Below are 288,358 nucleotides of genomic sequence, written 5' to 3' on the forward strand. Positions count from 1 at the left end.
TATGTTGGTAGATTAACCTGACCTGCCAATGAGTCAGCAGGTATCAAGCAGCACTGGGCACATAGGAAATAGTTTTCCCCAGTATGTGCACCTTGGCTCATGTGCAGACTGCATTTATTGATTGTACTCATACATACTCATGTTTTCCCCTGGAATTTCATGCATATGCTAAATATTATCTTTGAAGTCATTATTATTTTCTTAGAAATGATTAACATAAGGCCCTTCTCCTTAGAGCATGCACACTCACCCTTGGGGGTCATTTTGGTGGTCATCTGAGGCTCGAGGGAGGAAGGATGATAGTCTTTGTCACTCCTCAACTTTTGACCCCTGCTGTCAGAAGTATGCTCAGTTAGGTGTGTTTGCCTCCTCTGTAAATGTGTTTCCTCTGGTATGTTCTATAGGGCCACCTATCTTCCCTTTGACTTTGTTTTGTTTCCCTATCTTTAAGGTAGTACACATGGTTCCTCCAGATACCGATTCTTGCAGTATTAGAGGTCCTCTCTCCATAAGTATCCATCAATAAAAGTGTGGCCAGAAGGTCAAGGGATGTGATCCTACCCCTTTACTTTGTGCAGATGAAGCTTCACCTGAAGTACTGCATCCAGATGTGGAGTCCTCAGTACAAGAGTCATGGACTTGTTAGAGTGTGCCCAGAGGAGGGCCAGAGAAACAATCCAAGGGCAGAACACCTCTCCTGTGAGAACAGGCTGAGAGAGCTGGGGCTGCTCAGCCTCGAGAAGAGAACACTGGAGAGACCTGAGAGAAGCCTGTCAGTATCTAAAGGGAGCCGTAAGAAAGAACAGACAGACAGACAGACTCTTTAGCACGATCTGTTGTGATGGGACAAGAGGAAATGGCTTCAAATAGAGGGTAGATTTAGGTTAGATATAAGGAGGATGTTAGATACAGTGAGGATGGTGAGGCACTGGAACTGGTGCCCAGTCCCTGGAGACTTTCAAGATGTGGCTGGACCAGGCCCTGCACAACCTGATTTAGCTGTGCACATCTCTGTTCATTGCAGGGGAGTTGGGCTGTGTGACATTTAAAGGTCCCTTCTAACTCTAAGGATTCTACAGTTCCATGAAGTGTTTGTACAAATGGAGAGTGAGCAGGAGAGATCCAGAATGCCCCTACTTTTCCCCAAAAGCAGGGTATCCCCGTGCTACCTCAAAATACTGTGGAAGTCTAGATTTTCTTCAAGAATTCCCTGTGTTCTGCCAATGAAGAAGTACTAAAGCATCGTGGCAGTCCCTGGGAAACGGGGTAGGCCTTCATTTGTGAGCATGTCTTCCCTTTTTCTGTAGTGTTTTTTGATTTGTTTGGTTTTCCAGGTGTCTTAACCCACGTGGTAACACACAGGTGAAAATGGCAAATGTGAATGAGGTCTTCAAAGACAAGAGTGGTGGCTGCATGTGTCCACACGTGTGGCCCGCTTTGTTTCTCCCTGCAGTTTTGGGCAGATTAAACACCTTAGTTGTTTGTAATAGTATGCACTTAAAAAACAAAAAACTATTGATTGTAAAGACAGCCTTTCTGCTTGAAGAGCTAGAATTGACTTCACGTCTTTTGGACAGCCATGTGGAAACTCCCAGTTAGGAGCCCGCAGGCCCACAGAGCTTTGTATGGATACAGGGAATCTCCTCAGCTCCTCTTCCATGCACTGCCCCTGTGATACATACATTCTTTATGAAGTATTTCCTTTTCTGCATTTGCTGACCCCTTTCAGGCCTTGTGCATTGGTGTCTCCTCAGCAATGGCAGCTGCCTGGGGGTGGCTTTGTGACGAGCCCCTGAAGAGCATGGATCTGCTGTTTGCTCTGCACGGCAAGGGGAAACTGAGCTCAAGAGGCAAATGCATGAAGTCACAGCTTTATTTTTAGGTTGAGAGTAAGAGTGTATTTCTGAGAGGGATACTGACCATAGGGTAAGCTGGAATTAACATTTACTTTAGATAAGCTTTGCTATTGACTAAAAATAGAAGTTGGTTTATGCATTGCTACAGACATCCTCCAGCAGGATCTGGATGGTTTTCAGAAAGACCCTTGTGGTTGCAGTAATGGTTAGAGGAGCCAATAAATGCAGTGGGCAGAAGATAAAAATAACTTCATATCCTTTTGACAAGGTGACAAGTCCTCCTTACATCTCATGTCACTGCTGCTGTCAATGAATTGTGAGCATATTTTGGCTAATGTATTACACTGGGATGTCTGGACTGATTTACCACGTGCCAGAGAGGGTAATTGTAATTAAAAATCTCACCTGATGGGGACCAACACAGGCTGGTCCCAGTTTAGTGAGGTTATTTCTGCAGGTCTGTATGCATGCACAAGGAGGGTAAAGAGGCATCACATACTCTCGATTTTTCTAAAGGATCTGCATTTCTCTCAAATCTGAGGTTAGCTGGACCTTGAAGTATCTCTTTCCTATGGAGGAGCCTATCACAATACCCTAAAATTGATCACTGTAGCTGTTCAGTCCTTCTTACCCCAGCAAAGAGGCTAGGAGCATGGGGCTTTGCTTAAATAGTGATGCTACAAGAACTCAACAGAAATCATAGAATCACAGAATGGCCTGGGTTGAAAAGGAGCACACTGCTCATCCTGTTCCAACCCCCTGCTATGTGCAGGTCACCAACCAGCAGACCAGGCTGCCCAGAGCCACATCCAGCCTGGCCTTGAATGCCTGCAGGGATGGGGCATCCACAGCCTCCTTGGGCAACCTGTTCCAGTGCCTCATCACCCTCTGGGTGAAAAACTTCCTCCTAATATCCAACCTAAACCTCCCTTGTGTCAATTTAAAACCATTCCCCCTTGTCCTATCGCTATCCACCCTCCTAAACAGCCGCTCCCCCTCCTGTTTATAAGCTCCCTTCAAGTACTGGAAGGCCACAATGAGGTCTCCCTGGAGCCTTCTCTTCTCCAAGCTAAACAAGCCCAGTTCCCTCAACCTTTCTTCATAGAAGAGGTGCTCCAGCCTGCAAACAAATCAGCAGGCAAACCACAAAACTCTGACACTGACCTCCAAATTTGTCTTATTATCTTACGCTGTTTGTCTATGGGTGGCAAGGTTGTTACCACCAAATTGCTCTCAGAATGTCTCTTACAGCAGGACTGCTCACTGAGATGTGAGAATAACGTAAACTGGAGAGTTTGCTGTGTGATCACAACTGCTGTGCCCCTCTCTTTTTGTTATTTGTAGTGAATACCACTGGAGGATTGCAAAGTTCTTGCCTCAATGCCAGTGTTTTAAAATTGAATTATATCCATAAAAGCCTCTTTTGGGATGGGGGTTTGGCAAAGTATGTTTTATATGTATATATTTAAAAAAAAAAAAAAAATTGTTGGCATCAACACAGTACTCTTCTTGTTATCCAGATGCTTCAATTGATGTTTTTCACATTACTAAGCTAGATAAGTAGGCTTCTTCTGGCACATCTCATGCTGATAACAAATCCTATGTAGTCCCACAGTTTACTTTTCTGAACTACTGTGTACGTACAGCACACACCAAATTAAGCCATAGCATAGCAGGCCATTTAGGAATAACTGGGTCACAGAAGGGTCCTGCATGTCAGAAATTATTTAGTTAAGGGCTGAAACTTCAACTGCCCACGCACAAAACTGCAGAAAGTGTCATTTCTGGAGGGGCAGAATATATTTGGTTCTCTCAGAGATGATAAATAGGTTATTGTTCATCTGAACTTTTCACACAAGTATTGTATGATAGTTAACATGTGTAATAATAAACATGGAGTGGCCAGCTAATGAGAAGCAGATGTGACAGGAATTCCAAGCAAAACGTTTGAAAGCTGTGATGTAAATTGGGCTTTTTGACAAGTGGTCCAAGCTCAAGTGACCACCAGAGTTTCAGAGGAGTATATTTACAAGGAGAGGCTAAATAGGAAAAGCAGCCCTTTGCTGTATGAATCTGTGAGGTTTAAAATAGCACAGAAAAATGGTGGGCCATAGGACCCGCTACATAGCCAATATGTCATGACTTTGTAATAGCTAGATCACTTTTCCTCTTTTTTTGTTGTGATGTAGTAAAATGCTTGTAGATTTGCCCTGGGGATCATTCTGGAGATGGATATACTGTCACTTGGCTTGCAAAACAGATACCAGCTGGGGATACAGTTAAGGCATTAAAGAAAACTGTGATAAGAATCAGTTGTGGCTCTGCCTCCAACTCCCTGTTTCTTGGATATTGATGGAAAAACTGTCTTTTGTAGCAAGTCTAATCTCCGTGTGATGCTGGGAAAAGAAGGGTAATGAGGAGGGAGATTTGATTTATTGTTTCTCTTGGATGTACTTCTCCAGGTAGCCTAGCACTTCTCCCAGGAGCCCCAGAGCTAGCAGTAAAGAGTGAGACTTCCAGGGGTAGGAAAGAAATTCAGTGAAAAGTCACAACTTCACCATTCACCTCCTTTATTTATAATACCCGTGAGGTTATTAAGAAGATTATGAGGAAAGAATAAAGGCTGGGGCAATGCCTTTTGAAAACTATTGGTTTGATACATCCAACATACTAAGTCTGTGTTGTAAATTCCGGCATGGGAGAGAGCTGGCTGATTGGCCAACCACCATCACATCAGATAAGACTGGGATAATGCTGGCAAGCAAGTTCAGTTAAAAGCGTATGCACAAAGGTATGTATATCTATTGCATTTTGGCATCCAACATCAAATATATTGAGGCAATGGAATGCATGATGTTATATGGCTGTTGTGTTGAAATAAGTATTCAACTTAATGGTGTTTTAAAGTACCAGACGTTCATATGCTTAGAAAGTGCTTTAGCGTGAGTTGCAGGATCAGCTAGTTTTTGTTTTTGTCCTCACAGCTCTTCCACAGAAGATTTTTTGTAGAGTAGGACTTAAATAGCATTCAAACTTGTGCTAGGCCTTTACAAAGGTCGCTCTGTTCCTCTAGTAAGGAGAAAGCAAGTGAAAATAAATGATAAAGTTGATCAAAGAGACAAGTTGTATGCAAAGGTTAAATAGCAGAACAAGTATTCCATAAGCAGGTTTTATGAGGTGAGCAGAAATACTTCTTAAATTTGAAGACGTAGATAAGATGCATTATTGGTGTTTAGAATAGTGAGAACACTAAACAGAAAATGTTCACTGGGTGAAAAAATGAGGTAAGAAAAAAGAAAACTACAAGAAGATGCTCATGAAATCTAATACTTGAACTATGGTGTCCTTCCTCACACCAAGTAACAGCTCTGCATGTCAGTTGTTCTGCTGTGTTTTTAAAGCTTTCACTCTATAGTGAGGTGCTCAGGTTGACCTAGAAACGGCAGTTCAGTACCTTTAGGAATTTGTGTTGTGTCTTGTTCTCCTTTTGTTCTAGTTTTGGGCACATCTGTAATGTACACTCAGGGTAGCTTCTGTGAATCACTTTTCTCTCGGGTGAAATTCAGTAGAACAGAAAATTTTGAAAAAAGGATCTGAATCCAGCTGCACACAACCCGAAGAAGACAACTGAGAAATAGATCGGTTGATTACTCTTCAGCTCCATGGATGCTCCTCAGGTGATAATGACAAATAAAATAATGATGAGGATAAACTCTGGAAAAATCTACTCTAGATGTCAAGTTAATACATCATAATAATTCATTATTGAGGTAGAATGAGGTGTTGGCCCTACGTTTAAGCACTTTCAGGTAAAATTGGTAGAGCAAATACACCACTGTTCCTTCTGTTTTTTGCATAAAGTGTTTCTTCTGAAAAAAAACTTGCCACGAAGAAGAGCTCATTGCTTTCTCCATATTTGGTGGATCATTCCTGATCCTGGTAGTACATCAGAACCTAATCAAACCTGTCTGCTGGCTGCTGATGTGTTTTGGAGCCAGATGAAAGCAGTTCTACTGAGGTACGATGCTCTGATCCCAAGGTGCTGTCACTGCCCTTCCTGCTTGACAGTGGCTCTTAAGGAGGTGGATAATTTCCACTTTATTTTAGCTCAGAGGTTTCAGAAAGCAACCTGAGTTCAAATGGCTTGATTACTTTTGTTGATTTTGTTTTGTGTTTTTGTTGCTGTTGCTGTTGTTTTCTCAGAAATACTGGCTCCTCCTCTAGTTTTCTTAAATACGTGGACCAAATTCAGGTTGGTTTCAGGTTGGAAAATTTCTTTTCAGAAAGAGTGGGGAGGCATTGGAGCAGCTGCCTAGGGAGCCCAGTTGAGAGATCCAGTGTCAAAGTTTTTTGAAATCATGAGATGGGTGGAAGTGTTGGTCATCAGATGCTGGAAGCAAATGGGCTTGTGATGAGGGAGGCAAGTGAAAATTACAGCTTCCATTATGCAATTGCCAAATGCTCAGTCAGAAAGCAGCTGCTACTATTTCTACAAGTACTTAAAACCAAAACAAGCTGTATTTGGGGAATACCTAATGGATATTCTAAGGGTGCTCCTCAGGTGGATGGAATTGTCCCATTTGTTGATGGTAGGCTTTTATGAATTCCATTTTAGAAAACTGGAAGATTAAATACTGTTTTTGTTTAGGCTCTCTTTCCTCTGTGTTGATCCTTGTGATCCTCTGTATTGATCCTTGTATCCTTGTGGATAAGGGATGTTAAACCAAAGAACTCTTGATTGAATTTCCTCAATACAAAACGGTGTGAATTCATGCTGTAGTTGTCTTTAAAGTTTTGCCTGTGAGAGATACGTTTCACACAGGCTTGTTAAATGTGTTTTCTTGTGCAAGAACAGATTTGAGTAAGAGTCAGCCATGTCTTCTAGACATGCTAGAGCTCTGCAATGAAAAGATGTGAGGAACAGGGAAAAGAGGAGGGAATTTGTGGAAGGACATGCACGAGTCCTAAAATGGTTCCATAGAAACTCTGCTATTGAGTTTAGCTGGCTAAAAACACTGTGTGCAGACAACAATTTGGTATTACTTGGCTTTGGAGCTGTGATAGTTTTGTGATAGTTCCCCTGCTTAACACAGAGAAATTGTGAGGGAAAGAGTGCAAGTCAGTCTTTTTCTTCTGATCACTGAATCATAGAATCATTTGAGTTGGAAGGGACCTTTAAAGCTCGTCTAGTCCAACTCCCCTGCAATGAACATGGACACCTACAGCTAGATCAGGTTGCACAGAGCCCTGCCATACCTGACCTTCAATGTCCCCACAGATGAGGTATCTACCACCTCCCTGGGCAACCTGTTACAGTGCATCACTATCATACTTCTCCTTGTATCGAGACTAAATCTCCCCACTTTTAATTTGAAATATTTCCCTTTTTCCTATCACAACAGACCCCACTGAAGAGTCCATCCCCTTATTTCCTATAGCTCCCCTTTTGGTACTAAATGATCCCATGGCACGTGATCATCTTCGACAGTACAGACAGGAAAAGGTTCAGAGAAAGCCAATAGAAATCTTATGGTTGGACTTGATATCTCCAAGATCTTTCCAAGCCTACATGATTCTGTGATATTTGTTAATTATGTTTCAGGGCTGTCATTACATTTTTGCTTGCAATACAGTGATTTAGGAGGTACTGACAAAGGCTAGCTTTGGAGCAGTTAGTGCTTTTGGAGGTTAGTGTTTTTGGAATTTCTCTGTAGTCATATGAGAGAGAAGTTTTCTCTTTTAACCATTTTTTTTTTTTTTTTTTAACTCAGCTGCAGGTACTCCAAACTGCCTTTTTGTGGAGCTTCACTTCTCCTTAAGCACAGCTCTCCTACTGTGGTGGTCTGTCTCCTTCCTCACAGTGGTCCTGATGGGCACCTGTCAGTGGATCTTAAGGACAAAGGGTTTCTCCATTGTACCCCTTACAGGTGAGGTCCTGAGTCATGTTGTATTTACTTTTGGAATGGCTTATTTCTGAATTTATGACTTATATACGTGGGTCTTCCTGTAGACACTCTAAAATATTTATCAGAAAAAAAAAGTAAACAAAATTTCGTTAGAGTGTATTAAATAATAAAAGTGTGTCTCCTCTTGTTATGGTGATAAAAGCTTTTGGTTCTGCTGATCCCTGGGTTGTGGTAATGAGGTTCAATCATCTGAGTGGCCAAGGACATGGTATCACTGTGTCAGCATGAAATAAAAACATGCAGTGACAAATCTACCAGTGAGGCCGATGCTGGTGAACAAAAAGCAATTCAAAATAAGCCTGTGTGTGGTTCTACAGTGTGTGTGTGTGTGTGTACATAGCATATGAATGAGTACAATGCTGCTGTAATTCTAACTATATGCAAACAAATACGTGACGGCTGTTGGAAAATGTGAGAGCTGCAAAACTTGACCACTACTTGTTGTTAGCAGTGCATCCCTAAGTTAGCCTGAGTCAACCCAAACACATGCTTAGTTTCAGCCATCCAGTTCCCCTTAAGTCAATAAAGCATAAGCATGCACTCATGGTTAAGCAGAACCTTAATGAAGCATGCAACATTGCTAAATAGAGGCAACTGAGTGGAGGTCTACTGTGTGAGAAAGAGAATGGAGAGATCCAGATGTACGGAAGAAAGGATTGTAACCCTATGAAAGGTGAAAAATGTAACTGATGTAATTCTTTTCTTGTGCTTGGCTCTGATAAATGTATTCAGTTTCTGGTATAGGGAATATGATAACTGTTTTAGAAATGTGTTTTATATTACATGATGCGTTTTCATTTGCTCAAAAAATTGACCATAAATCAGGTTGAAACATATCCCCAATACTGAAAGCCTGGGCAAGGGTTTGCAACTAACCTTAATGCAAAGTCTTCAAGGGGATAGAAGAATGGTGAATCTGTATTACTACATTAATGGGATTGCTGCTGAAATGGTACAGTTTAAGAACAGAAAACCCTTAAATATTTGAAAGCAGAACATTTATATGTATATATATATATATATATATATATATACATATATATATATATATATATATATATATATATATTATATATATATATAAATATATATATATATATATATATATATATATATATATATATATATATATTTTTTTTTTTTGCATGTGAGGCTCTGAAAATTATGGCTTTCCAATCTATTCTTTTAGCTATCATTATGTGATGAGAATTTTGATTAAATTCCAAGCTTCTGTATCACCTAAGATTTGTACTAACACTATCTTCGATCCAGATAAAGCTTTCTGGGTTCTAAATCTACTTGGAAAACTCTGATAGAGCTCAACAAAAAAGGTAAGATAGAGTGGCTTGAGAGCTAACAGCAGCAAACAGCAGCACGTGTAAGAGAATCATTTTCTTTCTTTCCTGTTTACTCCAGCTGAAGAACTGGCTACAGCCAAGCAGAAGAATGAAGCATTAGGATTTAAGCAAGCATATAATCTGAAGTGATCACTGTAACCACCTCAGTCAAATTTACAGTGGAAACTGAACCTGATACATGCTACCTACCATAAGAAATTCCTCTTGCACTCTGGTGTAAAAATTGAGGAAGACATCTCCTCCACTTAATGGAAGTAATGATTGAATATATGGTTTGAATCACGATAATCACAATCTAGACTTGCTGGTAAATCTGGATGCAGAAAATGATTTAATACCCGGCACTCATCAACACTCGTTGTAGATTCCATGAAACAAATAGGAGGCATTACTTTCAGAGCAACCTATGTATTGAAGTTTCAACGCCACGCTCTTCTCCGTGACAGCTTCAGCAGCAATGAGGGCCTGGAAAGAGGAGACAGAAGTCTTTTTGCTTCTCTTTACAGCGTGATAAAGGTGACTGTGTCCTTCGCTCCAGTTCAACGGAGACGCAAGCAGGATCAATCTTTTTAATGAAGCCACAATGAAGGAGGAATCGAAAAGGATGCTCTCAACATGATTTGTGAGAAGAGCTACAAAGCTGTCTGGAAAATTTCTCCTCCACAGGAAGACGGAAGAAGCTCGGTCTCCTTAGCTTATTTCAGTGGAGTCAGAGCATGGATTAGATCATAGAGCTCTGTGGGAACAAGCTAAAAATAAACGACAGTATTACCACGAAAACTGATTTACAAACATTTACTGACCTCGTTGTACCGAGCACTGGCCAGTGAAATATGGAAAATCCCTGTGAAGAATCAGCAAGCTTCATTGCTGTGATGGGAAAGCTTTAGCACAAGTTTGCTTAAAGCCACCTCACTAAGCACAGAGTGATGCACATGTGTGGGTCGTGGCAAGGAGACACAGCAGCTGTTCTGTCAGTGAGCTCATGGAGTGGCTTCCCATGGCTGGTGCACCATGAATGATGGTGCTGGGATGGGAGAAATGGATGTAGCACAGGCAGACATCGTCCCCTTTTCTTTCTCCCCATGTGGGAGCACATCTGAGTTCACTATGGACGTGGAGCAGCCTAAAATTGAGTGTAAAACCTGAACACAATAATACCACTGGGACACCGCAGCACTAAATGCAAGGAGAAGCAAACGATTAGCATAGCAAAAACAGGTGCCCTAAAGCTAAGCAAGGTATTTGTCAAAATAATGAAAATCATATTGAGTTGGATTTGTGCAGCACAGGAGCAAAGCCGCATACATTGAAAATAAGAAATTATTTTATATGAGAAGTTGCATTTTGGGAAGAGACCCCCAGGAGGGGAACTACCTGTTAATAGTGAGTCTCGATGAACCACGTCTACGTGCAACTGGTGCTGCAAGAAATTCAGACACCAGGCATTTGTTTTCTCTCTTTCCTCAGCCAGAACATCATTGTGCTTTTTTTTCCTTAGCATTGCAATTCAAGTTATTAATTAACGAGTATTGTCAAGGGAGTTTTTGCTGTAGGTCATCATTTTACAAATAACTTTTCTAATTTAAAACCTGATCTTGAGACCAATTGCTGCCAAAATACAGCACGTTAAATTCCAGTTAAGTACTTAATTAATATAGATAAGTGTAAACTACAAATTGCCCTTATGATGCAGGTATGGAACCTCCCTAGACAATGCAAACATCAAGGTTCAAGCAGACAGAACAGGGATATAGGATTAGCTACATCTGCATTTCTAGTTTGAATAGTTCATTAACAAAGGTTTGGCATAATATTTACTGCTCCTTGTTCTCATTGCTTACTGCTAGCATCATATTCATTTAACAGTACACCATTATTACGCTTGCAGTTGCAGTTGGATGCTTCCCATTGCTTCCATTTCTTCCACAGCACGCCAAGATTTTAACAGCTTCAAGGTCTAACCTTGCAGTTTCTGCTCTGCCTGACAAAATTCCCATTGGATTAAATGTTGTGAGATTATTTCAATATTTGGATGCACAGTAAAAAAAAAAAAAAAGGTGGGGAAGAGATGGGAGTATTCTTTCCCTTTCTCTGTATAATCTTCCTTGCCAGGAATGGAGAGCAAAATGACCTAACACACTTCCATACTGTATCAATTCCAGGTGAAACAAGCCCCCTTGAGAGCTCTGCAAGGTGAGAGACAAGCTGTGCTCATCTCATGCAGTCACGTTGCTTCCCTTGTCTCTCTGGAGATGAATGAGCCCTTCCTTCTCCCCAGCCAGTGCCAGCTCACATTTCCTTTAACTCCACTGGAGAGCTGTCTAGCATCGTTCAGTGCCTGGATAATTAACTGAAAAGCCCCATTGTTTTCTTGCTTCAAAGTGCAGAGGATTTGGCTTGGTAGTGCTAATGGGATTGCATGTCATTTGTGGAATTTGCTTAATCACTGCATATTGACTTTCTGGCTAAATCAGGTTATTTTAGCCATATTGATTGCACGGTAATAAAACTGCTGTGAAAATCTTTTCATTAAATGTTATAAATATCCCTGCTAATTCAATGTAAATGCCCCATTGTTTTCATTTGGTTCCCTAATGATTAAAGCAATTCTTTCAACTTGCTTGTACAATAATGTCTGAAAGTATTGATAAGTGACCTCTCCATTTCATTTGATGTTAAGCACTTTGCCACTTGATTTTAAAAGCGGAGAACATTCACTGTTCATTTCTACATAACCCTAGTCACATTTGTGTTGCATGCCTACAGGCAGCACTGTGTGGTTTGTGGCAGGAGCACGTCCCATTCATTTGTTCAGCTCTAAAGGCGATGTGTTGCTACCTCGCCCTCATTTGCAGTTGTATCCCCCCAAAATTAGAAAATTGGAGAGTCAAAATGACCCAGTGTTTTCATAAACCACTGTGAGGAAGAGCTTTAAAGAAATATTCTACTAAGCTTTTTGTAGCACGTGTAAACTGCACTGATGGCTAGAAAACCTCCCTTCCTCTGCTGACTTTTTCAGTGCCCAGTTCTGTAATTATTCCTATTCTATTAAACTTGTCCCTGGTATATTACCCTGCTCACCTCTACATTCTAGCATCACAGTCAACATGAAGAATGTCAGCTTCCAGGCAGTAACATCTGCATATACCATCAGCACCAGCATACCTGCTCTGTGCATGAGGACACCCAAGGTCAGTGCTCACAAACAATCCGGAGATGGCTTTTATCTGATGAGGATGCTTACCTGCAGGAACAAGCTACACTTTTGAAAGAGCTACATCAATAGCGTGAAACAGCTTACCACAAAATTACCTCCTTGCTGAACACGCATTCTCAGCAGGAACGCACAGTCAGCTCCATCCCACCTCAGGAAATACTGAGAGCTTCCTGAGAACTTCCTGTGCTGAAAGACCCTTCTACCTTCAATAAAGTTTTCCCACAGCAGCTCTCAGCCAGCTCCAGCATCCAGCACCCGCCTCTGCACATCGCTGTTGCTACGTGAAGGACATTCCCTGTGGACCACCAGGTGTCAAACACACTCAAGTTGTGCCTACCCCAGAAACTTTGCTCTGTACCTCCAGCTGCTTGCCAGATGAAGCGGTCCCCACCACATCAGAGCTCCTGGCCCCTCTCCTGCGTTCCCTGCGACCTGCTGTGCTTCTCCCAGTGCAGCTGCTCACAGATGAGAAGAGTACATGGACTTACATAGCTACAAGAAGGGCTAACAGCAACAAGTAGAAGTGCTGGTTATCTCTGAGGGAGCACTTTTCTCAGCTCCTGGGGCTGATCCTCATGAGCATGCTTCTATGCTCACTTCCACTGGAATCCCGAGGGGAACCTGCAGCTTTTTTGTTGAATAACAGAAGCATGGGCTCTGCAGGGCCAGGAGCTGTAGAACACCCTGCTTCTTCCTGCTGCAGAAGCACAAGGCTGCTGTTGTACCCACTGGAGGTGGTCACCTTGCCTTGGCTCTGCCAATTCACTGGGTGTTAGTCATTTTTAGTTGCAGATAGGCTATTAAAATATTAGCATAATTACTTTCAGCTTAGCCGTGAATGCTGCCACTTCACTTACAGCTCTGGAAGATGTTTGCTGGAAAACAAAGGTCTGGTCTTCCTTCTAGGTGTATGCTTGTTGGTTGCTCCAGTAAAAGACCCCATCTCTTCCCTTGATTTTTCTCCCAATCCCTTTGGTGTGACATGAACCAAGCCCTCATTCACTGCACCACCACCCAACTCGTGGTGCCTCGGTGGTAAGCAGCCCCGGTCCCCTATCACCTCTCTGGTGACTTGGGGAAGGAAGAGGGCTCAGTGTCAGATCGAACATCAGGAACAACTTCTCCTCGGGAGGAGCGGAGATAAATGGGAGCCTCAGGAGGTGGGGGAGGCACCGAATTCAAGAAACGCGGAGATATGATGCGTCACTGAGGGACATGGTTCGTGGTAATACTGGCGGCAGGTGGACGGTTGGATTAGATGATCTCAGAGATCTTTTCCAACCTCCGTGATTCTATGAACCCGCGACAGACAGCGCCGGACAGACGCAGCCCGAGGGGATGCGGCTCGCGGCCACCAGGGGGCGCGCTGCGGCGGCGCGTTGCGGCGGGGCGGAGCGGGGCGCGCAGTCCCCGCGGGTCGCGGCGCGGGGCGCAGCCGGGCCGGGCGGGCAGCGCGGAGACGCGGGGCGGGCACAAAAGCGCGGCGCTGAGCGGTGCCGTCGAGGAGTCGGCGCTGGAGCGGCTGCGCGGGGACTCGCAGGGATGCCGGCGGGGCGGCGGAGTTGGACGCGGGTGCTGAGCGCGCTGCTGTGGGTGGCTTTAGCGCGTTGCTACAACGTGGACGTGGGACGTCCCGTGATCTTCCGGGGTCCCAACGGGTCTTTCTTCGGGTACTCGGTGCTGCAGCACTACCACGACAGCACGCGGTGGTGAGTAGCGGGGCGCTGGCGCTGGGGGAAACGGGACCGACTCGAGGAGCGGGAGCCGCGTGCCCCGAGGGCGGTGCCGGCCCGGCTGCGAGCACGGGGTGCCTCCGGACCGGGGGTACCGCGGGCGTTCGCCCGTGCCCCGGTCCGCCGCGAGAGGCTTGTCGTGCTCGTGGGACTTTTAATAGCGATCGGGGACGGAAAGTTTGCCCGCATCTGAAAGAATCGTGCCGCTGGCGTGCATCCCGCTTGTCCCGGTGGCTGGAAGGAAGCCTCGGAGCGGGGTCTGCCTCTCCCTGTCTGGTGAGAGGCTCTTTGTTAGAATTTAAACTGCTTTCTCTTAATGGGACCTGTCTTTCTAATGTGCCGCTGCCAGCGAACGTCCACAGAGCTTCTCTTTATCTCCTGCGCTGACGGCTCAGCTGCGGTGGGGGAACTGAGGGGCACTGTGATAGACATAAGCGTATTCATGCCGCGTCCGGTTCTTTAAAATGGGCTTCTTTCAGCCCCCCTCCTCCCCACCCCTCCCACCCCCGGTTAAGACGAGTTGTGCGCTCTGCCTTTTGCATAGCGGCTTTCACGGGGCGGTCGCGGCCGGGGGCTTCTCGGGCCGCTTCACAAAGAGAGAAGAAGCTCTCGGAGGAAAGAGGAGCGCTCGGCTGGCAGCGCTGCTCGGCTGGGGCAGGAGCGCCGGGCTGGGGATGCGGAAAGCGGCCTCTCACGGAGGATGGGCGAAGGCTGGGGAGGTGGAAGGGGTGCAGTGCGTAACGGGTTACGGGCGCTATCCTCGGGTGGCACCTGCTGGTGCGACCCTTTGGGGAGGGTGGAGCGGTGCGGGAACCTGCGACGTGCCGTCTGTGTGGGAATTTAGGGGGTTCTCTGAGGGCACGCATCTGCGATGCTCGCGTTTTGCTCCCGGTTTCTGCAGTAGAGTTTGTTTACGGAGGAGCACCCAGAAACAAAAGACGTCTGAGATGGCCGAGTGGTGTGAAACGGATAAATCGGGGGTTAGTTCTGACAGCTAGGAGCTCGGTGTGCTCAGAGTCGGCACCGGGCTGCCGGTGATGATGGGGAAAGCCCTTCTGTCACTGCGGAACCGGGGAGCTTGTTTTCATGGCTGCTTCAGGCTCCTGTGCCCAGTGGAGGTGATAACGGGGGAGATACAGCCAAAAATATTCTTATTTTTCACAAGCAAACACTGGTGACAGAATCATAGAATCACTCAAGTTGGAAAAGACCTTCAAGATCATCGAGTCCAACCACAACCAAAATATACTACCCTAACTCCCCACCACTAAATCACATCCCTGAGCACCACATCCAAACGGATTTTAAACACATCCAGGGATGGTGACTCAACCACCTCCCTGCAGAGCCTATTCCAGTGCTTATACATACAGAGTCATCCAGTGCTCATAATACATAGATGGAGTCTGAAGATGAAGGCCCAGCACTGCGTTGTTCTGCTCTTTAAGGTATATGCAGCTGCCTTCCAGTTTTCTGAAGCTGTCACTCTGTGCTGGAGGGGCAGTGTCAGTTTTAAGTGCTTAATGTGTTTCTTCTGGAGAGCTTAAAAGATGTGGGCATTTTTTCTGGACATTCAGACCACTGAATTGATTGAACCCTGGTCAGTACCGTTAGCTTTGTCTTCTTAAGGAGAGGGGCATGAAGGCTTGCAGTGTTGTAAAGCACTATTACAAAGCCACATTCATACTGGACAAAGCCTTACTAGGGATACCACTTCAGAGCATAAAAGCCTCTGATTTCCATTGTGAAGTGATCGCAAGTTGCATGCAATTCAAGTACAAGGTACAATCTTAGTTTTATTGTATGAGTGCAGAGGGAAATGGTTAGCAGGATGGGTGGCAATCTGTCAGGTTTTTGTGTGTGTAGCTTTTGTGTGTAAAGCTGTAGAGCTATTTTCTTAGTTGGCTTGTAGGGTTAATGGGTGGTGGTTTTTCTTTCAAAATGTGATATGCTGGAGGCAGGATGGGGGCTGGTGTACCAAATAGGTATGTTGCTCCTAAAGTGATGTCTTACAATAGCACTATTTGATCAAGCAAATTCTCAGCTACAGGAGGCTATTTTTGAACACAGCCTCCACCATGAGCAATGCAGTTTTGCCAGTGGTGAACAAGAGCCATCGTGCTGCATTCATAGAAATCTGCACCAATGGATGTGACCTGCTGTCACTGATGGCACTGCTGAAACGCACCACCCACCACCTCACTGTGCTCATATCCACGGTTTGGGCTTCATAAATGTTCAGCAACTGTTGATGAGTGCCATTTTTTCTGCATGGAGAAATTCAATGATCCACCTGTGCTTCAGATGCACTCCCATGTCAGATACTGTTTGGTCAGACTGCTCCTCTGCTGCTATCTGTCACAGGGCAACAACATCTACTGGAATACCGGTGGGAAGGTTCAGCCCTTACTGCCATACCACCACCATATACCTCTGGTGTTGTGGGCCAACACAATAAAATAGGAGCCATTACTTTTGGAGCAGCCTTTGCATGCAGTATAAAGGTTTGCTGTTCATCCCACCGTAATGTGCAGCTGCTATTAATAGCCATAGTGTTATTTGTGTGTGTGTGTGTCAGTTTTGTTCTTAGTTTTATAGCTTTTCTGTCCGTGCAGAAGCATTACGGTTTGAGTTTCTCACCTTTCCTCAGCCTAAAAACTGCTGTGGGAGGTTAACCTAGGTTAACTTTGAGCTGTGATACTTCAGTCATATGTGGCTTGCAGGGTCAGCTATGCATTGTGTAAGCCTGTAAAAAATGTGATCAATGCTATCCAAAGCTATCTCTTGCCTATATAAATTTATTTAATGTGTTAACGTGCTCCAAAGCATTGGAGTGTTATCGTGATAGCTCAGGATTTCTTAATCTTCATTGCCCCAGGGCCCAATATTCCCCTAATGATCATCAGAACATCTTAGTGGAAACGTGTTCCTCTCAGCAGCCTGTCTGCTTTTTAATATACATAGAAAATCACTGTCTCGTAATAAAAAGGCATCAGTAATTGCCAGCTTTTCAACTTCAGTGTTTCAGCCACTCATTTTTCCACACCAGAAAAGCACTTACCTGCATTGTTTGCTACGAGCCTGTAGATTTTAAGCAAATGAGCTCAGGGTTGGGTTATTTCTGAAGATTTTTATGAACCAAATATTCCTGCATGAGGAATGTTTCATTTGAGATGTTGTGTCAGACGCAGACCCAGAAGTTAGGATGGAATATGAGCATTCATCCTCCTCTACAGTTGGTGATGCAGGTCTGTGCCTCTGACCTGTCTGAAATAGTTAATTCCAGCAATCCTTCCTTCTGTGAGTTATTTTTGCACAGTTTCTTTCTCAGGAGTAGCTTGTCATCACGGATGTGCTGAGGTTATTGTTTTTCTGACAATGCCCCATTTTCCTTCCTTACCCGGGTTTTGTGACTGTAAATCTAGAGAGATTTACCCAGCTCCCTATCGTTCCCATTTCCAGCAAAGCAAGGATCCAGGTGGTTGCTTGCATTTGGAGCACGGACAAGCTGAAGTGCTTCTGTTCTCTGGAAATAATTCTCAGGTTTGGACTAAAGACCCAGCAGAGTGACCAAGAATGTGACTTTCTCTGCTTTTGTGAGGAGACGATTCAAGAACAAACAGCATCAATTTTGCACCAGTAAAAGATGTCAGTGATATGACATCTCTCATCATTCTTTTATTAATACGGTGTTACTTTATCTCTCTCCTTTCCCCATCTTACTGGCACTCCCCCAAATCCCTCAGCAAGTCCAGGTTAACAGCTTCATCTTTTCTGGCAGCACGATCTGGCACTAAAAAGTAATGGAGTGGGTTTAGCTGCATGGTTTATCCTGCTGTGAGAATTACAGCAAGGAATGAGCCTAGCTGTTGTGCTGGTGCTGCACCCCTTCAGCCCCACGCTTCACTGGATTCTGCTGCTGCTGCTGGAACATAGGGCTGGTTTTGCATTTCTGGCTGGTGGGTGAGTGTTGTTGGGGTCTGGTGAGCGTGTGGACAACCCACATAAGACGTGGGAACAGATCAACCTGGTGAACGACAGATGCTGTGTTAATGATGCTGTGTTGCGTTGGTGATGCTGTAGATAGAATTGGAGTGTTTGGAGATGGTGGAGAGTCTGGGCTTGCTGATGTTGCTTACAATCTGCCACCCAAATAACATTCCTCCCACTTCTGGTTCTGCACGTGTTAGATGAACCACTGGGATTTTTGTTTTGAGGGCTTGACGTGTGGCAGAGACTCTCCTGATAAGGAAAAACTCAAACGGGATGTGCTGGTGGTGCACTCTCTCTTGGTTCTGCCTTTGAAATCTGCTGTGGTATGTGGGGATATTTAAAGACTTTTTTCCCCTGCCACTTAACATTGCAGTGAAGTGAGGTGCCCACACTCCACAGTCCTTGAGCTGTGATTGCCTAATTGCTGCTGGCGTGCTGCGGGCTGATGTTTGGTGTGTTTGGCATCCCTCCACGTCATTGGGCAGCTCGACACTTCCCTTCACTGCTCTTTCCACTAAATGTGGCACTTAGCTTTCAAATCTTTATGTCCTGAGGGTCAATCACCAGCAAAGTAACAGTTACTGTTCTGCAGGAAGTAATTTTAAGGATGCATGGGTTGCCCTGTGGCCAAAAATCTCCTTGTCATCCATTAGTACTGGCTGATGCAGCACCTGCGCTGTGATGATTTTTGGCTGCACAGCTGCAGAGCCATCTCCGTACAGATGAGGGTGTTTGTCCTTCACCACGTGGGTGTAGATTCAAGAAGAGAAAGTTAAATGGCCTCTCTGCTTACTGCTTCTCACATTGGTTTACATGCCAGTACTTAGTTCACAGGGCCTCTGAGATGTGGCCAACTCTTAGAGATCCTTGTACATCAAATCAAAGAGACCTTAAAATGGCCCCAAACCCCACTTCTTCTGCCTTTGGTTGTCTTCAGGGGAAGGCGATTCCTTTCCCCTGATTGGGTTTCATGTTTAAGGTGTCTCCCTGCAGCTGCTCACAGATATCCGGGGGGCTTCCTGCAGTCTTATGGCTGTGGATAACCTCTGCAAAGAGCACCAGCCTCATCATCAGCCTTTGCAAAGGGCTGTAAGGCTGCTCGTGCTTGCTTTCTGACAGGACTCCTAGAGAAGTCCCGATGAGCTTTACCACAGCATTAGGCTATTTTAACCTAGGGCTGTGTTGGATGATTGCCTGATAATAGCAAAAAACCTCAGAGTAGTACTTCTGTGGGCTTTTTACATATCCTTGTGTTTAGGCTGGGCAAGAATGCACAGTGCTGAATCACAAGAGTATATGAGGCTCTAAGGCTTTATTTTAAAATGCGTTTCTGTTTGTAGATGGTACCAAAGAAAAACACCTTTTCTACAGTGTTGTTTCATAGAAATCACAGAAGATTTCCAAGGTGCTTTAACATGTAGGGAAGACACAGAATGGGTGTTTGTTTTGCTCAGTGAGCTTCAGAACATCAGGATGCAAAAGAATCGTCTTCCCAGGCCGGCTGTGGAATCTTGTGCCAGTTAAACAGGTGACCTTCTTCCAACAGGTTAAACGCTTGTGTACAGAAACTAACTACAGATTTAAGGGAATCTTTCATTGACAAGAGTAATGCGCTAATACTCCAGCCTCAGTTCTGCAAATAGAACTGGACTGAGTGGTACATGGTGAATGGCAACCTGAGCAGCCCAATAGCTTTTGGCCCAGCAGATGGTGACCTCTGTGCCATCTCCCAAAGGTGACTTCCCAGGGTCTGGGCAAGCATGGATCACATCAGCCAGAGAGGGAAATCCACCGAGGCTTCAACCTCTGGAGGAAGTGGGAGAGTGAATGAATGAAACAAGATCCTGAGATAATGTAGAGTGAACTACCAATTTTGGGTGTCTGGTATTCAGGACAATCCAGAATAGATTTGCTTCTGGCACACATTAGCGGCTGCTTCCCTGTGCTCAGTCTGTATGAAGAGATGGCAACAAACTGTTCTGTGAAAGGTGTGTTCACTCAAGACAATTTGAGTAATGTAATCCGTGGCAGTAGCCTGCTCAAATCTGTAATTACCATTTTTTTAGCTTTTTTTTTTTTTAACAGAACCAATGAGCCTTTGTGATCTGTGCTCCTTAAGCTCCGTCTGGGGTTCTCCACCCCAAGGTATCTTTTGCATTAATTGCCAATTCAGATTTACTTTTTTTGGGTTAGAAGAAAGCTTTGTTTAAACTGGAGGTCAGCACGGCTTACCTTATCTTATTTTTCTAACAGTTCATAGAAACAGTTTCTTGCCATTTGCAATTTGAACCTGTAACTCTTTAAGCTAGTAATATCCCCCCTTATTTGCTTTTGTTAGCCCTCACGAATGTCAGTGAGTGAATGACACGCATTCATTGCCTGTGTAAACGAAATGACTGGCATTTGATTTTCTGCCTGCTGTCTGCATGGTGGCATTTCCACGTCAGGCTGTTATTTCAGGATCCTTTGCTGTAACTCCACAACGTGCTCAGGCCTTGTAGGCTTCAGCAACTTGAGCATTTCAGCCATTAATTCTTCTCACTTGTGAAAATAGGACCTGTGGTATTTAGGACAGCCCCACTGAACTTTTCTAAGCAATACCACTTAGCTTGTGAGACCTGGGAGGAAACAGTCACTCAGTGTCGGGGTTGCTTTTCATTTTTTATGTCCATCTGCCATGGGATGGTTTTGTCGTATCTGGAGAAGCGTGTTAGAGAGGAATCACCTGGGAGCAGCTATTTCGGGTGGCCCATGTTGACTGGGATCCATGCATGCCCCAGGTCTCCCTGAGAAGGTGATGTTGGGTGATGGTTGGCTTTGGAACTTCAAATTGGAGGCTTCTGAGGAGGATGTCAGAGAAGTCATTTAAAAGAAGGAAAGCTGCTTTTTTGGGACTGATGCTGGGCTGTGTGTGTGTGGGCTGTGTACGGAGATTGACTTTGCAGCAGTAGTTCCCTTGGCTAAAGAAGAAAGGTGCCTCCATGGCCTGCTGCTGCCTCTCAGGTGACAGGCTGGGCCTACACACACGAGCACTGATGTCTGACTTAACTGTAAGTAATGGCCGACAGCAAGGCAAGGCACTGTGGAAGAAATTTGCTCCTGTGTTTTGTGTTTGCTTTAAAGCTGTAATTACATAAAATCTTCTGCTAATAGAGTGCCTCAGCTTTCTAAGCAATCATTAATCTTTAGCTGGCTGGAAACATTCAGGTTTTTTCCTCTCAGGGCTGTGTATTTTCAGTCTTTTTTTTTTTTTTTTAATGCCAATAGAGATGTAGTTAAAACTGAGGAAAAATAGATGAGGCTGCTGTTATCTGTCTTAATACTTTCCTAAATGCTATCTGGGGTGAGAAAAGGAATTGCTTTACAAGTGTTACACTCCTAATGGAAATTTAATTTATTAAAGTATTCATGGCTTCACTAGCAAAAAGGTGTTTTTACTGTTGGTGCTGTTTTCAGTTTGTGAATCAATGTTATCATTTTACAAAGCTTCTGGAAAAGCCGTTTCAGCTGAGGAATCCCTGGCAATGTGAACCTTGATGTTGTTTGTAATTTTTAAATTTTCTCATGCAATTAGTAACTTGTTACTTTGTCTTTGGTTTCCAGGGTCTTGGTTGGAGCTCCCAAGGCAGACTCTAGATACAGCACCTCTATTCAGTCCCCAGGAGCAGTATTTAAATGTCGAGTCCACACCAATCCTGACAGAAGATGCACAGAGCTGGATATGGGTCGAGGTGGGTAGTAGTGATACTTTGATGGGAGGGATCACAAAGCATCCTATGTGGCTAACAGTCCTGTCAGCCTTAAAGAGGTCCCAGCTTTCTCTAAGTGAGTCCTACTTGTACACTATTGTATGTAGTCAGGATTGACTCTTTTCTCAGACGTACTGTCAGAATCAGCCTATTCCCAAAACTCTCATCTAAAAACTTCTGCTGGATTCTGCTGGAGAAATTGAAGTCATTAAACATTTCAATTTTCTTGGTCATGTGATTAACATTATTTAATTCTCCACCTATAATTAAAACTGTGTTAGTATCAGTTTGTAAATCTTTTCATGTTCGAGTTAGATAGGATTTGTTTTTTATGAAGCTTGTGTAGATTACAATAGTACTTTGGCTATGTTTGACTTGTCCATCTACAACAGTATAAAGCATCTTTAGTGGATTCACATATACTGCCAGTTGGGACTAAAAGTGTAGACCTCATTTAAAAAAATAAAAAATAAAAAAAATACCCCAAATCTCAATTTCCAGGATATTTTTGCTTTGACTGCTTTCTGGAAGCAATTGCACGTTTATTCCACTAGCTTCACTTGGATGGCTTATTCAAGTAAAGCTGTGGGCATGCTGCAATAGCTGCTGGCTGTTTGGAATAGAGTTGGTCCTCTGCTATGGGTGGTGTCTGGTAACATTGGGAGCACCACCCTGAGTAGTGCTTACAAGAAATAGTAATTGGGATGAAAGGGAAAGGAAAAGTACTGACAGGCAGATGTTTGATGGCAGTCATTTTTCCGAGAGATTTCTTTCTAGATACTGATGTCTCCCTGCCTTGCTGCCGTTCTTTTCCTCCTGTAGGCAATTCTCGGGGCATGCTCTGTGGAAAGACTTGTAAAGAAGACAGAGACGATGAATGGATGGGAGTGAGCCTGGCTAGACAGCCTAAGGCTGGTGGAAGTGTGCTGGTAGGTCCGTTCTTCTCTTTGATCTCATTAAAATCATCGCTGCTGTCTGACTTTAATGCTAAACACATCAGAATTAATGTGTTTGGTAGTGACTGATGGAGTCCAGCTTTATGGGCAGCAAATTCTGTAGTCCCTTCCTTCAAACAGAAGGAAAATGAGCTCCAGCCAAAAAGTTTTATTTGTAGATGAATGACTTCAAAGCGATCACACCTGACTTGTGTCACCTAAGGGCTTCCTCCTAAATCTGGGGGATTAAATCTTCAAACAGAATAAATGGAACTTTGTCTGTGAGGTATCTGCTGTTTTGCTCTTTTTGTAGGTTGTCTGTGTTTATGTATGCATTCATTTTCCACAAGCGTATGCATTACATATCAGAACTCACCATGAAAAATGTAAGATGAGACTTCAGGGAAATATTTTGTCTTTATGTATATGTATTTTCCATTAATGAGGCGGAAGCATTGAAAGTGAAGATGAATTAGTTGTGTGTGGGTGGCCTTGTTGTCTTTGATATGGTTACCCATGCAAAGGGTCAAGGAGAGCAGATGTGGTCCTTAGGATGTGGAACTTATTTCTGCAAAGCATTTCCTGTACTGGAAAAAAAATCTTAACTAGAACTGGACAAATATCTTTTTAAAATTTATGGGTATATTATGGTCAACATTTGCCTGTGTTTGCATCTGCTGTTGAGCTCCATCTACCCTGGGAGCTTGTGGAGGAATATTAAATGAATACGCACAACATTTCATAAAAATTTTTCTTAATGTGTGGCTGGCAAATTTCAAGCTCATGTCACAGTACCCCTAGTAACAATCTAATGCTAAACAGTTTTTTTTTTGAGTTGGAAATTTGCAGCATGACCCCATCTTTCCAGTGAGGCAGGGCATCACAATGGTGTGTGGGCACCCATGAGTCTCAAACCTGCTAGCAACAGGAGCTCCTGTACAGCACCTTCTCCACTGACCACCTACTCAGTCAAGTGGAGAAAGCTGCTTAATGTGAAGGCATTTTATTTCATATGTGATGAGACACTGTAGCACCACAAGTCCTTGAACGGTGACCTCCTATAGGGGAGCAGGTGGGTTTTCTACCTTTCTGTGATAGTGCAGTGGTATTTTATCATAGAATCATAGAATTACTCAGGTTGGAAGGGACCTCAAGGATCATCAAGTCCAACTGCAGCCTAACCATAGTACTCTAAATCTAACAACCCTCTGCTAAATCATATCTCCGAGCACCACATCCAAACAGCTCTTAAACACATTCAGGCACAGTGACTCAACTACCTCCCTGGGGAGCCTATTCCAATGTCTAACCACCATTTTTGTAAAGAAGTATTTCCTAATGTCCAACCTAAACTTACCTTGGTGCAACTTGAGGCCATATGTGATTGTCTGTGTTGGTGCACAGCGTGCTAGTGTTTTAGAAGATAGCTGGTTCATTACCTTAGTTAAATGTTATAACTATGTTCAACTGTAGTAGAAAAGGGGAAAAGCAGAATGGGATAAATAAAATACATAATACAGCAGAGCACAAAATGAAGGCATTCCAACTAGAAGAGTGCGTAAGCAATGTGTGTTTTCAAGGGATAACTCAATATGTGTGCTTAGAAGTCTGTTTGACTGAGGAGTAATGAGTTCTGATCCAGGCAAACCAGCCTCATGCTATGATTCTGTGTTGGAAGTGTTCAGGGTTAGGTTGGATGTGGCTCTGAGCAACCTGATGAAAGGTGTCTCTACCCACAGCAGCGGGGTGTGGAGCTGGATGATCTTTAAAGCACCTTTCCAACACAAATCATTGTGTGGTTCCAAGACACATAATTCTTGCCATCTTCTAGTCATTGGCCAGAGCTAGACAAATTCTTCTGTCATTTTCAGAAGCTAAGCAAAAGCAGCAGAGAGGGAAGTATGTGAAAAAGCCAGGCAACTGCCAGAGCTAAGGCTGGCTGCTCACTCAAAACAGAACTTTTTGAAGTGGAAAGTTGAGAAACTATCAGGCTACTTAGCCCCAGTGTCTTCCCAGCAATAGGAAGACTGTGTGTTGAAAGCTTCTTACAGCTCTCTACAACTACCTGACAGGAGGTTGTGGTGATCTGGGGGTCAACATGTTCTTCCACATAACTAGCAATAGGGCTAGAGGGAATGGCTTCAAGTTGTGCCAGGGGAGATTCAAGTTGGGTATTAGGAAAAGTTTCTCCAAAAGAGAGGTCAGGTGCTGGAATGGGCTGCCCAGGGAGGTGGTTGAGAAAGTACTTTCCCAAAAGATCTTGCAAGTGCAATATTTTTGTGTTCAGTAGCCCTGGATTCTTTTATTAGTTTCATAAATATGAGCACCACTTTTTAAACCCATGTGAACTCTTTACGGTCTTGATGTCCTATGTTAGAGCATTTAGTTCCACAATATAATGTGGATTGTAGTTGCTCCTTTTGTTTTTAGATTGCCGAGTGGCTTAGGTTTGTCTTACCAGTTTTCCCCAAATCAGATTCCCCTTCTTCAGATGGAAAAAGCAACTTCAGTGGAAAGAGGAAGGTTAGGAGTGTGCAAGAGGCTTGGCTAGTGTTAGGTAATGTGGATTGTGTCTGAGCCTATCATGTGCCAGGATATTACTGAAACAGGGTTTCAAACTGATAATGAAGACTTAAAAAAACAAATGACTAAGATTATCTAAAAAAATAAAGTTTGCAGTTTAGTGGCTTCCTGTCCTGAGTTATACTCAGTCAATATTTGCATTAATCGAAGTGCTGCAATAATACAGCTGAGATTGCTGCCTCTTCCCCAACTGAAACGGCAAAATTCCTTCTTTTGCTTTTGTTGGGAGAGGAGCTGAGGACAGTGCATTATGATTTGGAGATAAGCCAACATGCTTTAATCTTGCTCTTTGGAAATACCTGCCACATCTGTTGTTACTCTGCTTTTTATCACGTGTTGCCATTTTTCACTTTAAGCAGCTGACTTACTGGCACATTTAGTGATAAGCTTGCAAAGGAAGGGGTGAGGGAGGGGAACCCATCTCTGTGCCAAAGCCTTCGTAGTGAAGAGCAAACCAGAAGTAGTCTGACAATGCTGCATTTAAAAAGTCCCTTGTCTGGACTCTAACTTTAGGATTCAGCCCCTGAAGAGAAGTCTTGGTCTCACATTTCTTTTTCTTTGATGCAAAGCCTATGACTGGCATTCAGTCATCAAGAAAGCAGAAAACATTTGCTGTTCAGAAGTGTTCTATCTGTTCTATCTGTTATATCACAGATTTCACAGTCTGCTGACATTAGAGATCTCTGCATGCTTGGTCCAGGAAGATTTTATTTTGCCTCAGGAGTTTGCATCATTTCTACTGTGTTCCACATCAAAATTTGAGTGACTCATCTCTGTTCCCAAAGCCTTTTCAGACATTACCACCAAAGGAGGAAGGTTTTAGCTGCCTTTCATAGTGCATCACCTTAACTCAGCAATGCTGAGACGTGCAAGGATCATGCATTGTAGTCCAAATAATTCTGTATAGGCAAGAGAAACAGAAGCAAATGCATACAAGTTTTGCCATGGCAGGGGGACAAATGTGCTGGTTGACTGTGCAGAGAAGTGAATTTTGGGGGGGGGGGGAGGAGATACTGAACTCCACTCCATTGGGAAAATATCAAATTCTACAACTGTGGTCTGGGGGAGAATGGGGAGAGCCGTCAACAGACTCAGGCTTATTGGTAGTTAATTGCATTATGCTTGAGTATGTGCAGGACTGAGGCTATGGAGAAGTTTTCATTATTGAAAACAAAAACACAGAAAATATCACAATAGATAAATAAAGCCCACGTACAAAAATCAGGCAACTCCCCCCTTCAAAAACAAACAAAAAACCCATACAGATTAGGGAATAGCACTCAATTACTAAGACACATCCACAGTCTCACCTTGATTTTTGAGTGTACTTTTGATGTAGAGGCTGCTTTCCTTTTTTTTTTTTGAAACCATTTTCCCCTGGTCCTATCACAACAGACCCTGATAAAGAGGCTGTCCCCTTATTTCCTGTAGCTCTGCTTTAGATATTGAAAGGCTGCTATCATATCTCCCCGGAGACTTTTCTTCTTCAAGATAAACAGTTCCAGCTCTCAGCCTGTCCTCGTAGGGGAGATGTTCCCCTTAAATAGTTTTTGTGGCCCTAATTTTTGCAAATATTGAGGTGTTTCTATGGGCAACATGAACAGCTCTGAGGTGTTGAGGCAGGAAGGTGGTGTAGAATGAGGAGAAGGAAAGAAGGTGTCCCATCTGGGGATGACAGGGTAAAATGTGGGGCTTGTGAAGGTGGCTGTTGCAGGCCTCTCTGAGATATAGCAAGACTGGTGCAAAGTTTCCAGGAAAAGTTGAAAGTGTGTTAAGGAGGTGATTTGTAGCAGAGAGCTTGTTTCTGTGCTCATGAGACCAAGCCTTAAGTGATACAAATTGATGCATCTACACTAATGTTCCCAGCTTAAACCAGCTGGGGATATGGCTCACCACGTGCATAAGTTCAAAACCCTCGCTGTTTCACATCTCATTTCTTTGGATTCTCTTAATCCTCGTGCATAAGGCAACTTGTGGCTTGTCTGGCAGCAATGCTGTGTTATTTTTTTTTGGAGCAAGCTAGCTTCTGGGAAGGTGTGAAGCAGTGTGTCTCTGTGTGGCATTTATCCTGAGCCTTGGTCGGAGGGCTCTCCTGCAGATCTCGGTCAGTAACAACGTGGTATGATCTGTTTAGGCCTGTGCACACCGCTGGAAAAACATCTACTACGAGACAGAATACATTCTGCCCCATGGCTTCTGCAACATCATTCCCCCCAACCTGCAGCCCAGTGGGAAGAAGCTCCTGCCCTGCTACGAAGGTAAGGGTGGAGGGGTGGGAGTGGGGCTTGCCTCCATCTCTGGTCTCTCGTTTTGTAGCTTCTGCATTTTCCCTTTGTTTCCAAGACCATCCACGTTAGCCCTCACTGCTGAGATTGTTTGTATTTTATTTTACTTTTCTCCCTGTAACATACAGTCTTGAGGCTTAGCTGGGGTTTTGCATGGAGGTGGGAGAACAGCACAGCAACTGAACAAATCCTGAGGCTTTCTGTGCATGATCGCAGTTTACTAGAAGAGCAGAACTGTGTTTGGAGGCTATGGTTCTCTTTCCTGTGTGTGAATTGTCAGTAGATACAGGTCACTCATGCTTAGCTGTAGCACAGATTAAATTATGAATGCTAATTGGGAATCAGTTTGCTTATGGAGATATTTTCAGTTTTGTATTTTGATTTATCAGAGGACTGGAGGGGGAGGAAAACTTGCTTAATACTTGATTCATCCACTTCTGTGGCAGCTCAATATAACTGCTGCTGCACTTTGGGTTCTGTAAAGCATTTGGATGTTCCAAAGGTCTGGATTTAGGCAAAAAAAAAAAAAAAGGTCCAGCACCCTGAACAATGGGCCTGTGTCCCTGTTGTTTTCACTGTAAATCCCAAGTGTCAACATCATAATTTTCCAGTTTTCTGATACATTTGAAATTTTGGTATCATGTTTCCTTTCCTTAAGACTTCAGAAGACAGCATCACCTCAGCCAATAGCAATTAACTGAACCAGAGGTGTAGGAATGCTGTTAGAAAGAAGATAAGAGATCTCCTAAGGTTTCTCAGCTCCCAAAGCGACAGTGGGGAAAAGTCTAGCTTGGGTTTTTCCTTCCTGTCCTGAGCATCATTCTTTAGGCTGCCTTTAGGAGCCTGTGGAAGCATAGGATCTGGAAGCTAAGGTACAGCATGGTTTGTTGTGGGTGAAACCTCTGATTTTATTTATTTGTTTTCACTGCAACCCAATGAGATTTTTGTCTTGAATGCATACGTCTGCTTGCAAGCAGCACACAGTTATAGATAACAATTTTACCAGCCCTGAAATTATTCATTGTTTGAAATGTGAGAGGTTTTGAGTCTCTTGAACCAGCCACTCCAGCTGGTCTGTGACAGAGTACAAGTGAACTGTGTAAGCCTTCCTGTTGTGAGTGCTGTCCCATTGTATTCGTTCGTTCTTCTTCGTTCCTATCAGCAAAACTGAACTTGTGCTTCACAGTGAGGTAATGTGGTTCAGATAGTCCAATGCGAGCTGTGGTGATCAACACGCATGCATGGAGACACTGCCAGGGTTTCCTCCGAGCCTTTGTCATCACTCTGATGTTTGCTTTAAAAATTGCTTGTCTGAAGCCGTTGCAGGGAGGTGGTTTCTGGAGGAGACAAACTGCTTGTGTTTTTCTGTGCGTCATGTCTTGAGAGTAAAGCGGCTGCTAATCTGACAGGATATTTGCCAGGAATTGCTAGAAAATAGAAGTGTGTGGGCCTAGCGTATGCAAAGCAGCCAGTGGAAAATTGGCAGGGCTGGTGCAGTACAATGTTGGCTTAGCTTCAGTTCATGCTAGAATGAAAATCGGAGTTTTGGGACTGATTTATCCCTCTTCCCCCCCATCTGCCATTGTCAGACGTGAAATTGCGAAGTGTTACAAGGGATGGCTGTGCTTGTTTGCTCCTGGAACTTTTAGGTTTCAAGAAAACAAGCCTGATCCCCAGTGTGGGTGATAGCCATGTTACAGCACACAGATGGGTTCGTTGTTTGAGATCAGCCACGATCCACTCATCTTACGGCAATCCTTCGCTTTCTGGAAGGAGAAAAAACTCACCTCCTTTGACGCTATGGATTGAGAGAAACAGTCTGAGGGGGAGAAGCTGGGGGTTTCATAGGAACAATAAATGCAGTGCATAATGCTTCCAGCGGGCCCCTAAAGCTGAAGGCTGTAATTGGTGCATGTAGGGTGATAAACCTGGTGAGAGGATAACGTGGCTGTCTGATCCACAACTGGAGCTGGCTCTTGCCAACTGGCAAAGCGTGCAGGCCGGCTGAGTGCACATCAGTTGCCATACATTTGTGCTTGCACACCTCAAGAAGGATTATTAGGTTGTGTAACAGAAGTCTTGTGCCAGAAGGGGAGAGGAATCTGACCGCTGGACAGGCATCCTTAATGCATGCAGTATGTTTTCCTTCCATGTAAAACAGGCTGTATAACTAAAGACGAAGAGGAAATGGAAGTTTCCTGACTGGTTGGTAATGGCGTAACAATGCGATGGTCTCAATCCATCTTATTCTTGTCCAGTTTCCCTGAAATGGCTGACAGAAGTCTGGAAGCTATTGATTGCTAATGAGAACAGCAGCAAACCTAATAGTTAAATGGAATCTTTCTGAGTAGGAGCTAATCTGGTTTATATGAGCTGGATGTCCTTTGAGGTATAGCTGGTGTATGGAGCCATGGTCTCCCAAGCAGAGCTTTCACTTGTTTACTTTTTTCTGTAGCTGTGTCTTTCATTGTCCTGATGCATTCAGTTTACAGTGAAGAAGTGTGGCTGCTTACAGTGTGGCTGCATACAGCCCAGCTGTATGGAGAGAGCTGGGGTGGTTTCCTAGTCCTGTGGTAGGAGCTGGTGATGGATGCAGGGAAAGGTGGTGGACATGTGGTTAGTAAATAAGGGGAACAGCACATCCTTACGTGCCTGCCCTCCAAAGGGATGAGCAAGTTTGCCAGACCACGCTTGGTTTTCTGGGAGGCATCAAAATATCCCTGTGGTGTGGTGCAAACCCAATACCACAATGCTAGGTCAAAAAAAATTACTACTTTTTCTTCCCAGTGTAGTGAAACACAGAAAGATGGGGAAAAAGAGGCTCTCAGTGCAAATGACAGTGTATTTCAATTGCCCATTTTAATTCTATCTGTGAAGATGGTAGATGAAAGATTTTATTGCACAGTGAAGCTCGTGCTGTGTTAAGATACTGAAGTTTGCTTATAGGCTCGGATTTGCTCAGAGAAGAGGCATTTGTCTTCGTAGTCATCACACATCACAGCTCATCCTTCTTGTGGATTATTTTGTCCAAATACTTAGTCAGCCTTACTGCTTTCATAAACTAAAATTATTCTGGCTCTAAAACACTACCCTCCCCCCCCCCCCTTTTTTTTTTTTTCTTCTTCCCTTTTTTAAGCAGTTATTCAAAATCACAGAGGCGACCACATCTTTCAGGCTCAGCCTCATCTTACTGTTTTGCTATCAACCATTGCCACAGCAGTTAGTGTAGTGGCTTGTGGTCTGCAGAGTCAGGGCTGTACAATGGTCTGAGGGCAGATGTGAGAACAATAAAGTAGCATAAAAACAAAGGATTTGCTCATGGCAGCAGTTATTGCTTGCAGCTATGTGGAAACTACCGAGTTCCCTGCATGCAATATTTAAACCTCATGCAAATGTTGCTATTCAGGTGTGCAAAAGCTGTGTGCTGATGTGTATTTGCACAGTTTCCTGCTGGCTGGTGGCTTTAATGAATAAATGATGATGTGAGTGACAAGCGTCACAGCTGTGACACCACTGGGGTGAAAGGGAGGTAGAAGCAGTCTTTTTTTTTTTATGGTCTTTGGGCTCATCTGTTGATTGGGAGAGGCAGGCTGGCTCTGTAAGTGCACTGAAGTCTGAGGGGTTGGGGTATGACCAGCCAGGACATGGGGAGCTGCTCTGGACTGTGGCCCTGACTGTGTGAGTGAGAAGGAGACCTGCTTGTGGGGATATCCATGTACAGCTGACAGTGAGGTAGGATGAAGGGAGGAGTGGGTTTCCTGCTGGAAGGATTTTGCTAGAGTCCAAGAGCATGGTGTCTAACCAGACTGGGCTACTGTCTCCCTGGGAAGGACTGCCTTTGTTGGCATCGTCTTGAAACGTGATTTTGGTCTCTACTCTACTTCAGTGGAGTTTCAAATGCTCAGATAGCTTTAATATCCGATGTATTTGGGGCCCTGTGCTTCAGATATCCCTTGCAAAGTGTCATTAAGACCAAGTGCTGGGTCCTGCTCTTTGGCCATGGTTATATCCAGATTCAGCATTTACTTGAAAAGCTGCAGTCCCTGTCTGCTATCTGCTATTACAACCACAGTATAACTAGTTATTTAAGTGAAATCTATGCCCATTAGTTTGAGCAGCTAGTACTGGCACCATAAATGACTTAAAAACAGAACACCACAGATAACCATGAGAACCATGGAGAAAGCCAGGCTGTCTGTTCAGTATGAGCTTCTGTGGACAACCATTTAAACCTTCGAATGCTTTATTTGTAAAGCATTATTGCAGCCAGTCACCATTCAGTTCATTTGAAAGTGAACTGTTTTTTCATTGCCTGACAATGAAAACAACAATGTATGTTTCATTTTTTTCTAATATGTATGTTTTTGATGAAAATCAGCTGTGTTGTGTTCTGTGTGTGTAGGGGTGTTGGTTTTCAAGTTACTCCTAGATCTGAATTTGGTTTCTTTTGTAAAGTAGGAAAAATTATGCTATTATAAAACAATGCTAATACGTTCAATAAACTTTTTGACATGATAGGAGTAGTAGTTTAATTTTTGTGCACATGTTATTTTATGAGAAGGAAAACTTTGTCTCCAGAAATGAAGTGATCTCACATCATATCAGTTACACACAACTGGATAAAACTCTGGGCTCATCAGCCAACCTTGAATAGCTGTGTTGTATGGCTGAAGCTGTTACCGTTTCTTCTGTTGTCTCCTGTAGTTTTACATCCCCTCGGTTTGTATTTGCAGCTAAATTCAAGGGACACCTTGTGTGAGCTGGGCCACTTACCACAAGTGTTTGCAGAGAAGGCCTTCTGTTGGCTTGAGTTACATGGAGTTATGGTTTGGAGGATGTTCAGGGCTTGCATATGGCCAACTTCCAGTCTCTGAGGGAGTTGTAGTTGTGTTTGAGGCTTTTGTTTGTGCTGTGGAGGCTGTGATGTAAGGCACAACCTGGGCACTGTGTAATCAAAGCTTGGTCAAATAGCTGAGGAAGGATGGATTGGGAAAAAGTGTTGCAAAGCCTGTTTGTGAAAGAAGGAGAAATATGAAAAAAATTGAAAAAATCCCAACAAAGAAGTTTCGTTTCTTTCATCCTGTGTTGAGCCATTCCGTGCAATTATTATTTGCTTGAAATACACTCTAGCAATTTCCCCCTTTTGTTTTAAAGCAAATTAGGTTGATTAACTGGTTAAAGAAGATGCATAAAGAAGCTGTGAGCCAAGCCTGATATTGTTTTTGTAGAGAAATACACCATTTTCAGCCCATCAGGCAGTCAGTGGGGCTGAGCTGCAGCGGCTGGTTGAGGCCTAGAGCTCTGGGTGTACCTCTTGCCAAGGTTCACAGTCAGGGGGATGCCTTCTGACTGCCAGGACTAGAGGTGAGCTTGGGTTACCAAAGGCTGGAACATACCACAGCTTCAGTGTGAATTCAGGAAGAGGCAGGATCTGTTTTATACCTCAGCATGTCAGGTAGAAGAAAAATATCATGGTTGGAAGTGAAAGTGCTTGATTTGGGCAAATACAGAGCTTGCTTGCTGCAGTGCATCCCATGTGAGGCTGGAAACTCAGCCATAGGGAAAGCATGACCTTCAGGATACTCAGGGAGTATTTCTCAGCAAATGCAAAAGGGAAAAACCTGATACCCTCATCAGTCTTAATTATAAGCATTCATGTCTGCAAACAAGTATTTTTTCCAGTTGGAGTGTGCCTGACTTAGTAAGAAACTATACATGAGCAGCCAGCGGTCCTGAGCCTTGGTGCTGTCTGAGCAGCCAAGAGAAAGCAGGGTGAACACATTTTTTGGTGCTCTGTGGGCATGCTGCTGCACATTCCTGCTGTGAAAGGTGTGTGTTTGGGGACACAGCTGCTCTGGCAGTCCCTGTATCCTGGTGGGCATTAGGGTATTCTCCATGCACTGTCCTGCTGTGCTTCCCCAAGTGCCTGTGCAACTTCTGCAGATCCCTGAGTATCTGAGCTTCCTCAGGACTGCTTCCTCAGGAAGAGAATTTTGTTAATTTTTCTTTGTTTGTTTTTATAAAAATTAAATACAGGTATTGATTAAATACGGTAAGTAGCAACTTTCTTTCTCTCTCTTTTTCATACAATGTATAGTTGTGTATCTAGTAATGTATTCATATATTACAAAACATATAATATAGTATAATGTATACTTTTTACTTTTATCAGTATACATATCTTCCTAAGATCTTAAGGATATGTTTATATATATCTATATATAAGAAGATATAATTACCTATTACAGGTTATGTATATTGTTATGTAGAATAAAGAAGGGGTGAGAAGGCAGCAGTTTATGATTAATTCATTTTGAACTTCAATATGATAAAATGCAGTTTGTGAGGAATTTGCTCTGTCCCAAAGAGACCATTTGCTCATTGATTCCATGCATTTATTTTTTATGATTTAGGAATGAGTTAATAATGCTTAACAACATTGTAAAGAGGAAAAAAAAAATTCCAGGCTAGAGAGGGACTGCTTGGAGCCTGAATTACTCTTTCTCCTGGAGTTTTTTTTATCCTTTGGGACATACTGTACCATGCAGGAGGTGGCAATACACTGAAGCTGTGCAGTCATTATGGTAAATATCTGAATGCAGTGTTCAGAAAAAAAAAACCTGCCAGGTGAAACATGATTTCTCCCCTCCAAGCCCGGAGCTTAGTGTATTTTTTTTAGAGAAGTGTGCGTTTTTTGAGATGTTTTTTGTTGTTGTCTCCCTCACTCCAGTGTCCCAGAGCATCTCTCCACCAGTGGTACTTGTGGGGTACCCCATCCCACCCTTACCAGCCTCTGGGCTGCGTGTAGGGTGGTGCAGAAACTCAGGTGGGATGTGCCCGCTGTGTACAGGTGGGGCAGCATCCTTGTTGCCTGCATGACCACAGACTGACAACAGTTGTTCTTTCCTTCTTTTGCCCAGAGTATAAGAAGAAGTACGGGGAGGAACATGGCTCGTGCCAGGCAGGGATTGCAGGCTTCTTCACCGAGGTGAGCAGAAGTACTGAGAGGTGGGAATTAGGTTTGTGAGTTGGGCTCTTCTGACATGTGTGCCCAGGGAAGGGAGCCTTCAAATGCAGCCATCATACAAGCCTAATTGCAGTAACGCAGCAAACACTCTCCTGCCTCCGTGCTGTCTGTCTGTCTGCCTGTCCATCCAGTGCTTCGTAACGTAAGTGAATTCATCTTAGCAGATCTGGGAACAAGCATGTATGATAAACTCTGAAAGTAAACCTCAGGGAATATTTTTGCTATGTCCATTTCAAAACCTACAGCAAAATATTTCTGTGTCTAATGCTAACTGTTTTCTTTCATTGGTGACCTAAAACAGTTTTCCCTGAAAGGGTTTGTTTGAACATGCGTACATGTGGCTGTGTGTGCATCTGTGGGTAACAGAGCACTGGAGCAACCTGCCCAGAGAGGCTGTGGGGTCTCCTTCTCTGGAGATGTTCAAAAGCTGCCTGGATGCATTCCTGTGTGACTAATCTTGATGCTCCTGCTCTGGCAGGGGGATTGGACAAGGTGATCTTTCAAGGTCCCTTCCAAACCCTGACATTCTGTGATTCTGTGATCTGTATGAATACATAAACGTGCACACACACACATATACATGGAAGGTAGGAAACACATCTTTTTCCAGTTCTTCATTTCAAAAGGTGATTTAAAAAAAAAAAATAGCATCCAGAGCTGTTATAAATACTGGGTTATATTCTTTGCCAGACAGCAGTCTTATCAACCATATTTTAGTTAAGGCAAAGATGAATTGATTCCCTTATGTGTGTGTTGAAGTTTTTTGAAATGTTTTTGGTTTTTAAACCTTGAAAAACAACAAACACACAACTATTCTAGTGCACTTCAGGGTCCTTGTTGCTGTCACGTCCAGTATACACTCACTCCTAACTATACATGTGCTGGGCTACAGAGCTTGTTGTCCAAGCTGATACAGTCAGACTAACAATGTCCTCATTGCTCTGGCAGGAGTTGATGTCCAAGTAAACCGGAACGGCAGGTGCTGGTGCTGCAGTGGCACTGCCTGATAACTTGATGCTCAATAGCAGCAGCTGTTTCCTGGCTTCTCTGTTCTCTTTAGCTTGCTGCTGTTCCCAAGCTTTAAACCCTTCTTTACTCCCCTAGTTCAAAAGATAGTTTTGAACTTTCATTGCCTGGGGCCTTGTGGAGGCTCCAGTGCTTCCAGACTGAGCAGGAAATGCAGATAAATCGCTTTTTGGGTCAAAGAAGCAAGCTGCTGCTGTATTTTCAGTGCTGCTGATGCGTGTTGTTCCTGATGGTCAGTGATCCCTTGACCTCAAGGACACGGCTGCTCCCAAGGAAAAAAGCTGTGGCTGAGCACATCTCACACTTTGGCTGAGTATGTGGTCCTGTCCCTTAGGTTTATTAGGAAATTCTCTTGTTTAACATCCCTGAAAGAGCAGCCACTTGGTTCAGAATCTGGGGCATGGAATTGATTTGCCACAAGTCCACCCGTGGTTTGTGTTTGAAGGGAACAGTCAAGCACAGCAGCTGTCTTCAGTCTTCTCTGAGGCTGGAGAACTCAAGCTTAGTGCTCTTCAGGCTTCACTAAATCCTTTGTTGTGGGTATTTAAAGCCACATCTGCTGCTCTCCAGGAGTGGAGATTTGCTGTGAAGTTGCTGGATGCTTTGGTACATAAACACACCCTGCATCTTCATCTCTTCCCTTCATTTGTTTTCTAAATAAAATTATTTGGTAGTCAGTAATGTCTGTTTTTTAGACTGAAGATGGAATTCACAAAACAAAAAATAGTGCCCCTATAAGCAAAAGGATCCTCCTTTGACTATAGCATGGTAGATAAATAAGTAAACAAATCTCATGTCTTAATTTTGTCATACGCTGATGTTTCATGCTACTGCTTTGTCCTAGAAAAGGGGAGAAAAAGAAGTCTACCCTTTTGCCAGCAGAAAGTGAGATGGTGATCTTCTGTAACTAAAAGCCAGTTTTAAAAAATATCCATTTAATTTTTGCTTTCAAATTGTTGTGACAAAAATAGCAAAGAAATTCCTGGAACTGAGTTCACATGCCTATCTGGGTTTCCAAGTGTGAAAAACAGAACAAGAAGATTTTCTCACCCATTTGTAACTGGGAAAAGAAAAAGAAAGACTTTTCCTTCTCTTTACTGACCTCTTCTAAAGAACCAGAAAAACGTTTTTACTCATTATAATCTGTGTCTTGGCAAGGTGAATCTATGTTGTTTTCCAAGTGTTTGGGGAAAACCTTTTTTTTTTTTTTTTAAAACTAATATTATTGTTATATATACTCTTCCAGTGGGAAAGAGCTCTGAGGGTTGAATGCTCAGGAGCTAGAAAAGTTCAGTTTGGATTAACTTGAACGGGAAGGCATTGAACTGGAAGCACTGTTTTCAACCAGTTAATTTCCTTTAGAGATGTCTGCTTCTTACAGTGGGCTGGTTAAAAAACTCTGCTCCTTCTCTTCCTGGACCAATGCAGCCAAAACATCAAGTGTTGCTCTGTGTTTTTTCATCATTCTTTGCTACTCAGCCAGGAATTTCATGGTGTAGGATTGTAGGATTCATCTTCAAGCTCGCCTTATTTTGCTTTCTTCACCTTCTCTGTCAATGCTAATGTTTAAATATCTGCAGTGTCATCATTGCACCTTCTCTAGCCTTGCTTATGACTTTGGATCTTTGTGATTTTGTGTTAAGAGGGGCAAGTTTGATGGTTTGTAAATTGCCTTTTAATGAAGTTGCAATGCAACTGAGCAAAAGTAAGCCGAAGAAAAGGAGTCTCAATGTTTTCAGAACATGTGCAGTGGCCTCCATGTTTGAAAAGAAAGATATATATGCTTGCAGAATGCAGGTTCTTATAGATAGGCTTATAATTGGTGTTTTATGTGAATAACTTGTACCCTTCCCCATTACTGCATAAAGCAGAAATTCTTGTCCAGTTCTGATTATTGCTTATTTTTTCCCTCATTCTCTTCTCATCCTTCTGTTTTTCCTGCTGCAGGAGCTGGTCATCATGGGGGCACCAGGATCTTACTACTGGACAGGAACAGTCAAAGTACTGAATCTCACTGACAACACGTATTACAAGCTGAACGATGATGCTGTGATAGCCAGGCGTTACACATACCTTGGTAAGCAGCTGTCTGTGCTTGCTGTGAGAGTGGATTAGCTGAGCAACACAGTTCAGACCCCTTAAAAAAAAGTACCACTTGGAAGATGCTGCTTGGAGATAATTAAATGAGGAGTGTATGTACACTCTTAAGGACATACATAGGTTTTGTTGCTGATAGACATGAATTATAATGTTTACAATGCAGGCAAGAGCCTCATAATTTACAGAAGATCAAGTCAAATGCAAGACAACCTTAGAAGGAAAGTACTTCACTCTTCTTTGGCTATTATATATCATTTTAATGTAACAGATTAGATAAAATCTTTGTTCTCCTGTCAAATATGCTCTTTGATCTATCCTCCCTTTTTTACTCTTATGTAAACAGAAGTCTTTTTAAGCCATTAACTTTTCTGACCTTTTTGTCTACTGTCCTCTGCTCTCCTTTCCCCCAAAAACCATGTATGTAATTTTCCTGACTTTTTCTGGGCAGTCATTTTAACTAAAGGAGGAGACTTCTGTATGGCTGATGAGGGACTGTGATGCTTCCCTGCAGTGATGTGCTCCCCTTGTTCTGTTTCCTCTGTCTACATGCTTCTGTTTTTTTCCTTTTGAGACTCTCAGTTTTCAAACTGTTCTCTGTAACTGCTTCGCATGCAATTCTGCAGGTTTTTTGCTGACTGTACCTACATCTTTTTTTCTGTTCTGTCAGAGTACCAGAGGCTGTAATGCCATTTCCCATTGCCTTGTGCTCTGGAACTGAATATTGGTGTATTCTGCACAGAATGTTTTTGTAATGCTGTGAGGTACAGTTCAAGTGTAGCAATGAAACCTGATGAGGACACCCTAGATTGCTCAGCTGTTTCTAAGTCTTTTTCCTTTTGCTCTTTTTTTTTTTTTCTTTTTTTTTTTTTCTTTTTTTGTTATTTATCTTCATCCTCTCCTCTCCCACTCAGGATATGCGGTGACAGCAGGCCATTTCTCTCAGCCAACTACCACGGATGTTGTGGGAGGAGCTCCCCAGGATGGAGGCATCGGAAAGGTGTGGCTTTTTGTCCCAATAATCATGTGGTTGGATTTAACTGGGCAAACAGAGTGGTACTGGCACTGTTCCCACATGTCAGAGAAGCCAGGAGATTTTTGTCTACAGAGTAGTTTTGAAATATTGTTCAAGGAAGAGGTGAGGTAGTTTGATGAAGTCAGCAGATTTTCTCCACCTGTGCCCTCTGATACTTAACATCCCTCCTCCCTCCCTTTCTTTCCCACTCAAGCCTTTAAACAGTTATGTTAATGAGATGCTGGCAGCATTTCTTTCACACCACTTGTGTTTAGGATTTCTAATGCATAGACATCACTTAAACCTTGCTCAGAAATGAGAAAACTTGCAAGAGTCTTTGTCCTCTTCTTGCTTTCTTCATACATTTGATAGTGCTCTGCATGCAGATTGGTTCCATATTTTCTCCAGGATAGCACCTATAATAGCATGAAATGCCATTTACTAGCCTTTTTGGTGTCTCTTTAGTAGGTTAGTGTATTGGTTTGTACCAGCTGAATTCAGAAGTCTTGGTGACAGGCTCTTGCAAAACAAAAAATAAAAAAGTTTTCCTGTAGGTATACATGTGTACAATCTCAAAGATGTGAGCATGTGAGTGGTCAGGTGGTGTTGTGGCTGCAATTCCTGTGCAGGGCACCTGGCTGCTGTAGGGAGCAGGGTGAGGCTGTGCTGGGACCCCGCTGACACTTCTGAACCAAAGGTGGAATAGAAAGAGTAGGGGAAGGGAGGGAGGGATACAAAGGATCAGCTTTCCCCACTCCTTCTTTGAAGTCCTTTGGGGGCTTACTGCCACCATGTGTTTCAGCAGAGATGTCCTGTCTTTCCATCTTCTTCCCTTTTCTGTTCCATAGGAGCATCAGCAGTAGCTGAGTTGTAACAGTAAGGAGTGGGAGGTGTCCATTAGCAGGAGCACTATCCCTTGGCTTAGACAGATTGTTTTTGGCAGTGATAGTGTCCTGAGAGTAGCAGAAAAAGCAGGGAAAACAGAGTAAAAGTAGATGATGAACTTGGTACATACATCTTATCTGGTATGCCTAGGACATAGGGGATGTAGTAGCAGTTAGGTTACTATTGAGGAGACATTCACAGGAAAGCCACAGTTTCCTTATCCTGGGTGTTCTATTGCAGTGGCTCCAGTGCATTTTCCTTCCAGTCTCAGAGGAGAAACAGATTTAAATTCTGTACAAGAAAGAGGCTAAAAACCTAGCTGCTAACATGAGATCCATGAGGAAGCAGCTGGCTCTGTAGGCTAATGACTGTTGCTCTGGTTGCAGGGGCTTCTGTTACTCTCCTTTGCATGGGATATGGGTAGCAGGAAGAAATGATGAGGGTGGCAGTAAAAGGTGTTGAATACAGAACATTATGCTGAGCAGTCCTGTTGTGTTTTCCACATTCTTTAATGAGCTAATCCTTGCCACTTTCCTGAGACAAAGTGATTACCATTGTCACACCCTTTCCACTGAGGAGGAAGCCAAGACACTTAGTGGGATGGAGTCATTTCCCAAATGGTACTGGGAGTGTCGTTAGTAAAACTGGGTTTGGAGATGTGACACCTGGCACCATGTACTTGCTGCTAAACTTGCTGCTGCAAAAACTAGGAGTCCTTAATATCTAGAGCAACTATCTGCAGTAAATGCATGCTGTGTTCTCAGTCGAGAATGGCTTTGAACTCTCTTGTCTCACCGCCTACTAATAACTCACCACATATTCAAATATGTCAAGTGCTTGGCTCTGCTGCATGGCCTTGGAAATAAGAAATCCTCTGTCCCAAAGACATCCTAAGGACCTGTTGGGAAAGAGCCTGTCCACTGCTGGAGGAGTCTCAAATGCTGACTAAGCCAGCCTTTCTGCTAAAGGGAATCCTTTCCTACAAGCCATGTGCTCTAGGTCTTAACTTTTTTTGGTAGAAGATTTAAGATTGGACTTGTATTAATACTTTTATCCCTAAGAGTTCCTGGTTAAGCAGTTTCTTCTACGGAAATGAGCAACAAGAGGAATGTGTTTGAGAAGCTGTGTGATTTACAGATCCTTTCAGGCAAAGCAGTGCAAGTGCACCGAGTGGTCCTGGGATTTCTACTCTTACATTGTGAAGTTTGCAATGATGTACACGCAGGCACTTGTGCCAGGGAAGGGAAGGCTGGGCAGGAGAAGGGGAACAGCCTGATGTCTTATCAGCACTTTGCCCTGCTCGTTCCTCTCATGAAAGGAGGCCTGTGATTCCTCAGGAAAGTGGAGAAGTCAATACTTTGCCTTTTAAAAGAAGAATGAGTAATAAATAGTCTTGAAATTGGATCTTGATGGTAGCCATGGTTATGATCATGATGCATGTGCACTGAGAAAGCATCAGTGGTGTACTGTTACGTGCTTGTATTTTAGTATTGGTTAACCTTTTTCTTCTTTCACTTTCCAGGTTTATATTTTCAGAACAGACAGACGATCGGGCTCTTTAGTAAAAATCTTTCAGGCTTCAGGAAAAAAGGTGAGCTTTTGTATTTGTATGCTATCATTTGAGGGTGGAGGAAGGGGAAATAATAGCAGGATCATCTCAGAGCATCACTTTCTATTCACCGCTTCGTGAGTTTTCAAGCAAATGCTGTTTCTCCTCATCCTTCCCTAACACGTAAGTCTGTACAGACCAAGTGTATTCCCTTTTTTGTGTAATGGTGGTGACTACAATGTCTGTTCAATGACCATGGGACTGAAATTGAGCATCTTGCTGAAAATTTTACTTCTGGTTTTCTTTAGCCTCACATAAAAGTAGCGGCAGCTTCTGCTTTTGCTTTCTCAGACATGGCACAGCCCAGAGGGAGAGATTTCCTCTGACTGGATGTTACCAGTGGCTCTGGGTAGCCTGGAGCTTGGTTTATTGCACAAAGCCACACACTGTTTTTCTCTGCCCAGTGAGAATTCTGCTGTTGTGTGGAGGAGCTGTTTCATTACTTCACAGAGCCATTGATTTTTCCTGTATCTGCCATTAATCAGTCTTGAGTATTACTATTAGTATTAGTGCTCTCTGCTCTTCCTTAGAAATGTAGTGAATGTTAGTGAGATCCAGCTGCCCTGTGCAGTGTTGTGTTTGAATAGGAAGCAGCCTGCACTCTTCCCTGGGGGTTTGCTGGAGATGTGTCACATGGAGAATGAAGCAGATAGTATGTCTAGCTGTAGGTAAAAACAGAGAGGTTGGTTTATTTGGGAATAATATATTGAGGACAAGATACCTTTTACCTGGAGTTGTCTGTATTCTCCTGGGATGAGAGGAAATACAGAAGAAAAAGGTTGCTGGTAGTGTCTTGCTCTGGAAAGACCTTCCAGAAAGACCTCAAGCATTTCACTATATCAAGTTAGAAGTATTGGCATGTTTCATTTTATTTTTTTTCCCCACTGAAACACTTTTGCAGTCTTCAAAGGCATGCCTGGAATAGGTAAAAACTGCAATGATATGTGGGTGGATGCTGAAACTTGTGTTTAAGAGTCTCCAAAGTTTGTCTTTCTCTACACTGTAGCAGAATTATCGGCATCTTGAAAGGAAAAGCTCTCCCAGTTCATTGAGGGCATCTCCTGTGCTTGATTGCTTCCTGTTCATTTTTATCCCTTTTAACTTTTAAATGTCCCTAAGGATCTGCTCCTGGAGAACTATTCCTCAGCCAAATAAATAGAGCTATCAGGAAGTTTCTAGATCTCAGCCAAAACTTTTTTTTGAGTTTAATGGTATTATTCTTAACTTATCAAGTATTTACATCCCTCAAGTACTTCTAGGCTGTCATCGCTTTATTTCCCAGTAGTATATTTTCTACAAAGCCCATAAAATCAAAATGAAGATTGTATTTTGAGAGCAGCCCATCTCAAATCACCTTTTCTCTGTTGTGTGACTGAGATATAACCAGCCGTGCTTAGCACTGAGCACTGAACAACGGTTGGAAAAAAAACTCTCACCAAATGCTGCATCCTTCCCAGTGCTGTGAAAGTTCATTGTTCTGGCATTCCTGTTGGACAGACCTTTAACAGCGGGCAGTTTCTTCTTTCCCTTTTTTTTTTTTTTCCTTCCTGTGGGAGGCTGAACAGGGAAATCAGATGCAGAGAGGAAGAAAAAAAAAGGCAGGGTCTTGTTACAGATGTTAAGCGTACAAACGTCAGGTTCTCACAGCACTGTGAACTCACCCACATTGCAGACGTACCACATTGCAGTTAAGTAAGTAATAGCCTGCTCCTGAAAACTGTCTAAATACATAGTGAAATGCTTTGCGTAAGTTTCACTCCTTACCCATGAGAAATTTGTTTAAAAACCTTACTGGATTAAAAAAAAAATAAACAAATAAAAAATCCACAAGGGAACTTAAACTAGAAAATAGCTGGAATCAAATTAGGTTTGAGGTCTGACCTTAAACCCACTCAGACACAGAAATCTGACTTACAAACTGAAACTCTATCCTTAACTCACCCCGTTATATACATGTAGCAGCTTTTAAATCTCACAGACTGTAAGGAGTAGAGTTGCTGCTGCCCATCTCCTGTTGAGCCCGGTAGCTGTGGCTTATGCATCAGAAACTATCAGATGTGAAGGCTGTGGGATCACAATGATGAACGTGAGAATAGAGAAGAACTGCATTCTTTTTAATCCAAGTAATTATTTTTGTAACCTCAGTTTTCCCTGGTATGTTAACAGCTCTCAAGTTCAAATACAAAGTGATGTCTTTTTAGTTTTCCTTCAGAAGTTGCTTTTCGTTTAGTGAGTGTTACTTAGCTGATCTCAAAGAGTATGCCTTGTGGTGCCTTTGCAGAAGTGGGTGAAATAAGAGCAGAATATCATTCTTGCTTTTGGTTTCCATTTTGTGTGCTTTTAAATTCACAGTGTTGGTTATGGTTGGAAGGTTGTTAGCATTTCATATTCCCCTGTATCGAAAATGATGTAATGAAGTAATGAATTTCTTAAATGTAAGCAAATTAGTTTTATCAAGCAAGAATAATCAGAGATAGAAAGTGACTTGCTTTCTCTGTATCAACTGAAAACTTTCTAATGACAATTTATTGACCGTGTCAACTCACCTGTCCGTATGCGAGAGAAAAGGCTATAAGCAAAACCCACAGCCAGTGCTGCTAATTGAAGGTGACTGATTTAAGCAGAGCAGGGGGAAGTATTCCAGAAATGAGTGGTAATTTCAGATGCCTCTTTTCATTGGCTTTCCCCCCCTTTTTTTTTTTCCTTTTTTTTATTTTTTTTATTTTTTTTCAGAAGGTTTGTTGTGTGGAAAGTTCAGCTCTTTAGGAAGTGTAGTACTAGGTGTGAGTGATCACTAGTGAGGCGTTTGTTTAGGTAACTTATTTCATCCTATTGCTGGTTTTAAGAATTTGACTAGTGAAACCTAGGCTAGGAAGGCCTGGCTGTCTCATTTAAACACATGCCAAAGTAAAAAAAAAAAAAAAAAGAAAAAAGTGTATTTTTCTGATAGAGCATGCAAGATGATGCACTGTTACAGTAAAGTGTTAAATTCTTGCCAGTTATTCCCTAAGCATCCCCTAGGCTTTCTCTGTAGGAGTATTTGTGAGTGATAAAGCAGCAGGTCATCGTTTGAAATTAAAATAAAAAATAATAAAAAAAAAAAGCAAACAAAAAACACGCCTAAATGATTTCCTCCTGTGTGTGGGCAGATACTGAATGCTTTGTTGTGACTCGGCTTGGTTACAGATGGGCTCTTACTTTGGCTCCTCCTTATGTGCAGTTGATCTGAATTCCGACGGGTTGTCAGACCTGCTGGTCGGAGCACCTATGTTTTCTGAGATCAGAGATGAGGGTCAAGTCACAGTCTATATCAACAGAGGAAACGTGAGTATGTCCAGGAATTACTTGGTAAGGGATTTTATGGGTGTGAGTCTGGGCAGGGTAAAGCTGATGTCCCCTCCAGCTCCGCGTGCTGAAACTCTGTAACATGCAGTCATGGAAAACTCATCTGGTATCACGGTTTCCCAGAGACCAGCCCACATTCATCACAGAGTTGTGAATCTTTCAAGGAGGTCTGGGAAAGTTTCTGGTTTTATGTTGAAACTTTGCGGCGCTTGTGGCTGTACATGATTTCAGTGCCAGAACCAAGTGAAGTCAGCTGCTTTGACTGAGTTTTACTTTGTGTTTTGGGTGGTCACTGGGACCTACAAACGGGAACAAAAACGGCTGGGGATTTAGGATTCCTTATGTGGAGGAGAGCAGAGACTGAATTCATGTTATCTTCACGCTGTGGCCTGCTGTGGGAAGGTCTTATCAGCTGATACTGTTGGATTTCTCGTGTGCCAACAGCAGTTTTGGAAATGTCTGAACTTTCTTCTGTCACTAAAACAACATCATTATTATGTTCTATTTATAGGAAAACAATGAATGCTTACTTATTGCACAAGTAACATTCGGGTCCAAAACCTGCTGTCTCAGAGGGGATGTTGTTACATACTAAAACTAAATTGATTTGCTTCATCAGAATTTTAACAACTCTAAAGTTCATGCGAGACACAGCAGTCACTGCGAGTCTTATAGGAAACATTTGAGAGACTTGAGAGTTGTCTTTGATGTAGTTTTATTTTGTCTTAGTGCTTCTCCTTTAAATGAGCTTTACTTTTTCAGTCTGGTCCCCAGGTTGTCCAGCCTGTATATTGCAGTATGGCTGCAAAATAAGTCCCTAATGGTGAGCCAATTTATACCTAATATTTCTTGCTAACAGTGAGAGCGTACATGGATTCAGTTTATAAATAAAAGTTAAATAATAAAACTCCTTCAGCAAGAACTGCTTGAAGGAGCAGTGGCTTTCAGGACTGTGGACTTTCTTTTGGGATGTGGTCATTAAAGCTTGCAGTTTCATTCTGCAGGCACCAGTGCTTAAGAGTTCGTTGCAGTGAATCAGAGAAAACTGGGTTGTACTACAAGCATGCATAGTGATGCTGAGTATAGCATACTTACATTTTTCCCTTTCTTATGAGGACTGCAGAAAAATGAATTGCACATATGGGCCCGAATGTCTCTTCTCTTGTGTTTCAATTTCATTATGTGGGATTTTCTTAAAGTCAGCAACTCCCTGCAGCCAAGAAAAAGATTTTATTACATGTTCCAGAGGGCAGTTTACCCTCATTCACGAAGGAAGCAAAAACAAAACAAAACAAAAGCTAACAACCCTTGAGGTGGATACAGAGTTGGATCGTGTAACTAAATCTTTTTTTCTTGTGGAAATGTTCCTTTCCCCTTGAGGGAGGACTGCAAAAATCTGAGGCTTATGTATGTGACCAGAAAGTGGGTGGCAAGAAATACCAGATCCATATAAGGCTTCTCGTGGCATATGAGTACAAAGCTGATTTCTGATGTTTTCTCTGTCTCTTTATTTCATTAAAGCTTTTTCCTTGTTCTTCAATTCAGAAAGCTTTTTGGGGAGTTTGCTTTAATCCTTCCATCCAATACTTGAAAAATTTTCAAATCCAGTTGCCCAAATGTTCTCTGCCTAAGGAAGAATTCTCTTTAATTCACTGAGGTTTAGCTGAGTAAGCTTGGATGGAGGTTTTTACTCCTCAGATGTAGTCTGCCAGTCGAGCAAAATCTGAGCTGTTACATTTTAGGTGTCTGAAATCTTCATGAGCTCAGTCTGTGTGTGACTGCATTATAGTCATATCGTTTAGATTTATCATTTAGTTAACTTAGCGTTTTGTTTTTATCTTATCATTTGCCCGCTCTCTGTTTTTTGGTTTTATTATTAACCCTTTCCATTTTTAGCACCCAGGTCTGACCTACACTGAAAGGGGACCCTTTGGCAGTGAGGGCGATAGTCATCCCACAGCTCTGCCCTGTTGCTTCCTGCGGCAGGGTTCCCCTGAGCCTGCTTTATTTCCTGTTTGCTAGGGTGTGCTGGATGAGCAGCTTGTCCTGGCTGGTGATGGAGCCTACAATGCACACTTCGGGGAGAGCATTGCTGCCCTTGGTGATATCGATGATGATGGGTTCCCAGGTTGGTGCCTTTTCCCAAGAGATGTCATTGGGGCTGGTTGTGCTGCTGAACTCCTACCTGGGCTCATGCTGAGGACAGGATGCTTGCTTAGGATTTGCCTGCTGAAATCCTTGGCATCTGGTTGTATTTGATAACAATAGATGAGAGCGAAGCGTTGGTGCTGGTGCCTTACTTTTGGCAGCACATATTAAGGGCTGACCTGAAGACCGACCTGCTCTCTGTACGCCTGAATTTATTTCTTCCAGGCCACTCAGGGCATGTTGTTCCATTAAGGCTAACCTGGTGTTGCTGCAGGTTGTCATCACAAGAGATGGGGGTGTTATCCCTCTGCACGGAGATGGAATGTTTGTCGTATGAACTGTTTTACAGATGTTGCCATCGGGGCACCTAAGGAGGATAACTACATAGGAGCAGTATATATTTATCATGGAGATGCCAACGGGATTGTACCTCAGTACTCAATGGTACGTGACACCTGCTGTCTTTTACAGTATCTGCCTGAAGTCTTTTTCCTGGGACCTGCAGAAATTAGCTATACTTAGGGGTCACCTTATAGGTAGCCTCACGCAATTCAAGCTCTGCATTGTTTTCTCAGTCCCAGTTTGATGCTAGCTTCTCCCAAGGTTTGTCTGTATCTATGCTGTAAGGTAAAATGATGTTAGTCAGGAGATACTTTTCACTGTCTTTTGTTACAGTCTTCCTTTTTGTAGCTTTCTGCTTGAAACAGATGAAATCTTGGGATTTCAGTGTCAGTTTTTAGAAGTAATAGTTCTACTTGAAGTGAAAATTTTGCAGAGATTGAGCATATATAAATGATGGAATGGCCAGTGAGAGTCAGTATGCTGTGCTTTCCTCCCACAAAGACAGGAAGAGGACCTAAGTTTTCTTTCATTCTCCCCACAATTGCCTTTACAGAGCTTGCTGACTTTCTGCTTTGGATATGAGAATACATGACAATGGTGGATTAAGGGTACCACCTTTCTGGCCACTATTAAGAAGTTAAAACTAGGCTGGGATATGCTCACACCACCCAATGTGTCCCCTTGTCTCTGTCCAGCATGTTTCTATTTTCCCAGAGCCTAATTCTTCCCTCCCTTTGTCCATGTGTTTGAAGTTCTGGCTGTTTTGTATTGTTGCTGGGTGGGATCCTCCACAGTAAATCAGTTTAAGCAGAATTAAAAGAATTTAGTGGTTATAGCGGAGGCTTTTCTAACAGACCATCGAAGTGCAGTCCTTCCTTTTAGCATGTGTATGTCATGCACTGCTTTTTCAAAAAGGAAGTTGAATGCTTCTTTATGGATACTTATAAAATGCACTGATTTGTGACATTTGGACATCTCTGCCCATTTTTTGCTGAGAGCTGCTGGTTGTGGGGTTCTTAGGCTATTCAAAAGCTGGAGCATTTCAGCTCTTGCTGAAGAGGATCAGGGATTCGATATGGGTTTGGATTTTTTGGGGGGGCCATTCATAGGGAAATGCAACATTTTTGGAAGAGGCCAGATTAGCAGGGTGATAAGGAAAACATCCTTCTTGCTATCTCGCCCTCCTCATTGGAGCAGCAAAGGCAGCAGACACAGTGCATGCCTCTCTACTTGCCCTGGAGGGACAGAGCCCAGCTCCAGAAGGTGGCAGGGTGCCTTGACATGTTTCCCTGAGAGGGCATTATTTTCACACCATTTCCCAGGACCAACACACCACCAATTCATTTCCTGTGTGCAACACCAAAAACTTCGTAACAGCTTCAGTTTTTTACCCTCCTGCCCTGGATTTGAACCTAAAGGTGAAAGGATTTGTATCTTATTACTGTACCCCTGAGCCATCTTAGTGTGCTGGATTTCCTTTATTAAATCAGCCAAGAGAGGTTTGTGATGGTGGCTGCAGCGTATGCATTTTCACTCATTTATTTTTGTTAGCTTTTCCCCCACCTTTCTTCGTTCACATTGCTATGATTGATGCTGCCTTAGGTTGCTGTAGTACTTCTGCCTTCTGTACCGTAGCATCCTGCAGATGGCTGTTGGGGTGTGATAGGCAGGATTTGCCACGCTAACTAGGAACTCCTGCCCCAGAATGTGATGTAATGTGGGGAGGATGTGCCCTCCCTCCAGTTGCCTTATCTACCCGTGGGTGGGAGACCAGGGGGATCTGAACGTGACAGAGCACTGGGATCCTTTAAGCTGGCTGTCAGGATGAGGATGGCAGAATGTCTTTCTTCCCCTCACCTTGAGTTCCTTTTTTCCACAAAGTTCCTGTCTGACGTTTTGTCAAATATTGTGCAGGAAGATCCCATGGGCCACATGTCCCAAGCTGTGAAGAACCACCAACAGCCTCACAACCGCTTGGTGGGATGGGTTTCTTCAGTCTGCAGCTTCTGTAATCAGATGCTGGTTTGAGTTCAGGTCTTGCTTGGTGGCCCAGCATAATGAATAAGAGCTGTGAGACATCAAACTGCCATAGAGAAAGAGATTTTGATGTATTAATTTGCTTTAGACAAATGCATTTACAATTCAAGCTGTTTAGAGAAAGTTTTTTATTAGTAATTAAAAGAAAGAAGTGATGTTAGGAGCTAATTAATCTCTGCGTTGGGGAGGCAGAAATGATATACAGTTTCCAAACTGACACAAAATACTGCATATTAGTTGATGAAAAACAGAATTTTCAAGTGGGGTGAAAATGAATCATTTTGACTTGGAGTATGCTAGCAAACTTTGTGAAAAGAAATGGTTGCACAGGATTTTCTGTTTCTCTCAATCATTAATTTTGCAAAGATGCTGCTTCAAACTTTTATTTACATAAATGAAAGTCATGAGAAAAAAAGCAACAACGAAAAAAGGAAAATCTCTGGGGCACAGTTGGATTTCCTCCTTTCCCCCATGAAATGTATTTATTTGTCTTGGGTCTGCATGAGGCTTGCAGTGCAGGTGTGTGTTCGGGTGTAAGCCAATGCTGGCTTCTCCTATCCCTGAGCAGAAGGGCTTCCTGCCTTTAGCAGCCTTCCTGCAGATGTGTGGCACTCCCAGCCCGTGAAAATCAGGCTCCAAGGTTTTTCTTTTTTAATCAGAGACATCTTTGTATTACTGGCTGTGAGTGATTTCACTTGGTATGTTTTCCACTGCAGAAGCTGTCTGGGCAGACGATAAACCCAATGCTGCGGATGTTTGGGCAGTCCATATCAGGGGGTGTTGATATGGATGGCAATGGTTATCCAGGTATGTGTGCTACTTCACAGCAACAGGATGGAGAACAGTAGAGCTGGTAGTTTCCAGGCTGCTAGTTCTCACAGCTGTGGGAGGCTGTTGATGCTTTATGTGTTCCTGCCCACTCCCTGTGTTGTCTAAAGCTCCTGATAAAAATTCAACTGATTTCTTAGTTCAGATGTTTGGGCAGTCATGGTAATAAACTCAGGTATTAAAGTAGGGAGTGCTTGGTATCCTGATAAGCCTCATAAGTTACTTGGAAGCTGCTCAGTCATGATGATAAATTTACAAAAATGTAGTAATAATAATAATAAACAAATTCTGTAGTAGAAGTGAAGTATCATTGCAGACTTAATCCTGTAATTATAATGTTTTGGACATAATAAGGGACTAGCTGGTTGATTTTAGCCAGAAGAGCACTTATTTTCTAATGCATGCTTTGTAATTTACCAACTGACTTGTGAGAACTGAATTCTGCTTCTCTCTTGTCTAAATTGTTTAAATTGTCTCTAATTGTCTAAACATTACGAACATTTCAGATATGACTGTTGGAGCCTTCTTGTCAGACCATGTTGTGCTACTAAGGTGAGATCGATGTCTTTTTTGCTCCATTGCTGTTTTAATTTTGTTTCTGCTTTCTGTTTATATCTAATGTGGTCTAGGTCCTCTACCCCACAGATTTTCTCCTTAATTTATTGTGGTCAGAAACAGCAAACTGTATTGTTTTTCAAGCATAGCATTACACCTGGATAGTACTGAAGAACATGCATTTTAATTTAAGGAGAATTCTGAGGGATAACCATAGGCCTCTCAGGGCTGTGAAGAAACCAATGGGTTAAGGAGATACGTTGCATCTCAGTGCCTTTTGTGAAAGGTCACTCCAAGTTTGTGAGTTGTTTTTTTTTTTTTATTGTTCTTGTACGTACATAAAGTACATAAACTATGATCTAAGGGAACAGAGCATAGCAAAAAGCCAGCTGCATGTGATGCCAGAATTTAATTCTGAAAGTTACAGTGAGAGACAGAATGAAGTAAGACTCTTCAAGGAAATTAAATATAGAGAAGTTAATACACACGGCATTTGGGCTACTATTCAGTTGTAGGCATTAAGTGAAATTGCTTGTTTCATCAGGTGGAGAGAGAATGTGACAACTTGGTTCAGCAAATTACTCAAGTGGGAACAGACCGTACGAGCGGGCTTGAAGCCCACAGACCTAGGGAAAGGAATGGGAAGTTTTAATTTTGTTAATGACTCCATTATTACACTTGTAAATATTTAATAGAAAATTTCTGCCAGTAACTAGGTGTCATTAGAAGTGGAAATACCTGCATCTTAGTAGAAGATACAGGGGTGTGGTAATGCTATCCAGACAAGTGCTTGAACTACTGAACAGTTGTGCCAGCCCACCTCATGTTAAAAGCAGGGAAATCTTGGCCCTCTTTCCATTTGAGAAATAGCAAGATAGACAGGGAGAAAGAAATGACAAGTGTAGCAAGAGGTCAAGTCTTTTGAAGGGCTTTCTATGCCATCATCATGCAAGCAGAGGCAGCCAATTGCCACTCTGTAAAATGCTGTGTGAAGGCCTGAGATAGGACCTCACAGCCCCACTTCTATGAAACTGCTTAAAGAACAGCTGCGCGAGGTTCTCCTGCACTGTTGTTCCTTGCAGAATGGAGAAAGGCAGTCAGAAAGATAAAGCAACATGCATTGCAGCAGTGTAGTCATCTCCATCAAAGTGTTCAGTTGCTGTCTGCAAGTTTATGGGGAGATTTGAGCATTACTGACTAATTATGTGGACAGATTGATTAATGGCCCCTGCTGCCAGTTCAGAGCGTATTTCTTGCTGTTTAGATTCAGAATAGGATAAAGAAATCAACTTTTTCTTCTTTTAGAAGCCTTTGTAAAGTCTGTTGGCCAAAACCAACAAACGTTTTGCCAAGTGATATTAAAGGCTTTTGTGGAAGGCGTGGGGCTTGGGGCAGATTGCAGTTACTGTGTTGCTTGGGTGTGCATTTGGCCACTTAATGGATGTGTTGTGTTTTGTTTGTTTGTTTTTTCAAATGAATAACCAAGTGAGTTCACATTAAGGAAAAATCAGACACTGCATCATGACTGGATAAATTTCTTCTTTCTAGAAGAAATATTTTTCTAGATCAATTATAACATTTACTTCTTTATTCTCCCCAAGCAATTAGAGAGTAATTTCCATAGTTTGATGTGCTCCTAGGAATCTCGTTATTTTTCCTCCTTTTTTCTTCTCTTTCTTTCCCCCTGCCATCCCCTACTACTGTATATATTTCTAGGATTAGCATTTATCTCCATCTTCCATCTCGAAATGCAAACTTAGGCTGTTATTTCAGGCTGTGGTAAAAGAGTCTGAGCAGCTGTCTCAGAGATTGCTGTGAAACTTGCTCCAGTCTATTTGAATTAGGTGTAACTACAATCCCTGCTCACTTCTCCCCCCTCTCCCACATCCCCAAATTAAGTGGCTTGTGGTGTGAGAGCCCTGAAGTGGTTTGCTCATGGCCTCGTGGAGCGCAGGGACTGCACAAGAAGTGAATTTACTGCTTGCTGCAATTTTGTTCATTTATTTATTTATTTTTAATTATTGGATTTGGTTTTGGAGAAGCGTGTTCACGGTGATCACACAAAGAACTGAAATGGAGAATAACACTCAGTTCTTGGGATGAAATCTTGCACTGGGAGCAGCTGTGTAGAACCTGAATTTCTGAGCTGCTTTTCCTTACCAAGCTAGCAGCATCTCTGTGCCTTGTGAGAGAGAGCACATAAGCCCTGGTAGCCCTCAGCTTGCTCTTCAGACAGGACTACCTGTAGCAACATCCTGGTGCAGGACTTACAAGGCTAGAAAGCTTTCATTCTCAGTGCACCAGATGATTCCCAAAACTGAGTTCTGCAGTGTGAAAAAAGTATATGTACAGTCCATAGCACCTGCTGGTTGAGAATTGCCCAAATGTTCTCTTTTCTAGAAAATATGAATGTGATGTCAGTTGACCTTCTTACAGTGGAAGAAAGAAACATGCATAGATCCATATCCCAACTCAATTTTTGAGTCACTGTAGATCACTCAGTGGAAACCTAAGGCCTTTGCTTATCCTGTATTGTTCATGCAAGCTCCTTCGAAAATAGTCTAGCTTGCATTGTCCTTTATTGCTAATTTTGTTACTTTTTTTCCATCATCAGGAAGACTTTATGCAACTTTTGATAGAGATAATGGTTACAATTTCCCCTCCTGCCTGTTTGGAATGTCATGTGGGCATTAAACTTCAAGCTCATGCCTTGATTTTCTTTCAGAACCTAGTTGTCCTTGCCATCTAGGTCAAGGGCTAATTCATTTTAGAGTTCAAATGCAATCTTCTGTTTTTCATGCAGTCTTTCTGTTACTTGAAATTGTGCACATTACCAAATGTGCTATATTTTCCTTTGACTGAGAAACTTCTCTCTGAATGATTCTTCAATTCAGCTTCTGTATTGATCTCCAGATCCAGACCTGTCATTACCATGGACGTCTCCATTTTCCTGCCAGCATCCATCAATATCACAGCTCCACAGTGCCATGACAGCTTGCAGCCTGTGAACTGCCTCAATGTCACAGCATGCTTTCGTTTCAGTGGCAAACATGTTCCTGGAGAAATAGGTAAGCTACCTGTGCCAGCCCTCTTAGGCTGACATGGAATTGAAGGTTACCTTTGGATCAGCTATAGAACTTTTCCATTAAAGAATTATTTTTTGAGATGACGTGAGGTATGCTGTTACAGGAAGTTGGAGGCTTCTGAGATGCTTTCTTTGGCATTTGTCTTAATTTCAGCTGGGACAGAATTGTTTTCTTTAGAGTGTCTGGTATGATGCTACGTTTTGATTCTGGGGGAAAAACAATGTTGATAGGACAGCGATGTTTATAGTTGCTGCTAAGCCGTGTGTACAGAGCCAAGGCCATTCTCAGTGAAGGGTCCAAGGAGCAGGGAGGGAACAGAATTAGGACAGATGACTTAAACTGGACAAAGATATCCCATACTGTACTGTCATAATGCAGAAGGTGGTTTTGAGGTAGTGGGGGAGTTCATCTGCCTCTTCTGCTGTTTGGGCATCAGTTGGACAGTGGTGAGCAATTGCTGGTGCATCCCTTGTTATATACATTTATATATATGTATAGATAGTCGTAACTATTCTCCTTTTCCTTTTCTCGATCTTAGTAAATGCTTTTATCTCAACCCACAAGTTCTACTTTTTTTTTTTTAATTCTCTCCCCCATCTCACCAGGAAGCAGGGGAGTGGGTGAATGACTGTGTGGTGCTGAGCCACCTGCCAGGTTAAACCACAGGTTTAACAGCATTCATTTACCTTGTGATGAGGATGAAGTAATATTGGGGTAGTTTTCACTGAAAGAAGAGGAAGGTATCTTTAGGCTTACTGCAAGGACAGAGACCACAGAATCAACTGATACTTTGAAAGTTTATGTTCGCTCTGCCTGTTGATAATGCATTTTTGTGTACATATCCTCTATCATTGTTATCAGAAAGCAACTGGGATTTGCTCTGGATGAATAGTCTTTGAAAATCTACAAGGAGTTCTTGAAATGGAGTACTATTAATCTGAACTACTGGGTGTTATTACTGCCAGACGTGAACAAATCCTTTTCAATGCATCAGTTTACCCATCTGTAAAATGATTATAAATATCCCAGAATTCTACTGGTTGCAAGAATATCTTCCAGGATACTTAGTTACTGTAAACCACACTGAGTTTTTTGGGTGAATGGAATTGTATAAGGTATGTAATTGTGCCAACCATTACATCTTGACTGCATTAAATTATTGCCTAAGTCTTTTACATCGCAATGTTTATAAGTCTTAGGTATTGTCTTAAGTTTTATGGAATAGATACAGCGTTTCTAAATACCGTAAAGTCTGGATTTATTTAGCTTAGCCACGCTGTTTTAACTTGGCCATGCTTCAGGAATGGTAGTGGTCTTGTTCTCCTACCATTTACATAGAGTAAGAACTAGAAGCAGCTTGTTGGAGTTGCTCTTTGCAGCTCAGCACTCTATCACCTGAAAGCTCAAAGAACAGTTATTGAAGATACCTCTGGATTCTAACAGACAGATACAAATGGAACATCACTTTTTGCACCTTTTCCTTCCCTGTGAATAATGGCAGACTCTTTGCAGACAAATGCCTGCTTTGATATAGTGATGTTTCTGTTGCTTGTTTTTTAGACATTCTCATCTTCTGTCAGTTAGAAACAACCTGTGCTTGGGTGCTCCAGGGGTATTTATTTCTGTTTTTAAATTCATGAGTAGAACTACTTAATATCTCAGTTTTTTGGTGTTGGGTTTGTTTGTTTTTTTTAATATATATTTCTAGGGATACTGTTGAAAATGTTTTCTTTTGCTTTAATATCGTATCACCTATGGCTAATAAATGGTCTGCCTTTGTCTCATTTTAAATATATGTTCCCCTTTTTCACAAAAGGGCTATCTTCTGCTTCACTGCGTCTTGTAGAAGCCAATTGAATTCCTCTGCGTGGTCATACAAACTGTACTCTTGATTTTATTGTGGTGAAATTACATGTGCATCTTCTTTGGTGGGTAGCATCTGTCTCATTGCAAGGAATTTTTATTCTATTAAGTAGATGATTATAATACTTCCAACCATTGTCTTTTTATACAATGCTTCTTGTAAAGTGAATGGTCTTGAAAACACTGCAGGCAGAACAGTCTGAATGGATAAAAACCCTCAGGGATATGATTTGGATACAGTATCTCAAACAAGCTTTCAGTTTGTAATCTACCAGGCCATTTTAATTATGTTGTAGTTGAAGAGTATCAACTAACAAAGGGTGGAACAATTCATGGAACTATTACAACTGTTCATCTATGTGGCTAAATATGGGGAAAAAATATTCCTCTAAGTACATCACTGTCCAGTTTGGACTCTAAAAGGCGTGCAGACATGTTGAAATGCTATGGTTAAGTTCTGTGGCAGCACTATTGGTCATGTAATAGCTATCTGAGAGTCGATTACTAATATGTCTCAATATTGCCTATTCCTATTCCTTATCTATATACTGCTTGCAGACCATGGTCTTCAGAAGTATGAATTTACAGTAGAAATGATTCTGCCTGAACAAACAGCCATCCCAATTGAATCATGTGCTCTGCTGTAAATGCCAAGCATTGTCCATCCCTCAGTGCTAGCTGGAGGGCTGAGCATCCGCCAACAAACACAGTCAGCCGCTGGTATGTCTTGGATTTGTGAGAAATACAGAGATTTGTCAGTGCCCCCCAGACTTTCAGTATTTGTGGAATAATTTTCTCCTCCTGCGTCAGCTGCTCTCACAGGGTGAGAAAGAAAGGAAGCAGCTTTACTGGATTAGGTAGATACATGTATTACACACAGTTTAATAAAAGAAAAGGAAGGAAAGAAAGAAATCCCGTAGCATCTTAAAGTGGCAGAAAATATTCTGTCCTCCTCTGTTAGCTTCTACACTAGGAAGTAGGTTGAGTTTAGTTCTGATATAGCTATTGGCATGTAGCATGGCTGCATAGCAGGGTGGCTGTGAGGATACAGGAGGTCTGAGCAATACTGATGAAGACAAGAGGGACTCTGGCACATCCTGGAAATAATGGTCAAAGGCTGCTGGGGGGTTCTGCACTGCACAGTCACTGTTATTCATGTCATCTTTTGTGGGCTATACTGAGGGTTTGTATGCTCAGAATTGCCATGGTTGTTTTGTTCAGTGATGTTTCATGCTTTGCCTGGCCACAGCTACATCTCATGTACCTGAGCATCAGGCTGAACTGCAATTCAGAAAAGGCAAGGGTCTTTATCTAGCCTGGATGATCAGGATTCAGCAGCCTCTTCAGACTTCACACTTCTGAGTGACAAGAACGAGAAACAAAAGCTTCTGGTATCTCCATGCATCAGTTCCTTTTATTGCATTCAGTCCCTCTACAGAATGGATTTTAACTTGTGGCCATGATCTGGATAATTTCCCATACAAAATTAAGATCTAAAAAATCAGTACCAGTAGATGGATTAGATGAATTTTAGTGGCTGTGAAAACAAAAGTTTTTGGGTATTTGGCTACAGTTAGATACCTTAGGTAGTTCTTCAAACTTTCTCCTTCACTCTTTGCTTCAGATGTGCATTGCTTGTGTGTTGATACATTTCTGGGGCAGTCCTCATGCACCAAATGTTGTTATCTGAGAATCTAGATTGAGATTTAGTTCAGAATAATGGATTGTTTCATATTTTTGCTCTGCTTTGGCATGTTTCTAGGATTGAAGAAGTAATGCCTAATCCAAACCCTGACAAAAGTAGGCACTCCTCTTCTTATCTGTATTCTGCTGTAGTTTGGTGCAGCAAGTGTTATTTGTATCTCGTTTTTCCCATCCACTTGGATGCAGGCCTGAATCACTGCTACCCTCTGAATACCTCAGCAGCGTTGTTGCTGTAGGGATATGTTTTTCAGTGCATGCTTGGGGCAGCTTAGATAACTCTCTACTTAGAAGCTAGGAATGACACAGAGAAAATTTGAAAGAAGAAAAGAAGGCTTTCTGGGAAAGGATGGAAGGGAATGTCCTGTGTGTGTTGTCATTTGCCAGAGCAAACTTTTTAAATAGCTGTTTCGTATTTAAGAGTTTTCTCTGTGAGCAAAGTTCACGAATAATTTTATTCTCACAATTAGTGGTATAGAACATGAAGAAACACATTCTTCTTACAGTGGCTTTTCATTATTATTTAAGAAGTTCTCCATGTGCTCTCCAACCCCAGGTCAGTGCCAGTCTGACAGGACATTATGGATGTGCTTATTCCTGCAGAGCGTTTTTGAACCCTGCTTTTTGTGCACCATGGTAGCCTCTGAGTGGGGCTGTGAAGGGTTTTGCCTAGTGGCTGGGGATTTACAGGCCCTCCGTTTGCTCAGCCTGCAGTGGTTCTTGTTTCAAACCATAGGATGCTGCTGCCCTGTTTCCCCCTCTCTCCTCACTTCTGTCTTCTTTGGGGCTGCCTGCTTGTGTGATGTGCTACTTAAGAATGGAAATCCACTATAAAAATGCTATTTACTCAGCAGGTATGTTGCTGTGGTGGCCAGGCACCAGTTGGAGTAACTCGCTTGCCCTGCTGGCTGGTGTTTGTCTTGCAGATGTGACCTGCAGTTTCCCAGGAGGAGCTGTTATCGACACCCCTTAGGCATATGGGAAAGGAATAGTTAATAGAAACATGAATCTGTTCAACTAAGCTCATCGAACCCATGTTAGAGTTTTACTTTAATTGCCTGAAGTGAACAGGCAGATCCCCAGAAGCATTGCTAGTGATGCTTAAAGCCGCCAGAGGAGGACTTGAGGGCAGTACCTGCAAGAGTTAAATCTGCTGCTGGGGTGAGAAGGAAGAACTTAAACCACCAGGAGGGATGAGTCTGCCAGTTATTCCCCCCCCCACTCCCCCCCCAGTGGCTTTTTGGAAGCAGTGAGGATGGAGAAGGGGGGTGAGGGGAAAAAAGCCTTACTCATGACAATTCAGTTTTTCCACTGATGTGTCATCATTGGATATAACATAGAAACAAGTTGTCAAAATAAAGGGGAGGTGGTGGCGGGCGGGAGGGGGATGGGAACGGCGCGGTTTGATTGAAAACATCCACTGCTGCTGTGGTAGCTGGAAACGTTCTGCTTGAGGCCTGGTATGGGGCTGGTGGCGGGATGCAGCCTTTCTCAGGGCCTTTCCAGGCAGTCCTTCTGTCTCTCTGGCCACAGTCTTTCCCTCTCTGGAGGGATGTGTGGCCTTGCAGACCGGTCCGGGTCTGCTGGCAGAATTCCTCAGTGTCGCCCGGAGGATGGAGGCACAGCTTTCAGCCTGCACGCCTCGATGTGGGGTCTTGGAAGCAGAAAAGGGAAAATCGGGGAAGGGTGTGGGATGCGAACACTTCAAAGGGAAAAACTGGAGACTGCTGGGATTTCAACCAGCCAAACCCCGAGCTTCTGATCAGAAAGCATCATATAGCACAGTGAGGAGGGAGGGTGTGACTTACAGAAATGACAGTTGCCCACACAGACTTTTGCACCAAGTTTCATGCTATCGTTAGATGAATTCTTCAAAGTAATGAGACGTTAGTGAATAAGGGATTCGTGGTGATTGCATGGACGCTAGCATTAATTTTGAGAAAGCAGTTCTCAGTGATTTTAAAGAAACAACACAAAACAAGCAGCAAACAACAAAGAGCCCTTCCTGAAATTAGGTAGAAGACCTCACTGAGTCTAGCCATATATTACATTCATGCTGGTGTTTTTATAGAATTCTTCATTAAAAAAATTTATATATAAAGGGAGCACTTCATCTACCATCAATCACCAAGAGTTTAAATTATGAATAAAAACCAAAGTAATAATATCACAAATTATTAATTATTGATGTAATTAATCAGCACCAAAGCTGTTGCTGGCTGCTGTGGTATACAACGATAATTAACTAATTAAGCTTATAATTGTAGTGGATCAATCTCATGGTACTGCCCTTATTGCCTTGATGGTGGCTGAAATCTATACAGACTGTGGGCTGCCTTTCCTCTGTCTGCAGCCAGCAGCAGAGCAAGCTTTCATGCTTCTGCTGCAGTTTCCCTGCTCTTGTTGACAGAACAGGTACAGTCAGTTTGATTATTTCATTGCTATTCTACTCCTTGATATAGCCAGTTTTCTTTTGGACACAGATGCATCCAGCTGCAAATCCATCCGTTGTGTTAAGTTACCTGTGCTGTAGAGCAGCAGGAAACAGGATTTAGGGAGATACAGCTGGTTAGTCTCTGAGGATGTCTTCTATAAGCTGCCAGGGATTTTACTGTCTGAAAGGAGGGTACCAAGTGCAAGGCAGTGATCTCTAGTTAAGGGCTAAATACAAAGGTGACTGTAAGTGAACAAAAGTAACTGTCAGGAAATGCTGCATCCTGACTGGCTTGTATACAGTTTGTCCTTTTGAATGAGGAAAGCAAAGCTTGAGGCTTTTGTTGTTGTTGTTTATATCGTGTTTTTGCTTTTTCTGTTAACAGCATAGTTAATGCTTTTTTTTTTTTTTTTTTTTTTGAAGTGTGCATGTCTAGGTATATTTTTACATGACTTCCTACTTCTGCTCAGCATCCTTCAGGAAGGGCTGGGAAACCAGTGGCACAAATCCTGGGAGTATGTCAGTAATGAGATTTGGCTTTGCACAGCCACAGGAAACTTTGTGATTGATAGAGGGCCTGCAAGGCCTGACCTTTATTTAAGTGTGCATGCCTCAGGGGCAGCAGGATCCATTGATAGGTGGCTGAAATGTAACTATTGTTCACTTACATCCTCTGTTTTCTTTTTTTTCTTTTTTGAAACAGGTTTGAATTATAACCTGACTGCTGATGTAGCAAAGAAGGAAAAGAGCCAACAACCCAGAGTTTACTTTGTGACTTCTGGAGAGATGGTGGGACAGATCACAGAGAAGTTAGAACTGTCGTACATGCAGGAAAAATGCAGGCATTTCCTAGCATATGTCAAGGTCGGTTCATTCCTATCTTTATCTACGTTGGCCTAACTGCAGTTACACCTATTTTTATTTTTATTATTTTTTTTTTTTTCCAAAATAGTCAGCCAATTAAAGTGGTGCAGCGTGGCTCCGTAAGCACTTAGTTTTTCTACCAAGTGGATGAAGTTTTTCGAGTGGGACATTTGAACTTCTTGTTTGGCATGGCTTGTCAGCATGAGCGTACGCTGTTGGGCTTTTGAGACTTAGTGTGAGGAATATGTATTTCATTTACTTTTCATCTAGTACGTTTGTGGGGGAGTTATTCCTTTGTCTTGCTTTGTTGTTACCATCATTTTACTCAAAATAAGGAGGCAAAGTTTTATTTTGGCAGGAGCAGCAAATTTGATGTATTAGTTTTGTAAGGTGTTTTCCTTTGGACCTGGGGCCGATACTGGGATCTGCATGGGAATGACAGGATTATGTAGGATCTGTCCTGAACCTGTTGTACTCTCAGGTTTGAAAAGCACAGCGGTTTTCACTTGGGCTTAAAAATACCAGTGGGATAACTGAATTTCATCTATATCGTGAACCTAGGGAATATAGAAAGCACTTTCCAGAGATGGTGGACAGAGAGGGTATCTGTTCTTCATATGACAAAACTCCTCCAGGCCTGCTAGGACTCGTGTTATCTTTGTTCATAAGTGGCTGTTGAAGAAATGCTGTACAAATGCCATTTTGTTTCCAAAGTAAACAGATTTTTTTTTTTTTAGCACGCTCTCTCTTTATCTAGAATGGATTTGAAAATTATATAGAGAGGAGATTTACCTTTTAAACTGCCTAAGTCTTGGAAGCAGTAATTTGTACCACCACCCTAGAGAGCAGTATGAGGTAGCATGATTGTGTGGGTGAGTTTCATGTCCTTCTTGCTGAAGGACAAGATTCCCATAGAAAAATATGACCTAAGCTCGGAGGATGTCAGTTGGTACTGCCTTATTTTTGAGAAACCAGTGGGTCCAAACATCCCTAAATGTATAAACTTTTCCAGGAAACTACTATGGACCTAAAATACCATGAGAACGGGAGATAAGGTTCATCCTTTGACTTTATCAACATTTTATGCATGGTTGTTGAGGGAAAATAAAATAAATAAAGGGACCACCACTAAGGAAATGATGTCACCGTAAGTTTATGGATCTCTGAGAATGGACTAGATATCTTCCATGGTTGTTGTTTTTTTTTTTTTTTTTTTTTTCTGTTTGTTTCTGGAGAAACCTTTGGTTTCTGCAGAGGAAAAGCTTGTGATGCAAAATGTAGACATAAAGTTATATTTTCTAAGCAAGAGTAGCTGTGAATTTAATAATTCTGATCTTTCTCAAATAAGCACATCTTTTCAGGCTTCCATGTATTGAGTTTAGGTGAAAAGGAGCATGTCCCTTTCTATCTTAACCCAATAGGACTAGTGTGAAAGAAATCATTAAAAGGCAACATATGCCCAAAAAACTGTTTCATTTATTGTAGCACTTGCAGCTGATCTTGGGATTGCAAAGATAAGAACTATTTTTTCTGGAAAGCTTCTGGAAAAATTGATTTTTATAGTCAAGAGAAACAATTATAAATGTTTAGATGTATGAACTCAAAACAGCTGAGGTTAAAAAACAAGGCTGTTGGCTTTGTATTTTATTTAAGTGGCTATTTTTCACAGTTGGAAGAATCTCAGGAAGTGTCAGTTCTGTGTATGAGGGAGAATGCAAATAGTGGAGAAGGACAATCCGTGTAATTTCATGGGGAAGGTGATATCCTGAGACTACATGGCATTAGAAACATCAAAGAGAGACCTCCAGACTCTGGAGGAGTGGAAATAATGAGGTCATGATCTCTCACTGATATCCTTAAGTAACAGCTAGTTTAAAAACAACAACAAAAACAAGATGAAAATTCCAAACTTGAAACATAAAGAAGTGTCCAAAACTCCAACTGAAACTTTCCGTGATCGCATAGTTTTACGATGGAATTGATGATTAAAGGCCTGGGCTTAAAGTATTTTTTAGTAAGTTTTTTTGCTTAAGCATTCCTCTGCCCTTTGGCTTACTGTTGCCTCCATGGCTAATGAAATTGTTTGCAGTTGCATCCTTAATCTATTCACTTTTTTTTGTGTTTGAGTCCCTGGTGATAAATAGACTTGTACGTTAACATGAAGCTGTCAGTTCTGTAATACCTGTGATGGGGGATAGAGAACCTGTCTGAGCTTGTGCATGACCTCATGTGCCAGCTTGACAAACCATCCTAGGTGAGCAAGGCACCCAGTCCAATTGACATACAGCACAGATCTGTGCATTGCCTGAGTTAAATGGAAGCCTGTGCCAAGCCTTGCTGGGTGACACTGTCTTAGCAACAAGTAGCTATTGCATGCTGGTGAAGTAAAACTGAAGGACTGAAGAAACTCACGGAAGAACTAGGTTTATACAAGCTTGCTATGATCTCTTTTGAGATCTAAGGAGGCACCAATGAAACCGAGCACCAAAGGCTGCAAATGAACTGGCAAGGATAATGGTTAAATCATTCTGCAGTTAGGAATCCTCACTGTTCTGATCATGACTTGTTTCCTATTTGTGGTCTCTCAGGACAGGAAAGACCTTACTTGTGCTGCTGAATTTGAGTGTTAAAGTCTGTCTTTCCTCGTAACTGTGTGGCTGATACAAATGATTATCAAAGCTTGTAGGTTATGTCTCAGAACTTGATCTTGTACAAGGCAGGTTACTGAACTGCAGTTCAAATTGGTAGAGTTGTGGTAGTTCCTGAGAAAATGTACTTTTCCTGGCTGAGGTCAGAGAAAGAAATGGAAATTCTTTTTGAATTGATGAAAATGCTTTGAGTGTGTTTCGGCACTGGGTATATGGAAATAGAGGAGAATTTCAGTTTCTTCCCACCTCTCTCTGTTGGAAACTGCTTGTTGATTTCCAGTTCAAAAAACCCTAACTTTTTAGTATGCATTGGCAGTAATTTCTGATACTCACAGCGCCTCAGGTGTTATCTGCAAGGGCTGCATTTTATTTAAACAACCTTTGGAGGTTTGACTGAGAGTAGAAAATGAAGAGCTGGTACAAGAGGCCATTAATTATGACCTTCAGAAGTATTGCTGATTTGCTCGTGATACTGTGTGGATGCTGCCTATTTCCTCTCAGGAGATGCTTTGCTGCTGGGTGGTTACTCCTCTGACTGTGATGCCCATACAAACCTTCTACTTCAACAGTGCTGAAACCAGTAACAGCTTTTGTGGGTTCCCTTAATATTAAGGATAGATTTGTCTGTGTACTGGGCAGGAGAACTTGATTTAGACAGCAAGGTAAGCTGTATGTGCAGGTTTGTGTGCAGCCAAATATTGTTGTCCTTGATTTATCACAAAAGTCACGGTGAGGATGATGGTGAAAGCCTCATGTATGATTCCTACATATATTAAAGAAGCTCTTTGTGGTTTCCTAGCTCACTGTATGCCAGCCAGCTAAGCTGTCTCTTGCTACCACTCTGTTGTCTGTGTGCATTGTGAAAGCTGTAAGAGCTTCAAACACCATGAGCAGTCCTGGCATGGGATTAAACAGCATTTATATTTTCCCAAAATCTTTATCTTCATTGACTGTCTGGTTTTTGCAAACAGTCTCTTGTCATATTAACTCTTACTGGATCCAGTCATAGCTGGTAGGGAGGATGGGGCTGAGAAGTGATGAGACTTCATAACAGCCTGTAGGTGAGAAGCTCATGCTGTTTGTACAGCCAGGGTTGGAATAAAATGTTATTTTTTGAGCAAAAACTGTACAACTGCGTGTTCTGTTCACTGCTGAACTCTGTAGCCAAAGGTTTTCCTTTTTTACATATCTCACCTCTGTCTGCTGTGCACAGCTGTTATATCGGGTCCCTGAAGATATTTCTGAGCTGCTGATCTCGCACAACTTTGTAGGACTCATGAAATTGAGTCACTGTATGTGATTGTGATTGTTTTTCCCTGTGTAGCTCTTTCATCTATCTGAGAGGGATGCACATGTTTTATTCTCTTATTCTTAATCCGCCATACTCTGCTCTTTCCTAGAGTCTGGCTGGCAAAGCATTCTGCCCCACTGTCATGTTGTAATGTTGAGATGACTTCACCTTGATCATTTGCCAGACATCTTCCTGAAAGCTGCCTGACAGTGAATTAACATCTCTGTGTTAAGGTTTGACAAGCGTTGTTACAGGATGTAGGGAAATGCCCTGAGACATTTAAGCTTATTTTGAAGTATTTATTTTTAATGGAGAAGCACTCTCATTGGATTTTGTGGCTGCAGGCTGAGCCTTGTTGCTCACGTGTGTTGAGACCTTCTCTGAGAATCTGGTGTTGTGTGTTGGGCAGGGATGATAACCAGGCTTTGCAGGGGAGGAGGTGAAAACCAATGCCTTGTGAAGTACAGCTCCCCTGGGTAGCGACCCAGCTGTCCTGCTTGCTTCTCTGTGGGAGAGGAGAGAAACTGGAGCAAATCAGGGGATAATGCTTGAGGCTCAGACTCATTTCACAACAGCAGCTATGAAAACTTAGTCATGATTATCTAGAATTTCACAGGATTTGAACGACTGGGCAAACAAGGGGAGCAGTAACCTATTCCAGCCTTTAGCAGGAAGTTTAAAGTCACTGAGAGGGACGAAAGCTGCTGTGTAGTATTGCCAGGAATGATTTATACAGAGAGAGAGAGCACTAAGACCAATACCAGAGTTGATATCTTACGACTTGTTCCTTTTTGTTTTATTTACATTTTTTCCCCCATTGCTGAGTCGGTAGGAAAACCTGTCAGGCTGATACAGATGTAGCCATAGCGTATGTTCAGTTTTAAAGGCTGTGGGATAGGTAAGTCGATCACAAAATGCAGAAGCTTATTTACAGGAGCACGTCTTCTGGGACGGTTCTGTTTTTCAAAACTGTGCAAAGTGTGCTTGTAATTTGTTAACACAGCCTGGCTTCCCTCCGGCAGAATGAAATACATAGTGTCTTGGCAACGTGAATATGGTGTGTTTTGTCACCGTGCTCTGATGTGATCAAAACTCTCCTTTTGGGGACCAAGCAGAGGAGAAATTGTGTGCTTGTTCTGAGAGGGAAGAACAATTAGCTGCATTACTCTGGGTTCCTTTTCATTGCCTCTTAAATGCAGGGATTTAGACGCACCAGCAGAAAGGGCGTTAGGACTTGGCAAGAAGGCTGACACCTTTAAACATTAGCAGGATCAAAATTTAAATACTATTAATTATCATGGAGTTGGCTTTTCCAGCAGCTTTTTGCAGGGGTCATCAAAAGCAAGCTCCAGATCAAATTCAAAACTGTTCCATGCAATGTGGCCAAACTGAAGCAGCCAAATTTTCCTGGCACTAATATCCTTTTAGAGGAGACCCATGCTGCAAGTGGTGTAGTGCTGCAATAACTGCTAGTGCCATTGTGTGGGTGAGCAGATCGTGGCAGAGTCTGTGCTGTAAGCTGTTTTGGGACTTTCAGCTACTGGGCAGTGTAGCCAGCAAGGCTGTTTGGTCTTGTGTCCTGAGGCCAGTGGGAGGTGTTCTGCTTTGGTCTTGATTGCAGAGGTTTTGTCCAGATGCACTCTTCTGTCCAGTTTCTCAGATTGTAATGAAATCACTTTGGTTTTTTTTCTTTGTCACACTGATTGGTGATGTGATCACTTATGCCTGGATGGGGAGTGTCTGTACAAGGCTTATTGATGACAAAATCAATGAACAAGCAAAAAAATAAATCCCTATCCTGTTTCAAACTGTAGCAAAGTAACTAATTTTACTTTAGTTCACTTTTCTGCTTCAGCTTTAGTCAGCATTTATGAAAAAGGCCAAATGCTTTGTTTATGACCCAAGTAGAAATTTGTTGTCATGTGTAGCTGCTGCCAGATAAATTACACATAATAAATTAATATTAAAACATTAACAAATCCAAGTAGTAAGATGTTATGCTCCTGAAATGAAGTAGGTATCATATTGAACGAGGCTCAGTCAGCAGACTGAGCAGCAGCAGCTGTTGAAATTCTGCTTTGTTTTCCTTGTGTTTCTTTTTTACTCACCTTTGTTCAGCTGCTGTGTTCCTTGCTAGTCCCTAATGGGATCCAAATCTTCAGTCTTGAGCCCTCTGAAATACTCATTCCTTTGATATATTCTATAGAGGGAGAAAAAAATTGTATTTTTTTTATGGACTCTACCTGAAAAAAATCACAGTTCTTTAATTTTAATGGAGATTGATTTCTGAGGTGTATACAAAGCATGACACTTTGTTATTGCTCTTAAACACTTAAGTGCAGACTTATGCCTGGCTGTACTTTTTTGCCCATTGATGCCTTTTTGTCCAAGACCGTAGTGCCTCAAAAGAAATTTCATTTGGAGATTAAACCTTCTGGAGGACCAGGAGGGACAGATTTAGGCCTGGACAGAGGACAGCTCTTTTAGAGATGAGAATACAAGAGATCATAATTCGGGAGAGGTCTTCCATGGAGCTCCTCTAAGAGGATTCTTTGTGTTTCCCAGTGACAGCTCTTCTAGGAAGTGAGAGGCCAAACAGATAAAAGAGGTGCTGCACTTTGTTTTAGCAAAAGTCATTCCAAAAGGCAGGTGATGATGGAAAGGAATATTTTTTTCTGCTTTTTCTGGCAGTCCTGGTTAACCAAACAGCTTGTTTTCTCAGGTGGAAGGAAAGAACAAAGGTGGTGATGCCACTGTTTTAGAAACATTCTAAGCTTGTTTTTCATACAGAGTTACACAAACTTAAGATGTGATGGCTCATTCTACTGTAAAAGTTTATTAGTACTTCTTTGGGACAAATTTACACTTGTGAGGTGGGGAGGGGGCTATGCTTAATCCTAAATGCTAGGCTCTTGCTACTGAAAATTACAATAGGGGACAGCTTGTTTGTCTTAGTGGTTTTCCTGTTTATAACACATGGAAGAGTATCAGTCTGTGCCATGATCTTGAACACACATCTACATGATCAGCCTATCCTGCCCAAACTGGGGAGTGCCTAAAATTATCACCCTTTCATTTTGCTACCCTTAGGAAGGAATGAGCAAGGCACTTCATCGGAAAGAAGGCAACTTCCAGCAGAAAACTCCTCTGGGCTAGAAAGAAAACAATCACTTCTGATGGCTGTAGATTCTGGGTGTGTTCCGAGACTATAACCTTCTGATAGTCAGAATAGATGTGGGTCTCCTGGGAGACTCTTAGAGATGCTAGGTTTGGTTTGGTTGGCAACAAGTAATACTAATCCTGTGCCTTAATTCATATTGAAAGTACCTGATAATCTGCTTGAAGGAATATGGGAATAATATGTTACAGGCATAGACTTTTTTTGGCAGAAAACGTCTCTGTTCTGTTTTCCCCCCAACTTGTACCTTCGGTTGTGGAACTGAATTCATCTTGAACTCCTGAGGTTCAGAAGCAGTTGAGGTAAGGCCCATACTCTGTGCCACCAACCTCACTTCCATGCACCCATCTGCATTTCTATATGTAATGGGATAATTATAGCTGGTATGGCTGTGCTGGTGGTAAAAAGTTGCATCCCTGGCCATATACTTCCAGTTTGTTGTAAAATTTTCATCACTGATTCCCTTTGTAGAACTCGTGACGTCTCCTGGAGTCTCAGTTATCTAAGGGAATGCATAGTGTTCCATATCTGGAACCTGCAAGTTGTCCTGTTCTACTTCTGCTTCTCCAGATATTTGAAATTGGAAGCTTTCTGGGAGTTAGAACTATTTTCCAGTTGTCTACAATGTCTTTGACTTGATGGCATATGCTTCAGCTTGTTCCCTGAGTTTATATTCAACATGTTCTTAAGAACTGGATGCATTAGATAGGCTTTTTGGTCTGCCATACGTGTATGTACCTGATTGTGTAAGGCTAAGACTGGATAATAGCCATATTACAGTAACAAGTAATAATGAAAAGGAATAGAATCCTGTAATAGCTTACACTGCATTTATTTTGTCCTGGGAGAAGACCCAGGCCTGATGCTAAATTCTAGACTGAAATATAAACAGTTTGCTCTAAATCTAAAAGAATCTAATGTGAGAGTAAAGTAAATTTACTACTTCCTTCTTTTGGCACATGCTCTGCATTACTTAAGACTTCCTTAGTTGAGAAAATAAATTAGAGATATAACTGATTAAACTTGTCATGACTTAGTAATTTTCATCCTATTAGCAGTCATTTAGAGGCAGCTCCTCGTTTGGCAGGAATGGATACAAGGGAAGTGACATTAAAGTCACAGAAAAGAGTGTAAAAATAGAAACAACTAACAAAAAAAAAAAAAAAAAAAAAAAGCAAATTAAAATAGAGTATGTCATATGAATTTGTACATTCTTTCACATGTTTTTGACCTGCTAGGATCTAGCAAGCATGAAGTGAAACATACCTCTAGCCATGAAAAGGGAGCTTCAGTGAGCCTTGAGTGTATGTGGACAGTGATCCAATAGGAAGGCTTTTAAAATCCATTCCAAGTAAGAGATGAAGCCCTGTCACTGGGCAAATTTGGTTCATGCACTTTTGCTCTAGAATCTGGAAAGAATGGAAAAATTGAAAAGCCAGAAACTTCATCATACTCCAGCAGGTAAAAGTTGTTGAAATACATGCAAGGTTTTTACCCTCTTGCATCTTCCCCTCTCACCAAAAAGGGGCAGTGGATCATAGATGTTTTAGCAATGGACTAGATAGCTGAGGTTGTCTCTGAGATGACCTGAATGTTTTTAGGTTTTCAGTCCTCAAATAGGAAATTTAGAGACAGAAGTTCCTGCAAGTGCAGCATTGACGCAGCGTAACCTGGAAACTTTGATTTTTGTTCTTTGGGTTGCATTCTGTCTTTTAGGTACTAACTCTTTGAAACAAGAGTGAAAAATTCTCAATCAGAAAATATATATATATATATATATATATATATATATTTATAGTTTTCATAAATAAAGCTTTCTGTATTCAGAGGAAACAGGTGGGTTCATGCAATTGTAATAGCTACAAACTACTCCTTTTAAATGATTGAGCAGATAGTTGTCTGTTATTGGAGGAAACAATTGCTTCTTGCCCTGGTCAAGTACAAAAGCCTGATAAATTCACGGAGTACAAATCCAATTTCATATCAGAAATATTACCCCTGTGAAAGTGAGTTTAGTTTCCATTAGTGCTAGGTGACACCCCAGCAAAGCCAGGGGGGCAGGGCTACGAGCAACCTAGTCTAGATGTAGATGTCCCTGTTCATTGCACAGGAGCTGGGCTAGATGATTTTCAAAGGTCCCTTCCGACTTAAACCTTTCTATGATTCTGAGATGCCTGTTGCCCCAGAAGCAGCTTGCCTGGGAACTGCTGCTGTTTTGTCCCCATTCAGCGAGCTGTGCTGCTCACGGTGAAGAGGAGATTTCAGCTGTGGAGCTGTAACTGGCATCACATGAGCAATCCCCTGTGACTTGGAGATGGTTGGTGGAGGCCTTGGCACACACAGGCTTTCAGCCCATCTACTGCTCAGCTGCAGGAAGGGAGCTGGAGGAGGAAGTTTCCATTTTCTTGTGTTTCCCGCAGCATTGTTTCCATAAAAGCTGCCCTGGTTTGCTCTCAGATAGCAGCAGCAAAAACCGTGAGCTTGCTTTGGAAGGCTGAGCTCTGGATCACAGCCAGGTTTGGAAGCTCTGTCCACAGTCTGTGCCAAGATAGCACAAGCAATGCAACCCTGGCGATAGAAATCCATGGCAAAAACTATCCCCGGTTTTAGTCAGGGGTGAGATTTTGCCTGGAGACCAGAGGAGACTTTTCTCTCTGAAAAAAAGCATTATCAAAGCCTTCCTGAACATACTGAATATTTCTAGAATGGGGGCATGGATCAGCATTAAAGCTGTAATTGGGCAATAATTCTACATGGGGCATTTCTGTTCCTGCTACATGCACAGGAGGAGGTTGTGCTGTGCGGCTCTGCTTGGCTGCTACATGGTTACACAGCTGTGGCAAGTGCATTCTTCACATGGAGATACTGCATGATGCTCTGCTGTGATGCTGTAGCCAATAAATATTATCTGGAGGGGCTCTTATTTTTTTTTTTTTTCCATTTGCCCCTTTTAAGATCTTGAATGAGTGCCAGAATTTATTTTTAAACTTTAGATAAACAGTTTAAATATCTGTGATGGTTCATTTTTCTTTCCTTACTATTTTGGGAACAGACTCTATTTTGCCTTGCATTGTTTCTGATTACTTTTGATGTTGGTTTTATTTCTTCCCTTCTGTAAGAAAATGATCTGATGTCCTATGTTTAACAAAATCTGATGGGTTCAACATGAGGATGCTTGCCCTGGGGAATGACCAGAATGTATTTGCAGAACTTCTGCTGTGCCCTTCTTCTGCCTCCTGAGACAGCTACCTAAAAATGGAATGTTTCTGATTAGACAATCTGTACATACCTTGTTAGTGGTGTTAATGTTACCTCTTTTGCCTTGATGTGAAAACTTCTGAGTGTGGCTCGGGAGAGCTGAATAGCAGGCAGGTAGTTTAATATCTTGCATGGGAACTGCTGAATCATGGCCTGAACCTCTGATTGATCACCTGAGGCGAGCAATGAGTCAGCCATGGGAGCACAGGTGAAGGCAACCTGGCTGCACCTCTCCTAGACCCATTTAAGAGCTGACTGCCAGCAGGGAAGGATCTCTCTCTGCAGATCCCTTCTTTTGGAGTTTCCTAGTGAGCCCAGGATAAGGGTAAGCCCTCTATCCATTCTTTTTGCTGTAATAACCTGCTTAGCCAAGCTCTCTTGTGTATTTTGTAATTATAACACCTGTGTGTTCATTATTATACATATGTACTTACATATTATTGTGTTAGTCTCTTACTCTTGTAAATATTTACTTTATAGCTCTCCACGTTTCCTTAATGCACTGGTTCTTCTATTGTCAGCCTTGAGAATGTTGCAAAGGCAAAAAGGATAAGATGGTGCTTGATGGGGTTCTGTTGGTCTCTTGCAGTAGTTTTTCTGACTGCAAGCCCTGTTCAGGAGCCACTGCTCCCACCTGTGCCAGAGGCACAGAAGCTGCCACAATTCCTCATTGTCTTTGCACCGTGAAGTTGTGGTTTTATTAAGTTACAGCAGTGCATCTAACTTTAATGATTATGTTGCCTAAGACTTGTCTTTTGTAACTGGTTCCATCAGGTCACAGTTTTGATTGGGAGTCTGCCTTTGGTACAAACCCCCGTGTAAACAACAGCAGCTAGTGGCTAAAAACAAAGGGAGGCAATCACCAGCATGGAAGAGGAACCTGTAAGGCTTGGATGTTTGAGGGGTGATTTTCTTAAAGTAGACACCTCCATAATAATCCAAAAGGGCATACAAATTATCCAGTTCTTTTGGGAAGGCAAAGTTTGGGCTGGACAACAGGTAGTTTTCCTCTTTTATTTTTTTGTTCTGGATTGTCTGCGTTGAAGTATTTCTAAAGATGGACGTGCTCTCATCCATCTAGTTCCATTCAGAACTAAAAAGAAAGTAAAGATCAGAACCAATTCAGAGGTGTATTAAGGAAAAGAAAATCTAAAGCTTGTGAAGAGTCAGTCGTCAGTTCATGTAAAGCTTTGTGTGTGTTCTGTTTGTTTTTTCATTTAGCTGCAGTCTTTGCTATGTGAACACTGCAGTGTTCTGCTGGTAGTTGAGAAGCAGCAAGTGAAATTAAATTAAGTAGGTATAAAGAGAAAATAAGGAGCATCTATGATAAGTGTGGGTGCATATATATATTTCTCTGTATTCATTAGGTATCATTCTAATATCAACACTGAAGAACCCTTTAAGTGATGCTTTTCTAATGATCATATTTTTTCCAGCATTCCTATACAGCTTTTTTAAAAAAGTTTTTCCTCAAATCCTGTGAGTGTGTAGGGTTGGAGAACTTCTTAGAGACCTGTATATGGGCACGTAGTGGCAGGACAAGGGAAAATGGCTTTAAACTGGAAGAGGGTAGATATTGGGAAGTAATTCTTTTCTGTGAGGGTGGTGAGACACTGGAACAGGTTGCCCAGTGATGCTGTGGATGCTGTGACCCTGGAAGCATTCAAGGCCAGGCTGGATGGGGCTGTGAGTAACCTGCTCTGGTGGGAGGTATCCCTGCCTACAGCAGGGGGTTGAAAGTAGATGATCTTAAAGGTCCCTTCCAAACCATTCTGTGATTCTGTATTTTGTGTGAGGTAAAAGGTAATCAAATCAGCTGGGTGAATCCTTATGCTTTGCCATGTATTTTGCAAGGAGCTTGTTATAAAGCAGGTTAGATCAGTATTTGGGAATCTTTTTCATAACTGCATTGACATTATTCCTAGAGTGCTGCTTTTCCTGCTACTACCTCTCATCACATTCTGCTGAATGCATTCCTCCAGTGCCAGGCTGGATGGTAGGTGCAGGCCAGGAGACAAAAACCGATGTATTGCAGTTCACTCTTGCCAATAGCTCTTTATTACCCTCAAAAAGCTTGATTTATGACCCCTGGAGAGCACGGTGTGTAGGTTGGCTTAGGTTACCAAGGAGCATTCTGCCAAACTTACGCTCCATCAGGAGCTGCCTGGTCTGTGCTGGACCCATGGCTGACTAGAGGATTTGACAAAGGAATTCAGTGCACCTCTGTTGCAAACTACTCCCTCCATTCATTTGCATACTAATTTTGAACGGATCAAATATTCATCTTTTTTCTCACCATTTGGTCTGTGCTTCATCCTCAAAGACTTTCATTCTGAGAAGTTGCAAGAAGTGATTTTTTTTTTTTTTTTCTTGTTGATGCATATTACCATATCTGGGTATGAAAGAGAAGTCTATATCAAGCTGTGGTCTGCAGATGATTATCTTATGTACATAGTAAACACAGATGATAGAAGTCTTGGCCCATGGGATTGCTTCACTAGACAGATGGATGGAAATAACTTAAATTATGCAAGTTTTTCATTCCCTTAGGAAAGGCCCTCAGGTCAGAAAGTGTCTATACAAACAAATCTTTATTATTAAATCTGTGTTATTACCACTAATTTACTAATATTTTGACTAATATTTGCATCTTCTCAGTGTACACTTTCGGTTTATCCTCTATTTTATACAAGTCATACATTTCTGAGAAACAAGCTAGAATAAACTGTAGTCATTTGTCTAACAAACCCTTATGCTGTTTCTGATTTCTGTTACTCTGGAGTTGGAATGATGTTGTTTTTTTATGGTGACTATATTTACAAAGATTGTCCCTAAACAAAGCTTGTTTGAAATGAAAACATATTTAGAAGTAAGCTTATGAGACATTCTCTTGAGGAAAGAGGAGAACACTAAGGGTGTATTACATAAAATACATCAACTCCTAGTGTGACTTGAACTTGTACTGTGCTACAGCATGTTAACTAAGTCATAGTCATTGAATCACAGAATGGCTTGGGTTGAAAGGGATGTTAAAGCCCATCCAGTTCCAACTTCCCTGCCTTGGGCAGGGACACATCTCTCTAGATAAGTTGCCTGTGCCTTGAGCTCATCCAGGGATGGAGTATCCACTGCTTTTACGGTCAAAAAAAGCAGATTTAGGAGCAGTCCTTTGCCCTTCAGATTTATTTACCAGGACTTCTCTTACCCTCTTTGCACTTGGATCTCCACTGGCTAATGCAAACAGGGAGATCCCTGGTGGGAATGAGAGATGATTTCAGCTCTTGCTGCAGTGTGTTTTATCTCAAATAGATCCTTTTCCAGACTGCATTTTATGGATGTAATTACAAGGGGTAAAAGGTATTTGTGATAAGCCATATCTAAGCCATATCTACTTCTGAATATGCACATGCAAAAATGCTCCATAGAGCATGGCTAGCTACCCTGGTGAGTGAGAAGGTGAGCATGGCCTTATGAGAAGGCATTGTGGAGTGCACCATGCAAGCTGCCATAAGTAGATAACATATGCAGACCAATTTTGTTGGATTGGTTAAGTCTATACCTACAACTCCCAGAAACTTTATTCTGCCACTTTTTATTTGTAACTTTTAATGTACTGATGCTTTAATTCTCTGCAGTCATATAACAAGGCAAACGTTAGACTTTTTAGCTATAAATTTCAACTCAACCCTGGCCCAACCTGCAGAGCAGCAGCACCCTGAATTTTGGGTTCTCACCAAAGTAAGGAGGGATCTGTAGCATCAGTGGTTAGCAATCTGCTTGTGAGTACCATCTGCCTTCTGTTAGGGCTTGCAGAGAGGAGCTGTGTATGTGCAGCCCTGCAATGCTCACGTGCATTTGTAAGTTCTCTCGCCTTCCCAGTAGATGAAAGCATCCCCTCTCACCAGAACCCTGGAAGGAGTGGTCAGATCCCAAAGAGTCACACTATGTCTGTGGGTCATGGACCTGGCATTTCCACTGATGGTCAGCAGGTGTGAAAACAGCATCTGAAAAGGTTTGCTCAACTTTAACTAACTTCAGCCTGTCCCATTTTCTTAACTTCTTAAATGCACGGTAAGGAAATAGTTTGAAGATGTTGTGTCTTTCCTTCCCAACCATGTTTATCTTTAAAGCTTTGGAAGAGATGGAGTTTCTCACCTTCTGTGCCACCCTCTCTGAAGCCTAGGCTGCTAGGACAAAAAATGGTCGATTTCTGCCAGCGGGGCACTGCTTGTTTAGAAGATGATGGTACTTTTGTTTTTGATTTGTGTAACTGTTTGGTTTCTGTAATTAAACGTAAAACTTTCTCCATGTCTTTAGCTTCTGCTTTTGCTGAATTTAGTGCGTTTCCTGCCTTAAAAGAGCACTGAGGAAAACTTCAAAGGAAACAACTGGACAGGCATGCATGGGCAGTCAAGAGAAGTTTGTTAGTGAAAGGGCACTTTAATCAGCAGGGCCTTTGCTGCAGGGGTGGGATAATGGTGACAAGGTAAAGCGGAGCTCTGTGCCAATTCCTCCCTGTAGCAGCAAAGCATGCTCTGTATTTATATGGTCACCACTGCATGCTTGACTGATATAATTTGCTGTCCCATGAATGGAAAAGTTAATCTCAGTAAAGTGGCTTATTTTTAGTAAAGCTACAAGAAATTAAAATGAAAGAGAGGCAGGGTTGGCTCCACAATATGCTGGATTAAAAAGTCTAAATCAATATTCAACACAAACTTTATTTTCTGTAGTATACCACTGCTATATTTAATGTAAGAGCGATTCCTTTCTCAGTACTGAAACTAAGGAAGGGGAGAAACTAATCTTCTGGGCTTTCTCAAGATTTATATTTGTTTCATTTTACGTGTACTTTGCAACATAGAGACTTCTTTCCTTTTGTTGAAGTCACTTGTTCCTCTCAGAGTAAGAAAAGATGATAAAAATTGTGGGCTGCAACGTGTTGCCAAGTGAATGAATAGTAAGTTTTAACACTGTCCTTGGGGAATATAGAGAAGCTTGTGGTAACTTCACTTCAAGCTTTATATTGCAAGCAAGTGCCTGGTGTTTTCTTTTTGGAAAATCTTATGCCCTCGTCTTGTCTGCAAACCAGGTACAGTAAATAATTGTCTTGTACACAGCTGCCTTGGGTAGCAGCTTTTGCTGCTTGCTTTTTAGAGAGCATTCCTCTTCTCTAACTCTCATGCCCACTTGCAGTCATCTTCTGTTACATGGACTTCATCCAGCTACGTGCAGGGACAGGGCTGAAGATGCCATTCGTGTCTGTGTTTCTCTGATCTGTTCCAGAGATACCACTTTTTCCCCATGCTAGCTGGCACAGTCATTGATTTCTAGGCCAGGATCCACAAGAGTGAAAGCTCGGGCAGTAGTGTGCAAGAGGTGTTTAAAAATTGAAAATGTAAACATGTATAATAATTGAAGAACTCTAGCTCAAGCTGAAATTGTGACGGGGAGTTTGTTAATTCAAACAAATTACTTTGGGGCATAGGAGTGCTGTTGCTACAAATGTTGTTGACTAAAATGATGTGCACCCTGCTCTTTACTACTTTTGCACGTAACCTTTCTGCAGCTAATGAAGCTGTCTGTATCAGCAAGCCTTGTCTCGTGGCTCCAACCCAGGAAGTTCATGTTTTTTCTGTGAAGATTTATGGCTGTGTAATAAACATTCTCCCAGATTAGCACGATGATATTTTAGGTATCAGAGTTGAATCAATCAGTATGTGAAGGAAACCTTGGCAGGGCAGGAAGCTAACAAAACCATAGCACTCGGAGCCTCCTGGCTTTGTTTTTCAGTTGCACACATGGCATAAGGCAACTTGTAAAAGGCAGAAGTGTCCCAGAAGGTTTCTGATGGCTGAACTGCCATTGCTCTGTACCCACAGGGGAAGAAAACAGACTGCTTTTGTATTTGTTCATAAAGCAACATTGTGGGTTGCAGTGCTTGAACCCAGCTAAGTCTACCTACAAATATCAACCACAGTATGAAAAGGATGTTGCACGGAATCTGGTCTCTCTAAGATACTGTGTTTTGCAGTATCTCTACTCCCATGTATTAGGAGAGAAGCTCACAGTGTGGGCTCTGTACATGCAATAGATACTGCTCTCCTAGATTCATCTTCCTCTGCTTTCTGTTGTCAGGTCTGTCTCTGCAGCTTTCTCCCAGCCATTCCTTTTGTTGTCCTCTTCCTCCACAGGACCCAGATTGAATCTGCTTTTTGATGTCTTTATGGCCCTGCTGCCTTCCAGCTGTGTGTGGCTGCCATGGCTGCTCTGTCACCAGTCTTCCTAGAGAGTAACTTACAAAATGCCTTTCTTAATGAACAACCTCACACTGTACTATGATTTCCTGACATTCATTAATCACTTTGTGCTACCAGGTTAACATTGCAGAACAACAGGGTTTTTTTTTGCCTTGTTGTCTGGGAGTGCAGATGTGGTTATATCAAATGATAAAGACATCTGAGTTGAACTGTTCATTATAAAGCTATGTTACTTGTGCTGTGATAGATTTAGCTAGCAGGTCAATTCAGGAGACTGTAAATTCAGTATCTTTCATAAAGACACATGCACAATGCTTCTGTTCTGCTTTTTCATGTACGCCTTCATCTATGTATGTGTTTTCTTCAGTCAAACTTTATACTTTTGGCACAAGTACTTTCTTTCTGGTTTGTATTTGGACAGCATCCTGGTAATCTACCATAACCAATATTTTGTCCTGTGGTAATGGCTTTTTTACGCTGCCAAAATATACATTGATATTTATATGTCAATGCCAAATTGATTTTGTTGTTGTTGACATATTTAGGAACAGTGAGGTTTTTTTTTCTTCTCAGTTGTCTAGGAGAGTTCCCAAGAGCCTATATTAGTGAATTCCAAAGGAATGGTTAGAAATATGAGAAAGTAGATCAGTCTCCTCTTGTTCCACTGCTACCCCACCTGTTCTGTTTTTAGTTCCAGTAATTACATAACGTGCCTTACTCTCTAGTAACAGAGTTTTTAGTTGATTCTCTACAAAGATGAAAACTTTCCCATGCTTCCATTTGTGCTACATGAACTGGAGAAATGGTGCTCTCATTAGGAAGCTATTGTTCTCATTTTGGTAAGTAGAGATCTAATCCTGTACGTGCATGTGCCTGTATGGATGTCTTCTGAGCCACCAGTGACTGGGAATGCAGTTGCTGCTTCATTTTCATAAGAGTTCACTTTGTCAAGGTCAGAATTGTTCCGGGATTTAAGTACAGAGTGTGTTTGCCTGAGGATCCCATGAGCTTATTGCATACGTAATTATATGCCACCATGTTTCAACACAGTGTAAACAGCATGACTCAGGACATGAAATAACAGTGAGCCTCAGCTGGGCAGCTCTTCAGACAGTCCTTCACTAATGTAATTTATTCAACAACAACAACAATCTCTTGTTTTTTGAAGTCAGTCAAAGCAGTTCCTTTTAAGAGAGAGGCATCTGAAACTTCAAAAATCAAGTTGCAGGTTCAGGTGTCTATGTTATGCCTACCACTTGCTTCTAGATGTACAAAAACTGCCTTTTTTTCTCAAAGCTTAAGCTGACACACAACTTCCAGATATCAGTGACATGTGATGATCCTTTCTCCTGGGATTTTTGTGAGAACCTGAACGTTCCTTTAGGTAGAAAGTTGAAGTCCAAGAAAAGTTCAGGGAAGAAGCCAGCCTGCCATTTTCTTTTACAGGCTTAGCCTACAAAATGAGAATGTATGTGGAATTCTGTAGGAAAAGCAATGGACAGGGTTGTGTTTCTGCCAGGAGCTTGTTCTAGGCTTGGTTTCAGTGGGTTGGTTGCTGTGTGACCAGGTCAAACTGAAGTGAGTCCATCTACACTGTGCCATAATTTGTGTTTGTGCTCGTCGTACCGTGCTGAATGCCATCAGTATTTCCACATCAGTAACTCAGTGGCATAGAAATGTAGCAGTGGTGTTTGTCTTAGTGTATCTTTGATCAGAAGCAGCACAAGCAATATGCCAGTAAACGCTGCTGAAAACTGCTGCGTTATTAGCTTAGAATGCCTTTTCATCAGGGAAACACATCTTGTCTGTTCAGGAATTAAAGCTTTAGGACATGTGGAACTATAAAGATCCAATGGTGGGGGTTTTGTTTCCTCTCCTCTCCTTCTCTCTTTCTAATTTGTTTAAAAAAAAAAAAAAAAATGCAGAGAAAAGCTCTCCAGAGCTTTAAAATCACTTTTATTTGTATCTCAGTGTGTGGTGGGTAAAAAAAAAGATACCTGAATTTGACTTTGTTCATCTAACCCAAATAAGCAGCTCTGATTCCTTGTAATAAATCTTTTACTACCTTGGGCTAGGATGGATGTTACTGTAATGTTGAGAATCTCAAGTCAGTATATTCATACTCAGCAGGCACATTGTGTGGTATTTTTCTTACCCGGGTTCCCAATACTCTCTTGATGTGATCCACTGTCCTAAAAAAAAACGAATCTTTCTGTGGCTGAGATTTTGAAGCTAAGGATTATATGGCAGGTTATAAGCACTCTCATACAAGACGACTTTAGCAAATGGTGCAGGAAAACTTGCAAACGTTCTGAATTATGTCTGACTCAAAACTTCCCCCAGCATTGACATCTGAGGCAGGACTACTGCTCTGTTTCAGAGGCAGATTTGTAATGTGCTATTCACTGATGAAGCCTCAGCCAGCTCTTCAGCTGGAAGGCTGTATTTTACTCAGTTTTTGGACTCAGTGAGAGAATCATTACAGATAGCAGAGCGAACTGGTTTATGTTAGATAGAAGCATCTGTGCTCTTCGTTTCTAGCAGAAGCTCCACATGCTTTTAAATGTACTTTTTTCAGGCTGCTGTCAAACAGGAAGCAGGAGGTGGTTCTTCTTGATCTGTTCATATTGCCACTCACTTTTCTTCTTGTGAGTGGTACCCAATAGTATGAACTTAATTATTTCTCTAAAGTGCCTATTACATTAGATTTATCAAAATTAGATTTTGTTTGCCCTGGCCTGTCTTTTCAATTTTCTATGTGCTTCTGAATTTCATCCAAGTCTTTTCTAGTTTTGGTTAAACTTAATTTGGCATCGCTTGCCGCTTCAGTGCTTGTCTATTTTTTTCCAATCACTTAAAATTACATTAAACAGTGATCCTCACTTTTTAAATGTCAGATTGCCCTCTTAACCTCTAGCCATGTCTCTTCTATTAATGGTTTAACGTGATGAAAATTCTGACGTGAATCACTCGGAGAAGGAAAAACGTTCATGTGAAAAAGAATGCCTGAAGCTTGGACCTGAGGACCTTAGAAATAAAAGCTTTTAGGGACGACACCACATCAGTAGAAAAATGGCCTCTTAAAAACACACGCACGTACAAACTATTAGCAGTTTAACATGATAAAAATTCTGACATGAATCACCTGGAGAAGGACAAATATTCATGTGAAAAAGAATGCCTGGAGCTCAGATTTAGGAATCTTAAAAATAAAAGCTTTTAGAAACAATACCACATCAGTAGTATTACCTCTTTAAAAAAAAAAAAAAACAACACCTGCATGCACAAAGCAAATGGTGAAATAATTACTTTTCTCCTCTCAAACATGCTCTGTATTTTGTAAATTACTTCAGAAGCAGTGAAGTATGATCACTGAACATCTAAGAATAGGAAGTGTCTGCTCATCTACGTGCTTTGGGTGATTTCAGGTCTGGACTGGTCTCTGCTCTGGTCCTGTTTGATCTTTCTCAGAATAAAAATAGACCCCAGAGTGTTACTGGTCCCTCTATGGTTCACTGTGAGACATCCAGTAGCTTTCTACACATCCATAGTTTGACAAATGTGATACTAAACATACTTGGAGTTACTGACTCCAGCGAAGAAGAAATCCCAACATTTCATCTTCAAGGCACAAATCCCTACTGTTTGAACTTGAAGGAATGAAGGAATCGCTTTATTAACTGCTACCACAAGCTGTCACCATCTACTTTGTGAACCAGCCAGTATTTAACAAGTGCTCCTGACCACCCAGTCTCCTGTTTAAATCATCCAAAGTTAAAAAAGTGGGAAAAAAAAAAAAAAAAAAAAGCAGTAACAAAAAAACACACAAGTTCTTACACCACCACCACCAAACTTGGCACGTCCTAGAGAGCTTTGTTTGGAGCTGTCATTTCTCTAAGAGGGAATCTTATATATTTGAAGTCCTGAGCTGGGACTTCAGAGGTCTGAGTTTGATTCTCAGCTGTAAAGCAGTAATCTGGTGTGAAGCTGGGGGGGTATTAAAGATTTTTCTTTTGGTTTTTGCCCTCTGCCTTGCCATGGTCTCTTGCCCTTGTGTTGTCATGCCTGTTTTCTTTCCAGGCTTTTTGCACTTTGAGTGTAGTCTCTAACTTGCCTGCAGTTCCTATGGTGATCACTTGCTTTATGTACTTGAATATTAGAGGAATGCTGTTTCTCTGAATCCAGCTTGGAATTCAATGTAGTTCTGCCAAACAAATTAATTTACGTCTTTTTTTTTTTCCCTTACACTCCATTTTTCCCCTTACTTTGGGTGTTTTGGCAAATACAGACATTACCAAATCTCAGTGCCATATCTTGGGTGAAACTGTGCAGATTGTTTACATGCTGCTGCCAATGGTGTTGTAAGAGACTGAGCACTCCAGGGTCAGGGGCCAAGGTGATAGATCACAGAGATGCTTTCAAGTTGGAGGCATTGATTGTTTGCTTTAAAATTCTTCTCATCTTCCACACGCTTTGTGTGCACACAGATCTGCCAGCTGGGCTACATCAGCCTCATTCTGTAAATGTATTTTTAACTGTGCTTTCAATCATGTTCTCTATTTGAGACCTTCTGTTGGATTGTTCCACCCAAGTCTATTTTAGTGCATTGTCCAACCAATGGCTTATGCTATGTACTCTGTTACAAATATCTGTTGATATTTTTCAACAAAAGTGAAGCGAGCTTTTCTTTGGCCGGTTGATAGCAACGAAGTGCACTGAATGCCTCAAGCTGCTGTACCTCGAGTTGTGAGCTTGCTGGCTTTTGTAATAAAAATAAGGTCTAGCTAGCTGGGAAACTTTGTGGGAATACTTGAAGATCAAAAACAAAGTTGATGTGGGGCTTTTGGCATTCCTTCCTCTGACTTAGCAATGAGTCGGTTTCCCAGCATGATAGTACTCTGCTGTGGTAGGTGCTTTTATTTCAAGTGGACCAAAAGACTTGAGGCTTGGATTATGCCTTCTGACTTCAGGCACTTAACTGTGGCAAAGCGAGAGCGTTGCTGCTGTGGTCTATCTGGGCTGCCGAATGAAGGAGGCAGGTATCTCCAGGGGAGGAAGGTAACTTTGGGACCAGAGAGTGAGGGAAAGAAAGAGAAAATGCCTAACCATCTGCTCACAGGTTTCAGTTAGATGCTGGCCACAAGGTATCTCAAGCTTAGTTTTCAGAAGTATCAGTATTACAGATAATACAGGTGAGTTAGAGCCAATATTTCACCCTTCTTCATTTCCAGGAGCTTCAGCTTATCTCCAGAGAACTACTAAGGGAGGCAGAGATGAGGATTTGATTAAAAGAGAAACCTGGGAGGCTGTGTATTGCTCAGATCTTTGTCTGAATGACTGTCAGTAAACTGAGATATGTGCTTGTGGAAAATTAGAGCTCCTAGTACTGTGTGGTAGAAATCAACTGGTTGGAACTGAGTTCCTCATGGATGCTAAAAATTTACTTTTATTGAAAAAGTGGTTGCATGGCATGAGACTCAAAAGATAAACACAAAGATATGGCTCTGGATGCCTTTACAGATTACTGGAAGATGGGACAGCACATCAGGGATATATAAGCATCACTGCATTTGATCTTTGCTTATTTTTCTCTGAAAAGATTTGCTATTTGTCATGGTTGAGAATGGGCACAGATTGAGATCATGCCCTGGTTTTATCCAGTGCTCTCACTCCATATTCTGATCCTCATGAATATTGAGGAATGAATAATAAGTTATTTATAGTTGAAACGACAAGCTCATTGGAGATACTCAAACAGCATTTTAATGAAAGCCTGCTCATGCTTTGGTTGGAATCAAGCTGGCTGAGCAGCCATCCTTCAGTGACTGGATGTACATACAATACCTTTCATCCACAGCTGCACCCATAGCGTTTTGCAGGGACAGATGCCTGCAGGCATGTTACTGGCAGGATAGTCCCTCAAAAGGTGGCTCTGACATCACAAGGGGTGAGAGGGTGGACTGGGAGGAGAGATGGAGGCAGATCTTATGCTGAGAAAGGAATGTGAGTGATTTAAAAAGAGAGAGTATTTCCTCTTGCAGTAGTTTTTCCTCCCAGTTTTCTATGAATGTTTCAGTTGATGAAAGAGGATAGCAGCAAACTTGCCTCCTTACTGTTCTTTTAGCAAGTGTGTATTTGTTTGCAGATAATAAAAGTGAGGGGGGAAAGGTTCTGGAGTGACCATATTGTTATTAAGCAATTCTAATTTTTATCAATATGTGCTTTTAAGAAATCAACTTTTTGCACTGCTTCCTCTTTCTACAAACAGCTGGCAGTGCTCCCATTAACTGAATAGGAAGCAAGTATTTTGCTAGATTGCAAGTGACATGAAAGTGAACCTGGCTTGAAAACCTCCTTCCTCTCTTCCACCTCTTGTTTAACATCTGCTTACTTCTCCAACTTATTGTTGCAGAGGCCCAGGATGAATATCTTGGCAATTGGTGCAGGAGCTCAAAATACCCAAGCAGGTCTCTGATTTTATCCTTAGTTGTAAAAATAGTGGCTTTGTTTGGGTTGTCGTACAGCCTGTTAACCAGACCCAAATAAGTTCTTTTGCTGGTTCTAAAAGTGCTCCTTAGATTTAATAAAAGGGAGAAACAACTTTCAAAGGGAAGCTGAACCAGCTTTGGAAACCTTGTGTGTTTTAACATTTTAAAAATGAGGGGAAAACCTGATCTCTGGGGTGATGACAAGAATGGAGAAAGATAACATGATTTCAGACAATATTGTTAAGCCCTGGCAGATATGTTGTATGTTGGGACAGGCAGCTGAGAAGTGCTTCAGAAAATGTGATTTTTTTTTTTTTACACGAGATAGCATAGAGCAGCTACAGCTAATGGCTCTGAAAGGAAAGAAACAGTGACAGTTGGCAACGCTCAGAAGTCTTGGTGTGTTTGGCCCCCTCCTAGAGTATGCTAAAATTATTAATGTTCCTTTTTCCTCATGTACACAGAAACACTGACGACAGTGTCTCAGGGATTCAGACTGTTTTAATTGTCTTTATCTGTGGAGCCCTGAGAGGTTCTGTGCAGGATTTTTTGCACGTATGACATGCAAGCCATTCACCTACCATTTTGTAGATCTAACTCAATGCAATTCAAGGAACATGTTTCCTCCTATAACTCAGGGACAAATGCTCCTTACAGCAGGTGAGCACTATCTTGATACGGCGTGGTTACTTTGAAGAGGAGAGTCATGAATGAGCAATGAGGTGTGGTTAATCTTCTAGAGATTGTTTTGGAAAATGTAGGAGAGAAAGATCAATCGTTTTATATGCTGGAGTCATCTGTGTTGTATTCTTCCACGTTTCAGAAACAGCACTTTCCAAAATAAAATAGTGTCGTATGGATTGATGGTATCTACCATATGTATTCCCTGTATGAGATTTGAGTCCGTAGGACAGCACACTGATTTTTTTGCAACCATGTGTAAAGTATAGGAGCTGAAAAAGGAATATTTCTCCTATGTGAAGAGCCAGCTAACACTTAGTTGGCTTGAAGATCTGTGACTGGGAACAAATCAATGCGAAAAGGCAGAGATGGAGCCTGGTTGGAATTCGGGCAGCCTATTAGGACTGATTGAGGAACAGAGGAAGCATTCTATGGCTTTAATTAAGACTTGGGTTTTCTGATTTGCTTACAAAAGATCATGTAAGTGATTTTCTTATCTTGTAAGCATCAGTTATTTGGAGACTGCATGAAGTCTGAATGAGCTTTGTCACAACCCTGACGTAGAAAAGTGTGAGGAAAAGGAGAAAGAGCTGAAAGTGAGGACGAAGGTTGGGTTGAACAGAAGTGGTTTTTTTTCATATTTCTAGACAAAACTAGCTATAGGGGAAGAAAAAAAACCCAAAACCTTACTTTCAAATTATTTCCTTCTGTTGAAAACAAACTGTGTACAGCTGAGTAGCAGTGGAAGAAGCTATATGGTGAATTGGTGGAATGAATAATTCCTACTTTCTGTTCCCAAGCAGATCAGTGCCCCCACTCAACTCAGCATCGCCTTCTGTGTTGCGTGTCCTGATCCTGGCTGAATGTGCTGAGCAACTTTGGTTCATTTCTGGTCTTAAAAAGAAGGGGAGGAACAGACAGGAAAGGCAAACTGGTTGTGTGTTCTTAAAGTACTTAGAGTTCCAAAATGAAACCAGCTAGCAAACCAGCAGAAAGCCACATTTTTTGTTTACTCAAAACAATCAAAATGTGCATGTGCAATGGAACAGTGAATGCGTGAGTGAAGACTCATGCCTTATTTCAGCTTTCTGTTGACACTCTGGAAATGAAGTACAGTTGTTTATAGTATTTGACAGGGGATTTCAGAGTAGATTCTTTGCTTTTATCTAGCAGAGTAGGAAGTGCTCAGGTCATCGTTCGATGCAGCTGTAAATATTAACTTTATAAAACCAGTGTTGAAACTCTGTGGAAACCTTTAGAGCCAAAGTACTCATTCGTACAGACGTATTTGGGAACCAGTGGAGCTGTCTAGAGATGAAAGGGAAAAGAAGAAGCCTGAGGGCTTCATTCATTGCTTGTCTATGGCGAAGCAAATAAGCCTTTCTGGGCTTGGCTGTGACCTCATGCTTTGATTCCAGCTTTTCCTATAGGTTGCACTCCTATATCTGAGAGTGGCACTGAATTAAACTCTCATAAATGTGTGGATATCAAAATAGTTGCTTTTATATTTGCTATCTTCTAGGGGTGTTAAATTCAGGAAAATACTATGAGAGAGAGGGAATGCACCCAGCTGCCTGCTAGTTTGCAGATACTTTGTGCATTTTGTTTCTGTACCAGGATGATTTGCAGAATGTAATGCTGGGTTAAAGAGTCCCGGCTATTTGCATCATTATGAGATAACGTAATGACTAAGTTTTACTGAAAGGAACAAAGTTTTAGTGGCTGAACAAATCCTCTGGCAGCAGGGAATTTTTCCATTCCAAACACTTTTCCCACTCAAACTGTGAGGAAACCTTGTGATGCTGCTTGTAAAAAGTAACACTGGTGAGTTGACATTATTTGTAGGACAGGAGGTCACACCAGTTTCTCTTCAGAGAGCGCACCAGATGTTCCTTCCTAAAAAGGACATGCTGTACTCTTTCCCCGGTGTTCTGGAGTCTCCAAAATTCTTTATGTCAAGGGCTGCAGCTTTTGTGCAGGAGTCTTGGCATTAGATATTTATAGTTACTCCTACACAGAATGACTCAGCCTCTCTTTTACGTGAAAGAACACGACTGGTTCAAGTGTTCCAAAAATTGTCAAGTGGGGAAACTTCATGACTGAAATGGATTGTGCCCTATGGGTTTCACTGCTGTGTATATTTTGATTCACAAATGAAGTCCTGTGGTAGTTTAATACCTGGGTTCTTTTCAGTGGGAACAAAAAATAAGGGTGAGAATACACTTTCTTTCATTTTCACTACTAAAAAAGCCTCAGCATGATGTGAGGACACACCAGGTTGTTGTACCACTGCTTCTGATAAAACACAGTGAGTCCACTGAGAAGGAAAGATGTTGTCAGTGTACTCAAGGCAACGCATTGCTTAACTTCAGTTTTGCATTTTTACTGATGTTATAGGTGGCCACTGTTCTTGCTGGTGTCCTGGGATTCCACCTGCTGTGTCATGTGGTACTATGGTTTTATCCATTTGCTTCAATAACTGAATTATCAACGTGTATTTTTTTAGATGAAGGTTGGTTCATTTGGTGCTCAGCGCTGATTTTGGCCAGCTGTTGAACAAGGGTAATGCTGAGAAACTGCCAGGCTACTGAGCAAAAATAGGGTGGTCACTTCTAACTTGCTCCCCCCTACGCTTCCTCTGAGATTTGGGCTAGGACTTGCTGTTTGCAGTCCAAACCAATTACTATCCAAAAAAATAATATCTTGATTTACTGGAAGTCAGAGATAATGGAGAGGTAATGTCTTGTTTGTGCCAGGAATTAAAAATGGTTGAAAGATTCGAAGCGAAGTGTGATGGAAAAGACATTTGGATGCATTCTAAAATGAAGCCAGTAGATTTTCATCTGCTAATTCTGGAGTTAATCTACTTCCTATTTTTTCTCTCTCTCCTTTTATTTTTATTCTAAACAATACTGCAGAGATTATGCAGTCCTATTACACCGTTCAGTCACCGAGCTTACATGTTTCTACACTTCCTGAGACTAAAAGCAGATGCTGGCTCTGCAGGATGTGCATGCAACATTCTCACCCGAGGTTCACTTCAAGCACAGTTTTCATATGCACAAAATGCTGTAGATAAGTAAATTGAAGCAAAATAACAAGATTCCAGCATTACAAAACTGAATAGTCCACAGCACTCCATAGCATCATCCAGTTATGTCAACCCAAGTTCACTCTACACTGTCATATCTGTGTTTAACTATGTAAGTTCATGGAGGATGCTAGAGATGATTTTCATGTTCTTTTAGGGAGCACTGGGACAAGCCTGACTACTTGTAACTGCTGAAATTGCTTCTGTTTAGATGAAATAAAGAGAAGTCAGTGAAAGCTGTATGGCTTCTAGAATGAAAAATATTTAAAACATTACTTTTTTATTTTATAAAGATACTATTTTGGTAGCTAGTCAAATCATATTTCTTAAGCCTTGCTGTTGACATTTTATATATGTGTGTGTATATATTTTTATACGTTTATATAAAAGGAAGTTGCTCTGAAGGTAATGCCTCCTTTTTATTTCCATGGAAACTACAACTGTTACAAAGAGCACAATAACACTACTTGGTAAAGCAAATTCTCATCTACAAAGCAGTCTTTTTCAACATTGTCACCACCATTAGCTATGCATTTTCACCAGTGATGAACAAGAGCCTGCATGTCATGGTCATAAAAATCTGCATCCAGAATGTGGTTTGTCTTTGGTGCTGCTGTCACCACTGCTGAAATGCACTGCCCATCTCATACAGGAATCCAGTGACACACATTTGCTTCATCTGCACTTCCACGTCAGATACTCTTCTCTCAGACTGCCCCTCTGCTGCTATCTGTCATATAGGAACACAATGGAATGGAATATTGGTGGAAAGGTTCAACCTCTACTCCTATACCACCAACATCCACCTCTGATGTTGTGGGCCATCTTAATAAAATAGGAGGCATTACTTTCAGAGTAGCCCTCATATGTATTTATATATTTACATATATGTGTAATTATGTATATGTGTATATATACATACATATCTAGATATGCATGTAGTTTTAAAAGGAATGCAGATACACTGTTTCCACTCATGACTCATAGAACAGTGCTGAGCATCTGGTTTAAAAAAAAAAAAAAGCCCTGTATTTATTTCTGATTTAATGTCCCTTTGCAGTTCGAATTCTGAATTAGTTTGCCTTATTTAGTAACCCTTCTAGTTTTCTTGCTCCTTTCTGTCTCATTGATTATTTTGCACTCTGTAGCAGTACTCAAAACTCGTGCCAGCATTGTGTCATCTATTATGCAGCTGAACCTGAAAGCAGCATCATGAGACTTTTCCTCTTTCTTGTTTTTTTCCAATAGTAACTGCAGTGGTTCTGGAAATTCTTGATCTGGGAGATCCTTCAAGGTGAATCTTTCAGTACTACACAAGTTACAGAAGCACAGTATCTACTCCTGTGCCCTGTTACTGTCTCATCATTGACCACCCTGTTGGCAGCCACTGGCATAGATGAATTTGAAATTTGTACAGCCAACTCAAGTGTCTGTAAATTAGGAGTAAGCCCTAATTAAGCTTCTCCCCACTTCCTTGGGGTTGCTGTGAAATGACAGCACATTTCATGGGGGGAAAAAAGCCAAACACCAAACCCTATGCTCCATATCCTATTCTCAACCTCCTGAAACAGCCTGCAGCTGGGTTTTAGTCCTTCAGCTGTGCTAGTTGTTATGCCATTGGTGTGCAGGGGCTTGGCTTTAGCCCAAGTGCAGAACATTTTTCTCCTGGTCAGATGTTGCCTCTGAACCGTGTGGCACTGAATACACAGTGGGTTGTGTTGTTTGTCTGATTGCTGTGTTTGTATTAGCATGGTTTAATCTGAGCCTGGTTTTCTTTTGTGATACGAGTTAAATGGTGTGCAATTACACTGGGGGTAATTTACTTCTGTGGGCCTTGTAGGGAAACAATAGCTCGATGCCTTGTTTTATCTCAAATGTTTTCCCCTTGTTAATAAACAAGAAGGAATTTAGGCTGACAAATATTTTGCTTAGCACTTGTAGAGTGCATTTCTTTAGAGTGTTTTGCAGGCATTGAGTAATAAATCCAACAACAAAGTTCCTTCAGTGTAAGTGAACAGTATTATTTTTATTTTACAAATGGGAAAGTGAGACAAAGTGTGCTCAAAACCACATAGGAAGTAACTGACAGAATGCTAGGATTAAAACTTTGGCTCAGTTTCAGGTAAGGTTCAACAGAGGTTGGCCATGTTGTGCCTTGTGCAAGCTGTATCCAGCCTCAGAAGTCCTCCTCCCCCTCTCCCCCCCAATGCAGCAAGGTCATTGAGGGTAATTTGTATGGAAATCATTTGCATTTATTTACTTAAAACGTTTGTTGGTTGGATGTAGTGGAACTTCTTTGTGACAGTTTTCTGTCTAGCATCCATCTTAGCTGTTAGATGTGGCTAAGAGGCTGCGTAACCTCCAATATTGTGCAGATCTCTTTAGGGAAGTCATTTTTTATAACAAACTGCAGTGGGGAAATGACCTCTCTTCTCATTAGTCTTCTTTTATAGTGTGCTGAAGAAACCCCAGTCTAGGTTTGAAAGCAAAATCAGGCCAGCAGAGAATGCAATGAAATGCTTCAAAGTGGCTTGAGAGCTTCCTGTGACTGCATTTCTCCTTGATGTAGGTTGTTTCCAACTTACAGATTTTAGTGGATTTTGGTAGAGAAATGTAACTCTATTTCACATGTGGTGGCTTTGGTGTATATGGTGTTTGTTTGTTTTTGTTTTCCAGTTCAGCAGTTCTAGCAGAATGGCTCATATTTACATGGAAAAGAGGGCTTTGCTCTTTTTGCTAACTAAAACATTGCTGGGAAGCACTGCTAACCTCTGTGATTTAATCACCTGTGGCACCATGTTGTGCATCACACCTTGGGTGGGTTTGGTCCAAAACAGCTGTCTTTAATGATTCCTGGGCAGGCTTTAGGAGCTGCTATGGGCTGTCCATGGCTCTGCATGAGGAAGAGTTGACAAGTGTCTCTGCTTGTGATCTGATTGCTACTGGGGATGCTCAGCCTACTAGGGATTTTTAAAGCGGTTAAAAGCTCTTCTTCTGTTACTGATTTTTTTTTTTTAAAATCTCTTTCAAAGATTAAGTGCACGTTTTGAAACCTTCTCATTGCACATCACGTTATAACCATGTCATTGTGATATATCTGCTGGTGACGTTTCTGTTGGATTAGCTGTGCCTCCCTTTGAGACATTTCACATGTGGAACAGCATAAGCAGGCATGCTGCCATCTCCTTTTCATTGCAGAGCTCTCCTAGACCCTACGTGGCCCTGACAGTTACTCAGAGGCTTTGAGAGTCCCCTTCATTCGCGTGCCCTTGCAGTTAACAGAAAGACATGAGCATAAAAGGAGGAACAGCCCATACTTTCCACAGCCAAAACATCTCCCTGTGCCAGCGCTGCAGCTTGTGCAGGACTTGCTGTGATGTTGGGGTGAATTGAGCTGCTTGCCACACGGGTTTGGCATGGCTGCTGTGGAACGGTTTGTGAAGGATGTACACGGGAAGCAGGGAGCCTGTGGTGTCCTGACTTTCCCTCCATCCCTTCTTCTTCCAGCACGGGAAAACCTCTGCTCCTTCTGGGGAAGCTGAATTTCCACCTCCAGCAGTGTTTGGGTTGGTTTATTTATAACACAGTAGGTGAGGCCCATCATTAAAGCAGCACCATTTTACCAAGGTGCTGTGTTTCCATGCGGGGGAAGGCTCGCTGGAGCAGCTCCAGTTCACAAGTGAAAGCATTTTTTTTTTCCATTTTTGCCACCCTGGTTCTCCACAGGCAGTTCCACCCAGCCTACATTAGCCATCACAGTGAGGGGAAAGGAGCAGGGTCCCCTCTGAGGGCTGGCACAGCACTTTAGGCCTCACTTCCCTCTGCCATCAATGGAGCTGCACCTGGGATCATCAAACCTCCAGCTGCAGCAGTAATCCTTAGGGGACAGATAGGTGGTGGCCAGGCCATGGAGACTTGTGGGTTTGGGACTGAAGAACAGATACCATCGTTCATATTTAGGCAGAAAGTGAGTCCTTGGGAAGCTCTGGGTCTGTACATTTCTGGAATCAATCCTGACTACTGCTAATTTCTAGGAATGTTTTCAGAGAATTAAAAATAAAAAAAAAAAATCAGATAAAGAAGTATAAATCCCACAGCAAACTTCACCAGTAGTTCTTTTCTACTCCCAAATATCCAGGAGTCCCTGAAATGCAAAACTGCAGCTATGTAGTTATCAGTAACTCAGTTTAAGTAATTTAGTTTGGATATCACTACACAGCTACAGTCTTTGGGTATGACACTGATCATTAGGTTAAGTCTCTTCCAACTCCTATTGACTATTCCCTTTTTTGTTCTGAATGTTATCTGCTTTATTGGCCCATTTAAGGAAGTCTACTTTCCAAAATAATTATGCTATAAGAAGTTTAAGAATAAATTAAACATGAATAAACACTTTTTTTTTTTTTGAAGTTGTCTTTACCATGGATTGGCAAATAAACTACTTTTCTAGAGGTAGTTTATTTACATCTTTTATATTATTTCCCTTTCCTGTGTTTTTTGATATGAAATACAATGATTCTGAAGTCTGTTATTTGGAATAGTTTGAAAGTCTGTGTAGTCTTTATACTCTGAAGAAGCTTCCATTTGTTAACATCATGCCAGGAGGGAAATGTTTCTTTGTTATTGTATCGTTCTCAAGGGTTTTGTATTATAAAGTTAGTGGGAACTTGACAGCTTGCAGTTTGTACCTGGTCATAGGGTATTTTCCATAATACAAACAATGAGATGTAGGGGCAAGAAATGGCTCTGCTTGACCCAGTACTCAAATTTGAAACAGTCTTTCTGTGCAAACCCTAGGGAAATCGAGGATCTATCCTAAATCCTTTTGTGTGTCCATCTGACTTCGGACCATTGTTTGTCAGCTGAATCCATCTACACTGGATGTCTGAATTACTTCTGTCCGGACAACATTGTGTTTCAAACACAAAAGCATTGGTGGCAAACATACAGGCTTTCAGAGTATGAAACTGGTGTCCCATCGTGGTCAGCTTGGCACAAACAAAGAGGAAAATACTTTTTTTTTCTCATTGTGCTGTGCAAGATGTATTGTGTGGCAACTCTCTTTTTGGGGTGAGAACAGTCAAATGTGTGGGGCAGACATTCATATGGCATAAAATAATCTTGTGTAAATGGATGTTCGTGAGAAAGAGATGTAAAGAAACTAATCTTATTTTCTACAGAGAACTTTTTTTTACTGAGATTTTGTTTGAGTAAAAATGAGCTTAACTTGATATGAGAACAAGTTGCTGTAATTAAAATATATGGTTTTCTTTCCATCTTTCAAACACTTGGAAGGTGGAATTTGACAGTCCAATAAAACTATATAAGCTTTAAACGACTGCTAGTAAGCAGTCAGTTGTTCTGCTAGTAAGCAGTACTGCTTTTCCATATTAAATTATGCTTTGAATTTCAACAGTTCCTGAAACATACCTCAAAAATATTTATCCATTGTTGCATTTATTTTGGGATTTGATTTTTTTCTGTGTTTTTCAGAAGTGGAAGCTGAGTCAAGTTGTAGTCTCTGTGATGAAATGATGGTTGCAAGTGAAAGAGAAGTTGTAATGCAGGAAAATTAAAAGATATAATGCCTAAAAAATAGAGGTCATGTGCAGTGCGTGGGGTTTCCAGGGAAGAACAAATTATATGTAGGTTTTCAATCAGCCTTGAGAAAAGAAACTTTGTAGAAATGGAAAAAGATGAAGACTTTTAGAAATTTATGTAAATACTCAAATTTTTGCATGAAGATCAGAAAAGCTGGTATTTGTATATTTCTTGGTACAGTATTAGAAGGTCATATGGATATTATATATTGTATTAGAAATTATTATTTTGGTCAGACATCTGTGTGGGAAGGGACAGTCTGGAGCAAGAGTCATCTTTTTTGATTTTGTGATTTCTTTCTGGCTCATGTCTCCTTAGTTAAGAGCAGTGAAAATCATCATCATCATCTCTATAAACCAGCACCAGCTTTGTCTAGCTATACCTTCCAAAGCAAAATACAGGTACCTAGAAAAAGTGCAACACCTATGTAAAATACAACTGTGTATGTTCTCATGTGTGCATTTCTCCTTTATGTGGAGTTCACAGCTATCTGAACTTACAGTTTTATGCTGTCAATGTATGTTGCTGCATTGGATGTTAAAGGAGTGAGAAGCAGCCTGGGTTAGTGCTGTACTGGTTACGAGAGTTTGATTAATGGCTCAGTGTAGCTTTCTCCTCTTTGTGGTCAGTTCGGTTTTCTTCATCAGCTTTATACTCAAAGCTTTTGTGATTTGGACAGTAATTTTCTTGATAAATGGATGTAAATTTTCCTCTCGTTTTCATTTTGACTTTTTTTTTTCCCCACCAAATTCAAAATCGGTTATTCCTGAATAGAGTTAGTTTTAAAATGTTTAAGTTCTTTCAAACTTCTCCTTACAGAGTTAAAAGTTTTAGGATAGTTTTTTGTCAGCAGAACAACTCACAATTTTTCTCCTTCTGTTTAGAAAGCTTTCTGTACCTCGAATATATTTTTATATTTTACTTTAATCCTTCTATCAGAAGAGAAGGAATAGCAGGCTCTGGAGTCTTCCTTATCTTTAATTACAACTGTAATATGCATTAAGCTTTTATCTCAAAGAAAATTGGTTTAAGAAGGAAAATGAGAGGCCTTGTAGATGCAAGGAGTATAGACTTTGTATTAAAGTAGATGACTGATAATTAAATGGCTTGAAAGAGCTCAACTGGTTCTCTGCAGTAATATTTTAAAGCTTGAGTGGCTAGAAATAATACTGTGTATTCTCTTCTAAATGTGGTCAAAATGTTAATTTGTACTTTGCTGTTTTTTCAAAATTGATGCTTAGCCATGCTACAAAGCGATGGATGAATGTTGTTCCTTGGCTAAAAAAGCAACTCATCTCAAACGGAGGAAAAATAAAATGCATTCTCTTTTATTTGGAGAATTTTTATAGATCAGGAAAATTGCAGCAGTGCTGAATTCTGTTTAAACAGTCGATCATAATCACACTGCAAACAGGAACATGGGACCAAATCAACCCTTGGATGTTCTGCAGCTGCTTGGGCTGAGCACGCTGATGTGTTTCAACAGGTAATACAAGGGCTGAAACACGTTCTTTAGAAAACTGGGAAGTAAAGACCTGGATAAAACGTTCAATCCAAAAATTCTTGGATTGCTAGTGCGCCCTCACCCTCAAGAAGACTGAGACCAGGTTATTCTCAGGAATTTTCTTTGGTCTCTATTTATTGTGCTGAAATAAGTCTGAGGGGAAAAAAAAGCAGACCAGTTTAAATTAAAAAATAAAATAAAGCAAATTTTGTTTTCTGTTCCAAAGATGAGTTTTTTAGATGGGTAACTGGGTTTCTAGGATGTAGTGGAAGCCTGGGAAATGAGGGTGGGTGGTTGCTTCATTCAGGCTGCATTTTTCAGTGAGGATGTTCCCTTGCAATTTGCCTGATTGTCTTGGATGGAATATATGCATCTGCCTCTTATCTTTTTGATTACCTTGCTACGCTGTCTTGATATACTCTGTGCAAATTAATAGCTTCTCTGGAGTAATAAGAGCGTAAGCCATTATGGGGCCTATTATTGGATTTGGGGCCTTTAAAAAAAAAACAAACTAACAAAACAAGCAAAAAACTCATTGATTACTTAAATAGAAAGAAGGAGGATTCAATTTGGGTAATGTTCCAGATCATATTCGAATATCCCCATATGCTCTGGTTGGATTATGTTGCAAAAGTACTGAGGAGCTTGGATCTCAGCAGACAATATTAATACATCTTTCATGTGTCTTCACAACCCCACCCTTTGCTACTTTGATTGAACAGCAGGGGAGGAAAAAGCCTCCCTCGTAGCTTTCCAAAACAATTACAATACTTTTGTTCCTTTTGCTTTAGTTTGGCTTGCAAAAATTACAGCCTGGGCTTCATAGCAACTGCTGTAATTACAGCTGTGAGTGAATTTCAGTTATAGCACTTTTTTTTTTTTTTCACACTAACATGCCTCTTCAGCAGATTGTTTTTTGGGGAATGAAATGTTCCATGCGGTGTGGCTGTGGGAGGAAATGGGACTTTCTCCACTTGTCCTTAGGTTTGGGCAAGGTTGGGAAAATGTACACTTGAGCCTTTTTTATTTCTTTTAACATCTACACAGCTTGCGTTTGACAGGATGTGTAGATGTAATTTGTGAAGATGAAATGGTCATCCTCAAGGAATATATTTTAAAAGTTGGAAAATTGAAGTACTTCCTGGTAAGCTCATGATAACAAAATTAATGTCTGAAAGCTCTTTGAGTGCTTTCGAAGTAAGTGCTTTTAGAGAGCCTAAAAAATGTGCTTTTTGTGGCAAGCATCAGATAATGCAGACTCCCCACGGACAATGGGGGGAAGATATGACATATATCTTCCTCTAAAAGTGGTGGAGAACAGCCATCCTTTTGGGATTCGGGGAGTATCCATGAAAGATGCATATGCTGCAGTAGAGTAAAATCCTTCCGTCCTTAAACAGTGGCTGCAGTAAGAACCCATTCTTGCTGTGGGGTTGGGCAGCACTGCAGATAAGTAACATTTTGAAAGGAAAAATATCTGAGAAAAAAGCAAGGGTTGACATCTCTGTGCTTAATTCCTAGGTAAGCCATCCTTCTATCCTGCTTGCGGGCTGTTGTAGAATAAGGATTTGCCTCTAGTAAATAGTGTTTCCATACTGTTGGGGATTCATTGCATGCTAGTGGGACAGGGTCAGACATGTGGAGAAACAGCTCTTTGAAATCCTACACCAAAGTCAGATGGAGCCCCAAGACCAAGCCAAGTGTGCTTGGAGCTTAAACTGAGAACCAAGTACTCAGTGCTTCTTCAGTGTGTTTGACAAGGAAGTAGAGAGTGTATATGGTGGCGTGTATGAGCTTTCATTGACCTACAGTGCATTTGTGTGAGATCAGTGTTGGATTTTTTTTTTTCTTGAATTAAAGTTCTCATTGACCTGCTAAGATGGTGAAGTACTGGTAGAGTTGTTTTTTGGAAAAATTGAGGTTTTCAGGGAATCCACTTTGAGATTCATGAAAAATAGACATCCAGTGTGGACTAAAATGTGTGTTTGGAGATGCCAGCCTGTCCTTCAAAGTGGCTTAACAACATTATGGTTCCCATTATGCAAGCTTCAGTGCTCACAGTTGAGGGTTGAATGAGAAGATACTGGGTTCCTACAAGCATATCTGGGTGATAAACGCTTTCAGGCCATTTACAGTTTGGAAAGCCCATCAAAATTTTAATCTGCATTTAATGCCTAGATTGGAATCTTCAGGTGCTAACAGGAAAGGATGGTGAAGTAGATGTACTTTATAACAGCAACAAAAACAGAACAAGGGAGTTATCAAGAACACTGTTTCTAGAAACAGCATCCCATGCATGTATTTGCTTTTTCCTCATGTGCACTTAGGCAGGAGATGGAGGTAAGGGGAAAGATTCACAAAACCTCTTGCTAAGCAGGAAGTGTTTTGATTCATTATTCAGATTGCTGGGATTAGATGGCATCATCTGCTGCTCAACTCGCGTGGGTTTTTCACGTGTTTTTTTCCAAAAACATTGCTTCCTCCATTGCACAGTTGTATTTATTTGCTATCTGGATACCCAGATATTTATACTGCATTATAAAAAAAGAGGTGTTTTCAAGAAAGCAAAGATATGCCTTACAAATTCTTCAATTAAGAGACCAGTGATCTAATTTTATATTGCTTTTTTTTTAAAAGGTAGAAACGAAGGAGAATTCAGTACCACCCAGGGAGTTTTTAGAGGAATTTTTAACACCAACTTTGGAAATGAGAGTGCATGGTATCTCCCTTTTTTGGTTTAAAAGATACACAGTGTATAACTTGGTATATACACGACTCCTGACAGCTCTGCTTTAATTGGCTGCAGAGGTGTTCTTTAGGTTGACCAACGGACAAGTGCTTCCATTAAGAAAGAGATGCCACAGAAATTTTACAAAGCAAAAATGTCATTTGCTTTTCTCTTACCAATCTCTGTGCTGCTTTTCCTCCCATGGCACACCTCCCTTAAGCACTTCTGGTATCATTTTGCCTTGTTAAAATCAGTGGTTTTGTGACAGTGCAGAATGTAAAGAAGAGCCTTTGTCACAAGCCCAGCTCATAACAAATCTGAGCAGATCCAAGGGGCAGGGAGCAGGGAAGCACCCCAGAGATCACTGGAAGAGAAGAAGGTGAGCGTTAGGAGAAGCTGACAGAGCCTGTGGGAGCTGTGAATAGTAGCTGAAAATGGTTTCTTGCATTATGGTACTGCTGAGTTCACAGAAATGGGACTTTGCCTGTGCTCCTCCTGAATAAGCAGGAGATATTGACAGCATCTGACCTCATCTTCAGTCTTAGCTCCTAACAGATGTGCAACAGGAGTTTATTTTTAAGAGCATATAATTTGGAAAGCACGTCCAGTCTTCAGGATCACTGACAAAGGTATTCTTCTTTCCCGTCCCATCCTATTCAGGTGCTCTGTATTTTTAGATTGTCATATATTTGGGAATTTGTTTGTTAACGTGCTGTTTAGTCTCTGTGGGAATTGCCCAAAGCAATTCTTAAGTAGTAATTTATATTCAAGCTATACTTTGTCTTGATAGACAGCCAACTTTAATTGCAGGTAGGATTTTTGTATGTCTAAGAAGCAGACTTAAAGTGAGCCTAATGGTGCTAAACTTGAAGTTTGCAAATGACTGATCATCAAGTAGAGGTCTTCCAGGATCTTTCAGCTGTCATATTTTATGATGTCTGCTATGTTATAGTACAGTAAAAGCACAGTGAAGAGAGAGAGAATATGTTGAAGTTTTACTAAATGGAAAGAAAACCAGGAGCCTCTGTTGATCTGATACACTCTGTATAGCTCTTGCTGTTGGCTGAAAGCTGTCTGGCAGCTCATGAGACTACCCAGAGTTTTTCATTTCAGGGAAATGATCAGACCAAGGGCAAATTTTCAAAAATAAGCATCAAAAATAAGTATACACGTGGTCAGTTGAAAAGGTAGTCAGTTGATTTCCACGTAAAGCGGCAGTACCATGGGGTCTAATGAGAATGTAAGTGTGCATTCCCAGTTAGATGGGGTTTTCAGAGAGCTCATTTTGGCTAGTGGTTAGGCTTGATGCTTGAGTGTGACAGTTCTCCTTTGGAAGTTGTAGGTTACAACATCAGGTTACAAATTCTTGGTCACACAGGAGTCATTATTTAATGAGTTCAGTAAGTTTCTACACATTGGGTTGTGTAGTATCAGAATGCTTCCTTTGAGCCAGCACTTTAAAGTTAGATAGGTGGTGAATGGGAACAAAGGATGTGTCATATACCACTTCCAAAGTGGTTTTGGCACATCACAGGTATGTTTCAGGGCTGCACAGCTGCAGTGGGGCTTTGTATTCACTTGCACTTCACTGCTGAGGCAGAGGTTTCCATCAGTTAGGTGCCCAAGTCTGTATTTCTTCCTTAGCATTTTCTTCAATATAAACCTTTAACGTAGAGTTATTGAATTTTTTTTTAAAAGGGGCTGCTTTTCCTTCTTTGGGTTTCCAAGGAAGCAGATGAGCAAGTTTTCAGAACTATTACAGCAAATCCTAGGGCTAGCATCTCCTAGGCAGCCAGTTTTCATTTTAAACTGCATTGACATTTTGCTATGGGGAAAAAAGTGGCAGACCTTCACTCTTTGTAATGGTATTTTTGCAAAATTGATAGAGTTGCTGTGTTTTGTGTCGCATACACAGAATACCACAAACATCTTTTATTGTTTCCTAAAGCATTAAGGTTTAACAGCACTTCGTGTATTTTTCTTGCCCACGTATTGAAGTTTTAGTAAAATGTTTCATCTCTCTATGGTAAGCTGGGAAATTGCTGGCAGAGGACCCTTGTTACGTTAGGATCCTAGAGAGGATCTGTAATGGTTTTTGTTTTTTTTTCCTGTTTTGTTAGTTTATTTTAAATGCCCTTTCCAAAGAAAAGATGCGGTTGTTAATTTGGTCAGCTCTAAAGGTAGATCTGGAGATTATATGTGCTGCACACTGGCAGTTAAAGGAGTGGAAAAGTCAATTGAGGCTATTTCTACACAACGGAAAGGGTTTTCCTCTCAGAAGCCTTGGAAAATCTTGCTAGAGGTGGATACCTACTACCGTAACATAATCTGTATTTTTCCCTTTTTGTTTCCTTTTTAAATGTCATATGCTGAGAAAAGTCTCCTCTTTACTGATGGGTAGATGTGTAAAAACAGGGTTTTTGGTGTGTGTGTGTGGAAAGAGAATTCCACCCACTTTAAACAGAAAGAAAACCTAAAAATCATTTATATTTTTAATGAAAGAGACAGAGCTAGGTAAAACTTTTTGTCCTGTCACTTATGATGTCTCAGTTTATTCCTCCCTGCTTGCCTGAGGTCTTCTAAGAAGAAATCAGATCACCTGTGGGTGGTTGTAAGCAATTTGTCACCTAGATTTAAACACCTACTGCGCTGCATAGGAGCTTTTTAAAGGATTTTTTTCCATTCTTAGTTAACAAATAAGGATAAAACAGAAATATGATTCTATGATTAAAAAAAAAAAAACCAACACTTTCTATTGAGCTGTGCTATAGCAGTAAGACTAGGGTAAGACTAGTAAGACTAGGGTCTAAATTTGCCTTCAAGCAAATTAGGGTTAGGATTATGGAGATTTCAAGCTGTAATCTGGATAGTGAAAAAACAGGGCAGTTGTTTGGTTACTTCCATTTATCCTTACAGAGCAAAGGAAAAGGGACAGTGCATTTTTAGAGGTTTTTCAACTCGCATCAGTTCTTATGTTGTTCTCAGAGATGTTAAAACGTTTGTGGGATATTGCCTGGCTCTTCCATAGGATCCATAATGGGAGTATCAGTACTTGTGGGACAGAGCTGTTGCTGTTTGCCCTCGGGGTTTGTGGAATACTTTCCCTTTGTGATTATGGCCTCTTCAGAATAAAGTTGATGCATTAATGAAATAAATCCTAGCAATAATACTGGGACATCATTTGATGGTTATAAAACTGTTCGTATACAGAAAGGAGAAGTGTTTTCATGAAATGCTTATGCTTCTGAAAGGAGCAGGAAAATGCACTCGTTTCATTAAGATTATTTTGTTCCTTTAATGCATTTGTAAATATGGAAAAAGTCAAATAATGTTTACCAGAAGTCGTCATGTTAAAATGGTCTGGAGAGTTAAGAATCCCAAGGACTGGCTGAAGAGCTCTCTGGCTCCATATTGTTAACTTTCCCTAATACTTGAAGTGCAAGGGAAATTCCAGTAAGCATTACGGGTTCTGAAGTATCAATATGCCAAATAAGGGTAGGAAAGCAGATCTAAAGGGCTGCAGATTGACATCACTGCACAGACAATATAATGGAAATGCCAATGTGTTGTGTGATTGTTCAAGAATTTTACAGGAAAAAAAAAAAAGAAAGAAAGAAAAGAAAGAAAGAGATTGCTCAATGGAGTGAAAGAGTGGTAGGGGTTCTGTGGCTTGCAGTTGTTCTTAACATTATAGCTACCAAAATCTGTAAATACAAAAATGAGTAGTTGCACAGCAAGCTGATGGGAAAGGGGATGTCACTGTAGGGTTAGGTTGTTACTTCTGACATTCCTCAGGGAAAGTTCAGTATCTATCAATACAGTAATTAAGTGTCTGAAAATAAATACAAAATGACTTCCAGACCTTGCATATAAAAAAAATCCACAGTCGTTTAAAGGGGAGAATAGGGAATATTTTTATGAAGCGCTTCGAATGAGCTTCTAAGTTAAGTGACTTCAAGGCCAGGCTGGATGTGGCTCTGGGCAGCCTGGTCTGCTGGTTGGCAACCCTGCACATAGCAGGGGGTTGGAACTGGATGATCATTGTGGTCCTTTTCAACCCAGGCCATTCTATGGTTCTGTGACTTGATCCAAAATGTATTTCAGTGTAGTGAAGTGTGAGGTCATGTATCCACCTATGGAGGTGGAAGAGGCTTGTTATCTGGAAAGCAGGGTCTCTGTAAGTGATTTCAGAGGCATAGCAGACCAATCATTAACATGGCTTTTCGGTGTAATGATTGGCAAAAAGAAGTCATGAGTTATTTGGGCGAGCATAGGGAGTAGTAACTTGAGGTGATTCTTATTTCATAAAGAACATTGCTTAGGCCAGTGTGTTCACTGACAGGCTGCTTCCATCTAAAGGAGGTTGTGAGGAACTATAAAATGGCATTCAGGCATCAAAGGGAAGGCTTCGTTTAGAAATTTGAAGTGGTCACGGCATTTATTTTAATGAAGACCAAGAGATACTTAAGAAGGTGTGTGTGAACAGTAAAAAGGTCTTTAATCTACAGAGAAGTGTGACAAAAGTCTGTGACTGAAAAGTGATGCCACATACACATTTAGAAGCCACACCTTGGGTTTGCTATAGGACTAAACTGGATAGGATTTCTGGAAAGTACACTGTAACTGAACAAATGGTTTAATGTAATGGAGGGTTAACAAATGAAATATCTGGAATATACAAGCAGGCAGACTAAATAATGCAGTCTGTTACCACCTCTTGGGATCATTTATTTTTACAAAAAGGAGAATTTCAAGGAGCATCATTAGTATCCCAGTGGCTTTTTTTTGTTTGTTTGTTTTTAAGGATTTCCTGTGATAAAGTATGGACAAATTATAACAGCAGTATCAGTTTCAGTGCACTGGATTTTTGAAACAGTCCCAAGGCAGATAAATGGACAAAATCCCATAGCCAGTAAGACTGGAAAAAAAATATATATATATATGTAGATATGTATATAGATATATATTTTTATATAGCTTGTGTCTGAGATTGAAGATACAGTTTCTTAACAATTAATGTAAAAATAAAGGTAAGGTGAAAATATTACAACTTGCCAGTACCAGTGGGTATATATTCAACACATTCACAGCATAGTTCTTTGAATAGGGTGCTGGTAAACATCCAAGTCTAGTCTGTCTCGAATTAGACCACTGAAGCTTCCTACACAGATATTTCCTTGTTTTTTCTTCAGCTATTAGTAAACATATGCAGGTTGCTATTTGGTATTTTCAGGATTTGTTACCAGCTGCTTGTAGGATCTATCCTATTCAGTGGCCTTGTTTTCCTTCTTCTCCTATCCCTTTCCCTTTGTTCCTTCCCAAGTTCTATGTCACAGTTATGATGCACTTGCAGCTCCCTCCAAGTGCTCCCTGACCTCTGTAGCTGCTCCTTGTACTGTCTGAAGTTTTTCCTCTGACACATTCACCGTTCTCCAGTCTGCTCTTACTTCAGCCATGTGGTCCAGCCAATTTGGAAATGAGCAAACCCTGGAGAAATACGTTCCAAAAGATTACACAGTAAGAAGACTAAAAGAAGGCTTCACCCCTTAAAATGCAACAGCCTGTTTTCACCTAATTTCACAGCTATGTCAAGTTATTTCTTGCTGTTGGTGCTTTCAAGTCTAGTGCTGCTGAGCGTGCAGCCTTCAAAAGCAGCTTTGCTGTCCTTGGAATCGTGTTTTTGATTGTCTGATAAAGGCAACATTTCAGCCTGTCCCCATTGTGGTATTTGTATGTAGTCTTGTGACTCGGCCTGACAGATTGAACACAAAAATATCAGCTCTTGAGGTGAGCTTGGTTGGCTTTGCATCCATTAGGTAAGAGGAAGCTGCTTTGTAGAAGAATGAAGTGGACAGATCAAGCTTATTTTATAGATCTACAACATAAGATAATATCTAGCGCAGATAAACTTGCTTATCTGTGGATTTTTGTTATAATTTTTTCTTCCTGAAAACCAGAAAAAGCCAATCTACAACCTGCCAGCCCCTTCTACCTCTACCAGTACTGTCTTTCTTATTTATCTCACTGCTTCAGACCTCTTCCCATGGATATGTGTGTATGAGCTGGCATTATTTACAGTTGGGTCAGGGCTAACTCTGCCCTTTCCCAGCTCCCCTGGCATCTATTCCTTTGCACCACACCACAACGTATTCCAGTTATCACGGGAATGCTGCTGTTAGAATGAGAACTGTATAAAATAACCAAAAGCAGGCAGATGTCAGCTACAGATGTGTAAAGTGGCAATACATAACTTAATCATTTCTGCTTAAAATCTTTTTAGAGTCCACATAATGTCACAGTTCTGAAAGACTTTTTATTTTTCATGGAGAATACTCCATGAATATGCCTTCAGCTTCAGAGCTCTCAGCTTTTATCTGGAGAAGTGTATGATTAGCTCTTATTTGTGGAAACATTGACTTTGTTTATGTTTAAAGCCTGCGGAATTCAAAGGGAAAGTTGTGTTTTTCCTTGGTTGCCCTGAGAAACATTCATTCATCCCGCACTCATCCCACTAACAATCATCCTTTGTCACCCTACAACATCCTTGGTTCATCTCCCAGCCCCAGGCTGCCATATCCTCTTGTGTGGGGCAGATTGTGAGGCTGCTGGAGCTGCAAAACAAAGGGGAGAGCCTTGCTGTTGCTGTAGCAAATGGCGAGTTTTCCATTTGATCACAGTTTGGGGTTTAAATGTGCTAAAAGTGAGATTACTTGTACGTGTTTTTCTTCTAGTTTTGTCTTGTGGGCACAGCCTGGGAAACTGTGAAGAGGGGGTTGTTTGCAGAGCCCTGTCCGAATGATGAGAAGGGAAGAGGACAGGAGGAAAGCAATGGGGGAGGAGGTGACACGGGCAGAGTGTTTGAGGTGGTTGCCAGTAAGCTGAGATTTAGCTATGTGCAGAGTGGGAGAGCTGGAAGCTAATGAAATACCCTTGGATCATCCATAATGCTCGTGCCACGTAATGGATAAGTTTCCTTCAGCTCATCCGTATTACTTGATTAATAACTGTGCTTCCTAGTAATTAATAATTGGGATAATTATGCTACTTTTACAGAATGATGGATGGGAATTTGTCATCCTTAGAGGTTTCGTAGTTCCCAGCACAATACAGTCTCCTCACTCTCTTCAGGAATTGCTGCTCTCTTGTATGAGGAAGATGTAGCACAGCTTTGGGTTCCATTTGAGACTGCAAGGAGCTTTGTGTGTCTTCTGCAATGTTTCTGTTGTATGCTCTTGTCTAGTTGGAACAGCACATTTATATTGGGCGATTAGTTTTCTTATTCAAGTCTATCCTATGCTTAAATGTTTGCATAAAAACCACACTGAAATAATGAAATTCATTTGTATTGAAAAGCAGTAATTCATTAGTGATGTCAGGATACAGTGAGAAACTGAGTCATTTCTTTCTCATTCCCATTTATGCATGCACAAATGCTTTAATAATAACTGAACAAGTTATCTTTTTTACTTACCCATACTTATCTAATTGGCCTGAACTCTTCCAATCATCAGTTTCTTTTTTTTTTTAATTTTACTTTCTTAAATTTTCTGTTTTTTTTCAGAATGAAAGTACTGAGATAAATACATAGATTTCCTTGACAATTTATGGGAAAAGATATCCCCAGATTAAAATGAAGAAACATTGGTGGGATTTGGTTTGGAACAACTAAAGAATTTAAGTTTATAATTGCAAGCTTATTATAGATTCATTCTATTAAAAGCGGAAATAGCAGGACTACATAAAACAATCTTCTGTTATGATGCGCTTAAGATTCAGGTTTTAAGTATGATCTGAAACATTTTAAAATGGTTAGGAGGAAATACTGCTTTGTGTTTGTGGTGTGGGTTTTTGGTTTTTGTTTTTTATTTTGTTTCAGACCTTCTTTTAATGCATAGTAACTCCATGTGGATGGCAGCACTAAGAGTCTTCATAACCACTGAGGCAGTAAATCTTCTAGCTGATTTCATACTTCTGTGTGAAAATTGAGGCCAGAAATTGTACATGGTCATAGGGTCATATCACGGAATCATAGTAAGGCTTGGACTGGAAAGGACCTTAAAGGCCATCCAGTTCCTCCCACCCTGCCATGGGCAGGGACACCTCCCATTAGATCAGCTTGTCCAGGGCTGCATCCAACCTGGATTTGAACACCTCCAGGGATGGAGCATCCACACCTTCTCTGGGCAGCCTGAGCCTGTGCCTCACCACTCTCGTAGGGAAGAATTTCTTCCTCATACGTCATGTAAATCTCCCCTCTTTTAATTTAAAGTCTTCGACCTTTGTCCTAATGCTGTACTTCCTGATAAAGAGCCCCTCTCCAGTCTTTTCTATAGCCTCTTTTAGGTATCTGCAGCGAGGTATCCTAGAACCTTCTCCAGGCAAAACAAGCTCAGCTCTCTCTTCTTTCTTTAGATAGGAGAGGTACTCCAGCCTTCTGATCATCCTTATGGCCCTGATCATATCAAAGCAGTCAATCAGTTACAAATATTATTATATGATGTATGAAGGCTGCTCCAAAAATAATACTCCTATTTTATTACGTTGGCCCAGCTCGTCTGAGGCACATGATGGTAGGGGTTGACCCTTCCCACCAATGTTCCATTACATTTTGTTGCTGTATGACAGATGGCAGCAGAGGGACAGTCTGAGAAAATGGCATCTGAATGGAAGTGCATCTGAAGCAAAGGTGTGGAATCAAATTCCTCTATGAGGAAGAAATCTACATTCACACTTGCTGAACATTTATGGAGACCAAAGAGTGGGTGGATACTGAAGCAGTGGGTGGTGACTTCAGGAGTGGTGACTTCAGCAGTGGCAACAGTGATGTGAAAAACAAGGCCATGTTCTGGGTGGCCATGCAAGTGTCTGTGAGCTCAGCAAGCCACCTTGTGTTCGTCGCAGGAAAAAAATGCATAGCTGATTGTGGTGACTGTATTGAAAAATAGTGTTTGGTAGCTGAGAATTTGCTCTATGAGGTAGTATTATTGTGCTCTTTGTTGTAGTTTCTGTGGAACTAAGGAGGATGCATTACTTACAGAGTGACCAGATGTGTATATATCTGTATATGTGTTCATGTAAAAGCAACTATATGTATACATACGCATGTATATTTGTAAAAACACCTGTGTGTGTGTATACACTTACACTATGTAAGTGTGTAAGTGCACAGAAGTACATTTCCTCAGGATTTGCAAAGCATGATTTTATGCTCCTGGAGATCTCCAGCCCTAGATCTCAGTTGTTTGCATTTTTAAATTCATGTGGCAAAGTATACAATCATAGCACTTGTTTCTTTTACCCAGATTGATTTTAAATCCCGCTCTGAAGAGATCTGTACTAATAAATTACACCTCTTCCATTTAATAGCATAAGAATAGATTAGATCACGTTTCCTCTCAGGTCTCTGCTGTTGAACTATCTATTCACCTGTGATTGAAAGGAGGATTCATATTTTTGTGTGTAAATATCTCTAGATTTTTTTAAAGTAAATTGTTCTCCTCTCAATAGTATGTCGTCTTATGCACTCAGCCTCTCACTCTGATTCAGGCAGGTTGGGAACTGTAAAGCATTTCTTCCAAGACTTCCAAGGACCTTTTCTATCAGATCTTCTCAATTAAAACACTGTCAGCAAAATGTTGATGATAACCTTCTTTCATCTCTATCTTCTGCAGAAGATTATTCTGCTTCCTTCCAATCCTGACAGAATGCTACTAATTTGTTCCTTTTGCTGTTTTCTGTTGGATACTGGGCTTATGTAGAACATTTCTTTGTCTCATACATGTGTTTCTTATAAAGCCATTGATGAAATGCTTTCTGACACAACAGTGTTGAAAGGATCATAGTAGCACAGTGTTAGGCTTTCAAATCTAGTCAACTTTAAATGAAGTGTTCATTAAAACATTTGTTCCACTGCTGTTGTGATTTTTGATAGTCAGACAAATTTTCTGTCACTTCTAGCAGATATTCAGTCACTCAGACCATTTGAGATACCAGGATTGCAGCTGAGCCCAAAGATGTTTGACTTATTCATACTGAGGTACTTCCTAGTGTCCTGCTAGATATTAGGGACATATTGTATGAGAAGGTGAGATAAAATGTACCCTAAGACCCACATCCGAGAAGGTGTATGGAACCTCAGTCTGTTTGCACAAACCTCTTAGATAATTTATCCCATTGAGAAGGTGTAGGTACCTACAAATGGGAACAGGCATTTAGTGGGGTGGTCATTGGGAAAAGTGGAGGAATGTGTCTTGTATCCTAGCTCTTCCTACAGCTCTGGAGCCTTTTACAGACATTTGGGAGGAGCCTTTTGATGATTCCCAAGAGGCAGTGATCAAGTAGAGGTGCTTCCTCCTTTTCTTTTTAAAAAAAAAAAAATCACAGAAAAAAATCTATCTGGAGAGTGAGGTAACAAGGGAGCTTCATACAGGGACCTCCATGCTTAGCTTGTGCATCCATCGGTGTTGGAGGGATATCTTGCATAAAGAGAAACAGGTAGGTGGATTAACTGATGGATTTTAAGCGTTAGAGGAAATCTCTAAAGCTCAGTTTAGATAAAATGTTGTGTCAGCAGAATGTGAAGTATAGTGGATCCAGTGGAAAAGACAAGTGTCTGGTATGGTTACATACGTGCAAGAGGAGCATGGGTTTAATTATCGTCTCAATTCAGTGTGTAATTCCCTACGGAATACAAGTGTATCAATATTTTCAGAACAAGTAACATAAATGCTTTAATTGTTACCCCTGTTATTCTTTCTTGTATTCTTTTTGGTAAATGAATGCCTCAGTTTAGGTGAGCAGTGAGCTTATCAGCTCTCAGACGTTTTTTTCCAATTGTTTGTAAGGCAGATAGCCAGGCATATGTTATAGAGATGGCTGTACCAGGCAAAAAGCTAGCTGTCTGTTTTCTGGTTTACTCTGTTTCAATCTTCAATCCATCAATCAAAAATAAGGAAGTGATCCTTAAAGATAGAAATGGATGATTTAAACAAACAAACAAACATACAAACAAAAATCCATCCTGGAAGTGTTAGAAGCAACATTCAACTTTATAAATAAGACAGGGGAAAACAAAGTTATTTGAAACTATATGGTCATAATGCATTTTAGTATTGAGCCGGAAAATCGAAGCCTGGGCTCAGTAAAACATTGTATTGTATTCGGGTCACATATGATTACTCTTCCTACTGATTACCATGAAAGGATTATCAGCAATATTAAGTCTCGGTAACCTTTGACATGGAATGTTTACAGCACTGATCTCAGTCTCTCTCATGCCAACATCAGTAATACCTTTATCATCCCTGGCTGATAGCAGGAAGCCAGATGTGCACACTTTAACTCAGAGTGAGCCTGTATCCAGCTGGGTTTGGACTTGCAGCTCAGCCCCTGCCATCTCGAGGTGTCCTTTCCATGCATGCAGGCTGCTTGACGCCTGGTGTTTGTTTAGCACCAGATCCCTTTAAGATTTGCTTCTTCCTCCCTTACATTTTTCCCATTATCAGGGTTTGAGAAGAAGGGCTTCTGGCCTGATTAAAACAATTGTGTGCTAGACTAACACAGCTGGGAAAAGGACAGAGGGAGGATTCCCATTCTTTCCAGCAGTAAATAACACTCAAGTGTGTGACGCCCTGCAAGTCCTTTGCTCCTTTTTGCTGCTCTGAATTTTGGGATTCTTCAGAAGCTTTGTAATGTTTGAAGTTTAGCAACAAAGACAGTCTGCCTACTTTTTGAGTTATAGCTGTCACAGGATCTTAAAAGAAGACAGAAGCATGGATTATTGAAGCGTTAGGCCTCTAATTGCTGTCATATGCTATTAATTTCACAAAATTTCACCAGTGATGTTGTAAATGAGCTTTTACCAACCAAGTAATCTTCTAGTTCTGTCTCATCACTGAAACAGGCTTGGCAGTTGTGATTTTCCTCCTTTAACTACAGTAATGTCTAAAATACAGTCTATGTGTGCATGTTGTGTACAGAATGGAAACTAGATCTCTTCAAGATTACTTTCACATGACCGTTTTCTGTCTGACTTTGCAATGGGGTGACACAAATGCTAAAATTACATCGATCTGAAACAAATTATTTCAAGTCCTAGAATGTCTTTATCAAAGTAAATGAAGGAAAGCTCTCCTGAGAACAGAGGTGGGTTTTGTGTTGCACAGGATTAGTAACAGGTTGAGAGTAGAAACTTGGCTCGTGCACTAGAAATTGGTAACCTGAGGGGTCTAAACTTGGCCGTAGTTTAGATTTGTTCTAAGTATTGTGAGGAACAGGACGAGCAAGTTACTCCTCACTCGTTTTCAGGTACAAGAATGAGACCTATGCATTCATTTGTCTGGAATGAATGGAAGCCTGTCTTCCAGTTTAAAGCCAATTTGTCTGCTATTTTTATTGTATTGCATCGCTCCAAAGTCTTGTCTCCTATATGACTCACAGCTTAGAGAGGGAGGCTGAGATAATAGGAGAAAGTAATTCATTTGGAAGTCACGCACTATAATCTTGATTGATTCATGACCCGTTGTGTATAGTTATTAAGATCTACAGCTGATATTTCATATGATAAATTGGGAAAGTAGTGGCCTTTAGTTCCAAAGACTGGTGGGGGTTTGAGTCATTTTTAAAATCATTGAGCAGGGAACAATTTATCCCTTGGCATTGAGTTGAGGACATACGTGTTAGTGACCTGTGACTTGATTGAAGTGTTATTAGCCATCATGCTAATGCTAGCCCAGCATTAGCATGATGGCTTTATATATTTTATGGCGTTAATACATTATCTACTAAATTAGGTTTTTCAAATTTATTTTGTGTGTTTTAAGCCTTTAAAAAATGCTTACAGTTTACTATTAGTGCTTGTTTAAAACTTGAATATGTTTAGACTATAATGTTCACGTTGAGTATTTTAAAAGACACATTCTCAAATTTGTTCTTAGTCGTTAAGCTAAACAAAGCTTAATTCTCAGAATACTGAAAAGCTGTACTGATTTAACTGAAAGCTCTGAAATTTTACCTGGGTTGATGTCCTCAAGATCATGTTAAAATAGAAAAAAGGCCTGATAGAACATAACTTTCTGAAGAAGAATAAGAAATGAAGCCCTCAAAAATGTAAACCAGGATAAGTGAGGGGCAACCACAGAAACCATCCCATTGACTACATGTATTTTCTCATTCAACACTGTTGAAAATGACTTCATTCTCACTTAATGTTTTGCTTCTGTAAAAGGGCCACGTTTCAACCTTTCATCCTGCAGGACTCTTGCGGTAGATTGTAAAGATTATTTACATCTCAATTTGTTTTTCAGCCCATTGGCCATAATTAAAAATTTGGCACTCTCCAGATCCCCTGCTGGAGACTTTCACCTTGTAGGAGAAAAAGGGATTAGATGTGATGATTTAATGGGCTCGTGCGTAGTCCCCTGACTGTACTGTGGCACTGAGCCTAAAGAAAGCTGAAATGGTATCCAGTCTTCTCTGGCAGCTGCTCACACCATGAGCAGAGCAAATCCTATCCCCCATGACAAGGCCCTGTCCTGTTCCATCCAAATTCTCCTGACTTTCTGATGTGTGTGGGCTCTTGGTAGCACAAAGTGAAGATTGGAGAAGACAGCCTTTAGGAGACTGGAATCTGTGTGTGTGTTTGTGTTGTCACTGTGTGCCTTTTTCTGTGCCCACAAAACGTGCACGAAGTAATTTCCTACAGTCATCATGCTCCGCTGTAGAGAGGGAATCAGAAATGCTGTTCAGAATCAAAACTATGACATTTAATAGTTGCACTGTGATTCCTTTTCAGGATTTTCGGACTTGTTACTAAAGCCAGACAGAAATGCAATCAGAAATCTGGCAGCGGCTTGGTTTGCTTGGTTGCTTTTTTCTCCCCTGCTAAGCCAGAAGAGAAAATGAAGAAGCCATGCCCAGCTTCTAGCATAGCATTAAAAAAACAAACAAACAACAAAAAAAAGTGTATTTATTTGGGGTGGGGGGTGGTTTTGCTGTGAGATGGCAAGCCTGCTCTTTGTTAGGGTGAGTGCTCAGGACCACAGTGTCTTTTGCAATTTCTGTAAGCAACTTAATGCTTTTGTAGATGCTCTTTGAGTGTTCCTTTCTTAGGGTTACATCCTCACTTGATAATAGCGAGGAAGCATCCTGATTTAAAAAAAAAAAAAAAAAAAAAAAAAAAAAAACAGTTCATACCTAAACACCTTTTTCATCACTCAGGGTGATGTCATGCAACCTCAGAGGGAAAGGGAGAGCATCCAGAGGAAGTAATCCAGAGGAAGGCTGGCTAGAGCTGTTTGCATTGCAGGAAGTTACACTGGAGAGGACAGTTTGCTGAGAGAGGAAAAGAACACCACCCTAGAGAAATGGCTTTGTGAGAACAGGAAAGTTGCATGGCTTGCGGAAAACCCACCTTCAGACCCCTGATCCAATTCAAGCACAGTGAAAACTTGCAGCAGTTCAGTGACATCGTGTTATTTGTTACTGTTAGTCACCGAACACTTGTTACGTGGCTGCTTCTGTTGATAATATGAACTCCTTGAGTAGTACGCTAGTTTTGATGTGCTCCAGGCATCTTTGCTGCTAAAAAAGAAGCTGTGCTGTCCTTGTGCTGTGGTTTGCCAGGGATACTTTTTCGTGATGCCGAAATGTCATCAACCTTCAACACTTTCTCAGCGTAGTGAAAAAGTGTAAATATATGTAAAAGCTGCTTGTAGAAATAATATCCCTTGGCAAACCATGCAAATAGGGCTTTTTCAATAGGAAAAAAAAAAAAGCAAGTACTACTTTCCTTCATTTGAAGGATTTATCTCGAAACTGTTTGTCATTGCATCTTTTACCTTTTAGAAATGAGGAATACCTGAAGGTGATACGTGGGCAGCACCACCTGATTTGACTGCTGGAAGTAGTACATCTGGGTAGGCTGTATGAGGAAGAAACAGAGTGTATTTCCAGCTTAAAATAATGCTTCTCCAGATTGTATTTGGGCCAGTATTCAATGTTCTCATTTTGTATTTGCTTCCCAGACGGTCTGTGGTGTACCTGCGAGACAGAACCGTCTGTGTTACTGAGGAAAAATCCCACATAATGTTGTCTTCGTGTTTTAAGATTGTGAGCAGAAGAAACTGAACATGTGGCACAATTAGTAACTGGGCAGCATTCATACTTTCATCCTTAATTAAAGACAAGTGTGGTGAAGGAATATCCACACGTGTAATTAATCTAGCTGCTGGAAGTCACAATTTCAGCACTAAAATGAAAAGGAAAGAGACACCAGCAAACAGTATGGGCATGCTCCTGCATTCATTGAAGTCAATGGGAAACTTGTCTTTTGACTTCAAAGGGGATTGGACTGAGCCCTCCAAGGTCATATTAAAACTCTTAGGAGTCACAAGCACTTACTGTTGCCATAGTGCAGTACCAGAGCTAGAAAAAAAGGTGGATTTTAATTCCACCCACTGCATACACTTCCAGTTGTTCTTTGCAGACATAGTTGGCTGCAAGCTGTTGGATCAGGTGGTGATCTGCCTGATGACTTGTTGTTTCACTGCTGCCTCATGGTATGCTTTTAGCCCTCTTGTTTTTGAGTATATATAATCTCCTTGTATGCTGATACAGTTCTCACTGAAGTTATGGCACGTGATTTTCTGTGAGAGCAAAACTAGTAGCTTATGTGAGTTTTAGCATTGCTATCTCTGTGTTACAATTCCTGCCCCAGGTGGGATCATGGAAGGGGCTGAAAAGTGGATGTCCCATCCCTTGGTGCAATACAGTGTCTAGCTGAGTGTTGGTCCATTCGAAGACCTGTTGTGTTTGGTTATCTTCTTATCTTCTCAGTTTCATCTGCATTGAATTCACACACATTTTTTTAAGTAGATAAAATTCAAGAGGGATGTTTGCTTGTGGAAAAGTAGGATGTCTGCCACTTTTATTTTCTGGTAAATTGGATTTTGGAAGTCAAGAACACAATGAGCATTTTATCCTCTCACAGAAGGCAGACTTCAGGCTTCACTTTTGTTAATAAATGGTAGAAGTTTTGTGGCTTGGGCTCGAGCAACAAGAGAAGGCAATAATAATAATAAAGATTCATCCTATCAAACAAATAATGCGGCACTATTTAGTACATCTGATGTTTAGCGTACAATATACTGATTAAAAAAGTAGAAAAACTTTATTTTATGCAGGTGTTACTGATCCTAGGGTGGTGGTGCTCTGAGTTTTGCTTTCAGAACAATGCTGGAAGGTGTCTTTCCTCACCCCTGCATGTCTATAGCCTTGTTATTACAGCCCCATTGGTAACTTTACCCATTCATTCATGTAATTGATAATAATAATTTAAAAAAATGCAAGACTTGAGATGGAGTTTTGACTTTTTTTTTTTTAAGTGAGTGGAACACACTGGAAGTGACCTGAATCAAAGCCTAGAATTTAGAAACCCCAGAGAAAATACACTCTTTGCTTCAAATTTTTGCAGTCCTAATGGAAAATATTTGAGTTTTGATTAGAAAGATTTGGTTTACAGGTGTGGAAAATGTGCCAAGGATTTCAGTGAAACCGAGAGTGCTAAAAGAATAACTCACCTCTTGTTAACTGTTTTTTGATCTGACTACTTTTGTTGTGACAAAAGTTTTTTTTCCTGTTCAGCAGTAAGAAGACCAAAGGGAATACAGAGGCCTGCTTCACATCTGAAGTGTTAAAAACAAATAATGCTTTAATTGGATTTACAATGTTGTGTATAAATATCTGCCTACATGTATGTAACAGTAGTATCTGTGTTTCCTTTTACAGAGGAGAGTCAAAGATGTCATATCTCCAATTGTATTTGAAGCTTCATACAGCCTCGGGGAACACGTAATAGAAAGAGGAAAAGAGGACAAGGAACTTCCTCCTCTGAAGCCTGTTCTCCGTTGGAAGAAAGGACAGAAGATTGCACAAAGGAATCAGGTCAGGTTTGGATTATTTTATTTCCTCGTGGCTCTCTCATCTTGGACTGGCAACAGAAGTGGATGTAAAAAGTGATTGCAAAGCTTAGATTTATATGTGCACAGTACTATCCTTACTGTCATCGATATTAGTGTCTCTGAGAGGCAGTAAAGAATTGTGCTGGCAGGGTTGGGCAGCAAAAGAGAAAGTCACTTGCTTGTTTCAAAGTGTACTGGGCAGAAAAAGACTGAATGAAGGAAAGGAGGGAAAGTCCTGCTCCTCCTAGCTCTTCCCTTTCTGAGGGAGGTTCTCATGACAGACTTGATCCAGCTTTTCTTTTAGATTAAAGCTTATTCTTGGAGGGACAGAACTGAGTTGAGGAGGGGATGCAGGACTTGTACCTCTGCTGGAGGGCAGAGTGGTGAGTGATATGAAGAGAAATTTGCCTGGCCCATGGCCGTCATTTATTGAGGGCTTCTCACATTCAGCAATGTGGCAGGGGAAATCCCTTCTGCTGTTGCAATTATAGAAAATGCCTTGCTGAAGTAGAATGTTTCTTTTTGAGAGACAGTGAAGTATAGGCTCAGCATTGTATATATAGGATCCTATTTTACTCCTGCATTTTCAGAAAACCCCTTCTTTGTTATTTTTGCTCAGAACAAGAGAATTCCATTGGTTTTCAAGCACTCGTCACTTAGAGAATAGGGATCCTAAATGTTCCCTAAGGAAATGAAGTGTACGTGACTGGGCTGCCTATCTGTTTGTCTGACATGGCCTCACTAGTATCTTTGGAAAATACTGACTGATTTTGAGAGGTTTTTTTTACAAGGGTTGCCAAAACAGTTCTTCTGAAGGTGCTAAACATGCTTAGGGTTAATGAAAACTCCTTTTTTCATTAATAACGTTTAAAAAAAGAGGCTGCTGGTGATCTTTTGAAAGACTCCAGCTTGAGTGTGGTCACTGTAGATGCAGGACAGAGTGCCAACAGAGGAACCTGCAGGACAATGCCACTTCTTGCTGCACTGACACTGGAGCATCCAGCCATGAGGCTACAAGTTCTGAATGGAAGTATGACTTCTGTGTTTTGCAGCATTGAATTGAAGTATCACTTCAGGATAATTAGCACCCTTGAAGATCCAGTTCCTTGATCAAAGCAGATCCAACTTAAAAGTTAGATTAAGTGTCTTGAAGTTGCATCCAGTCAAGTTTGATTTCCAAAGCATTCTTATAGAGTTACAAGCTGGCATTGCTTGTGAAATGGAAACCATTTCTTCTTTAAACACTGAAGAGCCCACCTGGAGTTTAAGGCTTTTAACAGTGGATTGTTTGATCTGTTTTTTAACCAGATTTCTGATGCTAGCATCATTATCTGTAGCACTGCTTTCTTCTGCTGCTTTTAAGTGTATTTTGTTCTGAAATCCGCAGATCCCTGAATACTACTTAAAGAAAGAGCAGCTGAAATGCTTGCAGAAGCTTGCTTTGCCACATACCCAGGTGTTTGGAATTGTTTTTTTTTTTTTTTTTTGCTATAACCCTTGTACTTAGAGAAAAGAGTATTTAAGAATGTTTTATAAGTGAATGAATGAAGATTAAATATAGTAATTACTTATTTTTATGTTTTATGAAGAAGGCTAGTGTTGCTCTTAAATATCTAAATGTTGCACTGTTGCAAACACACACTGGGAATTTCTAAAGAACTCTGGAATCAGAATCGTGTGATGAAAAGTTGGATGTTACATAAACTAAACCGCTTGGACGCTTTACTACAAGGTTTAAACTCCAAAGACCACATCTTACCCTGCAGGCATACTCTCTGATCAATATTAAAATACCTAAATGCTGAGATTATACAGCAGAAACAAAAATATGTTGGGAATTTTCCTGGCTTGTTTTCTTGTATAATTTGGGTGAGAGAGAGCCAGTTTAACAATGCTTTTTCATTTGCTTTCCAGATGTTGTTCACTGAGCTTAGTAAGAAAAGGACTTTGACATGGGGTTGCCTTTGAGCCCACTTTCAGCCAAGGAAGTGGGCAGAACTTCAGATTAATTGTGGCAGTCATGGTGAGAAAGCCTTGACTGAGTAGCTTGAGGCACTGACAGGCTCCTCAAAGACCAATTTCATGGAAAAATCAAGACTTAGTGTTCTCTTTTAGAACTTTTTTTCATCTTGCAAGTAGAAATTGTTTTTCAAGGGGTAGAGGAATAGTAGGAACAAAACTTTACATAACAAAGGATTTACTTTTTCAGTGAAAACAGGGGTTTTGGAAAGACCTTACAGTTTGGAAATCCAACTCGAAAGATCTAGTGGGCACTATTTTCAGTGTTTCAGTGCCCTCTAATACTGGGTCTGGTTGGCATTAAGATGGGTACTCAGCAAGAGCAGCAGAGGTACCACTTTTTGCTTTAGGAAACAGCAGCATTTCAGAAGGGTGGGGAGTGAGAGATGGATAAGATCAGTTTTACTTCTAGAACTGAAGTCTTTCTACATAGCTAGGGGAGTGTGGTTTTTTTCGAGGTTCTAGACCCTGTGTATCCAGTAATTAGTGGTGTTTTGAAATCTAAAATGCTCCATCTATTATTTCAAGGTACCAAAGGTACTGTTAGAGGTTGACATTCTGCTAATAATCTCAGGTGGCTAATTTCTGTGAATGGAAGTAGCGCACAGATGATGAAATGAAAGGCAGCTGTGGAGAGAGGTCAGCCTTCCGTTCATCAAGATCCTACTTCAGCTCTGTTTGACCTATTTGAAAAGCCAGTCATGCAAATGATCACCTAGATCTGAACTAAAGTGATGTCAAAGCTAAAATGATCGCTTTCACTGGAATCGCAGTTTGTTTTTCATGACCCAGATGTTCCCTGTATGTGTGCATGGCTTTCCACAAGGACAGAACAGCCTTGTGGCTCACAAACAAGGAGGCAGGAAAGCTACCAAGTGGCCTCTTGATGTGAGAGTTAAAGATTATATTGAGCATACAAAGTTTTTTGTGGAGCTTTTCTTCCAGTGCATTATGGAGTCAGCCTAGGAACAGAGTTCATGGACATGCACCAGAGGGATGGTTTACCCTTTCCTGATGACATAATCACTAAAGAGGATTATGCTGGATATTCGTTCTTCAAATCAGTATTACTTTGTATGTAAGAAAAAAGCTTAGTCTTGGACAAAAGAGCAAAGTACTTGCAGTAAATGAGTGCATTGATGTGGAGTTTTCATTCAAAATTCATTTACTTATTGATCGCATTTATTTTAAGAGAGCAACTTTAACTGTGAGACAGTGCAAAAAAAAAAAGTTTGTATGTAAAAATGAGCATATTATTGATTGATCATTGAAGGGAGTTTCCTTCTGCTCCTGAAACTACTGGCCTCAAAGCAATCAAAATACGATTAACAATTTGAACTTCTGGTTGGTGAGAGGAAAAGGATCTTCATGGAAATTTCCTAACAAACATCATGCAGTTGCGAGGCTTTATTCATTGGCCATTTTTGTAAAATGGCTCGTTTTGCGAAGAGGCTCTAACACTTCAAAGTGAAGTAATAATGCTGTGAAGCTGGCCTGAGGCACTCTGTGGCCTGGGATACAGCAACAACTTTCCTCACTAACTTATTTTCTTGGTTCTTATATATGCTTACCAGAAACTGTGGTTGCTATAGCTTGGTGTAACGGTCTGTGGTAGCAAAAGCAAATCCGTGGGGTTATGTGTACATGTCTATTGATAGATGCCTCGGCAACTTTTGTACAATTGTTAGGTGGAGACCAATTATGTGAAGAAGATGACAGCTTTCCAAGTTGTAGGAGGCTAGGAAGCTTTTGTTCAAACTGAAAATCTCTGATGGGTTCAAGAATGGGTGGAGAAACAAAGCTTTTACTTTGAGTGCGCATTATGAACTTTAATAAAACTTCCCACCCCGAGGATGACTTTCCATTAGCTTTCTCATTGCTTCCCAAATCCAGTTGCTACCTCTGTCCACTGGAAAAAAATAATAAATCTTCCTACTTCAGGGAAATTAATGTGTATTTAGAACTTGGTTTGGCTTAGTTCATCGTAAGTGGTTTGTACTATAGCATTTATTTTTGTATACCCACTGTATAAATACATGTCAACCAGGAAAGAGGGAGCTCTCCTGCCAAATACAGCGGGGATTTATTCTCTACTATCCAGTAATGTATCTTAGAGTTTAAAACGTGGTGTGCTAGAACTCGCTCTGTTTTGAACACTGTAATAAAATCACCTGCTGTTATGTGGATGGAGACACCATTTTGTTATAGGAAAATATTCTCAGTAGGTTTAATTGCGTCAGTGTCTTCAGGATTTCGGGAATGGTCTGTCATAAAACTGCTTGTGAGTTATAAGAGAAAATGTTTAGGACATTCTGTTCCCAGCTATGTCAGACTTGCAGGAGAGTCTGGGTATAGTGCAGTATCTCTGGGTGTCTGTGCGGCTGCTTGTCTCTGGGATAAACTTCACCTTTTTAAAGCAAAGTGCTATTTTTGGAAATATTTGTCTTTGAGCAGCTAACTTAAAGCTGACTAAGTAATTACACACAGATTAGCGTACTTGACAGGCATGAGAAAATTTAGAAGGATTTTGGTGAAGCTGAATGATGAACACCTTTAGTAGTTTTGACTTGCTGCATAAATATTGGCTTTTTCTCATTTGTAAGACATCCCACCACTCCCAGCATCTCAGGCTGAGCGCAAAGCAACAATGGATCTACACAGGCTGAAATGTGGTGTGGTCCAGGTTTGTCAGTGGTACCTTCTCCAAAGCAGAGATGCCCGTGTGCTTGGATCAGGCTTCATCTCTGCCAGCAAACTGGGCTGTTTCTGGTGTGTTTCTCAATGCAGGAATGACATCTCTGTCCTGACTGCCTGCTGGAATGGCTTCCATGTCAGCTACCGCAAACCATTCCCAGGCATGGCTCAGGAGCTTGGGTGCTTCAAGGGCGTTTTCCTGTCTTGGAGGCCGGCCAGGACAATCTAAATTACTGGTACGCTGAAGCCTCAATGGCTTAGCATATCTGTCAGGGTGAACGGAAGGAGTGGAGACTGTTTTACACCTGGGCACACAGGAGGTCGTTGGGAGACTGCGGAGTCAGCCAAATTGCTGTGCTCCAGATGAAACTTCTTGGCACTACGCTCCCTTTCCTCCTTGGGCTTCCAAATTCTCTTTTGCCTTTATTCTTCCTTTCTGTGCCACCATTAATGCTTAATCACCATTGTTCTTCCACCAATTGAGGTGGTTTTGCTAAAAGTGCTGATTCCTACTCCTTCTATGCCCTCCCTTTATTCATGGCTGTCTTTTTCTCTGACCAAATTTGTCTCGGCTCAGTTCTGAACTGGCAGGGATTGGGTGCTGTTCATGCCAGGACATCTGGGAAGGATGGTGGGAAGGATGGTGGGAAGGACCCACCCCAAGCATGTACTGGATTAAGCTGAGTATTGCATTTGCCTGCTTTCTTTTGTTGAATGGTGATGAGGAAAGATTTACAAGTCTGGAAGAAATTCAGTACTGAGTGAGAACAGCAGGTGTCCAGATGTATTACTGTACCTCTGAGGTGTTTGTAATCAGCAAACTTGCTGAAGTAAGAATTAGTGGAAATTGACATCTCTGATGGTATCCATATTTCTATCAGCTTGTTCTTGAGCAGTGACAGGCTTGGCCAGTAATGGTCCAACTTGTTTACATTGCTGTTTGAAAATACAGGCAAAACAACCTAATGCATGAGACATAGCCTACATCTTATGGGCTTCCTAAAGAACAACAGCCAATATCACATGCGTGTATGTGTGTGCATATATATACACACAGATGTAGGCTTCATATGTAGGCTGGCTGTATGTGCCAGGGCGAATCGTACCACAGGGTGATCTTGTCTGAGATCTGAGCACAAGAATTATCTGATTTAGCTTATAGATTCTCCAAATACATAGATAAGGAAGTGAGAGATGATCACACGAACTGAAATTCCCATGGAACAGCATGCAATTCATTTCCATATCGCTTTGTGGATGGAGAATTGTAAGTGAAAGAGATGGAGATCTTCTGCTTATGTGTGGAACTGCTAAAAAAAAAAGAATAAAATCATCATATACTTGACACACAGACAGGTGACAGCCTTCAGGAGGCTAGGCTTCATTAGCTCTCTTCGTATTTTTTCAGCACTTAGATGAAAGATCAGTAGAACTTGGAATAGCCAACATCTGGAGAGCAGTTATTATGATAATAGTAATTCTTCCACTTGAGAATACCTCAGTGCCACAGAATCACTTGCAGTTTAGAGTAGCATTCATAAAAACAAAACCACTGAAAGGCAGGTGGATTATAGAAGATGACTTCCCCATATCTTTGGGAGTGTAAGTGAGCTGAAAGTAGACAAAAATTGCTTATCTGATCATTTTAAAACACTTTTTTTTTTTTCAAACTATTATCAGTTACCACTTTTTTGTTGTATTTTTATTTATGCTTTCAATTATTCCATTGCATCATCAACAATACTTCTAACTCGTATATTAAAATGTTAAGAGTATAGGAGCATACTTGGTAGTGGAAATAAGGACACTTAGGAATAGAAAATGTTCTCGAATATCATTAAAAACCCTCCTGAGATGATATAATTGAATTATTCTGTAGTCATTGAAAATAAATGGAAGATTATTTAGGATGAGTCAGGAAATATATTGGGAAATGTGCTGCAGAAGCCCATCCTTGGGAGCCCATTATCTCCCAATAATGGTACTGGGAGATGGAACAATTAACCCAATAAGTCTTTCTCATCTATTGTTCTATGGATTTATAAGGTCTGAAATCCTGTGAAATGAGAACACTTTTTGGCTGATTTGAGCTGCTAATAATTTCAAAAAGAAAAAAATTGCCTCAGCCTGAAAAATGAGTGAGTCAGACTAGAAATCTAATACAGCTCCAAAAGGCTGGGAGTGTATTTCTATTGCCACCAATTGTAATTCTTCACCCCAGGAGAATACGAGAACAAAAAATTGCATTATTAAATCCACTCACTGCTGTGAGGAATAACTAATACATAAGTTCATTAATACATGCTTGTGTTTGATAGCTAACATGCCCGTTCTTTTCTGAACAATTCAATTCAATTTGGGAGTAATTGCAAGTAATAACACTTCTTACACTTGAGTGTTCTTTTTATCTTACTGCTCCAGTTTGGTTTTCAACACTTAGTGAAAGGTGTAAATACCAGGATACAGCTGGAATAGGGGAGAAATTATTGTATTTGCCCTTAGATGGCTTTACAAACGTCAGTCACAAGTTGTGAGCCTTAGGCCTGGATTCCTCTGCTCTGTAGAGTGGATGAATTTCCCTGTCACCTTCCTCAGCTGCAGGAGTTCCACTTGTGTTGTGCATCCCTGTTAGTATAATAAAATGGTTATTACCAGTCAGTTCCTGCTTTCTTATACTAATGCATTAGAAGTGAGCCAGGAAACTCCCCAGGTTACCCATACATTTCATCAGAACACACTTTCCACCAAGAAAACAGATGCTCACCCCCATCCAGTGCCCCACACAGTTCCAGCGTGACTCTGGTTCTGTGGTAGAATTCTTCTGTATGCTTACAACTCTCCTGCCTTTGCCCTGTGATTCTCTGCCACTCGTTACAGCGATTGGGCGTATTGTGTATTCTTTTTTTAGCCTGATGAAATCCTAGAAAGCTCTTCAGAGTATTAATCACTTTTCTACTGAGAATTTAAATCAGCTTGTTTGCACTTGGCTTAGCAGGATATTTGAGTGGATCATTTCCATGAGTAGTATAGTGAAGCATAAGATGTCTGAGAAGAACCAGTAACTATTTCTTTTTATTTGAGGTCGATACATACGTAGATAACAGCTCTATTTTTCAGGCAGCTGGAAAATGGAAAGACTAAATATAGTTCTGAAGTCAGGCTTCTGTTTCTGTGTAAGCATGTTAATATCCCAAGTCATGGATTTGTAAAGCCGTAACATAGGAGGTAGTTCCTGGAGAAAGCAGAGAGATCTGCTTACTGGTCAATACTTCTGAAAATCAAATCACACCACCTGCTCCTTAAATAAGCAACTTCATCACATTACATACTAATAGCCATTGCATTAGGATGTAAAAGGTAAAAAATTATTAGCCTAACAAGCCCTCTCATTCTGCATCCCTTAAGTACCACAGCTTTTACGTTACTGATGTGATATAGTTGTTAAGTCATCCCTACACATAACCTGAAGTATGTGGCACAGGTCATGCAGTTAAAGGGGTTGATCCTCAAGTTACTGAAGACCAATTCTGCCACGTTGTAAGGGACGCACTGCAAACTTTTTGTGGACTGATTGGTGATGAAGCAGTTAAAGATCTAATCTAGAGTGAATTCTGTTATCTAAACTGTAAATCATCGTGCTTTCAAGAGTTCTTTTGAAAATCTCATTTCTCCCCCTTCTCATCAAGTGTTGTCTTTTGCCTGTTACTCTCCCTCATCTCTGAAAGGCTGGGTGCAATGCCTATGGAATACAATATTGGCAGCCTCTCAGAGTCTGATTGCATTTTTTGGCTGAGACTTGAGATTTTCACGTGCTTCCCTAAATTTTGGGGGGTTGAATGTCTTGAAATGCTTTTTTTTTCTCTGCTTCTTGGATAACTTCCAGTACTTTCTGTGGGCTGGTGCACCATAAACACGGGGTCTTTTTTCACTTTTCTATGTCCTGTTCTCTTCTCTGCTCCCAAAAACTTAAGTTTAGATAGCCATTTAAAGAATCCGAACAAATTTAGCAAGTCAGGTTTGAAACCCCACATCATGTTCATCTCTCTGAGCAGAGCTCTCGCTACTGGGCTGATATTGGGCTCCTTTTCATTTGTTTTCCTCCTATTGTCATTCCTCATCAGTCCAGCACCAGCAATAAGGAGGATATCTTCCTGGCAGCTTTGTGCTTAAGGATGTTTAGGATGTAGGACTATGGATTCATCCTAATATTTTATGGGGCTAAAGACTGTAGATTTGGCCTGGCCCCTGGACCACAAGAAGTAGCATTTAATCCACCACCTCTCTTTAAGGGGCAGACTGGACATGAAGATGCCTGTTACGAGGCTCTGAATGCCTGTCTACACACATCTTCTTCCCTGTCAGTTTGCACTAGATCTCTCCTTACTGTACATTTGTTGTCAGTATTCGCACTGTGTAAGAATTATGTTTTAATGTAGTACCCTCTGGAAGACTTGGGCAGCATCTGTCTCTGCTAATCTTTCAAGATTAGCAAAGATCTGTCACGTTCCTTGATGATGAACAGTCTTCTACTCAGAAAAACAGCCAGGCGGAATATCAGAACACCATGTTTGTTTGGGATGTCTGACCTGCTGACACTGCTATGAAGTAGTTCCCTGTAGTTGTTGGGTCCTGTGCAGCCAGGGAAGAATCGCTGGATCTGCTCTATGCTGTGATTGCAGGAAGGCTGACAGACTTGCTGTGCACACAAATAGCTTTAGCTCTGTGTTTACCAGTAAAGTCATATCCCAGAAGCATTGATATTATTCAGCTTGTCCTGCTGATCGCACGCACACCTTTTTGGCTCTTGGAAATGGCAGACAGAAGTTTGACGACATCCAGATAAAAGCTGTGTTTCTCATTCGGGACAATAAATGTGAGCTTTTCTGGGAGCTTTTCACAACCTTCCCACCAAACATCAAAATCTTCTTGACTGTGAATCTTATGTAAAGAATCTTCCCGACCATCTTTGATGATCTGTGAGGTACTTGGTACAATTGAAGTGGAATCTGGTAAGAATCATTTGAGTTTGAACTTCTGTAAAACCACTGCTCCTCTTCACCTTGGGTAACAGCAACTACAGAAATTATGAAATGTTCCTATTGCAGAATGGATTTATTTCCTTCTACTTCCCTCTTGCCAGTTCTGAATAAGTATGAAAGTTGATTATCTTCTTCAGCATTTTGAATATGTGAAGACCTCAGTAAATCCCTAAAATTGTTATTTTAAAGCCAAAGCCATAATTTAAAAATAAATAATTTAAAAATTATTTAGAGCTAAAAATACTGATTGTATTGTAGTAGAGCTTATGCATATCCTAACTCCAGATTCCTGCTCCAACAGTGTGCAGCGTTGAGTTAGGTATGGTTTCTGCTCTGAAGAGATCACAGCACAAACCAACTGAGAGTACAATAACAGAATATATAAGCATTGTTTGCAAACATTATGATAACTTAAAGAATTAAGGGGTAAACACATTAGGGAGTATTTAAGCAGGCAGGAATTAGTCGCCTGGAATGGCAGAGGAAACAACAGACTGTTGGGGAAGGAAAGGCTCAAGTTAGAGAAAGAAAGTGGGTGAAACAGGACTGAGGAGTTACTGGGCTGAGGCTCTAGCAGGCATGCAAAAAACAAGAGGTGGAATAGAGGCATGACAAGATCTATTAAAACCAGGGAGATACTGCAGAATGGCAATATAATCCAGAGATATTGTTAGCTTCTGATGGAGGCTGAACAAGCAATAGCTGCCTGGCTGGGTCCTAGCAGCTGAATGGACTGGAGATCTTTTCTCCCTGTCTCCCCAGACCAGAATGAGTCTAAGATCTTCCATAGAAGCAGAGAATTCACTGTTACACATCTACAAAACTGGGGACTCATCCTTATTTTTTTCTATCATCACGGTGCTATATAGGAACTCGAGTTTTATGACATGAGATATGCCTGATGTTTTACAGAGTAGCTTGCTGTCCAGTGCATGGTGTGTTGGAAGAGACACATGCTCAGTGGTTTTAGAAAAATGAGATGTTTGTTCATTCTTTCTGAAAAAGCACAACTATAGATTTAGTAATAAAATTCCAAGATTGTTAGGTAGTTACTTACATATATTTACAGTACTTGGTTCTTTTAAAAGTGCAGATTGTATCTCTGATCACTCTGTTCTGTTTGCCAAGATTTCTGCAGTGCAAATAGGGAAACTGTCAGGCAAGAATACTTTTACAGTTTATTTTTCTTTGTCCTCTGAGGGTCAAAAAGTGTTTCCTATATATAGGTACTACAGTTACTGAGCACTGGCTCTGAAGATTTCTGAAACTGTACCTCTGAAACATGCCATGTTTTGAGAGGGATACTTTGAGCCAGTTCCTGACCTGGGCTATTGGGATTCTTGTTCTCTGACCCCAGATAAAGTCTTTATTAAGGAGGAAGTATAAGTTCAGCCCTTGTGTTTAAATGATCACTAATTTCCATATCTCAGGTTTTGAGAAAGTGAAAAGTGGGAAAGGAAAATGAAAGGACAGAGTAAAACACTCCAAATGTACTGGCCTCTCCCAAATGTCTTTCTTCTGTTTGCAATTTAGTATAACCTACAGAGTAGTTTGATGTCTTCCAGTCCAACACTAACTGCCTGTTCACCCCTACATGGAGAACTCTAACCATACAAAAAAGGGGAGCAAGTTGCATCCTTACACAGGAGTCTTCCTGGGAGAACGAAGACTAAAAAATCTTCTTGCTGTCCAGCCTTCAGGTTCAAAGTATTTCTCCAGTGCTGATCTAGTCAGGCAGAGACACGTATTACCTCCATCTTCTTTTCCATGAGTCTGACCATTGTCCGTGTCATGCATAACTTTGCTGTCTCTTTGCATTTATGTTTGAAATGTATTTACTTTGATGATAAGCCAAAGCCCTTAGATAGGAATAGTCATACTAAAGGAAGAAACCAATTGAGTCTCAGGTTTCCAAGCTGAACAGTGTTGGCAATGCTCATTTAAGGTATTTGTCCCTTAAATAGTTGCTAAACTGAAGAGTATTACATATTGGACAGAATGAATCCACCAGCCTAAAAGGTCTGCTCATCTGTTCAGGAAGATATCACTCTCTGTTCCTAGCAGCATGGGAAAATAACCGTGAGCTTGACATCATTTCTTGGATGGATTTCATCATTTCTTGGATGCTAGGAGCATGTTCCCATTCTTTAATTTCACTAACTAGTGGCCGCCTTACTTAACCATGGCAAACTGCTGTAGATAGATCCTAGAGTATTGCTGGTATGTAACTGTCTATGTTTTTTTGTTGCTTGGAGGATAGCAGAAAAAATTGCAACAGATCACATGATCCTAAAGCATAGAAATCCTTATCTTTAATGTAGGCCAGTGAATGTTTGAATTACTTCCTTTCTTCCTTTCTGGGACCGAAAATAGTTTCATCAGTAGTTTATGTACACTTTCATTTTCGTGCATATGTTTTGGAAAGAGAAAACAGGGTGCCAGAAATACCTTCTTTTCTTTTGGACCTTCTTTTTCATCTAGAAGAGAAGGGAGGCAGTTCTGATGAAGATGAGATTTGGCTCCCCTTGAGTTTCATTGGCACTCACACTGAATGTTCCCATATCACAGATTTTGGTGGGTTTTGAGTTCATCCAAACATGTTGCTTCTTTGTGGGTGTTTCAGTCTTATTCTTTTCAAGCTGTAACGGTTCTTTTCTGTTTTCCACAGACTGTTTTTGAGAGGAATTGTCAATCTGAGGACTGTGCTGCTGATCTGAAACTTCAGGGCAAATTACTGCTATCTAGGTGAGTAGGTGAACTTTTTTCTTTTGGTTCTTTCCTACATGCTGGTACACCATTTGTTTTATGTAAGATGTATTCAAAAATCAAAGTAGAAATGCAGACATCTTATTCCAGACGAGGATGTTGATGATGATATCATGTCTAGTGCAATAAGTGTACACAGAATCAGAACTATGGTATTGGGCTGGGTGCATGCAGAGGGCGAGACCTGTTCTCAAAGAGTTTGCAGTTGCAATAGACAAAACCAGTGATAGCATAGTGGAGAGGGACAGGGAAGTTTAATTCTGTCCAAATAAAATATCAATACGGACCATGTCATTTTTAAAAGATGATAAAATACTGTTTGTGACATGGTAGAAGTCATCTGCATGGAGAAAAGCATTTTTGTTTAAAAAAATTGCCATAGAACAATAGAACAAGATATTTTAAAAAAATATCTTTCAGGATGTGATTTTTTTCCCTCTTTAATTTCTGAGCTTGTATTTTTCCTAAGTCTTTAAATTCTGCTCCTGTCTTTTTGTGAGTAACTTGGAGGTGTCTGATTTCACTTTCTTCTGGGATAATAAACCTAGTCAAATAGACCAGAGGTAAATTTTATGTTCTGTCCCTTGAGACTGGTGATCCTAAGAAAATGCCTATTGTTTTGCCAGGACACAGTTATTCAATTTCTGGATAAATCAGGCTAAAGGTGAACTACATGCACCATTTGTTTCCTTTTTTTTTTTTTTTTTTCTTCAGCTTTTTAGCACATTTTTAGAAATGGGAAATGCTGATGTAAGTTATTTAATTGTGTTCCAGAGGTTTTACTGTTTGCAGATGCTAGCTTTGCTTCAGGTCAGGAAAGATAGGGGAAGAAATTCTGGTTGTTTGAAAAAAAAAAAAAAAAGAAAAAACTGTAATAGGAGATGTGCATGCTTTACGAAAGTGTACAGCATGCTGTAACTGAAGTTGGAGAAGAAACTGAACCAAAGTCAAATCCATGAAGTTATGGACTTAGCCAGACACGATTGAAGTTCACAGGAATGTTTTGGGGGGTTGGCTTGGGAACAAGGTTAGGACTCAGGTTGCAGAGTACAGGCTTTGTCTGTGGTTAGTCTGGTTTTCTGACCTTTCGTTAGGTCTTAGTGGTGAGAAAAATGCATTTAGAGTTGGAAACCTGTGTGTATTGGGGAAGCAAGTGAGGGGGTTCGTCCTGCAATTGATGGATAATCAATTAAAAGCACATTATAAAAACTTGTCAGCCACCGTGCAGTAATCACTGCAGTCCTTGTGACTGGAGTATCAGGCTGTTTATTTTTATGGCTGTTATTTATTTTATCCTGACAGTATAAAAGCCACAACTGTCAAAAAAGCTGAGGATGTTCAAATGCAGCTTCTATGATCGTATGGTGAAATGTTGAACAAGCGCTCTCAAGCTGACTTTGTTCAGTGACATTCTGAAGTTCTGTTTGAAGTAAACAGGATGTCATAAAATCTATCACGTCCACGCAGAATGGGTTTTCTTTAGGTAAAGAGCTGTATGAACTCCAGCTGCTAAGAATCAAAACACAGTGAGTACGTCTGAAGAAAACAGATTTTTTTAAGATTGTCTGTAAAAATTCAAACACATGCATAGAATCTGATTCCAGGGCACTGGTCCTCTTGAAAGAAGCTCATCTTTTCAGTTTCTTATCTCTCATGCTCAAGACCTCTCTCAGACTTTTTTTAGTTATTTGGCGTTTTTGCTGATTCTGTGTACAAAGGTTTGTTTTGTTTGTTTGTTTGTTTTCGGAAGAGCATAAAAGGTGAATCTTCCTATTTGCAGCTGGGAATCGAGTGACTTTATTAGCAAAATTTTCACAGTGCCTTTTTTTACACAGTTGTGTCTGACTGCAATTGGTGTAAGAATAAAATAAATAGAATGTAGCTAAAACAGATACTCCAATAGATTGAGGTGAGCAGAATGTTTATGGGAAGACAACGTATAAATGTGTCAGGTATACAGCAGCTCTTTGAAGGTGCTGCTGGACACGTGGAGAGGGTGATCCGGTTGAGATCACCTACCTGACCTTCAAAAAACTTTCATTAGGATTTATCACCAAAAATTCATAAAGAAAGTAAGTTGCCCAGGTAAGAGGGGTGTTGGCAAAGTGTTACGACCTAATTAAAAAGCAGTCAGCAAAGGGAAAGTATAAACAGTCTGTTTTCCTGGTGGGGAAACTTCCACAAGTGCTTGAGTTACGGCCAGTGGTATTCATGCTACTCATAAATGATTGGGGAAATCTGCTAGAAATGAGTAGCAAGGTGATAAAGTTTGTGAACCATATTGAGCTCTTTGGGGTAATGAAAGAAAAAAAATGAGGAATGTTTTTAAGCAACCTGTGGTTAATCTGTGGAGTTTGCTGTTGAGGATGTTGTAGAAGTTGAGAATTTAAAGAGAAATGTTTAATTTGAATGCTGGAAGCTGCAGAAATATATCAGGAGAATAACATGATGTGCTGTCCTTGTTATTCTGTAGGCCTCTGTTTTAGACATGATTGGATATAGGGTTTTCTGCTGGATGGACTGACTTATTATGGCTGTTCTCACAGTTTTTTCATTAATTTGTAGCATGTTCAAGCCAAAAGCTGTACAGAACGCTATATACTGTAAGGCATAGGTATAGTTTTGTCCATCCTTTATATCACAAGCTTTCAAATGTGTGCTGTTTAGAGCATTTGAGCTCATGTTACATTATTGTCAAGAGGCTGAGGTAGTGCTCAGGAATTCAGGAACTACACAAGCTCCACCAATTTCCAGTTCACCTGGGCTATATTTCAACCACTAGGCTCACCCAATTGATGAGGATTGCACGTGGCTTTGAAGATGCTGAGCCAGCATACTGAATGACTACTGCTGATCTAATGCGGCGTTTCTTGGGATACTCCTTCTCTCCCTAAAATTTAACCAGCCACCTCCAATGGGGGCTGCTGTACTTTGAGAAATAACAAACAGCACGACCAGGTGACGACCTAATATATGCCTCTTATCCAAAGTGGTCAAACCAAGCAGATACACGTGTAAATTGGAAACTGCTGTTCTGACCAGATATGGCTGGGTTTGCCTTGTTATTTCCTGTTGTTTCTTGTTGGAGCTGCTGCAAGTGGAAACTGTGCTGCTGGGTGAGCTGAAATCCTTCCCTGTGCTGCTGGTAGTGGGGAGGAGAGGAGCAAAGGGCATCAAATAAAGCCCTAATAAAAAATGTGGAGATGATTTGGATGGGTGATGAGCTTAGGATTCCAATGTTTTGTGTTTTTTAAAATACTTTTACTAGAGTAAAAATTGTCCTTGGAGGTGTGAGCTGAAGAGTGAAGCTCCATGCTGCACTGGAATAAAGACAAGCTCATAGAATGTATTTATTCTGAGTAGAAAAGGGCATGTTTTCAGTTATCAAAGGAATCTTATTAAGGCTCGATTTCAGTTTACAGATGGATCTCTTTAGGGCTTGTCCTCTTTCATTAGCATACGTTTGTATGTAAACCCACCACAATTCATTGTAAGTATTGTGGGATGATGTAACCAGACTCTTCTTGCTTGTGGCAGATGACACGAAGGGCAAGTCACAGAGTGCGGTTTGGCAGGCTCAGCCTGGAGAATGTGAGGAACTTCCTTGCATGGGTGGTTTGTGCTGCACTGGGGAGAGGTGTGCAGAGAGAGTAGATTCTGGCATTCTGGATTGCAGGACTTGGAAAGTCCCAGCTGGCCTCATCTGTGGCTGGCAATAGTCCTGCGTCAAAGAGCAGAATGGCTGCTATTGGCCTCAAATGCAAAATGCAATCAAAGAGTGTTCTGTTGGCTATTATTTTTAAATATATTGTTTAATTTTATGAATATATTTGTTGCATACCATACTTGACTTGAATGTCTCACTGTTTTCTCAACACAGCAGATGTCTTCTCCGTCAGGCTTCTGTAGCAAATACCATGTTTTTATTGAGACTGTCCATAGCTACTTGTTTAGGAGCTGAACTGCATCTGTTTCCTCAAGATGTGTTGGGGAAAACTATGAAATGCGTGTTTTGTGAAGGACTGGCCTTTAAAATCTGTTAATCCATTCCTCTGATTCTTTATATGGAAGGCAAGCACTCAGGCCTTTTAAGACTTATTACCTAAAAGGGCTGAGAGAACAGAGTTCATGTGGACGCAAATCTGGTTTTGCTCCAGTGCCTCATTTGTGCACAGATAACTATCTACAGAGCTAAAGCAGTTCTCAAGACCTGGTTATTCCTCTGTAGGAACCAAGTAAAAATCATGGAGAAGACATCCAAGTGTGACAATAAGGCTGTTTGGAAAAACAGGCTTTCTTCCTGCTGTAATAAACCAGCTAAAAGAACAGAGCAGAATGGCTTCCCTGCTAAATGCATTTAGGGAGGAAATCCTGTTTCAGTGTGTAAATACACTGACAGCTCACGTGCTGCAATGAGTCGAGCAGCTTCACGGAAAACAGGCAGCAGCAGAAGAAAGATGTTGCAGCATGTTAGGTAGCTGCTGCATTCCAGCCTGAGCTGTGTGCGTGGTAAGTAAATTAAGGTTGTAAGGGATCGGCCAATAAGCCTCCTTGGATGGAAAAAGATGTAATAAATATCGCTATTTCTGAGCGATTTCAGGAGAAAGTCTGTCTTCCATATATTTATGTGATGTGAAGTTGTCCTCATCTGTCATTAGAAACAGCTTTACTAACACATTGGAACACTTATTCTTATGTTTGGAATGTGCAGCCTTTTTAACACATTGGCTTTAGGACTTCTTTAGATGTTCTAGATCACTTATTAGATTCAAATGTATCTTACTTCCCTACAGACGGGTTGGGATTCATATCTGTACTTCTGCAAACTGTTTCTTTTGGAAAAGTCAAATTGGAAGTAAAAGCTGTTGAAAGCCAAAGAGGCAACAGGTGCATTTGCAGAGATTTTCAAGGTTTTGCAAATTGGTTTTACTTTGCATTGGAGTGAAAGCTTTTTTGTGTGCAGTGGAATTTTGGGGAAATGTCCTTTTCCAGTTAAAGGTCAGGCTTTTGATTTGGGCCATCTCTGCTTCTGCCAGTCCCTCTGGAGTTAGCCAGAGGAGAGACAGAAACTCAATCTGTCAAAAATTTCATCTAGTTGAATTGTTTCCATTTTAATAAAATAATGATTTATGAAGAAAAGATATTTTCCAGATATCTTCAAGTTAGCTCCATAGAAGCTTATTTTTTCCCTTTCAAGTAAATTCCTTCCGTGGCTTACTAAAATATTAACATGTTTTCTGCCAGTACTCCTTTTGCTTATATGATATGCTTTATCTATCCTGCGTATGTCTCTGCTTGAGTGGTCTTCTGAGATGTAACCTCAAAGTGTACCTAACCCAGACCTCACTGAAGACACCTGTGTCACTGTTTAAGGAATTGTTGGATGAGATCTCCTGGGAAGCTGTCCTTAGAGACAAAGGAGTGGAAGAAAGATGGCTCTACTCTCCAAGGATGCCTTTCTGGGAGCACAAGAGGTCTCTGTCCCTCAGAATAAGAAAGTGGGCAGGGGAGGCAGGAAACCAACATGGCTTAGCAAGGACCTGCTGGTCAAACTGAGGGGAGAGGAAGAGTTAGCTGTGGAATTACAGAATTGCAGAATGTCAGGAACTGGAAGGGACCTTGAAAGATCATCTTGTCCAATCCCCCTGCCAGAGCAGGAACACCAAGATTAGTCACACAGGAATGCATCCAGGTGGGTTTTGAATGTCTCCAGAGAATGAGACCCCACAGCACCCGTGGGCAGCCTGCTCCAGTGTTCTTTTACCCTCACCATGAAGAAGATTTTCTAGTGTTAATGTGAAACCTCTTATGTTCCAGCTTGTACCCATTGCACCTTGTCCTGTCATTGGATTTCACTGTCGCTGTCAGGAAACAAGGGTCTGTCACCTGGGGAGAATATAGGGATGCTGTCCAAATTTGAGAGTGGGGATTAGGAAGGCCAAGGTGCAGAAGGAACTGAACTTGGTGAGGTATGTTAAAATAAAACAAGATGGGATTCTATAGTTACGTTGGCCAGAAGAGGCAGGCCAAAGAGAGTGTACCTCCTAAGGTAAATGAGACAGGGAACTGACTATGACAGACATGGAGAAGGCTGGGGTGTTTTTTGCCTGGATCTTCACTGGCAGCCAGGATTCTTATATTTCTCGTGTCCCTGAAGCTCGCATCACTGTGCTTCTAGGTGGGAACTGGGAGAGTAAATCCCCGCCACTGTAAGGGCAGGGCAAGTCTGAGACTGCTTCATGAGACTGAATGTATACACATCTATGGAGCTGGATGGCATGCATCCTAGTGTCCTAAAGGAGCTGATGTGGTTGCTGAGCCACACTCCATCATATTTGAAAAGTCATGGCTGTTGGGTGAAGAGCCCAGGGACTGGAAAAAAGTAAACATCACGCACATTTGCAAGAAAGGGAGGAAGAAGGACTTGGGGAACGTTTTGTGGGACCGGGGGGAGGGGGACCTACTGCACCCCTATCACATGCATAGATTAATCTAGTTAACTCTATGACAGTCTTGGGAGCAGTACACTTCAACATCTTCATCAATGACATCGACGACAAGCTCAAGTGCACCCTCAGCAAGTTTGCCAATGATGCCAAGCTGAGTGGTGTGGTTGACATGTTAGAAGGAAGGGATGACATCCAGGGAGACCTCAGCATATATATATATATATATATATATATATATATATATATATATATATATATATATATATATGTATATAGTATATATACTGTATGTGTAGTATACAGACTGGGAGAAGAATTTCTTGAGAGTAGCCCTGTGGAGAAGGACCTGAGGGTCCTGGCGGATGAAAAACTGAACATGAGCCAGCAGTGTGCTCTTGCAGCTTGGAAAGCCAGTGGTATCCTGGGCTCCATCAGAAGAGGGGTGAAAGAGGGGTGGCCAGCAGGGACAGGGAGGTGATTGTCCTCCTTTCCTCTGCCCTTGTGAGGCCCCATCTGCAGTACTGTGTCCAAGTCTGAGGAAAGATGTGGAGCTGATGAGAGTGTCCAGAGGAGGGTCATGTAGATGATCAGAGGGCTGGAGCACCTCTCCTACGAATACAGACTGAGGGAGCTGGGCTTGTTCAGCCTGGAGAAGAGGAGGCTGCGAGGAGACCTCATTGCAGCCTTCCAGTATTTAAAGGTATTATAAAAAGGAGGGGAATCAACTTTTTACTTGGTTGAATAGTGATAGAACAAGGGGGGATGGTTTTAAATGCAAGGAGGGAAGGTTTAGATTGGATGTCAGGGGGAAGTTCTTCACAGAGAGAGTGGCGAGGTGCTGGAACAGGCTGCCCTGGGCAACCTGACCTAGTACCAGATTTGGTGGCCCTGCCTGTTGGAGGGGGGTTGGAACTTGATGATCCTTGGGGTCCCTTCCAACTCAAGCCATTCTGTGTTTCTGTGATCACTGCCCTTTCAGCTTACTGAGCGTTGGAATAACTCCAAAGTTTATAAGCATAAGCATGATTTGTATTAGTGAATAAAGAATAATTTCATACAAGTAAGTAGATATGCAACTGATAGAGGCATGTGGTTGTTTTGCAAATACTACATGTGGACACAATAAAGAATATTTTCATGAACCTATTAAAATCAGAGGTGCTCCTTATGGTTCACTAGCCACATGATCAGACTCTTAAGCACCTAGATTTAAAGAATGAATCTCAGCAATTTCATATTGACTTGTCAAATTACTGAGAACCTGAACTGAAGGAATCCAGAAGCTGTAGAAAAAAAGCATGTGTTATGACAGCTTTGTCCAATTTGCTTTCATCAGCACAAGATGTAACAGCATAGACCATAGCTGAGTGCAGTAGCAATGCAGATAGTCAGTGCCTTCTAAAGGAAGGAGAAGTAACATCAAATTCTGGTCAGAAAGATTAAAGCTGCTCAAGTGTATCTCATGAATATAGTAGACTTTCAAAGAATTTTTTTTTTTAAAGAAAGGTTTTCACAGGTCATAGGCTTTGTAAACACATGGAGAAAAGCTGCAAGCTTGTGATTTAATGTGGGAAGCAAAGTTGTTTCATAAATTTGACCAGACTCACGCCTCAGCACTTATCTTCCTTTGATCACACAACGGGATTTTGTTTCCAGAGTGGCATCACATTTCATGGCCTGCCCCTTGTGGTTTTGTGCCTCTGAAGTGCATCTTAACAAAATAGTGGTGATGAGGAAAAACAATATCCTTTCATTTGGAGCTTAATTACACATTCTGATATTATCTGTTTTTCCCTTCCTCTTCATTCTTTGCAGATTAATTTGTTTTCGCTTATCTTTCATTGCACAAACACTTTCAATAATATTTTTGACAATCTATTTACCCTAGAAAGCTGATTAAAATAGTAGAGCTATTTAGATGGAGCTAATTTGCTGCCTTATGAAGAACAACAAAAGAAAAATGAGCAAATTTAGCATGCCTATAGCTGGAAAAGTGCTCATGAGCTTTCAGTCCAGACCACATGTGCATAAGGCTGTGTACTGGCATGGATATTCCCAACTTTTGGGATGCAGATACCAAGCTTTAACCCAATCCCTTTGCAGTCATGAACTGCCCAAAAGTTAATTGGTCTTGCCTGAGTACTGAGCCAACTCCAGATATTTTATTTTTATTTTATATTTATTTTTTAAAGTGCCAAAAGAGTGATTACAAGGGAGAAGGAATGGAAAAACATTGTAAGAGTAGAGTGGTTGTGAGTAAGTTGCTTTCTGTTTTTTCAAAAAATCACGTTTCACTCTTTGATTTCAAGTGATTTCATATAATGTAATTTAATGCTATCTCAGAGTAATTTGGTGCACTGTAAAGGATGCTATGAAAATGCTTATAGCATTATATTAAACAACAGATACAGGCCACAAGATGCCTACCTGTGTGACCTGATGCAGGCTACCTGCTTTAGCAGGGGGATTGGACTCAATATTCTCTTGAGATCTCTTCCAACCCCTGCAATTCTGTGCTTCTGTGAAAACAACATCACTGTGACACACTGTGCTTCACCCACCGCAGTGCCATCAGGGTGTGAAATTTCAGGTGTAGCATCTCATGAGCGCTTAATTTCTGCAGAGCTGCCAGATGGAAGCCACTTAGGAGTAGAGAGAGAGCCTGCACCCAGCCTCTCTGCAGGTCACATTTGAAGTGCAAGTTTACATCTGTATTAATGATAATGTCATTTTTTGTTGTTGTTATGTTTTTCCTTTTGTTTTTGATTATTAAAACAAAACAAAACAGAAATTAAAAAGAAAAGTTCTGCCTCATTTGGAACTCCTTAACTGATATTTTATTCTATGGCCCACTGAGAATGAAGGGAGCTTCAGACACTCTCGCTCAGTTGTGATGCTCGATCCCACTGCCCAGCATTCAGGAGACTTTTCACTAGAAATCTCCTAGTAAACCGGAGGGGCCCCTGTAAGCAAATGTCAGGGCTGAGTCCAGGGAGGTTCAAGTTGGATATCAGGAAACATTTCTTCTCAGAAAGACGGGTGAACTATTGGAAGAGACTGCCCAGGGACATGGTGGAGTTGCTGTCCCTGGAGGTTTTCAAGAAATATGAGGGACATGGTTAGTGGGCATGGTGGTGGTGTTGGGTTGGTGGTTGTACTAGATGATCTTAGTGGTCTTTTCCAACCTTGATTATTCTATGATTCTGTGATTAGCACATTAGTGTAGATTAGTATGTTTGTAATTCCATTTGGATGTAAGTCTATTTGATGAATCCAGGAAAGAGAGATCTAGTTTCTATTTTACTTAAACTTTTATCTTTTACCTACAGACAGTTGCTAGTGAATTGAATGCTACGTTTGCAAGACACGTGGAAAACTTTGTTGTATCAAGCACTTCCAGCTTCTGATTTGCAGTTTCCTGAAAGGGGAACCCAGAAGAGCCTGCAATTAATCAGGATGTAGTACAAGTTGCATAGGGAGCACCATCTCAGGAACAAGTGAATGTTTCCCCTGTTGAGGGTGAAAGGGGATGAAGGAATGGAATTTTGGTTTTCGTTCAGCTGTTTGCATGCAGAGCTTCATAAATCTCTCCCAGAATTACCCAGAATTAATAAATAAGACCAGTTTGATAGCTTTGGGCAGTCCCTTTCCATGGGACTTGGTAATACCTTACCATGTGGTTGGTAATAGAGCCATCAAATGATGAGTGGTAGTGAACTGCAGTAGTCCACCGCTAACACAGATTCCTAATTTGTTGTTTTTTTTAATAGCAGGATACTGACTGCCAGTCAGGGACACCATACAAGCCAGTCATATAACTCCTTAAATGCTGCTATATGTTCATTTTTGTCTGTTTGTTAAGAATCACTTGAGTTTATCCATTGGAATAGAATTTTTCTGTTTGTTCTCTAAACTAGACCCTAAGAAAACATGATTTTGCACAGCTTAAATTGATTGTTTAACTAATGTATAGCCTGGCTTTCTTTGTGAATATCCCAACATCAGTGTTTTATGGATCTAAGATGGTTCAAGTCGTACTTTTTTCTTGCTCCAGCAACCAGAGCATAAAGCTAACAAAACAAAAACTTTACATCTAGCAATTGCGTCTTATATGAGCTACCTCCAGAGGTGGATGGCCTTGATATACACTACAGACCACCATGGAAAGCAGATGCATTGTTGTTCTGGATTTACAGAATATTTCTTGACTGATAGTTACCTGCATGCATGCACACACATTTTTTGTAAAGCTAGCTATGTTAACTTTTTCTGTAGCATGTCCTGCAACTACAAAATCTCTTAAAGCTGATTTTTGTTTCAGATCACCAGGAAGATCCTCTTGCTGGTTCTGCCTGAGCTGCTGGCTTAAAATAAAGGAAATGTGATGGTGTAGATTTCTGCTGGTTATCATGTTTGAGGTTGAGATGTAACTTACTCTTGACAAATAACACCTGCTACTGCAAAACAAATTTCCTAGAATAACAAACCTGTGCTGCTTCTAACTTTTCCTCTCTAATTAGCTGCCTTTCATTGACCTCTGAAGGTGACTGATGGATGGGACACTGATCTATTTCTCCCTTTTCAATGCTCAGCTGACCACGTTTTTAAAATTACATATTAAACCCCAGCATTCCAGGAATGAGGCAAGTAATCAAACCTGTCTCATCAGATTTTAATAGGTCTGTTTCTGAAGGCATGAGTTCTGTGATAAAACTGCAGTTTGCATGATGACTTTAATTTTCTAATTCCTAGAAACAATATTTTGCAAAGCGCTGCTTAACTCATTCTCAAATTGCACTTCCTCTCTATGGCTTCTGGACATCAATCTTCATTTCTATTAATATTTCTATTCTGGAACAGGCTGCCCAGAGAGATTGTGGGGTCTGCTGCTTTGGAGACATTCAAATCCCGCTGGATGCGTTTCTGGATGACCTAATCTTGGTGTTCCTGCTCCTGCAGGGGGTTGGATAAGATGATCTTTTGAAATCCCTTCCAATCCCTGACATTCTGTGATTCAACATTACTCTTCAATTACTTTAACAAACAGGAAAAATACATCGATTTTGGGTTTGTTGTTTTTCCACATCGGGCTGATATACGCAACTTCCAGCTACGTGCCTGGCACCATTTATCTTCTCCATTTGTTTCTGCCACTAGTGACTAGCTTTTGTTTGTGCTCTCACCTTAGAACACACATGCTCACACGTGCACAGACAGCTGTCTCAGGAGCATAGTGTCATTGGTTTCCCGGACACAACTTGTTCTAACAGAAGATGTTGGTGTGTATGCATTTCTTCAAGGGTGAAAGATTAGATTAGAAGTTCTGGAGATGTTGAGCCTGATCTTGCTTTCATGTGACAGTTTCATAAACCAGGGTAGCTTCACTCAAACCAAAAGCTACTTGCTAGAGTAAACACAGAAAACGGAGTTGGCTCCTTCCCCATTGTCTCTTAAGTTCTGTTTATAAAGGGTTTTGAACATCTGGGTACAGTTGAAATTACTGATAATAAAAAAGAGAGGCAACAGATTTCTGCAGTGTGACAAGATAAGGAGTGTTTTTATGTGGATGTTGTGCCCTCCTCTGTATTTTCTACTTAAATATGAAGACGCTGGTGGCTGGTAGTTGTATCTGTACTGTAGTTATGGGGAACTCATGTGGATGAATTACATTTGAGGAAGAGAATTTCCAAAGTAGCCTTCAAAATATCATAACTAGTTGTGACTGTAAAGCACTCTGTTTCAAGACTCGTGAGAAGAAAAAACAACTTCCTAGAGTGTTTTTTTTTCCCCTGTTGTTTACTGCTTAAATTTATCTATTTATTTATTTGTTTACATTAAGGTATAGGAAAGGTGGAAACAATAACGTTCTTTGTCACGTCCTTGAATTGCAGTATATATGAGACCTAAAGAGCTGGAGGGAGGAGCTGTGCCCCGCAGGGGTACCAGCACAAAGAGTTCCACCTCCTCGGTTCTAGACTCGCTGCAGTAAGTGCCTTTTTCATACAGGATGTTTGATCCCTTCCTATGGGGAAACATTGGCCTGTATTATTTCATCATCCCAGAGAGCAGCGTTGGTGCCGTTTTAGTGCCAAGCCATACTGTGCCATCTGTGGGTGGGCCTCTCTTCAAATTCTCTGTTAAGTTCTTCCCATCATCTCGGACTATCTGCTATTCAGAGCAGACTAGAAAGCAGAATTTTCAACTCTGGAAGCAGATATGGTCATTAAGGAAACAGTCTGCTGGGCCCAGAACTGGCTTACCATAGCTGGCTCTGTGCATCCCAGCTAGACTGCAGGAATGGGCTGTGTGAGGTCTCCTACAGCATATGTTAGCTGAGGCTTCTGTGCAAGAGGGGAAAGGCAGCAGTTCAGCTACCACCAAATAAACCACAGCATACAGAGTGTTTGCCTGAGTCCTTGCCTAGATTGGTTTGAGCTTTGCAGCAAATTGAATGTACAGGTGATAGTGAGATGGTGTAAACCAGTAGTGTAAAATCCAATAGCACTTCCTCCCTGTGGGATTGCTTTACGTGGTTTGGCTCTGCTTGTGGGGCCGTCACCTCTCAGTTTTGCTTTAAGACTTAGAATGAATTCTCAGAAGATAAGCGGAGGGTTTTGAGCTTTTCATTGGCTGTTGGGGTCGAAGTGTTTACAAAGCTCAAAGTTCAGCTGGCCCTTGGGTCTGTGACAAAACTCCCAAAGGAGAAAGGTTTTCAGAATTGAGACAAATATACTGAAAAACTATTTTTCAGGGAGACAAAATATAGACTCAGTATAGTGAATGCAAAAAACAACTGTGATGCTGATTGGTGACACTATAAATATTTGGACCTGTCTTGAACCAGTGTTGTTCTCTCACATCTATTATTGATCTAAAAGGAAGATGAGACTTCTGTTTCTTCAGCAGTTTAACTTCATCTGTTGGAGATAGGGGACAGACATGTTAGCCTTTAGTCACTTCAAGCCCTCTACCTTCATGCAGTCTGCCCCCAGCTGTGGCTTCCCCTGGCCATTGGGCAATAGCAGTGATTCATCTGTGCAGATGCAGATTTGCTGTAAGAAGAAAACAGCTGATAATATTAAGGAAAAGTCAGTGGCCCAGACCAACAGGGTAAGTTCAACCCCACTACGTTCCTTGACCTATCTATGAGCTGCTCAGGCTAAGGGGAAATGCTAAATGCTTTTTAAATTCTTTAAAAAATGTTCTCAAGTACAGGAAATAGAGAAATATGTCCCTGCATACCTTTTGGAATGCAGATTATGTGTCCCTTGACCCACGTTAATAAAAACACTAGCATCTTGCAGGGTGGGGAAATGAAAAACTGCAGATCTTTTCTGTTTGTCTTTTGCAGCTGGTCCTTCTTCCCCCACTGGCCATAGCACAAGGCCTTGGGATGAGCATTGACAAAGAATGTTAAAGTATATTTAAAAAGAAATTGTTTTATCCTGGATGGATCTTGAAAATAGAGTTGATTTTTTTTTTCTTCAGTGAAAAGGGGAATGTTAAAGATTTTTGTTTACATCTGATGCATAGTGGCCCAGCCAGTAGATTTAAAACCACGGTCGAATTTGTCATCTGTGTAGCATGAAATTGGATCCTGATTTTCAGATTTTTTTATTACCTGCAAGTCTCACTCGTGTGTGAAAGCTGCAGGTATGTTGTACTTCTGAACATTAAATGTATTTCCCTTTCCATGCTAATAACAGGTAGCATGATGTTTTGTGTGCATCTGTGTCCATGTATGCAAACAGGGTTGCCTCTATTTAATCTACAGGTTAACCAGAACGTCTGTGAATTTCATGGTTAATGCACATTACCTGGCACCAAGCTGGCAGCAGAGCTGCTCCCACGCTGCAATAGGCTGTGCTATGAGCAGCAAATGGGGCCTGGGAGCTCCCCTGTGAGCAGGGAGATTCTAATCCTTTCCTTACAGCAAGTGAGCCTGATTTGTTCCAGATGTATGTGGATTTAGTTACTTGCAAGTCTACCCTTGAAATGTGACTTATAGCACAGAGAATCACTAATGTGCCCTCAGAAAGTGGGTTTTCTGTTTCTGCTCAGGAAAATGTTGTTATAAACATCATCATTTAGTTATGATGCACTTTTAATGGATGATTAATAGCTTGCGCAAGGAGAATGACAACATAATGGTGTTTAAAATTATGTCTATGTGGTTACTTTTGAACAGGATTTCATTCTCAACATTTTCTTCATTATTCAGTAGGAAGGACAGGATACATGGGTTCCTTCCAACTTGGGATATTCTGTGATCATCTGTAAGTTAAATCTCAAATTGCTGCTGCCACCAATTTGCAGTGGATTCTTTCCTCCTTTGCATATAATTCTCTAAAATATAAAGTTACTTCAGAAGGGAAAGAAGTAGTAGCAATGTCAACGTTAAATTGTAATTGTTGGACACAAATGTATAGAGTGCATAACAGTGCATAACAGAAGTATCATGTAACTTTCCTTTGCTTACTGAAGTGATGCTTCCAGATTTTGCTAGCAGGTTTAGTAGATGTTGATTCAGTATTTGAAGGGATTACCAGGAGTGAGATTATATCATGGAAAATAATTCACAGTTATAAATGGTTGACTTTATTTATTGGATTCCAAATAGGTGCTTTTGATTATTAATGAATCCCAGCTGATCACTTTGCATATCTTCATCATTTGCATGCTTTTCAACACTAAATGTTGTCATAAGGGCCAAAAACATTAAATGCTTCCAAGTACTCTCATACAGTTGTCTCTTTCATTTGGTGCATAATAAATAATGATTCCAAGTATTTTGACCTCTCGAAAGGGTTCTTCAGTGGATCTTGACAAGTGTACACTTTTGCAGATGTTTATTTGCACTGATAGCTGATTGCAAGAATATACCAAAATGTTTAGAAAGCGAAGTGTCCAATTACAGGTAGGATTGATTGCTGTCTGCAGTTCAGTGAAAGCAGGAGAAAGCAGGCATGTTTCCCGGAGGTTTATATTTGCTTCTTAAGAACCTCTGATCAAACTGTGAGCCGTAGGTTTGGGCTATAATAAGTGAAAATCATCATAAATAAGTACAGGAAACCAATGGCATAAATATTGCCTGCATTATGTGGAAAAATTGCACTCAAAATCCACTAGCATCAGCTTCAAAGCCTGAGTCTACACCATCTTGCTGTAGAGTTCGTGCACACCAGAGCCTTGGTTACTTCAGTCTATGTCTTTGGAAACTCAGGCCTGGAAACTTTTTGCAAATGCAGAGAGCTTAGTTTGCTCTGCTGCTGGAGTTTTGGTAGGGCTGCAACTGGCAGAGTAAGGTTTATAAGTGCCATTATCTATGGAAACACCCTACTGATGCAGATGCTCCGATTGCAACCCCATGAGTTCAACTGAAGGCTGCCTTAAACATGTTCACATCCAGCACCTACGCCACTTTCAGACAATCTCTGATATACCAAGGTGTGGTGTGTGCCAGTGTTACAGTTCCTGGTCAATCCTTCAGGGGAGATGTGTGAATGGCAGGCTGCGTGGCCACCTCTGGATTGCTGCATGCTACAGCGTGCCTGGATGTTGTGCAGCAGCATCTGCTAGGGTGGTGGTGTGTGGTGCCTGCAGGGCTCTGCCCTTTTTTGACCAGCTACTTGATGGTTTCCCTGTGATGCTGCCTCAATTTCTTCAGGGTATGTGAATGATTTTACATTCCAGTTATGATCGCTGTAGCCAGTTTGACATATATATATATTTTCTTATTTTTGAATGTATACCTGGTATATTGAATAAAATCTTTTAGTATATTTTTAATTCTTACACCTGCAAGCCTGATACTGTATTTTTCTATCATTTATCTTAAGCCTGTGTTCTTACTTGTTAGCTCGTCTTTTGGGGAGACTAACATGATTATGTGTATAGCAAATAAAGTGTGTGTATTTGTGATCTGTGATGCCTCATGACAGTCGTGCACTGATTCAGGATGTATGATTATTACCTTAATTCAGCCATTCTCTTGATTTTCCATTTGTAGAACATGACTCCATCATGTTAAATCCAGCAAAAACATCCAAGGAAAGATTGGTTGCATTCAGTAGATGGTTATTATAACTTTCATATGTTTTTCCATTTGTACTAATTTCTCTTTTCCTTGTTTTTCACTGTCTATACTGTAGTTCTAAGATATTCAGAAAGTTACTAGAATGTCTCAATAACACTGAAAGACAAAATCAAAATAGGATTTGTGTATGAACGGGAGCATAATGTTTTGTACTCGTTGCTTTTCACCCATCCACTGACTCTACAGTCTTCAGCTGTTTTATTCCCAGTAAAACTGTACCAACGATGTCACATGAAATGGTTCTACGTGAAAGTCGTGGGATTTTCTTACAATCACAAAAGGCAGTGTAAGAACTGCCATTCATGAGCTGCTCATTTTCCACACATCTGCCCGTACCGTGCACTGGCTGTACAGTATGTTGCTGAATTACTGATCACAGTTGTATTTTGAGACCCTTCTGTAGGAGGAAATAAGGACAAGATTGTGCGAGCTGCCAAAAGATAAACTGATGTCATTATTTTTGCCCGCAGTGTTGATGACAGGACGGCCTACCTGGCTCTGGGAGCAGTGAGGAACATCTCTCTTAACATTTCCATCTCTAACATTGGAGATGATGCTTACGACACCAATGTTTTCTTCAACTTTTCTGGGGAGCTCTTCTTCATCAAAATGTGGCAGAAGGTAAGAAAAACCAGTCTTGCTGCGAGCAAGTCTCCTAACGTTGAACTGACTGACTTGCAAGATGTTGGAACACGGGTGGCCTTGTCCCCAGTGCTGAGGCATTTGAAAGTTGTTTCTGATTATGCTGGGCTTGAATTTCTTCCAGGCTTTTTATTGGAGGTTTTCTCTTTTGTGAGTTTGAGCTGCGTAAATGATATCCTTTGTGCTTCTACAGAAAAGAGCTGTTATTTGGGGCAAGTTAATGAAATAGAAAGGTTGTTTGCTTGAAGTATTAAGGTATTAAGAGGCAGACCTGTAGGATACCAGAGGTCACTGATATGCAAAGGCCACAATGCATTTGGCCATCTTGGTCATCTCCTGACCTGAATTCCTCTGTTTTCTCCTTGGCAGAAACCAAAATGCAAGGTTGTTCTTTGCTCATGTTTTGTGCAAGTTTGGTTTTGGCCAGGGCACATTATTAGTTCCAAGAGCTCAAAAATACTTTTTATTTCACCTGCGTGGGCTCACATGAAGATTTTGAGCTTTAGTCTCTTCACATTTAGATTAAAATGCTCAAGTGTTTTCATCAGCTTGAGTTTATCTAGGGTTGATATATAAACACTGAATTGAGGTTTTTACAAACTGGCTATGATAGCTGTCTGGTTGAGTAATGTGAAAATAACTGTGCAAAACAATAGATTTACAATAAGAACATTTTGTTCCTGCTTTCTGTAGTGATTTGTGTCTCTTGGAGCTTTGCTATGCTTTCTAAGCCATAAGAGCAGCATTAAAAACAGTAGCACAACTGTCACAAAGTATGGGATTAACATGACCCTTTGAAACAATATTTTGCCATTATTCATCAAATTTTATAGAGGAAGATTGATAGATTTCAGCTATCATATACCTCTTAAACTGTCTCATCACATTAAAGTATGATAAATTCTGACATAAGTTTATTCTGTTGGTTTTCAGATTAGACTATGACACTACACACAGTTACAAACCTGAAAAAGTTCTCTTTGCATTATAATCTTCCATTATGGATATTATTTGCATTATAAGCTTCCATTAGGGATATTATGTATTGCAAGTGTGCAGCTTATCAGGAGAAAAAAAAAAAAAAAAACCAATGCAAGGAATAAACCAGAAATACCTTATCCCAATATGCAGCTTCTCCTTAATGGAAGTTTACGTGAAGACTTTCAGGGCCCAGCTCCTGTTGAAATCAGTCCTATGGTTTCCATTGCTTTACACTGAAGAGGAAACCATTTGATGTACGTTTTTTAAAATACAGTTGTTTTCTTAATTCTGTGCTTACATGTTATATACTTTACATGCAAATTAATTGCAACACTAGTTGCTTTTGTTGTCCTTCTTGGCCAACGCTGTCAGGGAACAAGCTGAAGATGATGTGCTGTTCCCCTTAGTGTTTTACCTTGAGCTGAGATCTAAAGCAGACTTGAAACAGCTGTGCTGAAAGCTGTCTAGAAGGAGTAATTTCTGGAAGCAGATGATGTTGTTGTAGGGTTATCTCACCACTCATTGTCTTCTGTAATCGAAGCCAGCATTTCTTTAAAAAATACAGAATAATAAAATGCAGCACATATCAAAGAAAAGTATAGGCTTCTTTCTTCCTCAGGTCTTACAAGCAGTAGCAAGACGTTATTCCTGTTATTTCACTGTTTGTGTGATTGATTTGATAGGGTGTTTCTGGTTTGAGGTTTTTTGATAGCTTAGTAACGGTTTTGAAACTCTGAATAACAGGGCTGTGTTGGGCAACTTTGCTTCCTCTCAATGAGCTTTTGCTTCAAGACAAGCTAATGGATTGTTGGCCACACCATGTGTCCAGATGGGAAACTGGATTACAACTCCTAGCCTCAATTAGAGTTATATTTTCCGTAAGCTCCCTGAACAATGCTTCTCTAAAATAAATTATAATGGATTGTGTTTTTTCATAAACTACTCCCATCCCTTGACATCTATGCATAATATGTACTGGGCATGTACTTTAAATAGATTTTGTTTCTTGTTGAACGCTGCCCAGGCAAAAATCCAGAATATAAAGCTGGAGTAAAAATAATGACTCATAAGATTTCCCTTAGTGGAGCAATTTCAGAATCAAAATTGCTGTTTGACGTTAGAAGCTTCTTGCTGCAGTGCTTTCTAACAAATAACACTGGAGTGGAAGAGAAAGGTATCTTGACACTTTTCCTGAAAAGGGACCCTGGAACACTGCATGACGAGCTGTTTAGCCAATCCTTTTGAGAGCACGTCAGTCTCCTGTTTAGTTTACTTGTGTCTGCAGTGGAGATTCTGGCAGACCCAGTCTGGCTGTTTCTTCCTATAGACCGGTTACGTTGAGAACTGACAGTGCAAATGCTGATGCTGTTTCCCCAGTGGAGTTACAAAATGCCACAATTCATGTTTGAGAAGAAAAGGATGAAGAAGCCCACTGCTGGTTACGGTACACTCCCTGAAGTGCGTTAGCAGGGATAGCTCTTTGCTCTGTGGAGGCTGAGAGTTCATGAGCCACAATGGGCAGAGCATCTGGCAGAGCTTTGCTGCTTCTCCGCAAGGTGAAAAAGTGTTTGCTGACTGACGTTGAAAAGGCTCAATTTATTCCACTCTCTGATTTTCCTGCTGTGCTGCTGCCAGTCCTCTCTGCTCCATGGATGGAGCCCAGCATTTTCTTTCCATAGCATCTGACAGGCAGCCCTCCTCCTGTGGCTCAGTACGTGGTGTGGGCTCCAGAGCACAGCTTCTCATCCATGCCCACTCTGTGCTGGTTTCACCTCTGTTGTCATTACTGCCCTCCTAAGGGGCTGTTATCACAGGAGTGTTACCATCCTGGACTCAAGGCATCCCTCACCCTTTTTGAATACAGGAAGACACTATTCTGGGGAAATGAACACCTAACTACAAAATAGCAAAGTGGTGAAATTCCTGAATTCTTAACATACAGTGTGGGTTTAATCTCCAGTAGCTTAACGTGCAAACTATTTTCCATTCAGTATGGTTTCATTAAACATACAGTGTCGTATGAAAGTAACAACATTTACACTAGTTTTCAGTTCTTTCTAATTTGGCGGAATTAAACTGAGATTTTAGAAGCCAGATATAATATTTTTTTTTTCTTTCTTTTAATTAAATAATGTCAGAAAAAAAAAAAATTCTCTCAAAGTTGAGCAAAGACTGGGTCTGACAAAATTTGACCATCCTCCTGAGCAAAGTTTGAAGTTCAGATACAGCAAGAAGTGGTGTTTTTTTACAGGTGCATGGGAGGAATGCAATGTAGTAAATTTCAAGAGGTGTCCACTAAAATAAACGTTCCTTTTGAAATACAAAGACACGTAATTGCTCTCTCCCTCTCTCTCTCTCTTTTTTTTTTTTTATTAAAACTGTCCATCTCACTTGTTCCCTTTGACTTTTTTTAAGGAATGTTGATAAAGATTGGCCATCTCTTTTGAGTACAGTAGATTTGCTAATTAATTTTTTTTAATCTTAAAGTTCATTGTCCCATAATCACAATTCAACTCCAAGAATGCTATTTCAGAGCCTGAAAAACCCACTTAACAGATGTGTTGTTGCTGCTTTTGTATAGAAGAATGCAGAATGCTATTTGTGTGCTAAGGAGTCTGGAAAAGGAATAACAAGCTATTACTTCTGATTTTGACATTGTTTTGCATCTATTGGAATTGCCATCTGACTTGTGAAGTTTTGCTGAAAATGCTTCTCAGAAATAAGCTCGTTACTAACCATTTATTAGCTGCTGCTCAGAGCAGAAGGATATTTTTAGTATAGTTACAGAAAAAACACTCTAAGCTTTCTGGCCATGGCAGCTGGCACTTGTCAGAGATTTCCCAGGTAGGCTGGTACAGCAGCCACCACTGAAAGGCAAAATTCCATTCTTCTGCACCTGCCCTCATGATGCAGACTTTTTCCCCCTTTTTTTGGGAGTGGATATTCTTCAGGTTCAGTGTGATAAATGGGATTCCCAAGGGAAGTGCCAGGTAAGTGCAGGGAGAGCGATGGAAGCACATCAAGGAGCTGAGTTTTGGGTGTGAATGTAGGCACAGCCTTATCTTTACAAAATCAGTTCAGGAGGTTGTATCCCAACGGTATTAAAATAACATATGTAACATAATAATAATATAACCAACAACAATAACCCAGTCATGGGTAATCTATAGCATTAATCTCTGGCTGCTCCTGAAGTTCTCTGCGAGAGCCAGAGGGAACATCTCAGGGTTAAAGAGAGAGGAGGTCAGGAAGTCCTGCTGCTGACTGTCATTCCCAACCGTGGTTTATTTCTGTATTTCAGGCATGCTCCCAGCATCCAGAGCCAGCTGCGTGTAGCACTCCTGCTGCTTCTCACAGCAGCTTTCACCAGCAACAGCTGGATGAAATTTGTGGGGCTGGGCCAGGCCAGAGAGAGCTGCAAGGTTATGGCTTCCTAGAATGTATTAATTTCTTGTAATTCTTCTGTGTGCATCTGAAACCTTGGTGCTCATTATGAATACAGTGATAACCTGAGTCACGCTGCTTATGGGCTCTGTGGTTTCTCTTCCAACAAGTAGTGTGGTGCCTTGTTTGAATTAGCAGGCAGGTCAGGTACAAACCTAATCCGGCTCTTTGAGTGCTTGCTTCCATCTCCTGACAAAGAGAGCCCAGAAGAGCTGTGCACGCAGGAAGAATTTAATTTTTTCCAATTTGGAAATTCTCTTACACTAGTTTCCTGTGCTGCACATATTTTCTAAGAGTCCTGTCAGAGTAGGATTCTGATAGAGCACAAAAGGACACATGCCCTCTTTTAGATCCACTTGTGCCAGAGGAAGACACCACAGATCCTGGGTATTCATAATGCCTCTTTTCCAGTGGTTATTGCTCCTTTAGATCCACTGGCACAGAAGTTAGCGGGTTAGCAGTAACCTTTTAAATTAGAGGTTTGAGTTAAGCTAGCTGATGTTGTATGGAGTGAGCTGGAGTTGCTCCTGTCATCCCTTCTGCTGGGGTGTCAGGAGAGCAATCCCAAGTGGCGTGGAAACTGTAAGCCCTGCGCTGACATAAGCATGCCTGTAAGGCTGCCCAAGCAATACATCACATCTGTGAAGGGATGGTAATCCTTTGGCCAGGAGAGCTTTTATTGCCACAATTCAGAAGTATGAGCAGAGTAGCAGTCATCTTCACGTAGTGGAGAGCCACAAAGATGGTGAAGGGCCTGGAGCATCTCCCCTATGAGGAAAGGCTGAGTGAGCTGGGTCTGTTTAGCCTTGAGAAAAGAAGACTGAGAGGGGATCTGACCCAGGTCTATAAATATCTAAGGTGTGGGGGGCAAAGTGGCGAGGCCAGACTGTTTTCAGCAGTGTGCGGAGACAGGACAAGGGGAAACAGCCAGAAACTGCAGCATAGGAAGTTCCGCACAAATGTGCGCAAGAACTTCTTTACGGTGAGGTGACGGAGCACTGGAACAGGCTGCCCAGGGAGGTGGTGGAGTCTCCTTCTCTGGAGATATTCAAGACCTGCCTGGACGCAGGGTTGGACTCGATGATCTCTGGAGGTCCCTTCCAACCCCTACGATTCTGTGATTCTGTGGTGCTTCCATGCTTCTGTGAATCTAACGCTTTACTGTTGCTCTGGGGTGCACCCTCGAGTACAATTACCTAATTTCTTGACTGAAAAGAAAAAAATGCTCTTAGTTCAAGCTGTCTGACTTCATTCCGTATTTTACATAGGTTGCTTTGAAAGTAATGCCTCGTATATTGCCCCTCACTATGAGAAAGACATCAAGGCCCTGGAGCATGTCCAGAGAAGGGCAGTGAAGCTGGTGGGGGTCTGGAGCACAGGTCTTATGAGGAGCAGCTGAGGAGCTGGGATTGTTTAGTCTGGAGAAGAGGAGGCTCAGGGGAGACCTTATAGCTCTCCACAACTACCTGAAGGGAGGTTGTGGCATGGCAGGGGGTCAGCCTCTTCTCCCAAGTAACAGCAATAGAGGGAATTAGGAAAAATTTCTTCTCTGAAAGAGTGGTCAGACATTGGAACTGACTGCCCAGGGAGGTGGTTGATTCATTGTTTCTGGAAACGTTCAAGAAATATCTAGATGTTGTACCAAGGGACATGGTTTAGTGGGAGGATGTTGGTGGGAAGAGGATGGTTGGATTAGATGGTCTTGGAGACCTTTTCCAACCTTGGTGATTCTGTAATTCTACAATTCTGTGATTTATTTCCATTGAAACTGTAGCAGGTGCAAAGAGTACAATAGCATTGTTTGATAGAGCCAGTTCTCAGCACTATTTCTCAATAGTCACTGCCATTAGCTATGCATTTTTTCCAGTGAGGAACAAGACCCCACACAGAACATGAATGTGGCACTGGAGAAGGTTGCCCAAAAATGCCCCATCCCTGGAGGCATTCAAGGCCAGGTTGGTTTGGGCCCTGGGCAACCTGATCTAGTGGTTGGCACCCCAGTTCCACGTTGCAGGAGTTGGAAATAGATGACCTTTAAGGTCCGTTCCAGCTGTATCCATTCTATGATTCTAAGATTCTTTGTTGTGCTTATAAAAATCTGCGTCGTGGAGGTCATCCACTGTTTCACAGCTGCTGTGATGATGTTACTAGGAAAATGTTGCCCATACAGCCCCATCTTTCATCATCCCAACCAAATGGAAATAAAAATGTGCCAAATCCAGACTATATGGTGGGTGTGGTAGGGCAGTCCAGCCAAGACTGGCAATGTGCTCCACAGTCCTTAGAGTGATATGGGGCATGGCATTATCGTGTTGCCAAAAAAAAAAAAAAAAAAGGTTGTCTTCTTCAGTGGCCTGAGTGGAAATTTGAGTCTTCACGATGTAGCTCTTCATTTTGTGATGTGACAGCTGTGTGTGGTTGTCTGGAATGTGACAGGTCTTTCATATCATTGCCTGCACCACCCCACCTACCACTTCACTGCACTGACATCCACTGTTTGGTCCCCATGAACGTTCAGCAAGCATCAATCAGCGCCAATGGAGGAAATCAGTTCTACACCTTTGCTTCATACACAGTTCCGTGTTAGACACCTTTTTGTCAAACTGCCCCTCTGTTGCTGTCTGTCACACAACAACAGAATGTAAAGGAATACTGGTGGGAAGGTTCAAACTTTACTGCCATGCTACCAACATCCACCTCTGACATCTTGTGCCGAGATAATAAAACAGGAGGCGTTACTTTCAGAACAACCCTTGTAATTTTCTTTTTTCTATGAATATTTATTGAAAACCTTAGAATCATAGAATGGCTTGAGTTGGAAAATCATCTAGTTTCAGCCCCCCTGCTGCATGTAGGGTTGCCAACCGCTGGATCAGGTTACCCAGAGCCCCATCCAACCTGGCCTTGAATGCCTACAGGGATGGGACACCCACAGCTTTTTGGGGCAGCTGTTCCAGCACCTCACCACCCTCTGAGTGAAAAATTTCCCCGACATCTAATCTAAAATCTTCACTTTCATGCTTCCATAAGGCTAAGTAAGAAGTAATGTTTTTTTTTAGGGCAGAGATTATTAGATGTGTTTGGTATCCCCTAGTCTTAGCAGGTAAGAATTGAAGGCTAAACTTCTGATCCAGGCTTTTCTTTTGAGATTCACATTTCACTCGCATAGTCACTGAAAACATTTGCTGCATTGGATTTAGTTGTATAATTAGTACTGATAGAAGTCCTGTAAATTTTCCTCTTACTGTGTATATCTGAAATAAATCCTTGTTATTTTTTCCCAACAAATTAGCTCAATGAATAGAATACAAAATCCCCAAGGTCTGTTGGCACAATCCCTATTGGAATGGTTCAGAAGTTATGATTTTGCAGGTATTTAGATCTTGTTCTGTTTAGTGCTGGAAGAACCTATGTGAGTTTGATCATTAAATCCTAATTTCAGGAGCAGTTTAACACTTGCAAATCAGATTGAAGGTTGATAGCATGTACATTTCCAAAACCCTAAATGACTCAGGCCTTGCAAAACTGGATGCAGCTAACTCCAGCTGGCTTTAAAGATCTGAGTTTTTGCAATTTTAAGCTATTTGTCATGAAAAAATAACTTGATGTAGAGAATCATCAAATACATACCCGCAGGAAGCAGCAGAAATTGCAGATTCAAGAACAGAATAGTTTAGATGACATGCATGTTTCTTTTGGGTGAGGTTAGAGTGAAAAACTGTTCTGTAATATAAAAAGGTGGTGTTAATTTATGCGAGGATAGGAGAGGTTTATTTGTTTTAAAACACTTTGTAACACCTTAAAACAGTGGACTGTTATCAGACATTTGCTTCTAAAGACTCAGTGGCGCTGGAATAACATGCCAGATACATTGAGAAGTTTTCTGCTGATTGGGCTTTGCTCTGGGTTTTGTGATGAGGAAAGTGATTACCCTGGAAGTAGCTCATCGTGACTGTTAATTTGACTGTTTCCATATATAATTGGATGTAAAAATAGTGGTTTGGGAGAATAGCCTGGGATGACCTGTGTGTTTCCAATTAAGGGAGGTTTTGTTTGACTGCCTAGCCCTGTTCTTCCCGTGAACCTACAAGGGGAATGGTTTTCTGAAGGAAGAACAGCGATGTGGATGAATACACTTATGTGAATTGCACTTTTTTTAGAGGCTGGAAGGCAGCCTGTGCTGTAGCAGAGCCTGCTGATGGTAGATAAGGTCCCACGAGCTGGAGTACCACCTGCAGAAGTAAGGAAGAATTTCCACAGCTTTTAGTGGCTGTAATTGCAGAATGAGGTTCTTGGGTATGGGAGTTGTTTTTGTTGTAACTTGAAGTTTCAATCTCTTGGCTTTCTGGTATGAGAGGTCAGTTCTGTTCCTGTAGGAGTTTCCTTTCATCACTTCTGAGACAGGCGGATCAAGATGGTGCCAGAAGATAACTGATACCCTGAGCAGAAAATCCCATAGAATTGTGTAAATATATACATTCAAGTTGCCAAGCTCTGTGGCAGGAAGCGATGGTAATTGCTGTCTTTAATCTAGTTGTTCAGATTTCTCCCGTGATGCTAATAGGATCTGTAGAAAAAAAACCCTCTTTGATTATTCTCAATAAGCATAAGGCATGGTACTGCAGTCAGTCCTTCTTTGGACAGCTTTAGAAAGACTTTAAAAAAAAAAACAAAACTACCCATCCAACAACAGCAAAAACAAAAACTACCAACAACCAGCCAATCAAACAAAAAAAACCTGTATTTTATTTGCAGTCAAAAAGATTAGTAAGGTGTAAAGGCTTCTAAGCTGAAAATCCAAGGAGGGGCTAGTGTTTGCACCTAAGCAATGAGGAGCTTTGGCTTGGTACCAGTGCTATGTTTTTCTGACTCTCCTATGAATTGATGGAATCTCCTGATTGATTCCGGTGTAAAAGGCAAGTCCCACACATTTTTTTTTTTTTTTTTTTTTTACATTATTTCCTCTCCCTCTTTCTTGCTCATTCTTTCTTTTTCCTTCAAATACACCCAGAAGAGCTCGGTTTCTTTTAAAGAATGAGGCAAGGTTGGCTCCCTCCTCTCAGCATGTCCCTCCCTGAGCATTTGCTCAGTCTTGGGTTCAGCCAGGATCAGCCTGATCTTAGCCTTACTGCTAAGCTTTTGTTTTTTCTTTAAACAAGCAATCAAAGACAATTTTACAACTTTTCAATGTCCCAGTGCAGAAAGTAATGATTTATATCTTTGCATTTCATCAGTGTCACAAGGTAATATAGTATTTATCATGTCATCAGTTTCTTCGGTGGAAAAAGTCGTGATGTGCCTTGCATTTGGGTTTCTGCGTGACCAAAATCCTGTGTGTGTTTTCAAAAGGCATTTGGTTTGGCTTTGCGTTTTGGTGACTGAGGTAGGCTGAGGTAAGGTTTATTAATTCCAGTAAAATACTCGATGCCAAACTCATTATTACTGTTACTACCTTAACAGTATTTTTTGCACTAGAGAATTACCACCAAAGAAGAAGGGGAAAAAAAGCTTTTTTTTTTTTATTACAGTTTGTTTTTTGTTTTTTTTTTTTTTTAGTAGTAAGCTTTTCCACTTGCTTTTTTGTTGAACTGTGTTTAGTTGATGACATATGAATTTATTTCTTGCCCTTGTTCTGAATTTAAGCTTTTCATTATAACACCAAGAGGGAATAGCTGTATTGCAGTTGAATACGCTAATATTCAGTATGATTGATGGCTTACACACAGGAGATTCCTTATGTGGGCATATGTTATATGTGCTTTCAAAAATACCACTAGGAAATGAATGTTGAATCTTTGGTTTCTGCCATCTTGTGTTTTTTTTCTGCTTTTAATTTTGAGAAGCATGTTTTAAAATATTTGTTTCTGTTACTGAAAAATAATGATGTTATAACCCGTGAGTTATCTGTAATATTGGAAAAAACAACTCTCCTGTTGCTTTTGCAACTGTGATTCCACATGTGTGCACATGTATATACATCTAGATGTGTAGTCAGGATGGAGGAAAGCTTACTCCAGAGCCTTTTCTCCTCCTAATGACTTTCCTGTCCCTGTGTTTTGCTTGGGCTGTTGAAGAGCACGCACTCATGTACATGAGAATGTGTTACTGATATAAAGCTTATTTCAATGTTTCTATGCGCAGGTCATGAAGGAATAATCTAACCCACAAAAAGACAGGTTGTCATCCACAATTATTTAAAATAAATGTGTAATCAAATGAAGTGCACTGCTGGCAGATTAAAAAGCATATGTAGCTTGGTTGTACACGTAACGATATGAATAATATAGAATCATACCAGTGTGTAATTCTGGACGTGCCTTCTTCTGGACTCTCAGGAGAACTTCATTTGCTAGATAATTGTCTTGTGTCTACATGTTTAATCCTACAAATTTTCTGTAGTTCTTCTCTCTAAATTGGAGAGGTAAGGATCGGAAGGATGGACTGTTCAATGAATTAAGAATTGGTTGGCTGCATGCAGCCAGAATGTTGTGATCAGTGGTTCTGTGTCAGGGTGGAGGCCTGTCACAAGAGGTGTCCCTCAGAGGTCGGTCCTGGGACTGGTGCTCTTCAACATCTTCTGGGCTGCATGAAAAAAGGGGTGGAAAAAAGGGAGAGGGAGGTGATTGTCCCCCTCTTCTCGGCTCTTGTGAGGCCCCATCTGCAGCACTGCGTCCAGGCCTGGGGCCTCCAGCACAAGAAAGATGTAGAGCTCTTGGTCCAGAGGAGGGCACTAAGATGATCAGAGGGCTGGAGCAGCTCTCCTGTGAGGAAAGGCTGAGGGAACTGGGATTGTTTAGCTTGGAGAAGGGAAGGCTCGGGGAGACCTCACTGTGGCCTTCCAGTACTTGAAGGGAGCTTATAAACAGGAGGGGAACGGCTGTTTGCAAGGGTGAATAGTGATAGGACAAGGGGGAATGGTTTTAAACTGACACAAAGGAGGTTTAGGTTGGATATTAGGAGGAAGTTTTTCAGCCAGAGGGTGGTGAGGCAGTGGAACAGGTTGCCCAAGGAGGCTGTGGATGCCCCATCCCTGCAGGCATTCAAGGCCAGGCTGGATGTGGCTCTGGGCAGCCTGGGCTGCTGGTTGGCGACCTGCACATAGCAGGGGGTTGGAACTGGATGAGCAGTGTGCTCCTTTTCAACCCAGGCCATTCTATGATTCTGTTATTCTATGGTATGAAAGCTTTCCTGGGAATAGTAGAGTCTAGATTCTTGGTGAATTTAGGTGAATTTGTCGTATTAATTTTTGTGCTGTTGTGATTCCTTTTCAGATATATCAGAATGGAGTGAGGAAACCTGATCTCCCTTACTCTTTGTTTTTCTCAGGGTTTTACTGTGTTTTTGTATATGGAACTTAAAAGACATGGCAAGTTTGTGGAAGTTACTCTGGGCTTAGTAGTGTATTAGAGCATGTAGTAGCTAATATAATTTTTTTGTCAAAAGCTGCATCTTCACATTTTTATAAGCAAAGGTTTTATGTTGGTTTGAAAACTGGTTATGAAATAAGCACTGTTTTGTAACAATTCTGTACACAAAGATTGAGTGTTTTGGAGATCAGGGAATTTTTCCTGCATCTAAGTCTCCATTTTTCATGTGTTTCCTGGCATCTAAGTCTCATTTTCACAGGATCATAGAATGGTTTGGGTTGGAAGGGACCTTAAATATCGTTCGGTTCCAATACCCCTGCTATGGGCAGGGGTTATACCAGGTTGCCTGAAGCCACATCTAACCTGGCCTTGAACACTTTCTTGAATAGGGCGTTCACAGCTGGTCTGGGAATCTGTTTCAATGCCTCAGCATCTTTATAGTGAAAAATTTCTTCCTGGTCTAAACTTATCCTCTAAAAGAGAATTAAAAACAAATAAAAACAACAACAAAAACAAAACAAAACAAACAAACAAACAAACAAAACCCAGCCATTATCCTTTGTCCTATCACTGCACTCCTGTTAACGGGTTATCATGGTTTTATGATTTTTGCTATTGGTGTTCCACATCATAATACCATGTAAAGCTCAGGGAATTAGAGTTAATACTCCAGATCCATGGACTGACACCTTTCCAGATACCTGGTTCTCAGAAGAGAGGAAGAACTGCGTATCCCAGACTCTGTGTTCAGAGGGGAAGACCCATAAGTCATGGGACTCTCTTGCTGCCTGGCATGTGTAGGTGTGCTACCCTGCTGTTTTGTCTTCAATTCAGAGTAAGGCCTTAGGTTTCAGACAGTCTCTCTCTCATTTTGTTTGATTTATTAGCCTCAATTCCAGTTATGTTGTATTAGATTGTGTTGTCTTGCATTCCGATATCATACTTAGTAAATTAAGCTTCCTCCTCAGATCACTGCCGCTGTTCTGTTTTTGGGCCCAGCTCCCATCTTTGTACACTTCCCCTTTCCCTTTTGGGCTGATGGCCTTGCTGTTCCCCTGTCACAGACACAGCTAGATTTAGATAATTCCGAGACAGGGGTCCATCTCCAGCTTTCTTATAGGCCCCATTTAAGAACTGGAAGGTTGCTAAAAAGGTCCTCGCAGAACCTTCTTTTCTCCAGGTGGAACAGCTCCAACTGTCAGCCTGTCTTCATAAGAGAAGTGCTCCCGTCCTCTGATCATCTTCATGGCCCGCCTCTATACCTGTTCCAATGTGTTCATGTCCTTGTGCTCTAGGCCATGGTACTCTAGGTGGCACCTTGTGAGGGCAGAGTAGAGGAAGACAGTCACATCCATCACCCTGCTGGCCACTCCTTTTGTTGCAGCCCATGATATGGCTGGCTTTCTGAACTGCAGGTGTGTTACCAACTACTAACTTTTCATCAACCAGCACTCTGTAGAGTTCTCAGGTCTGCTCTCAGGTCTGCCCAGCCTGTATTCATGTTTGGGATTGCCCTAACCCAGGCGCAGGGCATTGCATTTGATCTTGATGAACTTTATTATGTTTGCATGGACCCGCCTCTCAAGCCTGCCCTGGACTCATTCGATGTCATCCCTTTCCTTCAGCATGTTGACCACACCGTGTGGAGTGGTATTGTCTGCAAATTTGCTGAGAGTGCACTCAGTCCCACTGTCCATGTCACCACAAAGCTCTTAAATAGTATCAGTCCCAATACCGGCAGCTGAGGAATGCCACTCATCTCTGGTCTCCACCTGGACATCAAGTCACTGACAGCAAGCCTGAGTATGACAAGCCAGTTAGTTCCTGGGGTCTGCAGATCAGATCCACATCTTTCCAGTTTAGAGATGTCAACAGGACAGCACTGAATGCTTAGCCCAAGTCCAGATAGATGATATCACTTGCTCTCTTTTTTTATTCTTTTCATGAAATCTTTAGTCTAACTTGAAAAAATAACACTGGCAGTTGTGCACTAGATTACCTTTTGCAAGTTCATGTTTTAAGATGAGAGGAAGCAAACGTATCTTGAATTCATCCTTTTAAAATCTTATCTTTATCTTCCAAGTAGTAGTATATATTGAAGTTCCAATCACAGTTGGCTTACAGTTTAGAATTGTCTACATTTCAGCCTCCGGTTGCTTCAGAGAATTGTTGGACCAGATGTGTTAAGCTACCAGTTATAAAATAAAGTGTAAGTACCTGGAGGAGATGGAGATGGGATGAGGTTTAGGCTGTTTCCAGCTTTGCATTTGTCTGTATTGATATCTCAAGGACTGTTCTTGATACTGGAGCACCTGTAGCCTGCACTGGTATCTTGCTTGAGAACAGCACCCAAAGCAGTGCTCCAAATGGAGAGGAGGTTGCTCAGCCCATTTTCCATTTGCCTTTCACATGGTGGAGGTTCAGCTGGCCAGGGTGCTTTCCTGCTAATTTGTTCCTTTTTTTTTTGTTGTCCTTTAGTTGGATACAGAAGGCTGGCTGCTTGCATCATGGCAGTCTGTGACACTAGGTGCTTTCAAATGGGACAACTCTGCTTCTCTTGGAGTAAAAGAAAAACATTATTTCAAGAGAAGGCAACGAAAGATTTGTCTACCAGGGTAGTTACATAAGACAGCAGCTAGTGAATCAAGCACTAGTTAAACTGACTCTGGCTTCTTCTGCTCCCATCCTTGCTGCCCTGTTGCTGGTCTTGGACACCCATTTGAAGTGCTGCTCCCTTTGTCATTTTCCTTTTCTGTTATGGCTCTACAGCAGAGATGGGTCTGGTCAGTGGTCTCTCTCTGTAACTCAGGTGCACTGGGGAAGGAGCAGTGGCCCCTTGGTCTGCAGCTAAGCTAAACTGGCTGTGCAGCCCATGACCCTGACCCTGAAAATAAGAATATTAAATGATCTATGTGATTAGAATTCACACTAGAAGTGATGTTTGCTGTCCTTTCCAATGCCAAGCTGGAAAACTCATGCAGAAGTAAACAGTGTGTATCACAGTCTACTGAAAGACCCCTGCAAATGTAAACATTATATGCATGTGTTTGGCCCCTCAACAATCATATCTTTTGATGGTAATAAAGTGTGGGTACAGAATACCTGCGGTGAAGTGTCTGGGCCTGGGTTATTTGTGGATTGTGTGTATTATTGGCTTTGGCTCTAGGAAATAGTTTCTTTTGCTTGGTTGCAAGTACACAATGTTTTATTTCACCTTGTGCCTTCCTAATGAATGGAGCAATGTGTATGTGCATGCATGTGTGAGTGTGTATGGAAAACTGAAGTTGAATTTGTTAAAAAAAAAAAAAAAAAGGTACAATATGAACAAGTTGATAGTATAAATACTTGTAGGAACACTTGATCAAGTCTGGAATCCTGTATGTCCCTAATCCTTCTCCAGCTAGGGTAGAATAGCTTAGCAGGTCTTACCTAAAGATAACGGTTTCCCCTTATCTCTTTGGATGTGTTCATTGGTTTGCATCAGGCTTCTAGATGTATGGGGGATGTTTTTGTGGGGAACAGCTTAAATTTTTTGTTTTGTTTGTTTACTTCTGTTTTGTAGAAAATGAATGAGCTGCCAGATACTGACCTTACTCCAATGTTTCCCAGATCTTTCTTTCACAGATTACATCCCAAAGCCACCCCTCAAGCTGAGCATTAAAAGCAAGGAGCTTTTGCATGAAGTAGCTAGGTGAAGCTCTCAAAACTGCACGGTCCTACCGATCAGCAAAGTGCCTGGGAAATGGCACAGTGGGAGGCTTCCTCTTGGCAGTTCCAGTACTTCCAGTCTGGTAACTGCTTGCCGCTGCACATCTGTCTCCCCTGCACCTTTTCAGCTCCGGTGGTTCCTTTCCCAGCAGGAAAGTGTTTGAGCCGCATAGAGATGGGGAGAAAAGGCAGCTCTGACTTTCTGGCCCTGGGAAAACATTTGTTTTGGGTCATGTTCAGGAGTTAGAGAGGCTTAATCAGGAGCCTGAGATTATCCCGACTGGACCCGCAGACCCTGTGCTGAGAAATTCAATGAGAATGCCAAGTGTGAGGTAGCTCATGGTCCCTGGGGCATGGATATGGCTGCAGAGGCCAGAGCCCCAGCACAAGTTCCTAGACTGATGATGTCAGCAACGATGTAACTTTTAAGATCCTAATTGCTGCTGGGGAGAGGAGAAACGCAATCTTGTCATTAACAGCCATATTCCAATAAGGACATATTTGCTGTGGTGAGAACTATTTTCTGCTACTACTACTTTTCTACCATTGTCTGTGAAAGGTTATAAAGGCAAGAATTAGGCTCTCATCTCTTTCCTGAAAAGCAGTAAAGAGATTCCAGGGAAAATGTGATGTCTCCAGCCGTTACTACCTGGGCAATTCCACAGTGGGCACTGTGGGCAATTCACCTGCTGCTGTAGAAATAGGCAACCATCTCTTCCTTTTAGGGCATGTACTCAGTTTATCCTAAAGAATAGTCTCTGTATCCCTTAGTCTTTTGTGCCCAAATTTAACTAGCATTCTTCATATTGCTAATATTCTCTGGCACGAGCTGGGTATAGCTTGATGGGATGAAAGTTGCTGTGTGGGCAGGTGGAAGCCTGACCTTTAAGCTGTTCCTAGTTAACTTCCTGAGTAAGCGTAGCTGGACGTCAGCACATGGGAAAAAGGGTAAGGAGCAGCTTGGCTGAAATATAGTCAACCTCATAATGGATGCATGACAACTGACCTAATAGCTTAGGGGACAGTAGGTCTTGGCAATGTACCTTATTATTTTTCCCTCTGTAGAAGTGAAAATCAGCAGTTCTCACCTGTTAGGGGAAGAGAATGGTCGAGCTTGTGTAGTGGAAGCTGATGCAAGTCCAATTGGAATGGACTGAAATGCTGAAAATGGAAATCACCGTGAAAGCAAAGGAGTTTTATTGACTTGTTCAAAAACCTCTGAGATTGTGTGCTTTAAAAATCTGCTGTAGTATCTGTTCTCCAGTTAATATGTATGCTGAGAGAGGAGGAGGAAAGATGAGAATGCTGGGAATATCCAGCAAATAGAAAAGCTTTTGTTTTTCTCTCCCTTTTCCTCAAAGATTTTCTGTACCGGTTGGGATTGGTGATCTCATGGTCTATAAATAGGTTCCATCCAGGGAGGAGAGGGAAGAGGAGGGAGGCTCTAATTAATTATATAGAAATAGTTGTTTTTGCAAAATAAGCAGCAAATCCAAGATGTTTCAAGCCAGGCTTTCTGCGCTTGGGGGTGGGGTGTGCCTGCATCATTCACTAATGAGATCATGGAATAGGGCAGGAAATCTTTCTCTGAAGCCAAAGAAAACTTTTTTTTCCCCCTCCTTGTTCTTTTTTCTGAAACAACGGAAGAGGTTCCTCCATCACCTTTCAAGCTTGTTTTCTGTTAATGAATCAAAGAATTGATTCATGATTGGAATTAGAGGTCTAGACACCCTGGTCTTCCAGCTTTTTGTGTGTGCGTTCGGTTGCATGTATGTCAGTATAGTCAGGGTAATGTAATTTTGCTTGCTCATGCAAGCACAAGCATGACAAGGGTCTCTGCCAATGAAACAGCAATTTGTACAGCTGCAGAATTTCTGTACATCACATCTGCTGACTTAATTTATTGGGGGAATATCTGTGTGTTGGAAATATCTGTGTGAAGGAAAACTTGGAGTCCCCGTGGTGCCTTTAAAACAGACCCTTGCAACACACAAAAAAAATCTTTTTATTCTGTCATGTAATTAGATTGCCTATCCAATGTTCTTCAGTCATTACAGTCAGGGGAGTAAATAGATGTCAGTTTCATGACATATACTCAGTGTATAGGTGAGTAAGTCTGTGTTTAATCTGTATTTTCTTTTCTGTAATATTTCTCCTAACATGCAATGATTAACTTACATATAATAGCTGCCATGCCGCTGGTTTATTGTTGAATTGTCCTTCACATTATTCACATTGTTGCTTGCATTCCACCAATATTTGGAAATCATTTAAAACAGAAGAATCTTACGAAGCTCAGGAAACAGAGCTGTTACGTTGAAGAAGTATAACCCCTCTTAAAAACAGAATTAATGATAGAAATAAATCTTATTTCTTTGGCTCCTTGTTGCACGTTTTGCTTTGGTGAGTGAAGAAGTGCACGTAGAAGAGTTCCTGAACACAAGGCTCTGAAGTTGCTTGAAGCTACTGAAATAACCATGTGACAAAAAATGGAGTAAAACTCAAGGGGCTTTTGCTCTGAGAGCAAAACTCACAGAAGTGCATGTGAGAATTTTATTTTTGATGGCTTTTAAAGCAATGGCCACCTGTACTGGACCGCTGCCAACCATCTTGAAAGCTGCTGCCTGTAATAGGGTCTTTTTCCCAGGCCAAATCACATGCTTGGAGCTCATGAGAAGCCTCGTGATCTTCCCATGGGAGTAGGGACTCAAACTCCAAAACTTCTGGCCTCAGTCTGTGAGGTACTGAGATTTTTAAATGTGAGTTACTGATGCTTTCAGCATCCACCAGGACCTGAGAGAGCTGGGGAAGGTCAGTACACGGCAGTCAGGCCCAGGAATCTTAAGTGAAATATTAGTTTTAAATTCAGAAAGACACAACTAAGAGGCAAAAGCAGGCACTAGCTGCAAGTTGTACAAATGAGGCAGAGCATTTAGGAACCATAATGAGTAACTTCTAAGAGGAATTTGCTGCAAATCAGACCCATCCTGGGTCTGATCACTATCCACCCTTGTAAACAGCTGTTTATGCGCTCCCTTCAAGTACTGAAGGCCACAATGAGGTCTCCCCAGAGCCTTCTCCAAGCTAAACAAGCCCAGTTCCCTCAGCCTTTCCTCATGGAGAGGTGTTCCAGCCCTCTGATCACCTTAGTGGCCTCGTCTGGACTCATTCCAAAAGTTCTGCATCTTCATCAGTGTTTGGGGACTTGAGTTAGAAAAATCCATGCAGTTACATGCATACACAGAAGAAAGGACCACCAAGACAAGGTTACCAAAATTGTTCACATTCACAGGGAAATTCAGCCTGGGCCAATCTTTTTATTGAGAAAATCCCTAAGGTTTCAGGAACAGAGACTTTCCTAATTGCTCTGTACATCTGGGTACCAGTGACCCACATTGTTTGGTGACGTTTCTTGCTGCGGAAAGAAAGTTCATCAGTATGCTCAGGTGGCTGTTAAATGAATTTACAAATATTTATATCCTTGAAGCCACAGGGAAGGCATTAAGAGGATTGGGAAGCAGGGAGAGCTAAGGGTAGGATCAAAATAAAAACTATGCTCTCAAAACCCTTGTGAAACTCTTGGGGAGCAGGGGGGGAGGTTACTGAAGTACAACCGAAGGACTTAACCAAGATTAGGAAGGGTAATTAGAAGAAGTCATCTCAAATATCATAAGAGAGGTGATCCTTTATTTTAGTTTCCTCACCTTAGAGATGTTTGTGTTGAGCTTCACTGGCTCGGTGTGCAGCAGAGTACCAGCTATGGTCAGACACAGACATATGTTCAGTGACATCTCCTGAAAGTGAGAAGCTTTTAAAATACAGTTCAGGTCTATGTAGTTGTCCTCTTCATTGGAACAAAAGGTTCAGATTTCATCTAAACTTTCACTTGGAAAAATGTCCCTGTTCACCAAAAATTCCAGCTTGTAAGTTGAAATTATTGAGACGTGAGTATGTTCTTTAAGACTGAGTCCATGTTGATTATGTATATTAAAAAAGTACTGAGTATGTAGTATCTAACTTTTGAGATTTAGCATACTGTAGGAGTGCAGATAGCCCTCCTTAGTGCTGTTTTCTTCGATACTTGTTGTAGGACCTCTGAGATGAGGATGCTCTTTGTGGTCCCATGTGGGGTCAGCTATGATGGTTCTCAAACAGACAGGTGTTACAGAACAGGTAAAATAATAACAAGAGCATGTGCCCTGGCAACAAGAGCAGGATTTCTCAGTATGTACCGTTGGCACTCTTTTGTGCTCTTTGGAAAAGCTGCAGCAGCATCACAAAACATAACGAGTTAAATAAATTCTCAACATCTTCAGAATGTTATCAAAGCTTCATGCTGGCATGGAAGGTGTAGTGTCTACCAGTATCTTGTATGCTTAGGAGAGTGGAGAGCTGGCAGGCAGTAAAGGAGTGTTAGGAAGCTCTAAGTGCAAAATACAACACAAGTGACCTATACTTTTACGCTTGTTTGCTTTTGCTGATAGTCATAATTTGGTAGAGGAGCTGTTAAATAGATTAAGGTCTGGGTGCTGAAGGGGAGTTAACAGGCTGGGGGAGATTAGATGAGGAGTTGCTTGAGGTGTCAGGCTTGCAGCTAGTCTTGGGAGTGGGAACAGGTTGGAGAGTGTGTGATTGACTCCAGGCTGGGGGTGATGATGTGAAGTCAGAGAAGAGTTGCTTTTTCATTGAGAAGAAATGAATAACCCTAAGGATGGGAAAAAATGAAAACAGATGGGAGTATAGGAACTGCTAGGTCAGAAAGGCAGAAATATTTTTCCTTTAAGACTGGAGGTTTTTGTTTGGACATGACATGAATGAGGTGGAAAAGGGTTTTATCAGCTGATGAATAAGTCGTCATTGCCAGCTATGTGAGATTCTTAAGGGAAAAATGCATGTGCATTCTGGTATGAAAACTGCTTATCAAGATGAAGCTTTGTGCCATTTAATGTGTGCTGTCTGCATCTGGCCATCCATGCTCAGGAAGGGAAAGCATAACAAGGAGCAGTGTACTATGTTGGTATGTCACTGTGAAGACTCCCTAGAGGCAGTCTTTATCTTTTTTCCACCAGCATTTCTTTTGTTTCTTTCTTTCTTTTTTTTTTTTCTGTAGGACATTTCCTTTTTCTTAAATCTTAGATTTGGCAGTTAACAAAGTTGAAAATTACCCTTCAAAGTCAAAGTAAACAATATATAAGAAATCTTGTTTAAAAAAAAAAAAAAAAAAGTCTGTTTCAGGAAGAGGGGGCACAAATGGCTGTTGTCTTTGAACAGGGCTTGGTTCTAATAAATGATCTTCTCCAGGATCATCCCTAAAATATTTGAGTCTTGTGCTCAAACTGGCACTGGTCCCACCTTTATACCAGAACATTAAGGCCCATCAAATAGTAAGGAAAAACAATCTTTCCAAATGCCAGAATGCATGTAGTCAAAGACTTGCTTGGTACAATCTGTTCTAGTACTGACAAGCTATTTCCTTAGTGACAGCCTACCTTTTGCAGCCTGAAAAGCATGCAGTTCTCATGCAGTCCAGTAGTGATCTCTGATTGGGAAAGAGAAAAATCTGGAGTTGTTCTTTGTGTGAAATCCCCAGATGATCAACTAGGTGAAGTCAACAAAAGGACAGAATCCAGCATCCCATCTGTGTGGTTAAAACGCTTTACTCGTGTTGAAATGTTTTCTGAAAGCTAAATGTATTGTTCACCTTTCTTAAGCAAATGAGTCTATGAGCTTTCTTCTGATTAGGTATCTGAGTTGTTTGAGGCAATAAGAACTGCATGCAATGTTAAGGGCAGGGATATAAGCAGATACTGCTCCAAAGCATATCCTGTGTTGTCAGACAATAGTCAGATGTACTCTGGACTCCCATGTTCAGTATTTGCCCACTTCTACCAAAATATGTACTGCCAAAGATGCCAATGGAGAAAATAGGTGGTGTCCCTTGGTGCAGGCAGTGTGGTGCACCAAATTAATACTGAAACAGCCGAGAGTTGGATCTGAAGCAGGAATAACACAAGCATTGTAGTTCTTTCATTTTCAAGTTTTAAATATAACAAACATTTCTGAGTTGCTATTTCTACCACTCTATATTAATATGATAGTTATCGGCTTCTTGCACTACTCAGTCAGTTGAAGCCACATAGAGTATCTACACTTCAAAACAAGATCCTCCAGAAATAAAGCCATTTACATTTCTGATCACCCTCTGATTAAAAGCCCCAGCGCATGACAGCATTATGCTACAGAATTTCCATAATTTCCATTGGGTTGCTCTTTCCTCGTGTGCCCCTTTCAATAACAGTAGAACTCAACTGTTTCATTATTCTAATCATCAAGAACTTTTCTTTCTGTTTGGAGGCACATACTGTTAGTCATCCTAAGCTGTGTGTTTCTCACACCCCGGTCTTCATTTGTTATGCAGTAGTACTACAGCTATTTGGCTAATTAGCTCACTGTTTATCTGATTGACTCTCCTAAAAACATGAAATGCTGTCAAATGTTTCAGAAGGAAGAGAAAATTTTCTGGATAATTCATATTCTGTAACCAGAAGAGAAGCTTCCATCCCCTTTGGCTGCATTTTCTAAGCAAATTAGAAACTCTGCTAGGTAGTATAGAAATGTGTAGAATGCTGAACCAGTGGTTCAGCAAACTTATTTATGCTATTTCCTAGCTCTGAACAGTTTGACTTTGTAGCGTGCATAGTGTTTTATTAATCATTAAACTGGATGGTATGCTAATGAAGTCAGAAGGTCCTTCTAGTCAATCTCAGTACATCCGTTAAGCTGTTGCAAGCAGTGACAATAGAAATGGTCAATGCAGTTTTTATCTGTCGTTTCCTTAACAGACTGTTATAAACAACTGGCATCTGCCTGCCTGTTGTCAGGACTGCAGAGGCAGGCAGCCTCCAATTTGCAAAATGAAGAAGAATTGCACTTCTTCCATTATCAAGATGATTGTTCTTTCTGTTATCGTGTTTTTTGACATCCCTGAAGTGATACAGGCTTGGGGAGAGGAGGCAGCCTCTTGGGTCTGTCTGGTCACTGTCACCACCAGACAGCTATGTAAATAGAAATCTCTCTTGACTGAGCAGAAACAGGGAGATGATGAAAGAGAGTTCATAGGTTGCTACAGTTAGACAGCAAGGGATGTTGGAACAACACAGAACCAAGAATGTTCCCAAAGGAAACAACTGTGAAATTTTTCATTTGGTTATGCAGCTGCTCAGAGTGTGTATTCACTGGATCATCCATGTAAAACTAGAAGAGTTCCCAGATTGCTGAGTGGAAGAGGCAAGTGAAGGAGATGCCTCACCTCTAAAGCACTTTCTCTACTCTTTTTTGTTAAATGGAGGAGAAGATCTGATCTAGAATAGGAAGATGACAGCTTTGTACAACTGAATCGAGATAGCTGATTTGCTGGGCAGTGCCATCTTTTATAATGTTGGAAATAGAATCATACAGAGGAGTGCAAGGAAATAAATCCATAGAGAAAATAAACATGGAGGCCACTGCTCTGGCAGCTGAGTACTACTGAAGTGATTTCATGCTGTCTCAAAGTATGCATGGATTTTCTCCTTATTTTCTTTACACATGAAACCAGTCAAATACTAAATCAGGGGAAAAAAATGATGTTAGGGATATAATCATCTATCAGCATGTGCTATGAATTGAACCATGATTTTGAAGATAAAGGGGATCTTCAGGAAACAGCTGAAAGATCAAGAATCTGGATGCAGTCAGTCTCACAGTTAGGGTAATGTCTGTAGAGCACTAATGCAGTGCTCAGATCAAAATGTGAAACCAAGAGAGCTGTTTCCTGGAGTACTTAGTCTGAGTCCATGTTTCAACATGTGCTTGAGAATGGTACTCGTGCAAATGCTTAAATTGAAGTACATATTTAAAGCAGAACTCATGAGTGATTTGGGAAATATTTCTATTGGATGCTGAGCCTGGGTTTCACAAACTATTGTAGATTCCTAAAGTAGATTGAGTAAATGAAAAAAATCCTGTATCCAAGAGATTTCTAGATAGATGTACATAATTGAATTAATTTTCAGCTTCATATCTCTCAATTCAGGTATTCAAATTATGGTTGCATACTTCAATACCACAGCTCCAATGTTGATCTATTCAGTAGCAAGGCCTCGTCACTTCTTTGGTTCAGTTTGGAATAAACACCTACATTTGCTCTGCTTAGCAGTTTTCTACCTCTCCTAGGATGGTAGCACCTGGATCATTTAGCAAAACTCTTCTGGGTAGTCACCTAAAAGTGTGCATCCAGATTCGGGAGCTGAATCTCACTCTGAAAATTTTATGTTATGAACTTTTCCACAGAGACAGGGCATGCAACTGTCTTCTGATGATCTGGAGATAGGAACATCCTAACCTGGAGCCAGACTTCTATTTTATGGAGCAATTGAATGCTTTCAATTCAGTAGATACATTTCTGTTGTTTTAATGGACTGGCTTTTATGTTAGTGCTCTGAGCTTTTCAGTTTGTATTACTGACAATGCTCATAGTCCATCATGGTTTAGCATGAGAAGAGGATCATCCCCTAATTTACTCTACACCACCATTGTGTCATTAAAGAAGGGTTGGTACCCATATCATTGTAGTTCATCTCATGAGACTAAGAGATCAGGACAATGAGTAACAGCATTATGATGGGAAGTGTTTTATTTTCTAAGGTAGTTTATCTCAATGACATTTCTTAGTAGTCTTTCTCCATCATTTTGTGGTCTTTTTATTTTCTTACAGGAGGAGCTGGGAATTTCCTGTGAGTTGCTGGAGTCAGACTTTCTCAAGTGCAGTGTGGAATTTCCTTTCATGAGATCAAAATCTAGGGTAATGTCATGATATTTTCATTTGCAGTGATGGTTTGTTCCCCTGCTTTTCTCCGAGAAGGATAACTGCTCCATGAAATGCCTGTGGCTGATTCCTTATGTAGCTTTCTAACACGGATATCCAGGCCTTGCATGGTTGTGGGAGGGCAAATGTACTCACCAGATGCAGCCAATAGCAATAACTTGTGCATTGCAATTAAATACTCTTGAAAAAATGTTGCAAGAGTTGTAGCAACCAAAACCTTAATGGAATATTAGAAGACCCTGTCTCGTTTGTGTTGCCTTACTGTATTTTTATTTTTGCCTACTCTCAGTTTAAATTGTGACTGCTTTCGTATGAATGACAATGAAAATTTTGTAATAACTTTTTCATATTATGGTTTCCTGATAGCTCTCAAAGAAGGTTTTGTTTGAGTAGTAGTAGATAAACTCTCTCATTATACTTAGAAATCCAGCCAGGTTTTTTTCTGTCACTAACCAAAACTATACAGTGACCAACCCAGGAATTGAGAAGAGGCATAATTTCAGGATGATCTGAACAAAATGTATCTGAATTTTTTTAGAAAATTTAAATTTTAAAAATGAATCCTTTCTGTTTGAATTGCCACAGCATTTGAGCTCATGTTTTTGTTGTTTTCTTTTTTAATATATTATTTATTGCTTGCAATATGCTCTTTCGAAACATTTAAAAAGATTTAAAACATAATGGAAAAAAATTTGCAGTAGCAAATGGAAAAAAATGCAATAGCAAAACATCACCTGGAATTTAAGAATTTCAGTGTTTCGCTTCAGAATGATGTAGTTCCTTTTTTTTTTTTTTATTCTTTCCCTTTTTCCCTTCCTCTTCCCTTCCTCTTCCCTTCCTCTTCCCTTCCTCTTCCTCTTCCCTTCCTCTTCCCTTCCTCTTTCTCTTCCCTTCCTCTTCCCTTCCTCTTCCCTTCCCTTCCCTTCCCTTCCCTTCCCTTCCCTTCCCTTCCCTTCCCTTCCCTTCCCTTCCCTTCCCTTCCCTTCCCTTCCCTTCCCTTCCCTTCCCTTCCCTTCCCTTCCCTTCCCTGCAAGCCATTGAAATTAGCATAAATTTGGAAGCCATTTCACCTGGGCTTTGGAGTTAAATAGAAACGTTGCTGTGTGGATTATTTAATGCAGTGCTACAGTGATCAACCCAGTAGATTCCCAATTCAAAATTAACACCTGATTATGTCCAGCTTGGTTAGTGGCCTGGATGGTATTTTAGCTACTGCTGGTTGTTCCCAATGTCTGTGCATGCCTGTGCATGAAAGATTCATGGAAGATTTCTTGGGCAGTGATGAGTGCATGCAGTGGTGCTGAGGTAATTTCAGTAATGATCTCCTTATGCTACAGGGCTCTTCCACTGGCAGATAATTTGCTCCCAAAATATCTTTGAGTGGCAATTCTAATAAAGGCCTTCTCACAATGAAGAATCAGATTCTGTAGTATTTGAACAAACTAGCAATTGCAAAGTTAAACCATTGCTACTATGCAGTAGAGGGGGCTCTATTAAGTATATCAAAATATGCTACTTGTTTTTAGCTAGACCAGAAGAATATAGAATAGAATATACACTTCAGAATAAGTGTATTTTGAAACAGTCTCTAAATGCCACTTTTTCTTTGTGCAGTATGAGTTCAGTGTCATCTTTGACACAAGCCACTTGTCTGGACAAGAGGAAACACTTACCTTCCTTGTCACTGCCCAAAGGTAAGAGAACCTTTCCCTGTCTTGATGACTTGGATCTTCTTTGTTGCATGATGTGTGCACTGCATATGCTTAGCAATTGTGTGGTCATCAGCACATGCATGTATAGTAAATGAGGTTGAATGACTGAAGATAAATGCTTGTTCTTTGATAACACAGAGGAAACATGTGACTCACCTTCTAGAGAAGTGAGGTGGAATTGTGTGTAGGCTCTGTTTGACAAGCAGTTGTGATTCTAAAGGAGTATTTTGTGTTCTTTCAGTTGGAAGGCCCTTGTGTTTCTCTGCTCATCCCTTTGGGCTGTGTATCAAGCTCAGCTCAGCTGTGCTTGACGATCAGCACCAGACAGACCCATTTGTTCCAGCATTTAAATGAAATAAGTATGCTTGGATGCAAACCAGAAAAGAAAAATGCTTTCATCAGATGCTCAGAGATCTTACTGACAGTTTCCGAAGTTACATGTCTATTTTTTCACCACTCTGGATCTTCAGTAAGGTTTGACAGATGCGTGGAGCAGTTGAATGGGACACTGTCCCAAGGGCATTTGCATCAGGCACTGCAGTAGGATGGTGCCAAATGCTAGCCAGTGACCTTATAATGTAAGCACAATCACTTTATCTCAAGTGAAATAAAAGGTGTGGCACTCAGGATGATTTGCTACAAAAGAAATAGTCTCCATGGGCGTTTAAAGGCAAGGCAATGTCTGGGTGTTTATTTGGAGATAGTAGCACAGTTTATTAACGTGAGCCATCAATTGCTGCTCTGGCATGCTGAGTAGGGGACTGGTTGCTGCTTCCACGGGCCATCTTCATACCTTACAACATCAAAAATGGCATTTCCAAACAGCTTGCCTCCCCATTCTGATGCCTCACAGGCTTACTGGGAATGAGAGATGAGATCTGCAGTTGCTGAGTGACTGCTCCTATAACAGCTGTAGGTGGGGAACAAGATCCTGCAGCACGTGGGGCTGCTATGAAACGCTGACAGTGAGACCTCACATCAAGTGGGCAAGGCCATGGCTTGCACATCATGCAAGTTTTACTCTGTGAAAAGTAGCTGATCATGTGTTTAGATGACCCCATAATATTTCTAGGGCAGGGAGATGTATCAGGACCTGCTGGGTGAATGCCAGCCGTTGCAAAGATAGGTCACGGCTGCTTTAAATTTGCCCAGCCAGCATTTTTCAGCTTGTACATCTCATTTCCATGCCTTGGATAGCACAGGGCCCTCCTCAGTCACCTCACTCCTTGAGATTACTGTGCCTCACCAGTGAGAAGGGTTGGCTTGTGCCTTTAGATGGGGTGAAGTTATAGATAGCAGCTTGTGCACATAGTGCAAATGCTCTGAGAGCTTAAGAGAATGTCTTTCATTTCAGAAGGGTGGGCTGGAGGACAGTTGTTTTGTGAAGGATTCAGCTGAACCTCCAAAGACAACAGTGCACTGTTGCACAACTTTGGGCAAGTTGCTCAGTTCCCTCACTGTCAAATAATAGTAATATTTTCTACCACAAGAGTTGCTGATCTGCAACAGGGAGCCATTGGTTGAAGTCAGTGATAAGGAAATGGGCAGGAAAATTATATGCTGTGTTTAGACAACAATGAGTAGGGACTTTATTCCCACACAAAACTGGAGCTGGTCCTCCAGAATTGTCTGGGGATAGAGAAGCTGTTAGCTGTACCATGCTGTCATGGCAATGTAAGTATTGCCCGTCAGGTGGCCACTTAACTTGTTTCTTGTAGCTGCAAATTCCATATAAGCACCTATAGCAAGAGAGACTGGTTCAGTAGTGAGACAGCAAAGTAGAAACTAAGCACCAGCAAAACTCTTCCATTGCTTCCTGGAGTGAACTATTTTGCTAGAATTAGACTCAGTGAGTGATGTTCTCCTTTTCTACAAGAACTTTGAAATGTATTAACTGCATGCATTTGAGATCTATATGAAATTCTGCATGTTTGTTCTACTTGCCACCAGAATATATCAATATCTGAGATGAAAAATGCCTCCATTTCAGACTCTTACTGAGTCCATCCAGTTTTTGTTAAATCTTTTTTTTTTTCTTTTTTCCTGGGACCGAATTAAGCAACTCATCATATACATGGTATATCATGTGGGATGTTACAGCTTGCTTCTTTTCCCTCAGTGATATTGTCCTAAAGTAAATAGGACATATCTTTTCCCAGTTTGGTTTGCAGTGAACAGCAAGGCAGAAAGCAATTAGTCACTGCTAAAGAGTCTGGAAGTATATGCAACATATCTTCTAAGCTGTTACCCACCAAACAGGCTCATCTCCAGAATTAGAATAGTTTGCATGTTGTGCTTGCATTTCAGAAGCCCTTTCTGGATTTAATGTATAAATATTCACACTGAAATAAAATGTCTGAAGTAAGAGATGATTGCTTACTTTTCTTTCCTTCTGCTTTTGACCAGTGGTGGCAGCTGACTTTGAAGACAGAAAGTAGTACTTTCATTCTGACAACTAATTACATGCAAAGGAAGTAGTTTATGGCCAGTTCAGTATGAGGATGTAGCCTGCAAAGTTGCTCATAGCAGTACCAAATCAGTGCTATGAAGCAATGCAGGTACCTTAAAAGTGAAGTTTAATTTACTGAGTCAAGAACCCTCTGTGAGATGCATGTGACCCTCCCAAACTGATGTACAGTCAGGCTGGGAAAAAGTGAGTCTTTGCATTTATGCCTAAATGTCCTTGTATATCTCCACTGTGAATGATGACAGCACTTCCCTTTAGATTGACTGCTTTTCTCAAATATGGTTTTTCAGCTTGTGCTTGTTCATGTCCCATCCACAGAGGGGTAAGCACAAAGTAAATACCGTGCACCCCTCCAAAGTGGGGTGAAGAAATGTAACTCCTACCCTCTGAGAGGCTTCCTAAGGAGAGGTGACATCGCTCAACAGGAGAAGTTCAGAGTACAAAACATAGGGATAGTAGCTGTGTAACTGTGAGATATTACAAAGGCTGGGGATTTACAGTATGTTTATGTTTTCTTTCTGGCACAGTGGAAACGTAGAGCGTGTAGAGTCTCTGCATGATAATACTCTGACCCTATCAGTGCCCCTGATGCATGAAGTGGACTCATCTATCAATGGGTAAGTACCAGTCATCAAATGAAAACAAAAAAAAATGCTAATAATCCTAACAATAACATTTAAACCTCTTGGAGTGAAAAACGGAATTTTTCTCTTTGTTTACAAGTAGTGGAATGTTGATTTTTTTTTTCTTGTTTCCCAGACTCTGGAAATAAGGACAACCTCATTCCCTATCTGGGAATTTTATTTGTCATTCTTTACATTCCAGCACTGTAACTCTTTCTTACTCCTTTCTAACAATACTAATTCATTAAAATCAAATTTATTGTAGATATTTTAGAGATCGTATTTGAATTCATGTGATTCTGTGGATAGGATAGAACTTTAAATAAAATAAAAATAGGAAAAGTAAATCCTATCTTGTTCTGTAAGACATGCCTTTAAAGATATGATTGAGAATCACCAGGCCAAAGGTTAGGGTCAAATGTTATGGGATTTTAAGGATTTTGGTAGAGTCTAGTTGTTTGCCTTTCTGTTTAATTTCACAATCAGAATTTGCTTCTGCTTTTATATCTTTTCCCACTACCTCTGCTTCTTAGTCTGCAGAGCATCCAAATACTAACTGTGGAACATCACTCACCCTTTGACTGATATATAATACAGAGCCATTGTCCTTTCCCAGGGACTGGACATGTGCAGATTTCTTCCTTTGTACTCAGAGGTCTCCCCTTCCTCTTAAAATTACAATTTTACATCTTGAGTGAAAGATTTGGGATTAGTCCAAATAAACTGACCCCTAACACAGACAGTGTTCAAGTTGGAGTTGAGTAACCTGGTCACTAAGGGTGAAGTAGCATCCATGTGGGCTGCAGGAGTTGACATTCATTTCTAAACTTGGGAAGTAAAAACTCATCAGTATTGTCCCCAAGAGGCAAAGGTCTGTTTAGCCACCATGAGGACTACCAGACCTCACAAGATGGCTAGCAAGGACAAAGTTCTTCTCTATATTGAGAAGCAACATATTCTGAAAGTTTTTGAGCATTTTCAGAGTTACAGACTGTGTAGAAATGTAACTCTGGATCCCTTAGTTGGCACTGCTTTTACACAGATGTTGTACAGCTTTACAGGTACAAAAGAAATAACGTGGCTTTAGATCTCTGTTCACCACCTACAGAATACTACAAACCAAGAGCCTGGTATAAATTAGTCTTCTTTTTCTTCACAGTATACTTTTTTTTTTTCTTAAATGCATTATGCTTCTGAAGTTTTCAGCCCCACCTGACTATTTGGATGACTTCTTCCTCTCACACAGACAAAGCTTAGTTGACTCCAGCTCACAACAACTTTCCAACTACCAGGGAAAAGTTTGATTTATTGGCAGGTGCACCATTCCCAAGCAATACTAAATAATACTAGGAATACTCTTCTTCAGACAATATGTCTTTAAAACCTAATTTAATTAGTTATCCTTGTGTGGGTCTGTGAGAGCAAATTCCTGTGATAAGTATTCCAGAGGGCTTGTAACATGCTTGGCAGGAGCCTACTGGCACAGCACTGTGGATGGGAGGAGTGAAGTTTGTCTCCTGCTGTTTGCCTTGGTGATCCCTGCCATAGGAGGCAGGTCAAGAGACCAGAAAAAAAAAAAAAAGGAAATGTACCTAAATAGGCTTAAAATCCTGCCTCAGAAACCTCTGATCAAAAGAACAGTCTGGGAAGAAAATAGAGTTTTAGACAGATTCTTATTACAGTCTATACGAAATTACATCAGGACCATTTCCAGCCAGTGCTGCAGTCTGACATTAGGAAGCACAAAGAATGCTTAAAGCACTCCTAGTCCTCATGTCTAGGATTTCTAGGTACTATCATGCTTCAGAGTCTTTTCTGATAGAACCTTACTGCATTTTACCTTGTAATAAGATGCTAAGAGTAGCTGAGGGAACTTGGCCTCTGTGACTGTAGCTTAAAGCAGGTCATATCCCCCCTCTTTTCTTCCCTTTAACCATCTGCAAATCATAAACCGAGTGATAACTAACGAGGTGTGTATTCATGAAATGCTCTGTAACTGGTAGATCAAATTGAAGTGTTATTTTAGTGAGTAAGTAACTGAAAATAATCCTGTTTGTTAGTACTTCAGATGAACTCAGTAGTGTGGTGATTTCATGTGTTACACGTGCTAAAGAACTTCCACAGATGATCCACGGGAAGGGCCATAGACCAGGAGAAGGTGTTTTGTGATAGGAAAGGAGAAAAAGTAATCAAAGTAAGTCTGCTTCCTTCTACAATAGGACATTAAGGCAGATCACTAGAGATGCTGGTTGTGTAACCCACTGTTGTCAAGAGGAAATCAAATAAATAATACTGCATTAGTATAAAATGGTTCCATAGAACTTCCCACGGCCAGAAAGCAAGCAGTGAGATTTAGCATACCACAAATATATTTAATTTTGGTTGCGATCAAAACTTACTAAATCTGTGTCTTGATCTTTCAGGGAAGTCTTCCCTACTTCCTTTTTCTATGGTGACTCTGTGGAAGCATCCAATTTCGTTCAGTTGGAAAGCCATGAATGCCGTTTCCAGTCTCTTAACTTCACGCTGCAGGTAAAACTGAAATTCTTGCTTGATAGTACACTCTAGCTTTGTATCTCTTTTATTCTCACTGCACTAAGGGCTTTGGTGCTTGTTTCCATAACACAGTATGCTGTGCAGTGCATTCTTGATTGGATGCCTTATTAACAGGGGTTCATGTGTCCAGGGATGGTGTATTTCCTTGTCTGGATATACTATTACAATAATTACAAACAGGACAACTCACTTTCATAGTTTCATACTGCTACTGTTTGCTTGTGTTTTACTTTTCATCATGTGCCAAGTACAAAGTTACTCAAGTGCCACATCTTGAATGCAGGATCAAATGGGAGAAGTAATTCTTTTCAGTTTCATGATCGTTGAGCAGAGGTGTGGGCAGTCTTCATCCGTGAGAACAAGCATGTACCTGTGCAATGGATTCTGACTAGACCAAATACCTCCAGTACAAAAATATTTATAACATTACTGGTGAGAGTCTAGCACAGGAAAGAGAATGTAAAACTAAAAACATGGCGTGAGAAGGTTTCATTGCATGTCTCACAGCATATCAGTGTTATTCAAACATTATCTATAAATTTAAAATCACATGTCAGTTGGGATCCTGATCTTGTAAAGTATATGGAACAGTTATTACAACAAGCTCTTGTGATGGGATCAAAATAAACTTGTCTCATGGCCACGACTGTCTCTATTACAAGCACTTCAAATCATTTTTGACCGCTAGATGGAACTAGGGAATGATAAATCCGGCAGAGGTGGGTGAATCATTGATTGTGAAAAATAGTCTTTCACCTTTTTTCCCCTTTCTGTTCTCCTAGGCATGAATGCCACTCAGCTCATAATGAATAACACATGTCAGCCTCTGTGGACAGACTGTGGGCCAGAGCAATTAAACCCCCACTGTCATGCAGTGCCCTTAGCTATTTACTGAAAAGAACTGAAAGCAGAATTTCAGGACATTAAAGCTTTTGTGAACTAGGCTATTAATTCTTATGATACTGATTCCATTCTTGAGGTTTTATAGGTCTTCACTTCTCCCCAGCCAGATACTGGTTAGAAACAGATAAAGAACAGATGTACTGATGCTTTAACTAGATGATTATTTTCGATAAAATGAAGTGATAGTAGGTAATGAAGAGAGAGTCTATATATTGGCAGAGCCGCCATTTATCCTCTCCTACCCTCTTGCCTTTCATACACACGTGTGAGTTGCAATATTAATAAGGTTGCTACCCATATGAGAGTAGAAAACAATACAGTAACAAGTCACAGATCTGCTCACCAATAACATGGTAAACCTCATAACTGTTTGTCAGAGAGAAAGGGTAGAGTTTCATAATGAGCAGAGCATGGTTTATATCACTGTTTGCTTGTATTTAATGATTTGCCTGCCATTTATTAATCTTCTCCAGATGGAGAAAAGTAATAGTTTCTAAACTGAAAGAAGAGATGACTTACAAAATTACAGAGCTTTGTAGAGTTTTTTTTATACATATGAAAATTGATACCGTGTAGGATATTAATAAGAAAAAAGATATATCCATACATCAATTTTGGGGGGTAACAGGATGTGCAATGAAAATGCCTTTTCTGCATTAACTCTTATATCTGATCTCAGTGATGTAACCAGCATTTTCTAAAATGTCTTAACATGAAACATTATATTTGTATTTCATGCAGTTGTTACCATGCTCTGTTGTAGTGGGATTTCCCCCCTGCTTGGAGCCTCGGGGTTTTTGTGAAGATTTGACATTGTGAACTGATTCTCTTTATCAGTCAGGCATTTCTTCAAATATAAACAGTGTTTGAAGAATGAATATCTGTTGTTTTTAATATTGGTACTTTACACAGTTAAAAGACCAATTACTTCATCTAGTCACGGTACTGTCTCAGAGCAGATAAATATTCTATTAGCTTAATATTTTTACTGTTTGCATTTATACATGTGTTGCTAGAAACAATGAGATATTTTTCCCTGATCAAAAAAAAAAAAAAAAAGCAGGTAGTCGTGAAAACTTACTTTAAAAGACATTTGTCCATGGATTTTTTTTTTCTCTTCAGCAAGAAGCCACAAATTTAGCAATTTTCACTGGATATGTTTCAGTGGTGTTCTGAAAATTCCTTGAGTTTTTGTTGAGAAGTTGTGGGGGATTTGATAGAAAGCCAACGTTTTTCCACTAAGAGTTTCATTTCATTGGAAACCCCAGATCTTGGTTGGAAGTTGTTCACACGCATTTCTTGGCAACTCAGTTCATCATACCTACAGTTCAGTAGTCACAATCATCATTTCTCTTCCCTGTAAGAAAAACACACGCAGAATATAATGCAGAAGTTACCTGATGGAAATTGGGATGTTGATAGAAATAGCAATATTTTTTTGTCTTCTGGGTGGTGTTATGAAAACACTTAGGCGTACTAGCAGTGTCTCTGTATTAAAGATAGGAGTCATGTGCTATTTGTATTGATGACTGGTAATTATCCTCCAAAACTGCATCTCACTTGTTGTGTGAGCTATCATTAAAGACTTCTAGACAAAGTAATCCTTTAACTTCATCCTGATACTGAAAGGAGAAGGTGTTATCTGAAAAGATTATAAAACTAGCATAGTATTAGGATTTTTTCAAATGTACCTACGCTCCCAGCTCTGGTTATACAAATATTTCTTACTTATGGGCAGTTATGTTTATTCAGGGCTTTTAAATATGTCTGTATGCCTATTTTTCTTACAGGTTTACAATGCTGGACCAAGCAATCTTCCTGGCGCTTTTCTTGACATTTCATTTCCAAACCGCCTCTCTGCTACTGGAGCCGAAATATTTCACGTTCAGCAGATGATGGTGAGTACATTGCCATGTATTCAATTGCTCAGAGAGGTAGTGAAATGTCTGCAGATTTTGCTGAATACAACATGCAGGTTCTTATTGACTGCTGGTGAATATGCGCAGATAATGGTGGTGACAGTGTTGAAAAGTAGTGTTTTGTAGCTGAGAATTTGCTCTATCAAATAATTTTCTTGTGCTCTTTGTTGCAGTTTTCATGGAAATGAATAGGAGGCATTACTTTTGGAGTGACTTGCTTATGTTTTTCTATATTCCGTGCTATAAGTTATCCTTTCTGACCTTTAAACAAATGTAAATACCAGTGAAATTTATTCTTTCAACATAAAATTTTTCAAAGGCTGATTTTATGTCAGCTACAAAGAAAGCCAAAGTAATTTGTGGTAAATAAGACACATTCTTAAATTTCATCTTTAATATATTTTTATTATTTTCAAAACTTTCGTTAAACCACTGAAATACCATCATTTATACTGTGGTGGCCAATACTGGGAAGCCTCACTACTGAGGTAAATTCAGAGTAGTCTGTTTTAATGAGAAAAAAACATCTCATTCCATCAGCTCATGGTTTTCTTGAATAGAAGTATTCTATTTGCTTTGTGGTTAGGATCTTTTCTAGCCCTTTGGCTGAAAAGTACTACCATCCCTCATACACTGTCTCTGAATCATTGTCAATGAGGATCCAATAAGACATCACTCAGGAGGTTTCCAAGATTTGTGCTATTGAAGGGTATGATTGATATATATATGTGTCCACGAGGGTGGATAGTGATAGGACAAGGGGGAATGGCTTTAAACTGAGACAGGGGAGGTTTAGGTTGGATATTAGGAGGAAGTTTTTCACCCAGAGGGTGGTGAGGCACTGGAACAGGTTGCCCAAGGAGGCTGTGGATGCCCCATCCCTGCAGGCATTCAAGGCCAGGCTGGATGTGGCTCTGGGCAGCCTGGTCTGCTGGTTGGCGACCTGCACACAGCAGGGGGTTGGAACTGGATGAGCAGTGTGCTCCTTTTCAACCCAGGCCATTCTGTGATTCTATGATTCTCATGTAAACCTTGCTTTCCCTTCCCTGTGTGGTCCTCTTCTGGTTTCCCAAGCAATGTTAACAAAAAAAACCACCAATCACTCCCCAGTTTGTCACCATTTATTGCAAATATTCCATGATTTCAACAGCATAACTTCTGCAAGGCAGTAGCTGTGTACTCAGGTGGTGCTTCTCCACCTAGTCTGCAATAATTCCCCGTCTTGCTTTCCATCACATCCCATTGTTATGTTTTGTTTAGTCCATCCCTATATGTGGATGACCACCTTCTCTTGGAGACATTGCAGGACAGAGGATCCTGACCCGTGTCCTTGACTGTTCCCATCTCTCTGTGCTGTGTGAATATGTGTGTTCACAGCCCCACCAGAGCTGTGGGAGTCATCCTAACAGATTTTCTCTGCTGGTGTCTTCTTTGCAGAGGCACTGCTTGCTTCTTGATGCTGACTCTTCCAGAAATCTGCACAAATTGTCTTAGACAAGACACCTGTTTTGCATACTTAAATTAGCTGGTGTGCATGCCACCCACATGGTATATAAGGGCTTTTTCCAGACATAATTTGTCATCATTTCTACTTAAAACTCAAAGTTGCACTGACAAGGTTATGCGGTCTATATGGTTTTGAATGGCTGTTAAAAAAGAAGACAAAAAGCCTCAAATCTTGCACTACACTTGTAAAAAGGTTTTCTGTTCCTTGTTGCTGTTTTTACTTGAGAAGACTTGCCTAAAGGAGATCAGTGTGGCACTGGGTACTGTGCTAATAAATGCCTGTGGAATTTACATCCCTTTTTCCCCAACAATAAGTTGCATTCTTACCAGCATTATTTGACATGTATTTTGTAACCTGTTTTTGTAGAAATTTCAAACTGCTGTCGAGAGGCTCATTTGTTTTGCAGGCTGAAGTGTTGTAGTAGACGAGTGTGGCTTTATGTTTCTGCATGATATGCTGGTACACCCTGCATTAGTTCACCCATTGCTTTGGAGTATATTGTAGATTTGTCACAGAATCACAGAATGGTTTGGGTTGGAAGGCACCTTTAAGATCATCTACTTCCAACCCCCTGCTGTAGGCAGGGACACCTCCCTCTAGACCAGGTTGCTCACAGCCCCATCCAGCCTGGCCTTGAATGCTTTCAGGGAGGGGACATCCACAGCATCACTGTGCAACCTGTTCCAGTGTCTCACCATTCTCACAGTTCTTCCAAGTAGCTCATCTAAATCTACCCTCTCCCAGTCTAATACCATTTCCCCTTGTTGTGTAGCTACATGGCCTTACAAAAAGTTCCTCCTCAGCTTTCCTGTGGGCCATGTTCAGGTACTGGAAGGCTGCTCCTCAGAGCCTTCTCTATTCCAGGCTGAAAAGCCCTAGCTCTCTTAGCCTGTCCTCGTAGAGGAGGTGCTCCAGCTCTCTGATCATCTAGTGCTGGGGGCTCCAGAACTGTATGCAGTAATCCAGGTGGGGTCTCACGAGAGCAGAGTAGAGGGGCAGAATCACCTTCCTCGACCTGCTGGCCATGTTTCTCTTGATGCAACCCAGCATACAGTTGACATGATTTCTTGAGCATCTCTGGCTTGTTAATAAGTATTATCGAAGCAAATCATGTCTGGGATAGTGGTTATCCCTGCTTTGCAGGTAAATAATTGAAACACCAAATGTTTTGCTGTTGGTTACACGGGAAATTTGTGTAATTTGTCCTATTTGTGATAGGCCCTGAACCCATGTTTCCTAAGTTGTGGTACGATAACAGAAAAACCATGTTGCTCTCTTTCCTCATACTTCTCCCACACTGAGTTTTTATTGACTGAAAAGGGAGCTAAAATCATGCAGTTTTTCATCTTTTATCAGACGAAATATACTTAAGCAAATAACCTAAATGCTGCAGGTTGGAATGATCTATGAAAAGGCAAGGAAAGATGACATTCACAAGTGTTTGTGTAAGTATATTGATTTAAGATTTCAAGCACTTGCTTGTTTTGAACTTTGTAGGAAACAGAGTGTAGTAGAGATGATTGTGTTCTTTCTGTAATTCCACCTTTTTCCAGCAGTCCTGGGTGTCCGTGTTGCTGGACCTTTCAGAATGGCTGATAATACAGAGGATCAGGAATTGTTGTTTATCTGTAACTTAAACTGTTTTCTTTTTTTGAAAGCTCACAGTATTCTTGGCACTTCTCTGGTGTACAGTACAGCAGGGAAATTTATGGGTGAAAAAGCAGAGTAAAAACGCTGGTGTTTGTGTTTGAAATGTACACAAACTAAGCAAAATAGTGCCAAGAGCTAAGTCCTTCATTGTGTGTTGCCTGACCTAGAATTTCATTCAGTCACAAAAATAATTAAAGGAAGAGAGTCACATATGGCCCACTGGAATGGTCTGCATTTCTGGGAGGTGTTAATAGGAGTTATTACCTCGCTGCTCCTGGAGGAAATGACAGCCCTCATGCTTCCTCTTTTGCCGTTGCTCTAAGCTTTTTGGCTTTATTGCAGAAACTGTTTTAAGGTTTTCTTCCAGAGAAATTCAGGTCACAAAGATGTTTTGACATTCAGAGTTCTGCTTTGGAGATGTTCACATTCTTTTGGAGGGGTCTTGGGAGTTTATGCAACAGAAAACCGCAGAAAAGTCAACAGTAAAAGCCAGACATAAAAGAGAATGGATAATTGAAAGAAAATCACAGAACAAGCAAGTGAACAGCCTCCCTGTCAGAAAGCTTAAACAGAATGGAAATACTAGAAATGTTACAAGTGATTTTAACTAGGGAATTTCACCACTGACATTGACTTTACATAGTAGATATTTAAAGCCTACAGTGGTAAAGGATATTTTAGAAGCAAATAAGAACAACTATTTCCTTCTGTATATTTTTCTATTTGCTTTCTTGCAGAGGTTTTAAGGCAGGTTAAAAGAGCGGTCCCTCAGCTCGCTGGTAAGATTGTCATATTCCAGGTGATGGCAAAGAAAGCTTCACTCAGAATTAAGGAGGGTTAGCATTAACAGAAATGTAGATTCTCCACTCTTCGAGCCATTGATTATCTGTTTGTTCACAGAGGAAAACAGGGCTCATTATACTTGTCTGTGTTTTACTTTTGAACTGAACGATTAGTAATTTCCTTTGGGTATCCAGCTAATTTGGAGGGCAAGGGAATCACTGCTTCACTTGCCAGCCAAGAAGCTGCTTTCCAGGGCATCCAAAAAGATTTTCACAATGGGAGCTTCTGCCAAATTAGCTAGGGTATTTCCTGAAGCCGATAATAAATTAGCAAGGAGTCCGGGATTACACCAGTGTTGGCTTTACAGAACTGGATCAGATTGTTGCCTTCCTGTTTATTTAATTTCTAGCTAAGGTAAACACCATTATAAGGAGCAAGAAACTAACAGCTGGAAACCACATTTTTGTTTTTGCACCAGGAGCCAGCTGCAGTGCACCTGGATGATCCTCAGTCCTCATCTGGTGGAAACAAGCTGTACAGGGCTGCTGGTTGGTCAGTTAGTTGTCACCAGAATTAAACAATTGCATGGTACTAACCAGGGCAAGTGCCCTGTTCACTTGTTTTCGGAAGGAGCTAGCTAGTGTTGCAAACATTCCTTCACAATATTTAGCAATGGTGAAGCCTCACCTTGAGTACTGTGCGCAGTCCTGTCCTCTGCTATATAAAAAGGATATTAAGGTGCCTGAAAGGGTCAAGATGAAAGCAACAAAGCAGGTGATGCAGCTGTTAGGCATGCATTGTGAGGAGAGGCTGAGACGCTTGGGCTGCTCAGCATGGAAAAGAGGAGGCTAGAGGTGACCTCACTGCTCTCTGCATCACTTGGAGGAGATGCTGGGCTCTGCTCCTGAGAACCGATGGCAGGGTGGGAACAGCACAGAGCTGTGCTACAGGAGGGTAAGACTGGGCACTGGGAAAAATTTCTGTGCCAGAAGGGTGGTCAGACACTGGAATAGGTTTCCTAGAGAGTTGGTTGGTGCCCTATACCACTCAGTGTTCAAGGAGCATTTGGAAAATGTCCTCAGTAATGTGCTTTAGCTGTTGGTTAGCCCTGAAGTAGTAAGGTAGTTGGACTTCATATCTGAAGTACTCTTCCAACTGAGTTTTCTGTGTTCTAAGTATCGTGCAGGCCAGCAAGCACTGATTTTTAAGATCCTGCTTAGACAAATCAACACCATGGGTGTGAAAAATAGTGCTTTTATCATTAGTGAGGTAAGAATCTTGTTAAAAGTGAGATGCACACCTTGAAGGTTAATCTCTTCAAAGACATGAAATAAAAGGGAATTTTGAGCAAGAAGGAAGAAGGCAAGACATATTGTCCTCATTTTCTGATGAGAAAGACAGTCCCAGCATATAACTCTTGATATCTAAGTATAGTAATTACTGTTGTATTTATTCCTAATAATAGCATACTTTTAATTATAATGTGTTATTACTCTTGTAATTCCTGGAGAGAGATAGGCAAAGGAGCAACTTTGTAGAAGAACCTACGTGTCTCCACTGGCAATATAAAATCTATCTATTCTTCTTGAATTTCCAAAAGACTTTGCTAATTATCTCCAGAGAGAGAAATGTGTTAAACCTTTGTTTTGTGAATCCTAATTCTGTTCACCTTGAAAGTTCCAGTTATCTCATATCCCTTGTTCCTGGTTCATATTCCCATCACTCCTTGTTTAGAAAGCAAAGGAAGAAATTTTTTCTGTTGGAAGGACAAAGATATGTGATCTAGTTGTCCTATTATGCTTTACATATTTATTTCACCCTTCTCCATTCCTTCTTTCTCATCAGGTAAGACCTGGATTTTGCCTTATTAAAAACTGGGTATTAGTAAGATTTGAACGATAAAGAAAAGCTAGACTGGAAATTAATAGAATTGGAATTGGAAAGCATTTTCCAGGTTGTCTTTGAAATCAATGGTTGCCTGAGCACAGGATTACAGCACAGACTGTCGTGTTCAATAAGGATAACTGTTGATATAAACATCATTTTCTTCATGAAAATGTTGAAAGAAAGAATAAAATGTCAGACGTCTTTCTGCCTGATGACAGGTTACATTTCTAAGGCTGGTTTTGTGTAGCACTCATGTTATTTTTCTTCCTGGTGCTTGCACAGTAATATCTGTAAGGAACAGGAAGATTTGAAAGAGAAGAGTTAGTACTCGCTGTCTTGTTTAATGGTTTGTTTTGGTTGTAGCTTTAGGATCTTTGCCATTTTAAAACTTTCAATATAACTTCTGCTTATGATCTGTATGTTGCTATTCTCCAGGATAAGAATAAGATGCTTTCACAACTTCACTGCTGATGTTTAAAACCATTTGCAAAGGGAGACTGTCAGAACTCTCTGAAGTGGTAACAGTGTGTGAGTGCTCTTTGAAGTATCTGATGGGATTGTCAAGCTCACCACTGCATGCTCCACCTAAGGAGACAAACCTTTGTATCATTATGTAGAAAACCCCTTTTTTCTTGGCAGCCAGTTTAAAATTGTTTAGTTTTTCTGTCTTTTGAAATTTCAGGCTCTGAAAACATCTACAGGCAGTCACAGCGTGTGAGGATATAAATATTTGCTGATAGTATTTTATGCAGCAAAATGTTGTTCTTGCAGTTATGCTGCTGGTGGTTGCTACCACTGATACTAAATTTGTGTAGGAAGGTTTCAGACTTTCAGCAATAAAATATTTTATCCCTTTCTGTTAGTCATCCCCCCTGCGGATGCTCGCATGCACATATTTTGGCACCATATTTAAAAAGCATAACTACATTGCTGCAGGAAATTATTCATTTCAGAGTGTATTGTACAAAACTTGGTGACCTCCTTGCCTCTTCACTTTAATAGCTTCTTTAAATGACTGTTCCAAAACATTTTGTGTAGGTAGCTGAAGGGTTTTTTTCCCTGCCATGTAGAGCACCTCTGTAATAGTGATTAATCAGCCTTGGCAGCCCTGTCACTCTCAGGAGAAACTGGCACCAACATGGCTGCAAGGAAGGGCAAGAGTGTATGCTGACATGGCACAAGCATGGGAAATGAGACCCCAGAGCAGCTCAGAAAGAGCTCCCATAAGCACCTCCCTAACATCAGCACGATAAACTGAAGCTCCTTAAGTAAAGAGGAACTTAGTTCTTATTTAAGCCATCATTATTATTCAGGAAAAGGTGCCTAGCCATAAAGTTATTTCCTGAGCTAGGACCTTAAAATAAGTCCTAAACGGGAAAAAAATCATTACAGTTTGCTTTTCTGGGACCATCTGACTGCTGTGCAAAATCTATGCTTTGGTTAGAGTTCATTGCATTTGCAGTGTTTGTAAGTAATCTTTTCATGCCTTGCTGGATATTGCCTTCCAGATACTGTAAAACAGTGTAGCAGGAAAAGCATTCCATGACTGACTTACTAGTTTGGATTTTAGATGAAACCAGATTTGAACAAATTTTATGACAATTTCTATTTGTTTTGTCCAAATCCTTTAGCAGTGATCATCCTGTCGTATTTACATAAGCAGAGAATTTTGCAGGTGCTAGTTAAAGTTCAGGGAAAGTACAATTAGATTTTAAAAATACAAACCTGTCAAGAGAATTACTATAAAAATGAAAGCCATCCAAACTAGGGACAAGAATGCACTGTGATCACTGTATTAGATCAGACTATGGTAACAATGTCAACAACAATTTTCTTATGGCTTTCTCATTATTACTTTCTAAACCAAATAAGTGGAATTTATCAAATTACCTCGTTGTTGAAGTTTTGCAACACAATGCTCACCCCAAACTCATTACCTATAAGTGGGAATCTGGTATTTTGAGTCAGTTTAAAGAGTTGCTAGCTTGTCAAGTGCCCATAGTTCCTATTTCCATGACTGAATATATGTAAAAAGATGAATGATTTGCCTTTTCATACAGCTGAATTTAAGGTAAAGAATTTGTCTTTAGGAATAATTGGTTAAATGTGCTGGCTGTTAAGAGATTCCTAAAGGAAGCAGGAGGTTTGGTAGATACCACAGCAATCAAGAATTTTGCTGAAGTACGGGAAAAAAAAAATACAATAAGTTTTCTTTAAGCTTCCCAGCCAGAGAATTCCCTTGTGGAGGAACTACTGAGCAATAAGGAATGAGTCAACACAATTTTAATTTCATTTTATTTTTGAAGGAGTATGAGACTTGCATCCTTTCACCGTTTCCCAGTGTTTGTAAAGATGTTCCTGCCAAAAAAACGTAGGAGGAGAAATTTCAGGAAAGAGCTTCTTAATTCTTTTAACAGACATGTCTTCCTTAAATGCTGAATCATAAACTAGCCTTTTAATTTTATAAATAACATACCAGATTTTTGGTTTAAGTGGTAGTTGTGGAAACTTAAGATTTGAAAACAATGCTGTTTGTGCGTATAAGATCTCATAACTGAGAATGAGAAAAGAAGGGTTTACCGTACTGCTGATGTACCTGAGTGTAAATAAGCATTGTGTGCTGCTTCTCTCCTGACTAGAAGTGTTAGTCCAGTCTTGTGCGAGGTACTGGGTAGCTATCAATAAACCATTCGTTAGGGGAAGGAGAACTCTGAGGATGTCCTGGAAAAAAGGACATAACTTAAAATACTTAGTCTTTAATCCTCAAGGGTCTACTACAGATCTGCAGGATTGTCCTCTGAGGCTTCTACCTTCTCTCCACTCTAAAGAGACTCTCTGTATCTTTCCAACGCATTCAAACATCTGCTGTGGTGGAATATCCAAACAAATCCTTCAGGCTCTGCAGGGAATGTATTTATCTGCTTGCTCTTCAGAGATTTTTGTCCTAAGCTTAACACAGCCACTGAGGAAAGTCCAATAATTAGGTAAAGAAAAAACATGCATTTAATGATGTTTTATGCAATGCATAAAATAGAAAGTCTATAAAAAGAAATTTAGCTAAAACCTTGGTAAAAGCACAGAACTCCAAGTGATCTCAGCATCTTTTTTAAAAAAGAGATGTACCTGGAGATTTATGTGATGCCTCGTGTTAATTAAGCAGTTCACAGTTCAGAACAGGGAGAGGGATTGTACGTGTCAGTGGAATCTGGAATTTAAGCTGTTGAAGACATCTATCATAAGGAGCTCATGAACATTAGAGGTAAACTGTCCCTTTAGTTTCCATGTAAGGTGGTGTTCGTTCTTATGCCTGAACCTTCTGTGGGGAAAGTGCAGATAAATCACCCGAACTTTCTTCCAACTGTGTTCACCTGGTGGTGATCTCTGGCCAGGGAAGAAGCCACTGGCTTGCCAGTTATGTACTTTAAATCAGAAAAATCTTATTACTAAACCTTGTAAGTAGTCCTAGGTCTTGAGAATAGCACTTATGTGCCTGTCTGGTGATGGCAAATGTTGCGACATTACGCTGATTTAAATCATTTACTTAATTAAAGTGCACGGTTTGAGTGTGTAAGAGTAAGAGTGTGTCAAAAGAACATCTGCAAGTTACTGCAGACTTAGGCCAAACATGCATCTGGCGTTCTTACTGCTGAAGAAGCAGGAACCAGAGCTGCATTGTAATACTCCTCTGTCATTATTTAATGCTTTAGCATCCCCACTTTGCTGTTTAAATCTCATAGCTCCTCATGGCCGTGTGGGTTTACATTTTGGATTATCTGTGGAATACTGTTTTTCCTTACCAGCATTGCCATTTTCAGTCAAAATCTTTTTAGGTGGTGTATAAAATGGGTTAATTAAAATAATAATAATAATACTAATAAAATTCCTTCCTGTTGTTTCAGTGCCTCTTAAATTTATTTCCAGAATCAACAGAACTGTTCTGAATCAAACATATTTCATTATCTGTGAATATTAAACATTTTTGGCATATGGAGCAAGTGCTCAGATAACATATTTACATAACTTATTTGTCTACTGTTGAAAGTCTGACCTTGTCTGGAATTTCTTGTCAGAGCCCTTATTTTTCCTCAGTATGTGTGACATGTGAGATTATCATGCCTATCAATTCATCTCCATTGCATTTGCCTACTATGGAGTGAATCAGCCTTTGAATCAAGACATACATATACAGTTCCTCCCTAATATCAGAGTGAATGTGCTACGGTTAGCAACTAAGTAAACAAAAGAAGGTCTGTTATTTATTATCCAATTTGCAAATGTGAACCACTGATTAAGCATGCGTACATAAATAAAACCATAAAAATTAAAAAAAAACAACTAGTAAGAGACAAGAAATATGTAAAGACTCTCTGACTGCAATCTGAGGAAGACCACAGCCAAACCATCCTTTGGAGCCCACATACCCCAAGGCTGATGTGAAAAGCATCCGTTTCAGGGAGGAACAATGCTAACAACTTTGCGAAACAGCTGACCTCTGTTCAGACTTTGATTGTGTTTCTTGCAGCTAAAATGACAGTTCCAAGTATCTTGTGTCTCACAGTGTTTTCTGTGAGCTTGCCCCTATGTTTTTTCCATGTTCAAAGGTGGGTTTGTTAGAACTTACCGCGTGCCTTCATGGCTAGATTCAGTCTTCTCATTTGTTTTGTGCCAACTTAGTTCTCTTGGTTTCCAGGCTATCACTAACAACTGATGATGATTTATCTCAGGAGGGGAACCAGACTTTTTGGAAAAGCCTGAAAATTTTAAGACTTATTACCATAGTAAATTCTTTTGCATTAGGGCAAATCTAGTATTGTCTGTGAGGAATGGGCTGAAGACATCTTCTTGCCTGTTTATCTTGTAAAATGCTAAACATTAAATATGAGATTAGTGCTCAGCTTCTTATATGCATCAACAGAGCAGGGAGATTGCACTTAATGCATCATTGGAAGCGACAGCCTTTTTCCTCTTATTTTTCTGTCTCATTCCTCCAAAAAACTCCTTTCGTATGCACATACTTAACCCCATACTGGCTGCCAATTTCCACTTTCCTGTGCTCGGTCCTCAGCTGACCTTTTCAATCCCCTGTTTTGAAACTGTATTTCATTTTCCTCTCCTGGATTACCATGTTGTGCATGATATGAGGGTCAGAATTTAAAAAAAAAAAAAAAAGGGGGGGGGGTCTTATCTTTGATGCAGGTCATTCAGGGTTCAGATCAAGTCTAGAAAGGTTCACTGGCTTTCAGACCAGCAGTGAAATTTGTTGCTGCCAAGTATGGCCTGAGACCTTAAAATGTGTAGTAAAATAGCCCAACATCCTCATAAACACCCCCAAAGACTGAGAATCATAGAATGTCTTTGGTTGGAAAGGACCTCAAGGATCATGTAGTTCCAACCTCCCTGCTGTGAGAAGGGTGGCCAACAACTAAATCAGGCACTAGACCAGCTTGCCCAAGGCCCCTTGCTAGACTTGCTAGAAATGCTGTGCATGTAGGTACATATTAGCAGAAAAGGTGTTACGTGTTCCCTGAAGGTGAAGTACCAAGGCTGTGGATGCATTACTCCTGCCAGAAACCCCAAACCCATTAAGCCCATATCTGACGTGGTTTAGAAAGAAATGGTGTTGCATTGATTTTGGGTTACCCTCTGTGTTCCTTGGGGACAATATGGTGGTTGTCCTCCTTGCGCTGGTGCCATCTTACAGAAGTGCCAAGCCCAGCCCAAGTATTCTCATAAACCTATGTACAGAAGGTCAGAGAGGATGATACCTGCGGTTCATAACAAATCCAACATGTTATTCCCATCCAGCTCAATTAAACATCCTATGCTTTTTTGAAGATGTAATGCATATGGAATATACCTGGTATGTTTTACATACAATTTTCATTCTGAAATATCCTCCCACCTCTTTCTTTTAAGGGTAGTGCAAGCTCAAATAGTTAAAAATCATCATTATGTTACGGGTTTTCTTCTGCTCTGCAAGACCTCTTAAATATTCAGCATCCACAGAAGTCCTATGGGAATTTCTTCCTTTTTGCAGATTCCTAAAACATGAAGTAATGCACATGCTTTCTCAATGGTTACGTCTTGTGTCTGAGAAGCAAAAAGTTGGCAGAGTAACCCATCGTGTAGGCTGTTGTGTTTAAGTGTTGTCTCTCAGTGATGTTAATGAACGTTTTAATGGGACAGCAACTTTCAGTACATTTAATAAAGTTGGAGTGTGACCTGGCTCTGAATGTGTGGCCATTGATGAGTAGGCAAGGCGACGTAAGGTATAATTTGCTTTTCTATATGATCATGGATTAGGAATAATACCAGCCACTGCAGACATATGGTGAATTTTAGAGACCTGTTATGCAAGACACCATTTATAGAGTTCAGGCTTTTATCTCTTCATGTTTATGCATGTTACATTGAATAGAACAGTGGAATACATATATATATGTTTGTCAGCAAATAGTCTTTTTCAGTTCCTTAAATTTTGGATATATAGATAAAACTCTTCTTAAAAATCACCACTGCTGAAATTGGACCTGATTGGGTGTTGAAAGGTGCTGAAGGATTCAGAATAACCTCTCCCTCTTGAAAATTACAGATGGGTTTCTGGCATCCACAGCTGTTCAGGAATGCAAGTGAGATCTGAGTGAAGTCTGTGCATTTTATCCCTCTGCTGTTCTGTCAGGTTTCCCTTTACCTTGAAGCTGAGCAGTTTGACAAAAGTGCCTCTTGGCTTGACATAAAACTAGAAAAAAGTAATACATAACAAGCATTGATGCTAGGGTGTTTTGCAGCATATGACAAATTAAGAATGAGAATGGCCTGACATAAGAAGAACCTGGTTAAAAGAAAAAAAAAAACCAACAAAAAAAAGAACTGTCAGAAAAATCTTGTAGGGGAAAATTTTACTTTTGCTCTTGATGCTGGAGATGTGACTGTACTGCCAGTATACCAGGCTTCAAATGGTTTTATAGAGGATTTAAAACAGATGAATGCTTTCTGGAAAACAGAATGTAACAGCCTGCAGCAAAGACTGTTCTGACACAGCTCCTTGGAAGTCCCTCCTTGGGAAGCAGCAGGGATTCCTGCTGGGTACCCCACTCAGGGCAAGGATTTTATTTCCCAAGCGGCCATCTCAGTGCAGGATTTAGGACAGTCTCCATTCTGTCCTTGTTTATTGCTGTTTGTTTGTGTTAGGAGTTGAATGTTTTCTCTGTGACCACTGTATAGTCCTTGCACTGAATGCAAACGGAACACGCATCTCACTTTTTGCTGCTTTTGCTGCTTCTATGAAACATTATATCCCAGGATCATTTTGGTGGTAGTCCTCTTCTGCTTTTAGACTGCTGAGACTACATGAAAATTTCCAAAAAGCCCTAGTACATCACATATCTAGTAACTCCAAGACTTTGTCAGAGGCTGGGATATGTATTCTAACACTTGCACAGTTCTTGCTTCTGTAAATGATAAGCATTTGTTCATGCAAAGCCTTTAGTAGAAAATTTCTGATTTTTTTTTTTTTTTTCCATGTGTATTACATTATGAAACTGGTCACAAGAATTAAAACAGGTGTCTAGGGTAGTATCTTGTTCGGACAAGGAGAAGCTCAAACATGGGCATTCCAATTTGTATTTTAGAGTTCAGTCTCAGCATAATGGGAGCAGGAGCTTTGTGCAAAGGTTCTGTCTAATAGTCTGGTTTCCTGGAGCTGGATCTTTCCATTGGTGATAGAGTTTAATGAAAACTTACCATGCTTACCTTTGTCTGACTGCTTGACAGAACCTTCCCTTTATTCAGATAAACATTGAGGAAAATAAGAGCTGATGTGAAATGTAAGTGACTGACAGCCATCCTAAGAAAAAGAAACAAATGTAGCCTGTCCTTTGAGAAAGCTAGATTTCACCCTAAGTCACATGATCCACTCATTTCAAAGAGTTTTGTTCCTTTTTTCCTTATTCAGTGGCTCTGGTATTTCTAAGAATGCTTATAGAAACAGAGAACTTCTCAGCTGATAGATTGCACATACACAGATTGCACCTGAATACAGAATTGCTGCCCAATGAATTCACCCAAATTCTGGCAAGCTGCTGGTGTCTACCTCATTCTCTGGAGGAGATGCCTATCTTTGGCTACTAAAACAGGCTGTTAGTGAGCCACTGCTCTGTCCCAGAGCAGCACAAGTGACAGGAGATGTTTGGTCCTGCATGTGTCCCTCCTAATACGGTCCGAGATGCTGAATTTAATAGCTGCCTTGTGCAGGATTACTGCATAGTTGGCAGACAGGGAAGGGTACTTCCATTTTTCAGATTTAGTCCTCTGGAGGACGCTTCCTCTGTGTCAAGTAAAGTGTTGTAGAAAGAATGAGGTTGTCCAAGCTTCAGTTTTAGAAAATATAATCATTTACAAAAGAAAGGACCAGATATATGTTGCTTCATGCCAGATCATGCCTTTCTGTCTTCTGAGCTATTTCTGCTTTAGTTTGTTCTTACATTTTGTTTATACAGGATGTAAAGCAGGACTGTTTAGAGACTGGGATAGTGTAGAAGCTCATACTGTTCTCTCTATATCTCTTACATGAATCTGTCCAAATCTCTGGTAATTCCAGCTTTCAGGAAGAAGGAGCAGGTACTGAGAGTCTGGCCTCTGCTGTTCTTGATTTAACATAAACTTTCTGGTTGATCTGAATCCAATTCCCATGTGAAAGTTCAAAGAAAATAAAAGTCAGTGTGCTTTGTGCATCTCTTATGTGCAATAAATAAAGAAATCTTATTCCAGATGACTTGGACAAGTGGAGAACATTGTAGTCTTAATTTTCAGTTGATCCCAAGAAACTATAAACACTGGATAGTTCCTTGTGTATGTATCTAATGGGAACGTAAGAATAGATTATTTAAAGCCAGGATGTGAATACATAGTTCAAAGAACAGATTATAAAGTATTTGTGGGCCAGAGGAGCAGAAAAGCTCTATCCTACCAAGGGACTTGGCCATCACTTGTCTGGTAGACAGTGTTTAAAATGTAGATAAGGCTTTGTTTATCTTTTGGCAACACTTTGGCTAACTTGACTACAAAGTGCCCGTGCAGAATGTGACTCAGAGCGTGCAGCAACTTAAAAAAAATAATTTAAAAAGCTATTTTTGATTTCTAACACGTTTATGATTTAAGTAAGATAAAAGTTTTCACCCTCAGAGTGGAGGATGTGGGGAAGTTAGCAACGGGATATGCAGGAATATCACTTGGTGTCTTTTAGAAAAATCTCACACAGCTTTTAAAGATGGAGGCAGGGGGAATTTGCTGATATTTTATTGACACAGGTTGCATTAAATTCCAAAAGATTTCCTCCAGTGAATGTTCATAATTAGCAGAAAGTAAGAATGTTTTTCTCATGCAATCTTATTTTGACTGGAGGTCATTTTTGTACATTATTGTAGTGCACTTGCTTCATCTCTTTTTCTGGATAAGTGAATAAGTTAAAGATGCAATATATAAATATATTTCCATTATTTTTGTACTATTTATGCTGAAGGTAGGGGTGCAGATTTGGTGGCCAGGATTGTGCGTTTACACAATAATTTCCTTTAGCTTATTTGTTCAGATAAAAACTGTGAAACAGTCAAGGTGGCCAGGCACCAATAATACAAGAAATGTAATTCACAGAGTAACACTTAAAATGGTATGTGGCTTTTTTCTCTCTTTTGCCTCTTAATAGGAGTCCAGACATCCAGTTTGGATGGAGGCACCTTCTTTGGGCAGGTTAACTCCACCTTCTTGTGACATTTATTTTAATTCAGAATAATAACTGAGTACATTTGTGCTTGCAGGTTGGTCAGGACAGAGGCAGCTGCTCTTTTCACCGAAATCGCAACCCGTGTGTTGTTCCCCAAGAGAATGAAAATATTTTCCACACCATATTTGCTTTTTTCACAAAGTCTGGCAGAAAAGTATTGGTAAGAAAGTCCACGTGAAATAAACAAACATACGGTGCTTATTACTAAAAGCTTTGTCAGCCTGAGGAACTCAAGCAGAGAGCTGACCATCAAGCAGCTGTTTGATGTATGTAGACTAATAGTGATACAGGGATATCTAGTAAATCTGTGGAGATACTCAAGAATTTCAGTTTTCTGATTTTAAAATGGCTACAATTAAGGGAGCTACCTGAAGTGGCAGCATGCACTTGGTAACCCTGAATTTTGGATGCTGAATTTCACTTATCTTGCTTTAATGCAGGTCTTACTACCTTGTTGTCTTCAGGTCTTGAAAACTGCTGCTATTTCAGCACAGCAAAACTGGCTTTTAGCAACTTAACCGTGCCTCTTAGTCAGCTGGAGTGTTTACAGTTGCACAGTTTTCAGTGAATTATCTTCTCCCTTGCTTAACAGCTTTTTCCATATTTTCTGTAGGACTGTGAAAGACCAGGCAGGTCCTGCTTAATTATACGCTGCAACTTAAGTTCACTAGCAAAAGCAGAATCCAGTGAAATAAGTATTTACACACTGCTGAACACTGAAATACTAAAGAAGGTAAGTGCTGCCTTTGTTATCTGCCTTAAACACCAATGCTTACATGCATTAATAGACACAAAACTTGCATTATTCCCTCTGTTGACTACTGTGTTATAAAAAGAAAATCACGGTGTCAAAGAAAACAGATCTATTTATCAACAGCATGCATGGAGGTGTTAATCCTAGTTCTTATCCATTACCCAATTTGACAGAAATAAATGAAGTTTAGAAATTTATACATTGAGAAACAACAAATGAAGCCCCCTAATTGCATGCGTGTCGGTAAGGCAAGAGACTTCTGAAAGTGGAATTGATTTCTGAAAGTTCTCATTCAGAAAACTGAGAAATAGACTAAGTGCATGCAAACTGTGACAAACTATCATTCCTTCCATGTAAACAGAGACGTGGCAGTTTTTTGTAATTTTTTACTTCAAATGATTATTATTCAAAGAAGATGCATTGCAACCACATTAATGCTGAGCCTGACATTTGTGACAAGAAACAAATGGTTGCAAGCTGATTCTTGCTTCTTCTCTGAAGTCACTGAATGAAAAAGCAAATCTATAACATTTCTAAAATTTTTCCTAGTTTCCTATACTTAAAAAAAAAATGACTGTGTAGTTATGGCAAGATGCTGTGAGGTTGTAAATGTGTAAGATAATCAGAGGCAAAAATTGATAACATGAACCTATTAAGATAAACCTGCATTTGAGAAGTGCTAGATCAAAAATATTGGAGAGAGCCCTTATTAGAGATGAGTTCCTAAAGTAATATATAGCTCTGAGCCTTGCCAGCTGAAATCAACTCTATCTGCTAATGTATGTCCGTATTTGAAAACAGAGGTTCTAAGAAAGTCCAGAAGTTTCAGGTGTTTGTTACTTGCAGATAGAAAAGCTAAAATGTGTTAGCACATAACTGAGTGCCTTGAAATGTGCTTCTGAGGAATTCTGTCCTGGGAATAGCCAGGATTCATCCCACCTTTAAAAGACATGCAGAGCTTACCCAAGTCTCTGGGTCAGTATCACTAATACTTGACATTTGCTACCTATGCTTACCTTCCCCAGCTCAAATGGCATAAAAATAACTAAGATATGAATTAAGATTGCTTATTAGAGTGTGCCTGTTATAATGCAATTAGTAAAATATAGGAGAAATAATACATTAGTAAGAGAGGATGTACAGTGAATATTAAAGATATTTGAAGTGCACGGATTCAGTTAATTATGCAGTCTTCTTTCTGGTTTATACTTGAGCCTGCCCCAGCTTTCCTGTGTTTTTTCTGTTCGTTTGAAAAATAAAAAGATTTCTCCTATAATGGTTAATATTGAGATTGTCTGCAGTGATTGGTAAGGTTCTCAGTCTTTGGCTTTTGTGCTAAATGTGGTAAACAAAAAAAAACACAAACCAACAACAGAAAACAAACAGCTAAATAGAAATTGTGTTCAAAGTTCAAATATGGATGAATGCTGTTTGAAGTCCAACATACTTGATTTTATTTTAGTGTGAGGGAATGTGCTTGCTTTTATCAATTTTATTAGTGTAAAGCATATTTTTGCAAAACAGGCTTTTAACCAGCCTCAATCTAACTACACTAAGCATTATCTAGATGCATTTATCACACTGCCGAACGTTTCAAATATTTGATGTTTTGTTCTGAGGACTTTTGATGTTTTGTTTATTTTCCCACCCACAAATCCAGTTCGTTATGTTTTTACTTTTCAGGACATTTCATCAGTTATCCAGTTTGTCACAAGGGCGAGGGTGCAGGTGGACCCTGACCTCCGGGTTGTAGAGGTGCCCAATGGGAGTCCAGAAGAAAAGACAGTAAGTAAATGAGCACTAAGAGAAATGCTTCCTGTTCCCCATGGGCTAGAGTCCATTAAGAGAGCAATGCACATTGGAATTTGTGGCTGGACTTAGGCTTGGCTAGATGTTGAGAGTGCCCAGACTGTCTGGCTAGACTAGCAGTGCAGTTAACCTTGCTTCTGTGGTTTTGCTCACTGTGATAACTATGCTATTGTGAATGGTCTTTTGTGGTGCAGGAGAATCTGTGTTGTATTAGCCGAAGTCGTAATAGGCTTTGAGGAATTCATGCCAAAATTAGGTTTAGCTTCCTACTCCGAGGTTGATATCTGCCCTCATTCATTTTCCTTGAAAAACTAAAAGAGTCTTGAAGCTCCAGCAAAGTCTTTTCAGATGTGGAATTCATGTGCAACCTGAAACTGCATTTTCTGTTGATCTTAATGAAGCTGGATGGAAAATTGAAGGGGAAATATTAAGGTTCAAGGTGAATTCTCAGTAAAGATTCAGCTGTAGGTCAAGTTCTGTAGGACTAAAACCTACAGGGCCAAAACTTCCTGAAAAAGGAAGGTGCTGAGTTTGGTTTCCAACTACCAAGTTGTCTAATGCTTATGCAAGAAGATTAGACAGGATGCCATACCCAAATTCAGCTTTCACTTTGCCTAGTGAAATTTTAAAGTGTCATTTCCTATTTCTGTCTCACATGAGGATCAATCTTTATTTCTCCTCTTGCTGTGTATCCTTGGAATATGATCTAGATCCTTTTTCTCAGTTATCCTCTTACTCTCAGTGACCATAATATCACCAATCCATGCATCCATTCTCTTATTGCCGTCATTTCAGTGCTGTTGAGGTTTTAGTGTAAGAGTGTTCAGTTCAAAGCACTTTTGGAAGAGGCAGACATCATACATTAAAGCACTCTTCTAGGAGATACTGGATTTAAAACACCAAAAGCAAAGAAACACTTGAACCTGCATCATCTTCAGTTAGAGAGCAGAGATCTGCTATAGTGTCCACTTTCTCCATCATCATTTAATTTTATTAGAGCTGTCAAGAAAAGAAAGTCATTTACATGACAGGACCCATTTTTCCCTTTTTGTTTTATTTTCTATGTCATTTTTCTGGACCATCCTAAAGAACATTAGAAAAAATAGACTTGGCAGCTGAACTGAAAAATACAGCCAGTCTTCCCTGGGAATGTGCCTTACAAATGACCTCAGCCCTGACTGTTAATACATTGCTAGATATCTCTAATTTTGCAGCTAGCAGAATTTTCAAGTTAATCTTGAAAATTTATTACAAAAAATCATTGGTAACTGAAGCAACACCTGACTATGATACTCATGCCCCAGCTGAAATAGGAAAAGCCAGGATCTCTCTGCCAGGTATCTAGACCTGTAAATGATTTCAGAATGTCAAAATGATAGGCACAGTGTCAAATATAAGATTACTATTTAACGTTCAAATTAATGTTAGAAATGTTTATATCCAGGAATGCAAGCTCCACTGTATTATGCTTTTATATAATTGAAGGAAAAAAAAAACGAAAAACAACAACAACAACAAACCCCAACAACACTACAAAGCAACACTGTCCTTTTCCCGTTCCTGGAAAACCTTTCATTAAGCCTTGAGTTGCAGTGATTGTGAAGTACAGCGTGTGTGCTGGGAAGCTATGTTAATCTTCAAACAAGAGCTTGCTCCTCATTCCTGGGAAGCCCAAGCTGCAAAGGAGCATGAATTACATGTTGTAGCTATGTAACATCAATTTATAACTTCAAATATTTTCTATTGTGAGTGCTATTTGCTTTCTCCTTTACACTATTTCCATATGTCTGTTGGCTTCTCTGTTGCCGTATGTTTTGCATAGGGTCACGTTAAGGGAAAAAAAAATTAGACATGTGGTTTGGCTCAAGGTATTCATTTTTTCCTGCTCTCTTTTCTTGCGGAATGCAGAAGGGAACAACAGTTATTACAAGCCACAACTATTCTGCTGGAAGTAGAGACAGAAGAGATAAAGTATCTCTGTTCGTACTCCTCCCTTCCATTTTAAAATCCCAATATGTTTTCTTTACATTGACCACAGACTGCTGTACCATATCCGTTTGCAAAGTAGCTCCTGAAGAGTTGGTTATGGACTACCTTTGAGTCTATTTACTAAAGTGTTCACTAACAGTGAAACACGTTTTCTTAGACATTTTATGATGGTAGATCTGAAAAGGTCTTTGCAGACTACAGCTAATTACAGACTTATTAAACCCTTATAAACTATTCTTTAAGACCAACTACCCTTAACTTCACTGAGCACTTTTACAATTGAGCGTGTAATATCAGAGTACAAAATGTCTGTAAAGAAGGCAAAGGGAAAAGAGTGACTAATGTTTGCAGAGCAAGTTTAAGATGTTTCAGCTGTGTTATGTTTCAGATGTGACAACAGTGACAGTGGGTCAACTCTGCCGGTCAGATTTTTATGGGCGCTCTTATTCACTGCTGGCAAAAACACATAGATAGTGGTGATGACTATATTTAAAAAGGGTGTTTTGTAGCTGAGAATTTGCTCTATCAAATTGTGTTGTTGTGCTCTTTGCATCTGTTGTAGTTTCCATGAAAGTAAATGGAAGGTAGTACTTTCAGAGTGACCTACATTTTTGTAAGACCAGGCAGTCCTTGAAATTTCATTTTCAGAAATGATTTCTGTTGACTTGGATACATTTTGATATGATTTGGGTTGATAGATTTTCTTTCTCTAGTTACAATAGCCGATGTGATAGGGAGACAATTAGATATGGAGGTTGGTGGTCCTGCCTGCAGCAGGAGGGTTGGAACTTGATGATCTCTTTCCAACCCAAGACATCCTATGATTCTGCATGGACTTCACATGTAGGTGAACAATTTCGATCTCTATCTTTGATTACAGTCATATCAACATGAGTGTATAATGGCTGAAGATGATATGTGAAGTTTTCAGGAAGCACACTTTCCTTTCTTGAGCATGTGGATTACCATGAAGGTTTAGCTTCCTTCTTTCATGCATGTGAGGCAAAACAAAAAAATAAGTTCCACGAGACTGCAGTGGTCAAATAGCAGATCAGAGATTTCACCTTCTGTTTGCTTAGTGTGGCTTTTAAGATTCTGGGCCTCATGATACAATTAAAATTAATAAATAAAAAAAATAAAATTAATTTAGTTTGGATAAGCAAAGAGAAATGCATTACTAATTTCTAACCAAATATTGCTGAGCTCTATTTTTTGTCTTTCTGAGTTCCAGTGCATCAGCACGTCCATATTCTTCTAAGGACTTTAGCAATGTATGAAGTTGAGGTATTTGTGGAATTCCTGCTCAATTGTTTTAAATTCTTACCTACATAGTTAATAGGGCACCAAAAAAAAAAAAAAAATCTAATCCTTTTAAATTTGTTCATTAAGATCAGAATATAACATTCAGAATATAATAAGTGGTTGACACAGGTAGAAGTTACCCTTGTTCATACTCATCCAACATGGCAGAGGTTAGTGGTAGGGTGCTTCTCACTGTGAATGTAGAGCAAGCCAATTGCATTCCATAAAATGTGCTTGACAGTTGAGCTACTTATGCTGTATGGCAAACTAAACTACCTCCCAGACTTCCCGTAAGTACAGCAGGAAGTGCAAAAGATAAATATGAAACTAAAGCTCCTCATACATCGTCCAGTCAGCTGTGTTTTTCATGGCCTTTTCCTGGCATCTGGTCAGTCTGAAAACAAGTCTATAATCCTCTCCATGTTTAATGACCATTGCACGTGTTCTCCTCAGACCAGACGTCTGCTCCCCCATCACGCTCTCTCAGCTGCTGCCAGGCCTATTAATCTACTTGTGCAAAGATTTCTTTAATTGCATGTAACTGTATGCTTCCTAGTTTAAATTTTGGGGTGTTTTTTCCCTTTGTAATTTTCAAGAGTTCACCCCCAGTCTTTTCTTTTTATCATTTTCCATATGTCCCCATTGCTGAAACTGCTGTCATGTCCTAATTAACAATTCACTATTGTTTTACCAAATCAATGGGGTAGCAGCAGTGGCACTCTGTTTTTATTTTTTTTAATTGGGAATGACCTGCAACTTCAGCTTCTGTCTCTAGTAGAAAAAAAAGTGAAGTTATTGAAGTGTAGTTATAGCTTTGGGTTTTGTTTTTTGGGGGAAAAATATGCAAATTATCTTATTCCAGCAGTAAGATCTTGTTACTGCATTTTGTTAAGAGAACTTAAGGGATAAAGGAAGTGTGCTCCAGTGTGCTTTTTAAATCTTACTAGACTTTTAATTCGTGACGTGCATGCTATAAAAAAATAGTTACAGATTTTCTGTGGGGAGTTGTTTTGAGAAAAGCAGAATGAAGCAATAATTTGGAGGTTGTGTGGAGTTTGATTCTTACAGAAAACCATTAAAGTGATTTTAGAACCATTGCTTCTACTTCCTTTTGAGAGACAAAATACAGATTCAATGTGTGATTTCACCATTAAATACATAAATGAATGAAAGAGTGACAAAGAGGACATGATAACTGAAAAGGTTTACTATTAAAACATTTTATTTCCAGAATCATTAAAGAAATAAATAGATTAGAAAGACAAATAAATAAAAGGACGTGAGAATGGAGAACGTTTATCATTTCAGCACCTTTCCAGAACTTTCTGTGAGCTCTCAATTTATTAACCTTAGGGCATCTCTTTGCTGGCAGTGTTCAGGCAGTTGTGGATCATCTCTCTGGAAAACATGGGTGATAGTAGAAGAGTAAGTGAAAAATTCGTAGGAGAATAATTAGTTGCTATTTATTTGGGACCAAAAGACAGCAAGATACAGGAAGTGAGACTTAACTGCTGAAGGTGAACATGGGTATTTAAAAGGTCATTCAGTCAGTTTAATCCTATAGCTTAGGCAACAAGATATGTTGCAAATATATTGAAATAAATAGACTCATCATATCCTGATTTATGTATCTTTCCATTCCATGGATTCAGACTCAGATATAACCCAAATCTATTTTATCTGTATTTCTACTGCTCAGCAATGCTACCTCTGAAGTACCCAGAAACAGACATAGAAAGATCAGAACATTTACTGTTCTTCATCTCCTCTGTTACCAAGGCTTATTTTCTTGGAACTTTCATTCCTCCCAGCAGAATATTGTGAGAGTTGGTTTCTGTGTGGAGCAAATTTTTATGTACCTTCCTATGAGCAGCAAAATTTCCTCTGTCAGAAATTCAGGAGAACTTTCTCAGTCATGTTGTATTTTGGTGAATCCATACAGATTAAGTTGATGAATGAAGCTTTTCGTATTTTTGGTCCGAAAAACTCTTGAAAGTTCTTTCCTTTCTAGTACTTCAAGCTTGAACTTTTCTCCATTGATTACAATGCAGCCTCCACCAAGACCCCACCAAATCATCTTACATTCATCACTTTCAACCACAGAGTTTCTGTGGAAAGCTAAGTTCTGAGGAGATGCTGGCTTTGCTCTCCTCAGAAGGAGTGTGAGGTAAACATTTGATTTCCTTTTCATCAGAAAAAGTTTGTGTGTCCTTTTCTTCCTTTATCCATGCTGCAGCAGTATCCCAAGCTTTTCCTTGATGCTAACCTGGAGGATCAGGAGAATGGGAGCATGAGCACTCAGCCGGCTTCTCTGGCTTAGAAACTGATTCAGGTGTCTCAATTTTAATTTTTCTTGTCTCAGTTTGACACAGAGGCATTTCTGCAACGAGCCAATCTTTGCCCTGCCACCTGGCAAGTGAAATCCAGAAAAACTCTCAAATGTCACCATGAGACCCACATGTCATCACAGTGACATCTCTGTGTGGCTCCCAAGGCCTGGCTGGCTGGAGCAGTCAGAGCAGATGTCACTGATCAGCACTTGTTGCTGGTCCTGCACAGAGCCACAAGTGTTTGCACTTGAGTCAAGAAGCAAATAAAGCTATATTTGAAGGGGATCAGTCCTCAGTTAAATCTTGCTTTCCCTTCCCTGTGTGGTCCCCTTCTGGTTTCCCAAGCAATGTTAACAAAAGAAAATAGCAATCACTCCCCAGTTTGTCACCATTTATTGCAAATAGTCCATGATTTCAACAGCACGGCTTCTGCAAGGCAGTAGCTGTGTATCCAGGTGGTGCTCTGCAATGTCAGCTGTCTCCCAGAGGTTGCTTTGTAGGTCCAGCTAGAAAAAGGCACTAAGTGTGTTTTGCTGGTGGCATAGACAGGAGATGTGCAGCTCCACTTTTTTTCCTATGCTTTTACTGGATATGTTTGAAATATAGAAAGCAAGCTAACGAAATCAGTGATGTTCTTTAAACCTTTTAAACCACAGCCCTCTCTATAGAATCAGATGCTTAATCTGTCAAGGAAAGGCTTGGTCTGGAGATGGTGTCTGGATGCAGGACATGAATGTATGCTAAGTTTGAGGACAACACTAAGCTGGAGGAGCTGCTGACTCTCTCAAGGGCAGAGAGGCCTTGCAGAGAGATCTTGACAAATGCGAGGGCTGGGCAGCCACCGAGTGCATGAAATTCTACAAGAACAACTGCCAAATTCTGCACTTGGGGCGGTGCAACCCAGGACATGTGTACAGATCTGGGGACAAAAAGGGTGTGAAGGCAAGGTGTATGAAGAGCAATTGAGATCTCTTTCTTTGTTCTTCCCAGAGCAGAGGAGCTGAGGGGAGGCTTGATGGCGGCTGCAGCTCCTCACAGGGAGCGAGGGGCAGCGCTGAGCTCTGTGACAGCAATAGGGCCGAGGGAACAGCATGGAGCTGTGTCAGGGGAGAGGCAGGCTGAGTGTCAGGGTAGGGTACTTCACCAGAGGGTGGTACGCATAGGTCACAGCCTCCAGCTGCAAGGAGTTCAAGCAGCCTTTGGACACTGTTCTCAGACATAGGGTTTGAATTTTGTGTGGTCCTGTGTGGAACGAGAAGTTGGATTTGATGATTCTTGTGGGTTCCTTCCACCTCAGGATAGCTTGTGATTCTAAAGTGATTCTTCTGCATAGGTCACTTTCATCACTCCTGCCTTCTCTATCAGCTGTGGCTGTGGGAGGTGCACTAGGACAAGGGCTGCCTTGTGCTCTGCACCTTGCTGGCTGCCCCACAGAGGCTGTGCTGCTGAGGAGGCCCAGGTTCACTCAGGATTTATTTTCCTGAGTTGTGTGGTGGTCCATGGGTGCAATGGCAGACAGTGGCTGTTAAATTTCTGTTTAGAGATACCACCTTCTGCCTTCAGCTTCCCAACTTCTTGCTTCCCTCCCTTCCACTGCTTGCTATCCTGACTCCCTACTGCCATTTCCAGTGTGTGGTGTACACTGTTTGCCCAGTCTAGTTTGTCTGGGGCTTGAAGTTTGTGGTTTTTCTCTCTCTCTTTTTTTTTTTATACCCAGTAGTTTTGTTTTGTTTGTTTCTTAACCAAAAGTCATGGCTATGTCTGCATATTAATGCAAGCGGTTTTTGGAGGCCTGAGTTGGATTAGGACATAACGTATGCAACATCCCTGCTCCTTTCCAAACCACAAAGCTGTGAACAGAGTATTTTTTTCTTTGCTTGCCAATTGATTCCAGACTAATAGAAGGAATTAAATTGATAAGAAGTTGTTACTCTATACTCTCTTAGTTATGATTGCTTGAGCTGTGAGTGTGAACTGTGAATTCAGCCAAGCTATTCTATCTTCAAACTGTAGGGATGTATGATTTGACCTCTGCAGCTATTCCTTACTCTGTGTTTTGGCAGCATGGAGTACAGCTCTGCTGTGCTGGAGGTTGTTTCATATTAACACTGTTCTCCACGTAGTGAAGAGAAGGCACCACCTCATCTTGCATCCAGTAATTGCTTTCTCCTTTCATTAAAGATGGCAATACTTACTTTGTTAAGAGGTTTTTCTCTTCCTTTTAGAATCCTAAGGAAAATAACATTAGTGCTTTATCATCTAAAAATTAGTCATCTGACTTGTCTCTGAAAGATGGATGCTACCCATAGCTTCTATGAGAAATGGTCTGCCACTGCAGATCATCTTTCCAACCTGGATCAGAAATCCGAGGAAAGCACAAGACTTGTCTTTGATCTCTCTGTCTGGTATTTCCCTTGCATGAAACTTGGCTCTGAGGGAAACTCTGCTTCCCAGGAAACTTTCTGAGATATCTTAAAAGGCCTGACAGAGGCTTTGTGCTGATGTATGAAGTGCTGAAATGATTCTTTTTCTCAGAGAACCAGTCCATTTTGAGCTGTTTTGACACTAGTTATGGGAACATATTTGAAAAATACTATCTTTGTATTCCTGACTATTTGTTACGTTTTCATGTCTTGTTATCATCAAATGCCTGATAGTATCTCTTTGGTACAAAAAAAACAGTGCATGTGAATCAGCTGTGTTCAAATTCCACCTCCAGAAATGTTGTGGTGTTAATCAACATTAGTCTGTGAAAATGAGATGAAGGAGTATTTATTTATTTAGGGGAGCACCGTGACAAAATATAGACCTATCCACTTGTGGTTTTCTCTTGTCTGTGCCTTCAGTTTTTGTTTTTCAGTTTTCAGCTTCACTGAAGCTGGCCATCCTTATGAAAACAAAGAAATGTCTATTAGAAGGATCATCCTGTCCCACTCCCCTCTCAAATCAGGGCTGTTTCTCACACCACTTCAAGACTTCCATGGTTTTGCCCGAGCCTTGGAAACCTTCAAGGATGGAGAACTCAGGGCTGTGTTGCAGCCTTTTCCTAATGCCTGGGTGGAGCATGCATATGGCTTGAATATTCTCTTTGCTGTCTCATATGCAGTGTTTTTTGAACAGCATCACCAGTGAGTGGTTGCATTTTGTAGGTCTTTCATGGGTGTTTTATGATGACTGAGCTGGGGTTGCGTAGGCATATCTAATTTCTTGATTTTCACACATTTTTAACTGCAGGGTTTTTTTGTTTTGTTTTGTTTTGTTTTGTTTTGTTTTTTTTGTTTGATTATCAATTTTTAACTATGAAAGATTGATTTAACAGTTACTACCTGTGAAAGAGTTTGGCGTTTTTACGCAAAGATAATGAAAGTGGTTTGTGAAGAAGGGAGGAAAATTCACTTATTTACTTTTCAAGCCAAACCAAACTAAACCAAAGCCAGATTAAGCAAACATACTACCTTTAAAAAAGGCTGCCTCTCCATATTTGCTGGATATTAAATTGCAAAACTTAACAAAGAAGTAGCCATCACTGAAGAGAACTGCTTTGGAGTTTTCCACTGAGAAACTGGTTTTGATTGAAAGAAGAGATTGAAAATTCCTATTGTGTTTACATTTGATATAATTCATTCCCATTTTCTTCTTAAAGCAGGCAGTTATGGAAAGCACTTTATAGGATCTATTTCTGTGCTGTACAAAAGGAGAGAACAGCAGGTGTTCCCAGAAAAGACTATGATTGCAGATGCCCTTCCCTCATTCCCGCAGTGTGTTTTGTGAAGCACAGCAGAAACTGTCCATATTCACTAGGAATATATGCGAGTAGTCCCATTTTTTTGTGAAAAAAAGTTAACAAACTCAGCGTATCACTGAAGTATTGCAGTGTCCTGTGGAGCTGGGAACATAACAAGTAAGACAATTCACACAGGATGTCAGCCTAGTCTCTGCCATTCCAAGGACTGCTGATTTTCACCTTTGGTGGCTTAGCACCAGAAGAAGCTTGCTGTCTGGAGTGCGATGGAGGAGCTGGCAAATTAAGGGTTATTTTTGAGTGGGAGCAGATATACTTTATCCTTAGTGGGAGCTGATGTCACATAACTACTCAGATTCCGTTCGAAGCTTTCAATCTCTCACACACACACACACACAAAAAAAAGGAAAGCATGAAATTAAGAGCACATTCTGTATTTGTTTGATGGATGAATGGATGAAATGTGATCAGTCAGGCCACCATGCAGTGTATTTCATAACGTGAGTACAAGAGAAAGCAATACAGCTTCCAGTCATAAAAAGAACTTTTTCTAATTGCTTTGTAGGTGGTCTTTGAAGCTTTACACAATCTGGAACCTCGTGGCTATGTTGTTGGATGGATCATTGCCATCAGTTTGCTGGTGGGAATTCTCATCTTCCTGTTGCTGGCTGTGCTCTTATGGAAGGTAAGATAACAGAAACACATAAACACTGCGGATAGTCCCAGGAAAAAAAGCTTTCATTTTTCTGTGCATTTAATGTCCATTTGCTCAAGGAATTAAATAATTGTCCACTCCATTACAGAAGTTGTTCAGCCAACAAGAATACTTTCGTACCCAGGTTTTTTGTGAGGGACAGGGAAAGACTTCTGATGTAGAGAAGAAGTGGAAAAATGGATTCTCTGGGCTTGGCTATTAAAAAATAAAACCTTCACTACTGTTTCAGGGTGAAGGAGGATCCCTCACAAACCCTACTCTCTCTCACTTAGATACTAGGCACGTTTTTCTGATGCCCGAGAATTGCTGATTTAATAATTTGAAAAATCAGGTCAATTTTTCTGGACCAGCTAAAAGATGGGGTGCACGCATAACAAAAACCACTTGGTAGCTTACTGTTTTCAAGAAATAAAGGCCTGGGAAAGAGCAATATCCAGGTTTAAAAATTGTAGATCCCTCGGAATTCCAGATGAGTAAAATGTGTTATCTGAACAAAAGGCACCAGGACTTGTTAAAAGCCAACCTTCACACCATCTTTGATAAGATATAGTTCTTGTACCCAGACACTGTTACGTGGTAACACCGGGCTGCTGCTGACAGTCAGCAGCACCCATCTGGCGTGGATAAGTAAGAAGGGTTAGGAACTTCAAGTGTTTTCATTCCTCTGTTCCCTTTTACCAATCCATAAATTTCAAAGGCCACGGTCAAGGTCAGGAACGGTCCTTGAGAGAAGTAAATCTTGAATGCACACATGGGATCTAGTCCAACCTGAGTTTGCTTCCCGTGGCAAAGGGCCAGCAGCCTGCCTCACACTGCTGAGCAGCACACGTACTGCAGGCTCTGCTCAGTGGCTGTGTGGGGACTGAAGGCCACAGCCACATTGGACTGCACAAGGACATGTCTCTTATGCAAGGCTGTAAAAGGGTTTTACAGACCTGGGCTGAAAACTGGCAGTGAGATTCTGGCAGTAGATTATACAAGTGCTTGTGTAGTTGTGATTTAGTTTGTACTTCATAGCATTATATAGATTTTATGTGGATTATAGATTTTAAGCATTTTTATAGTAAACTTTGAAGATTTGTATGCTGATACTGGCCAGGTCAAAATAGATTGTGCTTTTCATTTGGAAAACAATGTTTGACCATATTGTTGAATACCTTAAAACTTCTGTTTTTCTGATACATGGGAAATGCTTTTGCTTTCTGTGGCAAAAAGTGAAGATAATAAAAAAAATTGATTTAAGATGTCAGAATAGTAATGAGAATGGGAAAATGTGGAATTGGATGAGGTTCAGGGTTTGCATCCTTGTGACATTTTTGAAAAAGAACTTACTGCTGATGATACCTCTATGACTCATTTTGCATTGCTGGTTTCCTGAAGATAGAAAGGCACTTAGCGAGCTGTTGCAAAATGTGCAAGGTGAGAGGAGAAGCAGCTCACACCTTGAGGCTTCACAAGAATCTGACACAAGTTCGCTTCCTGGTCTATACTAGAATGTATAGACTGCTTTGTTTTCTGGCATAATCTTGAGTCTTCTTGTTACTTGTGTTACTGGGATCACTCATGAACACATGAAGAAAGGGCCATTTTACTACATGAAAGCTGTGAGGGAAGTTCTGAATAGCAGCAACGAATAATTATAATTAATTACAGGCTTATATACAGCCCTTTCTGCATGCAGAAAGCAATGGTGGAGCAAAGCAAGGTGAGATGATATACCAAGAGTCCTATAACAGAGATGGAAGTCATAGCAAGGCTTCATCTGCTACATACCAGTGTTTTATCCGCTGAATGTTATGATTGCTTAAGAAACCAATAACTTGTAGTTTTGTCTTAATGGAAAGTGATTGAAAGTTTGGAGTTTCTGGTACCAGCCAGTATTTTCATTTAGATCTTATTTTGGATCTTTGGATCCTAAAATATATATAAGTAATACTTTACACTCACTAATCTCTATATTTACTAAAGTTACTGACAGTTTTAAAGTTGTCTGAGATAAAACTGACATGGGAAAGTTGCTGTCCTACAAAGGAATCTTAATTGCTTGACTGTAAACATTTGTTGGGCAAAATGGACCAAGCATATCCTAGAGTTGTGCCTAAATTTTGCATGTGAAAAAGTCCATGACTATATATATATGTATTAGAAGTGAAGTTTTGTTTGTTTGTTTTTGTTTTAACTGTGGAGTGAAAGAATAGCTGTGATTTAGTTGGAGATTTGGACATTGCAGAATTGCTAGCAAGAGCTAGAAATGGCACAAGTTTTAGGACTACAGCATAATTTTTTTTATTATTAAGAAGAGAAGATAGCTAGAATTAAGTCTTGGAATGTGACTTTTCACACCAAACAGAGCCACAGCAACCCCTTTATCGTGGAGCTGTGTGCTGGAGCAGTGCCTTTGTCGTGGCCTGGCAGGGAAGGGATGTTCTTGTTGTGTGTTTGGTCAGTTGTCACAACAAAACAGGCAAGTTCTTGAACACAACAACATTTTGCAGACAGATTGAGGAGCTACTTTCCGTTGCAGAAAAATATTACAATATATGTTAAGCATTTCACATTATATGCTTGAATTAATGGCTTGAATTAATGGCATTAGCAGGAATGAGCTCTGAGGGAAATTTCAGCCCTAAATCCTGATTTGAATCAGAATGAAGTTAACTGTGAGTACAGTAAGATGAGATGGTAATCATTTCATTATTTGCAGATCAGAAATTGCACAGTCTAGAGGCCCATGTCAATGGAAGTAATGTTAAATGCTTGCTTATTTTACTTCACTGAAAGCTTATTTATCCATATGCATAGCATGAACTTGATTGGTGTTTGACTGACATTGCTTCTCTGCTTGTCTATTTTAATACTTCATGTAGACACCGTATTTCCTCTGGTTTAAATGCATACAGATTCAGATGGACTGAGCAGCTTTCTCTGTCTTCCATGCCATGCATAATGCAGATTGGCAAGAGTTACCTCATTTTTTGCATATTTTGTTGAATAACCTGATCTTACTCCCAACCCTTTTTGCTATTCATATCCTGTTCATCTGCTCTGGATGCTTTTGTACAGGCATGAGTTCCTGCTCCTGCTGCTTTGTCCTCAGCACATCTCACGCTCCCTGCTCATGTCTTGCCCTTGGTCTCCCACACATGAGAGGAGCTGGAAGGGCTCTTATGCCGATGCCAACAATAATACATTTTGCTTTTTACCCACCCAAAGAGGTTGGCTTGCACCTCTTTGGTGGCTTCTGGATGCTTGTGGAGACTAGAGCATGGGAGGAGGCTGCTTTACTTCAGGACAACTACCCGTGTGATGAATGAACCCAGGGTTTCATAAGCACTGGCAGTTTCAGAAGGGAAAAATGATCATGGCTAGATTATTTTGGGGACTGCTATCTCACGCACTGCTCCCTCAACAGTTAGGGCTGCAGCCATACATGGGAACAAGAACCTCTTCAGAGCTGATAGATTTATGCACCTGTAAATCAGAGGAGAACTGGCAAATGAAAAACCAAAGCATAATATATTATGACACAATAAATATTACACAAATACAAAAATAGGAGTGCTACCTTGGAAGCGGCTTGAATAATGGAGTGAGTCATTCAATCCATATTGCTTTAGACAAAGTGCACAGAAAGGAAAGAAATGATCTGTGCTGAGAGGATGTCAAGGGGGTGAAGTATTACAGAGCACCAGAATGGATGTCTGGGCAGCAGTCATATGTGGAGCCAGTGGTGTAACTGATTTGCAAAACAGAGATTTTGTATTCATGCAGTAATGCTATCTTTTTTTCCTCTGCATTTAGTACAGGAGATGGACTTCTATCTAAACTGATTCATATAGAAATTAAGTTTATTTCTGAACTGAGCCTGCACCTGTTGTACCTGATTTGTAGAAGAGGAGGTTCTAGAACTGTTCTACTGCTTTTGGGCTGCTGGGGTAGAGAGCTAATCTAGCTGTCCCTTACATTGTAAGACATTCTTCTGCTCTAAACCTTGGATTTTTGGCAGGATTGCAAACAGGAGAAAGACCATCAGAATCGTGCTCATATACATATGTTGTTTTTTGTTTATCAAAGGGATTACTACTCTTCAGGACGCCTACCTGTGTGCTAGACCTATGTCTATTTGCTCTTTGCCTTTAAATTAGAGTTTGAAGACTTTCTGTAACTTGTAGGAGAAATATTGTGCCGACAGTTTTTCACTGAGTGTGCTTACAGTTTGTCCAGGCTTCAGACAGGCTTGTTCCTTTGAGGAACTTGAATCCTGATCTATACTGATCTTATGAAATCCTCACTTAAGCAGAGGCTGTATGTGTGGATGGCACCGTCTCCTGGCACAGCTTTAAGGGGAGAAGCTTTGAAATACAAAGGTGGTGGTTTTCGTTTTTGTTTGGAATGAACTGTGAAGTTCCTTTGTTTTTTGTTTTTATTTTTAAGAAAAAAAGGCCGGACAAACCTAAGAAGTTTTTTTAAAGGTGTGTTTGGATTTGATTATCTGCTTTGATAAGCTATTTAAACTTTTTTTTTCTGGAACTGCACAAGTGTCTTTGAAGGAACACTTGCATTCCGCTGCATGCAGTGTTTGTCATTACCTCACATATTGTTTGAGCATTTTTCCCTTTCCCCTTTTTGGAAGGAGACGCTTTCCCTTTCTTAGGGCCTCAAACATTTTGTCTCTATACAGTGGGCCAAAACATACAGTTTGCTGTTTTCCAGCAGAGGGGAAAAAAAGAAAGCCTAAACCTGCTCTTACTCTTTGCCATTCTATGTATCTCATATTACAATCCTGAAGACCTTTTCTTTCCCTTTTATCTACAGCTCAGGTGGCAGAGGCTAATTGCCATTTCCTGTCCTGTCCTTGTGCCAACCCCTATCCTGGAGATCAGGTTTTAGATCTGTGGCTCTATAATGAAATAAAACTTTTTTTCCCTTTTTTTTTCTTCTTCAGACCATTAACACATGCCGTTATGGCACAAAACCTCCTTGGATTTTAGTATAGTGGAGAAGTCTAGCTTTCTGTGAGGGGAAATACATATGTCCATGTATATACATATAAATATGTCCTTCCATGTAATCTTTCCAGGACAAACTCTTTTCACTAAAAAAAGCCTCCTGGCTGGGTGGTGTAACCCAACCATTATCATGTCTGTCTAGCATCAAATGTAGGTTGTGGATCTGGGGACAGGAGAAGCCTGGTGAAACTTACTGGCATTCCGTATCTTTGATGCAAGTTGCTTCTATTCGTAACTTGCATTCCTCTTCCTTTCTGTACATGGAATTCCAAGAATAAACCAGTATGTACTGTGGTGGTACTTTAATTTTAAGAATCATAATCATTCAGATAAAGAAGGTAGTTGGCTCAGATTGCTATTGCACTTACTAGGGTCTAGTTATGGGAAGGGTGCATTTCAAAATGCACAGAAGTTGTTCCTGTCAAGATGTAGATGTTTCTATGAGCTGCCTTAGAACTCATTAAAGAAGGGATATGTATGTTTCTCTTTTTTATTTCCTTTTCTCATGCTTTCTTCCATGTTTCAGTACTGTTTCTTTCTCATTTTTCACATTATCTCACTTACGAAAGTGTAAATCCTACCTGCAGGAGCTACGTACCATAGACCAAACTCAACTGTCAACTGAAAATGCAAAACTGTATTTCATTCATGTTCTCTGACATTTGTTTTTCTGTACTTCTCGAATTGCTGCTCCAATTCTGTGGAGTTTTTGTGGTAAGCTTGTAATTTGGTTGTTGTGCTCCACAACTTACCTGTTTACATGTTTACTTCGTGGAAACTGTTACCTGCTATAAGTAATCTTCTCAAGGGTACAACATGCATTTTTTACACATATTGTTGGCTCAGTCCATCTAGAATTTGGCTTTTTTTGGTATTATCCTGTTACTGCCATTACTAATTCAATCACGTGATGATTAGGTTCTGTCACTGAAAACCAAACCCATGTTACATCCCAAACATGGATGAATCTTCAGTGTTTGTAACAACTTGAAAACCATGAGGGAACTGGGCAGTGGAAATGTTTGGTTATCTCTACAAATAACATTTTCCCAGGCAGATGTTCTCAAAGAACAGTCAGAGCTGTGTTTTATATAGTTTCCTTTTTCAAGACCAAAGTGAGTATTACTAAATATTTGTAGACCCCCAAGAGCAAAAAGGATTCTATTTTGGTGGCAGTGACTCAAACGCTTCTTTTGTTTTGTTTTTGAAGTAGGTTATTTGGATGATTTGTTATGCTTTTTGAAATTTGACTAAATATTACAGCATGATTGGATATAGACATCTTTGCATTTTACTTCTTCTTAGCCAAGTAAACGGTTAATGCTACTGTTGTAGCTAAAACACTGCCTTCCCCAGTGGGTTTGCTGGCTACCACGTAGTATTTGTTCACCTCCCACAGGAGTAGGGCTGGCAATATTTCAGTGGTAATGTGTCCAGTACTTGTGAAATGCCTTTGTTATCTTTGTGGATAAAATGAGCTATGTAAATGTACAGCAGTAATAATACCATGGCTGAGCATTCTCTCTGGTCTCAATGTCCTCCAAATGGGAGCAATGCTTGCCAGGTCACTCTGAGAACATCCCAGCCATTGCAGCTAAGTAGCTCTCACCACAAAAATAAATTGAACTCACTAGCAAGAGAGAGGTTGGGTTGTGGTTTGAATTGTCTTTCCAAAAAGAAGAAATATAGCCATCATTTTCAGGAGCCCAGACCAGCAAAAGAATATGTGTGTAGACTGAAAAGTTGCAAATAAGTACCTAAAGTTCCAAGGTTCCTTCTGCTGGAATACAACATGTGTGTTTATTGGAAGCTGTTAGCATCCCTCAGATCCAAACAACAAGAGCAGAGAAAATGTGACCTGCATAGTCTGAATTCTCTCTTCAAGCTTGGTGTCAGAGTGGGAAATGCTGTGTTATGACTTACACCAGCCTTAGCCATTTCCTCCTAGTTCAGCTAAATCCATGGAAATAATTTATACAGATAATTATGGACATCGTACAGCTTTAATTCATATACTTTTGGCAAGTCAAGGCTATCAAAATATGATTGTAAAGCTACATTTTATTGATTCCAGAAATAGTCTTTAATATTTAGTGCTTGGATATCAAAGAAACCCAGAAGTATTTCAGTAGTTTTTCTTTTTTTCTTTGGAGAGGAAATGGAAAATACGGATTGATGGATATCTTAAATTAATCGCACTTTCAGGAATGATATGTTTAATTACTGTCCTGTTCCCTGCTGAGATAAAGAAATCAGTATATAATAACTTGTCCAGACATATCTGCAGCAAGTACTGTATTCTTTCCAGTTCTTGAGACTGATAATCACAGATGAACTTTGGATGATGGCTGTGTTCATTCTGTGACTTTTTAAAAATAAACTACTCAGTAAAATTTTGCAATAGGAAAAAAAAATCTTTAAACCATGTGGAAGTGTTTATGGATTTTAATGTTGGTTAGTTTGCTTTTTGATTAAACTTACAAGTATGCTTGCAACATCTGTCATGCAAGTTACTGTACACAGTTGCTATCCTGCAAGAAGTTCATGCTTTCATTAAGCTGAAGTTGCCAGAACTCAGTGCTGAAGGAGCTTTTAAAGTCCAGTCACAGGAATTCTCTTTGTTTCCACAGAACAGAGCTTCTTTAGCAAAATATGTAAGTCTCTCTGAAAGTAATGCCTTTATTTGTTTCCATGGGAACTACAACAGATACAAAGAGCACAGTAACAATAAAATTTGTTTTATCAGACATATCAGAGCCTGCATGCTGCCCTTGTAAAAACCTGCACCAGTGGAGGTGATCCACTGTCACCACTGCTGAAACACACCATTCACCACCTCACTGTGCTCACATCCACTGTTTGGCCTTCATAGACATTCAGCAAGCATCAGTGAATGGCAATGGATGCCATTTTTTCAGCATGGAGGAGTTCAGTGACACACCTTTGCTTCAGATGCTCTTTAATGCTGCCAACTTTATTCTGTACCTCCTTAGCAAGCAGATCCATTGAAAATAATGAACATCTCCTGGGAGAAAAGTTGTGTGAGTGGTGGTTAGAGGAACACATCATTGATGGCTGGACAGTGTGCTTAGAGTGAGCACTGCAGGGTATGACTTGTCACGTGGTGAATTCCAAATCATGTGCATGAGTGACAGCAGCAAGACACGCTGTATTGGAAAAATACTGAAATACTGTGTCAGACTGACTGTACTGGTATCTGTCTCTAAGTGCAGTTATCTCGTTTGCACACCTGAATGGGTTTTTTTCATGTATATGGCTCTTCTGAATTTGCATTATCTACTCAGAGTACTCAGCCTTACTTATATTCTTTGAAAACTTGGCTTTTGAGACAGTCATAAAGCATTTGTTTAAATTAGTAGTTTATTTAATGACTGCATAGGCTAAGTTTAGAAAAAAGAGCACAGTATTTTTTCGTTATTATTTCAGCCTCACAAAGTTACTGTCTGAGAAAAAAAAAAAAAAGTTTAAAAACTATGCTTGTTTTACTACTAAACCATATAAAATAGATTTCCTTTTAAAATTTATGGAGTATTACAGGTCTTCACTCCAAGCACCAGCAGTAATATCTTGAGTTAATTTGCCAGTCTGCATGAACTTAGAAGTTAGGAGGTATGTTGCACTTTTTTGTTCATTTTTTTTCCTGCATAGCAACATGTATAGCAAGAAATTGGGATTAGATACAGGTGTTAGATGTCAGATTCTTCCATGGTAGCTAAATAGAGCGTTTGTAGAGGAGGGCTTACCACTGAGCAAACTGCTCAGCTTTTCTTTACCTTCTTTTCCCAGCTACAAAGTTGTATTTGTCATTTTGTATATACGCACCAACTCACTCACATAACAACTACTTACGAAATGGTGATGTGTGAAGCATATGTATTTATCTTCTTGCATGTTTAATTGAGCAAATGAGGACCTACATTACTGAAAAGCAAAGGGATTCACCTCCCAGAAAGTCAGTGGAAGACTGAATAATCAAGCCAGACCACTGGAGTCCTCATGTTACCTTAACCACAATACCATCCTTCCTCCCAAATATACAGTTTCTCCTTAAACTCCAGCCAGTACTTATGGCTACTTTCCAAAAAGGCCTTTTCCTCACAGGGAGGCCCAGGCAGTGGCAGTTTGCCAGTCCCCAATGGAAAAGCTGATCCACAGTATCTGTTCATGACCCCTCTGTACTGTGGCAGGGGTACTTTAATTGGGAGGAAGGAAATGGTGCATCCTCTTGGAGCCGGCTACATGCCAGAATAATCCAGGGCCACGTGAACCCAAGTGCAAAGCGTTGTATTTTTTTTTTTTTTCCCCCTGTCTTCTTGGCAGTAGGAAAATGAGATGCACGTTAATAAGCAACAATTGATCTCTGCAAGGGGAAACGCTCGGTGCTTCCAGTCCCAGCAGCACCAGTCTGCTGTGCAGGGATTCGGGGTGCTGGTGGCACATTGCTGGGGATGAAGCTCCTGGTTTCCCTTTAGGTGTGATTAGCTGTACATTTTTTGAACTGTTTAGTTTTTTCTGAAGGGCCACAAGGTAAATGGCTTTGGACCTCTGCCTAGGCTAAAGAGATGGGGCAATAAATGATTTCTGATGTAAACCCAGACTGTAGCTGTTCAGATATGACTGGATTGTGCTTACTGTAGTGAAGTAACTGTGTAACAAAGATGGCTTGTGAATAAGGTACTGAACCCAAAGAATCCAGATGTTGTTCAATGGGAGATTTCTTCAGTGGCTCTTAAATTTTGTTTTATTTCTGAGCTACAAGTATATCAGTACTTATTTCACTCTCTTTTTACTTGTTGGTTTACTCTCTGGTCAATATAATCCATTAGAAGACATTTGTCAGAAGCTCTGTACTGATAAAAGTCAATACTTCCTTGTGTGCAGCTTAGTATATCAGGATATGGTAGAAATGTAGTTAAAAATTTATACCTTGCTAATTGACATTAGTGGCAAAAGTCTCTGGTAATGTTATAGATTGTGTGTGAACATTGTTCACAAACCTGTATTCCTTCTTCAGTTACAGTCTGCAAATTCTAGTGTACTAAAGTCGGGTTAAAATATTATTTTACAGGAGGATCTAGCTCTCTTATCTTGTTTCTTAATGTTCAACGATAATGAGAAAAAGACTAGTTTAAAGAAATATGTAGTCTTACCATTCTTCTATAGCCCACACTTAAATTTATTTCACTCTTCATTAGCTGGGACAGTGGCTGACCTGTGGAGGTGCAGATGGGAGGGCAGAAAATAGCAGCAGAAAAAAAAAGACAGTAATTTGTTATGATGTTAACACTTCAGAATTACTTTGGCTAGGATGTTCAGTTTGTGTGAGTGCTTGACGAATGCATCTTTGTGCAAGTGTTATGGGTGATTTTAAATGATTTAGAACTGACATGGCAGCAGAAGGGAGTTGTGTATGCTAGTGAAAGAGACTTTGAATACTCGAGATTTGAATACTCAAGGCTTGACAGTGCTGTCGCGTGACAAGATATAACTTCACACTAACAGGTGTAATTCCCCAGACAACAAGAAACACAGATTTTCTGTTGCTTTGTTATTCTGTTTTGCCAGAAACATGCTTTCTGCTCAGATTATACTGTAGATGGCAGTAAGGTTTTGCTAGAAAAAAGGTGCACGGGCTGGAATAACTCAGTTAAGAATAAGTGTAAGATCTATGGGTGGTTTTAGGTTTTGAATCTAAGTTCCTTATTCACAGAGCTCTAATACTTATTTGAAGCATCTCCAGAAAGGACTAACCATTGTTTTTCTATTCTGATAAAGACCGTATCACCTTTTAATTTCCATTTTATTTGTTTTTGCCTGAATTTGTGTGAATTTGTTTAAAAGCAAGGAGACACTCCTTTGCGATTTATCATGACGTGTAAACCATGGCAGTTTGTAGGTTTGCAGACAGTTCAGTCCATCTCTCTTTTCCTGGTGTAATCCATTGGGAGTGACAATGATAGCCCCAGGATTTTGGGACTATCCCTATATTTCAGAAGACTTCAATCTCCCTGTCTGTCCTCTCTTATCTCCACACAGAAAATGTACTGGGACTCGATGCCCCAGCATAGCTGTTCCCCTCTGGTGAGTTCTGTCAGGGTTAAGAATAAAGGATGAGGCAAACTGAGTAGCGTCCCACTGTTGATAACTTTTTTTCAGCCTTGCTGACCCAGAAGGCTCAAAACTGAGGTCCTCTTCAGCCTTCTCAGATTATTTTCACCCAACTCTGGCTAGGGTTTGCTTTTTTCCTGATTCCTCTTCTTCCATTATATCCCTTTATCTTCTCATGGTACATCCTCCTTCCTCCAGCACCAAGGTTCTCCTATTGCTCTTCATCTGACGAATTCCTTCCCCAGGCACAAGTCTGTTGATCAGAGTATTGCCATCAGTCATTCCTTGCCTGCAGTGGTACGCACTTGCACATTGCATGGTGGGGTTACAGATCTGGACTTGACTGGTCCTTTTCTGCATTCATCCATGCATATGTACACACATGCATGCGTCTCTATTTATGGAAAGCAAAAAGTGGGAGAATTGAACAATATGAGAGAGTCATGGACCATGAATCGGGCTGGAGGCCACTGCACTGGTGCATTGCAAATGCCACTACAGCAGTGCTCCTGCTATAGCTCCTCTTTACCCTGTTTGAAACATTCAGCACCGAGTCCCAGTTATCCTCCCTGGAATTTCTGAGTTCTCCTAAGGGCCTTACATTAGTAGAAGAAATACCAGAGGCAAAAAGTCTCTGATGTCACTCTTGCTCCAGTGAACTGAATCAGTATATACTCTGTATCCATGTTCCACCATTTCTCTTGCTTTTATCCATGTGTCATCCTCCTTATTACATCTTCTCCAGCATGTGAAACTCACTTGTTCTTTCCAGCTTGCCACAGGCACTTATCTGCTATTGCCATATGGGTTAATATTGCTGTCATTTTTAATGAAATCTGTTTGTTGTAAGGAGATGGATATGTGCACTGTGTGGTCTCTTGTGAAGCCATGATAATGTTGTGATTACTTTGCGGCCATCACAAAAAAAATCTTTCTGATGATCAGAAGGACTCTGTCTCATTAAGTGGAAACATGCTATGTTGACCCTAAGAAACAGTATCCCATAACAAAGCATGCCTTTGCCTTTTAGGGATGGCAAATTTAACCAATCCCAAACACTACTTTTAAAATGTCCAATAAAAAAATCCTTAAGGTCCAGTTTCTAATTTCTGTTGCATTTAAATTGAGCTCTCTACTTAATTTTGAATTATCCACAACACTTACAGCAAGTGAACATACATAGCTTCACAGTGAAATCACCTGTAGATGCTGGATTTCATGTTTCAGTAATATTTATTCATGTCTTCAGCTCACATTTTTTGCCCTACTGAAAAGCTATGCAAAAGCATTCTGTATCCAGTAATGAAATAGTGAAATACCAAAACTATCATAACCAACTTTTAAAGATAATTCCTGAAGCAGATGTTCACAAACAGACAATTTTTATTAAAATAACAGTGGGAGATTGCTTTTGTTTGTTTGGCCCTAGAGGAAATTAAAAAGCCTTTCTATAATTTTGATTATAACTTCAAGTGAGGATTTTATTGAACCAAGGATGCTGTAGCATGAAGGATGGAAACCTTAGGGGTTTAAAACCAGTTTTTAAAAGCTACAAATTGAACTTCTCTTGTTAATCTTAAGAAACCAAGTCCCCTGGCAGTTTTATTTTCAGTGTGCAGAACTTGTTAGGTCTGTTACAAAACCTGATAATACAAAAATGGCACCCACTTCTTCGACACATCTGCTCAGAATCCTATGTAAGGTCTATCTGCAGGTTCCCAAGACTAAAATAAGTTCTTACAATGAATCCCACTGGTAGAAACATGGTGACAACAGAGGAGGAAGGGGGTTCTAACTTACTAATTTTGTTACCAATAAAATAATTCACTAAAGTTTCCATGTTGGAGCACGAAAATCTAAGGACAGAGTTTGCTATTAGCTTTAAGTCTCCATTGATCGAAAGTGCACTGGCATCAGTAAGATTTCACTAAGATTTTATGATCATAGAACTGTTTAGATTGGAGGAGGCCTTAAAGATCATCTAGTTCCAGCCCTCCTGTAATGTACAAGATCAGCCTTCCCAGGGTCTCATTCAACCCAGCCTTGAATGCCTCTGGGGCAGCATGTTCCAGTACTTCACCACCCTCTGAGGAAAGAATTCATTCATAACATCTAACTTAAGTTTCCCCTCTTAATTTAAAGACATCCCCCACTTGTCCTATCAAGATGTTGCCATCTTGAGGTTTTATTCTCAGAATACATCCTTTGCACTGGTATAGCTGTAGATAGAAGTGAAAAAAAAATCAGTGTGATGTTATTTTTTTGCTACAGGAGATGGAAGTTTACCTGGTTGTTTTTTGTTTGTTTGTTTGTTTTTGAGCAAGTTTGAAGAACAGAAAACTAGTTAAACTCTTCTATAATTCCTTTTTTTTCCCCTGTGTTCCTGAGAACACTATTCTGAAAGACACTGGGAATCAAGGGAATCATGGCTCTTCAATATTTGACAATATCCTTTTTGTGAGGACATGAAACAGAAAGACATTATCAGTGTGTTTGCATGTACTGAGTAGCAGATAAAGCTTTACTTCTGATGGATGAGCAAGAGACTGTATTCATAGTTTGTGCACAAGGCTAAGTAACTTGTCAGGTCTGACTTCAGTATGAATTATGGGAGGACGTGGGACCAATCTCTGTAAAACCGAGGTCATAGGCATTTATGAATATGGCTGCCCATTGTATATTTATAAAGTGGAAGCTGGGGCTCACTTGTCAGGTCCTGAGGTTGGATATCAGTGTGAAAACCTTTACTAAGAGAGTGGTGAGGTGCTGGAACAGGCTCGCAACAGGGAGGTTGTGGATGTCCCTGGAGCTGTTCAAGGCCAGGTTGGATGGGGCCCTGGGCAACCTGGTCTAGTATTAGATATGGAGGTTGGAGCTTGATGATCCTTAAGGTCCCTTCCAAACCAAGCCATTCTGTGATTCTACGATTTGCGAAGCTGTGCTGGATGAGCACAATCATCAGTTTGAACAAGCTGTCTTCCAGAGCACCATGGGATAAAATATAGTTAAAGAAAATTAAAGTTGCTAAAGAACTGCAACTAGAAAGTTCAACTTGACAGAACCATAACAGTGACAAAACAGCACAAAATATTCCTACATATAGCCAGTTTGGGAATAAAGAATGGCAATAATTGCAATAACTGACTGATAGAGGAAGACTAACGCATTGTGTTTTACTCAGCAGGAGTTAAGAAAACAGGCTTGGAGTGGTAGGAGTTATATAAATGTTTAATTATGATGAGCAAAATATTGATTCAATTGTCTCCATGGTGCATTGCTAAGTTTGAGGAGTTATTTGTGAATACTTACCAAAGTCTACTATTAAAAACATTTTTGTTAATCTGAAAGGAAAAAAAAAAAAAAACACCAAAAAACAGAAATATAAGAGGTTTGTATACAAACTGAAATGAAAACTGCTAGCTTTTTTTTTTTTTTTTAATCACAAAAGTCTAGGAAATAAGAAGAATAGTTATTGTTGCTGCTCTGCATTTTGTAGGATCAGACTTCTGCTTTGCCTTCTGACTTCATGCAGCTGTTAGCAAAAAGACAAGGGAAATCATTTAGCAAAAAGAAGAAGCTGAAGCTATCTGTTTGTTCCAAAGCATCTGAACACAGATTATCATTAAATAGAAAATCTGAGATTTAAATTTAGATTCCTGGTAGGAATAGGAGAGTACCTATAGTAATTTCTATGGTTGATGCTTCTGGAAACACAAGAGCTTCTCAACCATGCTGAAGCACCAGTGACAGAATGTATTGGCTTTTCTCAAAGAGTTAAAAAAAGGCAGATAGGTGAAGGTGGTCTTACTGAATTCCTCTGATCTCTTTTGTTTCATACATTTGTGGATATTGAGAGCACAGTTCATAAAGCTCCAGCATCCTTGACCTGGAACCCAAGAGCTAGCTTGTACTTCAGGATTAGATCCAAAGTTTACATTCATCTTAATTTGATACCAATAACCCTGTATCTGCCTGTTCTGCTCTATGTTTATTAGAAATATTTGGGGTTTTGTTTTGTAGTTTTGTTTCATATAAGAAGGCTTACAGTAGTTGAACTATAGTGTGCAAAGGACTCATGAAGATTTGGGACACAATTTGATCTCATATTGATGTAAACAAGGAGCTATGATTCCAGGCTTAGAAATTAGACGTTCACATTGGTGCTGTTTTCTTTCTTGTTCACAATATTTTCTGACAATGTAAGTTTCAATTTAATGATGCTGTTACTTACCGCCATCATCTCTTTTTAATTTGCAGATGGGTTTCTTCCGCCGGAGGTACAAAGAAATAATTGAGGCTGAAAAGAACAGAAAGGAGACTGAAGATAGTTGGGACTGGGTCCAGAAAAATCAGTGAACTGCCCTTGAGAAGGGAAAGCCCAGTCATATGACACGTGCTTGCTTGCCCATAGGTCCTGCTCTCGTATCTTCCATATGTGGAAGAAGGAATCTTCTCCAGATTTTTCGGAGGCCCTGTTGATGCTGTGTCTTTATCACTCTAACAAGCTAGGGAACATATCCTGAGGCAACCACTGAGGCCATGTCAGGTGACTGGAGCTATTTACACTTCATTTTAGAGCTGAACTTTGAACTTTGGTAACCAAGCTGCAGTGCAGAGCAATATTTATGAATCCAACTATGTGGTATACCCTCAGGGGAAGACTGTTACCTAAAAATATTTTTTATAAATATAAGCTTTTTATATTGATCATGTCTTTATATTTGTATCGATGTTTTATAGTTTCTATTGAATAGCTATATAGTTCACTCAAGCACTGATATCTGGCTAAATCATTGGGAATGCGTACATGTATATATAAATCCTATTGTACTTTTAAACTTCAATGGAAGAGAGAAGATTTGCAGATCAAAATAGCTGAAAACCTCATTATGCTTAATTCACAATGCTTGGTAATATTGTATATAGACCATTTAATGGCAGTAAGCCAAAATCTTTCAATTGTCTCTTTTTTGAGTTGAATTTGGTGTTTGATTTATAAACTAAAGAACCTAAAGTGTTATACATATGTGATGTTTTGTATACGAGTCTATCCTTCACTGACCTGAATGGGGAAGAATGAAAATGCTTCCTCAGTGACACGTAGCAAGACTTGTAGCTCACCTTCTATTGCTGAAGAAAGCGTAACACGGGGAATTTTTCTCTTGCAGTCTCTAGTATTTTAATAATGGTCTAGGATTGGACAATTGAGCTACCAAAAGGGTATAATTTGGCCAACTACCATGGCATTGACAGATTCCTTGGAATTTAAATTAAAAAAAAAAAAATGGAGCCATATTAATATTTAATGTTAACCAGAATGGTTTTTAAGCTACTGTTAACAGTTGTGAGCTCTTGCTGTCAAAACAAGTGATCAGTTGATGTAAGCTGTATCTATTATACCTGCCTTGTGAGTTTTCTACGTGAGTCATAGTGTTTATATCATACTTTTAGGAGAGATACATAGAGGCAAGCATTAAAATGTTCTTTGGATCTTGAGATTGCCTTTTTGGGCGTTCCTAAAATAGAATGTGCAATGGGAAATGGCTTTAAACTAGAAGAGGGTTAAATGTTAGGAAAAAATTCTTTACTTGGTGTGTGGTGAATTGATGAAACAAGATGCCCAAAGAAGTTGTAGATGCCCCATCCCTGGAGGCATTCAAGACCACATTGAATGAGGCCCTGGGCAGCCTGATCTAGTTGTTGGCAACCCTGCACGTTGAAGGGGAGTAGAGCTCATTGATCTTTAAGGTCCTTTCCAACCTAAGCCATTGTATGATTCTGTGATTCTGTGAAAGTCATTCTTCATCAAGGTCACAAAGGAAGTTTAGTCAAGATTACTGTTACTGAATCTCAGGTTGCCACTTTATTCATTAGTAATTCCTTATAAAATCATTTATTGAATTGGAAAACACAGAATTGTATTTAATTCAGCCATATATCTTCAAAAAACTCCTGGCTTTCTGAATAGAAACAGTGAGTCTCTATGGGGCTTGGTTTTAGGTTCTACTTGTGCTTTGCACCTTGTGTAAATAAAAATTGTAGTGTTGGTATAAAATTAATATAAGGGACAGAATGACGAAGGTCTGTAGTAGTAGATGAGAGAATAACAGGAATGAATGGTGGCAGGATACTTCTCCTTGCATTAGAGTAATGTAAAAGAACTGCTGGAAGTTTGGAAACCTGAATGCAGAACACTGAAGTCTGTTTGAGAACATGCCTTATCCTTGCTCTTCCTTGTAAATTCATTATAGTTTCATATTTTAAAAAATTAACCTGTTTCCTGTTTGTTCCTCCCACTCTCCCAGTGGCATTAAGTGCCTGCTATTACTGCAGCATTGATCAATGTTTGTTAATTTAATATCTGCACCAATTAGGCAGGAAATGGTTTTTAAGTGAATGAAGAGTATTGATCCAGTGTTTGGAAAAAAAAACCAAACAACTGTTAGTCTATTTGATTATCTTCTCTAAAAAATCATTGTTGATTTGAAAGATTTGGTCTTGCAAGTTATCATTTAAAATAGAATCTGAAAAAAAATAAAAATAAAAACTGTGGAGAAGAAATCCAGCCATGACCACGTGTAGTGGATTGCATCAGAGTGCAAAAATCTGATGGCCTTTGACAACCCTATTGTATTAGTGACTGTTGAATTCCTTCCAGTATGACTCTTCTGACATCACTTAGATTTACTGGGTGTATTTAAGCTTAATATATCTGTTTTTCTATTGTTAAAATACCTAACAATACTAGATAAAAGTTAGATATGAAATTCATTTAATAAGTATGAATTAAGTAAGCAATTGCTTTAATATATACAGAAAAGCAAATAATGAGTCCATTTATTTAGCTGTAAGAATTTTCTCTATCTGTCCTCTCTGAGTTAAAAAAAATAACCACGAGAGATGTAAAAGTAGATTTGTTGAAAACAGAGTTAAAGGGGCAAGAAAAACTAATAATGAATTTAAACTGATTTTGAAGAGGTTTTACCCAAAGAATGAGGAAATTCCCTTGGAAAAGTTGAAAATCCTCTATTGCGTTTTCACTTTTTAAACAACAACTGAACAATAGAAATGCCAAACAACAGAAATGCTGAAAATATTTCATTTTTATATTTTAAGAGTAGTTTTTTCTTTGAAAGATCTTTTGACCATATATGAAGAGAGTTAAAAATAGTGTAATAACTGTTATTGATCCAATACAAGTTCCCACTAGATGAAAATTAAAACACTGGCCTGATTAGTGAAATATTCTTGAAATAATCCATAAATTCTTATTATTGTCACTGTTAGCTTCTCAATAGTTCTGTTGACACAGTTGCTTTTGTTTTTATATGTATAAACTTTACTATAACTCTTTTTTTTTTTTTTTTTTCCAAATTCCAGTATAGCTCTTTGCTTTGGTCCATTTAAGATAGATTTGACAATGAAACATATCAATACTAATATTAAAATCCTGTAAATAGACCTTTCCACTCCTAAAAGAAACAAACACGAACAAACCAAAGAACCCACTAATAGATGGTTGCAATTCCAGAAATCTTATGAAAATGTAGTGTAATTCAAGAACGTATAGAAAATTGTTGTGCTATGTTCAGCTGTGTTTTGGGTTGTTGTTTTTTAAATCTTTGGAAATAGCTTCTAGGGCTCTGGAAGTTGCCAGGTTTCAGCCACTGGTTGAGTCCCTCTGTGCTGTGATGCTCGCCTAGCAGAGCTGGTGGAAGTCATTGTTTAGGTTCTCTCCAGTTAATCAGTTTGGGACTAAGTCATCGTTTGCTTGGACAATTTCATTTGAAGGTTTGCTGAGCAGTCATTAGTTTTGGTTTTGTTCTCTTCCTACTAAGAGTTCACTTTGTGCTGGCTCTGAGCTGCACAGGTGGAAGCTCAGAAGTGGGGTGGTATCATTTTCAAACATGTAATCCAGCACCTGAGAGATCTTTTTTTAAGCTCTAAAGCCGTGTGTAGAATGTTTTCTTACCAACAGTAATCTTGAAGTTGCTTCTAGGGCAGGAAGAAAGCAATCTCAGAAAAATATGGTCAGGAAGAAAAGGAAAAAAAAATGTAAAGGAAGAATTCACTTAACGCAAAGCTGTTGCAAGTCCATTTACTTTCCATCTTCAAGATGGAATTCAAGAAGGAAATTACAATTCTTGTGGAGTCTTGGTCATCCAGAGCACCAGGATGAATTTTATTTCCCAAGAGCTGAGATTTTACTGCTTTCCACAGCATGCTTTGTGAGCATTTCATTTGGAAACAGAGGCTCTGCTCATGGAGGTTTTTACTCCTGGAGGTGAATCCCCATCAGTTCCTCCCAATAAAAGGAGGCTCGTGTATTCTGAGGCAGTCATTGATATGCCATGGTACTTGGCCATCATTGTTAATAAAAGTAGTAGGTATGTTTTTCTGAATAAACCTTGGTTTTAATTTACTCAAATGCAATTAGGAAATCACTTGCATGATCTGAGAGAGAAATTGGGACTGTTGTGAACTCAATGCCCATTACCCAGTCCTTTCAGAGTGGAAAAACTCTTTTTTGCAAAGCCTAAAATACCAGATAAGGACAACCCTTTCTAACTTGTTGCATGAATAGGAAGGATCCTCCCTTCATGTCAGTGAAGTGCAAGTAATTTAGCTTGCTGAAAGCAACAGTTGCACGAAGATTGTGTTTGGCAATATTTAGTACTGACTTTCTTGAATGTCTTCTCTTTATAGGCACATTTTGGAGTCTTGCACAAGTTTCAAGCCTAATATCCATGTGATGTGGGAATGTATAACATTGCTTTCTCTAAAGGATTAACAGAGTCATAAAACTAATTTCTATGTTTGTCCAAATCCATGCAGATGCTACAGTTTCTTGAATATAAATAAAAGCAGGATTTGGTTCACATGCTGTACATTGATTAAACTGGGGTGAAGACTGTAATGACTTCTGGAGTGTGGTCTGCATATGCAGTAGGGTACCCACATCATTGTCACTCCTTTTTCTTAGAATGTCACTCCTTATATATTGTAAAATTCTATATTTCTTTTTTGTGAACTTGTGGTTGGAAGAATGTGTTCACTCTTATTGATGTCACCTGTATTTAGAAGCTCGTGATCACCTGTATTCGAATTCACTTGCACTGTTTTGGAAATGTCAGGTTTACAAAAATACAACTTTTTGGAATAAAAAGTGGCTGCAAAATTATCCCGATAATACCATAGTGTCACTTATTGTCCTTGTCCAGCTCAAGTATTTTTTCTATGAATAGGGTGTGACATTTCCAAGTGTATGTTTGAATTAAATGGCATGCACATGTGTTCATCTGCTTGTGGTTAATGGATATCTTCTGTCATTCAAAAACTTGCATCAAAGCAAGGTGTGTGCAAACTAAGAGTATAACTAGCTTGACCACCCTATGATAAGGCTGTCCATCTGTGTGACTTTGAATTCTGTTTCTATCTGTATCAATTAGGATAAACATCAAGTTCCTTCTTTAGACATATTTCTTTCTGCAAGGATTTGTGTTTCACAAGCAGCTAAGTCATACCTTTGAGAGATTTTCTTCCACGCCATTCATCCCCATGCTTACCCTATCAAAGGAGTGAGAAGCTGGTGAGAAGCTATACAAACAAGCTGATTTTTTTTCTCTGGCTGTAATGTCTCTCTGACAATAGGTCTTTCTAACACGTGTTGAGAGGTTCTGTCAGTGTTTTCTCATCATTCTGAAGATGGATGAGACCTCAATGGTAACATATGAACTGACCTGAAAATTCATACAAAAACAAAACTGAAAATTGGAATGTGAAATATCAGGCTCTCCCTTTCCCCATATTCTGCTCTGTTCTCTGTGTTGTTCTTTATTTTTTTGTGGAGTCTCTCTACATCTACATCTAAGCTCCTAGATGTTCTCCAGCCATAGAGAAATCACTTTTTCCTCAGCATTGTGCTGACAGCCAAGTAACCAAGAACAGATAGAGCAAGGTTGGGCCCTAACCTGTGGATCAGCACATGGGTACCAGTGATTTCACTAACTTTTGTCAACGTATCTGGTGTAGCTACTGATGGTTCCCTGGTGGAGGTTGGTAAAAAAGAGGGACTTATAAAATTAACAGAAGATAATGCAGTTACCACTGGTAACTCACAACTGATGAAATATCACTGCATCAAATTAAAAAAATTGACATGCAAAAGCTTTAAAAATGGACAATGTCATGGAAATGGTCATCAAAGCTGTGAATTTCCTGAAGTCCATGGGAGTGAATCATCACCAATTCTAGGAGTTCCTTAAAGGTACGGATGCTGGTTATGGGGACTCGTTTACTCTTCTGAAGGAAGGTAGCTAAGTTGGGGTAAAATACTAAAAAGAGTTTATGATTTGCAATGTGAAATTGAGTCCTCTACGGAATCAAAAGGAAATACTGAGCCAGAATGTGAAGATTAGAAATGGATCACAGACCCAGCATTTTTGGTTAATTTGACCATTCATTCAAATAAGTTAAACATGCATGTTCAAGATGTGAACATCTCATTACCAGACCTTTATAAGCTCTATCTGACCAGAGAGAAATACCCACCATTCAAAGTCACGCTTCATTCATGTCATCACTTCTTGACAGTACGTACGTTTGTGAACAATTATTGTCAAGGATGAAGAACAGAAAGAAGAATATTCCATCAAAAATCTCTGACGAGCTCCTTGAGAGCTCACTGAGGATGGCAGGCACTGCCACTGAACCAAGGTGATGCACTAGTTTGGCAATGTTTTTGTTGCTCTTTTTTTTTAAATAAAAAATACATACAAAATAAGTCATCTTTTAGTGGCACGAGTGCCTTTTTGTTACAGTGCAGCCCCTGTGCTGTGGAAGCAAGCAATAGCTACCTCTTCTGAGGAAAGAGCATTGCAGAGCTGATGCTGCCCTCTGTGGGGCTCATTCGCCTTTTTGCTTCTCAGTGAGCAGAGAACACTGGTCTGGTGCACTGCATGATTCTGTGAGCTGCTGTGGGCCCAAGTGGCTTTCAGGAACATCTTAGGACTCGTATGGCGTAGTGGCTTTGCTTTAGAAAATGATGATGTTTCAAAACCAAAAGCTTTTACTGATTTATTTCTGCAAGTTTTGCCAAGAAGGAAAAAAACCAGACCAAAACTAGATCAAACTCAAGGAAAGGAGAATGTTCTTTTGGCATGGAAAAAAGGCTCATTTGGTTATGTGCTGCTCAGCCAGGGGCTGGAGCTGGAGCAATGTCTTGCTGCCTGCTTTGCTGGGCCTTTTGCCTGCTCTAGGACTGGGGTAACGGGCTCCTCTGAAAGAGCTTCTCCATTTAGTAATTACACCCAATGTGAAAGGAATGTGTGTCATTTCCCCAGATCTTTTGTGTCTGTTGGGATGGATAGTTGCCTAGGTAATATGTGCTTTGCTTTTGGTTAAAATTTTTAGTGCCAGAATGACAAAGGAAAATGTTGTGGGGGTCAATAAATACGCAAACTAGATCTTATGCTCCCCTCACCCTGGTTGATTTGCTACTAGAATTAAGATACTATGACAAAAGCACCTACTTCGCAAAGACTGAGCTGCACAAATGGATTTAAGGTTATATGGCTGCCCACTCCTGTACATACCAAGAGAAAACACATCTGAGGTTCAGCTTAAAGAGCTGCAAATGGAGATATTTCTTCCTTCTTTTGACAGAAGAGAGGTGAAATAGTAGGGGAAAAAATGAATCATCTTAACAAAGCAGTGATGGAAATTAGTTTTTCATAGCCGTGCTATAATTTCCTGTGACTACCTAAAAAGATCTATTCATGAATTTCCAGTACATTTCTTCTTTGTTTTTTGTGTAGTTACTGCCATTTTAATGTTTGAACTTGTAGATGTGCGTTGCTTTCGTAAGTTAACCAGCAGTTCAACTGCTGTGAAGAATCAGAAATTAATGAAGTATGCAGAAACCCTGAGCAGAGAGTTCCCTGCTGCAGACATATTCAGATACTATGCACTGACTTTCATGAAATTATTCTAGATTTATACTAACACAAGTGAGAAGGGACTCAGACAGGCTCCCTCGAAGCTGAAGGACACACATCATGAGACAAGCTTTGCACTAATCTGTGTAAGTGGTAATGTACAGTAATTTCTGTCATTTAAACGCTATTCCTCTGGGTTTGATGTCTGAGAGCTGTGTAATTCAATCCTAATGATGCTGCTCCATGCTATATTCGGGAAGAGAAAAAGAACAGTAAGAAAATAGTCATCACTTCATCCAGCAGAGAGAGCACTTCGTGGAGAGGACGTGCCCTGTCCACATTCTCAATGGAGATGAGGTAGCTGAGAATTGAACATGATTTGCCCCCTTACCTTTATTGAATTTGAGAACTCAGGCTGATGACTGGAATTCCTACTGCATATTTAGACAGATTTTACTTTTAGGAAAATGACACCTGCTCAGTGTTAAGGAAGCTAACATACAGTCTTTGTTGGAAGATGACAGAAATGGGGGGTAAAATTATTCTCCCATTTTATTTCCTGAATGAGAGGTGCGAGAGTGAATCATAGAACCACAGAACATAGTTTTTATCTCAACCCACTGCTGCTGGGTTAAACCACAACTGCTCCATAAGTGTTAATTCTCCTTTTCTCTCATTCTGTCTGTATAGGAAGGCTACCTTAAGTTTAATTTATTTTTTCCAATTAGTTTGAAATGTGTCATTTTTTTTCAGACCTGGAGAAAGGTTTGCCCTTTTGAAAACATAGCAGTTTCTGCAATTGTATACGATGTTTTAAGGACTGCAGGAGGTTGTGTTGGACCTTTACGCAGTTTCCTTTTTGTCTAGCTCAACCACCAGTTGAAATGTACCCTATGAAATCACTAATAAATGTGAAATATGAAGAAGATAGATAGAAATAGACATGTGCATATGACTGAGGCTTTTTCTGAAAGCAGACAGATCGTGCAGAAAGGCAAAGACTGCCAATGCCTCAACCCTTCAGAATAATGTAAACATTTTGTTTGGAAATTCTGAAATGCAATTAGGAGCATGGGATTGGAAGGACCTCAAGTCCAGTCTCCTATTTTCATTGGCGACTATTCCATATATTTCTTTTCATAAACTAACTGAACCAGATCCAGTCAAACCACTTACATTTCTTTTCCTTGTTATTCTTGCTAAAGGACTCTTCTAGCACCTCATTTTGATGCTGCTGTTAATAGTCATTTTCATCCCAATTTGTTCTCATGCTAACAGTCTTTTAACTTAGTTGTTCTCTTCCCTCCTTTCTCTTCTGAGTTGATCTTTCTCGGATATGGGTGATCATAAGAAGACACCATATCCAGGTAGGATATTAGATGCCTTGTCCATTGCTTGGCTTGGGAGTGGCAGCTCTCTCTGAGGTGTCTTGATCAACAAGGGACATTGAAGACTCAAGCACAAGAGAGCTTTCTCAAGAGATTTATTTTGAAGCGTCTGGAACTCAAGCTCATTGATTTAAATGAGCATTTTCATCAGAGGATTCCCACCTAGTGCTGGTCACTTGCAAGGTCACCAAAGCATCCATCGGTCTTACTTATGCTTTCTATTTTTCTGTAGCTGTGCTCGTAAAGCATTATTAATTATTGATTAGTTACTTAAGCAATGCGGTATAGATTGCAAAAAATGCTCTGAGATGATGTAGTCAATCACATCTGACAATTAAGGGGCCAGGTAGGTGTTCAGATGTTGAGTATCTTTAAGTTCATACCCACACAGCTCTATGGCACTGATGTGCCAGAATCACGCTTAGTAGGTATTCATTTCAGTTCTGCTTTTGTGTAATAAGATTGACACATGAGCACATCACCTGTATGACTGGTTTCTCTTTCTCTCTCTGAGTGCAGGGCTAATTTGCCTTCAATATGCACTGCAAGTGTTATTTTAGATGATTTATTCGGTTATTTTTTTTTTTTACTAGAATAGCTGTCATGTACTTCTGAGTGCTGACAGACCTCACAGATAACATAGTCTTGCAAGACAGTAATAAAACCTTACTGGTGTTTTTAAAAATGATGACTTATTTTGATTACAGGTAGCGGCAGCTGACATACATTATGAAAGGGACAGCTTATGGAGACCAAGGCAATGGATGTTGGCACAGTTTGGTGGTGGGTGGTTTGTTTCAGCAGTGATGACAGCAACAGTAGGTGATCTCCACTGGTGCAGATTTTTACAAGTGCAGCATGCAGGCTCGTGTTCATCAGTGGTGAAAATGCGAGGCTAATGGTGATGACTACATTGGAAAACAGTTATGTAGCTGAGAATTTGCTGTATCAAATAGTGCTGTTTTGCTCTTAGTATCTGTTGTAGTTTCCATGCAAATAAATAGCAGGCACTATTCTCAGAGCGATCTATGTATTTATTATTTTTACAGCTGTAAAATTTTGGAGAAATTGCTGTAAAGCTTGGCATGGTGAATTCTAGATTTATTTATTTTTTTTCTAATGACACAGCATCCTACCTTTCTCATGAAAACATGATGAATGCACCTTTATTTTGGCTGAATGTGTCCAGGGTATATATTCATAACCTGGGACAACTATGGGGTGTTGCTGATACACAGGAAAATACTCAGACTTTACCTCAGTGATTTTGCTTTCGATGGCATATGAACTTCCACAGAGAAGAAAAATCCCCAAGTGATTATTGAAAGGAAAACTTCTCACATCTCAATCAGGAACTCACAGTGACTTACACTGCAGAGGCAGGACCTCTGGGGAAATGCCACTTCCCACACCAACTCCTCTTTTTCCTTAGTGTCTGCCCTGTTGGAGACAGGATGCTGTGTAAAATGGGCCCTCAGCCTGCTGCAGGGCAGGCACTTGTATATCCTCGTGGCTTTCGAGGCGTCTCCATCAGCAAAGCCCAGGAAGTCCTCCAGTTGAGCAATGGCACCAAAGAACTGCTTTGGCTTCCTGAAGGAGTTCTTGTTGTTGCCGTTTCAATGGTTGAAATAAACAAAAACGAGTAAGTAAGTAAGTAAGTAAATAAATCTGCACTTCCTTATAAGTAGAAAAGAAATCCCCACAAAATTCAAATGTCATTTCAGGCAGAATAATAGGATGGGAGCGATATATTAATGGGAAGAAGGAAGACAGAGAAGACCAGTTTTATATATGTTTATGTTTTAATTTTGACCTTTGTGTCTTACCTTTTGCAGCTGAAGAGTAAATTATTCTAACAGTTCTTCCACCTCCCCCCAAAATACTTGCAAAGAAAATCTTTATTTCATACTAAAGATCTGAAAGCCTCCCAAAATCTAATATCTCAGGTATTTCATATAAATACTGCCAATATCCAACTTCCCAATATCATCTCAAAGCTCACACAGATGATGCCAAAACATTCTGTTTCCATCATTTAAAGGTTTTGCTCCTTCTGGCATAGATCTTTATAATTTGTTTTACTGTCTAACATTCTCCCATCATACAGCAAAAAGAAAATACCTCCTGCCTGCCACCCCTACCATATGTTACTGCTACAAAACATTTCAGGTTGTTCCCAGAGGAAAATTGTCCTTCAGACGCCAGTCAACAATATTAATAACCACAACACAACAAATCCTACTTTGCTTAGCTCATCCTGAAAGCCAAAAGGCTAAAAGGGAACGTGACTGGTGTGTACCTAAAGAACACCATAGAAACGTAATTCAGAATTGTAATTTGCATCTCAAAATAGCAGGTAATGGCTGCTTCTTCCATATCTTGCACCTAACCACATAATGTGAAGTGCAAACAAATGTTTACATTTGTTTTCCCATTTGTTTTTGGTTTGGTTTTTTTTTTTTTTTTTTCAGTAGTGCTTTGGGAGGTGCTGGAATGAGAGCTGTGCAGGATTAAGTCCTCTCACCCAGGAGCAGGTAAACTCTAAAAGCACTGCCAGTCTTTGGTTGGGTGCTGCCAGAGCAAGCATTTGAGCACTGAAATAACGAGTGGTGCTATGGGAATGTGAAGCCAGGTCCTATTTTTACATGTGAGTAGAATTTCAGCAGGACTGTCAGCATTACACTGGATACACGTGTACTGTTGCAGTGCCCAAGAGAAGTTGTGGCTCGAGTGATAATAAATTTAGTGCTGGTGATTTTTTTTCCCAGGAACAATCATCAACTCGTTTCGTGTGGGCCACCAATAAATATTTCATTAAATTAATTACTGATACTGGCAAATTTGAGTATGAACTTTGAAAGCTGAATGGCTATCTGTCTTCTGAACTGTCATTTGCGTCTTAATAGAATAATAGAATCATGGAATATTATGCAGTTGCTTAGCTGTTCCAAGATCTAAACCCTGTTGTGTGAAATAAAATAGAAGCTACAGAGCTTCTATAGAATTAGAAGATCCTATAAGATTTTGCTCCTTATCCTACCGACTGATCTCAATGATGTAAAATTGTGCCAGTCTTTGAGAGGTTAGCTCAGAGAGTGTGAAAGTAGAACGAAGCACCAAATTTTGGCTTGGGAAAAAAATGACATTTGTCTGCGATTTAAAAGCAAATGATTTCAGTATGATAGAGCATCCTCTTTGTCATTCACTTCTGAACACAGCTGGAATTGATAGCTGCACTTTTAAAGTAGCATAAATTTTGACATCGGGCAAGTTTTCATTGCAACTCGTATTTATGAGACTGACCTAAATTGCTCAGTAATCAACTACGTAACTTTGCCAAACAGTGAGCCCATGCCCTGTTCAGACACTGATGTGCTATAATAGTCTTAAAACTATAAGCTGGTTTAATAAAATTTGGGTCATATCTTCTAATGTAATCTTCTCCTCATTTGTCCTGAATTTGAATCACTGGAGTATTCAAAGCCACCTTGGATAATTAGGATAATCTCCTTAAATTACTCGTCTCCCATTATGCCTACAGTAATACCACAGAAGAAGTATATTGCTGTATCACTTAGTGCCATGCCCCTTGTCTTACTGTTTCATTTCCTTCTGTTTTCCTCTCTCTGTTTGCTTTATTAACCCAGTGCTTGGGACTACAGAAATCACAGAATCTTTGGGACAGGGATTCTTTCTCCTCTATTTTGGCACATCATCAGGTCAGTCTGTGACTTCACACACTGAATTATGGATTCAGAAAAACTCACACTACTTGAAATCTGGCTAGACCTTGAATCCTATAGACAAGAAAAACTAAAAAAAAAAAAAAGGAAACTAAACACTTTGGTCTTCTGAAAAAAATAACAACCAACAAAGCAAAAAAGCAAGCAAACAAACAAACAAAAAAAAAACCCCAAACAACCAACAAACCAACACCTTGTTTAATTTAGATTAAACAACAACCAACCAAAACAACCAAAAACAACCAACCAAAACAACCAACAACCAACAAACCAACACCTTGTTTAATTTAGATGCTTTCATTCCTTTAGGATGGACACTTCCAACACAGCCACAGTGGAGGTAATTGGAGCAGCCAAGTGATTGTAATTGATTAGGATAAAGCCCACTGCCTATAAAGCTCGTGTAGCTTCCAAGCAATCAAGTAGTGATCAGTTCATCATCATTACAAGCAGTCTGCCTAAGAAAACATGCAGGCTACGGAGAGCAAGATGACTGTAAAATTTTAGATCAGACCAAGTCTAACGTTCACTAATGGACATGAACCATTAGCCTTGCAGCTTCAGCCAACTGTGCTGAAAGAGACCCCGGTGACATTTTTGGATAAAGTACATTAGGGACCAAAGATTTGCTTTTGATTTAATGCATTGATTTTTTTATTTTTTTTTTTAATTGGGAGCTAAAGTAGCTGAGGAAAGAAAGAATTTGGAAAGGATACTGGCAGTGGAAAGGAATGGAGATTGCCCGCTGACTCGGCTCAAATATTCCTTTCCTAGGTTTTTTGCAATGTTCAGCAGCGGAATCTCTGAGTGAACATTTTCTCCCCACAAAACTTTATTTGTCTACTTCACAGTCCAGTGCTGGTGCTGTCAGGCACTACGTGCCAAATGAAACACTGAAGGTAAATCCGACACCATATGAACTCCAAAGAAGCCAAGTTTATCTGTACAGACAGCTACTCACTGCCGGTGAGCAGAATAAGCAGGAAGCAAAACAAAACATTTTTTTTTGCTTTGACTGTTGTGTTGTTAAAAAATATGATAACATCTTACAGAGGAAAAAAATTTACAATGTTTTCTATGGGAAGCAAGTAACCTCTGCACCATCGTTATGAGAGGTGACTTGAAAGATACCTGAATGTGCAAAGCAGTGGTCCAGTTCCGTTAGTAGATTTAGCATCACATCCCAGCAGTAACTCCTTTGATTAATTCTTTCTTTTAGGGAGTGACTCTGAGACAAAAACTTACTACAACTTCATTATTTAGCTATGTTGCAATCATTATTCCGAGCAAATGCCTTTTGTGCTACTGGCTGCCTACAGCTAACGGTGGGATTAGTTCTGCCCTTTTTAGTTCTTTTAAACACCACTTTATCATGCTGACTTGCAACAGGCTCCATTATATAAACCAGCTTGGCCAGCACTGAAAGTTACATGGAAAAGCCTGGAAAGAACTTCTTCACTGGCAGCCACCGTGATTTTGGACATTTCAGGCATTTATTGTCTTTGTGTAGACTTCAAAAAGTGCATTAAGAGAAACCCAAGGACGTTGAAAAGCTGTCTGCTCACTGAATTTTCTGAAGTCCTTAAACAGAAATTTCTTTTATTTGTGCCAGACTTCTGTGTCATTAGATACTACCGCAGAACGTTTTGCATCTTCCTCATAGCATTTTGGTGAAAGTATCCTATGCAGCCAGAGGGGACACACTGCTCTGCTTTCTGTAGTTGGTCCAGGGATGATTCCTAAGGCAGTTTCCCACCTTTGTAGCCCAATGAGCAATGGTCGTGTTCACGTGTGCAAAGCGTAGGGTTAACGGGGTGAAATCTGAATCAGCCTCACTGCCTTTGCAAAGATCTGCTTGGAAAACAAACTCAGAGATTTTGGGATAGAAGACTCAGGCAGAGAGCCAGAAGATGCTGCTACTCAAAACGTATGCGCCTATAGGAGGGCTGCGTGAGCCTGCTGGGGAGCTGAATGCAACAGAGACATACGAAGGGGGGGATGTAACAACATTCTGAATAGAGTCGTGAAAAACTGAGAAAATTAAAGGAGCGCTTGAGAAATTTCCTTGAGAAATTTTACCAGAAGTCATGAATGATTCTCAGAATGGATGTGGGATTGAATCTGGCCTTAGCCTACGTTTACCATTCCCTGCTCAGCTTTACGACCTATCGCTATCGATGGATACTCCTTACTTTAGGGGAAGAGGGGAAAAAGCCAATCCTGTGTTTGTGTAGCCAAAAGCAGAAAATGCTTGCATTGAAAAGCAGCCAAAAGCTGGGAAAAAAAAAAAAAAACTAGTGAGAGGGCAGCATACTATCTGTACAAGGCTGCATGAATGAAAGATCAGAACCATGGTACCAAACTGCCCCAAGGACTCGAGCTTAAATAATTCCCCCATGGTCCCTTAGGGGATTTAGATACTCCCAGAGCTGCCCTTGCAGGCAGGTGCGTGTTTCAGGGTGAGCTCCTATTCTCCTGAGATCAGAGATTCTTTGTTGTTGACTTTGGCAGGAGCAGGGACTTCAGCTAAATATTTTATGGTACCATCACATAATATAACATCTTATAATTCTTGGGGGAAAAATAAGATATTCATTTGTGATGCCATGTGGCAAAGGATATGTCCATATGGCCGTGTTCACAGCAATCAAACAGATAATGCCACTGAATTCAGCAGGCACCATCGCGGCACAGCCCTGCGGAGGCTGCAAGAAAAAAAAAAAAGAAAGAAAAATCGTTGATTCAAATGAGGCCAAGATTTCACCTCATGTTTTTAGTGTAGCAAATGTTATTGCAAGCCCACACAGAGCCAGCGTGAAGTGCAAATTACCACAGGAATTTGTCATATTCATTACCAACCTAGCATCATTAGTTTATACGAGTGCAGACAATTAGAAAAGAGGTTTGGGTTTCTTCCTTTGAAAATGTGAATTTTATTAACAAAATGACAAGCTTTCTTTCAATGAAAGAGAGTCGTATGCTGCAGGAAGAGTCATCAATTTTGGGAAGGAGTAGAGAGCCAGTGCTGAACAGCAGCACAGCTCCATAGACCAGACAGCAGCAACTCAATTGCCTGTGTACTTGGGAATCAGGTGGAAGAAACATAAACGTGGCTACAGAGATTTTGTCTGCAAAGATGGATGTAAAGTTACTGAAGACATTAAGAAGACACTCAGGGAGCAGCATGGCCATTGTTGTCCACAGATTTGGTTATTTTCATAGAATCATATCATAGAATCACAGAATGGCCTGGGTTGCAAAGGAGCACAATGCTCATCTGGTTTCAACCCCCTGCTATGTGCAGGTTGCCAACCAGCAGACCAGGCTGCCCAGAGCCACATCCAGCCTGGCCTTGAATGCCTGCAGGGATGGGGCATCCACAGCCTCCTTGGGCAACCTGTTCCACTGCCTCACCACCCTCTGGGTGAAAAACTTCCTCCTCATATCCAACCTAAACCTCCTTTGTGTCAGTTTAAAACCATTCCCCCTTGTCCTATCACTATCCACCCTCGTAAACAGCCGTTCCCCTCCTGATATGTGCTCCCTTCAAGTACTGGAAGGCCACAATGAGATCTCCATGGTGCCCTCCATTGATTGCTTTTCATTTCTTTGGTTATATGGTCACCTCCGCATTTGACAACTGCTCTGATTGAAGTGAAGCTATGCTGCTTACAGCAGGCAGTAGTATTTCTCACAGCAAATGAGCATAGCTGCTGGAGATGCCTCCCTTCCCTTCCTTCACAGGATTCATTTCCACTCTGGCACATTGCAATGAGCTCGACTTTGCGTCCGTCTGATTTTTCTGAGTATCAGAAGAGAAATGGTGCAGGCAGTTCTGCACGTGGATATGTAAACACCGTGTGAGTTTGGCAAAACGGCACAGAGACAAAACAGCCCCACAAGCACATAACACCTGGCTGGCCTCCTGCCGTCCCACCCTTGCACCGTTGGTTCTGCTCGGGTTTTTGGCTAACGCAGGGTTAGCGGGAGCTGTCAGTGCGGGTAATCCTATTCTAGAGCGACCTCTCGTGTTATTTTGGCTAACTTCTGTTCATTTTGTTTGTCGTCCGGTTTCCAACAAGACTAAGGAAACCACACGGACTTGTTCTGGATGCAGGTTTTGCTCGGTCCCTCCCATCTGCCTGTTGCTCGCTCGACGTGCTGCGGTGCACTGACTCCCTTTCTTCCTGAAATCATCCCAACAGCACTAGCGAGAGGATTTCCCCCCTCTTTTAAATTAATTTTCATGTATATTCACTTCTGTTCGGAGTCTTCACCTTTCAGTGAAATGACCAGATGTCTCAGAAAGCCTGGAGCGATGCTGGCATCAGGAGACTTCGCCCCCATCCTGAGTGACTGCCGACTGAGATGCCAATATGTTCTGGTTTGTAATGGATGATTGATTTGCAAGGCTGTTTTGCTCTGATTCTCCCTTGCTTAAAGAAGCATTGGGCCATGCTTTTTATACCAAGCCTGTCTGGAGCCCTGTGTCCAATAAATCCAGTCATATCCCACTTCTAACTGCTGTTTTGTTCATGATTGGTATTTTATTTTTTTGTCTACTTTTTTTTTCCCCCAGAAAGCTTTGAATAACATGAAGCTTTAATAGCAGTAAGATTACACAAGGAAAATACCATCAGTCACCTCAATATCATTGGATATAGAAGGACTGCTCAATATCATTGGATATAGAAGGACTGCTCATGCTGAAGGAGGTGAACATGGACAGGGCACCACGATTTGTCCACTGTGCCAACCATTCTCCTCTCTTCTCACGCCTTGTCTCCAGGCATCTGACACCCAAACCTCATGAGGTTCTGTGAGTCCTGCTTTCAGGCATGCACTGTGGGCAACGCAGTGGGTGAGATGCCTCAGAGCTCAGGTCCTGCTGGGCTTTAAAGGTGGGCAGCCGCACTCCATGTGTGCTCAAGTATCCATTGCCACATCCAGAAAATTGTTTCCCTGTGTGTAACCCCTCACCCTGAGAACGTTCCCTGCTGAAATATCAGCACACAACTGGGGGAGAAGCCTTCAAGTAACCAGAAAGCCAGAGCCTGGGCTGTAGTGATGGCTGCATTAAGACCATATGTGAGACTTAGAGCTGCAACTTTCCATTCCCATTCCCTTGTCCTTTCACTGAGGATTGAAGTGTAGCTTGGTTGAACAATAGGAAAATCAGTAATTTAATCCTTTCCAGTTCCCGGGAGTTTTCTTAATGCCTGCTACAAATTAATTATGCAACTTTTACAAATATCAGGGACCGAGCTGTTAATATCTCATGCAGAGGAGACTGTGCTAAAACATAACCCACCAGCACACATGGTATTCAGCCTTAAAGACTAATATGCTGCTCTGGGGAAAGAAAGGACTCTCAGGGTAAACAGGCATCAGATTCTCAATATTTTAGACAGAAAACAGGCTCTTGCTTGAACAACACTCATGAGCAATGGGCTTTTAGGTGCCAAGGCTATGAATGTTGGATTGCTATTTTGTTTTTCTTACAGGGCCGTGGAAGGAAATCCTTTGGGAAGCAATAGAATGCAGTGACCTACTGTGTCCTTCATACACTAAGGTGAGTTTGAGCTTTACCACTGCTTTCAAGGCAAATGGGATCTGATTTGATCTTTTTTTTTTTTTTTTTTTTTTCCACCTTAACTCTGAGATCATCTTCTCACTCAGCTTTTTGAGGAACGAGCCTTTTGTGTCAGGTTCATGTTTGGAAAGATATACCCAGTTTCAAGTATCTGGATGCACTGAAAAGCTCCTCCAAGAGGATTTCAGATGGATTCTCAATAAAATCCTCTACAAGACTCCTTTTGTGTAGAAGAAATAACGCTTTTCATCCAGGACGAGGGAATCCTGCAGATGAACAGCTTACCCCTAGAGGTCACTGCGATCCAGGGATTTTAGTGGGTATCCACAACACGGAGCAGAGTTTGGGCCCGGATGGTGCAGAAAAAGAGTTTGTCTTCACACTGGCTTGGATGCTTGGGAAGTCTGCTGGCATTTCATGGCCCTCATGGACAGCCTTTCCCTCCTCTCTTTTTCCTCTTTCCATTGCTCTCTCTTGCTTGGAGTTTTGAAGCTTACCAATAAGAATCCTGGAGTTCACAGGAACAGGTTGCCCAAGGAGGCTGTGGATGCCCCATCCCTGCAGGCATTCAAGGCCAGGCTGGATGTGGCTCTGGGCAGCCTGGTCTGCTGGTTGGCAACCCTGCACATAGCAGGGGGTTGGAACTGGATGAGCATTGTGCTCCTTTTCAACCCAGGCCATTCTATGATTCTATAAGAACCAGCTGGTAAGCCAGCAGATCTCTTCCTTCCCCCTCCCCCCAGTTATTATTATTATTATTATTATTATTACAACAGTTTCCTTTTCACTTGGAAAAAAAAAAAAAAAGACTAATTTTTTTTACAATTATTATAAATTCAGGACAGAATTCACCTTCAGAAAGCAAAGACAACTTCGAGGTTTCTTCAGAACAAATTCTTCATAGGAGTGAATTTTACTGTCAATTTGGGCTGTGTTTGATTTCTCTCTCTGTCATGATTTACCACTATCTCTCTATTTTTCAGCATACGATTTGAGATTTCTTTTTTGAGTTAACTCTTCCACTCCAGTGCAGATCTCTGGTAGCTGTCAGAGGTATATGATGGAAGCAAGCTGGTTCAGAAGCATCGTGGTGCTTGGTGAACTACTGTCTAGCATTTTGATTTTGAAGGGGAGGAGAGTGGGTGGGTACCGAAATGCCCTAATTGCAGAAAGTCTTTTTCAGGATTTTCCAAAAGTCTGCTATAAATGTTGAAACACCTGTGAAATGTGATCTTCTTTGTCTCGAATCTAGGAAAACAGATATATTTCAAAACAGGAAAAAAAAAAGAAAAAAAAAGCTAAAAAAAAAATACTCATTTTTGACTCCCACTTTTCACAATATTTTGATCATATTCTGCCCAGTGCCCACTGAATTTTCTCTAAGCAAGTTCTACTGTAACACAAGTGCATGTAGTCAGAGTGAGTGAAAGAAGAGTTGGACGAAACTTCCTCCATAAAAAAAAACCTTAAAACTTGGAAAAAGATCCATGGCTTGAAATAAGTGGAGCTGGAGAGTCCACAGTTCCTTCTGTATGACTGAATAGTGCAGAATTCCACCTTTGCATCGTATGGCAAAATATGCAAATTTCTATGAATAATGGATTTAATCCTATTAGAAAAGAGATTAAAAGTAGTTAAACATGTCAACCTTGATTCTGTTCTATGACTCGTTAGCAGAGACAGAAGTATATGCTTATCCAGTTGATGAACTGTTGTGGCATCAGCAGCCACGGCCCTCCCTTGGGAACCTGCCATATTTGCAAAACCTGGCTGTTGTGCTTTTCCTTATCTCAAATGACTTTCAATATAGCATCAGCTATCTCATGCTATACACACGGCCACATGTTTTGGGCTGGCCCAGCACTTGGAGGAGAAAACACAAGTGCAGAAAGGATGTGGTGCACATTTTGTGCATTGCTTTGCAACTGCTTCTTGCTAAGTCCTTTAGCAAATACAAACTCTCTTAACTTCCAAATTGCACAAGATTCATCACAGCTACACCTGTAAGCATTTTGTATATGGTGTGAGAATCACCAATTAGTAACAGAAGTTTAAAGATCCTGTTAGGACAGCATAAAAATTATCAAAATTACAGGCATTGAATTCCTAAAATATCTACTATTTTGACCAAATAGTTGAAATGTCACAGTGGTGTGAAATAGGGCATACTGTGAAGCACAGTACATTTGTATGGAAAAACAGAAGAAATGCCACTGCCATCGTTCACAAAATAAAGATACAAATACAGAAATGAACCATTTCTAGGTTCCCTCAATGAGTTGCATATGTTAGTGGAGGGTAGGAAACATGCATAACACTTAAAGGAGTGCGAGGACTCAGCTGAGGGATAAAAAGATATGGTAATATACAGCTCTGATCAACTTCTGTTTCTTGCAGGAAAAGGAATGGGGAAAAAATGTTATTTTTTCAGGTCAAGTGAGGCAAATTGAAAGTAGGGCCTCCTCCGAAGAAGGATTTTCAGGCAGCTCGAGCACAGAGCATTGAGGTGCTCACATGGCTGCAGTGAAAGGACTCACTCTGAAAAGGCTGCAGCTGGTCTGGAATCCTTCTGAACTGCCTTCAGCTGCTTAAGTGGTTGGCATTTATGGCCCTCCGAAAGACCACTGTTATACTGCAGAAATACCAAGTTACTAAAAAGCTACTGAAAGGCCACTCAACTTCAGCTCTTCCTTGCCTCTTGCTTTCAATCAGCACGGAATGCTTCACTTTTTGGGAGCTGGGTTTTCCCTGCGTGACAGAAATGCTTTTTCCACATCGTGGATTTATCTGTTGTCTTCACTGCTTTGCAACCGGTTTTGCTCTCAGCTCTCAAAGGAGGTGAGGACCATAACCATTTTTAAAGATGCCATGGCACAGGTCCTCCCGCAGCCCACCTTGCCTCTGGCTAAGAGGTGTATAACTCAGGAGAACTCTGTGTCCTACTTTCTGGATTTTTCCACTGCTATTTAGTGAGAGAACAGTGTGTTTTATCATTTAGCCATGACATATGATGGAGTGAGGAGATCCAGAGAGATTTCTCAAGGCTGCCAAATTTTATGCAGTTCTGAGAAGGATATTTCTTACCAGTGAGAAGCCCTCCCATTTCTTGCTCCCTTCTCACCACCAAAAATGTATCTGTTCCTCTCTCTAGGTCAGCCTACTTCCTGGCAGGATCACCATACTCCAGAAGAAATAGGATGTTAAAGGGGAGAAAAAGCACCAAACAGGACAATTTCATCAGTCCTCAATGAGCTCCCCACCAAAAAGGCCAGCAGCACCAGCTTCTCTGCTGTTTTGCCCCAAACTGTGCTTCCTCATGGATCTATGGGATTTCTGCTGCAAGCAAGACCCTACTTATACTACACTACACTGCCATCAGCCCAGGGGTCTGTTTAAAAGGGTTTTGTTTTTGCTTTTTTTTTCCTAATGCAGGGCAGGGAGGAGGAAGAAGAATCCTCATTAAGGATAGAGAGCTGTACTTAAATAACAACAGGTTGGAGCTTCAGGAGTCATCTGATGCTGCAGGGAAGGGGGCTCACCAGGTGCCAGGGTAGGCTCCCTAAATGTCCCTAGATGTCATATCTTCTCTTACCACTGGGCAGGAGGGCAGAAAATTACTGAGTGGAAATGCCTGCGTTTCATGCTGGAGGTATAATCCAGGCAAGAATTGTTTTCTCCCCTATACGTCTACTGTGCTAGACTTAAATTCACCTCGTCAAAGAGTGAGCACCTGCCACTTCTTGAGAAAACGTCATCTCTCTGATGGTCCCTGGGGACCAGGGGAAACAAACAGCGTGGCAGCTTGCTGGGGCACTTGCTGTTAGCAGGATAAAAATGCAGCAAAGGAGGCCTATTGAAGTCCCACAACAATAGAAGCCAACTGCTGCAGTGAGAAAGCAGCCATTTGCTGTGCCAGCTGTAGCAGAGGGAAGGAACAAGGGAGCAAGTGTGGATGAAGGTGAGTGGCCTTCAGCTGTGCTACATCCTAATGCAACTCACCTTTCTGCCATATTTCAATAGCAAAAAATGGGGGAAAGGGCAGGAAAAGGTAAAAAATTGAATGTTAACCTTCTTTTGTGTGTACCTCTTGAAATCCATACTGATGTCACTTCTGCTTGCTCAAGATTTGAAATGTCCTAGGGAAGAGCTCAGAAGCTGGTGCCAAATGCGTCCTGTCCCGTATGTTCATTCTGTTTTTGTGTGCTATCACACAGTGCCTTTTCTTTCTCTTCTTGGGCATAGATATTATTTTCCTGCTACTGGTAAAGTCAGATGTGGCCCCTTCTTGTTCCAGTTCTGGGGGAAAACCTGGCCCTAAAACAGCATTTGCTGAGGAACACACCAGCTGAGTCATGAGCTTTTATTTTCTGAGTGTTCTGTGCAGTCAAAGAGAGAGGCCTTATTTTGCCTCTAAATTTTACTGTGGTGGACTTCCTGTTCTTCAAGGGAAAATTTCAGCTTCTTGGACCAAGGCTGACATTTTCTAGGTCACAGCTCTGACTGGATGATAGATTGGCTTCTCTCCAAAAAGTCCTTGCCTCTGCTGTGGACTTTTGTGTATGAAGCTGAATATTCATTCTGTCTCTCTAAATGGAATTTTCAGACTGACAAAAAAATTCCCTTCAATTTCATTTCAGTGCTTTAGTACTTAACAGGTTGTGCAGGATGCATCTCTGTTGGACAGTGACAGGATCATGTACCACTGAGTGCACTTTTCTCCCAGCTCTTGCCAAACTGATGTGCAAATTCTGCTTTAGTGACTAAACTGTGAAATCTCTATGCTCGGGCTTTTTCCCCAGAGCTTTTCTTCATTAGGTTTCAAGCCTCAATCAAGATTTGCTTAACTAGATCTATTCTTAAAGTGGAGTAGTGACAGGAACACGGGACTGCCACTCCTGAGCTGGTCAGATTGTGTGAGGGATGGAGCACTGATAGAGAGCTTCATGTATCTTAAGACAGCACAAAATCCTCCTGAGACACAATGAAAAAGTAGTGTGGGAGATATCTAGCAGTCATGAAAATAATACATCCTTGAAAGGGAAAATGAAAGATTTGAGGGGTTGGTCCTTACAACGGGTATTACTAGGTAAGGATCTCAGAGGACTATAAAGAGTTTGCTCATAACTGGCCGGTCACCATTACTTCAATGAGAGAAGATTAAAATATATATATATAGTTCTGGAAACTATGCTATATGTCAGAAAAATTAGATGGGAACAATTGAGAAAACTGCATTTCTTCTGGTCTGCTTAGGTGACCAGCACTGAAAAGCCCTGAAATATGCAGATAATAAAACTACTGCAGATCACTGATGGGTGAAGGTCTTCTTCTAAATACTTTGGAGAAATTGTCACGTCAAGGATCTAGGGATTTAGATTGAGAGCTCTATTATCTGTTACATCATCCCTTCCATAAATCCATGGGGCAAACTAAATGAGAGAGTAGAAATACAGGTGAGGAGGTGGTTTATGTAAGACATAGCTAGAGAAAAATAAAATAAAAACTTCCAGACATATGGGGAGAAAATCTGATGTCTTCTTCTCCGCTTTGATGGACAGTGCATATAGTTGGAAAAATGAAGCAAAACAAAGCAAAACCAAACCAAATAGATGCCATAGTCCTAACCCCTACATCAGCCATTCTGTAAAGATCAGTGCTAGATAACTGCATTGAGATTGTGAAGCCCTGTGGTCCACTCTTCATAAGGCATAAGATGGGCTATAAAGCTGTGTGAGGGCATTGCATCAAGCATTATCCAGTTAGCTTGGAGATAGCAGCCAGAAAATCAAGCATTCTAGCTGATAGGCTGAGCCTGTTCCTTTGTTGCACTGTATATAGTGGTACAGGGAAAACTGAGTAAACATCAAGATGATCTTACTGGTTATTTACTTATTCATACTTAGATTTCATATATGAGTTTCTTTTCAGGTATATTTACAGGAACAGCAAATTTGAAATGAATGTGAAGAGGAAAAATAAAACTTAAAAAATGCAATTATTTATAAGCATCCCTTTTTCTGAGAGCTACTCTGGGTAAGGAGGCATGTTGTGTTGCAGTGACAACAAGTTGAACCTGCTCAAAGTGACATATCAGATAGCTGTTCAAAATTGCTTATGAACCATATTCTGGTGGGAATAAAATGGTAGCCAAATTCCTTCAGCATTTGCACATTTTAAAAAATGTGATATATTGGCCGAAAAGAGGGGGAAAAACTGTACAGCTTTGTTTCCTAACTCTTTGAAAAGAATAACAGTAACAACAACAAAATAGTTGCTTGGGGACAGGCTATAGGCAGAACACATCAATAAATTAGGAACCATGACTTGCTCAGCTTTATTCACTACTCTACCGCGTAAGAAAACAGCAGGTGAATATACTTGATTCTTCCACCAGTTTACTTCTTCAACAGATTCATGCACATAGTGAAACCTTTCTTTTGCTAGGGGAATAGATGGAGACAGGAAGAGGAAATCTCTTGTTGATACATCAGCTTTTTCTATCTGATTTGTTCCCGGTACATGGGAACAACATAGCAGATTGCATGTTGTGTTTAATAGAGAACATACACATGCATTTAAATCACTTACAGCTTCCTTTTTTATGATGCAATTGTGAATTATGTTCCTCTTGCATTTGTAATTAGAGGGCAGAACAGATGCGAAAGCTTAGTTTAAAGTGATGTGTCCATTAAAATAACCTAGACTGCTGAGTAATTGTTCACTGTAACGGGGGAATGTGCCCATTGTTTTTATTCCAGTGAAGTGTATGGAAAGGACATGAGCCTTCAGCAAATGTTATTCAGACTGTGGAAGTTCCTGAACCAGGGGTGTACTAGAGCAGTTTTTTGTTGGTTTTGGAGGAAAAAAAGTGATGCTGGCAGCACCGTATCTTATTCTGGACTAAAGCATCAGACCGACAATTTAGATTTATAATAAGTTCAATGGTTTTCCCACAAGAAAGGTTTTATTTTCCCAAGCAGGACTTCTACTGGCTACGGCACTTAGCCTACAAAATATTTTAAATTGTTAGCTATTAGGCTTTTCATTTTGAACTGAGACTAAACGAGGAGCCGGATTTTGATCAAAGACAGCTGCCCCGTAATCTGTAGTTATGCTTGATCGAGATAGGCTCTGACAGCCAACATAACAATAGACAGACCATTCTTTAACATATTAACCCTTGTGACCTAATTAGCCATCCAAAAAATGCAAATAAGATCCTCAGCAGCCTTTTTAACCATTCGCTTTTCAACGACGTTTGATTTTTTTTTTTTTTTTTTCCTTTTGCAGTGCCGGTGCACTTGTGTTAAAATTTTAAAGATGTTTAGCCTTCCTGCAGAACAGATGCGCACATTAAGCGCTTGCTCGGCTCTAATTGAAAACCTCTGTCTTTAGCCACCAGCGCTCACAGCAACATTCGCAAGCTCAAGGTTGAAGATCTTGGCTAAACAGAATGCTAACCATCCCGACTACATCATTTACACATTTGCTGATGATCACTAAAACCAGCTGAAATTGTCAACAGGGAATAGGGGGTGGGGGCAAAGGAACAGAGGAAAGGCTGAACACAAGGAGCTCTGTCTTTCTTTGAGTCATTCCAAAAAAAAAAAAAGCTTAAAAGGGATAATTCACATAATGCAATAGTAAACACAATAATGAGAATAAATCCCTACCAGCACGTTGTTGTTTTTAACTGGCGGTAGGCTATTTGTGCATGCTGGTGGTACTACTGTAGCCTCAGCATGCCTCTTCTTCATTTTTCCCCTCTGAAAGTGAAGTTGAAACACCCACTGAAAGTAAACCCTGGGGTTCCAGTCAAGGAAGTTCAGATCAATGTTTGTGCTGGAAGGTATGAATTCAGTTTGCAGTAAATCCCAGTGTTTGTGTAGTTAATTTTTGTCCCTAATTTTTTTATGGAAATGTGCTCATATGCAAAGGCTGTAACAGCCCTTCCAGTTCTGTTATATGGTGACACCGAGTGAAAATCAGTGTAGTGGATGCCTTTTCCTTTTTCCTTCTTATCAGTTCCCCATTCAGTGCCTCCCGCTGACACTTCTGCTCTGAGTGCACCCCCAAGATGAACAGAAGGCCTTTTGCCCCAGCATGCCTGCGATTTCTTCATCTCATGAGCTCAGATACCTCGTGTCCCTGTTTCTCTGACCTTTATAATGGAGTCACACCACAGTGAAGAGCTGTGGGATAAGAGCCTGATGTTCGCTCAGCATGCGTTGGTTGAAAGTGCTCTGTCACTGGAGTAAACACGAAGAACTCTGCAGTCTAAATTGTTGATGCGTCTGTTTTCAGACTCACAGAGGCATGCATCTCTTCAAATTTCTTCTGTATGGAAAAAGCTTACATATTGCAAGCGCAGAGCATCACAACTCTCCACTGGTGTTCGCTGTAGACAACAGCAGAGGAAAGTCCTGTAAGAAGTACAGAACAAATGAAAGCATGACCAGCAGCAGCTTGTGTGTGCGGCCCTCACGCGTATGTATGTCCAGAGATGCTTATCGCTTTTTTTTTTTTTTTTTTGAGAGATAAAGCATTCACCTTTGTACGTTTTTTTCAAGAAGGGAGGTGTCGCTTGGTGTTTTTTTTTTTTCCTGGCTAAAGATTTATTTTTCTTTTGCTTTTTATGAACCAGAGGCTGAAAACGCTGATAAAACAGCATGATTTGAAAGGACTCCGAGATCTCATCTCTGGCAAGAAAATCACCGGAGTGTCTTCAGCTGAAGACATCTGTGATTTCTACCACGAGGTTCGTGACACCCGTGTGTACCCATCAGGCAGTCGCTGCTGCCATCACAGCTCCTGGGCTTCTCTCTCCTGCTCTCCAGGAGCAGTGGCAGCAGGGAGCTCAGCGGGAGCTCATCTGCCTGGCTGTCTGCGGGGTGGCTCTGCCTCCGCGCTGCTGCTGGTTTAAAAGCGGCTTGGGCTGTGGGCAGAACTCGCAGTCTTTGTTGTGACTGCAGCTCAGACACATATTGTGTTTCTTTGCCTAAAAGAACAGAAGACAAATGGGGGGGGGGGGTTGCTGCAATCTGCATTAAGAGGTTTATTCACTCTAAGTGTTAATGATAACTGGAGAAAAATAACGTGCCAGAGTGTGGTTGCAGCTTACGCTGTCAGAGAACACATCTCATCGCACCTCTGACCAACACAGCTGTGCTGTCAGAACAGGATGGAGTTGGCCTTCGTATGGAGACGAATGAAAAAAGAGGTAGCAACCGTTGGCAAACACAGGCAGCAGCGCTGAGTTCCTGCCTGATCACGGCTGCGGCATCGGCAGCTGATGTCCCACTGACAAAGTTCTGCTCCTGTCACGAGAGCGTTTCACCTGCTCAGCTCCTTGGGCATTTCAGACTGCGATCCCACAGAGTGCTTGTGCCACCTGTGTGCTCCTTTGCTCGTGCAGATTTAAGTTTAGTACAATATTTCCCACAGAAGGAAGATAACAACTTGCTCGTTCCGTGCTATAGTGCACAGAAGGTGAGTGGACTACAACATTAATTTTTAGACTGCAACAGGGTTAGGTATAGCTCTGTAGCTCTGCCAGCCTTAGAAGAGCCAAAATCTGCCAAGACGTTCACTGTTGCCATTTCATTTCCCCCTTTCTTTCTTTTTTTTTTTTTTTTTTATAGGCTGAGTTGGATTAAAGGAAAAGGAAAATGAATTGCTGCAGTAGTGTGATGAGTCAACTCTCCTTACAAGTTTCTTTTGTAATCAAACGTTCCTTCTTAAGGATTCGTTGTTGCTGATGCTAATCCCATGTCATAGCCACAATTAACTGTAGAAACAGCAACAAGAAAAGGCAGCAGAGGAGGCAAGAGCACAAGGGCTGTGTGCATCTCTGGGGGGAAACACCCTGAGGAAAACAGCAGTAATAAGTGGTAGGAAGCCATCGTCTGCTTAAAGATACTGTTGGAGGTCAATAGCACTTTCACTTGGGACCCTCAATTCATGATTTCAGATTGCTCAAGAAACAAATGGAAATATTCTTGCTACTTTGATGGCTTGTAAAGAATGCCAGTGCTCAACATCAGCTGCATCTTATGGTCAGTCTGCTTCTGGTGGCCCTGCCCAGAAACACAGATCTCCCCCAGGAGCTAGCCCAGATCCCAAGGAGATGCTGCAGCTCTGCCACACAGAGTGGGTCGGTCCTCACAGACCTGACAAGGTGCTTGCAGGTAGAAGAGGGTTGCCAACTGTCCCCCTGCGATGAGTTTGTGGGCCCTAATTGCCCATGTGCGGGGGGTGCTGCTGCTATCAGAAGGGGAAACTGAAGTTTGTGATAAGCTGGTTTCCACACTGGGAAGAGAAACAGCACTGGAGCTGCTCCTTGTAACAGATGGGGAGAGGCCTTTTTGCCTCTCCTCACCATTGGAGAAAGCAAGCTGTCCTGTTCCCCTTGCCTATAGGGCTGACTGGCAGCTGAGGCCTGGGGCCACCAGACAGCAGGGATGCTGTCAGTGCCGAGCTGCCTATGACCCCTCTGCAGAAGATGACAGATTGAATGCCCAGCTCTAAGCATTAGGCATCTCGTTGGCCTCTAATTCCACTGGCAATGCCTATGGGGAGATGCAAGTTGGGGCGTTATGTACTGCATGCTTTTGCAGGGAAATTTAGTCATTGTGGGGGAGTAGTGTTCTGCTATAATAATGTTGAATATGTATTTATCTGTAGTTATTTCCTTTTTGTTCCTGGATTTTCTAATCTTCTCTATTTTATCGCTGCTTTGTCCTGGACTAAATGTTTATCTTGCTTTTCAGTTGCTCCTGGATTACCTAACAATGTCTGTATGGCAAATCCTCAGTTCTCTTACAGTGAAGTCTTGGAGTGCAAAGAGCAGAGAGACAACTAATTCCAAAATGGTGAGGTCCAGAGTAGAAAAACTATGAAACAAGTGCACGTGAACCTTTCCAGCCCAGTGGAAGGAGGCTCTCAACCATCAAACAATGGTGCTTTCTTACAGCAATTTATTCATGGCTCACCCAAATTTTCTCATTTAATACAACCACAAATATATTTCCCAAAACTGAAACTACAGATGCTCTTGGAGTTTAGTGGTGTTTTTCTGTGTTATTATCCATGGTGTGCCAGCTTTACACTTCATGTGTAATGGAGCCAGCAGTGAAAGATTCAGCAATGTTGAAAGCTAGCTCAGCCCACACCCCTTATCAGTGGCCTGTGAGCTGGGAGGAAAGGTGTATGTTCCTGACACACCTACAGTGACAATTCCCAGCTGTCTCAAGGATGTTCAGATGCCATTTTTAGGCTGTGGAAAGGAAAGCAATCTGGTTGCCTGCATAATACAGAACAAGAGTCAAACAACTTGGTAATCCCAGGAGCAAGAGGTGTCCTTCATCTTTACAGCTGCTTCTGATGTGATTTAGATTTTGGATGGGAAAAACTTTCTTCCTCCTTTCTTCCTCCTTTCTTCCTCCTTTCTTCCTCCTTTCTTCCTCCTTTCTTCCTCCTTTCTTCCTCCTTCTTCCTCCTTTCTTCCTCCTTTCTTCCTCCTTTCTTCCTCCTTTCTTCCTCCTTTCTTCCTCCTTTCTTCCTCTTCCCTTTCCTATTTCCCTTCCTTTCCCTTCCCTCTTTGCTTTCCTCCTCTTCTCTTTCTTTTTTTTTTTAACCTTGAAGAACCACACTGTAAATGGCTACAGAACCAAAATCTTCAACAAGAGGTATGCATCCAATTTTATTAGTAAGACCTTTCCTGGCAGTTACAGTAAAAGGGCGTTGCCCTCACACGCACATTTTTAAAATGTCCTCTTGGTTTTTGAACACTGCTGTGTAACAGTTGCTTCCCCCATAATTTTTCTGTTTCGTCATCTCTGGTTGACAATTGTTGTTTTGATATTTTCATTGACTTGACATTTCCCACAAAAGCCAGAACAAAAGTGATTTGCTTGAACTGTAGGAGGTACCGCGAATTAATAGCTAACTTTTCTTATTGTGTTCCTGTGGGAAGACAAGCAATCTTTTTTTTTCTGGGTGACACTTCTACCTTGGAATATTTCAGAAACCTATCAGAGTGAGCAAGGACAGCCCTGGACACCTACAGTGTCTCAATCAGAGGGGTGACAGACGTTGCAATAGCGTACAGCCCGTCTTCAGTATGCTGCTGTCAGTCACTGGTGACTGAAGCTATTCGTGGTCCATAATAATGCACAGCTGCTCTGCAGGAGAAATACCAAAGCTAAACAAACACTGTGCATTACTAATCATTTCATTTGGTTTTGGCATTCTTAAAGTTCTGATAAACCCGTTTTAAATAGGAGAGATTGTTTTTCTTTCCACTATATTGAAGTCATTTCATGGGTTGTGTAACCTTCTTCCAAGCAAATCATACTTTTTTGTGGACTTCTCTGAGGCTGTTTGCTGAGGCTTTCCTTGTTGTGATGTTTACTGTTGACCATTTGGAAGCAGAACAGAAAATGGTGGGGGTTAATTTCTCACTGTGAAGTACACTGTAAATTTGAAAAAGTGAAAGCAGGGAACAGCTATGCGAGAATTGTTTTTTTTATATATATAACGTGTTCACCAGTTTCTTGGGCAAAAGTTTATATATACTACAATTGGGGAGCAATTCCTTCAGGAGAGTTTCTGGATATAAAAAGGTTATTACTGTTGGCTAGTCTTGCTCTTGACTACCTTAGAATGAGGAATATGGTAGAGTCCCCCAACTTTACATACTCCAAATGAGGGCTTGGTCAGAGTCCCTGGTAAGGAGTTAGTATTTGATTTCAGAAGAATCATGACTGGCTCTAGGTAATGAGGAAAGCAGTTATCTCTCTGCCAGAAAAACAGCTTGGGGAAAAAGACTGTCTTCTTTTGGGATGAATTTGTGCCCTTTTGGTGTCCGTGCTACAGTCCTCAGTAAAATTGGGATTTCACCACTAATACTGCTTAACCCATCTTTTATTAAAAAAAAAAAAGGAAAAAAAAAAGCCTTCCTCTCCCCTTTTCCATATACTCATGCAATATGCCCACTTGCACATCAAGTGTTTTCAGTAACTCTTATTTCTTGCCTTTGGGCTTGATTTCAAAATATTCAAATATATTTGGCTTTTGTAACTTTCACTAATTAAACCATCTAAAGCAGATGGAATTACAGAAATTACAGGGTTTAAAATATCATCCTAATTGGTTTACGATCTATGTGACACTACAGTGCCATTCAGACTGTGTAATGTATAAGGACTGCACAAAAGAGAAATCTTGCCAATTAATTTTCTTAAACTCCATTATCTGCAGTTTTCCCTTCCTTATAATCCCTTTTCTACTAAGCTTTCCCTGGTATTTTTCTAGCTGTGGGAAAGCATCCCATAAACATTCTGGGACTTCTCTTATTTGCTGGGGAAAAAAAAAAATCGTGTTAATAGAATAGAATAAATAGGTAAAAGAATAGGTGAATGGAATGAGTGAACTTCAGAGGAACCAACAGCTAGATGATGCAGAGTTTCAGAACACATTATAAATGTACACCATAAATGTAGAACCATCGTCATGCACTCTGACACATTTTGAGATGATGGGGATTAGAGAATGGATAGAGGAGGGTTCTGTTTTCCAAATGTGCGTTCGTGTGAAGTTACAACAATGCTGTGCTTTTCTTCCACGGGAAGAAAAAAAATAAATAAATAGAAATCTTTCTGTTTCTTTAAAGTACCTCATTTTGCCATTTCGATATGATTTTTAACTCACTATTCCCTTTGGTTGCCATGGTAACAGTTTTTTGGCCCTCGCGGTGACAGAAAAGTATCTCAGTTCTTGTTCCTCTTCGAATGCATATGTTTCTGTGTATAGCAGTGCAGGCAGAGGGAAGGGAGGTGTGAGGAGATCACACCTTCCAGAGCAAGGTAACTGCTCGTGCCAAGAACGGCTGCAGCTGAAGGCTCAGCCTGCAGCAGGGATGGCTTTCTCTCCTCCAGCCCCATGCAGACTCATTCAGACTTTGGTTTCCATGCTTCCAGATAGACTCCCTCCCCTGGTGCTCCCCTGCTCCTAGGTGACATTTCAGGGACTTTTTATGTAGGAGGGAAGTGTTTGAACGAGATCTGTTTTAGGGGATTCCTATGGAGCTGGCTGTTAGCATCTTCCAGCATTGCGGGGGTCAATTAAAGAGAACCAATCATCTGGTTTTAAAGCTTTAATAATAAAAAACAAACAAGCAAACAACTGAATAGAATAGAAAAGCAAGGAGGAAGGAAGGAAAAAAGAGAAAGTGGACAAAAAGTAATGTTAAATAGCATGGAGCATGACTAATGGCACAAGCATGTTAAAATCATTGGGAAAATGTCCTTGGAAGACAAATGAATTTTCAGCAGAATAATTAACTTAATTAACAAATTTGCATGCATATTCATCAGGCTATTGAAGTCTTTCCAGCACAGCTTGATGAGCATTGGTGTAATAATTGTCTCATTTACATTCTGCAATCTACTACAATTTGGGGCATGCAAAAAAAGCCGACCTCTTTCCTTTGACTTTCTTTAGGACCCTGACCCTCTTAATAAACACATGCAAACAACATGTAGTGTCCATTGGATAGCCCTGCCTTCCACCCTTTGTAAGAAACCTGCTCCCACTCTGCCACGTTTTCCTTCCTTTCACTCCCCTCTTCCTTTGCTTTATTATTATTTTTTTTTCCTTTGGCCCAGGTTCTCTGTTTTGCCTCTGCTTGCTCTCCTGGGTAAATCTTGGCACCAGTTCTGACTTCAAATCTCCTGGGCCGCCAGACTGCATCATGTAAAAATTGCCATTTTCCTCTATCTCTGCAGGGCAATCTTTAAAGGCAGTAAGGTGTGACGCTCCAGACTGGCAGCTTGGCAAGAAAGAGCCCATGGATACCAGCACACAGGAATCTGGAGGGTTCACTCTGACAGGCAGTCAGTACTGGGAACAAAAGGAATTAAAAAAAAAAGAAAAAGAAAAAAAAAAAAGAGAGAAGCAAATATATTTTTACATATTGCAGGCATATGGCCACAAGACCAGCAGAAATATATTTAATTACTGATCTTGTGCGTTAAGCAGAAATAATGTACTAACAGCAATAATCTCCTTATTTTTTCCCCTTAGATTACAAAAAAGTAAATGAAGGCAGTCCTCTAGAACACGGTTTGATAATTGTGTTATATTTCAGCTCCATTTATACTTTCCACCCCAGTTTTACAACCATTTGGAAAGAGAATCTAGTCACCTGATATTAGACTATCAGAATTATTTTATCATTATTTATTTTTGGACACGGATGGACATTTTAAAATGAAACTCTGTCATCTACCAACCTTTTTTGTTGTTCCTGCAAGGCTTACAGCTACGCTGAGATGCAAAAGCAAGCTATGTTGTAACTGAATTGATCTGTAAGTGATTGTGTCTGAATGTTATGTACCAATTTACAGTTTAAGTCTCACTGTGCTATGAGTGTTTCAGGCTGTGTAACAATACTGCACCAGCTATCTTCCTCAGAACCTACAATCACATTCAAAATATTTTCCTTGACTGCTGGCTAAAAGGTCCACTGGTGAAAAAAGGGATGCCTAAAGCAGGGTTGTTATGGAAGGTAAACATGTAAGTTCAGTGTTAGAAAGAAAAAATCCTAAACCTGTTAGTTTTTCTACGCCATCACTTCTGAGGTGCCCCCATTTGGACCAGAAGTGCATTTGCATCCTGCCCCACACTCCAAGCATGTCAGTATCAATTTCCAGCTTATTTAAGCATGAGCATCCAGGTACCTCAGTGTTCCACTCTTTCAGTCTCTTCGATGGTTTCAACCAGAAATGATGTTATGAAAGTGCCTCGTGAATGCAAACAGGACTGGGCCTTTCAGGAGATGCTGTTGCGGCCATTTCCTCCTAAAATAACAATGCTGAGCTTTTTTTTTTCAGCAAACAAGAGTCCTCAGCTTGTGGCAATCAATTCACTCCTCAGTACGATGGGATTCAAACCCATCATTACCCAAGCAACTGCTCTAGCCAACAGATTATGATGTTCTTCACCCCTCCTGTTGAAGTCATGCTGTCATCTCTAGGCACTACACAAATACAAATGGCATACACGTATAAAAGCAGTGAGGTTATCTCAAGAACGTAAACAGAACGACTCCGTTGCTGTGGGTGAATTCCAGCATCAAAGTATGACAAGTGTCAATTAGAAAACATTTTCTTCCTCTGTGAGATGTGTTCAATTGCATTGCCTTTACTTCTTCATGTTGGTGTTGTTTGTTTCCCATTAAGCCTCTTGTACGAACGCTGGTAGATTAGTCTGTCAAAGATGTCCTAATTTGTTGGGATATTTATGGATGATCCAAGTTCAAAAAATACTGCTAACACTTAACAAAGGGAAGACATCAGCTAAGAGTTACAGCGTTGTCTTGTTTGGCTTATAGGGAAGAGTTTCAGGTCTTTGTTTCCTCCGCATGATGTAGCATTTTCTTATCAAATTTTGTATTCTTCCTTCACAAGTATTAATGAATTTCCAAAAAAAAACTTTCATATAAAGCCATTAATCAGTTTTCCAGCTAAAATTTGTTAAAAACTGAGTCATTTACACAATTTAGCCTCTGTGTCATCTTTTCTTTTTCCCTCATGGTCTTAGTAATACAGTAACAGTCATTTAAAACTTTTAATATAAAGCTAATTCAAATCTCATGCCTAGGCTGTAATTAAGTTATTAACACTTACTGTTCCTAACTATTATAGATAGGCCTTGGATAACAGTTTTTATAACTCTTAAGTTGAGTTTCTATATTATGACTAATTCTGTAGGTAAGTCTATCTCCGTTAATGTTAATTTGCTTCCAGCTGTCCTACTGATTTTGGTGGCTTCAAGGAAAATGCATGCCAAGAGAGGATTGTTAGGTCCATTTCTCACCAACCTTTAATATTCCATTGCCACATGAAGATCACTGATTTGAAGACTCTTGCAATGCTGCTGCATTTGCATTCCTGCAAATTGAGACAATGACACCAGTGAGAACTGAGGTGGAATCAGAGTGAGAAACCCTGAAGGACAGAGGTATTGAGATATAAGTACTACTCTGCATGATTAAGTCATTGAAACAAGCCTAATTCAGTCCTGTGGTCACGAAGGGAAAAACCTTTAATCTTTTTACCTTGAAAAGACAATCCATTGAATCTAATCTCAGTTACAGACAACGAGAAGATAACAAAGAATGTCATCTTGGGGCAAGGTTTGTTTGTTTGAGTACCCAAACTGGAATTCTTATTTTGATAAATTAATCTATTTATAATGGACATATGGCATATATTCCAAAGACAAGAGGAACACTTTTTGGTTTTTACTTATTAAAAGTTTTATCTTCTTTGAACTCTCAAAGACTAGACAGAAATATAAACATTGGCCAAGCGTTTATTTTGATACAGAAATAACAATTGTTATTTTGGGATGCTGTAACATTTCTCAAAACATTAAAAATGTGTTATGTTACTTTGAAATTAAAATCTCATTTAATAGAAAAATCAGAACATTTCATACTGAAATTCTGAAGAAAGCCTTTCAAGTTTTCAGGAAAAAAAAACAAACACTTTTTTCAGATAAGACTGTTCACTGGCTTCAACAAGACAGTGAAATGGGTTCTGTGTCTTTTTATGGTTTCCAAGCTACAGTTTTAATGCATTTTCTTTTCAGAGAAACCAAATTCCAAGCCTGAAATCTGAGGCTGTCAGACCTGCCCAACACAAAATTAGAAGCGAGCTGGGGACTGGGCTGGAGCTCAGTATTTCTCTATTTGTCCCAACTGCACATTGCAAATCCATTGCTCTAGCTTTCTTTCTCCTACACTTGCTCAGAGAAAAAAAAAAAACAATGATCTGCTCATTTTGTGTAATATGAAGTAAACCCCACCAATTTCTACCAGGGTTGAAGCTGCAAGTTACTATTGGTTATGGGACTGAGTTAGGCAGCACTGTCTCCTTCCTTCTCTTAAGCAAGAAGGGTGTAATAGAGATCTGAATATGAAAAGAAAGTTCAACAGAAAGTGTTGCCAAGCAGAGCAGAGTCCTTGCATATCTCTACTGCTCTACTTTGTCCATGTACTGATATCAACAGGGGCATTTGGGGCAACAAGTGGGATAATAGAGGATCTGAAAGAAGAGTTTTATCCATAACCTCTTTCAATGTTAATTCACTGGTGTCTCTTTGTCAACGATAGGATTTTTCTTTAATTTTGTCTAACAAAAAATTTCACTTCATCACTGCTAATGACTTGATCTTCCTATTCATTTAATGAAGGTAACTTTTAAAGGATTTCATTTTCCAGTACATCATGTTTGGTAGAATAAGGTTTGGATTTTCTTAAAGTGTGGTTTAGCAGATGATTACTGGGAAGGAGGTCTTGAGTAGAGAGCATGTCTGTTAATTTCATGTGAAGTAGGGAAAGATATGACTTTGCATCCTCTAAATGGTGTCAGTTGAGGCATTATTGTATGCACAGAATTACCTGAACTTACCTTTCTACTAGATGAGTTACTTAACAAGTGATGCATTGTTTGTAATACTGTGGAAATTTTGGGCACCCTAAATGTGTGTCTGGATGTTTGGATATAGTGTAAGCTGCTGTCAAATGGAAGATACAATTCTGTTTTCATAAATGCATTAGTGGTTACATTGATCACATGTCTACCATTTCTCCTCATATTCATGATTAGAAATGTTTTTCAGGATTGTCTATTTTATGATGAGGGCATGGATATGAAGATGCCAGGCTGCATTGTTATTTATCTGACATTTACTAGAATAATCCTGACGGCAACTTCTCTAGCTTGCAATTGCAAATGGTTTGTGCCATGAACTGTGAAACTTCTTCTGAACTGCTGGTGATAGTGTACCATTAATGATAGTGTATTCCTTAATTGTAATTTACTGCTTGTTTCTTTTCACACTTCCAATTTTTTAGCTGGACATACTCTGTCTACTTTCTACCTGGTGGCGTGGTGAAAAGTAATTCCACAGCTGAAAGAAGCATTGTATTCTTTTTATCTTTTCTTGAGAATGAATTTGGGTATTCAGTAGCAAAATCACTCACTTGATCTGGAATAAATAGCAACAAAACATTACTATTCCTGCCTAAGTAATTTTTACAGTGTCCTTCACGTCCATAATCACATTTTTTAGCACATACAAAAAGCCACTTAGACATCATTAGAAAGCAATTTTTAAATGTGATCACTCCAGCCTCCCTACAGGTTCTGCAGCTCAGGGCCCATTTCCCAATTGCTTTAAATAGTGTTTTCCCAGGATTTGGCTGGAAAGTGTGAGTGTGAGGTGGCACCATCCTGTCTGCTGGCTGCTTCTTGCTGCTGCTTCTTACATCAGTTGCCCTCCTACTGCCATCAAAGCATTAGTGGCAGAACTAGCTCACCTAGCAGGAATGCTTCAGAATCAACTTGAACAGTGTGGCTTTTTGCTAGAGAAAGGAGCAAGGAGATTTGGAGATTTGGAGGGGTTGGAGTGGGGTGGGACCTTCAGAAGAGGAGACAATGAACATTAGTGATTATTGGAGTCTCTCACATGGGGAGTAGCCCTGGATTTCTTTAAAGCAGTGTTTAGATTGTTTGCAAACCTGCTGCTTTCAGGTACTAACCTGATTGTCTGCTGTCTCTTTGATTAAGATTGCAGATCAGATGCCACCAGTATTTTCAAACTGGCTATGTCTATAGTAGTGAACTAAACCTAGGACTACAAGCCTACATCCACATTATTAATACTTGAACCACACAGAGGAATTTCTTGGGGAGATGCTTGTTGTTCTGGGCCAAAAGTGGGCTGAGAATTCCACATTTGGCTTCCAGTGGCTGGGAATTTTCCCTTGCACTATTTAATCTAGTAGTATAGATATATAACACCTTAACTGTTCGTTTAATCCCATTAACAATGAAAACTGCAGTGCTAGTCAGTGAGTAAACAGTAGAGGAAAAGCTTTGATGACAATCACAGGCAGCCAAAACCAGGACTCCTGTATCTATTAGGAAAACGCTGGAGTTTGCTAGAACAGATATCCTGCACTCTTCACTGGTGTAAACCAACTGAAGATTTAACCTCAATCTTCTGTCAGCAAGAGACTAGAATACCAAGCCCTTTCAAGAGCTCTGTGTTTCTGTTAGGTGCAAAAAGAAAAGCCTCTTGAGATAGAGAAACTTCAAGAAAATGGATACTTCAGAAGACGTCTGACTTATTCAAGAGCAAATAGAGTGCTAGGCAGCTTCTCAAAGTTCTTGGTAGGATTTTTTTTTTTTTTTTTTTACACCATACTTTGTTCATTCTTGTCATGCATTGCCAACGTGCCATATGCTTATAACACATGGTAAAAGCATGGGTAAGAAAATGTGATTGTGACATGTAAAGAGAACTCTGGATCCATAATACTTTGGAGCTAAAATACATTTGTGCATTTGTTATACGAGTTTAGGAGATTTTTTATCAAGGACTATGGATACGTATCATTGGAAAGGACAGAGCAACTCCAACCCAGCAGACTCCCTGCAAAGAGAGCAAGAACTGTACCCAGTGGATAGCAGTCAAAATTTCAAGGTCATAGTCCATTTCAAGGTCATAGTCCATTGGTTCTTAGGAATAAATGCTAGTCTTTTGAATAACTTGTGTTATTCAACTCCTTAAAAGCAGATTTCATTAATTGTTTGTACAGTGTTTTGAAATTACATATGTATAACAAAGAACTGAAGAGCTGTATTCTTGATTTGTGTAACAGCCAGATTAGTTCTCATGGTTATCTGCATACAGTGGCAGCCTCTATCTATAAGAGCTTAGAGCATGAAGAGATAAGATAGAAAATGAGTAGGAGAGAAAAGGAGCTAATGAGAGGTAAAAGAGATTTGCCCAAAGTCAGTCACAAAACACTCAGTGGCAGATTTAGAATAAAATCCAGGCTTCTTGCATTCCCATCCACTTGCAGACTCAGCAGACCTTGCTTTCTTCACATATCACTGTTACTTGTCTCCCCAGAGAACCAGGGAGCGTAGCAGCTGTCCTCAGGTCCTGGCATATGGGATGTGTTCCTCTTCAGAAGTTGTTGCAGGAATTTCTTCTTCCAAACATGTCATCGATCAACTCAGCAACGTTCAAGAAGTGTGTGATAAAAGAAATTTAATAAGAAATTGCATTTAAGGGCGTTAACTTACCAACAAATTTAGGAAGATGGTCGAGGATTTCCCAGAGGGAGAGGCTTTTTCGTATGGGTACTTAATGAAAGAACATAACTGAGGTGTATGAATCTGACTAGTCTTATATGTATACCTAGTTGTAAGTGTGATATTGTGGCTTAGAAATTATTGATACAGTTGGTTGAAGAGTATTATATGACTTACTCCCATGGAAGACATCAGTATGGATGCAAACAATACGCAGACTTCTCAGAGAAGCAGCTTGTGACATAGCTTTTATCACACACAGGCAGAAGACACTGCAAACCCAGTCCATTCCTTGTTTCTCTCTTTGCCTCCCTTTCTCTCTGCAGGCCACTGAGCTCATCATAAACTCAGGGAAGAGGAGAAGGAAGGCTACACTTCATTTATCATCCCTTCAAACTTTAAAACCCAAGTGGTCCCTCAGATCAGACACGTTTGATTTAATTCATTCATCTAACAATGGAAAACAGAGCCAAGGCTAACATACATTTTTGTTCATTTACTGTGTCCCCAAAGGGTTCATAATGGAGTTTACTGATACCTTGTTGGCAATGATGGTGAAATACTCCAGACTTATACCTCTAGAGATTTCAGCATTCATGATGACAGGAGTGTAGATAGAAAAACTCACTGAGCTGATGTCTTCACTTCCCAGTCTGCATTCCTGGGGCTTAGTACATTTTCTTGCACACAGACTTGCCTAAAGAAACTTTACTGAAAATAGGAAATATGAATCTCTTCCTCACCAGCTGATGAGTAAGAAGGTTGTGAGCAACTGGTACTACTCATGGCCCAAGCAAGCAATGCCTCTTTCTGGACAGAAGGCTTTTTGTCTTGCTCTGACACACAAAGGCAACCCACACTAACGAAAGTCATTTTGGATATACCAGTCCCAAACTTAGGTTACTTCCAACAGCAGTGAAAGATGCTCACTTTCCTCACCTTTGTCCTGTGAGGATGCATCCCCTCCCTGCAGTGTCTCCATATGTAGGTATGAGCAGAATATAAGTGAGCTAAACCCAACAACCAGCCATAGGCAAGTGACAGGTAGAGCCCTCAGCTGTCTCTTACTACATGTGACCTTGTAATTTCTTCTCACTCTGACTCACAGCTTCAGAGTAATATTGCTTGAAGAGATATTTAAGAAACTTAGGAATATTTGTGGATTTTTCTCAAAAAAGTTTCACATATCTTGAGTACTGCCTTCTACTCTTTTCTACTTGGTATTTATATGACTGAATTATTGACATATTTAAAGAGCAAGAGGAGAGTTGGTATGAGGCTGGCAGGAAGGTGACAAGACCCTAGGACCTGCCCTCTTGTGGTCTTGTTTAGTGACTAGAGCCCTGGCTGCTATGGGATGCATGTCCCCTTAGGCTAAAGAATCCTACCTCATCTCCAAGCCCTGGCCTTGGAGTACAGGGAGCATTTGATCAAATTTTCCACAAGAGTGAGTCTCAGGGGGTCATCTTGCATGGAAGACTTAAAACAAGGTAAAGCATTATTATTATTATTATTATTTTTCCTGTTTGTTTTATAAGTATCTGTAAACAGACTATTATGATACTAGATAAAGGGCAAATTTAACTAAATTGGGCTATTTGGAATGCTATAATTTTAGAATAAAGTGGGCAGGTTGCTGGTAGTTCAGTTAAAGGTGTTCTTACATTGAATTTGAGATCTCAACAAAGAAATGTCGAGGCTGTTTAGACTCTGAATGAAAAAGGCAAAAATCAAATTCTAGGCTTAATCACCGGTGTTATGACCTCCATACATAGGGTTTCTTCCAGTGATCCTCCTGGTCTTGAGCTGCAGGAGCAGGGTGCCACAAAAACAAATCCCTGCAGGTGATGGTGAAACCCAGGAGGGCAGTGGCAAGCTGCTACCCAGCTGTGATGTATCACTCCAGGATTAAACACTCAGATCGCCATGGAAGTGCTCATAATGAGAATTTTGCTCTTTTCATTTGGCTGTCAAATTCAAATCTGGATCCCTCCTGCTGTCAAGGTTTTCGAACCTTGAATTTTAATTTTGATGGATTTATCACCAACCACCCTTTGCACACGGTTGTTTCCATCTATTTCTGGCCATACTGGCTGTGCTGGGATAGCAAACAGTAGGGGAAGGTATTAACTTAAATGAGCTACATGAAACAGATTTCTGTCCGTGTCCCCTCGGCATTTCTTGATAACAACACTGTCAACAGATCTAAACATTGTCAAGAAGTGTGAAATGAAGCTAAGTTTATGTCTGTGACTAGAACTTTTCAGAGAATGGGCTTCAAAAACTTTTCATGTTTTTTATTTATTTATTTTTTCTAGCAAGCAGGCACAATTTCCTTAGAAAGTAGATACTTTCTGTGGGGAATTAGCTTTAGTCAGAATGCCACATTTCTGTTGAAAGAGTTTTTTTCTGGGAAAATGTTAACAAGTTCTTGGTGACTAAGTAGTTCCAACATTGCAGACATAAAAATTTATGTAATGAAAAATGAAAAGGTTTCAGCTCAGGCTTTGCTAGTAGTGTTTTTATTGAGTCCTCTGTCTTTTCTATCATGCTGATCACTCATCATGTGCTCTGTGCAGTAGGGCGGTCAACAAGAGAGAACAGCTTTGCTTATAAGGCCAAGATGTGCTTCTACACGCAGGACAAAGTCAGTCTCTGCATGAGCTGTAATGGTTCTGCAGAGATGAAGTACCATTACAGCGTGTGTGTGCAAGTATGTGTTTGTGTATGCTTGCATCATGAAAAGCAAAGGACTTCACTGCACACAATTGCTCCCCTAGGAAGAGGAGGCAAGAACAAAGGTGTGATGAATGTTAGCAATGATGCTTCCTGCACTACTGGATGGTGCTCTGATACTACAGTGATGGACACCATGAAAGACATTGACTGGAAGTACTTTTTTGCTAAATTGTCAAATTCTTAGAGCTCTTTTTCTCGGATCATGTCAAAATGTGACATACGTATCCCCACATATATTTCTCCAAGAAAAAGCTTTATATAACTAAAACAATAGATGACAAGGTGTAAGTGCATTCCACTGAAATTCTTAGATTGATGTTGTAAGTGAAGCATTTCAAACTGCAGGCTCGATATAATATTTAATTACCTAATGTCAGACTTCTCAGGAACAAGTGCTTTCTCTGCACACCGTTCCTTTCACATGTAGAAATTTCCCTTCCTGTAAGTTAACTGGGGCTTTTATGGTTGCACTTCTGTTGTGGTGTCCTAGCTTTGCTGTTCTCAATTGCTTATGAGCAGCACTGGCAATGATATGGGAAAGAGGAATTTCTTTTAGCTAAAAGCAAGAGAAAGAAAGGGAGCATGACCTAATTTATGGAGTAGGTCAAATAACAAATAGTAGGGTGTTGAATTTTGCTATGCTAGATATAGATGATGGGCCTTAGTGGAAAACCAAACACCAGCCAGCCAAACAGGTTATAACAGACATATGTGTGTGTGACAATGACTGCATTTGGCTCATGAGGCCAGAGATGGCTCCTTGACACTTCTCCATCAAAGGTCTCAATGGTTTGTTTTTCAGAGATAGGGTGAGTTTGAGGTCCATTAAACAGAATGGCATTTCCTAATTTATCACAATTACAGAAACACCCGTGATAGGCAAAGTAAGTTTTCTGTTGAGTCACTGGATTAGCCTATATAAGTCAATGTGTTTATGTTCAGTTATAAATCGTTTTAACAAATGAGCAGCATCCCAAATTGCAATTTACTTTATTTAGATAATTTGATAATTGCAGCATTCTTTACTGTATTTATAGGAGAGGATTATCAATTCATAAATGTTAAATTATACTAGATCTGCCTACTTGCCAATTGCATAAAATTACTGAACTGAATCTTGCAGCCATCGGAGTAACGTAGCTTAAACCACAAGTTCTGAAATGCAGCTATCCTGTGTATTTGCAGTTCAAAATAGACTGATGTCACATACTGTCAGTGCTGTGCTGCCTGTTATTCGGGAGCTGATACAGCCATGTCATGGCTGCAGTGGACCAGGGTAATTCGCTCTGCTCCACAGTGTTGTTAAAGACTTTCTAACTAAATTTTTTCCAGCTGGGTTCATATGCTCAGGAAAAATCTGCCTTTTGTTCCTGCTGGTTTTGGAGCACTACCTTATCTCAGTTGTTTTATAAAATATGCTTCTCTTCTTAATTATTCCCTGTGACTGTCTTTTTATTTTTATTTTCACAGAATTTGTTTAATTATTCAGGCTGGGTTCAAAATATCTGCTGATTTGTCTTGAATGTTTAATGAGTGAATGCATAAGAAAAGCCAAAATTGCAGTTTGCAGTAATACAAACTTAAAGGCTTCTTCTTTTTTTTATTTCTTTTTCTTTTTCTTTTCTTTTCTTCTTCTCCTTTCCTTTCCTTTCCTTTCCTTTCCTTTCCTTTCCTTTCCTTTCCTTTCCTTTCCTTTCCTTTCCTTTCCTTTCCTTTCCTTTCCTTTCCTTTCCTTTCCTTTCCTTTCCTTTCCTTTCCTTTCCTTTCCTTTCCTTTCCTTTCCTTTCCTTTCCTTTCCTTTCCTTTCCTTTCCTTTCCTTTTTCTTTTCTCTTCTCTTCTTCTTTTTTCAGAGGAACAGTAAAAATGTGTATGTTTATAATACCAATCTAAATGATCAAAGATATAAATGGGATATTTTGGTATTCTCTAACAGCTCACATAATTTATTGACATACACTTATGAGTAAAGTCATCCTCTTTATTCTTATTAAAAAAAAAAAAGAGAGAGAGAGAAGATATATATATATTGTAGCTCACTGGAATCCCAACTATATCCTTCCTCCCCTGAAAAAACAGAAATGACATTGCTCTGCCTCAGTTGTTCCTTTCCAAAGAATTTGCTTATGGCCCTTTCAGAGCTGTAGAATTTCTGAGCTCCCTTGATAACAGAAAGGGACAGAATGGGATTTTTCATTTTCAACTTGGCTTTTTTTCTCACTCAAATGTGGTGTCCAGAAATGCCAGCGACTAGCAGCACAGTCTGGGCTTAGGCGAGAGAGGCAGAATGTCAGCATATGGATTCCTCAAGCAGCAATCTGGAGCTCAACTTGGTTATTAATCCAGAGAACAGGATAGGGCACTTGACCCATCGATGTTTGCACAGAGGTTGCTCCCTGGAACTGACGCCCGTCACAGTTTCAAGTTTCCTGTAGTGGTTAAATACTGAGCTGGCAAGTTGCAGAAGTAGATTTTTGCCATCATATCCCAGTGAAATTCTTGGCACGGGGAGATGTTTGAAGGTCCTGTATTTGGGCCCTGTTTTATTCAGTATGGTTTTCCTTTTGAATAACTTATTGAATACGAGCATACAGTTAAATTCTCAGGCAGGAGTTATTAGCATTTTGCCTTTGTAGCCATTTTCTAATCATTGTGCAGATGAAGTGTTTCAGGATAAGAAAGTTACTGTAGTTTTTTAGCAAGTACCTCAGGCAATTTGCTGACATATATCAGTGCACTTGTCAAATGCTTTGACACAGATGTCTAGTTTTGGCAACCACAGAATTTGAATATCCTACCCTAGTACATATCTATTCATAGAGTCAATTCAGATCCGGTGTAGGTGGGTGCAACTTCATTGACTTCAACTGTGAGGCAGCCGCCTGCACTTGAGCTGAATTTAGGCTCAGAGAAGCATTGCTGAGAACAGCCTCAGGAGTGCTTAAAATGGTCCTGCAAGACCTGTTGCTGCCTTCACCTGTGAGTGAGGCATTTTGGGGCAAACAGGGCCAGTTGTTGCAATGAGGGACTGGCCTTGCCCTGCTAGAATAGTATCTCTTCTTAGGTGGCAGGGTGGTCTTGCTTGCCATTGTGACTCAACATCCATCCTACAGTCTGACTGTCGTGTCACTTTTCCAGCTGCCCCAAGAGCAATGGTGTAACTGGGGTCTTTGTTTCCCATCGTGGAGAGGGTTTTGGTTGCTTTAAATATCCCAAACATCAAATCGATTTTTCATTTTCCCTTTGGCCAGCTATTCGAACTTCTTGCAGCTACAAATCCCCAGGATTATTAATCATTACTATTACTCACTTAACTGAGCTTCTCACTGGTTTCCCAGTTGGCGTTGAGAGGAAGAATTTCTTTTCCCTCTTGGTGGAGCAGTCACCCCAAACATCAAAGAAATGTAGGTCCAGGCTAGTGGCACGATGTCACCTCGATTGGTCCCAGCCATTTTTGGGTACCCGCCAGAACACATGGCCAAACCCTGCACTGCCCCAAAACCCTTTCAGAAAGAGCTTCACATTGCAGAGAGGACAGCCAGGAAACGCATGCCGACAGGATCAGCCCTAATGTACCTGTTAATATCCCGTGGGCCCGTGGTGGCTGGCACTGCCTCTGCAGCTGTCGCTTCCCTGCTCTGTGATCTTCCACACTGTGAAATAAATTTGTGCCGATGGAAGGGAGAGGAAGAGAACTCTTCCCTTGTGCCACTGGTAATCTCTTATGCTCCATCCAAATCCAGAACCAAATCCATGTCCCTTCCCATGCGTTGGGTCAATGGGGCCCAGAAAATGCTTTTTAATCTGGAGTAAAACCCCAAATACTGGATTGTGTTAATATTCCCAGGCACTATGGGATTTATTAAAGGTGTTGAGATCTGCCAAGTTCGGCTTGTTTTAACAGTACTGTGAGACAAAAATGAAAAACACTGTTATAGATGTTTGTCTGTCTGTAGGTATCAACTCAATTGTCTTGGTATATTTGGATATGTCACTGCATATCGTGTCCAGGTTTGATTTCTCTCAAGATGGTTGTGAATGAAAACTCAGTGGATCGACACAATGCCTTAGCTTGCAAATCATTGCATAGAGCTGCCCTGCTGCTACTGGAAATAAACACAAAATACAGTACTACATGACACACATCATACTTTGGTTTGAAGAACACAGTGTTAATTTTATGCTCTCCTTTCACATAAACACCCTCACTTGCACCTTAACAAGCCCCCAAACATTGGTTACCAAACGACCATATTATATCACCCCCCCCCCCCCCCCTTTTGTTCACTCGCTATAAAATTGAACAACTGGGACCGAGAGAATTTGGCCTCTGTCCAACACATGGCTAGATGCATCTGCATTTGGCTGTGTGCCCAAAGATATAATATTCAAATGTGAGTTGTCCTTAATTTTTGTTTAAATCATCCTTTTTTTTACTACTTTTTTTTTTTTTTTTTTTTTTTTTTTCCTGTGGAGGGTGCAGAGCTGGCAAGATATTTTCTCCTCTCGTCAGATATTTTATATATATATATGTATTATTATTGCAATTTCTCTCCTCTTTCCCAGTGGAATTCAGAAGAGATGAAACCCAGTGGGACTGTTTAGAAATTAAATTCCCCCCCACCCCCAATTACTCTTTTAGAATCATTTAATAAAGAATGTTACTGTTTCTGTAGTTTCTTTTAAACCCTCTACAAAGCATAGTGGAGAACTTTATCTGTCTGTTTACAACAGTATTGACTACAGGATTTTTGGAGCTTATTTACTCAAATATATTTTGCTGCTGCTGCTGCAAGTTAATAATTATAAATGTGCTGTGGACAATAAGGGCCTGATACAGATTGTTGGGGTGGACCTTTCCTGACTGCAGCGGGTTTGAGGTCAAATCTGAGTAGATTTTTTTGCCTGTAATTGAGTTGCACAAAAATCCTTTGTGTGTGAAGCTAACCCATGATTGAAACAGAAGACTTGAAAAAGACTTGATACGAAATCAGTGGCAAATTCAGCGTATTTATGTATTTCTTTGTTCACAAATTCCATTACACGAGGAGGAAATAAGTCAACAGAAGATGTGACCTTCAGCCGAGGAAACATTTGCTGTATTTTCCATGCTTTAGTTGCTATTATTAATACTAATAATGCTTAGCAGCAGTACAAATTAGATTGGTGTAAATAGACATTATAATGTGGTTAGGGATAACACAATTGACAATAAGTGTATTTAGTAAACAAGACTGTCACTATGTGTAAAACAACAGCAACATGTTAAAGCTTGGTATTTCATAAGACAGCAGAGCACGGGGATTGCTTTGAGACAGCAAGCTGAAAAAACATTTCATTTATAAATGAAACATGTTTTAGTGTTATAAACCCCAGCAGGCATTTCACTCATTGGGGCTAATCATTCAAAACCTGCTCTTCTTTGGTAACAAAGCTGAGAGAAAGGCAGAGCAGCATTTCCAAAGACGTTGGGGGCTTTCTTAGTCCATAGGAACAAGTTTGCTTTAGCAATAGGTTTTGTTTGTTTGTTTGTTTGTTTGTTTTAATTTAAAAAAATGCTGTCTTCTGTATCTGGAGAGTAGTCCTAAAATGGTAGATTTATTAATATTTTCCAGACTTGAACTGCTAAGTAAAATATGACAAATATCAAGACTTAGAATACCAAATGTGATGGAGGAACTAAGTGTCTTCCTTGGCTGCCTGATCCAATAACCTTGAATAATGTCTTTAAAACCAGGTATGGTACATAATTATAAATCAAGTGCCTGAGTCACAGAAGCAGTAGGAAAGTTTACACTTACTGTCAAAGTACTTCAGAAAGTAAACCACTTGCTGTCACTTCTAGAGCTTTTGTTAATGCTCTCTTACAGTGCTATTATCTAAGCTGGGGATGGGTAGCTTGTCCTTGGGTCTGGAAAGGTGGATTACCAGCATGTTTAACCAGAGGAGGTTTAGGTCCTTGTAAGTAAAAACTTGAGTCCTTCTTGGGAAATGTCAGTCCCCAGAGGTAACAAGGTACAAAAAAATCCATCTCATCATCAATGAGGGATCTGTATTTACTGAGATTGACTCCAAAAAATCACTCTTTCCTGGCTTGATATTTTTTCTCCTCTTTTTCCTTGTCTCTTCATAGCATTACAAGACACTTCTTTTTTTTTTTTCCCCAGCTATAATTGTATGTATGCTACAAACCTGGGAGACATAAAGTGGCTGTGAACTTGCCGTATTCAACATTTGAAAAGAATGCAAAGAAAGGAAAGCCTCAAGAAACACTGTTTAAACATTCTTTTGTAAAACTCTGGTCTTGGTTGCTAAATGGATTGCAATTGCCAGTGCTGGGAGCAGACCCAGAAAAACAAGTAGCATTGTTGAAACATACAGGGCATACCAGCATGTTCCCTGCTGCTCGTATTAGCTTCAAAAAATGTCTTATTACGAGATGCAGTTTAGCTTGAATGTACTCGTATTTTTTTAACTGGAATAAAGAAGGTCACTCAGAAATTGAAAGTGACAAACTAGAGTTCTTTTGTCCTGAGATCCCAAAAAATGAGTTCTGGGAGCTGCTGATGAGGCCAGAAGTTTAGCCTGATTTAAGAAGTGCTGAGCCTACTGACAGGATAAAAAATAGCAAAGTTGATGTACATCTTCATGGAACAAAGTAGTTACATACATATGTAAATTAAGAGGGGAAAATTAAATATTTCTCCTACTCTGACGTTCTCTCTTTCTCATTTCTTGAAATGTTCTTACTAGAAGATACTATAGCTTAATATTTGTTAGTATTGATTCTATCCTGTATACATTTTGTATCTTGTACATAATCTTCCACAACAGAATTATCCCAAGTTTGTGCAGTTCTTTCATTTCAAGCTCAGATTTCAAACAGCGTCTGCTGTTCTCCCTTACCACTTTCAAAGAGGCTGCTGGAAAACGGCATCGAAATAACATCAACTTTCTTAATAAAATAAAACTAAATTTTAAAAAATGGAGACAGACCTAATTTGTATATACTGATGTTAAATTATAGTGCAGCATCAACGAAGCATGAGTTGGCACCTGCTGACATTTTGTTCAGCTGAGGGCTGCAGAGCACAATGTCTGCACAGTTAGATGCTGATGTCAGGCTCAATGGAGAAGAGGAGACGCAGAAAGAATAAAGACCACAAACAAACAAACAAACAAACAAACAAACAAACAAACAGGCACAGGAATGGGATTTGACCACCTGCCAATGAGCGGGGTGTGCATCTACACCAGGAAGCTCTAGGTGCAGATTATGGAGTGCAAGGTAATTCCCCAGCTGCATGAAGCTTCCCCTCCCACTGACTTTAGGGCTCCTGTGGAAAAACACCTGGCAGCCCTGCAAAAAAAAAACCCAAAAACAGAGCAGTGTGGACTCGGTTATTTCTGTCAAGGTGCCCTGAGACTAAGTTGGAGCAGGGATGTTGAAAATGTGATGCACAGAGAACTTCTTGCTGCTGCCTCCCAGAAGTCATGCTGCTGTGACCTGTGTATATGGAGGGCCGTGTGTCACTGCAATTGAACATTTCTGCTCATGAACATTTCCAGTTGTTTGCTGTGTCTGTATTCATTAATCGGTATTATTTTGAAGTCAAGGAGGAAGGTATGGGGAACTGCTCCTTGTGAGATTCTGCTGTAGGAGTTGCACTCAGTGGCTGTGTTGCACCCAGGCTCACATTTTCCCATGCTGACCAGCTGCAACTCAGGTGCAGTCTGCAATGAGCTGCTTGGCTTTGAGTCATTTCTGAACAACTCAAGCCGTGTGCAACTTCCCCATGTTCACTGTCAACAAGTGCAGAGGCTGAAATGGTTTACATTGTGCTTCAGTGCAGATGCTTTTCTTCTGCTCACGCTCATCGTGCTTCTCTTGCCTAGCTGCTGTCTGAGTCTTCCTAAGGCACCCTCTGAATCCCAGCTCTCATGCAGTTCCCTGTTGCAATATCTACGTGAGCTCTCCTCTCAGCTGCCTCCTCCGCAACAGTCCAGTCCTTGTGAAAGCAGCACAAAATTATTCCATCAGACATCTGAGTGACTGCATTACGGACATCACAGATCACACATGCGCGTCACATCGCTGGATCGTGCTGTCTACTGCTAATTTTAGGTTACAGATTTTTTTCTCAGGAACAGATGAGTTTGTGCAGCTCTAACTTCACCTTTGGTGCCATGTGGTTACTGTGAGGCGTACACAATCTTTTCAGCTGGCTACTTTGCCAATTTTTTTTTTTTTTTGTAAATGGTTTGGGTCTTGTTCATGAGAAACCTTGTCATTCATTTTCCCAAATAGCATCTTTGACTTTTATTTTCACCTTAAAACTTCTCACATCATGTCTTTTTTTTTTTTTTTTCTCCATGGGAAGAAGCAACTCCTTTTACTGTTAAACTTCCCTTTCTTTTGTGATTTGCCTTCCCCTAATGTCATGGCAGCCATTGCTTTCTCACCTTGCCCAAGGAAAAGCCAAGAAGCTCCGTGGGCTGCTTTCTGTCTGAAATACTTCAGCAACTTAAGGCATCTGTCACTCCTTTTTGCCATAGCAGAAGAGGTGATGTTTGATCCTTGGAAGATAGCAGCTCAATGCTGGATTCCTATTCCAATATTCCATTTAAAGACACGCATGGAAAGTTCATTGTCTAACATACATCACTTAAACTTAATGGTCACAAAATTAGGTCAATTTAGCAGAAATTATGTGCTGAGTAAACTAAGTAAATCTAAAACAAGAAACCACTTCCTTCTCAGTAACAATTTAAAGAAGTAAATCCTACTTAAAATTCTATCAACATTTTTTTCCTAGAAATGATAACACTCCAGATATTTGTTTTAGGACATCCCAAGAGCCTATCATAAAGAATCTGTCTTTCATCTGTAGCAGAAGCAGACAATAGAGCTGTGCAGTGTTTGGTCTCACAGTGTGCAGCCTTTGCTCTGTGCCTTTTGCTCTCTCAGCCCACAGATAAATACCTTTGGTATTGTCTGAAGTTCATTGGCAGCTAAGAAATCTCCCAACAAGCTTGGAAGCAAGGGTTTTTGTTTCGTTGCTTTTTGCTTTCTGTTCCCATCTCAAAAGACAACCACCTTCTGCCTACTCCTCATGAGAAGATAAAGGAGCAATAGGATGGCAGTACTTCAGTGCAAGGGCCAGGTCTGTGAGCCTGCTGGGAGTCCAGGTGAAGAAGCGATAATTTCGTGCTTTTTCTTATCTCACAGATGCTTTGTCATCGCTGTAGAGAGCACACTAGAGAAGTGGTGCAAAATTACTCATCCTTGCCACTGCTGCATGGTGTAAATGCAAGTTACTCGTTGGTTTCTTACTGGAATAAGGATGCATCTGACTCTCAGTGCAAACCCTCACTTTAACCCCAGAGAGCTCTTAGCACTTCCAAAATAGCTCAAGGAAAAGGGCAATGTGATTACTTCATAAGGCAAGCAAGGATTCTTTTGATATTTTAGATTCCTCATATAAGAGAAATTAAAGATATCTGCTGCTATATTTCTTTTGAATTTTCTGCTTTTCCCACCTCCGCACCAAGTAAGATTTCTGATGCACAAGCAACTATCACAGCATTTCTCTGTTTCCTAATTGGTAGCAGGAATATTGAGAAGAAACAAAAATCCGTTAAGAATGTTTCTTTCTCCTCCACCATAACTTCCCTGGTATTTCAGTTTTCCACCACCAGTAATTCTAGAGGAGGCTATAGAATCATAGAATCATGACCTGGGTTGAAAAAGACCAAAATGATCACCTAGTTTCAACCCCCTGAGATGTGCAGGGTCACCAACCAGCAGACCAGGCTGCCTAGAGCCACATCCAGCCTGGATGTTTCTGCTGCTCTTCAAAGGACATCCTTATAAGGTCCTTATACACCCTACAGTGGGATAGATAGGAGTTACCCACCTAAATTCTATCTTAATTTAATCTCCCTTTATGGGATGTACCTCTTTCCCTCCCCAGCATGGTGAAGGTGAATGTATTAATCCATACAAGTTTTTTATGGTGGTCTCAAAGAAAAAGCAAGAACTTTTGTTGAGATACTGTGATGTAGTTACTAAAAAATATAAAATCAGTGATTGAGTTCTCCTGCAGCACGTTGTCAGCTCGTGAGAATCTGCAACTCTTGTTCAAAATGACTCTCACAGAGGGTGGGGTAGTGAAAGGAGCTAAAATCAATAACTGTTCTTGTTTTTATTTCCTGCTATGCAAGTAATCTTTCACAAATGCCAGTGAGAGCTAAGGTGCTAGAGCAGAAACGTGAACCTTGAATGATTAGAGTTGACTGTGTGGCCTCCTGATGGAGCTTCTCATGTTTTGAGCAGCAGCATGGAGGCAGCTGCAGGCTCTTCAGGAGAACTTCAACCTGGTGGGAAGTGATCTTAAGCTCTCAGGTCTCTATGAAATGATCAAACTTCTATTTTCTCAAATCAGAGGTAGTAGAATGCTATTTTAACATATGCTTTATTGCCTGGGTTTCTGATGTGCTGCAGCCTTAGGTTGGAGTGTGCATCTGGACCTGAACTTGTCAGAGGGGACATATTTTGCAACTTTTGTTTGTTTTGCAACTGTCCCACGGCCCTCCAGGGCCACAGACAGTATATATCTCTTTTGGTAGCTTCCTTTGTATTAACCTGTGAGGAAACACAAGCACAAGACAGTTAATAACTCTAAATGGAATCTAATTTCATTTATTTTCAAGTTTTCCTCTGCTCTGAGACTTACTCAAAAATAGTAGATGAATGTTTTGAGTGTGCAGTTTTGTTCCTTTTGGGTGTGCAGTTCTGATAGTTTCTGTATCGAGTGTACTTCACACTAAAATATTTTCCTGTAAGAAATCCTCCTGCAAGAAAAACATCTTGATTTTGTGAGATTTAAATATATGAAAATCTGAATACTTACTTATCCAAAGTGTTCAATAAAGAAATTAAGTGATACGATGCCTTCCAGTGCCTGGAATGGGCCTACAGAAAAGCTGGGGGGGAAATTCTTATAAGGGCGTGTAGTGATGGGACAAGGGAAAATGGTTTTAAAATGGACAAGGGTAGATTTAGACTAGGTATTAGAAAGAAACTCTTTATTGTGAGGATTGTGAGACACTAGAGCAGATTGCCCAGTGATGCTGTGGATGCATCCCTTGGAAGCATTCAAGGCCAGGCTGGATGGGACTCTAAGCAACCTGGTCTAGAGGGAGGTATCCCTGCCTGTAGCAGAAGGGTTGGAACCAGATGATCTTAAAAGTCCTTCCAACTTAAGCCATTCTGTGATTCTGTGAAGTTCAGTCTGCTTTCTGAGAGTCTAAGACATTCTGCTTTGTCTGTTAACCACCAGCAGCTGTGAAAATGCAACAGGTCAGGTTTTACCCTGCCACAGTTCTCATTCAAGTTTAGGTTTAACACGGAGTTTAGAGTTAGCACGCTGCTGTGTGTTTTGTAACTACTTATCATTGTTGCTTCCCAAAAAGAAATAACCAAATTCATTTTTTGCTGCTTTGTCTCTGCTGGGCAGGCGAGGAGCAGCAATGCTAGCAGCAGCAAGGATGTTGTACTTAAGAAGGTACAGTTTAAAGGCAGAGATAAAGTATTTTCTATGTGCATTTCTTTTTCTTTAGTGGAAATTATTCTGTTTTATTTCATGTACTTATCGTATTGAAGGATTTATGTCTCATTTCTTTAACAACATGAAGGTTCTTTATTTTGCCTTCCCCAAAATAAGTAATATCAACACATATTCTTTCCTTTGTGAAATGCTTAGTTTTCCCATAGGAAAAATAATAAAATTCCCTGATAGTTTTGTTATGTTGTTTGCAGGTGTCAGTCATAAGTATAGACATAAATAAACCAAAATAATGGCTTTATGATGTTAAAGAATCATAAAACAGAAATACTGCTTGAATAAAATGAAACATCAAGATGTCTTGAATGCAGTTGCAGTCTTTTGTTGCATATGGCTACCACTGGACTTCACACATATTTCCCCTTTTCTCATAATATGGCAACATAACACAATTTCATTTTAATAGGAAATTGATGTAGTCTGTGTGGAAAAAAATTACTCTGACCCAAACAGCGTTCTTGATGAATTTCAAAAGGTTTTTAATAATGTGTCTTGTCATCCAGCTTAGAGAAGAATTTTGATTCCCTTAAATAAATAGAAATAAATTTTCTTTAGATTTTGTGTATATCTGTATATCACCACAGAACCTTGCTAGAAATCTTGAAATTTAGCATCTATCACAGTACAACTTATCGTGAACCATATTTCTGTTCTTCTTGGTTCTGCTGCAATGTCTTTCTTAACAGCAAAGAAAACCCTGCTTTTCCATAAAGGAATGCAGGTGTATGGGTTATTTTCTTCAACTTCAGGCAGAGTGCTGTTTTTCACATTCAAAGATTCAAGAACCAATATTCAAAATACAAAAGTTAGACGTCTCAATAAATGTAGAGAGCCATTGCATACTTTAAGAAAATCACTATTTTGCCCAGATTTCCAAACCTGTGGACATTTGTGTGTGTATGTATGAACTGCTGAATCATGGCCTGAACCTCTGATTGACCACCTGGGGCAAGCACTGAGTCAGCCACAGCAGCACAGGTGAAGGTAATTCACCTGTGCCACCAGAAGGGGTGGAGCCTGGCTGCACCTCTCCTAGATCCCATTTAAGTGCTGACTGCCACTGAGGAAGGTTTTCTTCCTAGAGTTCACTTTTTTTGGAGAATATTGTGAGCCTACAATGTTGGTAAGCATTTTCCATTTATTATCTTCCTGTTGTGATAACCTTACTTAGCATAGAACTCCGCATGCCAACTGATTTTATACCTCTGTACACTTATTGATTGTACAGTGTACAGCAAGACATCTACTATAATTTTTTTTTTTTTTTTTTTTTTAGCACTTAGACAAATATTATCATGTAGCAATGTCCTCCATGTAAGCACAGTGTGTGATCTGCATTGATCCAGGCTCAGGCTTGAGGTTAGCGGAGGATACAAGCAGCTGATACTGTGGCCCTGAAACTACTCTAGTCTTAGGGTGAATGAAGCCTGCTGCCTGGCAGTTTAAGAATTGAGGAGAGGTTTTGCCTCTCTAGAAAAATTAGGGGCAGAGGGCTTCTGCTAACACTGCAGCACACAGTGTATGTCCAGGCTTTGTTTTAGATTCTAAGCGAGTACTGCATGGTCAGTGTTTCCTATCTATCCCATCAGCAACCCATCCTTATCTTGGAAACTGCTCTGCTAAGAGGTTGGCTCCTGATACAATGTCTGTAGTCCTTTAGTGATTATTTTTGCTCAATTTTTTGGCTCAGAGCAGGGACAGCTTTCTGTTAAGTAAGTGCTGGCTCAAACATTCTCTGCTTTTTCCCTCTGTGTGTTTGCACGTGTGTGTGCAATGTATGTGGATATGTAATGGTGTGATATCTCTGCATTGAAAGCCAAGCCTGGTTATTTTCTCTTGCAGCCTATGTTCACATCTTCAGGCTTGACTGTGTGGTGTCCCTCAAAACCAGTATACTGGTCATGGTCTGAGCTGGGTAGCCATCTGCTATGGTGGTAACTTGACTTTTCCATCTGAGGTGAACCCACAACCTGCAATTTTAGGGACTGAGCCCACATTGTGGTTTCACCTTCAGCATGCTGGTTTGTTCGTGGGACTGGGGGAAGGCTTTCCACTGGGGGTAACTAGTAATTAGGCAGGGACTTGTCCATAGTGGCACAGCCACTTTGCAAACATAGCTGGTTCCCTGGGTGCGGCTTTGTTTGAATGCCTGGCTTTTGTTTGTGACAATATGCAAATACGAGTGTCCTGCACCTTCAGGTAATGACAAGTAGCAGAGTTAATTTTTAAGGAGAAGCTGTATAAGCATGCCACAGTTAAAGTTCTTGATGTAAAGAAAGTCACCAATTCACAAAGGAATTTGATTACCTCTATCCATTATACGCACACAGTGAGTGATCGTGCTACTAACCATCTGTCATCTATTTCATTTGCATCATCAACACCTGCCCTGTTTATCTGCTACATTCTTTTCTTCGCTGAATTCTTACACTGCTTTAATAAAATACAGAAATGTTATTGTTAAAAACCAATTAATTTACAATCCTCCATAGAGACAGTATTACTTATAATTCAATTTAGCTTCTAATGACCTGCTTTCTTGCAAAATGACTTAATTCTAGTGTCAAAGATTAGTTATTAGACATTACCCTGCTGCACCAGTCATGTACTGCTGAGACAGGGAAAGAAGCTCTAGGTGTCCCTGGTCATTAATCAGAACTCGAAGACATTTTCCCTTCAACTCATTACGGAACCTCACTTCATCTGCCACTTTAACTCTTTGTTTTTACGAAGTGGTTTGAGTCTGCCTTTCCTCCTGTTTTCCCAGCCTGGACCTTCAGAAGGGAGAACAGAGATGGAAGTCTGGGGGCTTCAGGGAAAGCTGTTGCTGCCCATGCCTTCAGCTGACCCTTCACCCTTGACTTAATTCTGTCTCAACCATTCTGTGCATGGGGCATGAAAAACAGTGCTTCCCTCTGCATCATTTTTCAAGGAAATTATCATTTGGATTTTCCACAAAGCTACAGCAAGGATTGTGCATTCCTTTCTATTACAAGGAGGGGTATTATAAGCATACTCCCCAGAGATGAACCTGCTCCTAGATGAGGGGTTTGATGAGGCAGATATCTCCAGCCACCTCCTTCTGGGCCTCACCAGAAGGTTAAGGAAGCACAAGGCTGAGCCCAGACAATTCTCACAGCATCACCAAGACCCTTGGGCACTCAGAAGAATGTCTGCTTTTGTAGTTTGTGTTAGTTTATTGTTGTACAGTGTATATGTTTAATGTCATGTGCAATCTAGGGCTGGGACAAATTCTTCTTTCTGCATCCCAGGCAAGGATTGGCTTTTCTTACTTATTGCTAGCATGGCTTCTTCCTCTTTCTCAAGTGATACAACACTTTGCTGAAAGTAACAATATTTGTGAGGTGTTTGCAGGCTCTGATAGGATAGTAGGGATGTATTTGGTCTTTAGAAAACAGGGTAAAGCCCAAATCCTTGCCTTTTGGCTTGTGTGATACACAGGGTAAGTACCTTCCACTAAAACCAATCCCAAATCTTTAGAGTATTCGGGAACAAAGAAAATAAAAATTGTGTATATATATATGCTGATTGATTTTATATAGATATTGAGTCTTTTAAGTAGTCTATGACAACCTTCTGGATAATTATATACAAAGTGTTTTAAAGTGCATAACAAAGTTGACACTAGATGCTCGTGACCATCCATGGAGATGGCACGACTGGCAGGATTTAATACGTAAAACGTTATTTCTTCCATTCTCATCTAAGTCTGTATACTGTAGAACTACTTGCAGTGAAATGTTTTTAGCATGTTTAGATGGTGCAGCATAGACTGGGTGAAAATTTGTATTTTCCCAAACTGCAGTCACTTATGCATCTTGAAAACCAGTAAGCTACCTGGTGATAGAAATGGCAAACATTCTCTTATCTGACTTCTTGACAACTGCATGGCATGCTGGAAGAATAAGAGATGCTCATTATTTTCCTAAAGCACAGGAATTGGCTGTGTAGTCTAGGCTGATGAAATTTCAACAGCTGTCTTCTAAGAAGCAGGTTTTTTTTCCACAATAGGCTATCAAGGGACATGTGAATAGTACACCAGACTAACTCTTAAACAACAGGCATTCTTACAAACGACCAAACCCAGCTATGAGTGCCTAAGAATAACCTCCTCTGGATGGCAGAGATAGAATGTTGCTTTTCAGGTACTGCAAGTGCTAAAGCCACGCATAAAATGTTTTGCTGGGTGAATGCACTGTTTATATAGCTTATAAATTTGCAGATGAAAACCAACTGAAACACTGCTATCCTGAACACCACGAGGATCAGCCCTTTGGACAATATGGTAAATCTCTTTGTATGAGAATCCTTAACAGCACTGTTTATTAAACGATACAGACATATTGCTTCAATCAGACAAATAAATAATTCACGTTTCTAAATGGTTTCTACACAGGGTGATGGAGCATTGTGGTAGGGTAGGGAACATCCAACTAGAGCCTAAAATGTCTTCAGACATAATCCTAAAATAATCCTGTTTTCAAATGGTAAAAGTTTGCGCCTCCTGCTCAGGCAGCACATCATCAGCATCCAGATCAGGAGTTATGCCAAACTAGCTGTAATCTAATATGGAAATGAGATGTTGGCCTTGATATTGTGTCATTCTTTTGAATGGGATCACCTGCACCCATATCTCCTAGGAGGAAATTTCAAACAGAGTTAGCTCCTTAAACCTTCTAATTAAAATGAGAAATCCCCAGGCTTCCATGACTCAGCCTAGGAAAAAGATTATTAGGAATTTAATAGGGAAAATATCGTATCTCAGACCATCTGTGACCCAGTGCTCTGTGAGAATTTAAAGAAAACTGGAGGGAGGAGGTGCACGCTCCAAAGCACACTCTAGGAGTACTTTGTTGGAGCTGCAATAAATCAACATAGTTAGAGTACAGCCTTTTTCAGATTTAATTACTGTTACATAATTATTAGCAAAGCAGTCTCCTCTGAAACTGTAAAACTCATTACATCAAAAATCCCCAAGCTCCTGATGGAATTTATGAACTAGTTACTTTCTTCCTGGCTCTGGGAAAATGCAATAGGATGCATTCTGTTTTGTCTCCAGCAGTTTTTTAGTGTTCTGAGCTATTCTACTCATCCTCCTTCTGGGGAGTTTTCCCTGTTTGCTTTTCTTTTTTTATGATTAAAAATGCATTCCACATCATTTGCTTTCATTTCTACTCCTGGCATAGAATCTAGATGTGAGCATGTAGGGGCAGATACTCTTTTCCCCCTCTCTGAAATGGATTCATATCTCATTTCCTCCATCACTGTGTTGATGCCACAAATTGAGGCAAAGTATGGATTCTCTTATGTAGGTGGAAAAGAACAAAATTGTCATTGTCTTTTCCCTGAGGCTTTGATAGTATACCCAGCTTTAAAACATTCCATTGGTCTGGACAAATTACCACCAGGGAAGGCCTGAGACCAGCCCTTCCCTGACCATCACTGCCCAGTTTTAAATCTTTGGTGGCATTATCCTGACTCTTGTATAGGATAATGGAGAGGTTAAATGATGTCCTCAAGGACAGATTGACCCTCAAATCCATAATACCATCTTCTGAACAGGCAGCATGAGACATCTCACAGAGCTGAAAGAGCAGGTAGGGAATAGCAATGGCTACGTTACAATCCTGTTGTAGTGTTGGGCTGGGTGGTCACCAAGACCTCAGTCTAACCAGGTGGTAACAACTGCAGCAATCCTCACTTTTCTACTTCTTCCATCAGCCAGAAAATTGCATTTTGCTGTGCTGGCGAAGCATGAACCCTGAGAGGTCCTCCTAGAGCTAAGCCTGACTTTGGTTGCTAGTGAACTGAGAAGTCACAGCTCTGGGGAAAGCATCACCGTATTTTTCAGAGGTAACACAGCAGTAGTCAATGCTTTAACCCTTCATCACGAAGTTGAAATCATGTTTATCTGTTGAAATTACTATGATAATTGTTAGAATAGACAACTTTGTTCTGTTTCTTGAGCTGCTCCGGTAAGTTTTTGGCCTCAGAACGTAACTGCCTTTCCTATGTTTATTCCAAAATATGACTTTATGGCTATATAATAAATTGATTTTTTTGTGTGTAAAACTGCAAAGCTTATAATGAGAACTTCAGAGAAGCCCCAGATCTCTTGGTTCAGTCTCATCTCACTGTTACGCCTATAGATAAATAAAATAACTGCTATCCCAAGACTTTAACCAGTGACTTAGAAAACTTGAAGTGAGCAATTCTGAATCAGGAATATCAGGATAGTTGGTTTTGCTCTGCTTTTAATATAATTTAATTATCTTTACAGATATTTCTCTCGGTAGATATTACAGGTTGCAAACTAACAAGAAATCCATGCAAAACAATAGAATATAACCTAATTTTGCACAATATTTTAATGCAGCCTGAATCCCAAAACTCTTAATACAGTTAAATTACATTTATAACACTCCAAAAGAATGATTAAGGAAGAAAGCAAGAGTGAGTAAGAGCCACCTTTCCAAAAAGAGGGATATATGGTGCAGGGCACAGGATGAGTGCTTCACACTGCCCCAGCTGAAGTTTCCCATATTACATTTCTGGTAGACAATAGGTGAAGAGATGCTTGGGAAGGGAGAAGGATAGAGACATTTGGATGTGGAGATAGTCCTAGTATCATCCATTAAATACATTTGAATAGCAGTGAGTCCAGCTCTAGGTCAGGGAGATCAGAAATGAACAGTTGAGGGCTGTGTTCTTCTCAGAACAAATCTTCCTCTAGAGCATCTCACTGGAAAATTGCACCAAGCTTATTTTCTTGAGTACATTCTTGTGAAAGATGGGTTCAGGATGCTTATTGGCACGAAGGCAGGGAGCATGATTTGGACAGATATCTGGGCCACTGGGTAAGGCATCAGATTGAGGTCTTAGACACTTGAGCAAGTTACCATAGCCTAATGAGTTTCTGTGCAGCAGCTGAGCTGATGCAAATATAGGCTAGCACGCACTAATTTAAACTATTTTTGCCGAGGCTCAGCTGATGTATGGTAACCATTAAGCCAAGGTAACTCAGTCATGTCTGAAATGTGATTTGAAGAATCTGGGTTCAGCTCAGTTCAGGAGATAGGTCATCGGGCTTCTGCTCTCTTCATGACTTCTTTGGGCAATCCCTCCATCTTGGATTTCTCATATACATAGCAGCAGTAATGCTGCCAACCCACAACTATGGAGTGCTTTGGAGTGGAAGAGAGGGGAAATGTGAAGAAGGAGGGAGGGAAGGAAGAGAAAAAGAAAGGAATGCTTTAAGAGCAGGATGTTTCTATTCACTGCTGGGTAAAAGAGTGGAGTATATTGAACTTTGCATGAAATTAGTGTGAAGATTTCCTTCTTGTCCTCATTAATACATGAGCAAATCCAGTTTTAAGGGTTTCTCTTGGTATAAATGAAGGCAGGATTTTGCCATACATACCTAGCCTTCTGTTGGTGAACACATATGACCTCGATGGAGATTCATCACAATTCCTGATAAATGCTAAGGGAAGAGCTGAAGAATCAGGAGAAGTGCCTGCTTTCTTTTCACTTTTGGTTTATCAATTATTCATTTTTTGCGTGTTTTGAAAACTATCATGTACTCCTACCTTCCCAGGAAAAGTCTACAGTTACCACCTAATACTCCTTCTTTTTTATATATATATTTTTATTTTTTATCTTTTTTTAATCATTTACTGTTGAGAGGTAAACCTCTCCCTTGTTTGAAATGAAGATGTTCCCCTGTGGAAGGACTTTTATTTTATCTTTGTGTGGTGATCATAACATGTGGCACTCCAGACAGCAATTCTGCTCAGAGCTGAAAAACACCAAGCATTTCCTTTAATACTGCTAATAAACATTAGTGTTTTTTTTTTTTCCCCATAAAGTGGCACTCTTAACATTGTGCCAGTTCTCCAAATGACAGATTCTTTTAGAGGCGAAAGTATCAGTATTTACTGGTTACCATAAGTATTTCCAAACAATTTAAGAAGCAAAAAGTCTTAAAATATTTATGTATGCATATCAGTTACAGTTCTTTGCTACCATTTATTGGGCAGAACGACAAAATACATGCATCAGAGTTATGATTGCTGTGATAATTACTTGAGGGAATCGCACTGTAATGAAAATTAAAAAAATAAAACTATGGTTTCATGTACAGTGATTAAATATTTGTGGAATGATTTATGCTAGTGTCATGAAGGTGGCTCGTGTTTCAAAATATTTGATCCAGAAAATGACTATCTTGCTGCAAAAGTGGCCATCTTTATATTTTTTTCAATAAGATCATCAAGAGTTACGAAGGGTAGTGGCTCTTGTGTGCTTGTAATCAATTTCCTGTCTTTCTCTTCTTGTTACAAAAGGACTTTCGGACAAAAAAAAAAAAACTTGCAGATCGTTGCAAAAATCATCTGTTACTGCTCCTGTGTTCATATACAGCAGCTGATAATGTGGAACAACAGAGCAAGAGTCAAAGATTGTGGTTTGAGGGTCCTGCCTCATAATCAGAGGCAGCCTCTGCCTAGTTATTCATCAGACTAAAGATTTCAGCAGAGCTGTGCTAACCCCCTCAGCTACTGCTTCTGGGCTGGCAGTAGCAGCTGTCTCTTACCATTATGCCCCGAGGAAGCAGTGGCATTTGCCAGCAACTCCCTTTGTGTCTAACTCATTTCCTATATTCTCTTCTTTCATTTGCATAGTCAACTGGTCCTTATGCCTGAAGAAAATCAGGAGAGCATCTGAGGAATAAGTTGTTAGAAATGAAGTTTTTAAACATCACACCAGGAGGAGCGTGCTCAGACCTCATTATATTCCCAACAGGTCTGCCAACTCACGAGAACATAACACACCAGAGAGACTGTGCTAACAGTTGAAAGGACTAAAATAAAGAAGGCAGCTCCCTCCCCACACCTCAGAAAATCATTGTGTAAACTTGGTGAAGTATTTCTCTAAGCTCATTTTCCATTGTGATGCCCTTCTCATGGACAGACCTTTGCTGATGTCAGAAGTGCTAGAAAGGGTGAGACTTAAGTTATAAGAGGCTGCCTGCTTCCATTGTTCTTTCCTCCATCTGTCTCCCTTCTTTCACAGTAATTTAGCCTGAGGTTGTCCCAAAAGCATCAATTAGAAATTAGGAAAAAAAAAACACAAAAACACCTGAACTGCTAAAAGAGGTTAGATCAGAGACTTGTTTCACTGAGCCTCTTCAGAATCAGGGCTTCAGCATTGGTAGTGCTTTGATCTCTGATGTTTTTCCCATCTGTGGCTAGCTGGGCTGCAGTGACGTGCTGATGCTTTTGCCACCCAGGAGAGATCTGGCAAAGGTGTTTTCCAGGTAAGGGACTGTGTTTACATCAACCACTCTGAAGAACCAATGCTAAGTGATGCCTCGGTGGTTTTTCTGATAAATAGGAGTTGTTAAATTCCTCTTTCTAATTCTTTTGGGAGCAGTGTATATTTGATGAATTTGGCCTCCTAGAAATGGATGGTGTTTATGCCTGTGTTAGGTGCTTTTGTTAGCTGAAGGCTGTTACTTGATATAAAGAGGACTCATGATACAAAGGTCTCATTTTCAGACCAGCTTTGTGCCCTCTTGTTCTGAGCATGGATATTAGTGGGGTTTTCCTTGGTGTGATTCCCAGCTATAAACAGGACCGAGGAACAGATGATCAGTGCTGTACCAAGCCAGCTGCTGACTTACCAAACAAGTGGCAGGGGTTCAGTCACAAGAGCTGTTAAGGAAAAACAGATAATTTTGTGCCTATGATTTTGACTTTAATCACTCTTGACCCGATGCTGACCATCATACCGCAGCAAGTGCCAATAGCCTGTTTGAAGTAACAGGGAAAAGACAAATGGAATCTCCGATGCCATTATTAGCAAAACTGGTCAGAATACTGCCAACAAAGCAGTAGTGCTTTGAAATACCTTGCTTTGGTTACGAAGACGACTTTATCAGATCGAGTTTTTTGGAGAGGACGGGAACAGAATGAGTATTGCAGTGAACTGAGTGAGCTTGCACACTAGTGGCTAGAGCTGTGGCATGGGATCCTGGTATTTGTAGCCTTGTGGTTATTTGAAAAGAGCACAGTTTACTACTTCTGCTCTCAGACAGGAAATTGAGCAATTAGACTTGAATGTGGACGCGTGTACCCACTGTAATCACTCTTCAGCAGACTTTGTTAGGCAATGAAGAACATGGTGCTGCAAGAGTTTGGTGTGATCTTGCTGATTGAGGAAGGTAAAAAAAGATGTGACAAGATTCCTTCAGGCTTGACGAGGTTCTCCAACAAGGAAACTCAAAATGCAATGTACTGCCTTCCTCTAGTTTGCCTTCAAGCTAATCACAGTGTACACACAACTCTCTGTTATGTAAAAACTCAGCAAGACATCTCTAACAGTAGAGATGTCGCTATCAAAATTTAGGCTGTATTCTGTTTTTAGCCTCTTGTCAATGCTGATATTTTGTCACCCAGTTGCAGTGATTTGGTGCAGATAAGGTTTTTTGAACCTCGTCTGAAAGATGGTCAGTGATTTTCAAAACTGTTTTCATGGTCAGGAGGCTAATTTAGTAAAGGCAGACTGAATTTGGACCACACTTCTTCAAACACTGATTATATCCATGAATGCATGTAGACATTTCTCTGTCATAGGTAGGATATGGGAATGCCAAACCTTTCTAGTGGTTTTGGATGTGGGTGGCTTAGAAACTATGTAGAACAGCCTTTTTTCATCACTAAGCACTAGCTGACTTCAGTTGTCCACAGACCATTCTGCAAATGAGTCTCTGTAGTGACCAGGGATCCTAAAATTAAAGCCATATGGAAACTTACTGTGCATATTAAATTGCATGCAGCAGTGTTAACAGCATTTTGATTTGTTGCTGCAAGTAATAAATGAATTATATTAATTTTGTAGCTGAAAGCTAATTTCTCCAGAATTACTTTTTAATAACCAGCATCATGTTCTCTAGTAAGACTTAAATACATTTAGGAACAAATTTGAGGATTTTTTTATTTGTAAAAATATTAATGCTAGATTATCATCTGAAGACCAAGTTTATTTAACAAATCTCTAGGCACTTCAAGGTAAAACACCACATGGCAATTGATCAATCTGCAGACAAGATTACCTATACATAATGTGGGTATTTGTTAAATCACAGGAAAAATGGGCAAACTAAGAAAATAATGTGTGATGTGCTCCATGTTGTATGTTGTCACTTCCACAGGTATTGGGCTATAGAAGAGAAGGGACAAGTACAAAATGGGTCTTGTATTAATTCCCCTTGTGTACATTCTTTGCTTGCCAGTATCTGGTTCTTTTTGGAGAAGAAATTGATTCTCTGAGATACAAGCATTTCAGAGGTGCATGTAAGAATTTAAAGGATGATGGTGTGTGTATGTTTGGCATCTAGGATTGCCAGAAAAATCTGTGGTTCTCTACAAGTTATGCCTTGGCCCACTAATAACATCCTAAATATACTAATTATGGTATGGCTAGAGCCATTTTTTTTTTTTTTGCCCAGAACAGTGCTGAATTTGAAGGGAGAACAAATCCTGTTACAGTGATAGGGAAGAGAATATAGGGAGTATAACCACAGTGTAAGTAAGGTGCTGTGCTCAGGCAACTTGTATTGTCAGTCTATCATAGAGGCCACTAGGCACAGCCTAATTAAACCACTGAAGAGCTTTTCCATAAGGCTGTGCCTGTGGTAGAAGCCATTACTCATGGTGGAGTCACCATCTTACTGAATGCACTGACATCTGCATGGGTACCTGAGGGTATGGGGAACCCGTGATTGAGTAAGATGCGGATGTATTGTGCAGCGACACATCTCCTCTAGGGCATCTTTTGCAGGCTCAGCTGTTGCAAAGTGCCTGTTAATCCAGCATGAAGGCTAAAGAAACTGTTGTAGGGTAGATGACCTGCTGTGTAAAGCAACTACATCGTTCAAAATAGAGATGGAGCTGTGGCTGGAACACGCTTGCCATCCAGGCAGAGCACAAAGGCATCCCAGCTCATATTAGACATACCTGCCTCTTAGAAAGTAGTTCTGAAAGTTTGCTCTGACCACAAAGTTGCTTTACTCTCTTCCAGAAAGCCAAGTGCTTACACTTCCAGTCAGGTGCCATGGTGCATCCTGCCATAAATTACTCTGTTCACTGGGAAATATCTGGGCATCCTCCTGTTAGCATTTATTTGCATTCTTTGTCACTTTTTATGCTGTGGCTGTGCTACTGTGGCTGCAATATTTATCATTCTTATTTCTGAGTTTAGTTGTTTTAAACCTCT

At 40.6% G+C, this 288,358-nt stretch overlaps 1 protein-coding gene and 1 long non-coding RNA gene across 5 annotated transcripts; both read left to right on the forward strand.

The window, feature by feature from the left end:
* Positions 1–13,819: 13,819 nt before the first annotated feature.
* ITGA9 (integrin subunit alpha 9) lies at positions 13,820–227,101 on the forward strand. 3 transcript variants are annotated; one of them, XM_031608364.2, is made up of 28 exons: positions 13,820–14,109; positions 21,730–21,857; positions 22,698–22,804; positions 27,528–27,651; positions 34,599–34,666; positions 37,679–37,808; positions 38,743–38,828; positions 41,251–41,319; positions 44,524–44,661; positions 46,705–46,810; positions 47,180–47,274; positions 49,926–50,016; positions 50,544–50,589; positions 53,506–53,660; positions 60,380–60,540; positions 114,054–114,209; positions 126,647–126,723; positions 143,760–143,910; positions 168,187–168,273; positions 169,912–169,991; positions 173,004–173,093; positions 175,523–175,631; positions 178,349–178,456; positions 194,120–194,245; positions 194,699–194,818; positions 196,523–196,624; positions 206,577–206,696; positions 222,122–227,101. In XM_031608364.2, the coding sequence occupies exons 1-28, from the start codon at positions 13,943–13,945 to the stop codon at positions 222,218–222,220; spliced, it is 3,096 nt and encodes a 1,031-aa protein (XP_031464224.2). In that variant the 5' UTR covers positions 13,820–13,942; the 3' UTR covers positions 222,221–227,101. The 3 variants fall into 3 exon arrangements, with proteins under 3 accessions (XP_031464224.2, XP_089998371.1, XP_089998372.1); XM_090142245.1 differs by lacking the exon at positions 13,820–14,109 and adding an exon at positions 20,215–21,176; XM_090142246.1 differs by lacking the exons at positions 13,820–14,109; positions 21,730–21,857; positions 22,698–22,804; positions 27,528–27,651 and adding an exon at positions 30,842–31,410.
* A 13,188-nt stretch (positions 227,102–240,289) lies between these two features.
* LOC149917392 (uncharacterized) lies at positions 240,290–248,996 on the forward strand. 2 transcript variants are annotated; one of them, XR_016467424.1, is made up of 3 exons: positions 240,290–240,503; positions 243,676–244,482; positions 248,550–248,996. It is a non-coding gene; the product is annotated as an uncharacterized LOC149917392 (long non-coding RNA). The 2 variants fall into 2 exon arrangements; XR_016467425.1 differs by lacking the exon at positions 240,290–240,503 and adding an exon at positions 243,228–243,362.
* Positions 248,997–288,358: the final 39,362 nt, after the last annotated feature.

This window comes from Phasianus colchicus, chromosome 6, assembly GCF_987193195.1.
Source record: "Phasianus colchicus chromosome 6, bPhaCol1.hap1.1, whole genome shotgun sequence".
Taxonomy (NCBI): Eukaryota; Metazoa; Chordata; class Aves; order Galliformes; family Phasianidae; genus Phasianus; species Phasianus colchicus.

Excerpts from the sequence above, each read along its gene's own strand:
- ITGA9 (XM_031608364.2), top strand. The coding sequence starts at position 13,943 with ATGCCGGCGGGGCGGCGGAGTTGGACGCGGGTGCTGAGCGCGCTGCTG. Across the intron at positions 41,320-44,523 it reads TTCAGGCTTCAGGAAAAAAG|ATGGGCTCTTACTTTGGCTC; the intron begins GTGAGCTTTTGT and ends GCTTGGTTACAG. Across the intron at positions 194,246-194,698 it reads AGTCTGGCAGAAAAGTATTG|GACTGTGAAAGACCAGGCAG; the intron begins GTAAGAAAGTCC and ends TATTTTCTGTAG.